At 37.4% G+C, this 288,358-nt stretch overlaps 6 protein-coding genes and 1 long non-coding RNA gene across 17 annotated transcripts in view; 4 read left to right on the top strand and 3 right to left on the bottom strand.

The window, feature by feature from the left end:
• The window catches only part of TRIM23 (tripartite motif containing 23), a gene marked incomplete at its 5' end in the record, with an annotated part of 22,783 nt that extends 16,423 nt beyond the window's left edge, over positions 1–6,360 (bottom strand). Inside the window, 2 exons of the mRNA XM_083883078.1 lie at positions 5,467–5,629; positions 6,271–6,360. Coding sequence (XP_083739204.1) covers positions 5,467–5,629; positions 6,271–6,360 — 253 coding nt within the window. The remainder of the gene's footprint in view (positions 1–5,466; positions 5,630–6,270) is intronic.
• A 212-nt stretch (positions 6,361–6,572) lies between these two features.
• Positions 6,573–28,639, top strand: TRAPPC13 (trafficking protein particle complex subunit 13). Of its 4 annotated transcripts, none has more exons than XM_083883466.1 (13): positions 6,573–6,691; positions 13,176–13,244; positions 14,117–14,216; positions 14,776–14,860; positions 15,943–16,070; positions 16,194–16,266; positions 18,218–18,262; positions 20,599–20,616; positions 22,749–22,882; positions 23,966–24,164; positions 26,973–27,073; positions 27,736–27,883; positions 27,979–28,639. In XM_083883466.1, the coding sequence occupies exons 1-13, from the start codon at positions 6,646–6,648 to the stop codon at positions 28,081–28,083; spliced, it is 1,251 nt and encodes a 416-aa protein (XP_083739592.1). In that variant the 5' UTR covers positions 6,573–6,645; the 3' UTR covers positions 28,084–28,639. The 4 variants fall into 4 exon arrangements, with proteins under 4 accessions (XP_083739592.1, XP_083739591.1, XP_083739594.1 ...); XM_083883465.1 differs by having other exon boundaries at positions 27,733–27,883; XM_083883468.1 differs by lacking the exon at positions 20,599–20,616.
• Positions 28,640–31,274: 2,635 nt separating this feature from the next.
• Positions 31,275–54,005, bottom strand: SGTB (small glutamine rich tetratricopeptide repeat co-chaperone beta). Of its 2 annotated transcripts, XM_083883469.1 has the most exons (11): positions 53,715–54,002; positions 51,804–51,926; positions 46,711–46,814; positions 46,233–46,302; positions 42,469–42,568; positions 40,038–40,142; positions 36,923–37,061; positions 36,774–36,836; positions 34,716–34,753; positions 34,373–34,456; positions 31,275–32,886 (listed from the first exon to the last, which is right to left on the bottom strand). In XM_083883469.1, the coding sequence occupies exons 1-11, from the start codon at positions 53,986–53,988 to the stop codon at positions 32,775–32,777; spliced, it is 1,212 nt and encodes a 403-aa protein (XP_083739595.1). In that variant the 5' UTR covers positions 53,989–54,002; the 3' UTR covers positions 31,275–32,774. The 2 variants fall into 2 exon arrangements, with proteins under 2 accessions (XP_083739595.1, XP_083739596.1); XM_083883470.1 differs by lacking the exon at positions 36,774–36,836 and having other exon boundaries at positions 53,715–54,005.
• NLN (neurolysin) lies at positions 53,899–90,752 on the top strand. The gene is made up of 13 exons (XM_083883464.1): positions 53,899–54,018; positions 65,794–66,050; positions 68,289–68,437; positions 71,683–71,790; positions 73,737–73,839; positions 74,542–74,702; positions 75,963–76,098; positions 78,167–78,533; positions 79,922–80,123; positions 83,966–84,152; positions 85,173–85,301; positions 85,645–85,781; positions 89,985–90,752. The coding sequence occupies exons 1-13, from the start codon at positions 53,987–53,989 to the stop codon at positions 90,117–90,119; spliced, it is 2,103 nt and encodes a 700-aa protein (XP_083739590.1). The 5' UTR covers positions 53,899–53,986; the 3' UTR covers positions 90,120–90,752.
• A 40,041-nt stretch (positions 90,753–130,793) lies between these two features.
• On the top strand, positions 130,794–245,028 carry ERBIN (erbb2 interacting protein). 6 transcript variants are annotated; one of them, XM_083883071.1, is made up of 29 exons: positions 130,794–130,872; positions 131,206–131,287; positions 150,780–150,891; positions 169,854–169,910; positions 182,274–182,471; positions 185,366–185,483; positions 198,837–198,915; positions 199,632–199,721; positions 205,602–205,658; positions 209,693–209,756; positions 211,305–211,379; positions 212,645–212,789; positions 213,239–213,311; positions 214,334–214,463; positions 214,822–214,937; positions 215,960–216,029; positions 217,170–217,269; positions 219,267–219,388; positions 219,975–220,145; positions 220,919–221,101; positions 223,280–223,397; positions 225,111–225,294; positions 226,098–227,613; positions 235,230–235,373; positions 236,187–236,318; positions 237,703–237,912; positions 238,993–239,085; positions 239,681–239,755; positions 242,426–245,028. In XM_083883071.1, exons 5-29 carry the CDS (start codon positions 182,283–182,285, stop codon positions 242,531–242,533), a joined length of 4,362 nt encoding a protein of 1,453 aa, XP_083739197.1. In that variant the 5' UTR covers positions 130,794–130,872; positions 131,206–131,287; positions 150,780–150,891; positions 169,854–169,910; positions 182,274–182,282; the 3' UTR covers positions 242,534–245,028. The 6 variants fall into 6 exon arrangements, with proteins under 6 accessions (XP_083739197.1, XP_083739199.1, XP_083739198.1 ...); XM_083883073.1 differs by lacking the exon at positions 130,794–130,872 and having other exon boundaries at positions 131,076–131,287; positions 219,975–220,139; XM_083883072.1 differs by lacking the exon at positions 130,794–130,872 and having other exon boundaries at positions 131,076–131,287; positions 223,283–223,397.
• Positions 243,294–254,559, bottom strand: LOC310922485. Its single transcript, XR_014592441.1, has 3 exons — positions 254,401–254,559; positions 250,706–251,520; positions 243,294–249,541 (listed from the first exon to the last, which is right to left on the bottom strand). It is a non-coding gene; the product is annotated as an uncharacterized lncRNA (long non-coding RNA).
• On the top strand, positions 254,306–287,071 carry SREK1 (splicing regulatory glutamic acid and lysine rich protein 1). Of its 2 annotated transcripts, none has more exons than XM_083883076.1 (12): positions 254,306–254,486; positions 259,584–259,717; positions 267,408–267,523; positions 268,806–268,970; positions 269,968–270,146; positions 270,735–270,865; positions 272,285–272,399; positions 275,188–275,307; positions 277,554–278,069; positions 283,110–283,205; positions 283,657–283,792; positions 284,834–287,071. In XM_083883076.1, exons 1-12 carry the CDS (start codon positions 254,326–254,328, stop codon positions 284,984–284,986), a joined length of 2,022 nt encoding a protein of 673 aa, XP_083739202.1. In that variant the 5' UTR covers positions 254,306–254,325; the 3' UTR covers positions 284,987–287,071. The 2 variants fall into 2 exon arrangements, with proteins under 2 accessions (XP_083739202.1, XP_083739203.1); XM_083883077.1 differs by lacking the exon at positions 254,306–254,486 and adding an exon at positions 266,997–267,120 and having other exon boundaries at positions 259,624–259,717.
• The last annotated feature ends 1,287 nt before the right edge of the window (positions 287,072–288,358 follow it).

The raw sequence follows: 288,358 nt of genomic DNA, 5'->3' as shown, positions 1-288,358 counted from the left end.
AACTAACTGTGCACAACCTTCAGCTTCTACAGCCTACAAAATAGTCACATTATCAACACACCAATATAATGACTGTTGATACTAACACGGACCTTCTATTTTCAGATTAGCCACTAATCCAGATAGCCATTAATAGCCCAGTATAAATGGATGTACATGTACCAAAAGGATAAACTTACTTAAGTAAGATTATAGCTCCTAGTCTTTAAGCAAACACTGTCTTAGCCTTTAGGCAAACACTGGGTAAGGCTGAGAGAGGAACAAGCTATTCAATCATTACAGAATTTCTTACAAAAGTCTTTTCTTTCACAGGTTTTACTGTTTATTAAAAAAACCCTAGACACTGAGAAGCACTCTTCTCAGTTTACAACGCTGTATGTGGTTTTAATGATGTTAGTTCTGTTCCATGTCTAACAGTGAAGAGAAAGTCAAAACAGAACTAATTTACTGAATTGTAACCAAGAAGATCAGAAAAGACAAGTCTGTAGCTATTCTGTATTTCTCTTTTGGTTCATAACTCTTAAGAGGTCTTGAAAAACAAAGATACGTGGCTCCTACATTCTTTCTATTATGTATCATGAGACTTGATAATACAAGTCCTAGCAATTCTCTAACATGCCCAACTTGGTCACAGCTAAAAAACAAGCAAAGCTTACATGCTAACTTTTAATCTACTAAAAGAGAATTTATAACCAGCAAGCATCCTATAAAAGACAGGATCACAGAATAATCTTCAGCTGGAAGGGACCCATAAGGATCACTGAGTCCAACTCCTGGCCCTGCACAGGCCATTCCCAATGACCACACTCTTTGCCTGAGACCATTCTCCAAACGCTTTTTGTACCCTGCAGACTTTGTGCTTGACCACTTCTCTGTTCCAGTGCCCAACCAGCCTTGGGGTGAAGAACCTTTTCCTGATACCCAACTAAACCCCCCAACACAACTTCAGGCCATTTTCTTGGGTGCTGTCACTGCTCACCAGAGACAAGAGATCAGTGTCTGCCCCTCCTCTTCCCCTCCTGAGGAAGCTGTGACTGCAATGGGGACTCCCCTCAGTCCCCTCCAGGCTGAACAGACCAAGTGACCTCAGCTGCTCCTCATTCACTTCCTCTCAAGGCCCTTCAGCATCTTCCTGCCCTCCCCTGGACACTCTCTAGGTCTGTCCCTGTTACACTGTGGCATCCAGAACTGTCCCCAGCACTGGAGGTGAGGCCACCCCAGAGCAGAGCAGGGCAGGACAATCCCCTCCCTTGACTGGCTGGAGATTCTGTCCCTGATGTCCCCAGGACACGGGTGGCCCTCCTGGCTGCCAGGGCACTGCTGACTCATCTTGCCACCAGCCAGGACCCCCAGGTCCTTTCCCTGGCCCTGCTCTCCAGCCTGTCATTCCCAGTCTGTCTGTACATCCAGGGCTCTCCATCCCAGGTGCAGAACCTGCACTTTCCCTCCCTCTGGAACTTTCTATGGTTGGTGATTGCCCAGCCCCCTCTGCAGGGCCTGGAGGCCCAGAAGGAGTCAACAGCTCCTCCCAGTTTTGTATCTGTGAACTTCCTATCCCTCCCTGTCCTGCACCCAACCACTCAGAAGATGTTGAGCACAGAGCCCGAGGTGGAGCCCTGAGGAACCCCCCAGTGACAGGTCCCCACTCTGGTGTCACCCCACTCACTGTCCCCCTTTGTGCCTGACCCATGACCCAGCTGCTCTCCCATCACATGGTGTGTTTATCCAGCTGAGTGCTGGACATTCTGTCCAGCAGGACACCCTGAGAGACAGTAACAAAACTTTACTGAAATCCAAAAAGATCACATCAACTGTCTTCCCCTGATCAGCTAGGTGGATTACCTTGTCATGAGCACACATTCTCAATAAAAAAGTCATGTTTCATTTCACTGGTATCTATCATAAGGTTTACATTATTTGCAAAAATGGGACTTTGCTCCTTTTAACTCTAAATCTACCTACAAAATTTTAAGGTACTTGACCCACACATTTTCAACACAACTGACCAAGTGTTCATTTCACATTTAAAATCATTAAAAGATGAGTTGTGTAAATACATCCATTTACTCTCTTGGACTTCACCTCAAATTCTGCTTTGATCACAAATGTAAGAGAGTCTAGTGATTTCATCCTTGTGCCTACAAAGAATGTTTGTGCCCATTACAAAAGTCATTATGCATTCTGACTGTCATCTCAAAAGAAGAACAAGACACGAATAGCAGGAAATGTGTCAGCCAGGAATGAGATAGTGACAGAGTGAAGATATTAAGACTGACTGCAGCTAACAACATACATGTCAATTCAAAACCATGAAGCTTGACTGCAAAAATATTATAAATAAAGAAAGGGATAAAGGAGAAACTTTTGTCTAAATGTCTAAACAGTTTTGAGAGAATGTTTAACTGCATTTTCTTGCACAGTATTTTTAAGTTTCATCTTGGCACTCAAACACTAGCAAAGGCATGTGTAAATATAAGCAACACCAACCAGATGGATTCCCTGAAGGATGCCATCACCTGCACATCTCTGTGAAGAAATTTTAATGACAGAAAGTAAGTTCGGCTCTGTAGTAATGGTAGATAAGAGAGAAACTCCAAACCTGTAACAAGCATATTTTTCCTAAAAATACCCTGGTCCGTGTATTAATTAAATCCCCAGAGCCCAACAGAAACAACAACACCAGGAATTCAACACAGGAACAGAGAAAACAGTTTGCAAGAAATTATTTGTCTTTTCTCCCAAATCAACATACTTCAAGGAAATCTTTGAGAGGAGCCTCTTTTTCTACAGACACCATTTATTAGATTTTCCCCCATATAAACTCTCTGAATCAACAATCTCCAAAATACATGATTTCAAAAATCTTGAAAATCAAACAGACTTTTCCCTCGCATTTTTTGTTAAAAAAAAAAGTTAATCCAATTGAAGACAACAATTCATATACCTTCAGCGTGTATATAATAATTTAAAATTTTCCATTAGAATATTAATCACAGGCAACTTCGTTAAAGAATTCTTAAAAAACCCAACAAAATCAATGTTTTGTCTGTTCTGCAATGCAGAATGGTTTGGGCAAGCTTTAGTCCTATTCGTTCATTACAAACAAATTACATTTCTCTTGTAACAGGATTCTATGAACTATTAGAAAATTTTGCTAAGCATGTAAACAACATTTCAATGTTCAGTTGCAGAACACATATTTCCAAAAATCCTGATTCACAAAGTACTTCCAACCCTGCCTTCACATGCAGCTATATATAGAAAGAAGAGACAGCACCATACACTTAAATCAAGAGTTCAGTTCTAAAAAAATACAGCTGCATCTACCCATGTACAGATCCCCCAGTAATTATTTCAAAAAGTTCCCAAGATTATTTAGGAAAACTTGGATTAATATTGTATTAAATGATTTAGCAATAACAGCAAACGAAAAAAAGGAACTATAGGTTAATTTAGGCCGACTAAAAGTCTCCACAAAATCCATAGTTACTGATTAAGAAACTGTTCACCACAGGCAGCTTTATGTCCTAATTTTACAGCTTTTCTTTCAATAGAATTTTCTCTTGGCAGTGGTCCTATAATCAAGATTTAGATACTAAACAGCACTCTGAGACTAGAGAGCATTATTTCATTAAATCCATTAAATGGTGGAATGGCAACAGGGTGAACATGGAATGCACTTCCTCATATCCTCAAACGGGGGGAGGGAAAGTATGAAAAGTTCCCCTGGGCCCTGAGTTCTCCCTCCCCACTCCTAGGCTCTAGAACAAATCAGACAAGTGCAGTAAATTTAACCAACAGCAGCAACTACGAGGTGATTAGAGCAAGGCAGCAAACATACAGATGTCTCAAAGAGGGGCTAGGATGAGCTGCACTCCACAAAACATCCTGGTTTTATATCCTGGAACCAGTAATATGCCTCAAGGCTGTTGGATACGGAAAGACTAAAACTGCCTATGACCTCCCCCTGCCTCAGATCACCAGGCAGAGCTTTTATTCACAGAATTATTTTTATTTTTAAGCTGTTTTGCTAAGATTTTCTGCTCATTACTTGCAATGAGCAACTGTTGATCACAGTGCATCCTTCTTTCCAGTGGTAGGTAGCAGGATGCAACTCTATTTGCCTTGATAAATAAGGATCCTGAAGCTTTTAATCCTTCTTCCTAACTGTAGGGGTCTTGGAGGTTTAATAACATTTCACTGCAGTTCATCAAAAGCTCCTCAGAAAGATGAAAAAACAATCTGCAAATGCTTTTGTTAAGCTTCCTTTTCATCAAACATGAAACACACTGAAAAAATATGATAAGATCCTTTCAGATGCTTGGGAAAAATTGCCTAATAAAAAATAAGAAGCAACAAGCTCCCCATCACAATAAAAAAAACAGTGGTCTTGGACAAAAACATTTCATAACAACAGGACTGAGTGTTGTGCTCTAACACCCTCCCTCTAAAAGCACAGCTTAAGAAATCTTGTGCAGCTGTACAGTCATTGATAAGAAGTCAAACAAACCATTACTCTTTTAACCACTCTACTAGATTGGCAACCATTCATGATTCTCATACTTCAACATCTTCCTCTGCCCAGAAAACAAACTCCTCTTTCATAGGAGACTGATACTTCTTTTCCTGATTTCTATCTTCACAAAAACATCCTGCAGAGTGCTTTAATATTCCTAGCAGATTCCTGTACAGCAAAGTCAAGTGAATTTGATACTTAAATCATTTCTTTTATGGTTTACCAGATTAGAGATGTCCTTTTCTACAGGTTCTCCTTTCAACAGGTTTATTTTTCCTCCCGTGCTATTCAAAACTGCTGGAGCCAGTTCTCTTAAAAAGTTCTTTTTGTTACAGCTTCATCTGATAACTTGTCTTCTCTATATAATCCCATGTTGACTAGGTAATTCTTATTCATGTATATTTCATCTTTTGCCTAAAATAAACTTCCATTGTAAAAAAAAAAAAAAAAAAAAAAAGCTTTATCTTATCTTTTAAATGCCATGTGCAGACACTCTTAGAGTAGGGGAATCCTGTTAATAGCCTGCCACTACCAATTATTGCATGCACAGAAGTCACTAACATTGTAAAATCCACGTTTGTTAACATTGATCCTTCCCTCTACATCACTTCATCATGAATTCAGACAAATCTGTTGGTCAAAAAAGTTACCTACTCAAATTGCATGGGTTTAGTGTTTAGGACAATAGGAAACAACAAACTCATTCAGGAACCCTCACAGAGAGAGATTAAACAGAGTAATCCCTTTGTAAACAGAGGGGTACAAGAAGATGTCCAGGTATAAAGTGTGTAAGCCCAAATTCAAGAACATAAAGGCAAAATCTTTATTTTCTTTTTCTTACTGCACATCCATTACTTGGAAACACTAAGTGTAGCAATCTATGCCAAGCGTTATCTTCTAGATATCCTTAACCGACAGGTTTCCAGAATGTTAAACTTCTATTTTCTTACCCAGTTCAGTGACTTGTCGGTCGAAAGGACAACGCACGGCTCTGCCGTGGAGGGGCAGCCGGGTAAGGCAGTCATGGCAGACAGTGTGGCCACACAACAGCAGCCGGGGAACTTTGTCCCCTTGCAAAGAAAATACATCTTCACAGACCCCGCACTCAAGAACCTGTAAGTGAAAAAAGACCGTGTTTGGTTTTGAGCCTATTAAAAAGCAAAACTCCACGTATGCGACCACAGCACATAAGCTGAGTCAGTAGTTTTGCCTTATGCACTCAACTAAAGATCGTACTATCGATTTTGTGAAAGTAAATAAATAATTAGACACAAATAGTACATTTTAACTTCCCAGCATCCTGCCTGACCACCCCTAGTTGTTATGCACTTCATTTAACACAGTGCCACAAGACAAGCCTGCTGGTCAAGAAGCATAATCAGCAGAAACATCCTCGCAGGAGAAGGAAAAGACCAGCAAGACCCTGCCCGGGCAGAGTGTTGGGCGGTGGAGTTTCCCCCCTGAGCAGCTGATGCTCATAAAGAGGTCACTCAGTCACACCAAGGGAGCACTCAGCAAGCTGCAAACGCAGCACTGAGATAGTGTGAGAAAAAAACAGCTACGGGCCGGAATATCTCAGGCTATAAATGAAAAGCTAAACTGATGGTTTTATAGAAAGAAAAAAAACCCAAAACCAGTCGCTAAGCCCGGCACCCCAGGGGACAGACACATCCCGTACCACAGGCCTCCCGCGCCCCGTTCCCGTCCGGCACCGCCCGCCCCGCCGCGGGAGCTGGGCCGAGCCGCCGCCTCACCTTCACCGCGGCGCCCGCCGGGCCGCGACCACCCCCGCCGGGCCCGCGGCCGCCCTCCGGGCCGGCCTTGTTTACAGCCAGCGCCGCCATCTCGGGGAGGGCGGAGCGGAGCGGCCCCGCAGGAAGGAGCGAGAGCCGCCACCGCCTCCGCCACCACCCCGCGGGCGCAGGCGCCGCCCTGCAGAACTGCGAAACTACGATTCCCATAGTGCCCCGCAGAGACCTCGGGGCGGTGCCGCGCCGGGGCCGCCCGCGGAACCCTGGGAGCTGTAGTCCCTCCCGCCGCGCTGCAGCCTGGGACGGCCGTGGCTGCTGCCGCCGCCGCAGTGTGCGCGGCTCCTCCCGCTCCGCCGCCCGTCCCGCGGGGTGAAGGCCATGGACGTCAACCAGCCCAAGCAGGAGCATTTGCTGGCTCTGAAAGGTACTGGCAGCCGGTTCCGGCCCGCCGGGCTCTGGTTCGGTGGTGAAACAGCGTGTCGAGGGTGTTTCTCGGCCTGGTTTAGGAGGAGGTGGAGCAGGGAGCGGCCCGGCGCTCGGGGCCCGGGGGCGCTCGGGGGCGGCGGGGCTGCTCTGCCTTGACCTCCACACAGCACACACGGCTGCTCTGCCGTGATCCACACACAGCACACACAGTACAGGGGGTGCACCCGCCGTGAGGGGCCCTGCCGGCCGCCCGCCTCTGTCACCGCTTTCCATAAGGCTTCAAGGAAAATGATCAGCTAAATTTCCTCTCCGGTTCCTCTGCTGCCTCTTTTGTTTGTTTGTTTGTTTGTTTTTCAGGACGAGAGGACGCAGTGTGGGTCAGGGCAGGTTTAGGTTGTGCATTGGGAGGTTTTCCTGCTCGGGAAGGGTGATCAGACATCCTGCTCGGGGAGGTGGCGGAGTCACCGCCACGGAAAGTGTTTAAGGAAAGGCTGGACGTGGCACTTGATGCCATTGAACAAGGTGGCGTTCGATTTTACGTTTGATTCCATGATCTCAGGCGTCTTTTCCAACACGGTTGATGCCGTGATTCCCCTTTAGATGGATGGCTTTTGTCTTTTCCACCTCATGCCCAATATGTAGCTGCGAGGTTTACCTCCTCGATTCGGGGACGCCGAAGAGTGAAAATACAATTGTGTAGGTCACTTGCACGCCTCCGAAATTAATGTAGAAATCAAGAGAGCCCTGCGAAGAATTTGGTGATTTCTGAATCAGAAATGCTGATAGTTATGTGTCTGTAATAAAGAGCTGGTTAGAATCTCACCTCTGTAAGTGTTCTGGGTTAGTGAGGCTGCCCAGATGGATGAAGTAGTGCAAGTGTGACTAATTTCAGAGACCATCTTCTCATTTTAAAACTTTCCTGGGCAGAGTTTTTAATGGTGTCTCCATGCGATAGTAAAATCTGTTAACCATAATTCAAAGCTCAACCACCTCTTTTCAGATACATAAACACACACCATAAAGGCAAAAACATGAGAACATGGAACACCAGCAGCTGCCAAATGCATTTTGATGGTGATTTATTCAAAGCAAAAAGCTTTTTGGTGGATCGTTTTGCTTTTATAAGAAACCAGTGCCATCCTTGGTTTTGCATTGAATTTAATCCAGGTTTTGCAGTAGTGAGGAAGGTGTGGGGATTTATTTGCATTGTGGCCATATTAAACAAAATCTTGACAGTGGCAATCCTAGGTGTTATTGTTTTAATGTCATTTATGTTACTGCTCTCCATCAGGGAAAGTGAAGTGGTCAAATTTCTTGGCGGGAAAGGGGGAGAAGGGTAGGAAATAGGAGAGCAATAGTGCCTGTTTTACTTATGTTTCTTAAAGTGCTTTTTGTTCTCCCTTCACCATGCCCCAGCATTTAATACAATCTTTGTATGGAAGTTTAAAGCCTTTGACAACTTAATAAGTTGTTTAGTTATTCCAAAAATCTAATAAATTAAGAAATTATTGGTTCCTTAAGGATTAAAGCGTGTAATGCTTTATATTACATTATATATATATATAAATATTTTTTTTACATTATATATATTACATTATATATAAATAGTTGCATGTAATGCTTGGAAGCTTTGCGGCTAAAACTAGATGTGTAGTTCTGACACAAACTGGAAGCAGGCAGCTTTAATTTGCCTAGAGCACTTCCCTTATAACTTTTTACTTCAAAAACTACTGTATCAGTCAGTGCTATTTTGGGAAGGGTTTCTGTCACGTGTGTGTTTTCTAGTTACTTTATGTGCCTTGGCTTAAAGTGCTGATGTATAGGAGGGAAATGTATTTAGAAAAATGTCTGCTAAATTTGAGAATATAGGCAGTAGTAATTTTATGCCTTTTAATATGCATCACAAGAATATAACCAAAATAGTGATGGATGGCAAGTATGAGATAGTGACAATAAAAGAGTTCTCTTGGACTGTTTTGAGTAAGCAGTTTGGATAATGTGGATAATGTTCAGTGTACTGAAGTTACACTGGTAGTGATGGAATACAGCCACTAACGTTCAGCCTGGATAAAATAGAATGTTCTGATATATATGTCACATGTTTTTACTACCTGTTTCTTTCTTGAAAAATATCCTATCAACGTGTGTCTTAATATTGGTAGTGTCTTATTGTTTTATAATACTTCTGCTTTAGGTCCTGTTTTCCACTGATCTTTGCATCGTGGGGCAAGGAAATTCTTGTAAATAAGATGTTTCAGTCTAGATACAAGAATCCTTATCAAGAGACTGTTTTCCTAAGAATCACTGGATTCCTACTGTTCCGGCATGGAAGTGGTCGTGCACTACCGACCACATCAGAGAGATCTGATAAAACTGCAGAAATTTGCAGAAGCAGCACTGAAGGAGTTTCCCATTCGCCACTTACCAAGATTTGCACCCTGGTTTCCAAATGAGTTAAACAGGCTTCCTCTCAAACCAAAAAAGCAGGCACCTGTTATTTCTTGTGAGGAAGTGGAAGAATTGAAACAGCTTTCTACACCTTCAGAATGTGTTAAAGGATCTCCTGATTATGACTGCACAAAAAATCTCCTTGAGTTTCACTCTAGCATGAAACATGGTCCGACTTTAATTCAAGCACAGGCTGCTCACAGACCAATTAACTTGGACTGTCAAGGAGAACCACCACCTAATGGAAAACAAAAATTGCAAAGGTCTTGGAGTGTCTCTCTCCCTAGTGCTAAACTCAAAGAAAAGATTCAACCTTTATCTCAAGAACTGCAGAATAATTTGGAAAGACTAAAGCTGCATGCGTTTTGTAGAGCAAAGTGGACAATTGAGCAGTCTCTTTGTAAAAACCAGAATTTGGAGGACATATGGATAAAATTGAATAGACTCATTAAACATAATGAATTGCCATCTTGCAATGCTACTATCCAAAGATCTGTGGGACAGATATGGATTTTCTGTGATATATTATACTGTGAATATGTTAGGAATATTCTTAGGGAAAAGCTAAGCCTTACAGATAAAATGAATTTGCTTGTACATAAATATGGAATTATATTTAGTTTATAACTTAAGATACAGTTTAATAGTAAAATTACTGTGAGAAATAGTAGAGTTTTAAAGCAGTTTAGAATATATAGACCTTAGAACAGCTGATAAATTAATGGTAAGAAAACTACTGATACTACTTTGCTACAGTTTTCTAACTGAATGATGTATTTCTTTAACTTTGTTTTGTCTCAAGACTTACAGTTCTGTTAAGATTAGTAAGTTTCTGTTTGACTTAGTACTGCATTTTATAGCTTTTGTCTACTTTGGTGGTCTAAAAAAAAAAAAATTAAAGTAAAAACTCCAGACTATTGTTGCAAGCCACGTGGCGAGATAACAGAATTAATGCTTTCAATTAAGCAAAGTATATCCTCTCTGCTTCGTTGGAATTACAAGAAGGAAAGATGTTTTTAAGTGAGTTGTAATAATTGCTAAAATAGCTGTAACTGGCATTAAGATTTTCAAGATCTGTTTATTTCCTGAAAGTAGTCGTGAGTTTTTTTAATTAAGGCATATCCCTCCCATGAAGTACAAGTTTACTTTCTGTGGGATACATGCACTATCTTAATAGTGTTAGCTGTATTTCCACAGAAATATTAATGATAGATTCAGTGAAGCTGTGGGCTGAAAAATAAAGAACAATTTAATACTTTCTGTTTTACGCCTTTGATAATTATTTTTTTCTGATGTTTCTGTTCTTCTGTCTCTAATGATGTTTGGGAACAAGAAAACACTAACTTCCAGCTAAAAGTGAGGAAATTAAGAAATAAGACTTCTATCTGAAACCTCTTGTTTGTTGTCATTGAGAATTTGGATGCCTTTTATGGTCATAAAAGGCTGAGTTTAGCGTGACTTTTTGTCTCCTGAAAGAATGGAGTGTTCCAGGTCATGCTGTCCCTGCTCATTTGAAACTTGGGAGGGTCATTAGAGAAGTTAGACTGGGATCAATATGACTGCAAGGTTATGAATTTGCACTCCAGCTAATTCTAGGTAGTTTTTCCATAGCTGGAGGTCAAGGTCTGTAGCATTTGGAAAAGGGGGAAAACAAGTGTTTAGTATTTGTAGATTTTTAGATTGTCATTAATGCCACTGACACCAAAGTGTACCTAAGCATAACCGAGGTCCTTCTGTAAAAACCAAGTAAATTCTCTTTAGACTGACATTTTTATGACATCCTTGTGTTGAGCAATTATATTTTATTACTGGTATTGCTTTTTTTTTTTAAAGATTAAAATTGTCCATTTGAGTCACTGACGTGTATTTTTAAACTTTGAATGATTTTTTAGACATTTGGAGATGTCTTATATTGATATTTGGGGTGTTTGTGCTATTTAATATGGCCACTTAGCAAAACTGATGCAAAATTCTGTCTAGCCTGTATCATAACTGCATTGTAACTGAGGGTTGTTATTAGTTTTAGAGCTTATATAGCTAAATATTTTGCTGACATTGTATTTCTGAGCTTAACATAAATAGTAACAAAATTTCTTTGTGCATTTTTGAAGAGAAAATGAAGCAGAATGCAGTGTGATTTGAGTCCTATTTAATGTGTTTTGTTTCTAGGGTCTGAGAAGAGATGATAGATTTTCTAACATTAATTTAATAGTCCTAATAAATATCATTATATACCTATCATAGTTTGTTTTGACTTCATTCTGTGACGTATTAATTATTTTCTGAAACATGACTTAACTTCTTCTTTGGAAACAGTCAGCAAATACTAGTTATACAGTCCTAGTGTGAATTTGAATCAAATTAGATATTGCTGATAATACAGTCCCACTAGATTAATTGGATACACTGACAAAAGAGCAAAACAAACATTTTACTAAACAGAAGGAGAGGTTGTTGTCACTGCAGCTGCCAGGTTTGTGCTGCTTTGGGTTGACTTGTGCCTGAGTGATGGTGGATGCCCTGCTGGCTGTGAGCACCTCAGCTGGTAACTGATTTCTAGGAGTGAACACCACCTTTGGGTGCTCTGCAGAATTACTGCAGTCTTGGTTAGCACCAGCATACAAGCTGAAATCCTGGCTTTCATTTTGTTTTCTTCAAGGAATGCTTATATCATTAGCATGTGTGATTCAGTATCTCTTTTTTTTTCATTTTCTGTATTGAATGTGGTTCACTGTTTACTCTGTTTTGTATATCTTGGGTTTTGTTTCATATACTTTGTGGTTCTAAGTCTTTGAAGGTTGTGATTTTCCAACTTTTCACCATAACAAAGACAATATATTCTCTTTTTTTCATGTGTAAAGTGCTGTATGGTAGCATAAGCTCATGTGGACCAATACAGCCCACTGTACCCAAATATATATCAAAGTAATTGAATACTTTACACCACTGGAAACAGTGAATGCTGTCTGGACAGGGGAGCTGCACAAAAGTACAATAAAAATAAACCCACCATACATGTGTCAGTGCAAAGGTATTGATAAATTCGTTGCAATCAAGAGCAATTCTTTTGGTTTATTTTTTAGTTTTAGTTGGTGTTATGTTTGTTAAGTTTCAAAGAAAAAAATCCCTAATGGTTTTTACACATTCTGATTGACACCTAAGATTACAAATGCTCAATTTTGTATCATATGAATGCTTTCATGATAAGCTATATACAAGTTTAGGACCTTTGGTTAATTTGAAGAGGGAGAAATTATTTTAAGAGGCAGCACCTTAAATCTGTCATATAAGTGAAAATAATGTAATTTTGAGTCTGAGTTAAAATAGCCTTTTAAAACACCACTTACTTGAAGCAGAGGGCTTTTAATAGCAAAATCTTGATTTTGACAATATCAATAAAATAGCTTTGTTGCAAGTATTTTCATGAGGTTTTTGTGTTAATTTTACTGGTTTGAGTTTAAAGTTTCTGACTTAGAGAAAAATAGAGTGGTACAAATACTGTAAGCTTTTAGTCTTGAAACTCCACCTTGTGTGTTACAGGTTAAGATGGAAATGCAATTTCTTACAGACTGGTGTTTGACTGAAAGGGTCTGTATGAGTCATCATGTCCCATTCTAGGGGAACAAGGATCACAGGACAGGCATTTAACCTGGAAAATCCACAAACAGAGGAAACTGATACATTTCTGAAGACCACAAAGCACAAAACACTGTAGCAGGTGTAAGCACATCAAATTGAAAGCAGTAGATTAGTAGGTTAGTTCACCAGGGATAGAAAGCCAGGGGGAGCAATGGCATTACCAGTATTCTTGGATCTTAGAATAACAGGGAGTGTGTTTTTTGTTGTGAAAGGCCACGTGATCCATTCTCAGGCTGAGATTTATTTGGCGATTGTGGTTTGTCAGGTGCTTGCTTTTTTTTTTTTTTTTCTTTTTGTGGAAGAAGAGCAAGGTATAATTATGTTTGTAAAACAGAATTAAAAATAGTCGTTTGATTGACTGATGGTTTTGGTTGGTTTTTGTTTTGTTTTTGCAGTGATGAGGCTCACCAAACCTACCTTATTCACTAATATTCCGGTGACTTGTGAAGAAAGAGATTTGCCAGGTAAGTCTTTTCTACTGACTGAGTATTATGTTTTACCAAGTTTAAGCAGTGTGACCATCTAACACTTAGAGGAGTCATGACCTCCCAGAGTCTCTAATCTGAAACAGCAATATATTTAAGATTTGGTAATAGCTAAAGGGAAGTACCAAGGTGCACTCAATTGCTCTTGACCTTTGACTTGATCTTTGAAAGATTGATGATGATATTCAAACACATGATCTCAAAGTTTGAGTTGACATACACAGTGAGAGGCAGTTCTGTGAGGGAAATTTCTCTAAGTAGAGAAATACTAGCATTACTGTATATATATATTTTTTTTGGAGAAAAGGCCCTGGTAGTTAGAAACAACACATGAATGTTCTGTGGGAAAGCAATCTTGCAAGAATCACTGTTTTTGAGTTGTGTTATGCTTGGTGTGGCATCATAAATTCTGGGTTATCTCCCAGAAAGACTTGAAGTCTAGAAGTCAAGTGTAAGAGAGTCAAAGGAAAGATTCAAGAAGGAGGGTTGTGTGGAAATACAAAGCAAGCAGTAGAAGACAGTAAGTGGGGTTGATTAGTTCTGATATGTAATGTGGTTTAGATGGATAGAATTTCTTTCAAAATTCAGTGTTAATTTGAGCAATGCCTTTTGGATTATGCCCTTCAGTATGTATATACTGAGTAAATTATTGGATGCAAGTATCTTGAAGTTAAGCTATAACTTATAGGCAGGCCTATGGATATATATTTCATCCCTAAATAAGTTTATTGTAAAAGGAATATGTCTAAAATAAACTACATCTGAGTAAGTGATTAAGTGTCTAACTTAAATGTAAAGAAACCTTTGGATTTAGCAAACATTTAATTAATAGCAACTTGATACTTTTACAGGTAATCTATTTAACCAGCTCATGAAAGATGATCCTTCTACTGTAAAGGGTGCTGAAACTTTGATGTTGGGAGAAATGCTGACTTTGCCTCAAAATTTTGGGTAAGAATAAATGGTTGTAACTGTAATGTGCAAGGTTTAGGATTCATTTGGTTTAGGATTCATACTTCTCTTTCTATTTGAATGGCATTGTTCTGCAACAATGTTCAGTCATTTAAAAAAAAATTGTGTTTGATTTATAAATATATATGTGTATGCTGTCTGACGTTTGTTGTCTGTAGCCTGACTGAACCTAATAAGGATTGAAAGTTGAGAGAGATTTGAGCTGTGGGTGAATTTCTAAGGTAATGCACTCCTATAAACCACAGGTTATACTAACAGAATTTACTACTGTGATTTTTGTGGGTACCAAAAGCCATCTTCATATTCCTGTCAGACTTGTAGCTGAAAAGAAAAAAATTCTGATTTGTTCGTTCTCTTTTAAAACTGGTTGTCTTAGAAGGATGACTTCAGAAGTATGAATGTGGAAATGCCAGTTTTCTTCTAGGGTTTGATCTGGCAAATGTGTGTGTGTGTGAACTTAAGTGTTTCAGTGAAGTGTTCTGGTTTTTAATAACTGTTACCTCTTTTTTTTTTTTTTTTTTTCCTCCTTGAAATACAGAAATATATTTCTGGGAGAGACATTTTCCAGTTATATTAGTGTGCACAATGATAGCAATCAAGTTGTCAAGGACATACTGGTGAAGGTATGTGAAGAGAAATCCACTTACAAACGATTTATTAAAAAATAAAATACAATTATTATATTATCTGACAATATATTATATGTTTAATGCTAATACATAGAGTCTTATGAAATATATCTCACTTTTTTCAATCCAGAAAATATACCTGGAAACGGGAAAGAGTAAGACATAAAAATAGAAATCTTCAAATATTAAAACGAAAAAGTAGGATTGTGTCAAAAAATTGGTTTATTACAGAATCGTAGTGTATAGGTTGGAAAAGACCTCTGAGGTCACCAAGTGCAAATGTTAACCCACCACTGCCAAGTCCACTTCTAACCTGTACCCCTAATAGGTTCCACATCTACACAGTGCCCTGCAGGGATGGAGGCTCAACCACTTCCCTCAGCAGAAGTTCCCTCACCTTAACAGCCCTTTTGGTGCAGAAGTTGTTCCTGCTGTCCAGTCTAAACGTCCTCTGGTGCAACTTGAGGCTGCTTCCTCTTGTTCCAATTTTTTGTTGCGTGTGGGAAGAGACCAGCTCACACTTGGCTACAGCCTTCTTTCATGTAGTTGCAGAGAGCAGTAAAGTCCCTCTCCTGAGCCTTTTTCTCCTGGCTAAACACTCCTACCTCCACTGACTTTCTTTGGACATGCACCCTTCTATTTAAAACTTCCACAGCTAAAAAAGTAGAGTTATAGTCACTTACCTTCACTTTCAGTGGGGTCTTCAATTCCCTGTGAAGCATACACTGATCTGTATATTGTATGAATTATTTTCTAGAGAGTTGGTGATTTTCTAGAATCGCTTACTCAGATCTGTTTATCTGTTTACTGAACAGATAAAACACTGAGAGTAGAAATTTCAGAAATCATTGTGGAATTCAATGTAAAAAGTAAATAGAGATTTTTGTAAATCAGCATGGCAAAGGACTGGACTATTTATATGTTTTGCTGACCAACTGAGCTCTTATAATATGTGTGAAAACATGTAGGGTACAAAATGCTCAGTGAAACCTTGTACTTTATAACATAAGTTACTTTTCTTTAGATTGTGTTAAACAGTTGCAGTTCTAACCAATGCTTTGTTTTCCTGTCCCCAGGCTGATCTTCAGACAAGTTCTCAGCGTTTGAACCTTTCAGCTTCCAGTGCTGCAGTGGCAGAACTTAAACCTGACTGTTGCATTGATGACGTGATCCATCATGAAGTAAAGGAGATAGGAACACACATGTAAAATTCTAACTTTTTTCTACTATTCAATGAGCTTAAGTGAAACTGCAGTACATCCATGCTGTTCTGTTCTTAATGTAGGGTAAGATTTAAAGTAACACAATTTTTGTTGTTCTTTTTCAGCTTAGTTTGTGCAGTGAGTTATACTACGCAGACTGGAGAGAAGATGTACTTCAGAAAATTCTTCAAATTTCAGGTATTTCATGAAGTATTTTACTCTACTTTTAGTAAGTGTGTGAGTCTGGAAAACATTTGATACTTCATAAGCACTTCTATGTACAAGAAATCCGTTCCTTTTTAAAAGTGAACCATTAAAAGTCCCTGCTTCAAACTTCACACAAACTGGTGTTTGAACTGGTGTGTTTCTAATTACCACCCAGTTAAACATCTCAGAACTAATAAATATTACATCTAACAAGTTTTACTAATTTAATGAGAAGAAAAATCTACTCTTAAAAAGTCCCTTTTTATAGCAGGCAGCTCTGTGATTATTTTTAAACAGAACACATATTTGTCATTCTGGCTTTGATACCTCGAACCATTGAGCTTATGTTGTTAAAGTCTGATTTTTCTTTGGGTGTGTGTAACCTTATTAAATAGTGGAATTAACCTGGAATTAAATAGTTCAGTTTTTAAGGGAATTTAAGTAAAGAAGTCTCATGTATTATATCTAATACTGGCAGAAGTAATTGACAGAATTTAAACCTTTTTTTCCATCACACAAATTTCAAGACTTGGGATAGAGTGAGTGAGGAAAGCGAGAAACTAATCTGTGGACTGGTTCTGCTGTTTACTGTGTATTTCATTGGTGCTTAATTTTTAGAGAAATATGTTGAGACTTGGATATTGGTGGACTAATCTTCGTGGAATAGAGTATTACATGACATGCATTACAGAATACATTTTTAAATACTATGACAGAGTGTCTGGTAATACAGTAGTATTATATAGTTTCATCCTGAAGTTATTTCAGAGGAGGTTTGGGTTGGGTACTAGGAGAAGATTCTTCACCCAGAGCGTTGTTAGACCCCAGAAGAGGCTCCCCAGGGAAGTGGTCACAGCACAAAGCCTGACAGAGTTCATGAAGCATTTGGACAATGCTCTCAGGCACATTCTCCTGGAGGCTGGACTTGATGGTCCTTGTGGTTATTTTCCTACTCAGGATATTCCGTGATACTATGGGGTGATTGCATTTTGCTGTTTTCTAGTATTCTATCTAGATACTTCAGAAAAAAAGAATATCTCCTTTAGATTTTGTATGCAAACTTATTTATGCATTTTATTAGGGGTTCTTCTGCAAAGAAAACTTTTTGATCTTGAATTCTTCAGTGCTAAAAAATTGGTTGACAGCTTGGAACATTAAAGGTCTCTCAGAATGCAGTGCACTTATATGCAAACAAAAAACTCTCTGTGTAATGGGAAACAAGAGTCTTTAGAAACAGAATTTAAATTAGTTTCATTACAAGTATTATAGAAGATTTTGCTTTATATACTCTTCAGGTTTGAATGTGTTAACTGCAGTGGCTTTATGCACAAAATTCAAGTATTAAGAACCAAGACTTTTATTATGATATTTTGTATCGAGTTGCCTTCTTTTTCTCATTGAATCTTATGAGATTAATATGATTTATTTTTCTTTAATTTCCTGAAATAGTTGCTTTTTCAAGAAGGAAGTGAAGGCTAATACAGCTAAACACATGGATAGTTCTCTGTTTCATTTATGTTTCAAGAAGCCCTCAGTAACTCTTGTTCCAAAACTCTGAAGGGCTTGTAAATGTTAGGTAGTTCTTGCACAGAGTTGAAAGCAAACGCAGACCACTGCAGGACCCAGTATGGACACAGTGTTATTTTAAACTCACAAATCTGCTTAGAGCACTGGATTTGGGCAGTTTGGTAAGAGGCCAGTGCTTAGGTGGAGAATTACTTGTTTTCAGTATGAGGAGACTGCTTAGCAGGAAAGCAAGTCAAGTGTGCACAAGAGAAGCAGCAATGTACTCTTGAGTTGATTCTGTCATGCTCCTGCTACAGGTAAGATCAAAAAGAAAAGTAACACTTTTTAGTAAAAGACCCTAGCACTTCAAAACAGTCTATGCTGATGTTGTCTGAAAAACCAGTTGTCAATCTGTCTTTTTTTCCATTTCATTCAGGTTCTTAAACCACTAGATGTGAAAACCAAATTCTACAATGCAGAGGTGAGAACTGTGTGTATTCAGGTTTGTTTTGGCCTGCTGGGTTTGTTACTTAGATTAAATTCAAAGTGCTTTGTAACTACACCTTTCTGAGAAAAGTGATCAGTTCTAATGGAAAAATGGTGGTAGATATATATTGTATAGTTTAAAAATAGGTAGACTTTTGGTGGAGAGGTAAAAGAGATGTCAGGACCTTAATGTAATTGACTGAAGTACTTTTGCATATATTCCAGATTTTCGTGATCTCAAATAATTTCAGTTACTGCTTGTATGTTTAGATTGATGGAGTACTTACTGTAAAGGAGATTAATCAAGGAGATGACGATTTATCAGTGGGGAAAATTTAAATTATTTAAATATAAATTTTCCCCATGTAACTATGACCCTTCTGTTCAGTAATTTAAGTTTTAGGTTTCTGACAGTTACCCACAGTGCTTCTAAACTAAATGACCTTATATTTAGAGCCTTGCATATTTATTTGGACATACTTACATGTCTGCCTTTGTCTGTTCATGGGAAGAATTTGGTACATGTCTGTAGGCCACAGGCTTCAAACCATACCTTGACCAGGTGTGAGGTACCTGAGCAAGATTGGAGCTATAAACACATAGCACAAACCCTTTATAGAGCTGCTGTTATCTATAAGTGTGAATGGAAATGTCTTCTGCTGTGATTTAAGAACAAGAAAGATCACCTCTAAGAAATGAGGTGATTTCTCTGTAAGCAAAATAAATCTCTTATTTAGTGTATGGATTATATTATTGTTTCAGTTGTATGTGGTAGGAAAAAGAGGGACAGATATCTTAAATGTTGCTGTCTCTTTATACTCCATCCATACTTTACATGGATAAAAAAGAAATATTTTTTTTCGTAGTTTTTGTACTGACCGGTCTTGATAAGGGTCCTAATTAATTCTCAATTAGCCACCAATTCTTAATGGTAAAAATCTATGAGAAGCTTTGGTGTTCAAGCTAGTATATGTGATTTGGGTTTTTGGGGGGGGCGGTGGGGGAGTGCCTTTTTTTTTTCTGCTGTAGAGTTTTTAAAAGGCTCTTTGATGCCTTTTGTTCTTTTTGTTCATGAATTTATGCAACTCCCTTTACCATCTTACCCATTCAATTTATTGAAAAAAAAATTTAAAAAGATTTTGGATGATCTTAAGTGAGCAATTTCCATTTGCCTAGCAAACTGGTATGGTAGCACTCCTGTCTAATTTCTGAAAGTATATGAAGTGTTGCTATGTCTTGTGATCATAGAATTCAATTAACTTCTAAAACCCTAGAAATAAGTCTTTGGTTATCTGTTGTGTGTGATAATACGTTGCTGTGAAAGCACCAAGAAATTCATCCTGACAATTATCGTTGAGAGCAGGGGAGAAAAAAATGGTATGTGTCAGTTATTAGTTAACTAAAGATTTCTAAAGGTTGACTAACCAGTTAAACTGTTATTATTAAGATTATGGATGCGATGCTGTCTATTCATAATGCCTGTTACTAAAATTATTTTCTATTAATATTCTAATGATAATCCATAATTTTATTTCTTCTAAGACAAGGAATGATGCTGAACCTTAATCTTCTTGCTTATTACTTATATTGCAGTAGCACCAAAATGGAGCTGATCACTGAAATTTATGCATAGAACACATGTCCTGTTGCCCAACCTGCTGCAATCCTGGGATTGAATTACTCTCTCACTGACTTTAATGTGCCTTGAAAAAAGGCTCTGTAAAAGGTTCTGTTCATGCAAGCATGCACAGGGAGGTAGACAACAAAGTCTGCGATTAAAGTTAGGTCTTTGGATTGATGCAAATTCAAAAAAGATTTTTTTATTGATATTATGCCAAATTTTGTTATAACTTGCAACATGGTAGCTTTGCTAGGATGCATTAACACATTATTTTTGAGACATTATGTATGAGGATACTTCAAATTATCTATAAGGTGACAAGGACTGTTTTTCCATTTCATGTACAACCCATTGCATGGATTGAAATTCAGGACAAACTTTAAACTTACTCAAAAACTAACTCTCTTTTTTTTGAGTCAGTTTATTCTACCATATCTTGTCTGTGACTTGTGTGCCTTGAGCTCTACTTTGGATTGGTTCTGAAGCAAAGCTAGTAAACCATGTAACCATACTAGCTACAAGTTATTAGAAATGTAGTTGTCATCTTTGTTTGCATCCATTTTTATTTATGTTTCTGTCTTACTAATGCTATCTTGTTTAAATGGTGCAAAAAAATGCAGAAATGCATTTTGTTTGGAAGTTAGCCTCCTTTTTCTTTAACATTTAACCCTAATTTCTCTAATGTGTTCTTTTTTTTATTTTCCCATTAGAGTGACCTCAGTTCTGTGGTAATTTTTATTTATTTTTTTATAAATATGTATGCTTTTTTAATTGCTTAACTGTCTCTGTGCTTGTTATTGACATTCTTTACAAACATAATGGAAAAGCAATGTTTGTTCTGCATATCATAAACTGATGTTTCCTCATCTTTATATGTGCAGCTAATCATTTAAATGGTTAGCTCTTTCTTTAATACCCATTGTTGAAACTAGAACTTGGTAATTACAGATTCTTCTGGAGGTCCTCCCATAAAATACCTCACCAAAATTTCATTAGCTCTATAATGTGAAAAGAGAAGTTATTTCCTTCTAAATTTTTTCTGCTTTTGACCCATGGAAATGTAGATTTCACTACAGCACTGCTTGTGTAAGCTGTGACAGAACTTTTCACATCTGGTTGGTGGAGACAGTGGGTTTGAGGAGAGAGCAGCAGTTGGATGTTCTTCCTTCCTTCGGCTAGCTGGAACTGCACTTCACAATTTTAACTGCATGTAACAGTTGATTGAGTTACTATGTTACTTCTGCAGTCTGATTTCACTTTAAGGCCTGCCTTGTATTAAAATAAACTGCATCTTTTGACAAGTTGTTTTTTTTTTTTTAAACATGTAATACTAAACCAAATTAGGAATAACACAAAACTAACTTGCTTTTTCATTATGCTGCTTGTTTTTTCTTTTCCCTTTCAAATTAGCTTTTTTAAACTTCTGCCTATGGTTGCTGTTTTGAAAACTACTAAAATTTGGGTAAATGGACACTTTGAGCAATGGATTTATGGGATATAAATTGTGTCAATTTAAATGACAGGCAGTAGTAGTAATGATTACTGAGAACCATGTTTTAGTTGAGGTTATTTCCAGTTCCTGCAAGCATGAAGTGTCTCTGTAACACGTTGAGGTTGCACAGTTTTCATTACTAAATAGATGCTGCTTTGTATTTAATGCATTTATGAGGCAATACAAAAAGTTACACAACCATTCCGTATTTCTCCTTCTAACACCATTTTTTGAGACTAAACATATTTTGGCTTTCTTGTCCCACTTTCATTTTGTAATTAACAAGCAGGACTCCATTTGTATAAAGAATCATTTATTTACACTGATCAAAAAGAAACTAAGTTTTCTTCCACCTTCCCCACGAAAGTATTTTCTTAAAATTTATCATAAGAAAATACTCAAACTGTTTGAATCTGAATCTGTAGAATAGACTGTTTCAGTTAGAAGGGACCTACAAGAATCACTTAATCCAATAACCTGAATCAGTGATTCTTTGTAAACGCAAATTTGGTATCCTTTTCTTAACTAGCACTTTAAGCGTGGTTTTTGCTTTTCTGAGAGCTCATATCTCTAACAGACTGAGTCTTCCATAATTATTCTATCCTGAGATTTTTAGACACGCAAAGTGACTTCACTGGTCTCCAATTCCACAAAAGAAGTGAGGCAAAAACTTCTCTAGTCCATGGTTTTTCATCTTCTGAAGTTTAACAAGTCTATAGTTTTAATTTCTGTACTAGAATTGGAGCTTCAAAGCCGTCTTGAGGCATTAGCATCAGATGTTCTGAAGGCAGAGCATCAGTTAAATTGTGGGATGCATACAATATTGGTAGCCTTTGTCATGATGCAGCTGAGTGAGAGAAGGGACTGGATTTTGCATTTTAGCTAGAATGCTAATATTTAATAATAAAAGCTCAGAGTATGTACCTGGACTATTTTACTTCAGTTAAAGAGAAACATACACATTTACTTTATTTTTTTTATACAGCTTGATGCACTAGTTATCTGGCATGGCATGTTCTTGTGCACTGCAATTCCTCACCATTTAGTCAATTTTTTAATAATTTGGATAAAAGCCTGAATTGCTATTAAATTGATAGAAGTCTTGGGAAGTGGTGATTTAATGCATTACAAATAAGTGATAGCTAGAACATAACAAAATTATCCCACATCCATTGTTTGGCAAGATACCTGTTGACTAACACTTTTGCTCCTGTTGTTACTGGGATTAAGGTTTTTTCTTGCATTAATTAATTTGATTTGCAGGCATGAACTAAACATGTGTGACTTTTTTTTTAACAATAGGACTGCCTACTCTTTTTAATAATACTAATCATATTTTCACAAACGTGAACTTTTGATTTTTTTCAGACAGATGAAGTGTTTCTGGAAGCTCAAATTCAGAATATCACTACCTCTCCAATGTTTATGGAGAAGGTTTCTTTAGAGCCCTCTATGATGTACAATGTTGCAGAACTGAACACAGTTGACACAGCAGGAGAAAGGTATGTTCACATCCAGGACGTTTGACTTTGAAGTGCTCTGTATTAATATTTCATGAGATACAAGTATTAGTTACTCGTTTGTCTATAAAGGAAGGGATTGTATGTCTTCGCTTGAGAAAAAAGATCAAATTCCCATTATGTATGCAACTGGAAAAATAGTTACAGTTTTCTTTTTAGAGAAACTACTCTTAATCTATAATTCTATTAATAGAGAAATATCCAGCCTAATTCTCAAATCACCTGTAACAATAATGATATGATAACATGAAAATATGGTATTATTTCAGTATCCCCTATATAAAATTTAACCCAGACCTGGTTTTGACCTGATCTCTGTGTACATACTTAGCCCTACAGGATTCATCTGACTAATCCTTGCTTCCTATCAGTAAACTGCTTACTGTTTTCAGTTGCTCTAATCATGAAATAGCAAGGCACCAGTCAAAGTGGATCAATGGTACACCCTCATGGAGTCTTAGAATATAAAAAATTGTCATGCTGAAATAAATTAAGTTTAATTTAGTTAAACACCTAATACCAGAATAACTGACTACAGTGGATACAAGAGCTTTGGAGATGATGGTTGAGTGCTTCAGCAGTAGGGGCTGAAGTGAAAATTCTGTCTTCTCCTTGCCTGTTGAAGGATTCACCTGCAACATAATAAAGCTTTGTTCTTACCAAGTGTTTGCATCCACTGTAATGGTTTTTCTCCTGAATAGGAATCTTAGTTTCATGGCATTGAGATTTACTGTGAGGGAAAACAAATAGCAGAAGAAAAATTACCATCATTTTTGTTTAAATTATAAGACGCCAGATAATTAATTATTATGTAGCAGTGTGGATTTCTATCTTATTTCTCTCTGGCTCAGAAGAACAGGTTCTTTTATTTCTCCACAGTCCTTGGTGCTACATAAATTCTAGAATTGTGTTCTATTGTGAAAACAAAAAATAGTCTATGCCATTTTTTACCATTATCAGATTGTGTGTACACATACAAAAAGAATGGTAGGGGACGGGGGAAAAAAGGTTGGGTTCTTAATCTTCTTCAAAATAGCTGTTTAAATTAAGCCTTTTTCCTTTCAGTGAGTCCACTTTTGGTGCAAGGACTTATTTACAACCTATGGACACACGTCAATATTTATACTGTCTAAAACCAAAGCAAGAATTTGCAGAGAAAGCTGGAGTAATAAAAGGTGTAACAGTGATTGGTAAACTAGACATTGTATGGAAAACTAACCTGGGGGAACGAGGAAGGCTGCAAACTAGCCAGCTCCAAAGAATGGTAAGTTTAAATTAAGTGTTAATTTAACTTGGCATTCATTTTTAAGGAAACTCAAGAAACAATTTTAATAATGAATTGGAAAAGTGTGAGGTGCTGCTTACTTTCTGAGCCTCATTTTTTATTCACACCTTTCTGTTTGTATTAGAGAGTTATTTTGTATATTTCTTCAGTGAAGTTAATGGAGTGAGTAATTTGTCACAATCCAATAACCAGTGTTGCAAAATACCTTTGTTAGAGTAAAATTAACTGCTTGGATACCATTTGGCCAGAAACTGACAAAATAACCTCTTTAATGTGCCAACTCTTGATGTGGAAGGTTGCTCCCAAGTTCCTACAGACATTTTAGCTTGGAGTAACATTTTTTAACGAATAATATTATTTATCTTTCATGTCCACAGTTTTGATTGAGTCTATCCTATTCTGGCTAATTTATTAATTTTTCTTGAATTTTAAGTTGTAATTACTATCTTGCTTAAGTCAGCTCCAGAGCCATCTAATGCTTAAATCTACTTTGCATCTTCTCACTTTGAGAGAGATATGGAAAGGTAGTTAAAAAAACCTTTTGACAACTGAATCTCAGTCTAAGTTTACAGAGCTTATAATTGGGTTTTTTGCCTCTGCCTTTCCCTCAGTCCCCAGCAACTATTGTACATTGAGCAGTTCTGTTGGGAAGTGACACTGACTTGGAACTAGGCAAGCGAACTTAGATCCTGGAAATTCCCAGGAAATTTCCAGAAATTCCTGGAAAGTCACTAAGTCACCGAAACATGTTTTGATTTTTAATTGAGGTGTTAAGTATGTGCATAACCCCACAAAATTAGAAACTGCCCGTTTTCTAAATTTAGTCCTGTTACTTTGAAACTTGTTCCTTATTTTTTAACAATAAATTATTTCATTTTCAATTGACCTTTACTATCATTTCTCTTTAGACACATTTCTTTTCCCTCCCTAAAGCAGTATTGCCTTACTCTGCATCCCTTCTTTTTGAACCTTTGGGAATTGCATGTGAAGCACACACTTCAATACTGCAGGATTAGTTTTGGTCATGGATCGTTTTGTGCCTTGTGATTAACAGAAGAACCACAAATGTTCTGTGTACTTTGAACAACATCTGCCTTTAGAAAAGCATCAGGTTGTTGAGTTTTCTTCCCTTCTGAGTTGCAGTGTAACTCCCTCTTCTTCCCATAATTTTTTAAGTGCTATCAGATTATTTAATTTCTAGACTTCACCCTTAATCACTTTCCTCCGAATCCATTTGCCAGCACTATAAACATTGTTTCCCACCCAGGCCCAGAATTTTACCTCTACTATGTTCCTCAGTCAATTGTTATGGGTCAGATCAGAAATGCACATTTGAAACAAGTATCCAAATAACATAATTTGTGGGTTTGGTTGGGGTTTTTGGTGGTTTGTTTTTTTTGTTTTGTTTTGTTTTGTTTGTTGTTGTTGTTTTGTTTTGGGTTTTTTTTTGTTGTGGGTTTTTGTTTGTTTGTTTGTTTGTTTGTTTGTTTTGGGGGGGTGTTACTGTGGCTTGGTCTTGGAATTTACAACTGCAGTCCCTTTGGGAGACAATAAACTAGGCAGGTGCATGTCCACAATATGCCAAAGGATGCTGCTGCACACACTCACAGGCATTCAGTACAGGACCACACTAGAACCAGCCTGAAGTTAAAGAACATTATTCTTGAGTAGCACAAGAGGGAAATTGTCTAGTTGATCCCATAATCTGAGCAATTACCTCAGATCTGGATAAAACCTATGTTACTCCTCTTATTGTTACTTCAAGGCCTTTGCCTCTAACCATCAATTCTTGGAGGTTTCTAATTTTTGAGTTCAGCAGGTATGGTGTGGTCTCATCTGCTCTGATCCTGTTTCTAATTGGTTGGTTGATTCTCTAAAACACTGCTTTTATTTTGGGTTTGTGTTTGTTGGGTTTTTTTCTTAATGTATCTCAGGTAAAAGAAGAGCCTAATGTTAATGGATAACTGCCTGTTGTTTAGGGAACTATGTATAATTTTTCCAGTCAATTCCTCCATGTCACTTAATACTGCTGAATATATTTGCATTTTTCCAGTACTGAATAATGACTTCTCTGTCATGCAAGGTTCCAAATGCATACTGCTTGACTAATCTAAGTCCCCATTGGCTTGACATGCCTTTGCTTACTCTAACCCCTATTTTTCCCTCATGATCTATCATTTGTGGGGATTGAAAATACAAACATGCTTTTTCATCTGCAGGTTACTATTTTGAATCAGCCCTAATTGATAGTAACAAAGGTATTTACTATGGGCTTATTAGTAGACCATATGAAATATGTTTGGCTCATGGATAATTTACAAGTATCTACATTGTGTGGCTTTCTAACTGATGACAATTAATTATTTTGGCAGAGACACAGAGAACTGAAATGGCAGTTTCTCTTGTTTCTCAGGATTGGAATAGTGGTGGGTTTATGCAGGGAAGTTTTACTGGTGTTGTCCACATAGATCTGTTATCTCCCTAACAGATGTCTTACATTAAAGCTGATCTTCTCAGGAAGTCTGTATGGCTATTAAAACTTTAAGGATATAAACTCTACTGAAAAATGTAATAATAAAGATCATCCTTATCTGATGAATTGTTAAACCTATGAAGAAAGTGTTCATCAGTTGGAGAGCTGCTGTGATTGCCATACTAATCAAAAGCACAGTCAATCTTTCTTCAGCTTCCTCTTATTCCAAGCTTTTTCCAGGAAATGAAAATTTTAGTAAAAACTTCAATTTCCCTATCCAACATCTGAGAATATACGTTCTTGTTCCTTTTCAGGCTCCTGGTTACGGTGATGTAAGGCTTTCATTGGAGACCATACCAGATACTGTAAATTTGGAGGAACCTTTTGACATTACATGTAAAATAACAAATTGCAGGTAACAATGTCATGTGATTCTTGTACTTTTTCCTGAGTGTGTGAGTTGTGTCTGGTTTTGTTTAAGGTTTCAGTACTTCCTCCTGAAGTTACTTAAACCTGGTCTTCACTATGATTTGTGGCAACACAAAACTACCTGAAACACAGAGATTAAAAAAAAAAAAAAAGCCCTAACAACAATAACAAAAAAAGTCTACTGTGATCTGTTAATACTGTACTGAACTAGGAGATAGCCAAAAATCTGTAGAGGAATTCCATGAATCTGTCTGCAATATTACTTATGATTGCACCTCATACTTAAATGACAACTCATCTTAGGGTTGCAAGAGTGACATTTAAATGAAGTAATTCTAAATAGAAGTTGAGCCCAGGGATTAAAGCATGTATCTGGCCTGCAGATACTTTTCATGAAAAGCTTGTATGTGAACACTGTTGTGTTATCCAGTGTTGCTAAACCCATGAGAGGATGCTTGTGTCAAAGAGAGCTGCCTGCAGCTGAATTACTGTGCATCACAATAAATATTGCTTGCCGCCTTATAATTATTTATGAATCTTGATTAATAGTAACTTGAATTATAATCAAGCTGTTATTACATGTCTGCAGACTTTGAATGCTTAAAAAAGCCCACAGGTTTATTCTTGTTTTTCAATTTCTTCTAGCAGTGAAAGGACTATGGATCTGGTTTTAGAAATGTGCAATACTAATTCCATCCACTGGTGTGGAGTTTCAGGAAGGCAACTTGGAAAGCTGCACCCAAGTTCATCTCTCCATCTTGCACTTACATTATTGTCTTCAGTGCAGGGATTGCAGGTAAGTTATTAGTACAGGTTTTTTGTAAAACAGCTGCTTTATAATATTAACAGTTCTTTCTAATAACAACTCTTATAAATATTTTCCCCTTCTAGAGTGTCTCTGGCCTAAGACTTACAGACACATTTTTGAAGAGAACATACGAGTATGATGATATTGCACAAGTCTGTGTGGTTTCTTCAGAAATCAAGCAAAGCTGAAGGAAAAAATTCTGTAGTTTTACTGGGCTTTTTTTTTTTTTTTTTTTTGACTGACTTCTTCATGTTTTTACAGTCAATTGTTTTAAAATGAGTACAAACAAAATCAAATCCCTATATAGCTGTAAATGTGATAATGATTATTTTATTTCTCGAGCATTTCCAGTGTTTCCAAATCTTTTAAAACATGCATATGCATTTTATCTACTAAAAAGAAAACCTTTGAAAAAAGTGTAGTTCTAGCAAATTACATTGCCTTTACATCAGCTCAGGACAGGGGGATGAGATTGGTAAGAAATACTAGCATTTTGTGCTTATTTTTCTTATTTAATTTTTTTTTTTTAAGTATTTAAACCCTTTTTAAATCCTGGCTCTGACAAAACTGATTCAGTTCAAAGGAAATGACATTTTACAGACAAATTCCTGGAATCTAAATCAAAAAAAATATAATAGGGAGTACCTGGCATGGCAGTGTATTTGCATGGTACATGTATAGCCATAGGAAATAAAACCTGATAAAGGCATGAGATGAAAGAGTGCAGCTGGCACTGTTGAGGCAGGAGTTAGGAAGCTAGGAGCTAGGAAGTGGAGTATAAGCCAAAGACTGTGTTGGTTGTGGCTCAGTCTTTGAAAAGGAAGCAATACAGCAAATCTGTCCCAGTTACTTGCAGTCATGAGCAGAGTTGTGCATCCCTGCAATACAGGACATGCTGTTAACAGGCATTTTATTTTCCAATTAGTAGGGAACTGAAAACTAAAATAGTAGAACTCAGGTAATTTTTTTTATTGTTAAAATAAGGTGGTGCCAATTATTCTTTCCATCCCAGAGGCATTTAAATAGATTTTTTAAGGAAAAAAAAAAGAGGAAAAAAAATTCCTGCATTGCTGTCTTATATCAAGTCCTCTAAAGCATATACAGAAAGAAGTTTAGTCAAGTACTGGTCAAGCAGTACAATGTGCTTTTCCCTATTTTGTTTTGACAAAAACTGGAAATATTTTTGGCTGAAATATCTGTGGTCACCCAGAGGTAGCCATTTAGGGGATAAAATGGTGACCGTCTTTCCTAGTTTAACACTCTAAGCAGCAGCTTGTATTTCTCAGCTACCATGTTGGCACTTAGCAACCTTACTAGTTTTGACACTATTTTACTTAAGGCTTCCCATGTATAAAATCTTAAGTGTAGTATTCAGCGTTACAATATTGGATAAATCTAGGACCAGCTTCATACATTGAGGGACTAAGTCCATACAGGAAACAGTAAATTAAAAATGTATTCTGCCTATGTGATAAACATTAACAGGTATTTAAAGAATGCAATTTACCTGTTCCTTGAGATATATAAAAAATTAAACCAGAAAAATCACAAATGTACAGACAAAAAAGTATATTACTTTTATTTATAATATATCTTCAAGTTAAACTACACAAATTGAAGGAGATGTAACCACATGGCAGTAAGAGGTAGGAGAGATACAGAAATAGTAGACAAGTTGCATTATGCCAGTATGACTTTCTGTTGCCATGAAACAATCTACTCAAAGTTACAGAGCTAGTTCTATCTCAGTATGCGTGAGTGGTTTTACTTTGCACTTGTTACAAAACCAAGAGTGCAACTGAAACAATTTCTAAGCTGAGTATTTCATTAGGTGTCTTTATGATCATAGTTAGAAGAATATACTCCCATGCAAGCAGGTTACAGGAGTTTACAATTGATTGCAAAATATTTTCTTCTCTAACAAATTATTATACTTATACACTGATGGAACAGTAATGATGCAAAACCAATTAGGTGTAAATGCGGATTTGCTCAGCTGAACAATAAACTGCAACTGACCTTAAATTAAAGCAATATTTACAGGGATTGTGGTTTACCACTTTATCTAGCAGGATGAAAAATTTTAGCGCGAGATACAGTGCATTTACTACACAGGAAAAGATTCCTTCCACACCCTGTGATTAAGACATGTTGCATGACTGAAACAATCTAGGCAATTCAAAGAAAAGCAGACTTTAGCATAAATGATCTCTCTGTTCATGGTTGCAGTGGAAAAGCATGTAATGAAAGCTCCTGTTACTGGTTTCACTGTTTTTTGTTTAGGCTATAAAGCCCTTTCTGTTAATACACAAGAAACAGAGGATGTTTACTAGTAAAGTATTGTGCCAGTCAGTTGCAGCACATTCCTGAAGGCTTAGCTAATGCTGTTAACGTTTTATTATATACTATGTGTCATCTGAAGAAGAACCTAAACACAAAAATATTGTAGCATGTGAAATGAAAGTTACAACTCCATGAAGATGACTTCAAGAGTAGTTTTCAGATAACTAACCAATACTTCATTCCATTTAACTTTGGGGATTGTTCACCCATAAATCCAGTAAGCTATGGAGCTTGTGCTGTACAGTACAAGTACACAACTTCTTCTGCCCTCTTTGGATATTAACATATTTTGTAATTCTTAAGGAACTCTCATTAAATTCTTGACACTCTGTCTTACAGCAGAAAAGTAACTGAGTGTCTGAGGATTGCTGTTGCAAAGTGAGAAAAATTTGAGTTTGTAGAGAGATAGTGGTGGGCCTGTTCAGTCCACCATGGAGTTTCTGGTTCTCCCTATCAAAATTAGTGAAACATACTTTGAGCAGTTGAAGATATGAAAGAGAATTAAAAGGAACTGTGAAGTTTAACAGGATACATACTAGGTGCAATGCTTCTCTCCTGACACAACACACTATTCCAAGTAATACCTGTACACTTTTTGTAGCCCAACCAGAGCCTCCATAAATCTTCTTTCTAAACGGTATTCCTGTCCTACTCAGTGTAATTGAATTTAAGTAAGTTTCCTTGAATGGATTGGATTCAGGATCTGAGCTACCTCTGGGAAAAAAATCCATTTAGGGATTTTCTTTCTTGTCATCAGATGTTGAGTCAGAAGCTGTTACTTGAAAATGTATTTAATGTAAAGCTTAAGTATCTCTACAGTCTGAAGAAAGCATCTACACCAACTTAACGAGAGAATTTTAAAAAAGCATTTTAATGCTGTACATAGGCACGCTAATCAATAAAGTATGGAATGTATTAAAATTGTTTATCCTAGTAAGCTTTATCTCTTTATTCAACATATGGTAATATGGATTTCCTAGATTTGTGTTTTCTCCAATTCCTTTCATTTCTCCTTGGATCGAACTGCATTTTTCTTTCTGGTTTAGTAGGGTAAGATTTATACCATAGATGCACAAGTATAATTTGTTAGAATCAAGTATATTACTTAACCCCAAATTTTGCATTTACTTCTGCTGGAGGAGCTCTTTTATGAGCACAAGATCAGTTGGATATAAAGTTTGAGGTTCAGGAGTTCTTGTGTATTTCTCCATTTGGGAATCTATTGTTACTCCTCCACATACCACCTCCAGACTAACTGGCCATGAGAGATCACTCTGTCTAAGAAATCAATGCAGACTCCTTAAATCAGTTTGGATACGCAAAGAGGAAAGTGTTGAGAGGGTGTTGAGAATCTCCCTGGGCTAAGAACCAGTGTACTTCATATCAGAAAGCAGTGTGAACAATAAGCAGAGTAAAAAAATTAACATACTAGACATACAGAAAAGCAGCAGTCTTGCAAGAGTAATATTAACTGAGCAAGAAACAAATACTATAGAGTTGAAAAATCTTTAACTTGACTATATAACCATCATTTTAGATAGATATGTGTAATTAAAAAAAATCCCCAATTGTTTAAGCCAGTGATTCATCACACAAGAATAGAAAAAGAATCCTTCTAAGGCAGTTATTTTTTAAATTTTTCAGTACTAGTTATTTTTACAGTCACAGGCTCAGTTTTAGCTTATTACAGTTAAGAATTTTAAGTTTATATTAAATACTGCATACATACGGAATGTAATACAGCTTGCCATGCCTAGGAACATAGTGCCATAATTCTGACCTCCAGGGCTACCATCATGATGTGAGGGTAAACATGGCAGTAGAAAAGCCTACAACTTCTCTTCACTTTCCCAAGGCAAGTTCCATTTTGATTTCTGTGCATTATCCTACACACAATTACTGACTTCCCTTTCTCTACACTGTGTGGTACTCCTTCATATGCCTTCATCTCCCTCTCTTCTGTCCAATGAAGTTGAAAAATACTTTCTGTTACTCAAGAAGGCCCCTCCACAGGATTAAGAAAACAGACTTCTCAAGCATGAGTTTTAAGTACACTCCCTACTCCAGCACTATGTAATGCTCATTATAAAAGGGCACATCAGATGGCACTATTTCAATATTTCAGTGCTGTTTAGAGGAGTACAGCCATCATAATTCACACCATATGAGTAACATGTCTTTTACACACCAGCATTTCAGAAGTAGCTGTTGGGCAAGATCAGCACACCACAGAACTCCTCCCCACTCAGTAGCCCTGGAGGTCAATCTGATGTACATACTGAAATGACTTTGACTTGGGGATTTTAAGAAATCACCTATTCAGTGTATTAATTTTCAGAGGAGTAACTATACATAAACGCTATGTTCCAAGTTATGTGCAAGAAATCTGTTTACCAGATTTATTCTTGTTTGCAAACACACACAAAGAATTTTCTGTCTTCTATTCAAGCAGAAGAGTTACAATGGTGCTTTTGCTACTAACTATGGTATGCATTTTGGGGTTATATATCATTCCAATTCATATGATTCCTTGAAGTCAGGAATGTTCTTCAGTGCTGCCACTCAAATATCTGCTCCGGATATGATTTCTCAGTTGCTCTATGAGCTCAGGATTCTGCTGCTGTATCTGCTGTGCAAATTGCTGCCCCCTGTGTTGAACAGTTTTAAGTGAAATCAGCAAGTGAAAGCAACATTTTTAAGAAAACAGGATATCCCAGTACAGCTGAAAGGTGCATTACATTAAAAGTAAGATTAAAGATATCTTGATTTACAGTCTTAGGTATTTGCAGTATTACGAATTTATCTGGTTGAAGTGTCTCCAAACAGATTCATCATCATAAATTTATTTTCTTTCTTTAGTATTATTACTTCTACTTGATAACATGGAGGAGAAAAGTATCACCTTACAAAATGTATTACCTTTTATGGTAAAATAACACATCTGTTCCAGTGAGTTCTTCCCTTCCTTTTGAGAGGATCCATTCTAACTGTTCAAAGTAACTACTCTTAGAGTTGGCATGCTACCTTACATTAATGGTTCCAGAAATACAATATGCAGCTGCCAACTTGTACTTGTGAACAAGATGTCATTAGTTAAAAGCAAGCATACTATCAAATTTTTATATCTTTTATGACTGAAGTATATAACAGAACTATAACAGAATAATAACAGAACTATCTGTAACAGTTGTAGAGTTAACAGTTTAAGAGTTAAATTAAAAGGGAGACTAATTTGATGTGTAAGAGAAGCGTAACACTTGTTTACTAATAAAAAACAAATAAGCAAAAAATATGACTTCATGAAAAGCCTAGCTTGTCCTCTCTGTTATTTCTAAATTTTGTGCAAGTAGCAAACTATAAAGACTCCTTCAAACTACAGTGCAGATTAAAGGAAAGCCATGTTTTTATAGATGTCTGTGTAGTATACATTTTGTGAAAATAGCCCTAGATTTTTGCAGTGAGACATTTCTGTCTGTGATATAAATCATAAATTACTTTTGCCCTGAAGAGGTGAAACTTCAAAATAATTTGGAATTGTCAAGAATGCTGAAATAAAGTAAAATTGTATGCCCCATAAGAGATCTTGGCATATAAGGAAATGGCATGTTTTTGTGCAGACCCTTCCAGATGGATATCATCATTATAGTATAAAAGCCTTGAGTCCTGGTTTTTGTAAAGATATTCTTCATTATCCTGAGTTCCCTGAAACATTCCTCATCTAAATGGAGGGATGTCAGAGCAGAAATTGGTTTGACTTACTAAGTAAATCTGTAGCTTTCCTAACTAGTATCTGAGATAACAGGTAGTAAATTTATCCACACGTCTTGAAAGCACATGTAGGAGTACTTAAAATATTTAAAGGAATGTTTTTAGTAAGCTGCATTAGAAAATAACAACATATGAGTACCAGAAAGTGAAGCTGAGCACACAGCAGTTCAGTCATTCCATTTGATGGAAATCTATGGAGCAAACAAACAAGGTCCTGGAAAATAAGTCTTTGAGTTCTTGGTTTTAATAACAAACAGTGGAAATAGACTGCAGTATAATTCACTTGACACTGCACCCTTTTAAAGAGATGTTGCAGAGTTATCCTACTGCAAATGTGCCAGTTAAAACTGTGCAGTTCTTACTTACGCGTGGATGAGGCTGGACAAATCCGAGAGGCCGCCAACCCCAGCAGCAGGGCCACCAATGGCATTTGACATCATCCCTGACATCCTGGAACAGTTAGCACAGGGTTGGTATTGGGCTCTGCAGGGACCTTTACTGTAAGCAATAAGCCCCAGTTCCTTTTTGAATTGCTGAGAGGAAATAAGTTGTAAGGAGAAGAAACTACACTTTTACAGTAAGCAAAATGAAATTACATTTTCAGTAGTATGTCTACATTTCAAAAATATAGCTATAAGTACTATGCATCTTTTATTAATTCAAACATCTAAAGACATTTGTTTTAACAGTATCCCATTTTAATACTTACAGTTGTTGAATTTGAGGATTTTGCATTAAGCTTGCTGCCTAGAATAGACAACATACAGCTGAAATTATAAAACATTTACTCCTTGGCTATCACTGAGAAAAACATGGGGAAAAAACCCACATGCTGCATTCTGTTTTATTACAAAATTAAGTTTACATGCAGAGCAAAAAGAATCACTACAGCCATATATTTCATGGAAATGAAGCTGGTATTATTTGCTATGCATTAAAGAAAAAATAGTGGTTACAGATTCAGACATGAAAAATATGACCAGCCATTTAACATAAAAAACCCAGTGCCAGAAAACTAAACAAACAAATGAAACACTGAAGAATTGCAAGGACAAATGTTTTCTACTGGACTTCTGGGACAAAAGTTTGTATTTTTTTTGCTTCTCAGCCTGGATAAATTAATTTTGCAATTAGTAGTAGTACCAGGAATTAAAAGTTAAGATTATGGGCCATGACATATTTCAGATCAAACCAGAGTGTGGACTTACTTTGTAGTATGGTTTTGTGGTAATATATATCTTCTCTGGTAATTGCATATTTTCTAATTTTGTAGTAAGCATGAGGATATTTAAATTTCTCATTCATTAGGTACTTCTAAAATTATATTGTATTTGTATAGTGTAACTTTGTCTGTGGACTGATATTATTAATAAAAAGTGATTTTTCAATGTTAGTAATGTAATTCCTACAGAAATCAGTGTGTGTATGAACGCACCAGAAGCAGACAAAACACAGTATGTGCTTCTTACCTGTCTTATTAGAGATAACTAAAAAATCAGATATATCCCATATTCATTTTATTGATCAATATGTTGTCATATATAGATTACTCGAAAGTAAATCAACTTCTTTCTCGAGTTAATAGTTAGATGTAAAATGTCACATGCAGGTCAGTTCTGTGCTCAATATAGGGTTAGTTTCTTCCATCAGTAATAAGCCTTATCTAGTTTAGGGGCCAAAAACTGAGGCTACAAGCAATTTTCTCAAGGTCAGACAGGGAGGCAATTTTTTCTCCTTAACAAAAAATGAAGTAACTACACCTTGGGAAAATAACTCATTCATTCCTAGATAAAGGCCCTGTGTTCTATCTACTTCACCGGGTGTCTTCTGGAAACAATGTAAAAGTTCCTTTCCCCAAAACCAGCTCCATACATCATTGATTCTAAACAGACACAGGTTGTCTTAAGTACATCATGTGGCCAGTGAAGTAGTACACAGAGTTCCAGTGCTTTTTAATCACAAATGCCATCAGAGAACTTACTCCTTCTTTCCTTGCCTACTGTCTCTATTATTTGTTATCAAGCCAGATATATGGATCTCTTTTGAGTGCAGCACACTTCCACACAAAAGCACTGGTTGAAATGTACTGTTCCAGTGAAGCTACCAGAGGGCTTGTAAAGTTTTAACTGCTTTCTTAAAGAAAATAACTTTGGGGTTTGTTTTTCGTGGGGTTTTTCGTTTATTTTTCTCCAAATTCAATTCTACAAAGTTAATTAATTCCATTTAGCTAAGAAAGCCATGTGGAAAAAAATAAAGAATACTAAGGGAGAAATACAAAATTTGTTATTATACTGAACATAAAAGAATGCACTATATGCTATTTATGATTAATTTTTTGAATTCTTAAGGTTATTAGGGATAATTTGAAAGACTAATAACAGAAAAGTCTCTCAAGTAGTTCTCCTGAAGAAGAGTTACTTTAGTCCTTGTATCATTGTTAACTGCTCTGTGGAGAATTGAGGAAATTTTCATCATGCTGTTCACAAGAGCTTTACTGTCATGTCACAGATAAAAACAGCATAGCCAACCAATCTGTGGTTTTTTCTATAAGTAGCAGAGAGTCAGCTGGAAATAAGACAGGCATTAGTGGAGGTACATGCTTCACTTCTTGTTTCGAGTGTAAAATGATGTAGAAAAGTTGAAATTCAGTGTAATAAAACCATGCAATAATAATAATAATCACTAAAATTATGTGTTATTGAACAACAGTTGTTCTTAAAAGTTCAGTTTTTAAAATGGGTTAATGCAAACCTTGAGATATACTCACCATACTAATGAAGGCAGGATTGTTTATCAAGCTTGCCATGTCAAAACTCAGTCCAGTTCCAGTCTACAAATAAATTGCAATTGAAGCTAAGTTTCCTACAAAATCCCATTTAAAACTATTGTCAATAAATAGATACAGAGCAAACTTACAGGACTGGACACGTCTCTTAGCTTCTGTTCTGCTATTTTCAGATTTGACTTGTAAGAGTCATTCTCTGGATCAAGATCCAGTGCTTTTTGATAACTGGTAACTGCTTCTTCATATTTATTCACTGAGGTCAGAGCCAACCTAATGTGAAATAAAGAAATCCTGCTTAGAACATAGATGGTCATCAAAAGCTAATGATACATTTTCTGTTCTAAGTAAAACACTATCTCACAACTGATTTTTAGCTTGATCACTTAAAACAGGTTATTGTAGTACTACTGCTTAGTGTAAGTACTTGTTTTTGCAGAAAAGAGGATTCCTCAAGAACACATCTTGCATTGTCTCTTGCATATATATGCAAGTTTCATTAAAAACTCCTTGGTATCACCAAGTGTCTTAGTCACTTTAAGAGCACAAGCTGGATCCAGCATCTGTGACTTTTTGCATAAGCTCTTAGTGTTCTTTCCAGTTCTTTTGACCCAAGAGATTATTTAGAAACTTACATGGGTAAGTAGGGCAAAGGTACTCTCAGTATGAGTTATGCAACATTAAGAAACTGGACCTTCAAATACATTATTTATTTATTTATTTATATAAAACCATATACTTTTAATATAATAATTACTATATTAAATATTTGAATATAGAAGATATTTGACAATTATACTGTTGTCTTTATACATTCATATAAAACTATTTCTATTATTATCATTATCATTATTTTAAAATAGTGGACCTACAAGTTTCAGCATAATGGATTTTTGTCTCAGGATCAATGTAAAGGTTCCCCTTTCAGCTCTTGTACAACCACTTGACAAAGGGTTTATACAGCATAGCATATCTGTAAAGTGCTGTAAGAAACCCTTGTATCAGGGAAGCCTACTTAATGTTTTGAAAAAGACTGCTCCAGTAGCTCATGAGACCACAGGACAGACCTACTCTACTGTCAAATTTTCAAATTTGATTATCTACCATATTTAAAATATTTACCATCTTTCTTTGAAGTAAGAAGTCCATCTGGTTGTAGTTTTAATTCTATCTGCTACTGTATTTTCAATATATACTGATCAAAAAAGTAGACTGATCTTTTCCACATTTTGTAACAGATTTTTGTAACCCACATTCAGCTATTTAGTACTTCAGTTCACCTTCTGATGCAGAGCTACACAGCCTGGGTTGATAAGCCTGTGCTTATGTCCACTAACAAACCTTGGTCTTTCATCTCATGCAAAAAGTTCAGCATTTTAGATACATCCATGATTGTCATCATTCTCAGTAAGAGTACAAAACTCCAGGAATTTCCAGTATTGCTCCTGGAGGAACCCCCACAATATTAGTGTTTTTTCTCTTAACTCATTTATCCCCATAAAAAACAGTCTCCCTTTTGGCCCATTAACTTGCCAAAATAGTTTCACACCAGACAAGAAATGCAATCCACTATTTCTGTGATGCAACAGTGCTTTTTACAGCAAAATATTTTACACAGAAAGTTTCTTGGAGCGCAGTACAAGTTAGAACAGCAGACAATTTCATTCCTCACACCTCCTACCCAGACAAGCAGTCTTTCAGGATCATGCTGGAAATACCACCTTTAACTGACATTCCCACTTTAAAATGGCTCCCGTCTCTGTATGTGGCATTTCTGCATCTTTCTGAGACACATAAGGAATTTCTGTCAAATTCTGAGAAAAACTGATATGTCTCCATAATGCATACAGAGAGCACATCATAAGGACTTTTTGTTGAGAAGGTGTTTTGTACATGGGGGGTGTGGGGGTGGGATTTTCACTTATTACTAAACAAGCACAGTTTCCTCATTCAGCCTATGCCAAATGTTTACTCATTGGCTTGTAGCTCAAAATATGTCCTCTATTAAACCAGACAATAAAATAAAGACAAGCTTGATTGCCTGAGAATGGTCCCACTTTCAGTGTGTATCAAAGAAACATTGGTCTTACACCCAAAACTGTAAAATAACCTCCAATCTCCAATCAAATCAGCCTGTAGCATCCCTCCATATCAGTCAAATAAAGGGAGCTTTTATTGTGCTATGTGAAGAAACAATCTAAGGAAAGTTAAAATGAAACAAAACCAATTCAACAACCAATTCAACCTAAAATTTTAAAAGTAATACATCATTTCAAAAGTTCCTTAGTCTAGGTTGGTATTAGTAAAACTAAAACTGTATTGTGAACTGTATTATGGAAAGTTTTTAAGTGATAGAATTCCACTACATTTTATCTTAAAATAAATGTCCTCTGTATGGTTTTGTCGCAGACCAACAAGAATTATCACAGACAGTTTCAGGGCATGGTTCAGAATTTAACACATGCAGTTTAGCAATAGCTTGTTTGGATGTGGCCACTCCATACTGCAAATTTTTAAAATTTTAATAACATGGACATGAGCCATTTTGTGCCAACTGACTCAACAAACAATCCCAAGCATTTTTAATTTACTGGTATAAATAAACCTCAAAAGACATATGTAGCATTAAGTTCACTACCACAATGCACTTGATTATTGAAAATGCAAAGCTAGACATTTTGGAAAAATGGGCCTTCCCTCAAACCAACAGCCTGTTAGAGCATTCCTGACATTCAGGTAACACTTAAAACCACCCTCAAGAGCCTATACAGTTATCTCTCAGACATTGCTGAGAAAACCTGCCAAAGAGACATAGCTTATTCTTCCTAAAATATCTGCTTCCAAAGAGCTACTGAACAGAAAAATTAAGGCTTTATTCCTGCTAGTATGAAGCCACAATGCTGTTCTCTAACAGCATCATTAATAGATTCAGTGTTCCAACAGCAGAATTTTGATTACTTGTAACTAGTTAGGAGGTAGGAAAAAAACATCATTACTTCCTAAACTAAATCCAGCAAGTTGATAAATAGAAAAAAACTTCAAACTGATGAAATCTGATGAAAATGCTGACATCAACCACATAAAAAAGAGCTGAAAATCTGATTGGGTCATCTTCAGAAAATTGCTATGTTTTTACACAACAACAATGTTCTGTAAGTGAATAAAACAACCTGGCTCCACATATTTCAGAAAATCTATGGTGATGTATACATGAGTCTTCAGTGTTTATTCAGATTTCTATTAGCTTACCCCATTCTCCCATATGCTTTGCTGTACTTTGGATCTATTGCTATGGCACTCTCACAGTCCTTTATTGCTTCCCTGAAGTTGTTGAGCTTACTTTGAGCAGCAGCCCTAAGAGAAAGATGGTAAGGAAATGAAGTTTTGTCAAAAAAAAAATCAACCAAACTATCAACCAGCCAATCAATGCACAAAAAACCAAAACCAAACAAAAAAACCCAGAGCAAAACAAAACAACCAAACCCTAAGCCTAGATATTCACATGTTTATGACTTACTTAATCTTACTGACTTTTCATTTGCTATTTAGGCTATGTTTAACTTTCTTTAATGAAGTAGAACAAGCAAATGTTATGTGCCAAGTATGTGCCCAAGTACATTTCTGGCCTGCAGTTTTGGAGAACATACACTCACCTCTGAGGACACAAAGGACAAATAATTCTAAGGAACTGTCTAAGATCTAGCATATGACTATGCACAAAATAAATCATAAAACCTATTACAAGTTAAATTGTCAAGTACCAATTTATATAAAATCACTGTTTAAGGAGAAATATTTTATACAATTGGTGTTTTCCAGAAAGAAGTATCATTTTACAGCTGTTCAAAGGAATGCTGTGATTTTTCCCTGCTCAGGTTTTTAGAAGTCAAATCATGCTTGTAGGTAAAACACAATAACATTTCTCAATAACCTCTGCATTGTTAAATTACAGTTGCATCTCTATACACATGAAATACTAAATGTTGTAGATATTAATACAATAAGATCAAAGATGACTGAATTAAAAAGGACATTGAAACACATTAATAATCAAAACTTCACCAGTTTGAAAGGTCTCAAGCCACTCTCATTTATTCTTCCTTGGTTAAAAAAATATTGTCGAGATTACAATATTTTCATTGCATAAAGCATATCTCTTTTTTATTAAGAATCCTTTCTCCTGTGATTAGCTCCCAGTTGCATGGGTTTTTCTGACTTTGATTTAAATGTCTTCTGAATGGGACTACTTATCTATTTTGGGCTGTTTAACAGTTGTCCAACTCCACAGATGCCAGTGAAGATTTATAAATAAAAGCTGGGGGCAATGCTTGTTCTCACATGTGTTTGAACAGAAGACATTTTTCCATGTTCACAAGAAGATTTACATGGCCAGTTAAAAATCTGAGGGCATATCAGCCCACTCTTTTTTGCACTGCTGTGAATAAAAAGCAATCCCACTGAATGCAGCATATCCCCATGGCTCCCAAACAAACTTAAAAATAAGGTATACAGTTATTGAAATACTCTATCATCCACAGAACTCCAAACAATGGTTTTCTTTTAAATAATCACATGCAATACTCTACTGACTGATGTAAAGATTCATTTTAGTTCTCACAAATGTGGTATGCAACACAAAAATTATTTCTGCTCTTGCTATTTACAGCTTTGACATTTAAGCCCCTACTGAGGAAACTTCCAGTAATTTTGGGAAGCTTTTCAATCTGTCTGATATTTCCATTTTATATGGACAGTGACTCGTGATCAGTTTTCACAAGGAATATAGATGATTTACACTTTTGAACTGCCAACCTAAATGTGTAAAATGTTAGCAAACTACATAATTTCCTTTCTCTTTAAGCTTGCCTTTAAACACTGAAACTTTCATTTGTATTGATAAACTAAACCAGAGCAATGGATGCAGAGCTTCAAAAACAGTGTAATAGAGTGGGTGCAGTTCCACAAGGCCAGAACGACAACACTTAAAATATCTTATATCCTTAAATCAATAATGGAGGCACTCTAGAGATGGGCTCATTCCAGTAGGGCCTAAAATCAAGGCTGCCTTTGCTCTTGGGCTGGTCTTCCAGGCAGTGTTCCACAAGAGCAGACAGCTGTGACTAGGTTAACATGCCCTTCCAAGCTTACCTGCTGCCAAATCACTATGTCTTCTTCATTCATGATGGTAAAGAACAGATTAGATAAGAAAACTGTAACAGCAGCATTGTTATTTTTCAATGGGTCACACATGAAAATACCGAGTATTACAAAATACTTGAAATCTCCAAAATGGCATTCCTGCATTGATGATTTTTATTGCCAGAGGTAGCTAATACTCGAGGAGATAGAGAGAGAGCAGCTGAGTCACTAGAACACCAGAGAAAAAGGCTTTAACTGTTCTCAGGAGGCTGGAAATCACAGCCTATATTTTGATTTAATACAGACAACCTGACCACACACAATACCTGATCTGAAAAGTTGTAAGTAATTTTAAAGCCTATTTTAACTGATAGAAAGATGCTGAATGAGCTTACTTTCACTCTAATTTTACAAATCTAACAATGAATTTCTAACTAGTGAGGTTTCTAACCTCATGTTACTTCAGCCTACTTTACAATTTATCTTTAAAATAATGTTGACAAAGTCCAGGAATGAAAGGTATATATCATTTTGGTTTTACCTGTTGCAGTAATAGACTGCATTGTTTGGATCCAGTTCTATAGCCCTAGTGTAACAATCCACTGCAGCACCATAATTTTCTTCCTTCATATGATTATTACCTGAAATAAATTATGAAAAGCTCTTAAGTAATTAGATGAGACAGCTCTGTATGAAAGAAACAGAGCAGCTACCTTATAGCATCTGTATAGGTGAGTTATGACTGTACTTTTTTGAGATACATTCTTTTGAACAGAAAAGTCATAGAATAATGCAAATAAAAATATCTACTATGTCTGTGAAGTTTGCTATGGACATTGCAGTATGTCACAGAAACCTTCCTCTTTTTATCTTGGTATTTCAGTTAATTTCTGCTGTTAAGGAAAGATCACTTCCCTGAGAAGTGTCATTGTAATTGCAGTCCACTCTAATACAGATTCATCAGTCTTAACTATCTTTGCAAGCCCAATACACTATGTTAATTTTTTAATCTAATTTTCTTATATGTCTCAACAACTTGCTTGTAACTATCTAAATAACACAAAAAAAAATCAAAAGTAAAATTAATCATGTAAGCCCCATTTTTGTGATACTACATACTTAAGTCATTAAGATAATGAAAAGTTAGTATAGGGTAAGCAATCTAAAAGGATTCAGAAGTAAAAATTCTCACCAAAGAAGCTTAGTACTTCTACTCTGTAACAAAGTTTCACATTTCATATGTTTTAAGTACAGTGGGAAAAAAAAAAAAAAAACCAGAAACGTTTATATAACTTCTCTATGGACGGAAAATTCTGAACTAAGGTCTTTCAAAGCAAAATACACCTCATTCCTTTGTCCCCAACACAAGGCAATCCTGGTAGTTTCTGTCTATCCTGATGACACAGTACTAAAAAACTGTGTCAGTGTTCAGAGTTCAGACAAGGGCACTGTTGAGAGTGCCCAATCTTGTCCATGGTCCTGCTACTATCAGTTTTTGGCCAGCTGGATCCTGCAGAGGCCTTGATTTCCTAGAAATTGTCAGGAAAATTACAGACTTCCACTGACTTCTTGTATTTCAGCCAGATATTTAAACCTTCTCCTAAAATAAACAAGTCAAGAGACAGGTCAGTAAGTTACTACTGATGTAGGTAACTGCGTAAGCAAAGGCTGGAAAAGTTCAGTCAGTGCAACAGTTTATCTCTGAGAGAAAGCAAGGCTGTAGAGCATGTCCTCAGTGCTCGCACTGACTGAAACAGCTGTACTTGCATTTATTTGTGAACACAGAGAGCTTACTGAACAAAACCAGATTAAAGTAACAAAGTATCATCAAAGTAGTACAAAATCACATCCTCTAATAGTGCCGTACTAGCCTGTAATTATAGTAAGCCCTCCCTTCCAGTGAGAAGTCAAACAAACCATACTTCCATGTATACCTTCAAAATACACACAGAATGTAACAATATCTTTCTTGTTTCTAGAGGCCCACTGTTTACGCAGCTTTCCTTTGTTCTGAGGTAAAGATCTGTACACTAAATTGTCCTGTCAGACAAAAAAGCTTTGCAGGTTAGCTGCACTCAGCAAGATTGCAGCAGTTAGTGTTCCTTTAAAACAGAAATACCATCAGTGACTATCAACGTTAGAATTTCTGATACTGGTCTGAAGATGACCCAGGGTACAAGGCTAAGTTGAGATAGTATCAGTGCATACCCTTCTTGTTATCTCTCTCTCCAGCTGCAACCTTGCTAAAGGAAAACAGAAAAATAGCTAGATCTACCAACTCTGCAGAGATAAGGAAAAGCAACTCTTCCATTCTATTATTCTATCCTATTATATTATTGTATCAAATTACATTATTCTATTTTAATATCATACAAAATCTTTAAGACGAAAGAATTACACAAATGGTTATACTTTTGAACATGTGTCCTCTATACTGAAAATACAACCTATTGTTATAATTATGCTGTTATAATAATTGCTATAATTATTATAATAACACAGATCTCCTTACGATCAGGCCACCATTACACAGATTACAAATAGTCTGTGCTCTTACACATCTTACACTAATACAAAATGTCAAATTATATACAAGGTTAGGTGAGTAAATTCAAGTATTGAGTAGTCTGAAGGGTCTATTATCTCCTGGTTACCAAGAAAGAAAATTCAGGTCCCCGATACTGTTTTGCCATTCATCAGCCAATTTGTACAAATATTAGGGCTGCTTTGAGACAAGAGGAGAAGCAGGCTGGTGGTCACAAAAATGAGGGAAATTATTCCATTGGTAAGGGCTTACAGATAGAAGTGAGGAAACCACAGTTAGAGAATTATATTATTGAAGATACACATCAAATAGACTTCCCAAAATCATCTAATTTATTTCCTAATTCAGGCTAGAAAATACTCATAACTGAATAGCATGATAGTGGTGATAGATAATATATGTGTGAAATTGTGGAGGATCAAAACAACAGAGAAAGCAGGACACTAATTTTAATTTTATGGGAAATTACCAGAGGCATTTCAAGCAGTTCAGCTGGTCCTTTGCTAAAGTTTAGACCCTTCCAATTTTTTTTTTCAGTAGAGCTGTGGAATTACTTTGGTAAAACCACACAAAGACTAACACATAGCACACACTAATTTAATTTCCTCAGTCTATTTCTTGTGGACTGGAAGATAGCAAGACCGAAGTCACAGATTCAAAACAGCTGTAACACCCACAAAGTGCTGACTATTCCTACAGTTCAATAACCATACTGAGACCTAGAGGTATTCTTCACTTTCCATGAGTTGGCAGTAACAGCAAAACAAAGGACAGCATGCAGAGCAGGCAGGTTACAACTGACTAACACATTTTTGTGACCTAACCATGTTTGAACTCTCATTCTCAGAATTAAAGAGCTAATGAGCAACTCCAACAATTAGGAAAACTTATTTTCAGAGCCAGTAGTGGACTGCATTTATGATTACAGATGACCAGTTTTAAGGTAAGAGAGACATGGAATTAATTTTGAAAAACAGTAGGACTTCTTCCACATTATTATGGAAATTTTGAGAGTATTACATCTGCCTTGCAATTAGAAGTTTACTTATTTTTCCTATAAAACTCAGCTACCTGAAAATCTAACAGGTCATAAACAATGTGATTCAGAAAGCATCAATCCATAAAAATTCATAACAGTTATCAGTGCTACATGCTTTTTTCCATTCCCCTCCCCTTCTTTTTGAGGGGAAATAACATGGATTCCTTCCTAGGCAGCATTAGTGACTTCTATGGTACAGCTGCTTTTCCTCACAATAACAGCTGCCAAAAGGAAAATAAACAACTGGCTTGTCTGCAGTTTTTATAAAGCACACAAATAATTTCACATATGTGAAATATTAACCCTAGTAAGTTCACAAGAATTTTTCCACTGGCTTCTGTTGGGTCAGTTTTTTACCAATGTTTGACATCACATACCCATTTCAGTAAAAGCAGAAACTTGTATAACAATTCCATGCACAAACAGCCAGACAATAGCTGTTAATTCCTTAAAGCTTCTGCTGCTTAGGAATGTTTCCAACTTTACATGTTATCCCTTAGATTTTAAGCAACCTCCAGAGCCAGGAAAAGAATAAACATTATTTCCTTTGCTCCTGGGTGGAATAAATCACCTAGCCCTCTTAAGATAGTCACCAGATAATCTATGCACTGAAGTTTTTTTGTGGGGTGTATGGTACCCAGCTGCTATACTATCACTACCCACAATAATGCAAAAATATAATAAATGCATAAGGTAATTTATTTCTATTTTTATTACAAACCTTCATCCTTCAGTTGGTCAGCCTTTACAACACCTTCTGGTAAGGAATGTGAGAGAGGCAGCATCTCATTCTGTGTGGGGAAAAAAAACCCAAGATTTTTTTCCTTTAATATATAAGCCCTGATTTTATCAAAAAAACTTTCAGAAAGAAGTGAGAAGTGTCAGCAAACTATGAATGACATCAGGCATTTATCTCTGGGAATTGCAAAATGCTTAAGTGAAGAATAAAAAATTTCATGTGAGAATGAGGCATCCACTCTTTTTCTACATGGAATTTTCCTTGTCTAGCTGAAATTAATTCCTCCCACTGCCCCCAAAGATTCACATTATACTAGCTTTTATGGAAATGTAGGTTTTTTCATATTTTCCTTAAGTTTTCACATCATTTTGACCTATACAGCACTTTAATATTGTGCATACAATATGAAACCTTAGGACATATTGGCAGAGTAACTCTAGAATCTAAATTAAATTCTTACCTTTTGAATAGAATCTGTGAACATTTCTATCAAATGCTGTGAGGATGCAAGATGAGTATCTTCCAGGGTAATCTTAAACACAGTCTCCAGACACTGAATTGCAACTTAAAAGAAAAAAATTTAATAACATAAGTCACCAGTTTCTCAATAGAAGCATAACTTCACTAATTTATTTATAAAGCTGTGACTCATTTCCTTATTCAGCTAGTAAAAGCAGCTCTTTGAAACATATCAAAAAATAAAGAAAGGCTACCTGATCCCCAGTGAATTAGCTTGCTGAGAAAGATCTAAGATATACACAGTCCACATATAGTTTGCCCATTACATTTAAGCAAATTTAAAATTTCAGTTTAATTTCAGTTCTTTCAGTTTTTTAAAGTTTTCCTTTAAATATAAAAATATAGTGATTTAACAAAAACACCACAACTCATAATACAACTATGAATGTCCATGTGTCACATGCCCCACCTCAATGCACACAACTGGCATATATTTGTGTACCATAACAGCTGGAAGAAAATGGCTCATCTTTACTGTACAGAATAAAGGCAAGATACTTATTACTCTTATCTTTTTTCTGGAATGAAATATATTTATTTGAAGATACTTAATCAAATGATGTATTAATCACAAAATTTTATCCTATAAAAAAATGCATCTGCAATATCCTCTCATGTGTTCATGTGCAAGATTAAATGGCCCTCCCAAACCTGCAACAATGCAAATATGCTCACAGTAAACTTAAAAATGCAGAGCTATATCCCTATTGAAGTTTTAAATATGCTCTTTTTTTTGACAAAAGACGATCAGTAGCAATTACTATATACAATTCTGTCTATATACATACATAAATATATATATACAGACACACAGTTACAGTACTATTGTAAATGATATAATTATTTTCCCTATAATCTTAAGATCCTAGTACAATGTTTTTTATTAACATCTAAATGTTTTAGACTTAAAAGTGAGGAGGAACAAAGAAGGGTCTTTGTAAAGCCTAGCTTGAACAGAAAAATGGCTGTTTTAACACAGATTATAGACAAGCAGGAGTATCTGAAATCAAATTTAGGATCAGTAAAAGCAGATTCTTAGTATTTAAGTTTACCCTCAATCCAATGTTAGTATAATAAATAGAATTTGAATTATTATTTGTGTTACAATGAAACTGAATACTGATTCAAAATTAGAAAAGGAAAATTACTGAAAGTTAGCAACAGTTAGGCCAGTTTTTATCTTTTATGTCGCAGCTGGCAGGAAGGAGGAGAAGAGATTTGTAAAACAGAGAGTAAAACCTAGAAAATGATACAATAGAAATTTCTTACAAACAGTATAACATGACACAAAGTTATAGTTGGTAACATGTAACAATGGAATACACTGCTAAATATGTAAACAAGTTGCTCCTATAATCTATAAATCAATTTATCAGATCTTAAATAATCCAGTAAGAGCACTAAGGGATTTAGGTTAAACTCCATCTCCTGCTGTGTGAAAAACTTAATTCTTATAAACACAGATTATGCTGAATTTTGAAATATATATAACCCTTGATAGTACTTTTTATTACCAGGCCAATTATAAAATCAGTGAAATAACACATACAGTTTTTTCCTTATATGACTTAACAGGAAGCCATTTGCAATAGTTTACTTACTAATTTTCCCTGCCAGTTTATTTTTACTGAAAGGCACTCCCTTTTCTGAATGCCTCTCCTCATTTGTAGTTTTGCATAAATTCAAAAAACAACCCCATCCCTTATCATTCTCTAGGCATCAAATCTATGACACTGAATCTCTATGATATAGAAGAGTTTTGCAAAATGCAGCAGTGCACAATTTCTGTAAACAAAATTATTCTGACTATAGTAGTATTAGTCCTCAGCATTTTCATCAAATAAGTAGTTGGTGAAATATGAATTCCCATATTTCTCCTTTAAGGGAAAAATTGAATTTATAATCCTTCTATTTATCACAGATATAACAAAATTAGGACCTCTTATAGGATGAATCAGTAGGTTAGAATAACCACTGGCTAAATGCAAGCAAACAAAAAGAACCCACACAGAAATAAACACTGCTAAACAGAAACATCTTCAAATCAGAAAATACAACAAGTTGTGATGAAGTCAGTAACAACCCTGTTTTAGTGCTACACAGAAACACAGTAAATTCAAAGGAGTGGAAACTTGTGTTTTGCCTGAAAAGTTTGTCAGGAGGCCAGACTGCCAGCACCTTGCTATCCCATTTATCGAAGTGAGGCACTGCCAAATGCTGCAAGCTCGATATTAGCAGGGGAAGACTGGATGCATCATGTGAGCTATTTACTCGAGATTTTTCCTGTGTCTGGCATCAAAGGCCAAAGTTCTCTGTTCTCCCAATTAGCCCCACCATCATCCACCTAGATGGTGGCTGAAGCTTGAAGTGACCACCTTGCAAACCACTTCCCTGCTGAACATCCAGGGCTCACACAAATACCCAGTGTCTGACAACAGCAGCACCTGGGCTGTGCCGGAACCCGGCTCTGTGTCCCCAGAGCCACAAAGCTCCAGGGTGTTTGCTGTCCAAACACAAGTCTGCATCACCAGGCAGCACAAAGGCATCACAGCCAACATGCAGGCTGAATAATGAGCATTAATTGGGCTGCTGAGGCCCCTTTAGTTCTTGCTGTCATCCTGCTTCATCTTACAAATAACCTTACCCATGTCAAGTATTACATGCATCCACCGCCCTCCTGTTTTGGAAACACTGCCTTAGAGGAATTAATTGTGGATATCAGTTATAGAAGTAAGAAGAAAATCACAGCCTTGTGCATGTTGTAGAGAGTTTTTGCTTTCATCCCACAGAAATAGGTGCTATAGAAAAGAGAAAGTGACAGAAAAAAAACCCACCCCGTAAACAGGAAAGAGAAATAACTGCAATTTAAACACAGTCTCAAATATAACTTGGAAGAAGGGAAGTTTCTAGTTAATGCAAAAGAGTTGAGCACTAACCACCAGGGATCTGTATCACTGCTCTAGATGCAAGGGGAATATATTTCTCTGGTCTACCTTGCAATTACTCTGCTTTCTCAAAATAAGGCATTTTTATTCATCAAGCAAGTACAAAATTCCTACAGGAAATTTACACTCTCATTGGCATTTCTATATAATTCAAACATGCAGTATGCAGGTTATCATTGAATATAAATACATCCTAGACATTTTATAAAGGCTCAATTTTTTTTGTGATGTTCTGTCTCCTTTCTTGTTGTTTTATGGGAACTGTTTGAATTACTTCTTGGCACATGATACAGTGTTTTGTCTTTTCACAGACACCAAGTAGGTACATAAGGTACCCACAAAAACTATCAGTCAATTCTTTTCATCCCTTATGTTCCACCTAACATTAAACACTTCAGTGAGTAAGACTTGGCTATTGCTACTCTACATGCACTAAAGATATTTTGCACAACTAAAATGAGTCTATTTTTCAGAATGCCCGCCTCTTATCCTCTAACACATAGCATATGGTACCATGCTTGTGGCAGAGCACAGATCTAAATATAGGATTTCAGATCTGCATTAAAATGGTAAATTTTGCATTGGCTTTTAAGCATCACTGAGGTTTTGTAATACTTTTTATTTAGAAAACTGATTTTTAAAATTGATTCTTTCATATATACATTGGCTAAGGCTGTTCGAAGACATGTTACCAGGTAAATTTTCAACCATAACCCAATGTTTACCAGTTTCATTATAAAAACAAAAGTAAATCTCTTTATCTCTCATTACATATGATTTCCAAAACCATTGTTTTCTTTCATCAGATGAACATCATGATCTGACACAGGTTAAATCTGTTGACGCTTTTCAAATGTACAAAATGCTCCAGATTCTGACGTAAAACCAAATCTTTTGGCTTTTATTCCTTTGGGACTATGCTTTGAATATAACGACACAAAGCTTTCTTTCTTGTTTGCTTTTGTGAACAACTACACTGGACAACCAATAGATAATAGAAGGAAGCACACTCCATGTTTATCTATTAATTTATGCCTCTGAGAAGCAGGACATGCTTTGCATCTCAGCAAAGTCTCTCCATGCCTAAGATTTCACAGATCTCACTGATCAACTGCACTGCTGGTGGTCCTAGACCTCTCCCTCCAAATTCCTCCTCTGGCTGACTGATACAATCAAAGACTGCTTGAAATAGTAGAGAGATCTTTTTAAAAGGTGCTATGAAAACCCTACTGCAGTGTTAAGACTTAAGTCTTCTCTCAGTTCCACATTCTGATAGCACCTGACATGAAGTCTCCAGGAATTAGGGGAAAGGAGTAAGAGCAGTATAAAGGAAAACATCAAGTACTACAAGCTTACAAAGACCTACTGAGTATCTGTCCATAGAGAAATACAGAGAGAATACAACTACAGACAAATGAACTTGGATGTATAATAGAAGCTATATGATACTGAAAATATTCACTACTACATACTCTTTGGAGCCAGTACTCAAGTGAAAAATAAATGCAGAGCATTTATCTTATTTTCTTAGAATGTCTTTTTCCTCACAAATAACAAAATCCTTGAAAGGAAACAGTTCTTCTCATAAACCAAAACCAATATAGTAATTGTTTTACTTGCTCTGTAACCACCAAAGCTACTAACAGATAAAAAATGCAGAAAGAAACCAAACATAAAAGAGAGGAAGAAGCAGCAGAAACTTGTGGTACACATACACAAGTCATTACCAGTGTCTGCATTGTAGCACTGCTTAGCTTAGAATCATAGAATTGTTCAGGTTGGGAAAGGCCTGTGCAACTAATGTGATTTAAAGTACCTGTTGCACAAATTAAGGCACTACACATTTGTAGCTTCATAATACTTTTTAAATAGGAGATGCCTTAAAATTAATAATCTCAGAAACATTAGGTTCAGGATCTTATTTGCAGATAATATTTGGTGGCAGTTTCATTTATGTCACTTCAGTTACTTTCTGTGATATTATGCATAAAGGAATTTAACACCTGTGTTATATAGGTATTATACACATACACACACACGTATATATGTATATATACGTACAAATAAAAATATATGAATATATGCTTACCTTCCAAGCTTTCTTGTTCATCTGGCGTGAAAGTATCCATCTGACTCTGTTCTCTCAAGAAATGGATGACTGCATAAACCAAGCGCTTGACCGATGACATGTTGAAATTGTTTTCTGTTATGTCTTAAAAACAACAGAATCTCTTATTCCAGAAAAATGAATCCCTTTAGTATTCCAACCTCCTAGTAACCAACAACCTAGTAAGAAGTACCCACAATACATAAAACCTTATCCAGAAAGCCCAACAACAGGATGCCTTGAAAAAAGTAGTGAATTTGCACAAATCAGGGAAAACTGCTACAATTATGTGCTCTGTCTATCAGCAAACAAGCATACATTTCCTCCAATTCATTCTTGGAAGAAAAGTTCACCAAGGCTAAAATAATTTAGCAGCTTATTTTTCATTTACAGTTTTTTTTTTTAATAGTTTACACTTTATTTACATATACACTTGCATGTAGGAGCGCATGTTGAAGTGAAAACCAATTATAAAGGCACTGTGATAAATACAGTGATATAAAGAAACACACTTCAGTAGAAGTTGGTTTATGGTATGACTTGGTGTTACCCTTTTATGTTCTTTGGTCTGGTATGGTGTTATCCTTTGACTAAAGATGGTCTCTGGTGTGGCACACACGGTGTTACCCTTTGATAAAAGGTGTTCCAGGGTGTGACATGCACAGTGTTACCCTTCAACAGAAGATGTTCCATGGTGTGACACACACAGTGTTATCCTTTCATAAAAGGTGTTCTCTGGGTGACAAGCTATTATCCTTTAATAAAAGGTGTTCTGTGGTGTGACACCCTGTTATCCTTTCATAAAAAGTGTTCACTGGTGTGACAGGCTATTATCCTTTAATAAAAGGTGTTCTACGGTGTGACAGGGTGTTATCCTTTCATAAAAGGTGTTCTATGGTGTGACGTGGTGCTCTGAGCAGTTTATTGTCACTTTGGACAAAGAAATGGAACACCATGACCTCAGGGCATACTTGTGATTAGTGACACTACTGGCTCACTCTGATTTCCATTCAGCATCAACCGGGAGTTATATAACTCGGAGGACAATTTTAGTCACAACTTTTCAAGTTATTTTTCCTTAAATCATTTTGATTTAAAAGGGCACAACCGCATCCAGTTCTCCGCGCAAAGCGGGTTTAAAATACAGCATTAAACGAATAGCAAGACCAGGAACCAGCAGCTCTCGGCTACGTTATTTTCTCTCCACAACCCGCGAGCAAACCGGTGTGCGGCCAAACCCACCGCAGGAAAATTCAGTCGGGGAGACGGGGAAAGCCGGGAAGGCCAGCGGCTGAGGATGGACAGAGCACTGGGGTCCCCTGTCAGCCCCTAGTCAGGAACAGCCGGGTCTCACCTGCTGAGGATGCACAGAACACTGGGGTCCTCTATCCGCGCCCCATAAAGGACAGCCGGGTCCCATGGTCCGGGGAGGCAGAGCCGGGGACACTGGGGTCCCCTATCAGCCCCCACCAGGGACAGCCGGGTGACACAGTCCGGGGATACACAGCTGGGGACACTATTCGCCCCCCACCAGGGACAGTCCGGGGATGCACAGAGCACTGGGGTCCCCTATCCGCGCCCCATAAGGGACAGCCGGGTCTCACCCGCTGATGATGCACAGAGCACTGGGGTCCGCTGTCCGCCCCCACCAGGGACAGCCGGGTGTCACAGTCCGGGCCGCGCTCCCGCCCCCCGCCCACCCCCCGGCCATCCCCAGGCCGGCTCCGCTGGCTCGGGCCGCAAGGACAACTCTGCACCAGGCGCGGCCCGACCCGCCCCGGGGGCCCCAAAGGGACCGGGGGCTCTGAGGACTGGGCGTGCAGCCTCCCCATCCCCGCGGAGCCGTGCCCGGGGGGGAACGGGCATCGCCCTTATCGCCCTTATCGCCCTTACCGTGCGGGGAGCGGCGGGCCCGCGCTGCTCCGGCTGCGGACGGCGGGTTCGCGGCGGCGGCGGAAGCGGATGCGCAGCGCCCGCGGGCGGCCGGAGGGCAGCGACAGGGCGGCGGGGGCACAGCCGGCTCTCCCTCCTCCTCCTCCTCTCTCCCCTGCCTCCTCCTCCTCTCTGCCGCCTGTCTTTCCTCCTCCGGTCTTTTCTCCTCCTCCTCCTTCCCTCCTCCTCCTCCTCCTCCTCCTCCTCCTCCGCCGCCCCCCGCGCCGCCCCCCATGCTGAGTCTGTGCGCGGGCGCGGCTCGCAGGTAGGGCAGGTGACGGGGCCGGGGAGCGGCTGAGGGCGAGGAGGGTGAGGGTTGTGAGGGTGGCAGAGGGTGAGGGTGAGGGGGGCACAGGCCTCCCGGCCAGTCCCGCCCTGGCCGCCCCGCCGCGGCTGAGGGGAGATTCCCGCCCCGGGAGCCGGGCCTGACCCCCCGGGGCTGAGGGGGAACCGCTGGGCCCCGGCAGAAAAACCTGACAGGAAAACCTGACAGGAAAACCTGCGGGGGCAGGAAACCTGCCTGCCCTGTGGGGTTCGCTGCCTCAGCTCCTGGAGCGTTCCCCAGCCCTGCCCTGAGCTCCGGGCTCGCAGGTGGGCCCGGCGGGGTCTGCCCGGGTTTGGCGCCCTTTGCCCGGGTCGGGCTCGCTGTGAGGGGAACGGGCAGGGACACAATGGGCCGGGGCTCGGCTGTGCCAGCGCGGCTCTGCAGCGCCCTGTGCCTGCAGCCAGACCGGCAATGTGCTTGTAGTGGCTTTAAAAAAAAAAGGTGTGTCACTACTACACGTTGTGGGACAGGTACCAGTGTGCCTGTTTCAAAACAGGTTTAAAAATAGGGGATTACTGCTTTTCGCCGTAATGAATACATAAATGGACCCCAGAACACCGGTGTGATAGGAGGCTTGTAGTCAATTCTAGGTGGGTTAGACAAATGAATGTAATTGCTTTTATTTTGGCCTCTCAGTGTTTCTGAAGGACTGCATTTGGTATGAGGCAGTGGAGCAGCAGGAGGGGAGGTTGTGGTGAAGAGAATGGAGCTGGATTTCAGCGTGGAGTGGAAAAGATGGTTGCCTCACATGGTCTTTTGAGAAATGATAGTCGTGTGCTCGCTGCACAAAGTGGACAGTTTTTGTACTATTTCACAGCCTTTGTTCGTGTCAAATTAGATTTGAGGGGTATTAGCAGATAGAAAATTAGAATTGGAATGTTTTCATAAGGCTCCTGCTGCTGTTGAAAATTAAGTGATTTATTTTCTGGTGCTAAAGAAAGTGCACGTCTTTTTTTTTCCCCCAAATTTACATTTACATTCCATTTTTACATTCCTTTATAGTAATTTTCACTGTTCTCATTGACTGTCTTTGTCTTACAGGTTTTTCCATCAAAAAGTAGGAAAGAAGGGTGGCTTTTTTTGTTTTTCTTTAGATAAAAGGTTTAACTTTGGTTGCAGTGTGCATCTGGACTGTGAAGATACCTCCTTCTTAAGTAAAAATCAGTAGACTGAGGAATGGTTGCTGCACTTCATTTATTGTGATTTTTTTTTCCCCAAGTCATCATTTCGGTGTGACCAAATAATTATTTCATGAAAGACAGTATTCTTGAATGTGTCATAGTGACCCCTTCACTTTCAAAAGTTAAGGAGTCGTTCACAGAAATCATTAATAGGTTCCATCCCAGCTTCTATTTTTCCTGAGGGCATCTTAACATGAGATAAAAATTACAGTTCTTAGCAAGTGTCAAGTATTATGCTTTACATTAAATAAAATTATATTAAGGTTTGAATCTTTTGGTTAAAATAGGCAGCTTTGCAGATAATAATTGGTCTTTTCCATTTTTTTTTCCCATTCACATTCTAAAAATTCAAAGATTTAGATTTAATGCAATAAAATATATGGGGGGAAAAAAGCTGACTAGATTAATACAGAATAGAAATCTGTTTACTTTATGAGGACATTCTTTGATATGAAAATAATAAAATAAGACACACTGATTTAAATAATTTTAGTGTCCTAAAATAATTTTCTTGGACTGATGAATTCTGGGGTGTTTCTTTGAAAATCATCTGAATCAGGTTTTGATTACAAAAATCCATGTAGATGAGTGAAACAAGCACCAACATACAAGTACCAACTGTACTCTATACAGGTATTAGTATAATGAAAGAAAGTGGAAAGAAACTCTGAACATTCTCATTTCTCTTGTGGAGGAAGAAAACCAGCAAGGAACTGAGGCTGGGAAAAGGCAGAAGGAGAAATGACACTGGAAGGGAAAGAAATGGGAAGAGCTTTCATAGTCATTTTCTTATTTCATGCTTATAACTATAGTATATCTGTTTGCTTTCATTGGAGTGTCAGGCCAAACACCTCACAAATGGCAAAGGCCAAACAAGGCATTTGGGAGGTTTTGTATTGCAGCAGCAATTTTTCCTTTGGTCCAAAGCTATAGTTACCATCTTTCCAACCACAGCAGGCTCCTGAAGGGCAGTTTGTCTATTAGACAGAGTTTGCAGAACAAAGTTATTTCCTGAACAGGAGGAAAAAAAAAAAAAAAAAAAAAAAAAAAAAAAAAAAAAAAAAAAGCAGCTGTTGAGCAAGTATTTGTGGACTTCATTTGACCCATAGAGCACCAGTTAAACCATGCTAAATGATCTTGTTAATGTGTTTTGAGGATGTATCTGTTTTATCATTCTCACTATAAAGCAAGAAATGCCTGACTTGGAAACATTTCATTAGAATAGTTCAAGTTAGTTCAAAATTCTAATCTTTGTTCAGCAGGAGTCAAGACGAGGTACCTTAGAAAAGATAATTAAGATAATAATGTACATTCAGTATTATCTTTTCAGAATAGTTTAGGAATTGGGACATCTAACACAAAACTGTTCTTTTCATATGGTCTTGTATAGAAATCTGTCCAGTGATACCTTTTCATATTGAAACTGTCTCCTAAAACTCTCTTGCTGGTTATGCTGAAAGCCACAGGTTAAAAATTGATCCTTGTTCATTCTCTCCATCGTCTTCATGATCATTTAGATCTTTGAAGTCCTTCCTTGGTTTTGGGTTTGGTTTGGTTTGGGGGTTTTTGTTGAGTGGGGTTTTTTTTGTTGCTGTTTTTTGTGGGGTTTTTTTTGGTGGTTTTGGTTGTTATTTTTTGGTCCACCCCAAAGACTCCCAGTCTAGTCAGTATTTGTGCTTTGAGTGGAGTCCATTGCTCAATGCACCTGATTGTTTCTAAGCCATCACTATTTGTAAGTCATCATGACTTGGTTGAACAGAAGAAGGTTTTGGCAAGTGGGAGAACTGAAGACAAGAGAGTTTAACTGTTCAGAAGATCAGAAATGCAGGTAGTGTGCATGTGCTTCATGCACACCGTGTAATGAATTTCTGTGTTTTGTTCTATTCCACCTCTACTAAATCCTATCATTTCTTTCTTTGCAGCTGCTTCTTTGTTGATGTTTCTGTTAAACTGTTTTGTTTACAGAATGATTAGATGTCTCACAGCCCCTCCTGTGTATGTAAAGTCAGAAATGTGTGACACTTATTAAGACTGAAATTCACTTTGTTAGTGGTTTTAAACTTTTCTGTGTTGTGACTGTTCTTTTTCATCTTTTCGTGGTTGCCTTTAGTACAAGTACACTGCATTATCATGAGTAAATAATCATTAGTAAATTTTGTCACTTCATTAATCCCAGCTTTTTGTAGAAGATGTGTAAAGACATGAAAGAATACAGAACACTGCATTGAAGCCTGCATTAAACCCTGCAGGATCCACAGGTCACATAGGTCAGACACACATTCAGAAAAATAAGCAGCCACTTTTAACAGCCAAATTTTTGAAACCATTTACCTACAAGAGGATCTACCTTCTCATCTCACAGCAGCATAGTTTCTTTAGAACTTTTTGCTCAATAGTCCATGGAAATAAAGTAGATTATGTTAACTGAACTGTATATTTGTGAGTCTGAATTTTTCTCTTTATAGGAGACTTCTTCAGTAAATATTATCTGTGTTTAGCTAGATTAGGGAAGGTGAGGTGAGGATGGTGCAAAGCAATTTTGTTTCTGAGCAAAATATTGCTGGGCACACGTGTTTTTCATACCATCTCTAACAAACACTTTTTGTTTCTACAATGGAATGTTAAATAAGCAAAGTTCTTTGCCATATTAATTGTGCTGGAATAATATTTCACATAACCTGTAACCAGCCTCCAAAGCACAGTGTAACTAAATCACTTTTCACTCAAAATCCAGAGAAGAAAGCAGGCTTCATTTCCTTTCCTAATTTGTGGTGTTGAGCAGGCTGTTTGGGATTTTACAAGCACTGAAATGAACATGGCATGTTCATAATGCACTGTCTTCCCAAGAGGATGGGCAGATGGATTTGAGATGGTAAGCAAGTAAGAGTAGGTCATCATCTTCTATGAAGACACAGAGCTTTTCAACCAACTAGTGATGGCAAGAGAACATTTCTCATTGCTTTTCACTGTATGAGACAAAATTAGCAAGAAATCAAAGCACATTTCCCTGGAAGAGGCTGAACTGATTAGTGCTGGTTATATATCAGAGACAGTATTTACAAACTCTCAGTATTTTTCCCTGTCCTGCAGTACCAGCTCTTCTTCAGATGGAGTCAACAAGCTGTTTCTCATGCATTAGCTGATTGCATCCAACTGCTGAGCTGTCCAGGGAGTGTGTTGTTTGCACTAAACAGGCTGTGCTTCACCTGCTGTTTATGGCTGTCATCATGGAAATACGATATGTGCTTATGCAGCAGCACCTGAGACAGCTGTAGGACCTTAAAAGCAATTTTTTTTTTCCCCCACTGTGTTTCCACAGCTCACCTGATAGTAGAACCAAACAATGAGACAACCTTAATTAATGCCTTGTTCTTCAGACTCGGTGTAGTACAATTACTGTCTGCATGTAAGTGTTGTGAATATTCTTTCCTAAGATCCTGCAAGCAAGTTACTTTGTTGGAGGTTTGCTCTGACATTCAGTGGATACAGTTCACAGGATGCTGGGAAACCTAAATTAGTAGTATTAGTTATTTGTGGTTTGGGGGTATATTGGGGGTTTTTTTGGTTTGGTTTATTGGTTGCTGGGTTTTGTTCTGTTTGTTTGTGTTTTTTTTTCCCAAAAACCTTGGATACCATAATTTTAGGGATCAGACACTGCAGAAACCATACCCTAGCATTTCTCTGTGTTCCACTGCAGACTACTCTGTGGAAATCACCTCCTTATGTGAAAGTCAATCAGACCAGTTTCCAGATTCCTTTTTTTAAAGCCTGTTGGGGGCTTTAAAAAAAGGTGGGAAGGGGAGAAGAATTAAGTAAGTTGTGCCATATTTGAGTTCCTGTTTAAGGTCTGGACTTTTTGTTAGCTGCCATGGGGCCTTTTCATTTAGCTCTCTATGTTAATTCTGTTGGAAAACCAGTAAACACTTGTTGTCAGATAGTGAAGTCATGAGCACTGAGGGTAATGAATGTATTGATAAAGATTTTTAAATGTTTGCATGAATTGCAGGGTTTTTTGACCTGCTCATTTAGATTGCAAGAGCTAAAGGTATAGTTAATGTAGACTCTGCAGTGAACTAAGCTGCAGAGATTTTTTTTTTTTCCTTAAAGGCGTGGTGACAAAATTGCAGTTTAGTGTCAAAAGCTGCTAGATTTTATATTTCTTCAAATGCAGCTTAAGAATCAGTTTCTAATGACAGTTATGGAACTTTAAATTAAAAGTACTAAACATGCTATCCTTTTGCTACAGTAAGATATATCTGTGCCAAACACAGTTATGACACAGAGCCAAATACTTTTCCAAGGAAAATGGAAAATTCCCAGGAATGTATTCACTGTTCCATATATTGTTAAGAGCCAAACAGATGAGAGGACTGAGAAGTGAAATGGAAAAAAAGACTTCATATCTATTTGTCTGGCAGGAAAAAGTGATGATTTCTATTGAAGGTTTATGGTTTCATTTCTTTGGCTAAGCTGAAATAATGTTGCCCTGTGATTAACTTTGAGCCATTTAACTCTTCTGTCTTGGAAATTTTTTTCCCAATCTTGCTTTTACCTTGTGCTACCCAGTTCTTTTACATTGGCTGGTTTTGTCATTGCTTCACTGTAAGATACGCAGTTGGTTCTTATCTGAAGTTCTGTGTCAAAATTGAAAGCAATATGAAAGTATATTTAAAATTCAAGCAAAACCTAAGAATCTCTAAATAATACAAATATTTTAGCCTGTTAAATTTTTACAAAGCCCATTCTGTGAAACAGACCAACTGTAAGGTACATTATATTAGATACTGCTGAATACTTGTGATTTGGTTTTGAAATCCTTTTTAACTTCATTTAATTTTTTTAAAAAATTCCATTTTGTGTGAAGCTTGACTGTTAAAAACTTTAATAAACCATGCCTGTCTGCTGTAATTTGTATATGTTTGGTAGGACTTAGCTCTGACATCCAGGGAAATGCTGATGTGTGGCATATTACTCCAGTACCGAATACCTTGTCCTGAGGCACACTGTCAGTTTTTACGTTGCCTTAATAGGGTGTGTCTCTTTTTTTGTTTTGTTTTTCGCTTTGGTGAGGCCGCTAGGTGGAGTCAAAACATTGAGCCCCTGTGGATATTGATTCGCAGGTAATTGGTGGGTACAGTCTTCACGTACACTGTGCTGCTTTCCAGCTTCCAGCACTGCTTCTCCTGCAGCCTGGAAGACCAGGAAGTGTTGTTTAGCTAAGATGTGTTGTTTCAGAAAAATAGAAAGACCAAAACGTTGAATTTGAACTCCAGCGTTTTTCATACTGTATGTTACTGATTGAAAAAATTGTTCATGACATTAGTTATCATTTGCAAATCAGCTCTTACTTACATCCATAAGAATATCCTCTGAGGCTGTATGTAAGGTCCAGCAAGAAAAACTTAATTGTATTTATTTGTATTAGAGGATTTAAGAACTCTATGAGTAAGTTATCTGAATTTGCTCACACACACACACATTCCCCTCTGTCTTTCTCTTTAAAATCTTGGCTCTCACTTCACTTTCTGAAGTCATTATTTCATGTCTTTTGTCAGGAGAGAATATAGTTTTCCATCCTGCATGAATCCAATATACCCTGATTTTTTGTGTGGCTACATGGAACTGTCAAATGTATTTGCAAGTACAATAAATTGGTCTGTATATATTTTTCCCAGAAATACATTAGTTAAGTTACTTCATTCTGTAAAATTATACTTGTCATTGTAAATAATACTGTTTGGGTGAAGATAAATTTGAAAACTGAAAGTGCCATTAAAGAGGCTTCAGTGGAATTAAAACTATCACTTTGTAATCAGATGTAAATGAGACAGCAGGCTTAAATCTTGATGGTATCATATAGTGATTCTCAGTACCAGGAACATGTTGGTTTTTGTCTGTATTTTCTAAAGCTGGTGCTACGCCTCTCTGCTGTTTCTTCACAGATTGTGGCTTTCTTATTTTATTTTAATAGTGTTAATGGAACATGCCAACAAAAGGCTGCTTGGCACATATTTCAGTCATGGAAAATGTTTCTAAGAAAGCCAGAATTACATAAATGTTTAATATGTTTAAAATACTGCACAAGTTAAAAATCAAGTCTGTAGATTCAATTGCATTGTTTGTCTTTGCAGCAGTTATGTTGGTCACTGTATTGCTGTAATAGAGTATTATAAAAGTTCTTCCCCTTCCTAAAATCAAATCAAATTTATATTTTCCAGAAACAGCAAGTAATCAAATTGTAGATTTATTGGGAAAAGAAATTACCTGGCGCTCTGCAATTATTGCAGTCTGCAACTTAGAAGCTTTGCTTTATTCTTTGAAAACCTCTTTCAGAAATAGCTACTAAGTTTTTAAATGTTGTTCAACTTACTCTTCTTTTGGCAGAAAATACCATTCTTACTGCTTTTGGGATTGGCAGATTAGCTGTTTTCACAATAATTTGTGAAAAAAGCTGCATATGTAATAATCTCTGATATAAGTGAAAGTCCAAATGAAACCTTGTGTGCCTTTCCTCCTGATGTTTTCCTAGATGGATGAAGTGCTGCACAAATGCATAAAATATTTCAGTCTGCCCTGTATGTCATTCCCTTGACATTGGGACTCACCCCAGAAAAAGACCAGTGCAAATTGCCAACAGAGGCCAGTTAGATATTTACTGTAAAAATGCAATGTAAGTAAAGTTGTGTTAATTTTGAAGGACCTCACAGACGCCCAGGGACCAGAAGGACCTTTGGGATGATCAAATCTAGTCCCATGCTACCTACCTTAGGTAACCAAGTAACATAATATATTTTATAAGCTGGTCGAGCACCCTGTTATAAACAGAGATGTTTTTACTTGCTGGACATCTCTTTCAGAATCTCACAGTCATGATGCTTGCAAATGTCTGTTGCAATTCCAGCTTTCCTGTGTTCCTGACCAATTTATTCTATTCTGTTCTTATGTCTGTAGTACTTCTTAGCATGAATAATTTTTTTTTACTTTGGGATGTTTAAATGGTATGCTTAATGACAGCATTCAACTTGAAACTCTCTTTGCTAGACTAAATTCATGATTTCATATGTTTTTCTAGCAGTAGTGCAAATTTAGGTTGCCACTGACACTGTTTACTTTACTGACACTTTGTTTAGGCCAACACAGCTGTTTTGGGGTCACTCATCAAACGGGTGATGGACTGATTAGCTGGTAAAAAGCTGTGACCCCTGGATGGTTTTGGTCCACTTTATTTTTCACCTATATGCTGTTGTGAGTATTTTCTAAGCATGACCCTGGCAGCAGTTGTGCTGATGCCATTGATGTAGTGAGGAGCAGGGGCAGAAATGAGCAAGGGAGGAGGGAACACTGACAGGAATGTCATAAGGCAGAACTGTTGCTGGATGTGAACCTTATATTTAACCCAGGCTTGTTTGGATACCTCTAGAGCTCTGCACCACACCAGAGAAAACTGAGTGTGACAGCTGAAACAGTGTGAACCAAACAGTTCAAGCATTAGCAGCAGCCTGTGCAAGGCAACATCCTTCCATCTAATTTAAACTGAATCAGCTTCTGATTGCTCAGTGCAAGCAGTGATTGGCTGCTCTGTAGTGTTGGTGCTGTTTGCCAAAGGAAAGTCTAAAATAATACTTGTACCTGCTTGGTACAGAGTTTGAAGAAGACTCTTTGCTGTTGCATCTGGTTCCTAGCATTATTAATAGAACCTATATTCCAGTTGTGTATTTGGGAAGTTAAGGGTTCCCTCAGTGGTACAATTTAATATTTTCTCTCTAATAGCATGACAAATGTAACTGCAGAGTATTTTTGAGCTTCATATTATTTTAGTTATACTCTTCTTTCGTGTTTCTAATTATAATTTTTGATATTAAAATATTGCAGTCTGATACATGTTTTGGGTTTTGGGGAATTCGAGTTTTGGGAATTTATTTATTTATAGTTTTATGTAGATAAATAATTCAAAACACTAAGCCATGAAAGAAATGGCCAGGATTTCACCCATGCATATGTATGTACTTGCATAATTTTTTATTAAGCTGATGTCAGTTAATTCGGTTCTTAGTAGAGTCTGAGTGACTGATAGCAAGGTAGCAACATGTTTGTAAATGATTATTTGAAGAATACTGTGTGGCAACTGATTTTACATGAAATATTATATTACAGTTTTTGGAGGCCCACCATCTCATTTGGTGATGAAAAAAATTCTGATTTATACTATCTTTTTTGATCTACATAAATGACTGCACCTTCCTGTCAGCAGAAGCAAAGCAAAGTATCAACATTTCAAAACTGGGCAGTTCTGTGTTTTCCTGTTTCTAGCAGGTAGTCAACAACTTGCTGGTATTTATGCCTAAAATTTATACAGTCCACAAATTTATAGGTATGTTCTTAATTAAACTAGGAAATATACTAAGAAAATCAGGTGGCATCTTCTTTAGTTTTAAAAATAGCTTTCTCTGGTAATCTGAGACCCTACATTCCAGTTCATGAACTCGGTTCAACTTTAATTATTAATAAATCTTGTTGACAGGCTGAAATTGATTTAATATGTTGCTGCTCTGACTGTTTTTAGTGTTGGTTTCGGATGATATGCAATTGATTGTCAGTGGCAGGACTGTATTGTCTACATTTCTAGGTGAAGCTACTGAGTGACCTAAAGCCCTGGGTTCTCTTTAGAAAGAATATCTACTTAGTATCCTTCACTTTAGCATACTTTCATGTTGCTCAGGCTGTTTTTTCCCTTTGACTCCACTTTACTTTTATTTTGACTTCAGTTTGAAACATTGTGTTGTCTTTCTGATGTTCTTGGGTGTGGGTGGTGTGAGGTAGAGTTCAGAGCCATGAACCTATTTCTGAGGAGCTTCCCCTTTATCTGCCAACAGGTTTTACCAGACCTGTGTGTGAAAAACTAGACACAGAGCAGTCCACTGAGAATCTGTTCATGACTTAATGAAGTACTGTTCTTTAGTGGATTAACAGATTCAGGGTAGAGTTCAGTAGATATTGGGGATGGGAAACTAACGCATTCCAAGAATTGTTATTACTTAAGCTTTTGCTTTCTGACAGCAGCTTCATTAATGCTAAACTTCTATTCGAAATTCAGAGTTTCAGTAGTCCAGTGGAGAAGTTACTAAAGCCTTAGTGCCAGAACACAGTTGGTATCAGAGGTAGAACAAACGTTCTTTATTCACATTTCATTTTCAAAGTGAAATTGTCAACATTCTGGATATTGATATTTCTGTATGCCAATAAAGGAAAAAGTAAACAACTTGCCTACATTGGAATGGGAAGATTTGAAGAAACTGTAGTAACAAGGAAAATAGAGTTTCAACATAAAGCATAGGTAGAAATGTTGCCTTTTGTTTTTGTCTTGCATAATATAATTTTGCTTGGGCTATTTCTAGAGAAATTCTATTATAGAATTTATATATTATTCTGTCAAAAAGTTTTGCCTTCCTTCAAACAGAAGCCATGCATGCAGCCATTCTCAGTTTGTTGACATTTCACTCTTCTGGTTTGTTATTCCTTCAGGCTGAAACTGGCTGTGTTTTATGCATGCTCCCTGCATTGTATGCCAAAACCTCTCTGTGCACTAATGCACATACCAGACGAGTTTTACAATAAAATCAATACAGGTACAGTGGCTAGTGTTAGGAGAAAAAGTTAATTAATGTAAAACAATGTTAAGTTAACATCCCTTTATTAGCAAAATCTCTCTGTATTTCTTTACTTATGGTTGAAAATTTTAAGTTGTCATTATTATCATAATAACATGAGATTTATTTTTTTTTAATTATGTGGCTGAAGTAGGAAGATAGATAGTCTCTGACAGCCAGGGATCCTCCTGGGATAAGTAAACACTGCAGGAAGTTTGACTACTTGAATGCAAGCCTAATTTTAAAGAAGCTGAAATACTAGATTAGAACTATGGTTGATAGATCATTAATACATAAATCATAGTACAGGAATTTAGAAAGGACAGTTTTACTCTTCTGGTAAAAGAGTGAAACTGTTTAAAATCCAACAATTAAAGGAATGAATTTACAAGTGAGTAACAACCGGAAGGTTTCCTCCCATGCTGGTTATATGGCAGACATCCTGCATAAATATAAAGTTATTTACTATAATTAATATAATCAAATGGTATTTTTTATGTCTTATTTTGTACAACTTTTCAGTTCTTGTTCTTTGTCATCAAATCACTATGTGGGTTTTATTCCTTACTTCAAAAACATTAGTCTGTCTATTTCAGTAGAGTTCCAGTAACTGCAGTGCTATTTTCCTTCAAAGTTGGGTCATAATTTAATCTGTATGGGTTTGTCAATACCAAAGTTTTTGTCCCAGTTTGCACTTAGTCATACTGTAAATGGAAAAGGGAAGACAGATTTATTTAAAAGTTAGACCTAATTGATAAAGATAACAGCTCTAAAAAGGACTTTGTTCCTCCCCCTAAAAATGTTCTGATGGTGTTTTTTTAATATTTCCTATAAACTGTCTCTTGAACAGGAATCTTGCTGTGCAAAGATAATTTTTATACTTTCAGGTCCGTTGGGCCACGGCTTGTGTTGAGGATGACATTAGGAGCAGAAATTACAAGCCAGCTCAAGGCTTCTTCATACATAGCCCCAGGACGAAACCTTTTGAGATGGGACCTGTCACCAGAGGAAATCAGAACAAGAACAGAAGAGCTCATCAGGAAGACAAAGCACGTGTATGACAGTGTTGGGAAGCTGGAAACAGAGGAAGTAACACACGAAAATACTGTAAGGGCTTTGGCAGATATAGAAGTGGAATATGCAGGTCAGCATCTCTTTTCTGTATTTCTTTGCATAAGGCATTCCACCTGCACATAAGGAAACGTGGAGAAAAAATAGCTGTTGCTTCCAACTTTAATCCCTGCTGTTCTTGTGTAGAATGTGTAGAAGCCTCTCAAGAGTCGTCTGCCCCTAACAATCTTGCAGAATCTCCCAGAGAACTGCATTAGTCACCTGTTTTGGTTTTTCATGTGGAGCTCCACACAGTTACACTTCCAACCACGTGCAGCTGCCAGGGGACACTGCAGCAGTGCAGGCTGCAGCCTCTGTGGTGTGTGTGGTGCATCACACGTGGTAGAGCAGGGTTTTTTCAGGCACTGCAGAATCTGACACAAGCAACTGAGTGGAGTAATGGAAACGTTGATAAACTGCTAGTGGAGAAAATGTGATGATGAGGAATTTCTCATTGTGCTCTTGAAAGTAGACTTTTTTTACTTGCTCATATTTAAATTGTGGGCCTGTGAGGCCAGGGAAATCCAGGGAAATGTTGGTCATGAGGTCACATCTAGATTGTTCTGAATGAATTATCAAGCCATACCAATATGTGGGTGCAGTTTAATGGTCAAACACAGGTCATTCCGTTAATTTGGTAATAATTTTTAGAGGCGATGGGTAAAATACAAACTGCATATTGGATACCTTTGTTGAGGAAAACCTTTCAGATGGTGGCTGTATTACTGATAAAACAGGGAGTGAAATAGATGTCAAATTCTTTTAAATACTCTAAAATCTACCCACAGAGGTGCTAGAAACAGCCACCTTGGCTTGGAGCAAAATCTTGGACTAGCAAAAAAGCGCAGCTGGGATCTCAAATGTAACGTTAGGCTGGATTGCACATTACTTAAAATTGCACATCCAGTGAATTGGCTGGAATTGATTCTGGCATACTCAAAAAGACTGAAATCTTCATTTGAAAAGCCTGCTGCCAGATTCCATTTTAGCTGTACCAATATACTGATTTGGTATAATTATTGTAAGTATTTTCGCCAGAAAGATTTACAGAAGGATAATTTGTGTTTGACTCAGAAAACAGTGGCCATCAGATTTTCAGCATAGCCATAAAGACTTGACTAAGATGTACTTTTTTTCACTACATACTATTGCAGTAGTGGGTCACACATAAGCTTTTAGTATGTGAAATTATCATGACCTGCTGTGAAACAGCCCATGGCATATGAGAGGGATGTATTACCACAGCAAGACTTCCATAAGAATTCTTGGAATTTAAGGCCTGTGTGTCCCTTTCACATAAAAAACCTACCCTGGTAGCTGCAACTTATTATTTGAAAAGACAGAAATGACAATAGACCTTAAATTTCCCTTGGAAGCTGCCAAAACTCTCTTTATAATTTTGAAACATCTTGGCATAAGGGCAGGAGGTGAAGGGGCAAGTTTCCAGTGGAGTTCAAGAAGAATCACATGCCCATAGCTGCATTTCTGGATCTGTCTCAGAGCACGGTAAAATGACTGCACATCACATAAAATTACAAAGTTTAAAATCAGCCTAATACATTGTTAGTCTGAAATCTACTTTTGGAAAGGTAAATGGTAGAGACATTATAATTTGAAGCAAATTCATTTCTATTTTAGGATGCCTATTCAATGTCATTATAAGATGTAACATTCCTATAACAGCAAGGATTTACTTAATCTAGAAAGTATATTCTAAAAAAGTAATATTGCTCAGTTTCCAATCTGTAGAAGCTCAGAATACATGGACAATGTATAAATTCCCTGTTTGCCATGCTGTTTCTCTTTAAACACAGAAGAGTACAGTACATGGGGATTTGACACGGTGCTCATAACAATGTAAAAATAACTTCAGGACAGATGGGCATGTTTGAAGGATTCAGAGCTTCTGACTTTAAATGCTGAAATGGAAGCATCTGTGCCAGCTACAAAAAGTCAGTCTTCACTTACATGGCTTTTGGAGGATGAAGCATTTCTAATGTATTTATATACCATTCAGCTGATTTTGTAGAAGATGATAACTAGGCTTGGGGTTTAGAAATCTTCTGTAAAATGTTTATTTGTTACAATGGTGTGTGGTTTTGTCCTTTCACCTGTTCAGTTTTATATTACATGTAATCACTTTATTTGCTGTATGTGTCAAGTTGCTTTGGATACTTTTTTCGTAAGTCTTTTATAAATGTCAGAGGGGGGAAAGTTCCTTATCCTTAAAGCATGTCTATCATTCTGTGTTCATTGCCTCTTATTTAAACAGTGGAAAGAAGCATGTTGGATTTTCCCCAGCACGTCTCCCCTGACAGAGAAATACGTTTAGCAAGTACAGAAGCTGACAAGAAACTGTCAAATTTTGATGTGGAGATGAGCATGAGAGAAGATGTGTTTCAGAAGATTGTTTATTTACAGGTAAATAACAGTATGTCTGCATAAGTTGTGACACGTATCTAAATTTATCTAAAATTAATTGGTATGCACAATGCTTTTCAAGATGACTTTGTGTTTCTTCTGTGTCTGTGCCACTCAAATCTTTCCAGTGGGACACTGCTATACAACACAAAACAGTGTATCATGCTGTTCCTACTCTTTGCCTCTCATATCCAGATCTGTATATCCTTTTCTCACCATTGCAATAGCTTTGGTTTTTGTCTAGTCTTCCAAAGAACTTATGCAAGGAATCTAAACTAAAAGAGGGAAACCTATTAGGATTTTTTGTTTTGTTTTGTTTTCTACTGGCTGAGCTTGTTCCAAGAGGGAAGGAAGAAAAGAGGCAATATAGCAGTGTACTTACATTGGTTTATACTGCTTTTGAATTTGTGTCCAAAATTCTGCTTTATTGAAAAAGTTGAGAATTTCAAATTTAAAAGTTGTTTTAAGTTATGAAGGTTAATGAGAACATATAAATGTAACCTCTTAAATTACCTCTTTTTTATCAGCTAATTATCGACATCTACATTGTATCCTCTTCTTCATCAGTTTCTTCAGCCTCAAAATAAAACTACTTTAAAAGATGCATTTACTGTTGAACTAGTTTCTATCCCTTTTGTGTTTGTTTAGCTTCTCTTTTAATTGAGTAGCTATAGGTGTCTCATATTCTTCATTTGTACTGTTTATTTTGTAGCTCAAACAGAAAGAATATTTGGTTTTGTTCCAATATATCTGGTGATGTTTAGTAATAATTTTCTTAAAAGTGCAATATAAGGATAATGCAAGGAAGGCCTTTAATGTGATTATGAAAAAATACATGTTTTTCTATGTTTTATATGTAAATTTTTCTCTCAGTCCCACTTATTTTTAATCTTCTTGTAATGCTCATAAGATATTGGAGCCCTATTTCTTGGAGTCACCATTTGTGTTTTTTGCAGGCTTGACTGGGAATCAGAATAATGCTTGCAGAACCATACTAAAGTGCCTTTGTCTTCTTTTGCTGTGTTTTCCAGGGAAATTTTCAAGTGTTCTCCTCTAGCTGGGTATTCTTGTTACATTTTTTGGAAGTAGATAGTAACCCCATTTTGAGTATGTTCTGAGTATGAGTGTGTTTTGAGTTGTGTGTTGGCAGATAGTGCCTTGTGTTGATTTTTTTTCCCCACTGTACTTTATGTTGATTTTTTTTTCCTTCTTCCCCTCCTCTGTTGCTAGTAATTAAATGGCTTCATTTGTATGTATTATCAACTGTGATTTTCCCCACCCTCCACTATAGAATACAGATATAATGAGAACTAATCTAACATATCTGTCTATTCTTTAATCTGTATCTGTCTATTCTTAATTTACAGGACTATCTGACAGTAGGTAGGGAAAACTGATTGCTGCTATTCATTGCTATTACTTTCTTTTTTTTTTTTTTTTCATTTGGTGTTTTCCTATTTCATTTTCCCTTGCAGTAATCTTTGATCTTTATAACAGTAAGAATTTTTGCTTAAGCCACCATTTAAGTTTTTTAGAAATTTTTCTTAACTGCATACACTAAAACATGCAAGCATGTTTTAGTGTATGTTTGCCAGAGATGCAACTTTTGAGTATATATCCACTTCTAATTACTGTGAAAGTAGAGTTTTCCTCTGAAACAAACATGGAATTTCCAGTAGTGCCAGACTGGTCAAATATTGCTATTTCCAAATCATAAAGTTCTTGTTAATTTTTTGCTAATTTTTTAACGCCTCCTCTGTTAGAAACTCAGTTAAAAAGTCAGGCTCCAGAAACACATGAAAAAAGAAGTTCCACAAACAGAATTCAGATTTGAGCTGAAACTATTTTGCCAGTTCAAAGAAGCAGTAAACAATCAGGTTTTTTATGGCCTCACTGGGGAAATCCCAGTGAAATAATTCGGGTAGATTAATTAATTTTCATGATCCTTCATGGGGCCAGATGAAAATGGGGTGAGGAGAATGAGAGGGCCCAGATTTCCATGTTATAGATAAACACAGCATACTAAGAGAGGAGCAAATCTGCTTGACCTCAGTGACATGCAAAATGTTTTAGCCCCCCTTAATGTGGACTAAACTTTTCCAGCTTAATAATAGTACTCTTTCTAAATTATGCTCAATTGAAGAGCTGTTGATGGAGGAAAATTATTGAGGTTTTCCCATTTAATTTAATGGGAAAATTTAAATAAAATTATGAAAATATTAGAAGTGACTTAAAATAATGTCACTTTCTTTTCCCCACACATTAGGGAGGAAAATTTCTGCATAAAATGATATTGTTCAATATGCTCCGCATCTAATTCTTTGAAAAACTTGTATTTTGAGGTTTGAAACTTGGGATAGAGGTGAATTTGGTAGTGAAACTATCATTTTAAATTTTGTTACTCCTAACATGCACATGCTGACGAGTAGAGGCATGCTTAAGAATGTTGCCAGTCTTCTCCACCCACATGCCCTCAGGAAACAGCCTGATGTAAAGAGATGCTTCAGGTTTTGTTCATGGAATGCTAAGTAAATTTTGTTTCTTACTCTGTCTGAAGGTTTCTTCCTGGGATAAAGCAGCAAAAACAAGTATGAAATTGCATATGAAATAATCAACCACAACAATTCTAAAAGTTCTAAAAAGTTCCAATATTTCATATATGTAGTATATTCAAGATGATGGCTCTTGTGCATCCCTTCCAACTCAGATTTTCTGTGATATTGTTTTATTTTTATCACTGATAGCTTGGTTCTGGAGAAGACAAATATACTCAAATTGTATGCCATCTGATATTCTTAAGTGACACTTCTAATCTTTTGGGTTGGGTTTTTTGGGTTTTTTTTAGTCCCTCTGACTTTTAGGGTACAGTGTTATCTTATTTTCTTCAACTGTGTAAAAGAAAGCTCTCTACAGATGAAGATTAAGTGCACTGTAAACTGAAGTGTACTGTAAACTTAAGTGTACTGTAAACTGAAAGGGCTTGTTACGTAAATGTAATGTAAAAAAAAGCATGTAAATGTGCTGAGACACTTGGTAAAAGAATATTATTTTAAAAACATTCTGCATGAATATAAGAATACTATTGTGTAAGATAACTGTTTTGGGGAAGTTCTTCACATTAAAATCCAGGATGTTCCCTTTTTTAATATGGCCATGTTCTAAACAACTCTGTTCAAACCCTTCTAATGCTTGGTGTGGTTCTTACAATGTGTTAAAAATTCAAATTTTCTATACTGTCATTTCAGCAAACCTGTGATCTTGAAAATTTAAAGCCTGAAACAAAGCGATATCTGGAGAAATCTGTTCAAGTGGGGAGAAGAAACGGACTCCATCTTCCTAAAGAAGTGCAAAAAGTAAATATGGACTATTTGTTTATAAAGCTAAGGTTACAAACTGTTGATGAATTTGTGGTTGGTTAGATGTACTAAGCATATATTTGAGCTTTATTTGGACCTGTTGAATTACTGCTCTAGTCTTAACTGCTCTTACTTCCAGATCCATCCTTTAAACTTCAACCACTTGGGGGTTTTTAAACTGATCTGAAAGACAACCATGTAGACAACAGTAGACAGAGGTGGTCTGCATCACCTCATAGCCTTGAGACTAAAAGAAGCCCAGCTGAAAAAGTTTTAGTATCTATTACAATTCTAGAGAATGTCTAAATTAGATTCCTAGGGAAGAGACCTCTCAAAAAATGTGAGCCTGCATTTCTATTTAGAAGTATGTATAAATGTTGCAAATGCACAGCTACGCTAGTTTCAGTTAATTGATGTTATAAAATGTGTCCAAGATTTTAGCATTTCACCTGAAAAAAAAAATCAAAATAGGCTAGAGGAGAAAACAACCTGCTCTGAGATTTTTTTTTTTTTTCATTAAGTGAGAACTGACTTAGAAAGCAATTGTCACTTCAGAGAATCAGGAAGTAAAATTGTCAGCACCTGAGATGCTGTGGCATCCCACCCTTAATGGGAAGGAGCATCCAAGATTGATAGAGATGCTCGTGGTTGAGAGGAACAACAAAATCAGAGTGTCTGCAAAAGCTTACAAACTTTAATTAGCACACCTACATACTTGGTGTGGAAATTGCTATGTTAGTCCCTGACCTAGCATTAGCACATGGGAATGGGTTTTGGATAAAAGGGATAGAGTGAAAGGGAAAAGACAGAGAGATAAATTAGTTAAAGAGGGGAAGAGAGAAAGAAGAAAGGGAGAAAGAGAGATTACCATTCCTGCCTCCAGCATAAATCCAGCTGCCTAGGGGTCCAGAGTCCTGGGGGCGCTGCCTGGGCATGGACTGGGGGCTTATCTGATTCTACAGATAAGCCAACAGATTGTTATTGCCAACAGTCCTTGGCTGTTGTTACCTACAATCCTTGGCTGGTGCCACAGTCACCCTTTTATTGGTGTTTGAGACAAACACACTGGCCTTTATCTTGTGGGATTCTACAGATGCCAACATAATTATCTTCAAATTCTGAGTGATACTTCTGACTATATTATGACCATTATTTCTGACTGTCGAATATACTTAACCCTTTGTGGAAAATAATCAATCTTCATCCACATCCTTCTGCTAGTGAGAACAGTTTGATGTGTATTTTTGTATAGCTGATGCTTCTAAAGCTATTTTGAAATTCCTAAGAGAACAATAGTTGAATTATATTTAGGGGTTTTTTTGTGTGCATTCTCTTACTGGTAACTACTATGTTTATTTGAACTTGGCAACAACATGTAGAAACTTGCTGTGAGATATATTAGAAAATGTTTTAGAAATTTCATCAGGGTTTTAAAATAGGTTTTGGAATGGCTTTGTGTTGAGAGAGATGGAAAGAAGAGATTAACCTCTTCTTTTTGTTATACCATACATGTACCATTCCCAAACAGTGTTTTTGAGTAGGTTGCATGCTTTTTTACTCCTTTCACTCACTGATTTCAGTGGATATTTTTACACTTAAAATTGTAATTTAGCTGTTCAAATAAAAGAAAATAATTGAATGTTAGCGCATGAAACTATTTAGTGAATGTGTTTAATCTCTTTAGTCCTCCCTAAGCTGAGTTTAACATGCTGGAGTGATAGCCCTTGGCCACAATACTGCTCAGGACCAAAAGAAACATAAAAGGAAGACTGACAGGGTGTGAAGTATGATGCTACCTGCAGTGTGTTATTTGCTCAGTCCTGGTATTTACTGTTGGTTAGTAGAGCCTATCCGAAAAAAAGGAAATGTTATTCCTGTGCAGGATAAAAAATGCCAACTTTGATTTTTGTTTCTCCACTAAGTTCAGTTTATACCCAATACAGGAAATAAAGACAATGAAGAAAAAAATGAATGAGCTGTGTATAGACTTTAACAAAAACCTGAATGAGGAAAATACATTTCTTGTATTTTCTAAGGAAGAACTTGGTGAGTAGGATGCTTGCTGCTTCTGTTTTTCCAATCTTCCAGTTTTATTGGAGTAACTGGTTTTTGCCCCATGTGTGATGGTTAGATCAAGTAAAATTCTGACTCTTTCCCAGTCTTTTCTGTTTCCTTTTTAGCCCTTCTCCATAATAAATTCAGAATTATCTTTCACAGGTGTTCATGATGTCTTCATACATTTGTGCTTCCTGAGGTTTTTGCCTTGCATGAAGTTGTAATGTTGGTCATACTTCCTTTAGCATAACTTTACTCTGTTCTTTTTCTCAGTTATCATCAAGCAATCCCCTGTGTAATTATTGGAAAAGCTTTTTTAGTCCTGCAATAAAGTTTAACTAATTCAGTAATTTAAACCAAGCTAGATATTTCGTGTGACAGAGAATTTGGGGATTCATTTTCTGAAGGGTATCACATAAAATGTGCTCTAATAACAGAGATTTTTTTTATGTTATTCAGTTTTTATCTGGTGGCCTTACATGTATTTCTCTTTTGCTCTCAGGTGTTTCCAAATTTTGTTTTGCTTGGTGTAATTTGAAAAAGTTTTAGCAAATAGTTGTAAAGAAGGGGTATACTTTTGTGGAGATTTCTGATGTCAAAGTAGATTGCAGCAAAACAAATGCAACAGTCTCACAAAAACAAGGGGGAGTAGATAATTTCAATAAACACTGTTTATTAAATTGTATTCTGTAGATGGCCTTCCTGATGACTTTATCAACAGTTTAGAGAAGACTGAGAAAGACAAATACAAAATTACCTTAAAGTATCCCCTCTATTTTCCTGTTATGAAGAAGTGCTGCATTTCAGAAACCAGGAGAAAAATGGAATCTGCCTTTAACTCAAGATGCAAAGAGGTGTGTTGTGTACTGGCTGTTCTACAGTGCAATGACAGAGCTGAAAAATGGAGCTAGACATTCAAATGCTATGTGTGAGTTTTGCACACTGTAGAGTATTTTGAAACCAAAGCTTATCAGTACAATCTTTAACAGTGCCTTGCTCCAATTTATTCTGATGCCCTGAGACCTTAGAAGTTGACAGTCTGCCTCTGTGTGTGTATTTGTACGTATCTTAATGTTTAAGTGGTTCTGTTAATAGAAGTGGGATTTTGATCTGCGAAAATTCCCTACAGTGTTCTACAGATGCTTACTGACACCTTCCTGACAGAAAAGTATGTGTGATTGTGGCTTCTGTAGTCCTTTGGGATTCTTTGGAATAGAGAGGGGTTATTTAAGAACAGGTTTTAATTATAAATACAGATGATTAAATGCGAAGTTAACAGATTGCTTACATGCACAACTAGACAGGTACAAAATAAAAAAAAAGCATTGAAAGGTAGAGCATATGTCATTCAGAGAATTGTACCAAACATGCAGCAGAGAATAATAGCAGAGTTAAGCTTTTGTGCTTGAAATGCTTGGAAATGGGATGAGTACAAGATAAGATAAAATGGCACCAAGAGCTGAACACTTTGCAAGTAAACACACATAGAGACTTCATGATAAAACCGTGTGACAATCTTCAATTATAGTGTTTGGGTGGTTTTTTTTTCCCTGATAAATCTCACATTTCCAGAACTAGAGGTTTACACAGTTACATTTTCAGATTCTTGAGGATTCATTTAGGTCAAGGTCTGGGGTCTTCTGTTTCAGATCTTTCTCTGACTGCTATTGTTAGAGTGGCAAGAGAGGAAAATTTGCAAACCAGCTTTGAATGTTGGCACAATAGATTAGCAGTCTGTCTTCATCACTAACAAGCAATTAAGCCTGCTGGCAGCAATTTCCTTACTGTCTTTCACATGTAAGTGATTGATAAAGAAAATAAACTCTTCACAACCTAAAAGAAAATGGTGTATATCTTGATTAATTAAAAAAAGGTAAGTTGTTATAATGAGGAGCATAATGAATGAGGTCAACTAGAAAACCAGCTACCTGCAAACACTGAGAAAAAATATTCCAAGAATCTAGCTAAAATTAGGTTATTTTATATTTTAATCTGAAAGTGTTTCATTTGAAATATATTCTATTTTGTAGGATTACAGATATTATTGAGATAATTGTTTTGTTAACCTGTGTTTTCTAGTTTCACTTTACAAATTCACCTGCTTTCTTTTTTAGGAGAACACAAAAATTCTGCAGCAGTTGCTCCCACTAAGGGCAAAAGTAGCAGAGCTTCTTGGTTATAATACACATGCAAACTTTGTCCTGGAGGTAAACACTGCAAAGAGCACAGATAACGTAACAACCTTCTTAGGTTTGTTCACATTTATAAGCAATACTTGTATATTTAATGTAGTAACATGTAACCAATTTAAATGTGTAACTGGGTCACAGTGTCTATGAGGTTTAGCCAGAAAAGGAACTCTGCTGCCTCTGTTCTGGCATATGTATTTTTTACATCATAGCTGTGCAAAAGAAGTTGGTCCAAATCAGAATCACAAGGCAAATTCTGAGAATAACTGCTTTGTGACAATCAGTATAAGCAAGTGGATAAGCCATTCTCTGCCCCAAAATGCAGTTACCCCAATTTAGAACCAAAGTAACATGTGCAGCTTGAGCAATTTTATCAGTTCAAGAGGCTGCATCAAAATTCCAGCTTTTTGTTCCCAATTTTTATGCATCCCTAACCTTGGCGTCTTTCTGATACAGCTGCATTAAGTATAACAAAAGTTTACTGTATGAGATGATGCAAATTCCATGAGCTGCATTTAAAAATTATATCTAGAGTGATGGATTAAATCTGGAATTCAAAAGCCCTGTAATGGAATTTGATCTGAAAACAGAGGTATCTTGAAAATTTTAAACACAGCAGTTTGTGAATCAATTTAGAATCATCCTGTTGATGTTAGTGGACTCTTGGATGACCACTGCTTTCTGACTCCATTGAATAGTATGTGTTCCTTTATTACTATGTCCTAACACCACTTAGCAGTGTATATTGATGTATCATACAAATAACACCCCCCCCCAATAAATTTGTACAAAAATAAGGTATGTTTGCTGGAAGTGGGGGTTTTGTGTTTATGCTTCAGTGAAGAGGTTCAAATGCTCTTCTTTCTAAACCCATAATTCTGTTGCATTTCTCCTGAAATGCTCCTTCATGAGATCAGATCCATATTTGGCAATATCAATTTTCAGTATACTTGTCATTTAATGAATACTTGCTTTTGATTTATTATTACATGTTAGGGCTTTTAAGGGTACTTGAAGTATTGTAGACTATTTTTTTCTGTTATATTACTGTAATACTGTGTTTTTTCATTTATTTTGAAGCTGACACGCATAAGTTAGTAGCTGTTTTTTACAGTATGAGATCAGATACTTTTCTATTCATAAATATCGTGTTTTGTGGTAATTCTCACAGGGGGAGAATATACATCAAATTAATTGTCACTTTTTGTTTAGTTCTTTTGATATATCTTCAGCTACAAGCATGACAGTGTGTTTTGTTCTACTTTGTTCCTATCTATTCATGTTTTAAATCAAATGTTCATAAGCTGATCTTACATCTAGGAAGAAAAGCATTCTCTCCTATGACATATTATGAATTTTGCACAGTACAAGCTGCAAACAGTATTTCAATCATGTAAATGCATTTAGTTAGTGCATTACAGCCTTCCTAGAAACAGGAGTGGCAATTCCTAAATTTTACACTCTAGGTATCAACAATGAACATTAATGTGAATTCTTAATGGAGAAAAAAGTTTCTGATAAACTGCAGAATGTACTGTATGGATGTGTCAGTAAGCTTAAATATTTTACATTCAATATGTCTGCTTTGTAGTGCTATGATGCCTTCTTGTCCTAGGAAAGTATATTTGGAAATTTTTGAATCATAGACTTTCATATCCAGAAGCTTTGCTGGTGTAGAAACCAGCCATCCTGGCAAGAATTCTTGGGTTTCATGGGTTTTTTTATAGAACTTTAGCTAGGAATTTTGTGTTGCAGTTCCTTTCAGTGACTAACAGTAGTTGTAGTCTTTCTCTGTTGCTGAAGAAATGTATGAGGAATACTGAGATTACATGAGGTAAAATTGAAGGATTCAAGCATAAATATCTAGTGTTACTTTTAATTTATGATGTCTTGGAAAAAATCTAAATTTACGAAAACCCTTCACACCACTCTTAGGCCTATATAGAATACTGCTCATTTATAGCATGCCTGCAATTAAGACTTTTTAGGTCAAGAAAACAGATGTTGCTTGCTCTTGGTGAATGAATGGAAAACACCCACTTCTGGAGTATGTGCTTGAAGTGTTGAGTGTATTTTATAGAAATAGATAAAGAGCATGGAAGTTGACTCCAAGGCAATTTTTCTTTCAGATGATTTGAGTAAAAAGCTAAAGCCTTTGGTTGAGGAAGAAAGACAATTCATTCTAGATCTGAAGAAGGAGGAATGTAAAGAAAGAAACTTTGATTATGATGGAAGAATCAATGCATGGGATCTTCATTATTATATGAGCAAAACTGAAGAGCTGAAGTACTCCATAGACCAAGAAAAACTCAAGGAATATTTCCCAATTGAGGCTGTTACAGAAGGCTTACTGAATATTTACCAGAAGCTGCTGGGACTTGAATTTGAGCAGATAGAAAGTGCTCCTGTTTGGCACGACAGTGTTACTCTTTATACAGTAAAGGATAAATCATCAGGAGAAATGCTGGGGCAGTTCTATTTGGATCTTTACCCCAGGTAATGACTTAGTGTTTTGCTTACATGTTTAAAATGGAATTTGTCTTAATGGGTTGCTGCTTGTTTAGTTAAAATTAAATGCATTTGGAAGTAAATATGTGTTCCACTGAAAAGATTAATACTGTGTTCATTAAGTTGTCATCTGGACTGTATTCAGATTTTTAATTTTTTTTTAAAGTACTTCCACATTTCTTGTTTATATTCATTTTATGAAGCATTACTACTTCATTCGTATTTTTGGTACTACTGCTCTCTAGTAAGTTGTCAATAATTTTTTGCATCTATGAACTTTTCTCCTTCCTAGTTTACTACAGGGTTTTAATTTTCATTTCTGTTGAAATGTTACTGCAGCCTGCTCAGATCAATTATATTTCTGTCTGCCAAGAGCTCCTAGTTTCTCCCAGTTCCTCTTTACACTTTTTTCTTACCCTGTTGTCCAGACCTCTAAATCAAATAAATCAATATCAAGAATAGGTTCCTATTGAGCACACATTCAAATTTACTTCCATGTTGATCTCTGTAGCTCTCCAGCTGTCTTTGTAGCTATTTACAGTATCATCTGTGTTTTGTCAAAGATTAGGAGACTAGACTGGTGTGACAGGATTTATTTTGAGCTAGTAATTTTTGGCTATTTATCATTGGTTTTTTGTTTGCTTTGGTGTAGGGTTTTTTAAATTAGTATTTAGCATTTTATAACTTTGCTGAAATTCTTTCTTAATGTGAGTTGATTTAAGGTTTTCTGGCCTAAGAAAATTAGGTTACTCAATATATACACAGTAGTACCTAAATAGTACATAAATAAATAGTACATAAATAGTTTTTTTTACCTACCTATCTCTTCACCTGTTCACCTGCTTCCACCTTTATGTATATTGTGTGAATTGCTGAAGGTATGTGTCAGTAAGACTCCTCTGACTTAATCTGAGCAGTTAACTGAATAGATCATGGCAAAATTTTTGAAATAATTTTTCTTTAAATTCTTGCATCACAGTGAAAATGCAGTGTAATGTATTCTTTTTTCTCCTATAACAAAAAAAAAATTGCATAAGAGAACTGAACCCAGTTCTTCCTGTTGCAGTAGCAGCTTAAAACACACCTGGCATCTGAAGTATATATACTTTCAGCATTTCAATGAAAAACAGATCCTTGTAAATGCTGCTGGTAACCTTGAAATGTTGTGATTTTAGTATGAGAGTAGAAGGGTGGGGTTTTTTTCCCCTCGTGCTCTTAACTTATTGAGTCTTAGAAGTCATGAAAATATGTACATTTTTTGTGTAAAACTTTGTGTAGAGGCGCTGACTGATTGTCCCTGTTGTGGAATAGGCTTCACCATTCTGGTGAGCAGGCTTGTGGTTTGGAGATAGTGTCTGACATATTTTCTCACACAGAGAGGGGAAGTATGGGCATGCAGCCTGCTTTGGTCTACAACCCGGCTGTCTTCTCTCTGATGGCAGCAGACTGATGTCTGTGGCTGCTCTGGTGACCAACTTCACACAGCCAACGTCGGACCGGCCGTCACTGCTGCGGCACGACGAAGTGAAGACTTACTTCCATGAATTTGGCCACGTAATGCATCAGATATGTGCACAGGTTAGTGATGTTTCTACTCCAGTGTAAGACTTGTATTTCTTTCTCCGCTGTCTCAAAGCAAGGTATAGTCCTGTTTTGGTGGTTTCCATTTTTAGCAAAGCACATATGCAGAGTTCTGGTTATTTTTTTGAAGCGTCAGGTTGTTTTTTGTTGTAATATTTATTTAAAACTGAAAAGATAAAGGCACCTTCTTATGAAAAACATTTTTGTAGGAAGATGTACTTTTGCATTTGCATCATGCAGGAGTCTATTCACTGATCACAGGTACAGGTAAAGTGAAAAAGATGCTCAGTCATGGCTTTTTTCAGATGGCTTTTTATTACTTCTAGTTTCCTAGAAACCAGGTAGGAGAAACAAAAAGAGGTTGCTATACCTAGGAATGAAAATAATTTCTGAAGCTAGATGACCTACAGCATTTTGGCATTTAGTACTGTTGAAACCTATGACTTTTGACATAACAAGCATAAAACAGGTCTTGCATAAAGTATTTTATTTTTTCCTATCTGACAGGTTAGGTTTATTGCAGTGACCAGAAAGAACTGAAGGTAGTTTCAGCTTTTCCTTCAAGGTACCAATAAAGTTGTAAAATTTCTGTTTTCATTTTTACTTACATGTAAAATTGATACTTCCAGATGATAAATTTATTAGCCTAATGGAAATTTTATGTTTCAGAAAGAGATGGTGTCAGTATACATGCACAAAAAAAAATCACACAGTTATCTGCAAATTTAGATTTTGTGCACCACTCCTTCATCTTCTGTATAAATACAAAAAAATAAAGTCAAGAAAAAATTACCAACATTAGATTTTAATTCTTGGCCATGATCCTAGAGACTGGGACTTCAGAATAAAGAAACAATGTCATCGCAGAAATCCATATATTAAATCCAGAGTTAATTAGTAGGTGGACTTGCTTAGATATTTTTGAATCATCTTAAAGGTAAAAATACAATTATTATTTTACCATCTTCACCCTGTCATTGGTGCATCCAATATCAAAAACTGAGGAATAAAACCTAGGCAATATAGAAGGTGTTTATAAGTGTAACACATTTGGCACTGTATAAAAACAGTACAAAACTGGCTGCAACATTTTGACAGCCAGTGAAGATGTGCTGCGGTGTTTTGGAGCCCTTTCAGGGCAGCCAAAGCCAACAATTCTGATGCATGTGTACTTCAGTTGCTCTGGAATTGCAGACAGATCAAGGACCTTACTCTGGAATTGCAGACAGATCAGGGACCTGCTCTTCAGTTGTCTCTGACACTGCTCTGGTGTTTTCTGTGTGCCCAGCTGCCATGCTCACTCCTCCTGTATTGTACATAAATAGTTATTTGCATGTGTGCAAACTTGCTAGTCCCACGTAAGAACATCCTGTCTTCTGGAATTCATGTGTACAAAGCGCTGCTTTGTTTCATGTGATGATCTGTTTAAGCATGTTAAGACTTGACTGTCAAATGCTATGCAAGGATGAGACAGTTTCACTGGATTTGTGAGCTGCTGGTAAAGGTCTGACATTGTATGTAATATACTGGAAAAGTGAGTGTACAGTTGGAGGGTGAGATCAGGGCAGGGAGGGAATTTGTTCATGTTGTTCAGGAAGGAGAGCTCTTGAAGGAGAACACTTGTACCAAATGTCTTGATGGTTTTTGTTAGTGTGGTGCACTTGAGTACAGGTAAATGAAGATATCTGAAGGTCACTTGTGTTTTGCTCTAGCCACTTCTGTCACCATTTCTTCCCTGAAGCTGGTGCTTCCTAGCTTTTCTTCAGAGCTGCTATACAGCAAAGACAGTAGGAAGGGCCAGCCTAGACCTCTGGATTTGAGGAGCCTGCAACAGTAGACAAAAGTTTTACTCCTTTTGTGTTGCTCTTCTGAAGACATGAGAGGAAGACATGTGCATGTGATGCAGAGATCAGTTCAAGGTTATGTCCTGTATTATACATGGGGTTTTTGTAACCCTGCAAGAAACTAAGCTCAAAACCTGTAATCCTGTAAGGATCTATTTCCCAGTGGAGGATAGACTGCAAGAATATCAACAGCTCTTAGAGAGGACAACTGAGAATTTTTTTTCTTTCAGCACTTAAAATGTTTTGTTAATATGTTGATGAGGAGGAAAAAAAAATGGGCTGGCAAGAGGAGGTAGACTTACTATAAGACAAGGGTGGAGTGATGGAAGGAAGGCTCTGCAGAGGGATCTGGACAGGCTGGATCATGGGCTGAGGCCAGTGGTGGGAGGTTCAACAAGGCCCAGGGCTGGGTCCTGCTCTTGGGTCACAACAGCCCCAGGCAGGGCCACAGGCTGGGACAGAGTGGCTGGAAAGGACCTGGGGGTGCTGGTGACAGTGACTGAACATGAGGCAGGGTGTGCCCAGGGGGCCAAGAAGGCCAATGGCATCCTGGCCTGGATCAGCAATGGTGTGGGCAGCAGGAGCAGGGCAGGGATTGTCCCCCTGTGCTGGGCACTGCTGAGGCCACACCTCGAGTGCTGTGTCCAGTTTGGGGCTCTCAGGTTAGGAGAGACATTGAAGTGCTGGAGTGTGTCCAGAGAAGGGCAATGGAGCTGGGGGAGGGTCTGGAGCACCAGTCCTGTGAGGAGGTGCTGAGGGAGCTTGGGGTATGTAGCCTGGAGAAAAGGAGGTTTGGGATGACTTTATTGCTTTTTACAACTGCCTGAAAAGAGGTTGTAGCCAGGTGAGGGCCAGCTCCTTTTCCCAGGCAATCAATGACAGGACAGGAGGAAATGGTTTGAGTTGCACTTGGGAAGCTTTAGATTGGATATTAGTAATTTTTTTTTCTCTGAAAGAGTTGTAAATCTTTGAAATGCCCTATTCAGGGAAATAGTGGAGTCAACATCCCTAGAAGCATTAAAAAAATGTGTGGATATGGTACTTGAAGACATAAGTTAACAACTTAATGGTGAACATAGTGGTGATGCCAGGTTCATGGTTGTACTTGATAATCTTAAAAGTATTTTCCAGCCTTTATGGTACTATGATTCTATGGGACCAAATAATTTTTTGTGTATTTGAACAACTGTCTTTAAGTGGTGACTTCTTAGAAATATTTGGAATTGGAGTATGTTTTAATGAAGATTCTTAACTGTACAAAATTTTCTTCAAAATTGGTATTGGTGGAGCTTCTTAAACATGAAGTTACTGCTGAGACTAAAAGTAAAAAAAAAAGAGATCTAATGTGCTTGTGTTTCAGAAGCAAGATTCTTCTATTGAAGTATCAGATTAGAAAACTTTTCATAGATAAGGTTGCTAGGATGTATTTAATTCAGTCTATCTATTACTGGCTAAAAAAATCGTGCTATATGTTAACCACGTACATTACAAATTACAACAAATAGGGCAAAGCTTAATAGAATAAGTTGGTTAAGTAAAGTCTGTGAATCAGTGTGGTAGACTGCAATGCAATAAACCTTTTAAAGTGCAGAGTTGAAGTTCATTATTTTACTTTGGGGTAATACAACAAAAACCTATAATAATTTGCAAATTATATCACTGTCATGAGACAGCATGAGAACATTTGTATTGCTGTCATAACCTAAAAGGTAAAAATCAGTAATACTAAAAAACTGAAATACTGTTCCAAACCAGTAGATAATGCAGTATATAGCTACTGAGTACTACTTTATTTCTTGATAATAGTCTTATGTATGATTTTTTCCTCCTTTCTTTAAATTTCATTTTAAAATATTGCTGTTATTATTGGTCTGTTCAAATTATTCCTTTTCCTGTGACTTAAACTGAAATTTTGACATCTGAAATGTTATATTCTGCCAAAAATCTTGGCTTCTATTTTAATTTAATTCAATGGCTTTTTTTTTTTTTTCCTAGACTGATTTTGCAAGGTTTAGTGGAACTAATGTGGAAACAGACTTTGTAGAGGTACCTTCACAAATGTTTGAGAACTGGGTGTGGGAAAAAGAGCCACTACAACAGATGTCAAGACACTATAAAGATTCAACCCATGTTGGAGACACTCTCCTGGAGAAACTTGCTGCCTCCAGGCTTGCTAATACAGGTATCTCTCTGCCTTTTCTCCCCACAGTATATGTATAAAAGTACATAATTTAAAAAGCTGACAGACATAACAAGCCTATTAAATTTCTTCTGTGTGTACACTTACCACTGTCTTTCTGGGTTTATTTGTGGGTACCCCACTAAAAAAGGCTATGATGACAGATGGAACTCTTTGCAGGAAAAGTAACAGCTCTTTATTTTCAAGGCCACCTACAGGACTAAAATACCTTTTCTCTCCATGTAAAGTTTTTACCTATAAGCTTTTCTCATTTAAAATTGGTGTATGTGGTGGGTGGAGGAGGATAGTCTATTATGGTCTGGTGTGGTTCTTGTGGGTTTTTTAATCTTGTATGTGCTCCAGAACAGGCACTGTGCAAGACACAGTATACCTACATGTATAGTCTACATTTGATTTGCATGCAAGGCTTAAAAGATATGAAAGTTATTTGCAAATTTACTGAACAGACATAACATATCCCGGACAGCATTGTTGTAGACCTGACACATACCTCCAAACTGAGATTGCAATCTCACGTCATTACCCATCATGTCATTATTATTCTATCACTCCCACCTCCTTATTCTTGTAATCAGAGCTTCCCATTTATGGTACCAATTTGTCATTAAGCAACTTCTGTTTATTTCATACTGCTTTCCTATCCTGAACAAGAAGTCTTTGTCCTTGTGGCTTGCACAGACTCTGGCTGTGTAAGCATTTTGTCTGACTAAAGGTTCATATCTTGTAGCTTCTTAAAAAAAGCTTAAAGTTTGCTTTTAAAATATCTGCTTTATTTTAGTTTTGATTTATGAGGAAAGTAATGTTCAAGAAGAGGGAGCTTAGCATGATAATTCCTTTAAAACTATGCTTCTCAACTCTTTGTCAGGGGAGTAATTCAGAAGGAAATTATGTAACTCCAAAATTCTAATAATTTAGTATGCATGTTGAGATCTTTGAAGGAAAGGTGCAAATGAAACTCCAGCTATTTTTATGCTGGTTAATTAAATGTTTTTACCCAATTAGGCCTTCTAACCCTCCGTCAGATTGTTTTGAGCAAAGTTGACCAGGCACTGCATACAAAGCTGTCTGTTGACCCAGCAGATGAATATGCTAAATACTGTATGGAGATCCTAGGAATTCCTGCCACCCCAGGTATGTCAGTATGAAGCTTTTATGCAGCATGCCCAAATGGTTTGATTTAATGTGCCTTTGTATGCTTGGGATACAAAAACAGATGTTCTGTCACATCTGTGACACACTTTGGATGTTCTGTCACATCTCTGTTGAATGTACAAGTAGCCTTAAATGGGAAATGGAGCTTCCTTTGTTTTCAGCAGACTATGTTCAATAATTTGAGGCATACTCGGGCCCTTTATGCTAAAAGTTTCATAGTAGTTGATATAAATTCCTTATTAATTTATTGTTGAAGTGCTGTATGCATCAAGGAAATAACTGTATGTGATTTCAATAACTCGATGTTAATCTACTTTTCAAGGAACAAACATGCCTGCTACTTTTGGACATTTGGCAGGTGGTTATGATGGTCAATACTATGGATACCTGTGGAGTCAAGTGTTCTCCATGGATATCTTTTATAGCTGCTTTAAGCAAGAAGGAATAATGAATCCAAAGGTAAGTGATGAATACTTTTTGATAAACTCTTCTGTTGCACTTTGTCTCTGAAACCACATTTATTGGCATTATGATCTCTAAGTATAATGTCTGTACTTGTGCAGTACTACTTACTACAAGTACTATTTCTGTACCCATCGAGTTCAGATCAACAACAAAAAAGGTGTAAAAGTAACTTTAAGAAAACCATCTTAAAATTCCAAAAACACTTGGATTTTAATACAATTTTTACATCACCATATATTTATTATTGTAGTACTTTTGAAATATTGTGTTACCTTGTCTAATGCCTTCCTCAGTAATTTTAGACTGAAAAAACATTCCTCCATTGCAAGAGTAGATGCCTATTCACCTGTTGTGAAACTTGTATGATAGTGGTGCTCTGTTTCTTTGACATATCCATTACATTCTGTGTACCTCAACTATGTGGTCCTTTTATGTGGTTACTGTTTAGAAAACTGAATTTATTTTGAGCTTTCTCTGTCAGCATAATGTGAAAATTGTTTCATATTCAGTTTAAATCCCAGGTCCGTTTTGAAGTCCAAACTATTAAGAGGTTCTAGATTTGCTGTTTGGGTGGTGGTGTGTTTTTTGTTGTTGTTGTTTTGTTTTGTTTTGTTCTAGAGTAATTCTTCATCCTTTTCTGCCTCCAGCAGAAAAAAAGGATAATTAGTGATGTGGTTAGTTGCCAGTTCTAGCAATGTTTTTCAGAGATTATAGTATTAGACTTGAGTTGAGGTGCTGCAGATGAGATAGATGAATTCTGTCTCAGAAAGAAAAAAGGGGAAAGACCTTTTAGGTTTCCTGATCCTCTTAACTGTGTTCTTGATTCAGCTGCCAGCACTATTCTCCCTTTCAATAAAAGTATACAAGAGAGAAATAAAGGAAAGAGTAGAAAATGCTTGACTGTCCTTTTCCTCACCTGGAACTTGCCTTCTTTTCCTCCTATACTTATCACAGCAACCAGAACTTCTAGAACTGCCCATCCCTTTAGAGGATGGAGACAGTAAACAAGATTAGATTTTGATCTGGACAAAGAGGGGAGTCAAAAGAGTAAATGTGATAGGACTGTGAAGCTGAGGCAGTGGTTAGGCAAACAAAACCCAAAAAGGGTTTTAATGAAGAAAAGCAGCCAATTTCACAGTTTGAGAGAAGAAGTGACATAGGGTTTGGAGGTTAAGATTGACCTTGAAGGTGTAGGGATTCATGACAGGAACATATGAGAATAAGCATACTTGTTACTTGTTGAGAATCTTGTCATTCATAAATAAGAGTAGTAGAAAAGTAGTGTCAAGTTAAACGAACAAATAACTTTTAATGGATCTTAAAAGTGATATTTCAGAAGGGGTGAGACTTGCTGGCTTTTATAACTGCTAGCATTTGGAAAGATGTTTAAAGGTGCTGATGCCAAACTTGCAGAGCTTTGTGTCAGCGTTTTGTTCTGACATGCCCACAATCCCTCCAGTGCCATCACACTTTTGTTCCATCAGTTTTACTCTCTAGTCTCAAAAGTCTGTTTTGAGTGACTGCATAGTCAAAACCCTAAGCTACAGTTTGCAAAATGGCTGTTACCTTTACTTCTCCTGAGGGATGTCTTTTATTCTGATTTTTTGTGAGAATTTTTGTTTTCTTTGTCAGTGCATGGGAGGCTTTGAAAATAAATTAATTATGCTAAAAGTGAATATTTTTGTGGAACAGCTGAAAGACAGCTAGTGCCTCTTTTATTGTGAAGCCTGTTATCCAGGCTAAGAAGTGAGGCAGAAAAGTGATTATTGATGTCTGTCACTTGTTCTCTGGCATATGTGCACACAAACACTTTGTGTGGATGCTGATATAACTTTAGGGATAGCTGTGGAAATTTTTTTGTTTCACTCTTCAATGCTATCTTTTCAAATTAGTTCTTTTTTAACCCAAATAAATCTGATAGCATCCCACAAGATGGGACAAACAATTTTTTATAAATAAATACTAGATACCAGTGTGTTTTTTGTAGTTACTTGTACTTCATTATATCTAGGTTTAGACTAGTCTTCAGAACAGCAGAAAAGGAAAATGATTAAGGTATTATGACTAGGCCACATAGAAATTCGGCTTACTTCTTCTTTTTGAATTAAACCTCTCCTCCTCTTTAAGCAACCATTATGCAGTCTAATTTCAGAGACTGAATGTATTAAAATTCTTCCACAAACCATTAACTCTAACTTAATTGGTAGCCAAACTCCGCCGTTCTTGCACATTATCTGAACTAACCTGTGGTCTCCCTAGAACTGTGCAGTGTTCTGGCTCTGAAGGGACAACAGGAAAGAAGACTCAAGTCCATTTAAAAAATACTTGTTTCAATTAGATCATGGAAGCCCATCACTTAAAAACATCTTTGCTTGTTTTTACAGTTCAGTCACGTCTTGGTTTGAAAGATAGGTGTCCACCAAGGAAGGCAGGAACCTCCCTTGGAATGGAGACTATGACCTCCTTCCCTCCAAATTATTGTAAATTTGAAACTAAGGGGCTTTTAGGCAAAGATATGGGAAAAGGATAAGCAGTTCTTTACTAGTATGTATTTGTATAATAAGGCAAACAAACAACAATGAACAAAACCCCAGAAAACACGATGAAGTCTCTTCCTGCAGTTTAATCCATTCCCCTCGGGTGCAGTTCCCGTCACTGCCAGCAGGGGCGCTGCTGGCTCCCAGCCGGGCAGTGATTCCTCCACAACTGCAGGGGGCGCTGTGGCACAACTCAGGGACCGCACAGTAATGGTAGCATGGCTGACATGGGCAGTCGTGGGCGGCACCTGGTTGAGATTGCTGGACTGCCCCGCAGAGAGGTGGCCTCTATGGGGACACCCCGCATGTTGCCTCTGGGCCCGCCACCAAATGGCTGGGAAACAAAAAAAATAATTAAGCAGACTTACAGTGCAGGGAAACCACAGCAGGCCGGGATCTTGGAGTCTAACACACAGGAGGGTCTGGTGGGAACTGGTCTCCATGTTTTGGCACCACACGCAGCAGTTCTGAGCTCTGAGGGGTCAAGGGGCAGGGAAAATGGCAAACAGCTCCCTCCTCCCCCAAACCTGGAAACCAGACTGACCCAAAGCACGGCCCCAAACCTCCAGGGCCTTTTTTCTGTGCTGACAGATGTAACCCACCCCCAGCCATGGCCATTTCCATGGAGTGTTGTGACACCCAATGACATCTTTCGTTTTCTTAAGTAGTGGTGCTTATTGTGTCCTAGCAACATATGGGGCAAAAGTCCATGAGAGAAAGAAACTAAAGGAAAAATCCTAACCTCCAAAAAGTCATGAGGGAGCAACGTGGTCTTGTTGAGCTGTGGGGGAAGTGTTTATCTTATATACACTGACTAAAAGAACATTGTCTTCTTCAGTATCAGAAGCATTTGGGACATGTGCCTCCAGAATAATATTTTCTCATTTGTAGTCATGTCTCAGAAGCCCAGAATTCTCCAGATATATATGTTCCTTAAAATACTACTTTTTGTTAAGACACTCCTCATTACTTGTTTTCTCAGAAACTTCATTATGTTTTTTAAAGGAATCCCTTCTATCTGAAGCAATAATGTTTCTTACTGAAACCTGTTAAGTCTCATTTTCTCTAAGATATTGTAATAGGTGGGTTAGATGTGTTTGTATGTGTAATATGTACAGCTATGTATATTGTATGGGTGTAAGTGCCATGCCATTCCACAGTGCTATACCTATCTTATCTCTGAAGTATCATCTCTGTTATCCAGAGATTAAAGAAAGAGAAATCATCAGTTAGAGAAAGGATGTTGGGTTCCCTCTTCCTGCCTGCCAGTCACAGGGGAAATCCTTCCCTGAAGATTTTGAGGAGGTTGTGTGTTTACAGAATGTCTTCAGACAAGTTGTGATTGTAGCTTTAAAACCAGTGTAAAAACACAAGAAAAATAATTTCTTTAGAACCAGCCTAATTTCTCTTGTCTTGAGTTCTTCTAGCAGAACTAAATTATACTTGTGATATATCCTGGTATATCCTAATTTGGTATTAGAAAAATCTGGAAGGAGGAGAGTTGTTTTATCATCATTTTATCATTTTTTATTTGGTTATGATTTTTTTATCATCAAACATTTATCATAGTTTTATCATCAAAATAGATTTTTAAGTATGCAACAAATACAGAAAAAGGGCAGGATAAGAAGTACTAACATTCTGCTTTACCTTCTGTCAGGCTGGGATGAAATACAGAAACCTCATTTTGAAACCTGGAGGATCTTTGGATGGAATGGATATGCTACAAAATTTCTTGGAGCGCAAACCAAGCCAGAGAGCTTTCCTATTGAGTAAGGGATTACGTGTTGAGTAAAGTTACAATTCTTTTGTAATGGCATATAAGTATGGAATGAGCTGGAACTGTCACTGTATTTCACATTTTAACTGTGTATCACTCTAGGGAAACGGGGTCATTTTTTGATGATTTTCTACATTGTATAAATAAAAATGTGACTTTTAAAACGAAATTTCATAGAACTGCAAAATTCAGCACATCAGAAAAAAGAATTCTGAGATGCACAGAAGCTGAGGAATTTGGATGTTAATTTTTTTTAATTGTTGTGAAATAATACTAATTAATACTAATCAATATGAGGACTTAATGCCATGTTTCTCTTTTAAGAGATGCACTTAAATTATGTCTTGTGAATTCATTTTAAAACTGAAGGGGATAAAAAGAATACAACCAGCAATAAAGATTCATTCTTATTCTTACTCTCTATTGTATTGATGGCTCACCAGTGTTTCTGATGGACAGGAAGTGTGTTTGATTTTGTCATTGTTTGAATTCAGTCCAGCTACCTGACAGATTTCAAGACTGAGAACCTGCCCCAGATACCTTTACAGCAGAGATGTTTGTGTGGTACTATTAGACCTAATTCTGATGCATGTTAAAATTTTGTACAATTTATACTTACTTAGTATAACTAAAAAGGGAAAAATCAGCCAAAATCTGTGACTTTTTCAGTTATTCCACCACACTTTCTGTTGATGAATACAAATTAGGTCTTTTTTTTTCCAGATTATATCAACACTGGCATTGAAATACTGTACTTGAGCAATTATAATGGCTTCAGTTGGTTTCTTAAGTATTTTGAGATTCAAATAAGGAAGGAAGGAAATAAGATATCCCTGATGGGAATGATAAAAGCCAATTAAAAGTTTTCCTGTTCCTTTCCAGTGTGGCAAGCAGAGATGCTACAAAAAAGTGCAATAGATTTAATGATTTCATCTGTGGGAATGTGAAAGTAATCAAGGAATTATTCTGCAGTTTTTCTGCAAAATGGGGAAATATTAGGCCTACAAGCCAACTCTACACCATCCAAATAAAGCTGTTAACCCAAGTGTACTTTTCTTGTCTTAGGTACCATATCTTACTGTGGTTTTACTATTACAGCATGTATATGAGGAACGTTTAAATTTTATTTACTAGCCAGTACATTTTAGACATTTGAACCACAGTTGTAAACATGGTAGGGGTCTATACTTTTTTCTGCAACAGTGGCATAAGAAAAAGTGCCTGGTCAACTCAAAAGACTTTTTTCAGCAAAAGAAAACTGGTATCTGATATCATTCACTTTGGGTCAAAGCTGTCCATTTGTTTTAGGGGAAAAAACCTGAAATTTGGATTGTTCTCAGAATTTGTGAGCATTTCTCAGAGTGAGAAACTTTATTTTTTACCTTTTTTCTTCTTTAAAAGCATTGAAACTGGGGAGTTAAAGATGAACTTAATTAGTTTCTGAAATGGAAAAGATGACCAGACTTATCTTCAAACTGCAACAGTTAGATGTGAGGAATCATAACTATCTGTAGCCAAAACAGATTAACTCTACAGTCTTACCAGACCATACAATTAAGTCAAATCTAACTCTTATAGTCAGTTAAAATTTTAAGCCACAGTTCTGCTGGGTCATGAAAAGGCAACACATGGAAATTACATGTATAGGAGAGAACATCTTGAACAGTATTCAGCATGGCCAGAATGAAAAGCTGAGAAAACTGATGGATACAAGATTATCCCCAGATTTACGAATTTTGCCTAGATTGATTTTCCTTACATTCTTTTTCTTACAGTATTTTGCCTTTTTTTATGCATGTTTAAAATTCTTGTGATTCTCTTACCATGTTTTTTTCTTTCACACTGTAACAATAGCTCTGAAGAATGAAAGCATTGTAAAAAACATACTAAGTGATACTTCCCCCAAATAAATCTGCAAATCTAAGCAATGGAACCTTTGTTAAGAAGCAAAATGCAGTTTTTATTTTACAGTTGGTAGACAGATTTCCACATGAGGGAGACCTTTCTCTGCATAAATCAGCAGTCTTGGATCAAGGTAGATAATTGTAAGTACAGTAATTGTAGACAAATGTATGTGGTGATAAAAAGTCATGTGGTGATTTAAAAGTTAGATTTAGAAACAGTACTGATGGTAATTATGACAATTTAATTGACTTTTTAATTTTCTTACTCTTTAGTTTGTGTCCTTGTGGTGTTGTACAGTGTTGAGTAGCCAAGATACTGGAGTGCAGGAGAATGTCTGCTATTACTTGTATGTGAAGATGCCTGCATGAATATACAGTTATGTTTGCAGCAAGAGGATATCCATGTGTGTAGGGAGGAAAAAGCTAAACCATGTTGTAACCACAAATGAAAGTGCTATGTTCTATATCTGTTCCAAAAGTACAGGACTTACTGTAATTTGTTTTTGTAGAAGCCAGTTCCTTCATCAGGCAGTAATTAAGTCAGATCAGCCTATGGCTAACACTGCACTCAACACAGAAGGGTAATGGTATGTTCTGAAGTGTTTATGAAAATCTTAATATGGTAACCAAACTTGTCTGCTAAGTTTTATATTGGCTTCCTGGAGCCTTCTGAATTACATTGGGGTTGGATTAAATGATTTTTTCTCTTCCAACTAAAACTTATTCTATGATTCTATGAAATTGATGTTCACAATTTATTCTAAATACCTGATCTTGGAATGGAAAAGTAACCTGGGTGAAGACATCTTTTCTGTTTCTGCACCTGTCTATAATAGGTGTAAAACTTTGTATAGGAAAAGCTTTCTCTGACACTATAAAACAGGGAACACGTCTTCTGTTTTGCAAACATGAATTGATGACCTTGACACTGCCAGAAACAATCATGTATGAAACCATGCCAAAAACATAGGTACCTGACAAAGCCCAGCCTATTTTCAAGTTGCTAGACCTGGCTTTCCCCTGAATTAAATTTCAAAACTACGGCAGCTTGATTTTATTCCAATCTAAATTGAAGTATTCACTGTAATAAATGAAGAAGTAATTTGTAGTTTTTGCGTGTAACAAACAGATGCTTTTTAAAGTTAGTATTGTACTTTCTTAGAATTTCACTGTGTTAGAGATTATTATTTTCTTGTATTAGAAATTCAAATTGGACTTTGGCTTCACAACAAAAGCTCCACAGGAAAGGGAAAGGGTAAACTCAGGAGGGAGTGCCTGTTATCCATGAGCAAGTGGATGACAGGCAATGGCTTTCTCTTTCTGTTGCTTCACCATAAAGGATGGCATGGTTTTAGCATGTGGCTGGGTTACAGGATGGTTAAGTGATGGCCTCAGCACCCACTACTGCCTACTTGTCTGGCAAAGGTCCAGCATGTAGGCTTTTTCTGGATTGCCTGCAAGTCATGTGCTAATTTTTACATAAATGGTAAAAGCAGTCTGAGTAAGAGGTTTAAATTTACTCTGTGAGATGTGGTGGCTATTAGTTGTTACACTTCCCTCTGAAAAAATGAAATGATATCCAGATACCTTTGGCAGTCGTACAAGGTATTAAATGGAGATTTCTGGAGGGATTTTCCAGAAGCATAAGAGCTGTTTGCATGATAAATGAGTACTGATAGGGGTTAGAGAGGCTAGACATCAGCTGGTTATGTGTACCCAAGTCAGAGGAAAAGGAGGAAAATCAGGTGGAAGGATGGATTTAGAGAAGGGTGTTTTGACAATAGTTGTAGAAAGGTTGAAGTGGATGTCAGAGGCAGATAACAGGGAGAAAACTAACTTGATGTCCAGTGATTTGTGAAAGGCTATTTAAATGTTTTTCATTGTTTTATGAATTAGAAACAGAGATGCTTTTCTATGAATAAATTTCTGTTCTTACTTGCAAGCCAGAAAAAACATGAAACTATGCAATGGCTTGTTACTTGAGAACATGACTTCTTGCTGACATATGGGGATTAATTTTTTGTTTCACCACCATTTTCTTCATTAGTAGGTTTTAAATAATATATTTTCATAGTGGAGAGAAAGAAGTTTTTGGGGAAGTTTAGTTTGTGGGGTGTGTGCTGGAAATCCTCTATAGCTAATCACTGGCCTGTGTAAAAAGGGTAGATGATACTAAAGATGTGGTCCCAAACAGCAGTCAATCTATTTTAGACCTCATTAGGATAGATAAAGACAAATTAAGTAAATGAATTGGAAGTAAATGGTTGCCTAGAAACAAGAATCATGACCTAATTTTGTTCAGTATCGATTAACAGAGAATAGCCTCAACCAGTACTTGCTTGCTTTATACTTCTGATGAATTGAAAAGGTTAAAAATCTCAGTGTTAAGAGTACCAAGGATTAAAATTATTGAGAAAAAATTATGAATGAAAAGATGTATGTCTTTGAGATTCAATTGGCCAAAATCCCACGATTTCACAACTTAAAAATCTTTGTGAAAAATTCTGACTAGGAACCAATCTGCTCACCAGTGAAAACAGCAATTAAAAATAAACAAAACAGAAGTGTGTGGTCAGAAGTAGGAAATAGTTGTAAAATGAGGAATTGTAAAGTGTTAAAAATTATAAAGAAGGCTAAGACTGTCAAGGCAAAAAAAAACCCACAAAAAACCAAACAGATGAAAGCATTATAGCAAATAATATGTATAACTTAATGTGTTAAGAACAAATAAATACTACTTGTGTTACAGAGCCTTCAATAGATGGAAATGCTAATATGGCAAATGACAACCAAGATTTTTAATTCAGTTCCTCTTCTGCATTTACAAAGAACCAAGTGATGTAATCATGTCATGTGAGAATAATGGGCAATGGGGTACTTTCCAGTCTATTAAGTGAGGAGCATATTAAGCAATACCTACTAAGAATAATCATTGTGGCATGAGTAGGATTGGATTACTTGTGCCCTACAAACAAACAAGAATTAGTGATGAAGTTTTCCTCAATGCTGTTAATTTTGGGATAAGTGGGCAGATGCCACTTAAACACTAATGAGTTCTAGTCTTCAAAAACCAAATAGGTGACTATTGGTCACATAGCTTGAAATTTGACTTCAGTGAAACAGCAGGAAGCCATAAATATTGTTCTGTTGCTGCAGAACAGTGAGTATAATTTATAGAGTGCAAATGATTTTATGAAAAACAAGAGTTTTCAGACAAGCCTGATGTAATCATTTATGTAATCATTACAAGCCTGTTGAGGGTGATTGTACAGATTTATGTATTTGATTTAGCTGCTCATTTTCATTTAAAATAACACTGTATGGTATCAATAGGAGATATATAAGATGGATTAAGGGCAGTTAGTCCAAATTATCACAGTTTGGGCGACAGACAAGTGACAACACTGGGCTCACGCACAACAGGCAGCATTTATTGAGGCCTTGTCTCCTTATATAGACCTGACGGTCTGCCTGGTCAATCCCTATTGGCCGAGCCTGTTGCCACCCGGCCAACCAGCCAATGACTGAATCCCTATTGGCCGAACCTGTTGCCACCCAGCCAACCAGCCAATGGCTGCTCGCCTCCCTAATGGCCTAGGCCTGCTCTCCCACACTCCACATGGGTCAAGTTATATAATCAAGACTATTATATATACTTATATAATTAGTTACCTTTCAGTTATAAAACAGGGATTAATTATAACGGTGAGCCCTTCGGGCCAGCTGTTGGCAACCACAGTAGCTGACTGCTGAGAGTACTTGTTGGCATAGAATTACCACTGAACAGCACTAAGTACTTCAAGCATTACACAGGAATATAAAGATACAAAATAGTAATATAAAGTCACTGGTGATACAATTTGTATGGAATTGACAAAAAAAAAAAAAAAAAAAAAAAAAAGCAGTCACAGTGAATTATTTAGATTGTTTGAAAGCTTTTGGCATTCTGATGATGTACCATGGGCAAAGGAAGATGTAGCACACCTGTAGCAACTAAAATGTAGGTTAAAACTAAATCTTGGAGCACTGTGCTCTGCAAATTCCTTACTTCTGAAAGTATCTAGAGGCTAGTTACAGTAGCCAGTACAATCAGAATTGTTAGGAGACTGCAGCAAGAAATGGTTAGGCAACCTCATGATGGATCAGCATGAAAATAATCCATAAGAGCAAGTTACTTCTGTATACTGTAGCAGTAAAATGAGCACAGCAATTGCACAGAATTTTGATTTCCTGATTCTTCAACTGGGACTAGTAAGCCTTGCTATTCCAAATAAACACAGGTGGTTCCAGATGTAGAAGAAAGTTAAGCTGTGGAACTCCTTGCCAAGGATATTGTAGAGGTGATAGTTTTATATGGATTCAAAATAAAACTCAAAAAGTCCAGTCGTGGAAGAGAAGCCAGTGGAGGGTATTTAAAAACATAAAACCCTTTTTATCCTTAGGAAAAATCTTACAAACTAAGAAGTTTGTAAGAAATAAGAATAATATCCAGCATTTTAACATGTATTGCAGCCCTGTTCACGTTTCTTTAAGGCCTCTGCTTTTAGCCACTGCTGGAAATATGATATAGTATCAAAGCTACCTGCTGCTTGATCGAATATGAAGATGGGAGAAAGAGCAGAAGATGACTTTTACTCTCTAGGTATTACCATCACATATTAAAGACTCCTTAGTGGGATAATGTCAGCCAGAAGCTGAGGCCAGTCATTTCAAAGACGAAATAACCACATTTTTAACAGTGAAGATGAATCCCCACTCTGTAAGCAGTTTGTCCCAATGATTAGTCTGTTTTTAATGTCTTCAAATCAAGACAAGTGAAACCTCTTCTAGGAGATAACATGTTCACCAAACACAATGATTAGGATTTCATTCACTGTAACTGGGTAAAGCAGAATGGCTGGTAATATACAGATCAGATTGATTTCATTTTTCCTTTTAAAACTCTACAATTCCATAAACCTTATCTTAGCAAAAACATCTGTTGCATGTTTATGCAGGGAAGTGTAAAACTACCAATGTAATTCAATGCCAAGGACTTATTGCCATCTAAACCACTAATGGAAAGTAACAGCAAGTGGAAAAAGTACTTTTAAATTAAGCAAACATTTTAACCTGAAATAGTTTTATTTAACTGTGTGATTGTGGGATATAATTTAAAAAAAAAAAAAGCGAGCAGACAGATGCTTTTCTACATGACAGAAGATAAACTCATCCTTTCATTTCTCATTGAAGAAGGCTGTATTTTTTTCTGTAGGAGGTAGAAACTGAGTGGTACTCTGAATTTATTGCTACAAATACGTTTTTTGAGTAGCTAAAGTTAGTTTTACTTCATTGTGTTGTCCCCCTTGAATTTCCAGATTTCAATTAGGTTGGCTTCTTTAAGATGATTTCTTTTTTGTTTGTCTGGATTTCTCCAAGGCTCTCAGTGCCGCTTTCCACAGCCTCCTCCTGGATAAGCTCTTGTGTTATGGCCTAGACAAGGGGTCTGTAGGGTGGGTGGGGACCTGGCTGACCCAGGGCAGTGGTCAATCACTTCTCTTCAAACTGACAGCCTGGCACAAGGGGTGTCCCCAGGGATCGATACTGAGCCCAGCATTGTTTGTTTTCCAAAGTGATCTAGAAGATGGGATCAAGTGTATCCTGGTGAAATTTTGCAATAGTAGCAAACTGTCTGAGGAAGTGGAGGAAGTGGAACCTGTGAAAGGAGACCCACCATGCCAGAAAGATCTGGGTAAGCTGGAATAGGCTAATGAGAACATTGTGAAGTTCAGGGAGGACAAGTGTAACATTTTGCACCTGGGAAAGCAAAATCCAGGAGTGCAGCACAGGCTGGGAGCTCCCAGCTTGGGAGCAGCTCTTTGGGAAGGGGCCTGGGGCTCCTGGTGGACTCAGCTCCATGGGAGTGACCTGTGTGCTCCTGCAGCACAGAAAGGGAGCAGATCCTGGGTGGCTCCAACAAGGGCTTCACCAGCAGAGATGAAGTTCCTTCTCCCACCTCACACGGTGCTTGCCAGGCCACACTTGGAGTGCTGTGCTCAGTTTTGTCCCCTGTGCACAGCACAGATGTGGACAGGCTGCAGAGGGTCCAGAGGAGGACACAAAGGCAGTCACAGGGCTGGGAAACCTGGGATGAGAAGAATGACTGAGAGAACTGGATTTCTTCAGCCTTGAGGAAAAGAAGGTTTGGGGGAGGCCTTATCCCCATGTGTTTGAAGGGTGGCTGCAGAGAAGATGGAGGTTTACAAGGAATCACATGGGAAGGAGGAGGAGTAATGAGTAGACCTTACTCCTGGAGACACTCCAGTTGGACATAACAGAAATATTTTTCTCAGTAATAACAATTGGCAGTTGGAATATCTCCTCAGGGAAGTGTGGATTCTGCAACTTTGGACACTTTTAAGATCCAGCTGGACAAAGTGCTGGGTCTTCTTGTCTGGATCACGCTTTTGCAAAAAAAAATTGGAGTGATCTTTGGTGTTCCCTTCCAGTCTGATATTTTATGATTCTTATCTTCCAGTCTAGTGTTCGTGATTCTTATCTTGAAATAAGAAGATAACTGACAAGGATTGAAGACACAGATTGTTTCTGTAGCAGAAGGGGTGCCATTTCTTCTTGGTTTGGAATAGATGACAGGATAGCTCTGTGTTTTCAAGTTTTTTTGCTTTTGACATTCCACACCGGAAGCAGAGACTGCAACTAAATATTAAAAAAAAAAAAAAAGGGGTGGGGGGGGAAGAGACAATTCAAGCTGCTTTGACTGCTTTCTGGGCTGGAGAAACTTCAGAGAGTAGATATTCTGCTTGCCTGATATATGTATTTCATTAATTTGGGCTTGGTTCTTTCAGCACATTGTTTGGGAAGTTGCACAGATGTGATTCCTTAGGCCACTGCAGAATGCTTTTCCAAATAAATCCCCAATATGTATGTTAGAGTAGCATTTCTTACCAACAAAGTTCTTAAAATACTAAAAATTATTATTGAAATATTTTTATTAGTGTTGCTAGCCCAAATCTGTAACAAAAATGATGCTTCTCTAGATTACTTCCTCATGAGAACAAAGATGTTTCAGTTACTGATATAATTTTCCTGTACAACTTTAATTAAAATATGAAGTGGCATCAGAAGTATAAAAATACTGATGACTTCATTAAAAAGAACTTTCAGTCAGAAGCGCTATATTAGGAACATAGAATTTAACATAAAAATAAAAGATGAATTCAGGCATCAGCAGAATGGGAAATTTGAGATGCAAAACTTCAGATGCAAGAGAATAAATCTCTCAATCATTTCCACTGCTGAATCTCACTAAGGATTTTGTCCCAGAGCTTAGCAGCTAATTTGTATGAATGTTACCTACTTTTGAGGCATTACTTATTTTATATTGGTTTTTTGTCTTTTGATATGGCCTAGGTATCCTCAGAGGAGAAATTTTGGCTAAGCAAGGTTATTCCATTTGTTTTATAAATCAAAAGATTATTTGTGAAATGTTGCTGTATGTCATAAAATTAAAAAAAAAAAAAGCCTTAGAAAATAAGATACTTAATTTTCTTTCACAGAATTAATGAAAAGAATTACCTTAATTTTAAAGGACGTACAAGAGAACATAATTTTATTCTTGATATTTAATTAGATTTGGCTGTTACACGGTTTTATCAATAATTGGATAGTACCATGAGTTCAGCCTAGTGATTTGTGAAACAGGTCTGAAAGTGTTTGCAAACTTTCTGTATGTCACTTGAAAATTGATACCTCAGTGTAAGCAACAGCACACCTTGGAATAATACATGATTTTTGGATGTATCTTTAATGCCTTTAAACATTTCTGTGCTCACTTGTAATCAGATGTCATTAGAGAAACTTAGCTGTCCTGTATGTCAAATGCTGGTTGAGCGTGAAGGTTACAAGTCCCCTCCCCTCTTTTCCTAAGTCCTGGTTATGCCTTGTGCATCCTCTGTGCTTTGCTGTGGCTATTTTCACCTTAAAATGTTTTATGTTCGTAAGTGCTTCTTTTATTCTTCTGACAGAAAAGGAAAGAGTGGATCTAAACAACCACTTGAGTTTTCCCCAAGCACAAAGTATAACTCCTATATGTGTAGCCACATAATTATTATGTGGCCACGTTTATTTACAGCATTTTATAGCTATACTTTTGCATATTAAAATACAGAGCTCAGGATTAGTTATTTTAAATTATTTAGTTATTTAAGTTGATTTTTCAGAGAATGAGGAACTGTTGAGCTCAATGAGAGCCATTGTTGAGGGAGGTAAAAAATCTATGGTACTATGGTAACCTGCCTAACAGCTAAAAATTTTTGTCCTCCTCTCACTGACCATTTTTTGTCTAAAGCATTTTACAGAATAAGAGATACAGAATTTCAGGATAACAAGGGTAAGAATATACTCCTCTACATATAAAAAAGTGAGACCTAGAGAAGGTGAGTATTTTGGCAAGTATTAAACAGCCTTAGAGGTTTGAAAATGTAAACATGGATTCCTATCTCCCTATGCTGTAGTTATTGCAGATTATATCATCTCCCCTTTGTTTAGAGAACCAATATTAAAGTGTCATAAATAATTTCACTTTGGGGGGAGAAAAGGAATAATGTTCAGCCAGAAAAGCTGAAGATTCTTGGAATGATTACAGGAGATTTGAATATGAATAGGGAGAGATCACCAAAGTGATGATAAAATTTCTAGTCACTGGAAGAACATTATAGCTATAACTCTTCACTAGAAAACATGAATATGAATGCATTTTTTACTATATGCACAAAAATGTAAAATTAAGGGTCAGTATCTCATATCTATCATACAAAGAGGCATATAAAGTACTAGAGCAATTTTCATATGGCAAAAGCAACAATATTCAAGGGTTTTTGCTGACCCATGCAATTTAAATGACCAAAATGCACAAAAGGAATTACTATGAAAATAATTATTTTGTATGCTCTCTCAACACACACACACCAACATGTATTCAAGTCCATCCCTGCTTAAGCAAATGCTCTGATGATTAAAGATTAAACTTAAAATAAATTCTAACTATTTTCTAATTAATTACTTTGGGCACTGAATTTTCTTATAACAAAGAAGGTGATGAGCTTGGGTAAAGACAGTTGTGGCCTTCTATGCTGAACATTTCTGTCAGTAATGCCATTAGTTTCACTGATTTTAGGTGCTGGTGCTGTTGTGGCTGCCAGTGAGGGATGAGATTGTCAGTCTTGGGTGGGAAAAGGAAAAAAAGTCCCTGACACGGAGAGGAATATTATCTGGTTTAAATATATTTCACAAGGACACAATTATTAACCTACACTAGGAAACAAAGGGTGCAAAGTACATTTTGATTTTAATTACACATGCACAGTCCACTGAGACTTTATTTCCACTAAAGGAAATAATAGGATACTATCTAGGTAATATTTTCTACAGCACAGATTTATGTGCTTCAGCTTACTGTGGCTCATGATCTACAGTCATGTCTTAGGTTTAAGATCTAGAAAAATTGTTCAGTTGGTTCCCTTGCAGTTTGTTCATTCTGCAGTAACAACAGAGAGCTCCCTCCTTATTTGCTGCCAGGAAATTCACCACTAAGGGCACAGCAGGGACAAGCTGCACTTCCACAGTTCTGGTTTATCTTGCTGTAGCCTGAGCAGGTTAGCCACTGTTATTATAGGCTGCCCAACTTCAGCTCTGTGGTTGTGGCCTGAAGGGAACTCTTGCTTGGGATAAAAAGGCTCATTTGCAGTTCAGCCTACCCTAAGCTGTGGGAGGTTCAAGCATTTCAGGGGGATTTCAGAGAGAGATTTTCAGCTATATAGCTGCAGCAGGTTTTTACTGAACTTCCTTAGATACCCTTAGATACTCTTAGAGGTATATCTAAGGGTAAATCTAAGTATATCTTCATGAAAACTGAGAGGACATTTCAAAACAAAATTTTTCTCTTCTATGTTTCAAACTTACTCTAATGCATGGCTATCAGAATTTTTAATTATTGAAATTATATATATAATACTTTGCTTTGTTTTCAGAGCCAGCTGGAAATAATTCAGCTGAAATTTTCCTCACCAAAGTCAGCCTGGGGAATATATACAGCATGGATAGCTTCAGCTCAAACTGTTACAGTTTGACAAATTTAAAAGAAATTGCAACAGGTTATTATCGTAGGAATTGTTGGGCAACCTAAATTGCAGGCAGGTCTATAAGCCCAAACTATAGTTTACCACATGCAGAAAGTAACTTCTGTGTTAAGATGAGAGTTCATAAAAGTAGATAAGGGTTTCTTGAAATGGTTTATCAAACATGGTACGGTAATTAAACTGTTTAAATATTTTTAATTAGAGCTTTGGACTTCAATAGCATTATTTATTTTCTTCAACATTTATTTCTTCAGATGTCATTGTGTAATTTAGATTGTGGTAAGTCCTTAAGACTTGACAGCAATATTAATGGAGAAATACATATTTTTTTAATTGAGATTCTTACAGACATATTCCTTTACATAAAAATAACATATTTTCTTACAGAATGGTTAGATTTAGAGTTCAGTTTTACTCTAACATGCGTAAGATGTGTTTTCAGATGGCTTTTGGATGGAAATGAATTTTTAGCAGGGATTCACTGACACAGTCTACTAAAAGCCAGTGGAGCTTTGTTATGTGAGCTGTCTGGTCAGCTTGCATTAACAGAATAAGTGAACTCTGACATTCACCAAATATTTAAATACCTCCTACAGTAAGTTTTTTGTATAACTTTTTAAAAGAGACAATATCCATATGTAAAAGAGATTTATTTCAGCCATCCTATTATTTAATCAATATGTGTTGTACCACCTCTATGTTCTCATTTAGACCTGAAATCTCATCCTGTGGGAAGAGTTGTAAGGGAGAAGCAACACAATTATTTCAAACAATGGTATATTCAAAGATTGGCATCAAAGCCAGAGTTGTCAGTTACTGGTGAGAACTACTGACAAGGCTGCTGATGCAAGTGGAATGGGATAGATATCCATGTGGCTGCTTCTCTGTGCCTAACATTTGGAGATGTGGATAAAAGGATGTCAGGCTGACATGCAAATACAGATGTCACAGACTAAGAAAGGAGCAAAGGGCAGAAGAGTAACTTGCCAAATGACAACGTGTGTATGCTTCATTGGAAGATGTGTTGAAACTAAAAGCAAGATGACACTTGTGTGGGTAGTAATTGTAGGTGTAAATAAGAAGGTGACTGTAATCTTCAGCTTCAGTGTTTATTCTTCCTTGATAATGAAACCTGACATCATGATATTTCAACTTTTGAAAGTGGAAACCTGAAAAGATATCACCAAGAGAATGAACTAGAGTAAATGAGGTACTGGTAAGAAAACTGTTTATAAACAGGACATAACTAACAGATTGAAATTAAAAATATTTATTGCTGTGGAATGATGGAGAAAAGAATACAACTTGATTGAAACACTTGTTTTACTTGTTTACAGATATATAACAAGATCTTTAATCTTATTTATCCTAGTGTAATGTAATACATCAAAAAACCTTCTCCAGTTGTTCCAGGGACACTGAACCATAACAGCTCTGGGTTGTCCAGTGTGATTAAAGAAAGGTAGAAATAGTTCTGTTCCTGCTGCCAAAAATCTTACTGAGATTTATTGATGGAATTTGTGGTGCCAAGAATGTCATGCCAAGTCCTCTGCTGGAGGAAAGCAAGTAGCCTCACTTGAGTTGTTTTGTAGAATGGTTTCCCAGGTTGGTCACAGCAGAAAAAAAAAATTAATTCTGAAATATGTTGGGGTTTTTTTCTTCTTTTTTGGACTCCATTAGTAAGTTTGTCCTTCTTTTATATATTTTTCTGATAGATGCATATTTTTAATTTCTTCTGCAGTTCTTCCTATTTCAAATGATAGATACTTACACTGTTAATTAAAGCAAAGTAAGATCTTTCTATGCTTTACCTGATGCATGTTTTCATGAATTTTAAAGCACTCTTTTATTCTAGAGCTAGCTCCATGACTTAGTTGTCTAGTTTTATATTATAAGGAGATCTATAGTTTAATTATGTCTTTTTAAAAATCAGATTTTAGCTAGCCTGTCATTTGGGACTATGTTTTAGTACCACCAATATAGTTGCTATATAGATTATTTATTTCAGACAGAAATGCTAAAATTATGAATAATTACACTTCTGTATTGCCATTGCATTATGAAGTATCACTGAAACTATGATTCTACCATGCTTCAGAAATAGGGAGATGTTAATAGGCAATTATGAAAGATTGTTGTTAGCTGTTCACACCATAAATATTTCTTCATGATACTGACATGTGAGTGCCTGTAAAAGATGAGTGCTCCACTCTGTTTTTCAGAATGCACACACAAAGATTTCCCAGATGTCTGAAGAGCCAACTCACTTTTTCAGTGTAAGCAATAGTAATAGCCTTCCAGTCTGTCGCACTTTGTGCATGTATTTGTGCTGTGACTCAAGAAATTACCCTTGCAGTTTTTCCTGTTGGTTTGGCTTAACTGAACAATGCTTTGTTGGGAGCAAGGCAGGGTAGTAGGTGCCAGAGGAATGGACCCACTCCCGTTTTAGTCAGTAAGAAATTTTACTACAGAAACTGAGGCTGGATAAGGCCTTCTATGTGAAAAAAAATAAGTCCTGGTAAGTAGCTTCTTATCCTATAGTTAAGAAAACAGCTCATAAAGATGCTGCATATCAGAAGTTATTTATAAATACAAGCTTTAATAATATGCAAGCCAGACATTCAAATCTGTTTTCTTTTTTTAAATCTGCATGAGAACATTTTAATCTGTGAGCTCTGACTTCCTATGCCTCAAACATCCCTATCACAAAAGAAGGTAGCATGTCCTGAACAGAATGCAATGCAAATACTACTGCATTTCCCAGTGTGCTAAATTGAATGTTTAATGCCAATTTTGGCAATCCTGCAGCACTGTGCCATGTAGACAGTCCTGACACAGGCACACAGATCCCATAGGGAAAAGAAAGGAGGTGGTCATGTAATTGAAGACTCTATCATAAAGCACAGTCACCAATGGGTGTAATTATGGTTAAACATAATTATGCACTTCCTAACCTTATATACCTTAATTACAGCACCTCCTAACTCTGTGTGCTTGCTTTGTAACTCACTCTGGTGTAACTGTGCTGGACCACAAAACACACCATGGTTGTATCAGCTGTGACCCTCTTACAGCTGAAGACAGTTACTTGACTAATGCAAGCTTCAGTGGGTTTTCTCGAACTTTTTTAAGCTAGTTAGTGAAGAAATTTGGCAGTAGACTGTGAAGAAAGTAAAGCTGTTGCTGAGGGCTTTGGCCGCTTTTTCTTCTGGGGAATGAGAGCTATTTGGGAGGGCTCTGGGTAGCAGCTGGGGAGCCTAGGAATCTTGGAAGCATCTTGGAGTGTCTGGAGCAGACAGCATGATTTTGGAAATTGTCCAAGCTGTGTGTTGGAGCAAAACACAGTGCCTAGCAGCCACAGTACCTCCTGATAGAGTCACATGGCATGACAGTTCCCTCCACACGGGTGATCTTCACCACTCTTGCCCCTACCTATCTGTCTTTCTGGGAAAAAACCTCAGTCTTCTCTGAAATAAGCTATGATAAAATGTGTGTCTTTCACATGCACAAATGTCTCAAGGGTGCCCTATTGTAAGGAAGCTGTCCAGCCAGTTAGAGCTATGTAGTCATGGGGAAAGCAGAGAAGGGTTCCACCCACAGCAATGTTTTGCCCTTAATGGAAGAACTTGGCCTAACTTCACACTCATTTGAAAGCATTTAACAGCAGTAGGCAGGGAGAGGGACTATGACAGATGCATCTGGATGATAGAACCTTTTGTCTCAGTGGTATTTTGTTGAAGAATAACAACTTTGGATCTCAGTGTCTTTACAAAAAACTCCTGCACCGAATAAGTAGGAGAAAATTACTTGACATCTTAAAAGGTTCTGAAAATCCAGATGCATGAGAAACAGCTGTACAGCACATAGCTTAAAGCAACGTGGTTCCCCCCACGCTGTACCCCACTATATTTAGCCAACAAAGCAAAAGTTCACTGTGCTACCTTACATCACTGTTGATGGGGATAGGAGGGACAAAGACACTTTATTTGCTCTGCTGTGTAGCGACCAGGGTGTGTGATAATCTTAAAGTAAAAGTAACAAGACACTCCAAAGGGAACAGACTGCAGGGTATGAACGCACTAACAAGTAGGACTTGCACAAAAGACATCCCCAGGGACACAGCTTCATTTCACACGTTCTGCCTGGAGCTTGGCTCTGCTGCCTAGCCCTACCCAAAGGCAGCCTGAAAAAACAGTATGGGATGAACAGAGGTAATTAGTTTTTTGGGTTTTTAAAATAACAAATACATGTTTAGAGTTTGTCAATATCCATTAGTAAGCCAATAAATCTACAAAATGTTGCTTACTATCTTGCCCTAACTTTCTTCAGGGTGTTCATCAGTTCCTTCTGAAAGTGTGTCTTTTTCTGCTAAATAGCCACAGCCAAAAAAGTTCAGGCTGTATCCAGCCAAATGTTAATGTTGTTAGAAGCAGTGATAATTATGCAAGGAGTCACTTCACTGGTCACTGAAGGTGAGTTCTGTATTCAGCCTGAATACAAGCAGGCTATTGTGGAAGAAGTGAAGAAGCATAAAATTGTACCAAATTCCCAAATTCCCTTCTGACCCTCCATAGTTAAAAATGTTGCTGGAAAAACTGAGAGACCTTTGAAGGCTTTTGCCATGTTGTAGAAACCCATGCAGATCACAGTGTTCTAACTGATGCACTCAGTGCCTGGATGAAAGATTTGTGCATAGGGACTGGTTAGCACTACTCTGACAAACATTTATTTATGTATTTCATTCAGATAGTTGCAGTGTAATAACACTGTACTTAGGTTTCTCCACAAGTTTTCTTCTTTCTATGTTCTCAAATTTTGTTCCTATAATGACCTTTTTCCCTCCCCCTCTTCTGCAAATTTCATTGAGCCATCTCTGGGAGCTTCTCTTCACGTTAGTGCCCTTTTTCTTGGTGCTGAATTAATTAAGGATGAAACTGGAACAGTGACTCATAGCAAAGAAGCAGAGTTCCTTATTAGTAATAAGCAAAGAAGGCCACAGGAACCCACTGCTTCTCGGGTTCAACAATGCTCTCCTTTTGTGTGTCATTCCCACATTGATCATGTTAACCAATGCCTCTTTAGACACTAATTGTTATATTGATGAGTATGAATTAGATGGTTTCATTATTTGGGAGCTTTTGGGGATGCAATTTCCAAAAAGGTGAAAGTGCTAATTATATTGGTAATTACTTTAAAGCTCTAATCCTACTTTTGCCAATGTCCATTCCCATGGTAACAGTAGCAGGTACAGCAGCATTCAGCCCAGCAGCACTCAGAGCTCTTGGCTATGTCAGCAGTGGCTGAGGTTGGAAGGACAGTATACAAAGTGTGCATACAGATGTTCCAAGATTCCATAGATTTCTTTGCCACAGACCCAACTTAAAATACCAAAATTTAGTTCCTTTCTTTATGAGCTGTATTGGCTTTTTAAAATCTTTGCTTTTAGCCTTAGGTGAGCTGGCAGGTCTTCCAGAGGCTGGTCTGCAGCCAGAGTCCTAAGGGGAAATTCTGTCTGACTCAGCAACTGTCTTTCTTCCTGCAGCCTCCTGGGCTAAGAACAACAGCTTTGCCACTTCCTGACTCTTGGGCCTTGTCTACTAGGCAAATTTCAAGAAGGAAATTCCCACCAGTGCTTTGAGCATGTCTGAAATTGTAAATGGACTGTATTTAGAATGGTTTATGTCACTGACTTAACAATCTGTATTAAACTTACTTAGGCTGCTGTCAGCCACAGGAACTTCCTAGATACTTAAGCTTTTAGTGTGTAATTGTGATGTCTCCCTGAATGTTGTAAATGCAAATTATTAACATTTTCTTTATGAAGTAGCACAGATTCCAGGCTGTGGTGGTTGACAATTTGCTGTGCTCAGCAAAGCCAAGCATGACATTTCTGTGCCCTGGAGTGAAAGTTCTGAAGTGATCTGAGTGGAGTTGTGAGCAAGAGAAAATCATAAGGTATCTTGCTTTTTGCCTCAGTGAGCTTCAGAGCTCCAACAAAAGAACTTCAACAGTGGTCTTCAACAACTCACTTCAAGAGAGAGTGTTTGGCTTTAAAAACAGGTTCCTCCACAGAGTGTTTTAAATTACATCATAATTCAATAAGGATTGTAAAGATTCTGTAGTATAAATTCTTTCCCAATGATTCTGGAAGTATGAGCAGCCAGAATTTTTTTTCCTGGTATTAGGAGTGGTACATTTTAAAATAAATTTCTTTGTGAACTAATACATTTCTTTTTATTTTAGCTAAATAAAGTTTATTTAATTCTGCAATTCATTCAAAACTTCACTTTTGAGCAAATATGCTATTTACAGTAAGATTATACCTATTCTGTTCATTTAAATAAGAACAATGGGGAAATCAGAGATAATAATTTATGGTGCCTTAAGATTTCAGAATTAACTAGATGATCATAAATTTTGAAGATCAGGGGCCTTATTTATTTATTTCTATCCAAATATAGTACCTTAAATATTTGCAATTGTTTTAGTTACTTCCTTTTATTCTTGGCATAGCTTTTATGACACAGGATCAGTTTTCTAATTTTATATAGCTGAAGTATGTGAGAGTTAATATTTTGGCATGTTTTATCTTCCCTAATTTCAAGCAAAGAAAGACTAATTTAAGTTCATAGTACTTTTTCATGCTAAGAGGTAATTTATAAGTTATACTGTTCTCTACATGGCAAGGCCCTTAGTGTGCTAGCAAAGGAAAACTTCCATGTGATGGGTTTCCCTGAAGAAGGGAAAGGGAATGGAAAAAGAAAAGGAAAGGAAAAGTTGCTTTTGATAAAAAGGGTTTTTCATGGCTAGCAAACTTGTGAGCTGGGGAACAAAAAGGAATTGTTGCCAATGACATTCATATAGTGCTGTTGTTATTTTACTGACAAGTGTCATGGTCACTAATCACAGCTAGTCCCTGTATTGGGGTGGTGAACATGGTGGTGCTGGTTCACAGCTGGACTCTGTGAACCTTAGTGATTCTATGTTTTCCTTGAATCCTTCTACTTACACAAATAAACCATGTTATTGAGTATCAGAGTTTGATAGAGTGTTTACACAAAGGCAGTAGTGTGAGACATCTTGTTCCATCCCCTTGTCCTCATTTGGCTTATGATTATTTTAGATGTCCTCATACCTGGGGTTAAAGGCCCATCATGTTTCTCCTGTGTTTTCTGTGTGGTTGCACATTAGCTACAAATTGCTTTGTCCTATGCAACACGTCTGCCTGACAAATATTCCAGCTCCATCAGGGTTGGAATGAAGCAGAGGAGGTATCTCATTTGCTTGTCTCTGTCATAGTGCTTTAAAGACAACTTCTAGGAAGAGAAACTTGGGAAAACTAATTCTCTATTATCTCCTCTGCCTCTGAGCAGACAGCTACAGAGCCTGATGTCCCATCTCCCAAAGAGATGGACTCTCTCAAGAGTCCTCTGCAGCTGTAAAACAAGCAGGCTAAATGAGAGCATATGATGTTGTTTTGCATTCTGGCAGAGAGATGGCTATCATCCTAATTTTCCTTGTGGAGAAATTTAATAGGTGAACTCATAAATGCATACAAATAAAATAGCAGAATTAAGGATGTTTAATCAGTTTACACAGAAATAACAATGATCTGAAACTGCAAAACTGAAAGAAAAGCTGTTCTGAAGATCCAATAGCATACTCTGCTCATCTTCAGTTGTGTTCTGCAGAGCAGGCAAACAACTGGCATCTGGAGGTGGAGAATCTAACACAGCAAGCCTGCAGATGGCTGGGTCAGAGAAGAGGATGGTTGATCTGGTTTGCTGGACACATAAAATTTGCATGCAGAATATCTAATAATTTGACTACTTTATCCCAAGTGTCATTTGTATTTGACAGTAAAACTCTTACAAAGCAGAACTAGAGGAGACAGACAGGAAAGAGCAGGAGGGAGAGCAGAGAGAATTGTGAGAACAGCAAATATGGATGTGCCTTAGTGGAGAGGAAAACCTAGAGAGGGGTGGGAGAAGGTAAACCTGTGCCATTTGCACATGATGCAAATGTTTCAGACTGGAATTTGGGAGAACCATTTCTATATGTTGGCACTCATGTTTAAATCCACCTTACAGAAACAAAATGATAAATTCTCTCTATTAGAGAGAATCCTGTTCCAGTCACGCTGCAGGTTGTTTTTCCCACTGAAACATGCTTCCCATATTTGGATTTGTCTTCATTTGTGTCTCATTCAGTAATGAGGGCTTGAGGGCTTGAGCTGTGCTGACAACAAAGCCATTCACCTGGGCTGCTCCTGACCTTGAGTTTGTCCCCGTATACTTTTATTTATTCCCTTCACATGTCCTTGGCTATGTGGCTTTTTGCACTTTTTAGAGGAAGCTGTGCAACCACCTGTTCTTATTGGCAGGCTAAATTGGCAAAATGTTTCTCAAAGGCCTGAGGCTGACTTACAGGGAAGAAAACAACAAAACACAAGCATATTGTGACTTTCACCACCCCTGAGCAATGAAGCGCAGCATCGGAAGCTTTTGTGAGGCAGGTGGCATGCCAAAGTCCACGCAGGGGCTGTGCCAACCCGAGGAGCTTTGAATGGCTAAAGAAAACACGTACGATCACTTTAGCTGTTCTTCTGGTAAGCTATTACCATAGTGTTCAGATGTCACGAGCCTGCAAGAGTAGAAACTTATCCGGTTTATCAAGCTGAACTGCCTTTTAAATTGATTTATCTCTTCTTGTTCCCCTGCCAGGTCTAAGCAGTTTGTGGTTTGCCTGGGGCCTTCAGCAGCAAGGAGAGGAGCAGCCCGGCAGCTCCAGTGCTGGCCAGCAGTTGTGGGGGGACTCTCTGCTCAGGTCCCAGAGGCAGCAGGTTCGGCTGTTTCGGTCCCTGCGCTGCCCCCAGAGCGCCCTGGGGGCCGAGCCCTGCCCTGGGTGACCCAGCCGCCCCTGCCAGCCACATTTCCTGCGGCAGCTCAGCAGATATTGACACACAAACAGCAACAGCTCACTGACTTTGACAGGTTCCTCCCACACTGCAGCACCTATGATTTGTATTAAAATGGCGTACCAAGTGCTGGAAATGCTAAATAAGGGAGGTTCCCTCTCGCAGGTTGTGTACCCTCCAAAGCTGGAGGGATTGCTGTGCTCCTGCTGCCCGTGGCAGATCAGGATAGAATTCAGAGCTTCTAAATCCTAGATTATCGAATTAACAAGATTATCCTTTCACTCTGAAAACAAGATTGAGAGAGCGATTTTGATAACACCCAAAACTAGTTACATTTAATTGCCTGGGACGGTAAAACGTTTAGATTTTACGCTTAAGGAAAAGACCAACCTACCCACAACTCTGGTGTTAAAATGTAAAAGTGCCACCTTGATCTTACAGATACAAGCACATATCAGTTGCAAGGCTGTTTGAAAGTTATACTACTGACACATCTTTTATTTTTAATAGCTCCCATGACATTATGAATGCTTTTATAATGAAAATAACTTGTTCCATGAAAGAGCAGATGTCCTAGTGCTTAAATACATGCTGCTGCCATGCCAAAGTCTTCTGCTTAATGGCACTAGAAGCAGCAGTTTGTCCTGATCAACAGCTCTGCTAACATTCTAGATGCCAGAGAGAGCCAGAACAGGTGGATCTCCCATAAAAAAGAGTTTTTATGGGGCAGGTTTTGTACAAAGTGCTGGGTGTATGCAGTTACACAGAGCAACTTCCGGCATTGGGTACTTGGACTTCTCTCCACCTTTCTATTATAAACTTTTTTCTGACATTTATGATATGTCTATATGAAGAATTGTGTTACACCCAAGCAATATAGCTGTAGCCAGACCAAAGTAATGAATTGTGTAAGGGGAAGAAAAAGTCACACGTAAATCTTAAATTTAAAATATATCTTTGTCACAGAAATCTGTAAATTCAAAGGTAACTTCAGCTGATCTCTCACAAAAATCCAACTACACACTTTCCCTGGCTTCTCTTGCAGAAGTGGGCCTCTTCTATTCCTTCCTCTTCACACCTTTTCCAACAGACCAATTCCCTTCTTTACAATATTGCCACCTGCAGCCTCTGCATTTTTTGGGGTCTGCTGAGGATGAAGAAGCAGAGTGCCCCTCTGTGACCAGATCCTTGCAGGTGTAACAACATTGCAACAAGATACAGCCTGTGCCTGTCTGTGAGTGGTGTGAGGATGCCACAGGCCAGGCTGGATGGGGCCTTGAGCAACCTGATCCAGTGGGTGGCATCTCTACCCACAGCAGGGGAGCTGGAACTAGACAATCTTTAAGATCCCTCCCAGCCCAAGCCATTCGCTCATACTGTGATAGGGCCTGTCCTCCACTGGGCTCCTTCCCACACACTTTGGTCAAACCATGGCAGCACTTCAGTGACTCTAATGACAGAACTGTAGGACATCCAGACTGCTCCTCTCCTCATGGCAGAACATGGTGGATAGTCCCTGTTAGCACTACACACCTGCTGTGCCTGTGGGGGACTTATACACCCAACAAGAGACTACTCATGTACTCTATATGCAGGCAAAAACTATGTCCAGCCATCACCCTGTCACATGGCTGGGTATGCACTCAGCATTTGGTGGGGGTTATGAAGGGTTTCAGCTTTAAAGTCAGTACATGCCATTGGGAGGAGCTCTATCCATGTCTCCCTTCACTGTTCCCCTTAAAAAGCTCCATTGTCCAGAGCTGGAGTCAGAGTGCTTCATTTTCAGCTCCAAACACCAGTTTTTGAGTACAGTGATGGCTGTGCCCAGGAGCTGGCAGAACTGCCTAGCATGGCCTCGAGGAGAGAGGAGAAAATATCAGGTAATTGTGGATGTGTTTGCTTGAAATTTGTGTGTTAGGAATATGAGCAGTGGAAAAACTGCCATTAACATCCTTGCAGAACTGGGTCTGTCCTCCCATGAGTATTTATCAAAATGAGAATATCTGTGCTATCCAGTAAATTAATAATACCAACAACAACAAAACCAGCAAAAATAACAATAATATGTGAAACCAGTGCAATGTTTTAGCCCAATTCCATGAGACTTTATTGCTTTATCCTTTAGCTTATTAGTGTGATCTGCATTTCCAGCAAAACTCAGGCAGGCCATGATAATGAGGAAAAGCAGAGCTGTACTCAATGGCAAACAGCCAACTCCCATATTACCATATTCCCAAAGCAAGGAACTCCTACTTTCTTACTGAAATCCATTTTAAGTTGTTTAGATTTCATTTCATTGTATTATTCCATTAAATTTTCCTGAGGTTTGTAATTTGTATGAAATCCACTGTAAATCAGAAATCTGCAATATCCAGCCTGTCTTAGGAATGTCCATGCTCCAGGAAGGGATTTTATAGATTTAGAAATCAGCACATTGCTGTACACGTTGCACAGCCTGGCTGCAGCAGAGCAGCTGCGGGACATCAGCCCTCCCCTCGGGCTGTTTCATGCCTCTGCCACTGCCTGTTGGCCAACAACAAGAGCAAATGTTACTTGTGTGCTGTGCTGCAGCCCACGCCTTCGTCAGGGCCAAAGTGCAAACCTCAGAGCCTGGGTCAGGAGCAGGCAGCACATGCCTGGTGCTTTCCTTACCCTGTGTTATATATAAATTATAGAGTTGGCTTTTCGCAAGATTTGTGCTATGTGGTTAATAATGTTGTGGTAAGGATATAGAAAATAAGTTTTTTATTTCTGCTTTTAGAAAATTAGGCATAGTGGTAGTAACTGATGTAATATGCTTAAACTGTCTGTTTGGTCGGGATAACATCCAGTGAACATGTAAAGAGGACCCTGCTATTGATACACCAACCATCAGCATCTACCACCTAAAGAAAGTACAGACCAAGGCCCAAGCTGGAGGTGATAATGAAGACACAGCCACAAAACATGGATGCTCTAAAAAGGCGGACCCAAGGAGGAGCCATGCAAAACAGTTCCTGGAATATGGAAACTAGTTTATGGAATTATATGAATATTCATAAATTGATGTGACAGAAAGGGTATTTAAAGAATGTCTCTGAGATAGCAAGGTGTGGACTTGGCTGCATGCCAAGTCACCCGGCTGACCGTACTTGGCTTTTTTAATCTCCTAATTGTCTTAATTTTTTTATTAAACATATTTCTTAAAATTTACCAAAAAGTGAACCTCGTTTTTCACACTTGCGAGGCTGGAGGCCCTGACTGTAGCACTGGGTCCATCCTGCTGGACTCTGCTCCCTCTCCATCACAGGAGCACTCTTTACCCAGGGTACTCACAGCTTTTTCCTCCAGATCTGCACTCAAGAGGCTCCTCTCGCCACCACAGTCCTCTGTGCTTGAAGTGTGTCTGAGCTGAAGGGTTGGAAAAGTTTCTCTTTTCTTCCCTACAGGGTGTTTCAGTTTTGAAAACTGAATCTGCAGAGAAAGGAGTATGCAGATTTTGCTGCTGGAGCCAAGTCCTCGTGCCAAATTTTGTGACATAGCATATATACCTTCAAAGTCTCACCTTATTTTGCTCATTTAAGAATTATTTGCATGGAGAGGCTTTGATTCTGCATGACTGGATAAACTGTTGGCATGAAATTTCTTCTTTAACAAACTGCTGTTATATATGGGCTTGACTCTGAATTTTAAATTACCCTACACACTCATCTGACAATTCTGTATTGTGTTTTGGCCTAAGCATGCCTTAATGTCACTCTTTTTTTTTTTTGCTTTCATTTCATTTGTTAAATTCTTTTGCCTGGAAAATGCCACATGAACCCTGGGGAGGAACAGTTATTTGAAAGATAAAAGTGGTTTGAAGTCGAAGATTTTTAGAGCCAAACACATATGCCAGAACCAAATTTCAGCAGTAATTTAATAAGAAACTATTTTTAACTATCAAATTGAAATTAGTTAATATGCATTTCTGAAACTACTAGCACATGGATATACCAATAGTGTTTCCAAAAAAGACTGTTTTAGCAACTGAGGTTAACAGGCAACATAGTAGGATTTTTACAAATAATCAGAATCCTAAAAATATATATTTACCATCAAAACTTTGAAAGATTTGCATCCTCATGAGTATTTTAGAACAACAAAACATCACTGGACTTGTGAGTTCCATGAACTTAACAAAATCTTACAGCCACTTCAGTTCAGACCATTTTAGTTGAATATTTAGACTACTCTGTTTATTTGATTTGCTGTTTGGTTATTGAATGCTGATTTTTAGTGCATCCCTTCCACAAGGTCTTTTTCTCCTCAAAAGCAATAAAGTACACTAGTGACATGTGTAATATGGTTAGAGCAGGGTTAATGATCCTAAATGTTTATCTTTGTTTTTTTTTGCTGGATCTCTGTGGCCTCTGCAAGTCTGCTTTTTTTTTTTTTTTTTTTTTTTTTTTTTTTTTTTTTTTTTTTTTTTTTTTTTGTTCAGCTAAGTGTAGTATCATTGGTGGTGGTAGTGGTGGAAACAACACAGTCCCACTTAGCAGTTGATCAAGCAGAAGAATGGTTTTGAAAGGAAAACAATTATCCGTGTTCAAAGACAGAGGAGTAATAAAAGTAATGGTGATCTGTCTACCTTAATGCTGCAGTCCTTGAACTGAAGCCAGGAGAAGGAGTAAACCATTGATACATATTTTCCCAGCAAATAAATATTAGAAATTATTTGTAAATAAGTTTTCACTATTTTAAATGAAGCTGAAGGACCAAGAAAAAGGCTATTGTGTCTCTTTTAAATCTGCAATAATGCCACAGCATAAAAGTGCAATTCCTTAAAGCATTTTCTAAAAATCATGCATGAATGGATACTGTACAGGCATCAGATTTGGAACAGAACTGTGGCTGTTCATTGTAATCACAAAACCTCCTTTCCTGTGTCTTAAAGTTTTTTTAAAATCAGCCAAGATATCAGATTATTTATAATTACAAAAACCCTAAACTCCAACTAAACAAAAAGCTCCTTCCTAGTTCTGCTTGCTTGCAGCAGAACAAAAAGTGAATTTTTGTTCTTATATTACCTAAGTTGTATTAGCATAGATGCTGTAGAACTGTATTTTAGCCAATACAAAAGTGGCCAAAAGTAGTGAAAGAATTATCTTTGAATTTCTTCAAGTAAAATATTGCTTAAATAGTAGATGTATTTAGAAAAAATATTTAACTGGACAAAATAGTACTGGATCTTGGGTAAAAATAAAATAAAAACAAATTGAATGGAATTAAGTAATATTGTGGTTTGACACTGGCCAGACACCAGACACCCACAAGAGTCATGCACTTGCCTTCTGCTACAGTTGGGCAGAGGAGAGGGGAAAAAAGAATTAACAAAAGGCTCATGAGTTGAGATAAGGATTGGGAGAAAAACATTCTAAGGGAAAAACAGGTTCAAATTTAAAGGTGTAAAGTAAATTTATTATTAACAGAGTAAGAGGAGGCTAATGGGAAGTAAAACAAGCCTTTAAAACACCTTTTTCTCCCCAGCTTTCCCTCCTTCCCACCAACAGCACAGGGAGACAGGGCATGGGGGTTTGGTCAGTTCATCACCTGAGATCATTTTATGTTCACTCAGGGAGAGGAGTCTTCTCTGCCATGCTGTGGGTCCCTGCCACGGGCAAACAGTCTTCTCAAAAACCAGTGTGGTGTGGGTCACTCATCCCCAGGGTTTGGTCCTCTAAGGACAGGCTGCTCTGCTTCGGAAGGAAAGGCCCTGTCTCTGTCTCTGGAAGCAGGAACCCTTTCTTTCTGCTCGGGTCTCCCACTAGATCACAGCCCCCTCTGGCATTCCCCCGCTCCGGCGTGAGCACTTTTCCCATGGGCTGCACGTGGATCTCTGCATCCCCCATGGACTTCACACCTTACAGGGGGACAGCCTGTGTCACCATGGTCCTCACCACGGCCTGCAGTGGCATCGTGGCTCCAGCACCTGGAGCACCTCCTCCCCCTCCTTCTCCTCTGACCTGGGTGCTGCCATGTTGCTTTCCCTCACGTGTCCTCACTTCCTCCTCTTCTCTGACTAGAAGAAAAATTGCTGCTTGTAGGTACCATTGCCAACAAATTCAAGGATCCCTGCAGCCTCCTGCAGTGCCGAGGGGTTGATCTTGTCTCACGTTGGGGAGTCACTGGCCCTGTTTCCACCATTGCCGTGTGTCCCCATGGCCGCGGTGGCGCTGGGGCTGTTTAACTCCTCTCTTCACTGGGCACCAGGAAGGAGCAGCCACTGCTGCCCCTGCCCTCTGTGCCCTCAGCACAGCTGGCTGGGGGCGGCCAGGCAGGCAAAGAGAAGCTGCAGACCACACTGAGATGGTGTTCATGGCACCTCACCACCCCTGGACAGAAACTGCACCTGTGCTGTTTTATTTTCTTCTTAAATGTCTCATCACAGAGGTGTTACCAGCCTTTCCAGCTGGGCCAGCAGCATGTCCATCTCCAGAGCCATTAGAGATTGGCTCTGTTGGACGTGGTGGGAGTTTCTGGCAGCTTCTCACAGAAGTTATCCCTGTGGCCCCCCTTTGCTGCAACCAAAACAGTGAGGCCGTGCCAAATCAACACCAGTAATTAATTGCCTCTACTTCTTTTAGTATATCAATTAGCACCCCTAACATCTGAATGATTAACTGGTATTTTACAGCCAAAATGCAGGGCACAAAATATCTCTAAACAAATGTAATTATACTTTCACCGTATTGCAGTTAGCTTTATTACACTAAAAATACACATTTCTTCTCCGTTACAGCCTAAAGAAAATCAGTGCCTTGTAATCTAAACATCCATTTTCAGTAAGAGATCTAAGCAAGACTCTCTTTTTTTCAACTGGTAATAGGATTTAGAGATTCTTGTTCTTTATTGCATAGATGCCTATTACAGTAATTCTTAATTTAGTCTGAGGTCTAAATCAGCAGGAAATTCCCAGCACTAACAGGTGCTGCTCAAAGTCTCAGGATTCTCAGAAGCACTGTTTAAATGGGAAAACCCAATATGCCTTTTCTGGGGAAAAAAAAAAAAAAAAAAAAAAAAAAAAAAAAAAAAAAAAAAAAAAAAGGCTGGAAAATATAAAATAAAATAATTTAAATTTCATGCTGCATATATAAAACTTAAGTTAATGTTAGCTTAAGACATGTTGATTTTGAGTTTTCTGGTTGAAGACTAATGTGATGTTCATAACAGGGAGTTTATTTTGCAACTGAAAACATTTTGGATGAGATTTTGGAAAATATGAGCATCTTCTAATGATTTTACATTGGTTAGAGAGTGGGTTACTCTATCACTTTTCCCATATGAAGCTATCTACATTGGAGAGTTAATTGTTTCCTAATGAATCTGCCGTTTTTAGAACTTTCTTCAAAAACATTTTTAAGGGAAAGAAATGTAGATTTACATTGAAAGTCTGTCTTCAGTCTTTGTTCTACTGTATTTGCTGCACTGGTAGCTTTTAAACTTCTGCCTTTGCCTCTCTTCCCCTGGGCTGTTAAACTGCTGCAGGGCACTAAGAGTTTTCTCTGATCACTTGACATGTAAAACTGTCTTTCACTTTTTGTAAAGTAACAGCCTGTACTGTAGATAAACAGAACATTGACCTCACACAACAGAGGCATTAGAAATGCTGTATTTGTACTCAAACTATTTTTCATTCTGTATATAGATGGGATATCCTGTCTGGAAAATAATGGTATGTATTGTAGAAAATTAAAAATAGGGGACAATTTATATTTAAGTGAGTTTAAATCAAGTTCATTTTATCACTGCTGTGTTTATGTTATGTTATGTTGTGTTATGTTATGTTGTGTAACAGAAATCTGAAATGTACAAAAAAATATCTGGGTGTGGGAGAGAGAAACAAACTTGCAAAGTATTTCTGCAAGTTATTACTCCCCAAGCAGCATAAGGAGTTAATTTTAACCTAGATTTCTGTTATGTAAATTGCCATCAATGGAAATGGCAAACTTAGAAGACAACTGTAAACTGTTCCATGTAGTTTTTAGTTGCAGTGTGACTTGCCCACTCTTTTAATATTTTTATCAGCAAAGTTTAACAAGTAGTGGTAAATGTCAACACAGAGAATTCATAAAAGATGGATTATACTATCACATTGGCTACGTAGCGTCCTTCTTCAAAAAGATACTGTTCTTTAAAAATGGTCAGTTTCGATATATATGAAAATGTTTCTTAAAAAACAAAACCGACAAAAGAAACCACAAACAAACAAAAACCAACAAAAAAAGAGTATTTTTTTTGTTTTAAACACCTGGTGAATAGATGCCTCTCTCTCTCTCTCTAAACATACAAAAATACTTCCTCTGTTTGAAATTTGTGTGATTTAGATGGCAAAGATCACATGAACTGAAACTCAATCTTTCATGATTCAGTAGTCAGTAAAGGAAAATGAACAAGATGTACAAAACACTCAAAATTACAAACATATACATATACTTACAAAACGTTTAATACTTCAGTTATTTAAAAGGCTGTAAGTTACATAAAAAACTATTTGTGTGCAGTATAAGTCATTTAGATGCCTCAGCATATTTAACACCTGAGTAATTAATTTCAAGCCTTAGAGAACAACTGCAATATATACTAGTTTAATTTTTAACCTGGGCACTAGGTAAATAGTATATTTGAGAATATCTCATTAAGGACAAGCAAAATATCCTTATTTAGATGGGCCATGTTTGCTGCACTGTTGTACTGCCACAGTGGATTTTTCCTACATCTGTGATGAGAATTGTCAAGTGGGATAAATTAGCAGAGTCCTAGGGCCTCCATTGTAACTGTACTTTTTGTGAGTACTTTTTTGAGCTCACGGCAGAGGAAGTACTTAGGAATCTTACTTCCTCTGAAATAAATGGAATTAAGTGCCAAAATACGTTTACTGGCTCTAGTTTCAGCCTTTTATTCAAAAGTCTCTAATTCATTTCAGTCTTAAATCCTCAAGTGGCTGTAAACAACCACAAGGCTCTGGTGGAGCATTGTAAGGCTGAAAACAGAAAAGTACTGAAATCCAATTTAAATCCTTCATCAGAAGTTCCAGAGACCTGATGTTATTTATTTATTTATTGATTTCATTAATTGGAGTATGATATTCATGTAGGTCTGCAGTTTTCTTCTTGGAAGCGTCCTGGGCCAAAAGTGGGTATTTTATTACCTGCCTCTTCTGTCCTCTCCCTACCCTTGCCCCATCTCTATCCTTCCACTTACTACTCTCCCTCTCCTTTCTAGTCATCTTCACCACGGACTTAATGACTTTTCCCACTCCTTTGGTTGTCTTTACCTCATTTCCCGTCAGACTATTGCGTCTGCTCTTCAATAAAGCCCTAGGAGAAAAAGCAAGTTACCCTGGAGAGAGATGGATGCTGAATCAGCTGATGAAGGGGTGGTGTGGCTATTGCACTGTGGTAACAAAACATGGACATGGCAGCCTTATGTCTAACATAGTTTTCCTCCAATTGCCTATCTCTGCTTATTCTGCAGAATGGGAATGCCCATGTTGTCCCAAACACGTGACTATAACAATTTTGAAAATTAATTCACCTTCTTTCATTTCCTTTCCCTGTTCTCCCAAGACTAAGACCACTGAATATCCTTCTGTTCTGCCTGATAATATTTATTTTCAGTTATATCCCTCATTTCTTCACAGTTGTACATTAACTTGAGAGTACATACTAACTGCTCACATCCGTTTCCTCCGCAGTGACCAACAGGTATTACTTTCTAAGTATCATTCCTCATGTTTCTCAATGTCAGCAGCTTCTCCTGACACTGTAGCCTTCTTAGTAGAATCAGTCCTTATACTTCTTTCCTAAACCATCACTCCTACAGTTTTCAGAGTGTTGATTCTTCAATTACAAAAAAAAAAAGTAACATCTGCATTTCCAGAAGCTCCATATGCACAGGCAGCCTAACCAAAATTTGCCAGGACTTTTCATCTGCTTCACACACAAGAAAATAAGACTGTTGTGACACCTGCACAATATTTGGATGTGGTAAAACTGGCCTCTTCTCCACTCATTCCACAGTGGTCTGCCGGGACTGACTTATCTACTCCAAGGTATCACTCTTCTTCATGGAGACCAAAACACCTCTGTTTATCATTCTGCTTTTCACCCTTCAAAGGCTGGTCATTCTCTGAATGAAGCTGAACTACTTCATTCAGCTCCAGGAAGGTCTTCAGTATTCATTAGCAGCTAATCAATCTCCTTTTTATTGCAGTCCCGTAAGTAGGAGAGAGAATACAGCACTGGTGCAGCACTGGCTCTGGGTGATTTCCCTCTTCATGCAATCATTGTGGAAAGGAAGGATTCATAGGATATTTTCTATATGTAGTGGAACAGAAGCAGTCTAATCATCTCTGGAAGCACAGTCACTGGTTTCAATGTTGGAATAAGGGATAAGACAACTATACAATAATAACTTTGGCATCTTAAATTCAGTTTTTATTCCCCTAAGGAATGCTGTCTTTCCAGTGAAGCTTGGTTATTTAAAATTTCAATAGGTAACAGTGGCTCATGCCTCTTCTTTATTGGTAAGGGATGATGGCAGAGAACTTTCACATATTTGCTGCACTACTGAGAGTTTCAGGATTTTTCCCTTCTAAGCTCAAGCAGTTGAGAGGGAGGGGAGGAAGGAGAAAATGTGTATGGTGGGGAAGGAGAGCAAGGGAGAGAAAGGAGTGTTTTCACCCTGAACATCTGAGAGTGACTAAACTACTGCATTTGCTGAGACATCATTATTTTTAACTAGCTCTTGAAACTTCTAGTATGGTCAGCGTTTGGAATGTACAAATGAAGCCAACTGAGCAGTGAGGGAAAGAAGAGATCTGCATAGTGCAGCTGGTTGTTAGGAGCAGAGGAGTTTTAAATGCCTACAAGTAACACTGCAAGTCATAATACTCCCTCACCTGCTGCCTCTTCCATAGCTTTTCACATTAATGGCATATTAACCAGGCAAAACAAGGAGATTTACTGGCTGATGTTCCCTCCTGAGGATTGCCAGCACAAGCAGTCCACAAGATTGCAAATTGAACACCTGTCCTGCTCCCATTGCATGTATCCAGCCAAGACACTTAGGCACTCAAAATGGTCCTGGATTTTATCTGAGCCTTGTTGACAACATCATGTATCAGCCTTGGAGTTCTCACTGGGTACACTGGCATCGGCACTGCCTACAGCAAACTGACTTTGGTACAACTTTCCTTGACAAAACCCAGTCAGGCTTCTCCTAACGTATGCAGCTAAAAGCAGGATTGCTGGTAATCTGTTTTAGTTCTTTGGAAGTGGATTATGATATTTTATTTGGCATGGCAATAGAGCAGCAGAACAAATGCCATGAGCTGCCCATGGCAGCCAGACATTGTGGTCCTCATTTCAACAAGGTCTAAGCTCCTTCCACTGTGTGAGGAGGCTGTTTGTGGTGAGGGTCTGTAAGTGCCCTCTGAAACTCTGATTTCTGCTGATTTCCAAGATGAAAATGGCTTGCTGCGCTGTGTTAAGAGCCTACAGTGTCCTAATGAGGAAGTGAAGTTCAGGGGCCTTTCTAGCTTCCTAATCATTCCAGCATATTCTCAGCTTTGGAAAGGCAGGAAGGCAGTAGCTCAGAAAAGTCTTATGTGTTGGATGGGTATGTAGGCCTTACCTTATCTCAACACTAAGTACATATTAAAACTGTATCACATGGAATTGAGGTGATTCAATGAACACAGTTAGTGTACTTTTCTGATTCAGTGTAAACAAGCCCTTGGGTAATGGATCTAGAGACAGGTGTAGCATCTTACTTCTATTAGCAATATCACTGAGGGCAATAAGCTTGCTCCTATGAAAAATATCTCTGCATTTGAAAAAGCAGATCCTTTTATTTTAAATTTCTGTGACAGCATGCCTGTCAAATTACCTGACTTTCTGGCACATCTCTTACTTTTTCTAGACATAGTGTGATTCACATAGCTTTTGTGTCTATATATTTGAATTGGCATTTATCCTATTAAAATGAAAGAAGAATTAAATCTATGCCAAAAGCATTTCACACTGTAAGGGTGAAAGGGTATATTCATATGTGCACTTCAATATTTGTGCACACACACACACATATATATACATGTGTACATGACACATTGATTTATATACACATACATCTAATATAATATTTCAGATTTAGGCTTTTCTGGATCAATTATGCTTGTGTGTGTGTATATATGCACAAAACTCTTTATTTGTTTTATGATTATATTAACACATAGCTGAACTAGAGGCAAAGTAGCTTATATAGTAAAAATAGATGTGATGGAAAAGAACACACCACACCCTGGCAATTTCCCATTTCTTCAGAGTATGATAAGAAAATGTCTGCATTGTTCTAAAATGCTGAACAGTCTGACAAGAACAGTGCCACTGACATTTGAGTGTCTTAAAAAGCAGTTTATGAATATTCACATCTTAGAGGATTTCTCTCCCAAAGGTTTCTTGGTTGTGCAAGGGTTTAATTCAAGATACTTTCTGTCAAAGATAAAGAAAGAAATTGAAACCAGACCAATATTTTCTCTCATTTAATACAATACTGATGCACCTAAACTGGTGGTTTTCAGATGAAGGTGCCTACTACTCATAAAGAACTGTGGAAATCGGTAGGAGAGAGCAACCAAAGCTTGAAAATATTTTAAAATTTACCCTTCACACCAGTAATGACATCATGATCATGAGCTAGTCATGGGAAAGTATTTTAAATAACAGTGCCACTAAACCTCACCTAAATTTCTCCACAGATTTCCACTGCTAAATTTAGAATTTATTTCCTTTCATGTACAAGAAGATGAACATCACTTTTCTAGATAACATGGCTGGCAAGAAGTGGCAATACAAAGTACCTTGTAGAGAAATCCACAAATCAACAAGCTTCAGAAAATTAGCCACTGTGCAAGACACATGAGGAAAAGGGTCTCAGAACTGCCTTGCAAGGAGCAAGCCTTGCATTTGAATTAACCTCCCAAATACCACCTATCAATCTAATAATGCAAAATTATTGGAAGCCCTAATTGATAAAACATTAATGTCTATTGCATAATACTCAATCCTGGTATATATTAAAAAATGTTAGATAATTACAGCATTTACACTTCCTTAAAGACTTCTTTCCCACATCTCTTTTTAAACAACATTTCCAGTGTTAAACTCACAATCCAAAGCAGACCTCCTCTATACTAACATTAATTACAATGAAACCTTGCTAGCACAGCAAAAGTAAGTATTCATGAATATTGACATATTCAACATAATTGATATCAGTGACCAAAAGAATGAATTTCCATGGGTTTCCTGCATGCTCTTTAAAATGTGATATATTACACCCTCATGAGAATTACATGCATGGAACTCATCAACTGTTATTCATTACAATGAACTGACACAGATAACAGATCACAGACAAAACACAGCAAAGGGCAGGAGAATAATTATTTCATTAAAAAAATAGTTCATCTCTTGCAAAGAGCAGGGACTAACAAGGGACCTCCAGGTCATGTTTAAAAAGTAAACCTGGGAACTACACTCTTAATGGAGACAGTAGCAACATTATTTTTAAAGCTGACAGTTTTCTTGCTGATTCATCCTCTGTACATTCATGTTAGCAGCTGTTTTCTCACCAGTTTAATTGGTTAAAATAATTTTTATTATACTAAAACTAATACAGCCCACTTTAATGGATTACAATCCCACTTAGTTTGGATTTCCCTCCTACTCAATTCTCATTAATGATGTCAGTCAAGTCAAAAACTTTATTTTCTCCATTTCTATCAGAGTTGATCTAATGAAATCTCACCTTCTCTACAAACCTTGTCTGATTTATATCCCACAGTGTCAAAATTCATTAAAGGTGACTCACCTGAACTATGTGCCTGTTCAATCTGAATGTGTGCTGTTTAATCACAACAGTTAGAAATATGTTCATGGAAATGGGTTGAGTTGATGCTGTCATGATGCTCAGATGTAAACTCTGCTACATTGCTAATAGCATGGTTAATCAGAAGCTGTGCATTTTCACTTTAGTTTAAGAAAGTAAAATATTTTAAATACTTCTTTCTAGAAATAGAAATAAACAATTACACCCCTAGACTAAAGTGCATTTCTCAAAGTACTTGGTAAAGCCAGGCTGTCTGTTGAGCACTTTTGCTTGTTTGCAGGAACAGAAATGAGTTAATAGACAACCTCTCCACTTTTGTGGCCTGGAAAGTCACTATTTCCTTACTGACTTGGAATAATGCTGTAGAATATACCTGCCATGTATAGACATATAAAAATAGCCTTTTGAGGAGGAAAACAGTAAATGAAACCTGTGAATCAAAACATAAAGAATTTATTGTTTATATCTACCATGTTTTAGAATGTAGGACAGATGTAAGTTAAAAAACCCCTATTTTAAAAAATACTCCGAAATTATTCTTGTCAAAGGGAAATTAAAAATACGTATGATGTTTCTATAAGGTTTTCAGTGGTATTAGTGATAAAGTGCAATTTTTAATATTTTGTTTGTTCAAAGGGAAAGGCATAAAAATTTGAAAAAGAGAACATTTTAGCACTTAGAACTATATAATTTGCATTGATAATGTGAGGAGAAAAAAGGCAAAAAGAAAGTAAAAAAAAGGAGAACTGAAGACTTCATAAAGAAGACAAATGGGGAAGACAAAATTATTCTTTTTTAATTGAATTTAAAATTGAATTTCATATGTAATGAAAGAAATCTGCAGTTGCTCTAACAGATTCAGGAAAAAACTAATTATTTTCCCCAAAATAAAACAATCTTTTATCATGGGCCACATTTTGCAGATGGAGAACAATCAAAAGTAATTTTTTTAAACTCTCCTAAAAATGTTCTGTGGTGGCTTTTCTAGAAATCAAAAATCTTTTCTTAAGGTACAGTCTGTCAGTTCAGCTGGCCTAGAAACAGGATAGTTCATCACTGGCCTGTTTGCATCTCATTGCTTCAAAAGGATTTACCTTGTGATTCCAAATATGGTAGTCCATGAGAAATTCAATTTGACATATCATTGAACCAACACTGGAGCCAAGAATTCACACACTGTTAGCATTTATTTGACTGACAAAGGGACAAGGGAAAGGTAAAAAATTTATTTGTGCATACACATAAATGCTAAAGACTACTAAGAGATTTGTACTGTCAGCATTAGCACCTTCTAAGAAAAATTAATTGTCAAAATAGAGGTAAGCCATAAAATGTAAAATAAATGCAATTCATCCTACAATTAGAGAAGTCTGGTTTTACTTAATGGTTGTGTGATAATGGGTTCTATAGAGCTAGCATAAAAGATTTTCTGTAGAAAACATTCTGGATCTGACTAGAAGTTGGTACAGCATTCTTTTAGGATTTCTGTTTGGACACAAACATCCTCAACAGCATTAACTGTTACCCTTCTAGGATCCAAGAATTTAGCAAATGTAGTCTAAAACTACCATTGGTGCATAGGCAACATACTGAACACATTTTGGCTTATTTTAGGCAACTTCCCAGTTGGCTCTTTCTGCCAGCTTCATGAGTAACTTTTGTCTTAACCCACTCAGCAAAGGATTTTTGGTTATGATCTACAGATGTCAGTGTCCTTACACGGTATTGGCTTCATTTCCATTCCTTTCTCTCTGCTTTCACCAGCACAAGATTTATGTGGTGGCATCAGCTGTGAAAACAGACCCTTAGGCTAAGAGGCTGCAGCATAGCTCAGAATCAGTGTTAAGTGTTAAGGAGACTGTCCAGGAGCAAAACAGTCCAAATCAGGTAAAAGTGCCTTAACACCACTTTTTTGTCTTTTCTCTTCCATATGAAATGCTCCTCTATGTCCCAAGTGTTCCTCAGAATTCTCCAGCTCTCCCATGCTAACCAAGGAAGATAAATACAAACAAAAGTCACAATAAAATGGTTAAAAATAACTTTACAACATTCCTAACCATTTCTAGAACACAGCACATAAAAAATAGTGGTGGTGTTACCAAGGTTTTCTATTGGTACTTGCACAAAACTACAAATCTTAGTCACACAATACGTCTGCATTCATCACTTTCATTCTACTATTTGAGAAACAAAGCAATCAAGTACAGAGAAAATTTATTTGTACGGTATATTTAGTCAGTGTATATTTGGGATTGTATTGAAATTAGACTGAACAGAGATGGTTTATTTAGCATCTCTTTAAATATAGTAGATGTGCATTATGCATTTAGAAGTTATAGCGACACACCTCTAATACTTAATTGTCACTGAATTATACCAGTTATGTGTTAATTTCACCATCATAAATGTGGTGTCATCCAGCTGCGAACCACATAAATTCAGAAAATGTTACAGTAAGACATTTTGGCAAATTTAATTATGGAATACTTAAAATAAACTTCAATATATACTTGTTAAAGAAAAAAAATACTTATTGCTTCTTTGTGTCTTTCAGGTGGGTATTACTTCCACTATTTATTATTATTAATAGTTAATATTTACATTGCAATCATGCCCAGAAGTCCCACTTCAAATCAAGTTCACTTCAAATCAACTGCTCAAGTCACTACCTGAGCATTTAATAAGCAGAAGTGCTTACCCCAGAGGCCTTTCAATCTATTTCCTGGAAAAGTGGAAACAAGCAATCATAATGAACAACAGTAGTAAAAATAGGGGAAAGCAGCAATTAAACCCTGTTCTTCTTTTTCAGAAGAAACTATGTAGTAATTGTTCAGACCACTTAATTCCCGAAAGATACAAACATACCTGTGACTCTTTCACCAATTTTTTTTTTTTTTTTTATTTAGCTGCATGTTGTTGCAGTATTTACTAGTACTTCTATTCAAATATAAAAATAGAAATTAAAATGAGAGGAGTTTGGGTTTGATGTCCAGCATGAAAGTGTGTATAAAGAATTTGCTTAAACATTCAGTGGGATCAGATGCATAGTCTCACTTGAAAGACTCATTATGTAATCTATATTTTGTACTTTGTGCACTTAATCTGTAATTATTTGGTAACTGGGGTACCAACTCTGGGAATTAATATTGCTGGGGACTCTGCTGGAGCTGTAATCTAAATACTGTCTTGATATTTATAGCACTTTCAGATCCCTAGGATAACTCCTGGTGTTTTCTTAATTTGTATAGGTAGTTATATCTTGTCTGTGCAAGATGCCTTCAGTAGTTGCTCTCCAGCTAGCTGAAGTTTCAGCAGACTTTGGCTATGTTTTTGTTTTTGATGGCTAAAACTGTAAGTGAAACACCATCTTACATTGCAACTAATGTTAACAACTATGGGAGATTCACCATTTGAGGAACAGCTACTATAAATTCTCACACCCATCTATTACTCTGCTGTATTAAAAAATGCATTGGGCAATTTGCAATAAATATTTAATATATATTTTCACATTAAAAAAGTTATGATAATTCATGTAAAAAAGTGCCTTGAAGAGTTTATGATGGAGGGCATCAGTTGCAGAGAGCTATTCACATTAATTATGATAAGGATATGTTATCTGGTATTTACAGGAATGATCAATCATTTGCAAGAGATTAAAAAAAAAAAAAAAATTAGTAATTTTATTATATCCCCAGTGTAGGGCACCAGTGCAGGGCACTGTAGTGAGAAATTCTACATCTGTTGTCAGTGAGGGTAAAGTTCTCTTGCTTGGCCTCAGTCCAAAGCTGACTCATTTGAAGAAAATGGCTTTTCTGAACAAGAAGAAATAGAAGTGATTTAATGTTTTGGGACATATCAATATAGACACATACAATTCTCTTTTTTATAAACTCTGATGATTAAGTTTGATTTAGTTTAATTGTTTAAATTTAGGCATAGATGTAGTCCTCAAAGTAGAGCTGCTCTGTGATGATGGAGAAAAGTAAAGAAACAGTTAGTGAAATTTATTATCCAAGTAGAAATGCATGTTTATTTTCTGTATCTGGATACAAGCTGGATACTTGAACACAGAATTCCCACATACAGGCAAGAAATTTGAAATAAATAGCAGTATTGTTAAACACAGCGGACTTCTATAAAGATGTGATCACCTCTATGTTCTGTTGCTAAAGATTAAACCCTTCATGCAAGGCCCTGTAAGAAACGAGATGAAGCAAACAACGATCCTGAACAGGAAATACCAATTTGAGTTATTTTCAAGGACTGGTAGGGGTTTAAAGGACTTTTCTCATCCAGTCAAATGTTAAAATCAGGGACAGGTCAATAGTAACATGACATACCATTTTCCCTTGGCGTTCAGTGGCTCATACAACACGGCGTTTCTTAGCATTTTGCCAATTTCTCAGTAAACAGATTATGGTCGAAAAACACTATTCCATCTTAGTTGGTGGCAGTCCCAGTAGAGCAGCCAGGGATTAAATTAGCGTGAAAACGGAGCTACCCCTGTCCTTAGGTTTGGTCTCTGCTGGGCACAATTAAGGAGCATAAGGTGAGCAGCATGTGGAATCCACCCTGCTGCCAGCCCCGTGTGCTCTGCTGTGGCTGAGCACAACTCCAGGTTCCAGGACTGTTAAAATGGCATATTGCACACACAATAGGTTACCAAAGGCCCATTTCAAACAGTCCAGGAAATTAAACAGAAATTCGCTGTTTCTGTTTGGATCACAACTCTATTATACTGCAACCCAAACCCAACCGGTATCAAAGGTGTGACCTATGCACTGCCTGCTTTTCAAACATGTATTTATACACGACTCTGTCAGTCAACACCTATTTTCAGTACCATTGTATTGCACTGAGAGTGTTGAAACACTTGGAAGAGAAAAGTACAGCGACATTCCAGGGTTTACGTGAAACACTGTGACAATACGCGCGGCTTTAATTGTTGTTGTTTGCATCCAAATTTAACGCCGCATACCCAAGCACTCTAGAGTGGGTGGAGACTGTCAGATTTTGCCTTGGGTGTGTTTGTTGTTCCCTCAGACCCTCGGCAGCCCCGGGTCCGGGGAGCGGGGCTGGGCAGGCCCGAGCCGGCCCCTCATCTGCACGGGGTGCGCAGTGGGGAACCCGAGCTGTAAACGAGGAAACTTCTGCCATTCAGGGCTGAATTTGCCTGCGCGACTGACGCCCCCCCGCAGAAGGCAAACTAGGACAGGCCCCGCGCCGGGCGGCAGCGGGAAAAGCCTTTTCCCGGCGGCGAGACCCGGGCACGGCCCCGGCCAGGCGCCGCGTCCCCTCACAGCCCTCACAGCCCGCCCGCCCCTCACGGCCCGCCCCTCACAGCCCGCCCCTGACAACCCGCGTTCCCCACAGCCCTCACAGCCCGCCCCGCCCCGCCCCGCCGGGCGCCATTGGCCGCGCGGCCCGTCCCTCACGGCCGTTCCCGGCCCGGCCCCGCCCCGCGCTGCCCGCCCGTCCCTCCTCCCGCCGGCACAGCCAGTGCGGGCGCGCCCGCCGCGCCTGCCCGCTCCTGCTCCTTCTCCTGCTCCCGCTCCCGATCCCGCTCCCGCCCGCTCGCCTCCGCCTCCGCCAGGTCTCGGCCCGGGCCCCGCTCCCGCTCCGCCCCCCGTGCCGCTGCAGTGCCTCCCCCGCCCGGCCAGCGCTGCGCGGCGCCGGCAGCAGCGGCAGCACCAGCAGCGGCAGCAGCGGCAGCAGCAGGGGCGCGGCGGCTTCGCCCACGGCCACCTCCCCTTCCCCCCGCCGCGTGTCCGCTCATTCCCCCCGCCGCAGCTCCGCCGCCTCCCCGGGCCCCCCGCCGCCCACACCGGGGAGGGGGCGGGAGGCTGAGGCCGCGGGAGAAGGGGAAGTGTGCGAGAGGAGGCGGGGAGCGAGGGCAGGTGAGGCAGGCGGCCATCCCGCTTCCCCTCAGCCCGAGGCGGGGGCGGCCGGGCGCGGAGCGGGTCGGGCCGGGCCGGGCGAGGGGCGGCGGCGGCGGGAGGGCCGGGCCGGGCCGCGGGGCTGGCGGGGGGCGCTGCGGTGTCGCCGCCGGGCGGGGCCGGCCCGAGTCGGGGCCGCCCGGGGGCAGAGCCCGGCGGGGCCGGGAGGAGCCCGGCTGCTCTGCCGCCCCCTCTCCCCGCCACACCGACTGCCCCGTCCTCGGCCAGAGCTGCTAACATTCCTTCTCCTCCTCCTCCTCCTCCCCCCGGTCTCTGCCCGCTTCATCCCCGAAGAAGAAAACTCGGTTGGATTTTACTTGGGGTCGGAAAAAAACTCCTGTCTGGATCTGGTTTGGACGCCCCGACTAAAGCTAAGGTAAATAGGGAAGGCTTGGGATCCGCAGCAACAAAAACAACAGAAAAATCCTTCCTCTGGGAAGGGGGTGGAGAGAAAAAGCAAGGAGTTCAGGCTTCGTTTTATATCCTGTTTTTGGCCTTTATATTTTGTCTCTGTTTTCCGCCTTGGCCTGCACAGTTTTGCTGCTCATTGTGTTTCTCGTCTCGGCCGAACGTGTGAACCGAGGCGCTGGTTTCATGGAGGCAGAGAAGGAATCTGTAAGACCGAAAGTTTTTAATCTCGTCGGACACAGAAGTTTCTTTGTTTGGTCCGAGAAGGCACTGAGCTGAGGCTGCTCCACTGCTGCTTCAGCTCCCTCCCTTCCAAAGCGTTTGGTAACCCTGCGAGTGCATTTAACTTAAAAGTCATGAAGGAGGTAATATCTTTTTATTTAATGGAAAGATCTTGAGGCTTCGTGCTTGTGTCTGCCTTGTTTTCTGGAATACCAGTCAGTGTCTGGCCGGACTTCTACAGGATTGCTGTTAAGTTTCTTTATAAAAATATGCGCTCCTGGTCATCTGTAAATGTCGCGGTTTTTCCTCCTTGGATTGTTGCAGTCACCCGTTTTCTTCCCCTTTACCCTCTCTGTTCTCCAAGAGGGAGTTGGACTGCTTGTTTTTTAGCTTGTACAGCGGAGGTCTGTCCTGCATTTTGATCCTTGTGAAGTTCATCTTAACACCCTTCCTTTGAAACAAAATACAGAACAGAACCAAAGCAGATAGCAGATAGTTGTCTGACTTCTTTAAAGTGCATGGAATTGAGGCTGTTAATGTAGCCTTGGTTGGTTTTGATGACCACTTTACCCTTTCTGATTTTTGAAAGAACTTCTCTTTGAAGCTGTTGAAGGGGAAACTAAAGGTGAAGTTTTGGCATAAGATTTTGTACCCCTGGTGCTTGTTATGCCAACTATCTAGATGCATGTTTATTTCACATGCGTCGAAGAGACGATTGTAGGTTAGTTCTTTCGTGAGGGCAAGGAGTTTCTCATATTGTGGATTTTCAAAAAGAGGTAGAAGCCATAGCTCTGGAATGTTTGTTCCTGTTTGTCAAACTCAGAGGCAACATGCTGGTCAGATAGGATATGTGTGCTTCAGTCTTGCCAGTGTCTGACGTCTTTTGGTATTTGGGAGTCTTGGACAAAGTAATTTCTGTGGAAAAAAAAATGTGGCTCTCCTACATAGGTAGCTTTTTAACATCGTGGAATAATTTAGTGCTTCAAGAAAAAATAATCCAACTCCATCTGCTTGATATACTGCAAGGAAAAATGTTAACATACAAATGCCTAAAGCCGGTTCAGTGGTTGATAACAAATTATTTTACTTACAATTTATAAACTTACCTTTTCCAGGCAGCACTAAGGGTTATTCTTAGGCATCAGAAAGATCTGGACAAAATAAATGGCAGTGAACTTTGCTTTCCTTATGTGGCTGATGGTTGGCAGAAAGTCTGAATAGAGTAATCCTTTTACAAAGAACCATCCCTTTCCAGAGCAGTGTTTCAGTCCCAATAATGACTTGAGATTCTTGAGGGGAGGGTGAGGAGTTGTAGCTGTGCATGACAAATTTAGTTGTAAACCAGTATGTTCATAATCAAGGCAATTTTGTTTCTTTTCAGGCCTTTTGTGTTTCTCATGATGCACTTGATATTTTTCAATGCCGTGTAGAAGAATAGTTCCTTGTAGTGGAGGCACAACTTTTTTACGCTAGTGTTTTGTCACCATGGTAGCTATGGGTAAGGCCCTTTTTAATGATGAAAGTGTAATTCAGTACTGCTTACAGCTCATGGTTATATCACTGAATGCCATTCATGTCATTAACATAGTTTGGGAGTAACATGAAGGGGTGTATTCTTTTTTGAGATCAATGACTGGCAACTAAAAATCTGTCTGATGTTGATATTCTTATTATGAACAGGATTATTTAACCTTACACACGGTAGCTCATGTGCTTGAAACAGCACTTTTATAGCTGTGTGTTGATGGCTTGGGGAAACGTTCTTTTGACCTGGCTGGTTCTTACTCACGAATTAAATTAAGCTCGAGTAAACATCGCTAATTTTAAGAAGGTATGCTTGCAATCAAAGAGCTGGAAATTGCAGTATATGGCGTGCTATGGAACATGATTATTATTGGGGTGATTATTATATTAGTAAAATATGAATAGATTTGTCTTATGCATGAGCTGCACAGTAGATAATGCTTAGTGTAAACAAAGCTCTGTAGGGTATCAATTTGCACATCGTGCTCATACAGAGTGGATGAGAGGGGTCTGTGGAGAAAATATTAATGATTGATAGTTTCTCAGCATATTAAGCTGGTGGTCTCAGAAAGCAGTGTTATGATTTGTTCTCGGTGGAATTTGTTGTGAGCCTGTAGTCCCAGGCATTAAGAGCCATGCGTGGAAGATCAAAGCCAAGGAAAGACTTGCACATGTGTAACATACATTATACCTCCCATGTTAGCAGTAGGTTCTAGAAATAGAAGGGGATGGGAGCAAATTCCTCAGCTTGGCTTTCCTGTAGGGCTGAAATGAATCACTCTGTCTGCTCTGCCTTCTTATTTTGTTTTTGTCCTTCCTGCTCCTAAGCAAAAAGGAAAATCTTCTCGGGAAAATGTTATGTAAAGATCAGATAGTTGATATGTCGTGTCTTCAGCAGATCCTCCCTATAGGATAACCTGATCTGCCGAAGAAGTGCCTGACATTTAATCCACATAGAGGAATTAGAAATCTAACCTTTTCCAAATGAGTTGCTAGTTGAGTTGGCAGGAGAGTTACTCGTATGGATATGAAAATAGTAGACAATGTTCCTATGTGAGCATGCAAATGTTCACAGTGACATTTGGAATAGATAGTTAAATGAAGATTATCTGGAAAATGAAGATGTATAAACATTGCTATTTTACCTTGTTAGCTTTTGAGTAAGTACAACAGTGTGTCAAAGGGCACTTTTCACATCGGAATGAAAACACTGAAGGTAGTTTGAGTAGTAAATAGTCTGTATTAACCATGGATATGGGATTTTTTAAGCTTTTTTTTTTTTTCTGTAAAAAGGTTACTTCACTGAAATACAGCTTTCATGTTGAACTAAGAATACAGTGTTTGGGTGTTGAGTCAAATCTTAAAAATGTAAAATTTCAAAGCAAGGTTGCTGATTTAGGAGAGATTTATATATCTCCCGTCTAATTAAATTGGAAAAAATTGTTATGCTGGAATCAATAGTATTTTTCTTATTCAGTAATCTCAGGATAATTGGGCTTTTTCTGCTGCCTTGCCTTCATTGTTGCCAGATGAAAAATCATTTGCACCTGGTGGGCTAATACAATGCTTATTCTTCAAAAACCACTGGCCTATGGAACTGCACAATGGTTATTCTTTAGGAAGAATTGGAAAGCAACCAGCCCAGTTGTGCCAACTTTCACCAGTTCCCAAGCAGTCAGCTATGACTTTGGGGTGGCTGACCACCAAAGAGACCCCCAGGACAGAAGAACACATGCAGAAAGGGGAGGGAAAATATGCTAATGATTTTGGGGGAATGGTTGTCATCTGTATGTTTATTCCAAGAAATCGATGAATATGTATGTAAAATATAGTATATAAATGGGAGCTTTTTCTGTAGTCAGCAAGCATGGTATTTTGGAGGAGGTATCCTCTGGTGCATCCAGCCACATAAAGAATGTCTGCTTCTTAATGCTACATTGGTGGTAAGGGGTTTTTTATTGTTACTGATTTTTGGTAACAGTTTTGGTGACTCAGATGGGACCTGAATTTCAGTGCATCCAAAGAAAACATCCTTAGTCACCAGTTCTTTTTAAGATAGTTGTTTCTCTGATGCTTAAATTTCAGTACAGGTGTTTGAATTATTACTCTCTGCATTTTCCCTAAAGGGGATACAGAAGCATGGTATTTCAACACTAGGTTGCAATTCCACCTTCAAAAATACATGGTGATTTCACATAATTGAGAAATAAATCTGAACAAACCTCTTCCTTTGGTCTAAATTAAACCAAACTGAAGTGTACTTATGTTGGAGAACATCAGCATTGCAGCTGTCCTGCCTAGTGTAAAAAGTTAAGGCTAAAAATTTAAAAGTAAAAGTTTAAATTAAAAAGTAGATTGATTATTTCTTTCTGTTCTTGGGAGGAATTTGTGGGTACTTGACACTAAGCCATCACTATGTGTGGGAACAAACAGTGATGATTAAGCAGAGTCTGAGGACAATCTGAACCATCTTGGCTTCTCTGAAGATCCTGGTAGTTGTAATAATGTCAGAAGGGAACTGGGCCTTACAAGTCTCAGTCTTATTAGATAAGATGGTTTGTATAGGTTGGGGTATAATTGTCTTGCTGTGAGCTCATAGTGTGTAAGGGCTGCTTCTTGTGTCAGTTGTCTGGGGCCAGCTTTAGGAATGAAAGAAGCTGAGGTGGTTTGAAGTATTAGTAAAAGTTGCAGATACTTGAAGTGAGACATTTATAATTTAAGTATTAATTTGTAATGATATTTTCCTGGGAAATGGCCAGAGTTCTATTCTCCTTGTTGGGGAAAGCTCCAATCCCAATAAATAAATAAATAAAAATACTTGAAGTTCTCGAATTGTATTAAAGGTAGATGCAGAAGGATGGTCTAGGTGTGGTTTTTTTTTTTTTTTTTTTTTTTTTTTTTTTTTTTTGTTTGTTTGTTTGTTTGTTTGTTTTTGTTTTTGTTTTGTTTTTTAGTAATGTGCTTTGAGTTTTACTGCTGGCTTTGGAGTCTTCTCACTAGTTTTCAGCTCTCAGTTGGCATGAGAAGTTCCTGTAGCAACTGTGTAAGGGGTTCCATCTTCCCAGACAGTTATGGAAGAAGAGAAGTTTCATGTTCTTGCCTTGTCCTCTGTCCCATGGTGTGGGGTATGTGATTGGTACATTTGCAGAAATTATTTCTTCAGCATTCTTTATCCTCCTTGTCCTTGGAGGTTTTCACAACATATCTTCCAAAACTTCCAAGTTTCAAGAAGCAGAAGAGAGGGCATAGGTGCTTTGAGCTACATTAGTGCAACTACAGAAACATCTGAAGTGCAATGCCAGAGGATTACATGCCATTCAGAGGTTTGATCATCCATTGTAAGTGTTTGAATGGTAAAAAAGTATTTCCAGGCTTGTCTAGAAGACTTTGATAGACTGCTGAGGTTTGAGAGCTGCTGCTTTTTCCCCTGTGTGGCTGTTGCCTCCCTGGCATTACTCTACCAGAGGGGAGAAATAATGGTTTAGAAGATCAATCCATTTGTCAGCAATTTGGTCAAGTTTCTGCAGGTCTTTTGTCTTACAGGTAACCCTAAAGATAACATGGATTTTTATTTTTGAAACTGGGTATTGGAGAACATTTATTATTGGGAATTACAGAGTTCTTTGGTCTGTGGAACAATGTTGTTAAAAAATCTGTATATGCTTATGCATGCTCATGGTTAAAGCAACAAAAAGCTTGGTTGCAGTAGTATTTACAAGATTGAGGCCTGTATTTTCAGTAAAATTGAATTGAAAAATGTGTCAGCCTAGCAGTCTAAATCTTCCATAACTTCAACATTTGGTAAATGCTTGCTTTCCATGCTTGTGCTACTGAGTGTGATATTGAGATGTTTAATTTACTTAGGACCCACTTTGGCCTTTGAGGTGGGTCTGCTAAAAGGAGGATCAGTGAAGGTGCAGACAGCAGATAATGTTCACTGATCTCCTGCTGCTGGTATGTTTGCTTGCTGTGGCATGTTAGTTTGTGGTGGCCTGGAATGTGAGGTTGGTAGTTTGCTCCTTTGAGGAGAACATACTCATTTTCGGTTACTTCTGGTCACAAAATCATATGTGGTGCTAACCCCGGAGCTCTGTTGGTTATTTAATTTCTGAGCTGCTCTATGTTTTTGGGGGATTAGCAGTAAAATTCATCACTGAGGGAGAAAATTCAAAAGTTCACTTCTTCCTGGTTCATACCTATTCAGTCTTTAGACCATTTATGTCTGCTTTGCTGTAGTAAACTTACACAGGGTGATTTGTTCCAAGTAATTAATGAGTTCTTTAAACCTCTTGGAGGAGTTACAGGCAAAGGGAATTGAGTGTGCAGTGCTAGAAAACAATATTTGGAGCAAATCTACAATTTTACTTGTGACTTTTGTCAGGTCACTCTTGTTGGTTCACTATGAGTGTTGGGAAACTGTTAAAAACAAGGTAATAAATATTAAGAATTCTAAGTAAGAAGAGGTGAAAAAGGATGGAAATAGACATGTTTAAGTATCTTCTCAAAATGTGACAGGGAGGGAGAATCAGTTGGAACTCAGAATTTGTCAATCCATCTGGCTCTGATCCTGATGGATAAGATCAGAAACATTGATATGGAGTAAGAAAATACTTCAGACCTTTATTGTTTCCCTATAATATTGTTTATCTATAGTGCATCTTATTTGCGTTTTTTAGAAGAGTTTTGTTTTCCTGAACAACATTTTGTGAGGGTGTGGGCTTTTTGTTGCTATTAGACAATCCTGTTTTTCCAGTGTGTTATTTTTGATTCAGATGTTAAGACTTTGGGTCTGGTACCAGATATTTCATGTAACTAAATGAAATTGTAAATAATACAAGTACTAGAAAAGCAAGATACACTTAAAAAAGATTTTAATAGACTTGAGGTTAATTTACTCTTTCATTTGTATTTATCTGAGTGAGTTAATCAATTTTTCAGGGAGTGTTTATTTTGTTTTGCTTTACTGAAACAAAAGAGAAGAAATGCTGAGGATCCTGCTATTATTGTGGTTTTGCAATGCTGTTCTTACTAGAAAAAGACAGTAGAACAGGCAGCATTTCTGTGGGAAGTTGTTCTGTGGGATCTGTTGGAGACGTGTTGTCAACATTTGAAATGTCCTGTTCAGTCTTTCGTGGCATCAGTTACTGAGTTGGTTTTGTAGCAGCGAGTGGTGACCTGTCAGAGGAAAGATTGTGGCCTTGTCAGTGGAGCAGGTTAGAGGAAAGTGGGAGAGAAACATGTCGTTGATCAATATTTTTCTCTTACCCTCTTTCTTGCTTTGCTTCTTTTGCATAAACTAACCAATGAAGAACCAACAAATTGTTCCTTCACCTTTTAAAAGCAGTACCTTTTCTCATCTGTGGGGCAAATCCCTACTTATTTCCACTGAATTTAAATGTATATTTGCTCATTTTGGATTTGTAGCTCACGCATCCTTCCACTGGTGTTAAATCTTGACCAGATTTTAAATTTCAGCTTCAGAGCATGAAGTATCCGCAGAGGAATAGCTTTCCCTCAAAATCAGACTGTTACTCATTTCCCCCAGTTTTGTATTTCCTCGGTTTTAATCTTTGAAGTCTGAAGTATGCATTAGACAGTTCAAATTAATTGAAATCACAGCAATGAAGTTCTCTGGAATTCCTGCATTGCACTCTTCAGTCACTTTTTCCTATTCTGAGGAAAGAGGTTGACATGTTAATAGCAAATCAGCATGGCACTGTTCCACTTTTTACTTCAGTAGTGTCAAAGTAGTATTGTGCCTCTGTTTTTTCTCATGCTGGAAAGCATAGGGTGTCAGAAGTTAAGGAACACTTTAAGTTGGGTTATTATTAAATCAACTTTGAATTCAATTTTGAGGCCGTAATTAGCATTTTGATGAGAAAGATGACTCTTCAGTTCATCTTAAATCTCCTGTGAAGTGAAAAACTTGTTTTTGGCTTCCAGTAGTGAATTATTATCCCTATTGAAAACAACACTTTTAAGAGAAAGTGTACTTAAATATAATTGTCTAAATACTAAGTTTTTTGTAAAAAAAATTATTGTAAGCAGTATAGAATGCTCTTGTTCTTCCCTATATAAAGAGGCAAAGATACTTTAGAAACCATTCAAGAATAACCTACTATTTTTTTTTGTATCAGTTGCTTATGTGATCTGCAAAATGCTTGATAGAGTAAAATAAAAATAAGAAAACTCTTTTCTTTAATCATTATCCATTCACTTAGAGGAACACAACACTAAGTAAGGGGAAAAAAATAATTGAGCACAAAATACTAACTTAAATGCTTCATCACTGTGATGGGGAGTGAAAAGGGTTATAAGTTGGTAGAAGTCAAACACGCATTGTGAGAGAAAAGCTGAGTAAATAGTCATCTTCACCATTGGGAATAACTGATTGGAATGTATTGGGATCCACGTATCAGATCCATTTTGATTAGATCTGTATCTACTGTAAAACTAATGTAAAGAAAAACAATAAGTAAGTGACTTCAGGGGTTCCTTTATATGTCCAGAACAGTAACTCTTAAAACTGCTGAGAATAATGTTGAGATGATAGGTAGTATAATTATTGTATAAACTAGAGAGACAAGATGCTTAAAGTCTGGAAAATACAGCCCTTTTCTGTTTTGGTCTTTGAACCTTTGCTTTTTTAAAAAATAGTGGCTACGCTTATTGTAGCCATTCCTCATTGTAGTGAAAAAGGTGTACGAAAGTAAAACTGTGTTTAAAGCTGCATTATGAACAAAGGCTTCTGCTTTCTTACTAAACATGTAAGAACAAAAACCAAGCTGGCTTAGAAGACAGACAGACAGTTCTTTAAAGGAGGAGGAATTATAAAGTAGAATGGAAATCCAGTTCTATGTATTATTTCTCTTCAAGTGGTAACTTGCATTAGGGCACTGCATAGTCTTTTAAGTGTTTATTTGTGGTTTTTGGTAGGATATATTTTTTGAAATATGCCAAATTCAAAATGGGAAATGAATATATATACACACATGTACTTCCTTTGAACTCTGATCTGTGAATATGTTTCTATTTATCTTCCTGTTACCATAGATTGGATTACGTAACCTGTCTGGATTTGTTTTTCTGGGCAGTTGCTGGTGAGAGGGTTTGAGTGTGGTTCTTCCTTCCCCTCCTGTGTACCCAACATCTGCTCACTTTGTATCTCAAGTGCTCTGCACCTGCTGTGTTACTCTGACCTCTGTTGTTTGATCCATCCTGGCTTTAGGTAGGAATTCTGGCAGTAGCATTTTTGAGGGAGAGTGCATGTAAGGCAGGGCATCAGGGACTGGGTTTTTTTATGTGTAGACTATGCAATATAGTAAGCATTTAAATAACAGTAATCTTCTGATAAGAAATAGTTTATTTTCTAAATTATTTTTTCCCCTTTCTGGTTTCTGTGCTGACCTGTTTTGTGTTGCAGATCACCTGAATTTATCTGCAGGCAATTATGTGCAGAGTCTGATTAACAGATGAGAACTTTTCTTTTATGGTGAAATACTGTGTATTTACAGCAGTGCAGCTTGCTTGTCAAAACCCTTTGGTGTCTGCTGCAGATGGCTGCATAGTCTTAAGGAGTGGCTTCCTGGCTGCATTGTACATGAAGTGCCAAACACTGAGAGCAGTTCTGTTCTGGAATGCCAAAATACATTAAATCCATTCAGGAAGCAACATATGTCAAACGAATAAAAATATCATATTCATGTGAAACAGAATGTTGTAATTATGTTTTTCAAATCTATTTTATTTCCTGAGTTAAGGGCTTAAAAAAGGGCTTTTTGTATTGAGGGTGGTATTAAATACCAATTGCTGACTTACACTGCTAGCATTTTCACTACTGTTTGTTTCCCCATCCCCTATTTTTTCTTTTTTTTACATTTGCCATAGATGGAAGTTGAAACCAGCAGTCTGTCAATAAGAATGAAGGAATGGGAAAATGATAATTATGTTTTTCTCCTTGGATATCTAGGCCTGTGCATGTTTTTGGTGGGTGATTTGGTTTGTTAGGGGCATTGGTTTTATTTTGTTGGGTTTGTTTTTTGTTTGTTTGTTTAGGGTTTTTTTAAGGCTAATAGTGTCTGTGTTTCCTTACAGCACTGAGAGAAATTTGTAATTGCTTGATACTGCAGGTACAAAGCCATGGTTGATAAAAATAAGGAGTGAAGGATTTTGCTTCCGCTCAGTGTCTAATTCCAACAAGTTCTCAAGACAATGAGTAAAAGCATTTAGAACTAATAGCTCCAAATATTGCAAGGTTTTATTATTATAAAGATGCAAGGCCAAGGCATTTTGTTGCTTATTACTTCATGTTGGCAAAGTAGGTGGTATTCACTTCAATTTCTCCTGGTTAGAAGGCAAAAGTATTAAAAAATGCATAGACAGAAAAATACATATATCTGTAAAAGCTGTAATTTAATCTGAGTAGTTTCTTACTAATATTTTGCAGAATTTTTAGTGATCTAAAATAATTTGAAAGCCTCTAAGCCAGAGGAACGAAGTATATATCTTTTTAAAGCAATTTTGGTTGTTCTTTCTGAATGTAATTTTTTTCTTTTTTTTTCTTTCTGTTCAGTCCCTATGATTAGAAATAGAGTTAAAAATTAACTTCAGAAAATTAACTTACATAACATCCTAATTGCTGTTCAGTCTTGTGTAAGAAATGAGAGGTCCTTGAAAGAGAAGAGAGGGCAAATATTTTACTTCCATAGCTGTGGAAGTCACAGATGTATTTAAAACAAGGATTTAATAATAAAGTAGCTTCATGTGCAGCACAGTCTGTAGCAGAGGCCATAACTGCTATGATTTCTGTAGATTTTTAGGGGGATTGCAAGATGAGTTTTAAAACAGGGTTGGAAGCATGATACATTCCTATCCCTTGAATTGCAAAAGGAAGTGCTGCTGTGTTTGTTTTCTGGCTTAAATTCCACTCCCTGAGATTTTTAGCTGTCCCATGGCAATGGTACCACCATTTAAAGATTTGCTTGTCTGCTGAGGGATGAGACAAATCCCGGAGTTGCCTGTTTGTATCTTGGTCCAAGTCAGCTGGGTTATTGTCTGCTCTGTGTTTATTCAGGCAGTCCAGCTGCCTTCCCTGAATGGGATGTGTCTTGGTTTGATTGGTCTCAGCCTTCCCTGGGATAGTTATGAGAAAATCTATAGACATATGTTCAGGTGTACATGAGCTTTCCTTCTCCTCAGCCTTTGCTCTTCTTTGAAGTGTGGTGCTTATCTTCGTTCTTGTCACCAAATTTTGTGTCCTGAAGGGGCAGTGGTCCTGCTGGCCACGGAGAGGCCTGACCTGTTCAAGCACAGTTAATTCCAGTGTTTCTGCCCGTCTCCCAGATACCAGTGGCTACAGGAGTTGTCTGTAGCTGTTGAATTGTAGGAAGCACCAGAAGTAGTAACACACAGAAATGTTTTCCCAGGTCTGTGTTTTCCTTTTGTCTCTTAATGTGTCTCAAATGTACTTCAGGTGTACAGGCAAGTGTCTGTGGGCGTCCCCTCCTCCCTGCACCTTAGACCTATCTGTTAATTCTATTGAGTCTGGCCTGGTTTGTTGACATTTTCAGTGTGAAATAACAAGTTAAATCTTACTTGCCCTATAGCCCTTGTCATCGTGAGTAGCAGGAATTGATTTTCAAACAGACTTGGAAATCAGTTCACACGCCTGAGTTAAAGTTAGACTTGCTACTATCATGGTGTTAATGGAGTTGTCCGGGAAGCATAAGCTTGACACAACGTTTGGGTTTCCCCTTTTGGAATGTGTAAATATTGCAGATTGCAGTGTCCTTGTGAGAGTTATAATGTATTGTCTTTTCTCACTCTTTAACCAACTGCAACTGTCATCAAAGCACTTGTCATTTCTGGTTTTAATAGACAGATAATGTTATGGAATCTACAGGGTTTTTTCCCCTCTGTGGCATTTATTCCAGTTTTTTTTCCAAGATTTTTCTATGCTGCTGGTTGTAAATACCTATTTTATACCTCTTCATTAAACAGTTGAGTTGTTTCATCTTTGGTTGTTTTGTTTCTTTTTAAGGTACTTTGTAACTTAATTTTCCTGTGTGGTTTAACTAACACCGTGTGTAACTGTGGTGACTTTTAAAAGCATGTTGATTGTTACGCTTTGTTTCCTCCTTTCTATTGGTTTCTTCCTGAGTGTGTCCATTCTCCTTAGGCTGTCTAACACCTCCGTAATGTTGATTTGAGAGCAAACCAGCAGACAGCATCATGGAAGATTTGTTTTTAATGAAAAAAGCTGTTTCTCTTCCTTCTTATCAAGATTTACTGTTAAGTCTGTTTTTGAGGTGCACGGTGTGGGTAGCTTTAAGGTAATCAGTTAGGAGGAGGAGCTGCAGAAGAGGAGTTTAGAAGAGAAGCTTGGGTGCAGTGTAAAGACTGGTTTAGTCCATACTGATTATTAGCTTTTTTTTAACATCCAAGTATCTGAAGGTTAATAGAAAAAGCCTTATTTCATGGATTTGATTTAGGGCAAATCACCTTTACCATGAAGATTGGAAATAGGTTGCATTCTGCTCTAAGTCATGGGCACACAAGCTATAAAGTGGCAGCTTTCTGATACTCTAGGAAGCTTGAATTGTATTTTGTGTATCTTCACTACATTTAAAGAACAGTGGGACATGTGGAAAATATATCTAGATCAGTGGCTCTGTTGTGCATATAAATATAATTTTTAATAAATCTATTCAGTATATCTATTTATGGTTTGAATTACAGGTTGATGTTAATTGAATATTTTTCTAATTTTTTTTTAACCTTAATATTAGGCCAAAGTAAACAACTGAGACCTTCTGGCAATAGTGTCTCTTTACAAAACACCTCCTTATATTGGTCACTTTGGAATTTATAAAAGGTTCCTGCTTTGGTTAAAATAAAGAAAATGTATGTAATTTTTGAACTCACTGTGTTGGGGATGATGGTCTGTATACTTTTGTGTGCTTAATTCTCATTCCCTCAAGTCTTATAAATTTAAATCATTGCTTTGTAGGTAAGTAATTGACTTTTTGGTGCAAAAACATGCACAGCACTTGCTGAGCAACAGTGTCTTGAAGTTCAGACCACATCCTGTGAATATTTCTTTCAGTTTTGTAGAGTAAAACCTGGTACCTGCAGTCAGTGTCTGGACCAAAACTGCTCTTTGGATTCACTGAGCATCCTTGCTTCTTCTTGGCTGCCTGTATATATTTATCATGGTTCATTTTTTTTTTTTAATTCTTCCCTCCCGCCTCCTCCACCAAAACTATGAATCGAAGGCAGACTAAATTATAAATGTGACACACATGAGTGGATTTTGCCATCAACATGTGCTGTTGTGAGCATTAAAATATGCTTGCATATGTTTTTTGATACATCTTTTTTGTACTAAAATTAAAATACCAGTAATAAAGAAGTTATCACCATTACTTTAAAGGAGTTTTAATTTATAAAGCTTATAGCTAAATGCCTAGTCTTATATTCTGCTGCATTTGCTCTGCACACTTCCTCTTTGCTTCCGGTGTGGTTCTTTGCATCATCAAGAAGACAAGGTATTGAAAGTGAAGGCAAGGCATTGAGGGTGGAGACAAGGTACTGACGATTAGTGAGTTGTTCAGCAAACTGAGCTAAGTGAAAAAAAAATTCTTCCCTGTGTCTTGCAGGTTTATACTTTTTGGATTGGTTACTGATTGGACTTAGACTGCGGTTATGTCAACCCTAGGTGTGGTAAAAGGCAGGTGTGAGGGAAAAGCAGGGATTGCTCTGGCTTCAGCAGGCTCTAGTTTGAATTTTGCATGATGAGATTGACTTGCCTTTTGAGTTCCAGTTGCTGGTTTGGAATAGTCGTCTACTTATCCACAGTAAATGTAATCATCATCAGTGATCTGATCCTTGATAATATATACACAAAAGTCAGAAGTGCAGTTACAAACTGGGATACTTACCCAGTTACATCTCCTTTTCAGCAGTTTTATAGTCTACCACCTCCCATTTCTCCTACTTTTTCTTGCCATAGGCAGATTGACTTCTAGACTTGAGACAGTAGGCTGGGAATTTAATGTTTCTCTGTAAAATAGTTTTAAATTCCTGCAACAGTGGGAAATAACTGACCATGGAAAGGAGAATAAACAGTGAAGGCCTTTTCTCCTGAAAGCTACATTTCAGAGCACTTGCTTTTGAAACATATATCTCTTTAGTTTGTTGGGATTTCTGGTGGCATCGTGTTTTTCATTATCTAGAGGGATCTCTTGATTGAAATGTGTAGTTCAACAATATTTGAATGTGGCATGCTATTCCTTCAGGTTGGACTTCAAGGCTGGTGTGAGTAGAGAACTGGCAGGTGATAGGCAGTTGGTATGATTAGTAAACAAGTCCATTTGTTGGGTATTATGACAAAATGATGGACTTAGAAATGTCTGTCACTTAGAGTGTGCAATGCCTTTACGGTATTTTACTTTTTCAATTTCAGATGGGCAGACTAGAATCACCTTTATTCGTGGAGAGATTGAAAGTGAAGATAATTTAGGGGGAAGAGGGTGGAAGAATAAAGGACATTAAGCTTCATCATTCTCAAATCTTCCAGGAGGATTGTGGGCTGGGTGTGGAGGTGCTGTGGGGCTGTAGTGAGAGCCATGTGTAGGGGCCTCACTTGACTGTACTGCAGGCATGAAATACAGTAAATTTCTGATCCTTCCCTCCTGTTTCCAGAAGGGCCAAGCCCATATATTAGAGAGGAGGTTGCACTCATGGTCATGAACAGAAACAGCTGGTATTTGTGCTGTTACCCACTTTTTAAGACTCTGATACTGTGCTTATCTCTGCCTCTCTGGAGAGACTGGAGTGCAGTGATCTGTTAAAGCACTAGTGAGTTTAAAATGTATTTATTGTTATCTGAGTTTAAGTTGCTTTCTGCAATCCACTTCTTAGAGTCATCACATGACAAACGTTTAAATTGAGTTGTGAGGACATTTTCCTTCTCCAGGCACACCAGTGTTAGTAGCAATTACTTGTGATAGCTCAGCTGTACATTGCCTGCTTACTGGAATACTGAGGTGTCAAACGGAGAGTTCTCAACACGTCCTTAAGCAGCCAAGCCATTTCTCATGGCAGCAGTTGTCTATTTGTATGCTCTGCTCTGTAATCTGTAAAATAACACCTTATCTTCTGGTTGATTGGTAAGTATTTCATGTAGCATTTCAGGGGGAAGTACTGTTTGCTGTAAGATAATTTAATTTTCCTGGGGTTCAAAGATGGGAAAAAAACCTCAGAATACATTGAGTCCCAAGTTTTCTTGAACATTACATTTGGGAAAATAACTGACTTATTAGGCTTTTTCTTTCAAATTATGTAGTACAAGGATTAAGCTATGCAGGATTTGGAGATACTGAATTCTTCCTGAAGGTAGTTTCTAAATGATGATCTTATGCATACCTGAGAGAACTAGTATAATGATATTAATTTCTCTGGGACTGGAATTTTGAAAACGTGATGCAAAGGTTGTTTCTTTTCCTTCCCTCAACCCCAGATTGAAAATATATTAGGATTTTTTTCTTAAATGCATTCATAGTCTAGTTAGTTATTAAGATACTGAAGTGTCTGTTGACCTTGTAAATGAGCATGGAAAAAGTTGCATTTTTTTTCATGTTTCTTTCATTTGTTATTTCATTTTTAAGAGTCAATCTGTAATAAGAATCTAGAGTGTGGTAAATTGAAATTGACTCTGAACCTGAGGGCAAGTGTAATTTTTTTTGGTACAGTTTTATGTTTGCATTAATCCCTCCCTCTCTAAGTGAATGTGTGACTGAAATATTATCAACTGCATTCTATTGGTTTTAGAGTTACCTTTCTCCTGCATTTTTTCCACTTAAAACACAAAGGGGTGTGGTGTTTTTTTTTTTTTTTTTTTTTTTTTTTTTTTTTTTTTTTTTTTTTTTTTTCCTGTTTTTGATGCAGCATTTTTTGGGATTTTGGGGAAGAATCAGATTTTGTGGGACTGGTGTGTAGTTTCATTGTATCTGGTTTGTGTTAAAATGCTGGGCAGACAAGGTCTCTGAAAGGTAACTATGTATTTTTACATTTATTCTGTTATGTGATTAGAATACAAGCTGAACACTGCTTTTTAGGTGTATGTACCTGTATTTATATCTGTATCTTGAAATAAGTGGGGGAAGGGGGGAAGGATATTTAAAGATCCATTAAAATGACTTGTTCTCTCTCTGCTAAGATCATGTGTTTTCTGGTATCAGTCCTGACGTTCGGATATGAGCTGTGAGTCCTGCATGCTGGAATGTCAGTAGTGAGGCTGAGCTTAGTGAGGCTGCTTCCTTTCTACCCTCCCCTTGAGTCATTGATCTAGAGAAGGACTTAGGATCCTACTAGAATTCAAGTGTTAAGGTTGGGTACAAATCAGTCAGCTACTCAACATCAAGTACTTAAGCTCACAAATTATCTGCAAATTGATGCCCTCTTCTGCCAGCCACCTAGCTTCCAATAACCAGATTATCTTTTAACACTTCCAATGATAGTAGTCAAGTGTGTTTAAGCACTTATTACTGGTTTTTTTTTTTTTAATGAAATCAATATGTATCAAAACAACTTCCTGTAATATAGGCTAACTAATTTTAATGTTGCCTGTAATTATATGCATCTTCTGTTTGTCCAACGTAATGGAAAAAAAATATGCTAAGTATTTACTTGCTTTCAGAAGGCAGTTGAGGAGAGCTTTTTTCCTGGTTCATGCCCAACTGCATTAATGTAGTTGCTAAAGTATTGATTTTGTATGTGCACTGCTAGTAATTATGCTCATATATTCATAAGTTTCTATTTTTCTTATTTGGCGCTTTGGATCCAGCTTAAAAAAATGTAAATAGCATTTTAAAATTTTTTATGGTAGATGAAGAAAAGAGAGGGGAAGAATTCTGTGGTACTAAATAATACTTTTTGTGTTCATTGTAAAAGCAAAATGTTAGAATTTATGCATAGATATAGTGATGCAGTAGAACTGGCTTAATAAATACCTCAACTAATATTTTTTACAATATTAAAACTCTATTAGTAGGATATTTCTAAATTAATTTTGCTGTTTTAAGCAATCTTTTCCATTACTCAGTGCTATCATTAGTTGCTCTTACATTGCTAAGACAGTGGTGTGATGACACTTTTTGGCTCTGGGTGGAAATGAAAGTAGCATCCATTGCAGTGTTCCATCTGGAACCTTTCTCCAGTAAGCTTAGCCAAAGTGATAGATATCCTTGGTTTATAATGTAGTGTTACCAGTCATTTTAGCATAAGCTCCTGGATACATTCTTGCAAACTCTGTAGTACTTGATAGCAGTACTAACCACATCTAATTTTCCACAGTATTTTAACAAAATTTCGTACAGACCCTGATCATTCATGTCATATATTGAACAAATGGAGTAACAGTAGCAGGGGATTAGATGCAGTAAAATGGAAAAAAATTGTTCTGTTTTTGAAGTGTGGTGGTTTTGTTTTTTTTTTTGTTTTTTTTTTTTTTTTTAATGCAGCATGGTTTTCACAAGCGTGATAGCAAAGAAAAATCCAAGCTGATTTTTCTCCTAATTGTCTTTGCAGCCACAAAAGCTCCAACATATTGACTGCAAGGGATGATTTAGGTATTCAGCAGCATAAATCTGTCTAGTTTTGAAAAGTCCTGGTTGTTCATAACTGTTCTGAAATGGGTTTAGAACTCAAATGTAATACAGGTCCTTTTTCATATAGTGACCTGCCCATCAGGGGTTTGAGTTAGATTGGCTTGTTGGTATTATTAGATAGTGTGTTTTAATTAAAAATTACAGGTTTCTGATAATGAAAAAGCCAGAAAAAGACCATAGCCTTAGTTCTGCTTTCTAAGTTACCCTGTTCTGGAGAAAACCAGCATTAGGGAAGAAGTGTCTGAAGTCTTTCTTCTTATGATGTGTAAAATGATTTTCTTACTCCTCCTCAACTGTTACCTTCTGGAGTCTATTTCACCAGCGAGCACTTCTACCATGAATGCCAGGTAGTCACAAACTTGAGTAAGTAATCTGGAAGAGACATCATATTCAACAGTCAGTTCTTTATCTGTAAGATGCCGCTTACATCTTAAATTGAATTCAATCTTCTCTGGAGGATCACAAGACAAGAGAGAGGAAAGTTAGTCAGCTCTCCTTGGTTAAGAGCTAAGAAAGCTATTCCAGGCTTTACATGATAGACCGTCAGTTTCTAACCAGTGTGTGTATGAAGAGAGTTGCTGGCTAGATATAAACTTGAGTTAATGTGATAGTTACGTTAGTATTTTCTGTCATGCAAGAATTTTGGCTGTAGGTGGGAAAGCAGTAGGAAAATTTTAGAAGGAAGGTTCCAGAGCCACCACTTTAAGGGACAGCAGCCCCGGTTTTTTAATTCCTGAGAAAGCCAGGAAAGTAGCAGTGCAGTCAACCATGGCATCCTTCAGAGTTCCTACTTGGGGTGGCCATGGCACCCTGGGGAGCTGATAACAGCAATGTTTTGGAAAAGGCAGCTGAGAACTGTTAAACAGCTGTATTTCTATGGATGCTTCAGGGTCTGTTAAATCTCAGAGTGTTCTGGCAGTGGCAGAAACACTTTATTTTCTTGACAATTCCGTTTCTGGTGTTTGTCTTAGGAACTTTAGGAATCAAGTAACTTCAGGAATCATGAAACTCAGTTTTGTGACTGTATGTTAAGAACGAATCAGGATCTCATCTCCTGAAGAATAGCTTCTTTCAGGAAAGATTCCATTTATCAGCATGGAAACCTAGATTTATTAGACCTTTTTTCCTTTTGTGTGGGATGTATCAGCTGTTTTAAAAACAGATGAGAAACCATTCTTTATTTTGGCACTGTATTTGAATTGACTTCAACAAATGTCACCAGTATGAGGCCATGGGTGTGTTCTACACGCATCTTAGATTTACTCCATCATTCTGGCCTACTAGCCAGGACCACATATTTAAACTTTGTATTCTCAGCCTACAGTGTGTGGCAGTACTCCGCAAAAGCTCACCAGGCAGGGGAAGCTTCTGAGAAATAGATCCAACCACTTGTAAACAACTGTCTCCACTCTTGCCAACAGCTGTGGCTGCAGACCTTCAGTAAGACCTCACTTTAAGTTAAATGAAAAGCAGCTGGCAGGTCCAGCTAAAATAATTGAAGCTTTTTTTTAAAGACTCATCTGCTGCAGTGAGTTTTATTTCCCCATGAGGGCTGTGGGAACACTTGTCTCTGTGTGGGTGGTATAGATTCTCTTTCAGAGAACATGCTTGAGATTCAGTCCTGGTCCTGCACATAACTTTTTGTTGGTTTTGGTTACGTTTTGTTAATTTGATAATTGACTCAATTCATGCAAATAACAGGGAGCTGTTCTGAACTCTAGCTCGCTAGTAGTGTATTTGTTTTAGTTTTGGCTGCCATAGAAGGAGGAGATCATAATCAGTTCTACGTTTTCTGTGTTTTGACACACTGCCTTTTCTGTTTGCATTACGTTCAGATTTGACAAAGAACAAAAATGAATGTTGGTAGAATGGTGGTTGTTGTGGTGAGCTACATATTACTGCTTCTGTGTTGTCTTTGTTTGATTCTGGTGTAGAACAAAGTAAATGTATGGATTTGAAACTGTCTTAGTTTCGTGCAAGGCCGTTTCCACCTATTGTTTTGAAAACACTTCTTAATTCTTAATTCTTCTTAATTCTCTTTCACAGATCCATGTGGATGGTTTAATGAACTGTTGGACGTTCTGGTGAATCTGTGGTCCCAGCTGAGAAACTGATTCAGGCTCCTATGGTGTAAATTGGCAGTGGTGGAGTGATTTGGGTAGGTGACTGTCTGCATATCTTAAAGGAAATAAGGGGAAATAAGTGTTTTGGCACACTTTTTGTTTCAGTTACACTCTTTAAATGTGCTGTTAAAATCTTCTCCCACTCACAGAATGACTAATTTTTAACTGCTGAATTTGTATTACGGTAGCTTGTAGGGATGATGGATGAGAAATGTGAATTGTGTTTGGTTTCTCTCAAGGGGTGCTGTGGATGTTCACTGTGTTGGCACTGTGTGCTGCACTTGGGTCACAGAGCCTGTTTGTGTTTTAGAATTGGTGCAGCTCTGTGTGAGCACTTGCATAGAGGCAACCTGACTTCCATTGCTTCTGCTCGATTTTTCTGCATTGTTTGCTTTGAATTAATAACCCATTTTATGGTAATGTACATAAATTCATTGTACAAAAATTAAAATGAATTTCAAACAAATATTTCTGCTCTGGATAAGCTAAATTAGATGCTATTATTCTACATAGAGAAAGGTTAGAGTGATTTGGGTTGGTTTTATTTTTTGGGGGAAAGAGTCAGCTTTTTTTTTTTTTTTTTTGGTTGCATGCATATACTGTTGTGGTTCTGTATATTTGTTATATTGTTAGTGATATGTTTAGGGTGAGCTAAGACTGAAGGGAAGTTCTTTTAAACTTATTTTCCATTGCACTATTTAATAGCAAATGCACATAGATGCTCAGAAATGGGTCACAGAGGAATAGGGAAAAATAACTAGAATGATATGGCTTTTTTTTTTATAATTTTTGTCCCTTACTGAAGTACCATAAAAATCTTTGGTAGACTACACTATATACTGGAATTAGGATAATATACTGTCTTAGTCCTAAAAAGGACTGTTGAGCAAATACTTTTTTTGTTATTCTGCTCTCACCATCTTTTGGTCCGATTCAAGAATGTAGTTAGAATGTACCCACAAATATGTGTAACGAGCCACAGAAAATGTTTGACTTTTGAGATGGGAAATATTTTAATGGCAAAAATAATGTTTTAAATGCTTAATAATTGCAGAAATTATGTGCTTGGAAATAAAGAAATCATGATATTTAAATGAGGAAAAATTATGAACAGATAGTACCAAGTGCAAGGAACCTTTTCTTGAAAATGAGTTCATGGGGAAAGAGTGGGTTTTAATGGAAAAAGTTAGATTTTGAGGAGCACATTCTTTTTTTTTGTGAGGAAAATATTAAATATGTGTGTATCTATATATATTAAAAGTACTTGATATTCTGTGTGAGGGCTTCACAGTTATTGTTTCTATAGATCCTTGTTTACAGAATTTTAAAAAATGACATTTTTCTCTGTTAAACTTTAGATATTTCTTTCATAGCTCTCTGACTAGAGAGTGGTATTGTGGAAAAATTGTCACGAAAGAGAAACTGTTATCATTTGGATAGGCTGAGACTGCTAATAAGCTGCTACTGTTTTACTTATGCCAAGCTAACCAAAAAGTGGAGAGTAAAGGTGGCAGTGCACAGTTTGGATTTAGTGGAGGTTCTTTCTTTTTTTATTCTACTAATATTGTTCAAGAACATTGAATATGTGTAAGATAATAGGCAAAGCCATGTATTTTAATGTTGCTAATAATATTATGTTAAATTAGAACATTGTTTTATAATCATAGTTTCATTGTGAATCTACTTGCTTTTACTTGGAAACACCCAGTATTACTGGCACAATTGAAGTGGTATGTTTAAATCTGGAGTTTGTTTCTTACTTTGCAATAGTTTGCTCTTAAGTCTTGGCCCTTTTTCACTCCTAACAGTTGATTAATTAGAAGCCTTGATTAATGAGTCTAAAAAGGACAGGATTTTTAAGCAAATGCTTTTTGATAAGCTTGTGGCTGCACTCATATCTTTAATAGCTGAATTGTAAAGCATTTTGTTATTAAATACTTACTAGACAAAAAACCAAACTAAGTGTTCCTCATGTTTTTGGCCATCTTGGGTAGAGGCTTTTTAATGCCAATTTAATGCATCTTCTCCAGCTTCTCAAAAGTTTTGTAATGAGTAGGTTTCTGGGAAAGTCGCTGTAATTTGTCGAGCTGCTAAATTCACAATGAGCACGATGTTAAATGCTTAGGTCCAATGTGAAGGTAATGTATCAACATGTATTTACAGGTACTGAAATGATGACATGGAAATAGACACCATAAACAAGTTTTTACTTGTGAATAGCCAAAGTACAGGAAAGAAACATGAGACTGAAAGTTGTCAGAATTCTTTTTCTTTTTAATCTTTTTGTAATCCATACACTGCGTGATAGGTGAATTTGACAGGACTCTGAAATCTTCACTCTAACGGAGTATAGCAGCTTCTTTTGCAATGTATTTGGAGTGTATTTGGTCATCTAACAATGCTTTATTTAAGGATGCAATTTTGAAGCTGTGTAATTATAGTTAATTAAGAAAATTCCTATTTCGTTGTCTTGCTATCAAGACTTCCACCTGAATAAAGAGAACTACATTGATTAAAAAGGATCCCCTGTATCCCATCCCTTCAGCATTCTTGTGACTTCTTTATTTTGGACATGTTCCAGAATTCTTACATAAGCTCTGGTTTGCATATTTAATCTGTGAGCCCTCTTGATTTGCTGATTCATTTCTCCTTGTAGCAATAAATGCTGCCCCAAATCTCCCCCTTCCTTGTTATATTTGACGAGTTCTAGCATGAAGTGCCTGCTCAAACATATCTCAGGTGTTTCAGCTGTGAAGGTTAAGCTAGTCAACATGAGATGTATTTTATCTTGGCAATGCACTTGGGGAACTCATTGTTCTGTAAGCTTGGTGTTCCCTGTAGTGCAGGAGGGGTTATGGACAAGCTGTCTGAATAACTGAAATGATTCTCAGACACACAGGCACTTCTCTTAACATATTCTACACTGCTTTGTTGAATGTGTTTTTGGTTTAAGGACACACGAGGAATGATAATTTGTCCTTTAAAAATGTGTGCACTTCTAGGAGAGTCTGAACAAGATTAGGTTATCACAGGGTTGACTTGTGTGATAAACTGGCTGGCTGTCACATGGCCAGAATTGGGTATTGTGAGGAAAACATCCTGTCTCCATAAAGACAACTCCATTTAATTCCATGCAAAGGCTGGGTGTTGGGGTGCTCATGCTTGCATTACATAAGCAGTCCTTGGCTCTTGTTTGTCAATTTAGCTAAGTAACTAACAAATAAAAAACTTCTTAGTGTCATAAATGTGTGGTGGTGTCAGAGGGGAATGTGCAGAGCATTCTTCTGAAGTATTTAAACAGCATGGCACAGTCTAGCTTCCTCTTCCCTCTCTCCTTTTCCATCTGCATTGTTCCATGGAGATAGAATCAAGTGTGAGCTAAGGTAGGCAGGTAAACTTGTTTTCGTCAGTTGTCTTTGAATGCCAGTGCCTATTTCTTCAGTTAAGATATTGCTTCTGTGTCATTCACAGAGCTCTCTGACATTTCCTCCTTTCCTTTTGTTTCTTGCTTCCCTCCCTAACCCCAGGATATTTTTTTCTTAATGATCCAGTTGTATACATTATAATATGAAAGTGTATTTTCCTCCTAGTGGGAAGAAATGATGGTGAGACAGAAATGCCTGATAGAATGATTTACTTTCAGTGATGTCATAAGCAGCTGTGGGTAGTTGTAATGGATGTGCTAGTTTGTTTTTATGCCAAAATACTTTTTTCTTTACGTGAGGAATTGTACGAGTTTACAAATTTAATTGCATAAGCTTATATAAAAAGTACAATTTTCCTCCTGTATTATTGCTGTGTCAGGGGGATCATACAACAATGATGTGGGGAGCTGTACAGATTGATATCTTATAGAATTCCACATCAGAATAAGAAATACGGGATTTCAGTAAATAGGACCAGGTAAATTTGAAGCTATCCAGTCTGCCTCAAGTTCAGTCCAAAGAAGCCTTGTACACAGAAAGCAAAAAGAATGAGTTGCTTTGATTTGTAGGGAAGGAGTAGCATGGGAAGTGCAGTGTGTTTTGGAATGCTGTATTGCCATGATGATATTATACCACAGATTACATATCTGTGAAGACTTTTAGCTGTCCAAGACAGACTGGCATTTCTGTATAAATGGACAAAAGGCATAAAAGGCATAAAAGGCATAGTGTTCCTGCTGGTCCAAGTGGTCTTCTGACACTTCTGTTAATTAACAAATGAGGACAAAGATGATAAGAGTGAGCTAGGTGACTGGGTAAGTGGTATAAAAGGAGTGGGTTTTCCTGTTACAAAGCAGCAGCTTGATTTTAGGGTGAAAAGTAATGACATATCTTCCAAAAAAAACCAAAAAAAAGACTTGAAGTGAACATTAGTTACAGAGAAGAGGCAACTAAATATCTATTGTAACATGTGCAGAAAGAAAAATACCCAACTTCTTTCTAATACAAGTGCAAGACACTGGAAATATTACTCATGAAGGACTGATGAATAATTCTGAGAATGTTTATAAAGAAATAAGTGTTGGGAACTGTTTGAAGGAGAAAAGAAAACGATTATGGTTGATCTGCATAGTGTCACTGACCTTTGGTAGAAAAAGGGGTGTGTTTGGTGGTTAAAATAGCTGCTTGCAATTTCGAAAGGGCAAAGTGAAGAAAAAGGACGATTCTATTTTAATGAGAACTGAAAAAAAAACAAAAAACCACCCACCAAAAAACCCCCACATATCAATTGGTTTTCTCTGTGGCCACAGCAGAAATAGCTTGCTGTGGAGTATCAAATTGCAGTCACATACAGGATGACTAACTCACTAAGTACAGGAAACTTAATTTTTATGTGCAGGTGGTCTTGTACTACTAGTACGAAAATGCTCATTTAAAAAGATGATGGATGCAGTATTTTTAGAAGTAATTATAAAAGGATTTGGAGTCACACCTATTATTGAAAGGAGCCAAATAACCACTAGTGTATTTAAAACCTCCTTGTTTTTGATAAAGTATAAATGACTGTGAATTGACTTTGATTGTACGTAATAAATATGAAGTTTAATCAGCAGCATTTATTTGTTCCTTTTTATAAAGATCACTTGGATGCCATTCAGTGAAATCATCTGTATAGAAATTCCTTTTTCTACTCAGTTTTAAAGGGAAATCAGTTAAAGGATGTTTTAGTAGATGCTTAGAAAACACTGAATCTAAAACAGGCTAATATGGTAGTGAGAAGGGCGCATGTGTTAATTAAATGAAGGGGAAAAAGCTGTAGCAATCAATTGTGGGATAGAAGCTGAAGACTTCAGAAAGTCAGCGATGAAGGGGGTCTGCCTAAGGTATCTAGGATGCTAATGTTAGGCCCACTGAAGTGGGTGAGAATGAGATAAAATATACCAAAATATATTTTATAAATTTACAGATATGTTTAATTTACTTGGCAAAATAGGAGACTTTTGTAATTGAGAAAGTTGAGAAGAACTTGATGACCAAACTGGTTCCTTGGTAGGCTTATTCAGCAAATGGTTCACATTTTAAATTTTTTTGATCAGTCAGAGAATTGTTTGATTGTAATCCTGTAATTAATTAGATTCATTCTGGCCTTATGGTAGAGAATTAATATTTTCCCCAGAATAGCATATAAAACAATATTTTGCTCTTGTGCTGCCTTTCTTTACCCCTTGAACTAATTACCTAAGTGAGAAGAGAGCTCTGCTTGTCTTTTGCATTTAACTGCTGCTGCTTGAGGATATAAAACTGCTTGATTTGACTCTTGGCTAGATGGAGAAACCTCTCTGATAATTGTCTTGCTAATACCAAGCCATGTAAGGGTGATTTCCAGAAGTGAGCAAAGCATGTGATAAAAACATTGTTGGTAGTTGGGTTTATGTTCTGGTTCTATATGCATTGAATTTAGGTAGACAATCCCCAGTTGCACTTATCATCTGGAAAATTTGTGTGAGATGGAAGCATGTCAGGGATACCAGTATTAGAAAGGCAGGGGAAGCAGCTTGGGGTACGAAAAAAGCATGTTGAAACAGAAGAAACAGCAGAAGAGTGGAAAGGAATGGGCTGGCCAACAGCAGAAGAAATCACAATGGAAAGATAAGGAACCAAGCGAGGTGACTCTTCAGGGGCTCTCACCATTACTAGGGACTTTCTCACCGGAAGGATCACCTGTACTAAGTCTCTGAGAAGTCTGGGACTGATAGGAGATTTTAGCAACCCAACTCAGCTTTTCTTTTCCCTGTTTATATTTTGATATTTCCCTTTGCCTTGTTTTCCTTTTTATGCTCATACCTCTGAAAAAGTCAAAATTTGGCTTAGGGTCAAGGCTCCTCATTTTCAAGTGTGTGAATTTAGTTTTCTTCACATGCATTTAGAGCAAACAGTAACCATAGGAGATAAAGATTTGGTATCTGTATGGTATGATTACCCAGGCATTTTTATATCTAGCAAGATTTAAGTTTAAGGCTCATTAGTCTTAAACTAGTGAGTGGGTGTTAGATAAATTGGTTAAGCTGTCTCTCAGTATTTGGTATTTCAGATTTAGATGCTGCCCTGCCAGTCTAATCAAAGCTGTTGAAAATATTTGTTTCCTTTCAAATGAGGTGCTAATAACCCTGCTGCTATCTAACTGCTAATGCTCATCCTAGTCTCTGCTTTTGTGTCATACTGTTAGCATTTATTCTGAGACCAGTCTCTTACTATTGTGAACACTAGAAAATATTAACTTCATGTGCATTATTTTTTGGATTTCTGTAATTTTATGGGAAAACTGAACTATGTGCATTGTCATAGAGCACCTACTTTAAAACTGTTGAGTGACTTTGTCCATCATTTTAAGTCTGTCTAGGTTGTAATCCCTTAATGGTATTAAAATGAAAGCTGGTATCTAGAATGAATTAAGTCCATTAATCTCACTACTGATCTTTAGTACTGAGGTTTTTGCCATAGTAGAAGATATTCTAGTGTGTTCAAACTGTTGACAGAGCTGACTGGGATGTTAGGAATCAACCTGTTGGAAAGGATTGATTTTGTTCTGTTTTTTAGTTATTGCGTCTTATTGCTAGACAGAATATTGCATAGAGGTGTCTCCTAACGCAATTTTTCTCCTAGAAATTAGAATGCAGTAATCTGCACATGAACAAGTGAGTTGCTTTATTGCTGGGAAAGCTTTAAATACAGACTTAATTGATTTGCCCAGATCTTGTACTAGCTTGTTGGAGAAGATCTGGAAGACCCAGAAGAAAATTAATTTTAGATTAAAAAGATGTTAGGTTGTTTTTAAAGCTCATATGTGATTGTTTTTGTCTTGACTCAGAACTGAGTATGGAGCAGTATCTAGAAGCCAGAAACCCCTAAAAACCTCCATTGTTTGGTTATCAGATCTAACAGTGAATGCATTTCACTTACTACTGGAAGACCTTCTGAACTGTAATGGGCAACTACAGTAAAAAGTATTTTGGAAGATGTATGGATATAATCTTCAAGTGCATTTTAGGACATGCATTTGTACTCCAGTCAGTATATGAAGGACATATTCCTCCAGGCAGTTGTTTTTTTTTACAAGACAACCATGCAAACAATGAGAAATTGGGAATGAGGAGAAACCTACTGATTTGCAGACTACACACCAACAGCCATTTCTGTGTGTGATACTGTGTTGGTTAAAATGAAGTTTAGTTTAAAAAGGGTAAGAAGTGAGACAAAACAACCCTCACTGCAATCTCATTGGAGGGAATATAACAAACTCATATCCTGCTCCTTTCCACAGACTGCTATCCATATGTGATTTTTAAGTAAAAATTGTGGGTTTGGTTTTTTTCAGATTGAGAAGCTATGTCTGCATTGGTTACTTCAAGTTCAATCAGCAGAGGGATTTTTTTTTAGACAGGAACAACTAGGACTGTTTTCCAATCAGTTAAATTCAGCATATTAATTTCCTTAAATTATCTTATGAGCTGGAGATTAATTACCTTGCTGCTCTGCAATTTCAAATAACAGAATTTTTTTATTACCTTAATGAGCTGTTTGCCTTGTATTTCAGGTCACTTATGGGCCTGGATTGTTTTGTGTGTTAGAGGGGGATTGTTATCCTGTTACATAGCAAAAATCCAGGGGGATTCTATAGCATCATTTCATCTGTGAAGCAAATCACCTCTAACAGTATTTGCAGACTATAAATTAGCAGCACAGGGGTTGGGTAGCTTTAAATTACTTGATAAAAAGTGACAATTGTGCTCCATCATTGGTTCTCGGGCAGGTAGTGAGATCTGACAGCAAGCCAAGGCTTAGTGTTTAGAAATTGGCTCAAACCAGAGATTAGGCAGTAGCATTAGTCTTTTCCAGAGTAATGTGATAATGTCACAGCTACAGATCATACCCCGGTGACAGATGGCGCATGCCTGTGTCAAGTGTAGGAGGGTAAAAATACTTATTGGTTTGATGTTTTATATGTTTAGTCACAGTCAGTATCTATTGTAGTTAGTTAAAAATTTAATATCAATTCAGACAGGAAGCACCAGCTTCCAGGAAGACACCTGTTCAATTGTCCAGAGCTTACAAAAAGAAGTTGTGATACTGGACATTTGCCTTCAGGGTATATCCCTACTTGAGATCAGTGTGTTTTTAAAAATTCGTGTATCTGATTCTAGTTGCTGCTCAACTATATAATTTCTGTTTTCAATATAGAAATGTATTATTCCTCACGGTGTTTTTTGTTATGTAGACAACACTAAATTTCAAGGTGATGTGTGCAATAATTGACAGTTGAAGCTGTAACAAGTATCTGATAGTTCCTTTTTTATCTAAACCCACTCAGACAAGCAATAACAACACAAATATTTTTGTCTCACTTGGCATGTTAAGAGCACAGCTGAAGTTAATTTCCTTCATGGCTATGAATATTTAGCAATTTTGCAAGCATGTTGTCAGATTGCTGATTATATTTGTAATCAAACTGGCCAGTGATGTCTCCTAATTCAATTTTGTAAAGCAGTGGGGAACAAAAATGCAGAAGGAAGTAAAAGGTTCATCATAGCAATTTTTAATTGGAAAGCTATGCCTCTACACATGTGGGGGGGAAATGACATCTAAAAATAGCTGTAAGTGTCGCTTGACAAGCACTGCTCACCTCTGCCCTGAAAGGAAAGAGAACTCAGGAATTTACATACCCTAACAATGACTTGGCTGGTAGTGTGAGATCTATAATTAAGTATACAATTATAGCAACTGTTTGCTGTTAGTTTCTTCTTTTTTTGAGAGTATTTAAATAGGAAATCTCCATTATGCTATAAAATTATGTTTTTGAACTATGTGAAATGTAAAAGGATTCATCCAATTCCTAATACCAATTTCATAACATATTAAGGCAATGTAGGTCTTATTAGTTCTAAGAATTCAGTATTTGATGCATAATTTGATAATTTCAAGTATAAAACCTCAGCCATTTAACAGTTCAAACTGTGTTGCAGTATCTCCTGGACCAATCAGTGGCCATAAAAGGCCACAGAAACAAGATGAATTCAAACATTCTCAGAATTGGTAAAATTTGTAGTCTGAATTCTGCCATGACTGTCTGTATTTTGATAGTTTGAAGAAACTCTAGGGTTTGATTTTGTGCTTAACCTGTGTCATAACTGGCAGAGTATCTGCCTGATACAAGAGGTATATTGAAAAGTATATCTGACTGCCTAGGTTTTAAACGGAGAGATATATCCTATCTTTATTGGTCTTACTATTGGGGTGTAAAGCAATGGGTGGTTCATCTGAAGTGCTGGAAACCTAAACTCAAACCTTGTCCAAGAGGACTTGAACCTTAGGTTGTTTGTCTTTCAGGACAAGAATGCACAGTCTGTGACAATCTTGGGCTCATTCAGAGGGAGGACTTGTCCTAGGATTTATTTAAGTTTTACGTATTATTATAGAATTTGAGTATACAGGTTTTTATTCCCTGTGCTTTCTCTTTCTCTCATGATTGGACACATCTGCTTTAGTATCTAGATAACTTCTTTTTTCCTCATGTTAAGTAGTTAATATGTTATCTGTTAGTGAGTCAGCATCTGCTTATGGCAATATTTAGCCAAGTGCTGTTTGCACACAGAAGTGTGGGTGTTGGCTGCCACCAGCATTTTATACGTGCCCATGGTCTCTATAAGACTTGGTGCCATATTTCTGAAATACTGCACAAATAAAATTAGATATGTCCCTCCCTAAAGTATTTCAATATCTAATAAAAGATGTGGGTGTGATGAAGTGGGGGAGGAGAAGGGTTTGTCTGATGAATGGCAGTAGGCAAAAGGAAACAAGGATTATGATAATAGCATAATATAAGTTAACCACCTACTTAATTTTGATCAAGTCTGTCTTTTCTAGAAACAGTGGTGTACATTCTTTAGTGTGTATGTATGGCTGAGTGTTGTGTTTATAAATATTACTGCTGATTCAATTGGTATATTCTGTCTTACGTATTCTTATTCTCTTAGTCACTTGTTTTCCAAATTTTCCATGTTCCTCATCTTTCTCATTATCAGTCTCTCTTTTTCTGCAGTGAGAAAAGGCTGAATTCTGACCGCATTTGCTGTGACTAACAACAACAGGACTGAAAAAGCTTTGACTTTTTAGAGTGGTCACTGTCTGGGATCCATGTGCAGATGGGAAATTAGAGAATGAAGAGGGCAGGGGTGAGAAGGAACAGGGCCAGATAGGAGTAAAGGGTGAGGGCACCAGGTCTAAATAGTTTTCTCTTTGATTTGCATTCTCTCTTGTTATACTGAGTGCTTGTGTCACATTGTCTGTGGTGCTAATTGGCCTCCTGATGTCACACAGGTATGTTCAGCTCTCTCAAAAGTTAATGTCAGTTCTGTTAGTAGCAGTGGAAATCTTTGAAATGACTGAAGCTTGTATGAAGGTTGATGTAGCTGGGGAAAAAAAAAAAAAAGCTTTCTTCTTTTTTTTTTTAATTCCCATATTGAATCAAGTTGGATTCTTTACCACTAACACAGACCTCAGTGTGTAGCTTGGCACAGCTGCTCACTTTTAGTCACTGAGTTGGCACAACTGTCACTTTTAGAAAAATGGTTTGATAAAGAATTGTGACACTGCACAGGGTACAGACTGTTGCTATTCTGAAATGTGTTGGTTTGGCCCTCAGAATGATCTGTGAGGTCAAGATAAGCGGTCTAGAAAACCACCTCTGGTAGTTTTCTGTTGTGCATGTTGTTTTTTTCCTTCTTCTTTTTTTTTTTCTTTTAGGTTCAGGTACTGCTATATTGTGTACTTCAAAGACAAGAATCAAGTTGTTATGAAGTTTTCATTAAACTTGTTTATTTTGTGTTAAGACAGGTGTATATTAAATCAGTGCTTAAGGATGCCATGAATAGTAATGTTTTAAACTCTTCCTAAAATTTTAATTTTTAGCATTAAATTGGGAGTAGAAAGCCAGTGTTGTTTCTGTTTTCTGTGTTTTCATTTCTGTCTTGGTGTCTGGTTACTTGAGCTAATGTGGTGGCATTGAATAACAGAAACAGTAAACATTAGTAATGCCTTAAGCAGAATGATTACTAACAGCATACAGTAACAGTTTAATGCCCCTCACATTTACCTTTCTGCAAAGCAACCTTAGTTTGTAGATTTTAATAAACTGTAAGTCTGTGAAAACTAACTCTACTTTCCTGTAAAGCAGAATATGTTGATATAAACAGTCTTCGCTCTGCAAAGAAATTTGCCTGATACCTTTTTTTTTTTTAATGTGAGCTGGAACATTTTACATTATGCATTCATGTATGATTGAATCAGTATGTGATTATTCAGTTGCTTTGGTAAGACTTGGAAAACAACTACCTAAGATAGGAATTACATTGACTAGACAATTTTGCTAGAGTGGCACAGAAATGTTTACTGCTATGTTTAGCAAAAACCACTAAGTCTCAGCTTTCTCCCCTGGAAATGTTTCCAAATAATCCAGCTGATCTGCTTCTTTTTTTACAAACTGACATTGACCTTAACTCAAAAGTAGAGTTGGACTTTGTAGCATCTAATGTCGGTATGCTCTGATGTGGTAGGCTGAGTGTTGGGTTGGACCATGTGATCTGGAGAGGTGCCTAGGAACCTCCATCGTTCTGCAGTTCTTGGTGCTTGAGGAAAGAAAGTAAAACAGTGCTGTGTCTTACTGCTCCTCCCCATATTTAAACCCCATATTCACCTCCTGGAGAATACGGGGTTTAAAGGCAATTAAAAGTCACAATGTGATTCTTACCTGCAACCGCCTATGCCTTCTGAGGGTGTTGTAGATCTGTTTATGCTTGATAATGACTTGGCATTTTATTCTTTATATTGTAGAATAACTTTTCAGAGGATACATGCCAGGCTTGCACTTTGGGAAACAGCATCTTGATTCGTAAATGATTTCTTGCTGTTTGATGAGATCTGAAACTCCTCTAATCTGGTGCATGCGCATTATACCAGTTTTTCACTGGTGAGATCAAATGCAGACATACTGGTCATTTCTGCACTAACTGCACTGTTACAAAAGGGAGTTTTGAACAGCAGACAATTTTCCTAGGTCTAGGTATGTTTGCTTTGTTGCAAAACCACAGTTTACGTTCAGAACTCTTAGACAAGGTTTTTGTAGCCATATCCACAGAGGTGGAAATGCTGCCTTTAAAAAAATTGAGGTCACAGGTGCAGTCTTCATTTATGCCTGGGAGATGCTTTTCTGACCATCTTCTCCAAGGAAAAGTTGTCAACCACAAAATCCAGCAACTCTGACTAATTTGTATGTGCACAGGTTTGAATGTTTCCTTAACTGTCTTGTGCAAAAGTCCTCTTGTGATATGGTAGATAACAAATCCAAATTTGTTGCAGTCTAGCCAGTCCATTAAGTTTTAAGATAGTTAAAAAGACCTCTAACAGAGCTGTAGATAATCTGGCAGAACAGTAAAACTCTTAATATTAAAATATAAGTCATATAGCGACTTATCCAGTCCAGGGACTTATCTTAGTGCATTTTGCATTCCATATGTTGGTAAGGATACCCGTTGCCCTTGGCAGGACACTCTTGAACTGCATGTCCCCTGCAATACAGCAGCAGGTTATTTTGGGGCATTCTGGAAGCAAATGTGAACCTTTGTGTGCCTGCTTAGAATGTGCCATCAGCTGTCCTCTTCCTGCATTAAGGGATTCTGGTTGTCAGCAGCTGTGACAGCATTGGTACCAGGAGGTATAACAAATCCTCAAGTAGGTCACTCTCACGCTTCTTGAGGTTTTGTTGTTAACATCCTAGACTTGGCCATGCAAAATCAGTAGAAAGATAGTTCTGCTCCCTGACACTTGCTGGATTTCTGTCAGTGAGATGGTTCATTGTTTCTTTGCTTTACTCTAAGTATCTGTCTTTGGTTCACATACTGAAACCACAAGGAACAGTGGGACAGGATGACAACGTTTGGTTCCGGGAAAAGCAAGATGGATTTCTTTTTGAGAATGGTCTCTGGATCCTTCATGTCTCCCTGATCCTTCTCTCTTATCCCTCCTTGTTCCCCAGTCTGGGAATCTGAGGTGAACTAAGCTCTCTGTGGTCTACAGGCCTTTCTACTTTGTGCAAAATATGTTTAATTTCAAAAGGTATACTGTCTAGAGATAAATATTTTCTCAGCTGTGTTTATCTTTTGTTTCCTCAATCAAAATCATATGTTGTTTTGTTTGTTCAAGTTAGCTGACTGTAAGGCAGGCATTTCCCTCCAATGTGGCAGGTTGTGAATTAGAATCTTGCCAGTAAACACTGACAGTAAAACTAACTTATTATCTTTGTGTATGAAATGATTTTGCAGATCTTCAGGTACTCTCCTCATACTTAAAAAACCCTAAATCTGGTTATGGATATCCTTCAGCAGGCAAAGTCTTCTTGTACAGTGATACCAACAGTGCATACAGTTGCTCTTCCTCAGGCTGCTTTGTAACCCCTCATCTTCCTCATCCCCATTTCAAAGGGCACAAAAACATCTCCTTGCCCTAAAATTGTTCTTGGTTTGCTAGACAGATTTTAGTGGTGTAGTATGGGATTTCTTTTTGCTTAATGAGAGTCTCTGGTGTGGATAATTTTGATCAGTCTAAGGTTTTTTTAGCTCAATGTATTTTCCTGCTGAATATGAATGGATGTTGAAGGACAAGAACAGATAATCTGGATTTTACAATACTCTCCTGGAGTTATTTAAAGAAATATTTTGCTGGTTTGCAGTATTTAAAACGGAGGGTGGTTATTGAGGGGTGCAGGTTTTTCTTTCCTTAAACTGTTTGGAGAAAGTAAAAATTGCTTGGGCCTCATTCATTGTACTGAAATATAACCCTATATCTTGATTTCTTGTGTGAAAGTTTGCTACATGTTCTGGGTACACCAGTATTCTTTCAAAGTTGACCTCCAAAAGCAGCTGAAAGAATTCTGAGGATTTGAGGTGAACTGTAACCCCACTGTAGAAGGCAATAACATTTGTCAGACATGACTTCCCCTTACTGGAGACATGCTGAATATCACAAACCACCTTCTTGTTTTCTGTGAGCCTTAACAGAGTCTTCAGGAGGATCTGCTCAATGATCTTTATGGGCAGTGAGGTGAGACCTGACTGACTTGTAAATTCCATGGCTCTTTATTTTTCCTTTTTAAAAATGTGGTTATATGTCCTTTTTCCAGTCATTAGAACTTCACAACTTCTCAAGTATAATAGGTAGTGGCTTATCTACTTTGTCAGTTCCTTCAGGATCTGTGGATGTACCTCACCAGATCCATCCTATGGGCTTGTGAACCCTCACATTCACTTAGATGGTCTCAAAACCAGATCTTCTACAGCAGGTAATTAGTTCTTCATTCTTCTGGTTCCTGCCTTTGCTTTCTGCAGCTCTGATGAGGTGGTTGGAGAACTTGCTGGTGAAGACAGATAAAAAAGTAATTGACTGCTTTGGCCTTCTCCATGTCCCAGACAATCAGTTCTCCTATTTCCTTTGGAGAGGACCCACATTTTCAGACTCTTCCTTTTATCACCTATGTGCCTTCAGAAGAAATAGAAATCATCTTCCTTCTTGAAGTAAGGAACCTTAAAGATCATCAAGTTCACACCCTCCTTCTGTGGTCACTTCAAAGATAGGGCATCCACAACTTCTCTGGGCAATCTGTTCCAGTCCCTCATCACCCTCATGGTAAAGAATTTCTTGTACTGGACTCCTGGTGGGGTGTTACAAGAGCAGAGGAGAGGGGCAGAATCACCTCCCTTGGCTGCAGTTTTGATACAGACCAGGGTACAGTTGGCTTTCTGGGCTGTGAGCACATGCTGTTGCCCAGCTTTTTATCCAGGAGAACCCTTAAGCCCTTCTTGGCAGGGCTGCTCTCACTGAATTTGCCTCCCAGTCTGTGTTCGTGCCTTGGATTGCCCTGACCCAGGTGGGGCACCTTGCATTTGGCCTTGTTGAACTGTGAGGTTTTTGTAGACTTGCTTCTGAAGTTTGTCCAATTCCCTCTGTATGGCAAAGAAGCCATCTTATGGAAGCTTTTCTTGTTGCCCTTGATGCCCCTAGCCAAATTTAATTTTACCAGTGCCTTAGTTTTCCTAACGTGGTTGCCGACTGCTCAGACAATCTTTCACTATTTTTCTTAGGCTGTCTGTCCTTGTTTTCACCCTCTGTAGGCTAAAGCCAGTGGTAAGTTAGAACTGAAATACTAGACTGGAATGAGAAATACTTGCTCACTTAGTTTATGAGCAACTCCTGGAGTACAGTGTTTGGGATGGCTGTACTGGGTCAGACTGGCAGTCCATCTGGCAATCATTTTCTAGTAAAATTAAGGAGTAAGAACAGGATGGATACGTAAGATAGTTCCCCGTTCCTCTCTGCATAAAACTCAGTACTAGAGCTTTTTGGTTAGAGAAACATAATTGAGACTCAATCTGATGTGATTGATAAAATGTGCTAGAGTATGGTTAAATGAGATTTCATTAGGTATTTTTACCTTGAGGGTAAGTTGGCACTAGCCATCTAAAGCACCTGTTAATACTTCTGCAAAACAACTAGAGAACTGGTGATCTGAGCTAGCTGAGGTCTTTGTGATGATACACCCTTAGGGGGAAGGGAGCACCCAAGATTTGTAGATACTCTTTGGTAGAAAGGAATGAGAAGTCAGATGATCCACAAAAGCCTATGAAGTTTTATTAGTAAATTACACACTTGGCTTGGTAATTGGTATGTTAGTACCCTGGCCTCTTATATAAGCACATGGCACTGGATTTTGGATAAAGGGGCAGGGTGGAAGGGAAGAGAGAGAGATGAATTAAAGGCCAGGGGGAGAAAGAAATGGAAGGAGGAAGGAAAGAAAGAGATTACCAGTCCTGGCTGCAGTATCAAATCAGCTGATGGCATGTCTTGAGGCCCACTGCCTGGGTTTAGATCAGGGTATCTATTAATAGATAAGCTTTCCCTGCCCTGGAGATAAGTGTCATGCTTTCTATGTAAATTACTTACCACTGACAGTGGTAAGTAATTTTTCCCAGTCCTTGTGGAAATGGGTCAGAGAGTTTTGGGGCTTTGGTGGTCTTATTCTCCCCATACATTCCGTGCCTACTTCTCCACCTCATTTCTCTGTTTGTGCAGTACTGAGTTGTGCTTATCTCCAGGAGGTAAATCCAAGACCTTTGTCCCAGAAAAGTGCTGTCCTACCTCTGTATGGCCTCTTGTCCAGTCACATCTTGTTCTTTCTCACAGCGTTACTGCCAACAGTCCTTGGCTGTTGTTACCTACAGTCCTTGGCTGGTGCCACAGCCACCCTGCTCTTGGTGTTTGAGACAAACACATTAGCCCCTTGTCTTCTAGACTTCTGCAGTTCTGCTGCACGGTTCCTTTGAGCTCCTCCAAATGTCCCAGTTTATTTCCTTAGAGAGGTTTTTGTGCTTTCCGGCAAACCGTGGTGATAGGAGGTTTCTGCTGTTGGAAACTCATCATCATGCTTGCAGTTGTAGTTACAGCACATTCTTAGCTGTACAGGCTTAAGGTTAAGTGACTCAATGTCACAGTTTCAAGTGACATTACGGAAACGTAAGTTGCAGTAAGTTCATTGCTTTTGTTTCATTTTGTAACTGATGTCTCTTGTTCAGAGACTTGTGGAGCTGCTAAATCTCTCAAGGGGCATGACCTGAAATATCCAGGTAGTGTTGTATATTCTTCCTCTGATGCACACACTTGCTCTATTATTGCCTCTGGATGTTTGAGTCTGGATGAGTTCCTTCTGCTTGGGTTGGAAGTCTGCAAACAGTTAAAATGGTGATGACTCCCTACCACTGGATTTTATTCTTTTAGGCATTTCAACACAGGCAGCGAAACAGGTGTCAGGAAATGATGCAAGAGTAATCCCTTCTTGTTTATTGTTTTTGTGATGATTATGAGGCTAGCTATTTCTTTGATAATTTTTCTACTGTGAGTGCTTTGCCTGCAGAGTCTTGACCTTAGGTCTTTATCCTTCAGAGGCACAATCACCTGACTGTCTCTTTGTCAGGTCCAGCTCTGCACTGTTATGTTCTCTGGATGAATTCTGCTTCTCCTAACAAAACTATTGCAGACCTGCACTTCTTTGGTTTGGGAGTTTGTGTACAGTGCCTCTGAAACAGCTTTTGTAAAGATCACATATTTTTGCAGTAGGAGCAAAGTGCTGTGGGAAAGAAGAATCAGCCATGGCCATTTGACTCTTCTAAGAGCCCAAGTTTCAGAATCTGGTTTGGTCATTGATGTCTTTCTTGATCTTTTTAATTCTCTTGAGTGGTTCTGCTCTGTATTTTTGAGGCTGGCTAAACTATTAAGAACTTTTTTTTTTTAGTAGGGAACTTGAAAGGCTTGTGGCTTTACTTTTACCCTGTGCTAGTTGTGTGTCTTGGGCGCTCTTCTGTTGAAAATGAATGTATAGATGTGTGCAGTGTAGTGCACTGGAGTTCATTTGGTATGGATGCAGAAGCTGACACCAGTCACTCCCAAATGAGGAATAGGACATGTGATGTGCAAAAATTGACTGTAGTGCAGTCCTGCTGTGGCAGTCCTGACTTCTGTTGGGAGTTCATTGTCCTGTTTCTTACTGCAAAACAAGGAACTTGCTTTTCTCCTGAAACAAGCTGATTTTAAATCTCTTTCAGGATCCATTTATTTATTTCATGGTGGCCTAATTCTGTAGTTCCATTTATAGGCAAATCCTTTGAATGAAGCTACTACCTGTGATCCCCACAGTTTAAATTCTTTTTTAGATACTGAAAATTTGACAGATTATACTCTGCTTGACTTAGTTTCTTATCTACTCTGCATAACTTTGTGCTCAGTTAGATGATCTGTCTGACTACAGTGACATTTAATCCCTCTGAAGATACGTTTTACTTCTGCCTTTGTTGGAGGCAAAATTAATCCTTCCCATCAGTCCAGCCACTAATTTTGTGTGTGTTCAGTCAAAAACACTGGATGCTTTCATTTGTTTTTAATTGTTTTACTTCAGTGAAGTTAGCATCAACATCTGTTATGCCTTATAAAAAGTGTTGCAACTTTCAGAAAAATTCCTAAAGTTAACAATGCAGAACTGTACTCTTTTCATCTTTGATGTATTTTCTCTTAGAATTCTTCAGAACTGTGTGCAAGAGAAATCTGTGTGATACTTAATATTTTAATATTGTAACTATGAAGGGAGTAAAAATGAAACAACTTTGTAGACAGAGTGCTTTAAAATAAAAACAGGGTAAAAAGCAATGTTTTGTATGCAGAAGAATTACCTCTTTTAAAAGAATATACGCAATTTTGCCGTCTTGGAAGTCTTTCAAGTACTCTGAAGTATTCAAGCTGTTGTTCTCACATGTGCAGCTTTTCTTTTAACAAAACCAAAACCGTGAAACCCAAAAAAAAAAAAAAAAAAAAAAAAAAAAAAAAAAAAAAAAAGAGTCCAAGACAGTACAATAAAATATTAGTTCTTACCTAGAAGTGATAGAGTTGACAACTAACATTTTTCCCTTTATTTTAAACAGAATGTTGACTTTGAAAGCTCAGGGAAGAAGCAGCAGGGAGAAGAAAGTAATACAGTGGTAAGTACATTATTTTTCATTCCTCTGGACCAACTGCCTAATGTGTTAAAATAGAAATCCTCTTATTTATTCATATTCTGTTATAATTGCCTTCAGAGCAATTGAATTTTATTCTGCATCATATCTCATGTTACTTTGAAGGCAGTTTTTTTTAGCTGTGAATGTCTGTTGAAGACCCAAGTAAATTATACCTATTTACATGTATTTGTGTGCATATATAGAAAGGGCAATATATGGAAAAGGAAAATAATTCTGTTTTAAAGCTCAGTGTCCATTATTAAGTGTTTTGGCTTGAGAACTTTAGAATACTGAGTTTTGTATTTTTTTTTCAGTTGTTGGAAATGATAAGCATATATTTTTTTAAAACTTGGATAAAAGGTACTTGAAAAAATGCTAGAAATTTTTGTTGAGCCTCCTCCTGTCCTTTTTGGTTTGCTGCTCTAAAGCCTAGACAAACATCATATCATATACTGTCTCTCTTGCTGCTGTGTTAATGTATTTAGCTAGAGAACATATATAAAATTGTGAAAAGTGTTAACAAGACAAAGTTTGATTTGCTTTCAAAGCTCTATGGAAAAACAACACATGTTCAGAATCAGCTTTTTTCTTTATTAAATGATGCCAGTGCAGATGGCACTAACTTGCTTTTGCCTCATATTGTAAGGGTTTGTAGAGTATTTTTCATGGATAAAAAGAGTACCCAATAGAATATTTTGTCGTCAGGTCTATATGAATTCCTGTGGAGGAACTGTTACTGCCTAGTCCCCCTCATGCCCCAGAAAAAAAAAAACACCCAACAACATATGACAGCAGCTTCCATCTGCTCTGATTTTATTAATAGTGCTGCTCAGATTGTGGAAATGCTAATAAATATTGACTCCTCAATGACTTCAGTTTTGAGACTATAAAATACTGGTTCAAAGGATACAAAATCTGCTGCGAATTTTATCTGGCATTTCTATAAACAGCATATGCTTAAGTAGAGAGAAGCATGTGCACATGCTTGTGTTTTCAAACCTTTTGTGTAGCTTACAATGCTGAAGGCTTTGTGTGCTTTGGCATTCTCCACTGAGCTAATAATCTGTGCTGTTGCTGCACTGCCTCAGCTGTGCTTGCTGCACCGTGAGGTTTGTTGCTTCCTATGGGCAAATGACCAGCAATGCCTCTTGCCTTTGCTTCCACTGTGCTCGTTCATCTCTTTGGCCATGGTGGTGTAATTGGAGGAATTCAGGCAGTATCCCTTCCTTTCCGCTGGAATACACCTTGACTGTATGCGATACAAAATATTTTCTCATGCAGTAGTGATCCCACAAAAAAACTAAACCTGAAGCATAAGCTGTTTGTTATGGTTTTACCTCTGCCAGAAGCTTGCATCTTCTAGTCTGATTGCTCTGTGTATTTGATTTTCTTTGTTTTCTTTCCATGTATCTTTTTCACAATAGCAATGAAAGAAAATGAGGTTATTTGATGTAGAAATTAGTGAATTCAGAAAGCAAAGCAGTTCTGAAGTAGCTTGGTTCTAGTTAGCTCTACCAAATAGCTGTGATTATTTCCACTGCATATTTAAAAATAAGATGTGGCTAGTAGGGGGTGGAGTGCACTTCAATATCCTGTTGGGATAAATATTTTGTATTTCTGGCTATGTATTAACTTAAAAATGAGAAAAATTAAATCCGAAGTGTGTTAGTTCCATAATGTAAGGGAATTTTTTAGCCATCTGAAAACATCAGTGTTGAAATACTGAAATATCAATATCATGGCTTTTAAAGAAGCTTGGGTTGTTGCATTTTCCATGAAGATTTGTAGGACTTCTGCAGTTTCCTTCAGACTTCAGTTTGCCATTGTAAAAATCGCATTTATATGGTGCTTTTTTTTTTTCTTTTTTTTGTGGATCTAAGGAAGAGAAGTAGAGGAGATTCAAATGCAGTAATGTTAAAAATCAATTTATTCCTCCCTCTTAAGGTTTTCTTAGTAACACGACAAATGCACACCCAAAGAATATGCAATCAAGTGAAACATCAGAAATGAAGCTCAGATCTAATGCTAATCTCAGCAGTGTTGTTAATGGTATCCAATTAGAAACCATTCTTTAGAGGAAGTGTTACACTGGCACTTACTTGGATAGATTTACTGTCCAGATGGAAGTTATTTTCTAGGGCTGTCTCAGAAAAAGAGCAAAAGAAAATGTGTGAGAACATACTTGCAGCTACCTGGGCTGCAGTTGTGTTATGACAGTGTGCATGTGTTGCTGGTTATTGTTAAATAGTGTAATTAGGAAAAGTCAATATAAAAAGAGTAAAAAGTACAGTTGCTTGGTTATCTGAACATTTTAAGTTTTAATTATTTCCTCTAAACTTAATCTGTAATTTTTCTCCGTCCCTTTTTTTGTGAGGATATTTCTGTAAAAGATCTTGCCTTAAATTCACAGAATCACAGAAGAATTACAGTTACCAGGGGACCTTTGAAGATCATCTCCTGCAAGGCAGGGTCACCCAAGACAGGCTGCAAAGGAGCAGGTCTGTCAGAGTTTTGAATGTCTCCAAAGAGGGAGACTCCATGACCTCCTTGAGCAGCTTGTTCTAGTGCTCTTGTCACCCTCAATGTAAAGAAGTTCTTCCTCATCTTAAGCTGAAATTTCTTGTGTAGTGATTTGTGGCCATTGCTTCTTGTCCAGTGTCTGGGCAGCACTGAAAAGAGTGTGTCACCATCCTCTTGGCACCCACCCTTGAGATATTTATTTGCATTGATGAGATCCCCTCTCAGTCTCCTCTAGACCAAACAGGCCCAGCTGCCTCGGTCTCTCCTCCTAAGAGAGATGCTCCAGACCCCTCATAATCTTTGTGGCCCTTCACTGGACTCTCTCCAGGAGCTCCCTGTCTCTCTGAGGAGCCCAGAACTGGACACGGCACTCCAGGTGTGGCCTCACCAGGGCCCAGCAGAGCAGAAGGATCAGCTCCCCTGATCTGCTGGCCACGCTCTTCCCAGTGCAGCCCAGGATCCCACTGGGGCTCCTGGCCACAAGGGCACCCTGCTGGCTCATTGTCACCTTGAGACCCACCAGGACTCCCAGGTCCTTCTCTGCAGAGCTGCTCCTCAGTGGGGCAGCCCCAGCCTGGGCTGGTCCTGGGGCTTGTTCCTCCCCAGGGGCAGGGCCCTGCACTGGCCCTTGTTGAACCTCATGAGGGTTCTCTCTGCCCAACTCTCCAGTGCACCAAGGTCCAGCTGAAAGGCAGCAGAGCCTTCAGGTGTATCAGCCACTGCCCCAGTTTGTATCATCAGCAAACCTGCTGAGGTACCTTGGATCCCTTCATCCAGGCCAGTGATAAACAAGCTGAGTGAGACTGGCCCCAGTATTGATCCCTGGGGAACACCACTGACTCCAGGCCTCTAACTGGATTCTCCTGCCCTGATCCTGACCCTCTGAGCTCTGCCATTCAGCCAGTCCTTGGTCCACCCCACTGTCCATTCATCTAAACCACGTTTCCTGTGCTTACCTGTGAGGGAGATGGTGTCCCAAGCCTTGCTGCAGTGGAGGGAGATAACAACCACTGCTCTCTCCTCATCTACCTCTCCTGCCTGGCCATCACGGAGGGCTGTCAGATTGGTCAAGCATTCCCCTTGGGGAATCCCTGCTGACTGGTCCTGCTGACTTTCTTTTCTTCTACATGCATGGTGATTGCCTCCAGAATGTTCTGTCACATCACCTCTCCAGGGATGAAGGTGAAGCTGACTGGCTGGTACTTTCCAGGGTTGTCTGTGCTCTTTTTGAAGATGAGACTAACTTTGTCCTTTATTTAGTCATTGGGCACCTCTCCAGGGTTTTTCAAGGATGATGGAGATTGGCTTAGCAACATAGTCTACCAGCTCCCTCAGCACCTGTGTACATCCCATCAGGGCCCATTGATTTATGAATGTTAAGTGTATCTAGTTGAATCCTCAATGACCAGGGGAAAGTCTTCTTTCTCCAGCCTTCCTCTCCTTGCCCCAAGGTCTGGGATTCCTGAGGGCTCCGGAATCAGCCTCAGCAGTTAACACTGAAGGAAAGAAGGTGTTCAGTAACTCTGCCTCCTCTCTGTCTTCCTTCACCAGGACACCGATCTGATTCAGCAGTGACCCCACATTTTCCCTAGTATTCCTTTTGCTGATGAAGTACTTGTAGAATCCTGCTTGTTGTCCTTGAGACTCCTTTATAGACTCAACTGGAAGTGGGTTTTGGCCTTCCTTGTCACCTCCTTGCATTCTGTGACAATGTTCCTGTCATCCTCCCATGTGGCCAGTCCCTTTTTCCACATTCCATAAATTTTGTTCTTCTATTTGAGATTTGTTAGAAACTCTCTCCTCATCCATAAAGGGTTCCTGCTCCCTTTGCTTAATTTTTGGTTTGTAGGAATGCACTGGTCTTGAGCTTGGAGGAAATCATGCTTGGATATTGACCAGCCTTTTTGGGCCTCCTTCTTTTCTGCTAAGATTCCACTAAGAAGGTCTTTGAAGAGGCTGAAGTTAGATCTCTGGAAGTTCAGGGTTCTAGTCCTGATTGCTGTTTTGCCTCCTCTACACTGGATCATCTTGAGTTCCACCATCTCCTGGTTGCTACAACCAAGGCTGCCCACAACCTTCACATTCTCAGTGTCCTTTCTGGCTTGCTTGTACAAGGTACAACAACACACCTTTCCTTCTACCACACCTTGGCTCTTCTGCCTCTTATGTCAAAAAGTTACCATCAATGATCTGCAGGAATTTCTTGGACTGTGTCCTGGGGTCGTGTTGTCTCTCTCCAAAAAATACCGGGGTGATTGAATTACAGATCTGTACTCTCATATACCTCTGACTGAGAGATATCTTGGTCTGGGCTTATAAGGATATTGAGTATTACTGCATTTCAGTTAAAGGCTGCACTTGAAATAGAGTATTTTAATACATAGGTTATTTCCCCAGAGATTTTTTTTCTTCTCAGAGTAAAAATACTTCTGTTTCATTTTGAGAGTCATTCTAGTTTTGTCATTGTTAAACTTTTACTATGGTAAGGCCAAGTACTGCTGACTGCTTTATTGCAGAAAATAAATAGAAATAATTATTCTAAAGAGTTATTTTGATATGCTTAGGGTGGGTTTTACTTGTCAGAATTAACTCTTGAGGTTTGTTTTAGTGTAGGCAGTTTAGATAAACTTTTCAGTTAAAAATATCTGTTACAACCCATACCTAGTTAGAGAGTATTTAGTTCTAGTAAAACAGGAAAATGTTGTTTTTGAACAAAGATAATGTTACTGATACAGGTAACACCATTGCAACTGCAACAAGTAAAGAGATTTTATAGTATGGTTTGATGAGAAGCTTCACATTCTAATTGTGTAAAGGATTTCTGATTGTTTTAAATCAAAGCAAAATAGAAATGGTAAATTGAAATTTAGTTAGAATTTATTTATAGAATGCAAGAAAGAGATATTTTAAGCAAATGTCTCCAGAATTCATACCTGATGTTGCATTTCTGAATTATCTGAACTAATTGAAATTATCTTGCTGCCCTGGTGCTTGGAAATGGGTGGATGGTTTGGGGTGGGTTTTTTTTGGTTGTGTTAATATACAAAGGCACTGAGAACTTACAAAGTAGTTAACGCCAATAAAAACTTTAACTTGATATTTTGGTAAATTAGGAGTAGAGAATGACTGGCTTTGGTTACATTCTGGTATGCTGGATCAGTAAAAACCCCTAATTTCTGTGCTCTCTTTCCCCCTTAGTTTTCTTGAAAAAAATTAGCAAGCCTCCTTAATGTTTTTTCATGTAACAATTGGCTATTCACTGTATTTACTAACATGTTCTTCCTCCTGTTGTTACCATTCACTATTGTTGTTTCAAGAGTAATGCCTTTTATTTCTTTTTCTCTGAATGCTGTCTGTGAGCAAGCACAGGGGGGTTTTTTTGGTGTTCCTTGCCTGCATGAGGACACACAGCCATGGAGGCAGTTGAGCCTTGTTTTTTGCCAGAACCAGGGAGCCTCAGACTATAGCATAATACTAAAATGGTGTCCATTTTATTTCCCACCACCTGTTCTTTCTCCAGTACTTTGGTTCGTTGTTTGTACTGATCTGTTTGCCAGTCTCATTCTGTGAAATGTATGACATAACCAGTCCAGCTTGGGGACTTTTTTTTTTTTTTTTTTCTACAAGAGACACAAAAATAGTTTGGATGAGAAGGGAGGAAGAAGTGAAAATACCTTGACAGTGTCACCAGATGAGGCTTCACCACCTCAACCAGAGACTACCAGTGTTACTTAAAAAGGGAAAGTTTCTTTCACACTGCAGGCTGTCTTTGCGTGTTTCAGGTCCCTGTCAGTGGCCATCAGGTTTGAGCCATCCTTTCCATTCCCAAAGATGACAAAATAAAGTACTGAAGAGAAACAATTTCCAAGCTAGGGTAGGCAAAGTGGTAGCTGGAGTTTGTTATTTTAGGAGTTCACCTTTCCTGTCCAAGAGGACTGGATTGATCTTAGGGGAAGTCTGTGCCAAGGCTCAGCGCCCCCCCCCACATGCTTTCCCCACCTCTCCCACAGATGATTTCCTGATGAGTAAGAGGTGCCAAGTACTTCGAGTTTAAAGAGTGAATAATTCTGTGCTCCTTTTACTGTAAAAACCTAGGATGTTTTGTGTTCTTTCTAGAAGTACTATGTTGTTTATAGTTTTCCCAAATTAATGAGAATTAGTGCTGCTTTTAACTGGAAGACGTTATGTAAACTGTGCTGTTACTTTTCACAGTATAGCATCTCCCATCGAGAAACCACAAAGCCTGTGCTTTGGTGTCTCCTGTGGTGCTTGTTGCTGCTTTAGGCAGAGAAAAACCCCTATGGGTTTTTCATAATTCTTTGTTTCTATGTGAATATGTTCTGTCAATTGGCCAGTTAAGCCTTTCTGTATTTGTCAGGCAGCATGTTAGGTTACATACTCCCCAACACAGTCTTTTCCTTTTCTGTGTTTACATGTGCTCAGCTCCATAATTCTGCACTGGTTGGTAGACAGTGGGGTGAATTAAAAAGTGCTTGTATTTTGTGTGCCTAGTTTGACTTGCCTTTCTATGTAGACATCTGGTAGCTGGTTTCATTTTCAACTGCTGCTGATGTAACATCCTTTTAGGAGGCCTGGTCGGGGGAAGCAGTGCTTTCTTGACCATGAGCAATCCCATCCCATTAGCGTCAGACAGAAAATCTAAGGGACTAATGATACAGTGAAACTATTGCTGCTTTCAGAACAAATTAACATAGACTGAGGACCAAATTACTGTGATCCTGAGCTCTACTTGAGATTAAACTGAAAATGTTCTGTGGGTTTTTGGCAGGTCTATAGATGCTGTTGGACTGCCAGGTCCCTGGATGATGGGAGTATGCAGGGAATCATCAGAGCTCAAGGGAGAGTGAGGGTTCACTGAATGATGCTAGTCTCTTCTGGATTAAAATTTAGTGTATATCCAAGGTTGCTGTTGATCTTGTTTTCTCTCATTGGTTTTCAAACCAATGCTTTCTTCTCCGCTTCATTTTACAATATTTACATGATAGAATTCTATTCAGTTTTACTGTTTATAGTTTGTGTTGGGTGTAGGTGGCAAAGATTTAATAGTTGGGGTATGATGTCCCACCTGTAAGGGGAAGGGAGAACCCAAGATTTGTAGATGCTTTTCAAAAGGAATAACTAAAATTAGAGGGTACACAACAGCTTATGAAGTTTTGTTAGTTAATTAAACTGGCATGGAAGTTGGTATATTAGTCCTACACCTCCTAATGTAAGCAGGCAGCATGGATTTTGGATAAAGGGGTGGGATGAAAAGGAGGCAGAGAGGTGAATTGATGTAGAGAGAGAGCCAGTCCTGGCTCCTGTATTGATCCAGCCAATAGGATTTCCAGGGCCTGGGGGCACCCATGCACCTGGGCTTGGTTTTGGGTGCCTTTTTAATAGGTAAGCTTTTCCTGACCTGGAGAAAAGTTTTGGATTTTCTATGTAAATTAGCGATCATGCACAGTCTGTTCTTCCAGGTCTTTGTGGAAATGAGTCAGAGGGCTTTGGGCCTTTGGTGGTCTTGTTCTCCCAATACATTCCGTGCCTACTTCTCCACCTCATTTCTCTGTTTGTGCAGTACTGAGTTGTGCTTATCTCCAGGAGGTAAATCCAAGACCTTTGTCCCAGAAAAGTGCTGTCCTACCTCTGTATGGCCTCTTGTCCAGTCACATCTTGTTCTTTCTCACAGCGTTACTGCCAACAGTCCTTGGCTGTTGTTACCTACAGTCCTTGGCTGGTGCCACAGCCACCCTGCTCTTGGTGTTTGCGACAAACACTTTAGCCTTTATCTTCTGGGATCCTGCAGGGGCTCTGCAGGTGTGACTTCACCACGTGCAGAAGCTGCCTGCTGCTGCCCCCATGCTGGATGGAGCTAATTCCAGCTGTTTCCAGGACAGACCCACTACTGGCCAAAGCAGAGTCAGTCAACAGTCTTGGTGGCACCTCTGTGATAACATATTTAAGGAAGTATTAAAAACAACTGCACAACAGCCAGGTGAGAGAGGTGAGAATATGTGAGATAACCCTGCAGACACTGGGGCCAGTGAAGGAGGGGGAGAAGGTGCTCCAGGCACAGAACAGAGATTCCCCTGCAGGCCATTGTCCAAGGTGGAGCAGATAGACACCTGCAGACTCTGCAAAGTGATGTTTTTCCCCTTCCTATTCCTTCAACAAGTGAAAAAAAGGCAAAACCCAAGAAGTATAAAAAGTTCATAATTTTCCTGTTGGCTCTGGGCAATGAACCTCACATAAACTTAAGGGTTAAGGGAACACAGGAGCTTTTTATTTGTGTTTCGGGTTTTCTCTTTTTTTTCCTTCAAGGTCTGTGTTATATCTGCCTCGTAAAGAGTTGGAGTTGTTAAGTGGTGGAGAAAAATAAGCCATCACAATGTTGTGGGTCTGCAAGACGATTTAACATTGTTTGATTTGGTGCTTCAGGTCATCTGATGTTTTGGTATATTAGGAAATCAAGATTTTTCTGCCTGCTAGACTTGATTGTTTTATGGGCAGGAAAAGAATCACTATCCCTTGTGTCCTTTATTACATTCTGTTTATTTACTCAAACTAAACGTTGGGAAGTTCCTATTTGAGCAAAACAAGAATAGTACATGTATGTGAAATCCCATTTTTCTGTCTTTGATAGTTCTAACAGTAGATTCTCTTCTGTATTTTCTGATTCCTTTCATCCATTACAGTTTTTCAGCTTGGGCAGCCAATCAGAAGATGGGTAGACAGAGACAGATAAGAAGTGTGTATGTCTGGCTGTTGGTTTATAAAATATATATTGTAGAGGAGTAGTGGTGGGGTATGCTTCCTGCCACTATCCTGACACACCCATTTCCTAGTATTGGTAGCCATCTCTATTGTAGAATATGAGTCTTAAACAGTTCTTCCTGTATGTGTAGAAGTAAAATCTGAACAAACATAAAATCATTTTGAATTAAATCACATTGCAATTTCCTGCCTTCACTTAAATAAAGCTTTTTTGGTTCATTCAGGATTTTAAAGAGTTGCAATTAGATATATGCCCAGGTTGGTCAAACCAGTGCTTTGGGGGATAGTTGTTTATTTGATACTTAAATATGAGTCTTGACTATTTGGGCTTAAGATGTGATCTGCGAGTTTACGTGCTAAAGGAGCATGGTAACTGAAGGAGATATGACCCAGTGCTGTGACACTGCAAAGGCATTTGTTTACAAATCTGTTTACAGTGTTGTGGGTGCATGTGATCTTTTACCAGGTCTTTTTTCCCCCAGGCATTCCAAAAGCTCAGGATCTCTCTTAGAAAATAAAGGAATAAGTTAGGAAAACTAAATACATGTGGGTTTTGCATTGTTCAGCTTTATGAGTTTTGATGCTTCAGAAACTGTGGAGACATGGACAAGTAGGATTCCATGTGAAAAGAGCAGCCACTGAAAAAGAGGGGGCAAACAGTGTAATAAATCTGTTTTCTGAGGAATCTGAATGACAAATAGTATTTTTTGTTGTTGTTGTTATTCATATGAAGCACGTAGTAAACTTCTTAATATTCTGTTTTCAAAGTATAGTTCTCAGAAGTCGAAATGGCTGGACAAAGTGAACTTTTTGATGCCTGTAGCTGGTGGGATATAGGTGTGCCTTTCCCTGCCAGACTTCTGGTAATCAACTCACATGTAAAATCTCTGCTTCCAATGCTTTTTTCCATGGCATATATTCTTCTGTTTATACACCTATTTAAAGAGACTGCTGTTGATATTTCTCTCAAAAGTATTGTGTTTTTCCACACCTTTGCCATTCTCTGAACTACTAGGAAAATGAGACTGAATTTCTTCTTTGTCAAAGGCTTTTTGTTTTTAGATGTTGGCCAGGGAATTCCAACTTGTGTTTTCATGTGCAGCATCAGAGGCTTGGAGAAGGCGTGGGTAACTTTTACCCAGTGAGCACATCAGCTTCCATAGCATCTTTGGCATCTGTCTGTGGGTGGTTGGAGGATGTCATTCTTGAGCCTGTTCCTGTGAAAGAGGCAGAAGGAGATTATGCTGTCTGTTCTGCTGACTTTCCCATTTTGTGGAAATCCCCAGTGTGAAACTTGCAGTCTCCAAACTCTTCGTATTGCAACACAGTTAAAGATTTTTAAATTTTTTTTTTAAATTTAAATATTTGTTTAAATAATATGGCTGCATTTTTATGGGGAAAAAAATGGGGTTCTGATAATCAGTGTAACAAAATTCTAGCAACATGGAAGCATTGTTTAAAAACGAGGTTTTGACATCTCACTATCTAATGAAGACTTTTCTTCAATTTTTTTGATGGATGGATGTACAATCTGGCTGTTCACAGTGTCATAAATCCTACTTCTGATTAATGAAAACACTGAAGTATAGCAGCCCCTTGATCTGTTGTCGTATGAATTTTACGTACTGTGAAGTATTTGGGAAGCTAAGCTGCACATAGAGGAAAATCCAAGTGCATTACTTGGTTTTGTGTCTTAATGAGAAAAGGGGTCTTGCTTGTGACTTTACATAATGCCGTGGGCATGATATTTTATGTTCTCCCAGTATTATTAACATACTGTCTGAAAGTTGAAGTGCAGTCTGCTAAATGTGTCTGAAAGACTTTTTTGGCACTTGGAAGAGAAAGTTTCCTGTCACTAGGCCAGAAGTTGAAATATAATTTCAGCAGTTAAAAAAAAAAAAAAAAAAAAAAAAAAAAAAAAAAAAAAAAAGAGAGAGATAAAAAAAGGCATATTTTCATTTGGAGTGTTGGCAGTTTGAGAAAATAAATAGTGCTGTTTTGGAGAAGTATGTATTTTTAGGCCAATTTCCTGAGGAAATGAAGCTGACATGATCGTGTTGTTGGTCTGCATATGTTGGTCCTTCTTGAAAAATTGAGTCTGTCATCTAATTTCACACGAACTTGAAACCTGAGGTGACATTCTGAAGATTTTGTGAAAATCCATTGCTAATTAGGGAAAGAGACCTAAACTTGTGCTGTTGCTGAGGAGAAAAGAGGCAGGAGCATGGCTGGTGTGTGCTGTCAGTAATTAGCTAGTCAGCACCATTCAGGTTTGCTTTCTCAGGCTGAATAGGAATAATGTGGACATCATGGGGAGTAGAGGGAACTCTTGTAACAATAAGTTCAGAAGAAGAAAGGTACATTCCCATAGCAAGGTGAACATTCCTTGTTCCAGTGTGCACAGCAAGATCTGTTGAAAATTTCCGAAGGGAATGAAGTTGCAACAAAAGGTCATGTTGTTATCTCTGCACTTGGGAAACTTTCAGTTTAAACTGCAGATAGAACAGTTGGTAGAAACTGGTTCTTTTTATTGTATTCTATCATTAAATGAGAGATTTAAAATTAACATAGGTGAATTTACATGTACAAAAACCCCTGATTTGATTTCCTATAGCTACATTTTATTTCTCTGTAGAGGGTGGATTTTACTGTGCTAAACAAAAATATCCCACTGACCTTTGTAGAGGTGGGATAAACTGTGTTGTAAAGATACAATTGACAGTTCAGAAATGCCTGTTTCTAAGTTCTCTGATTCTCTGCAGTGTAGGACTATGTTAGTTGGTGACAAGTCATAGGCTAAACTTTGACTTCATCTTCTGTTATCTGTAGGTGTGTTAATCCCATTTAATGTTGTCAGAGTTCTGTTGAATTTAAAAGATAATAAGTACATGCTCCTCACTGTGTCTCATGTGTGTACAAATATATATACAAGTACATATATATGCTACTTCTTTTCAGTATTTAGCAGCTGGTGGAAGTTTGAGAAACTGCATGTGAGTATTTCTGAGGTTGTCTTGGTTTTTAAATTGACTGATTTCCCTTTCACAGTGCCTGAAAATGACAACAAAGCGGAATTTGTTTTTGCGGCTGGTGCCATGCCGCTGTCTGCGTGGAGAGGAGGAAACTGTGACTACACTTGATTATTCTCACTGCAGCCTGGAACAGGTGCCTAAGGAGATTTTTACTTTTGAAAAGACCTTGGAAGAACTGTATTTAGATGCTAATCAGATTGAAGAGCTTCCAAAGGTATGTTGGATGATTTTCCTTTTAGGTATACTTACTAATTCTTTAGTTCACCAGCTTGTAGAAGCTAATAGTGTCTAGATTCATCTTTTGGGCCATAGTTGGCCATGAAGCAGCCTTGGTAGATTGAAAGCTTGTGCATTCCAGCTGGAGTATTTTGTTGCATGAATTGGAATGAAATTGCTCAAGCAACAGATGGGGATCAAGAGAGTTACAAAGCAGAAAAGACTGGCTAATAAATATATTTCTGTGCACTGAGAAGTGGGTGGGCTACCACTTGCCTTGGTCTAGTCTATGGTGTAATTATCCATGTGATTAGAAATTGCTTGAGCATTTATCTTTTGTTCCTTTTTTGGGTTTTGGGGTTTTTTTTCTTAACTGCAGGGACATTTAATAGCCTCCACTTCCTTCAATTTAATGTGTTTTTGTATTAGAATAAGTCATACTTAAAAGCATATTTCTGAGAAACTAAAGATTTTTTTTCCAGCTTTTAAGTAATTTTGATCATTATTTTTTCCTAACCTTTCAATTTTCAAAAGAAAACACCCCCACATATAAATTCAAATATGGCAAAGAACACAAGCAGAGAGATTAGGGGTAGTGAAGCTATAGCCAAAGTGATTTTTATTCATTTGACCAAAATTTTGATAATTAAACTTCCATAGAAAAACTTTAGGGGAAGGCCTGTAATATTTGAAGTGATCCTAGCCAATATGGAGCCAGAGTTTCAAGCTGTGTATTGCTTTTCTATTTTATTTAGCTTTCCAAGTCTGAAAAAGGTTTTTAATTAAGCCATTTCAATTATGAAGGGTGTGATAATAGGCCCTCTAGTTTTCTGAAACCCTGTTAAGTCATTCCCATTCTCCTTTGCCCTCTCCTTACCTTTCCCCTTTGCCCCAGTAGTATTTTGTGATCTGGACTTTCTATGCCACAACACAACTGTTTTGGGGCTGCTTGTCAGCCTTACCAGTGAAATGACCCATCAGTGTGACTGTTGTATTTTTTTAATTGCTCTGAATCTTTTCAGAATTCCAGCTTATTTCAAAACGCAGTCCTTACAGTATAGCTCCTTCAGCTGACTTGTTGAGGGCACAGTGTGAGCAAACTGGGGAGGAGAGAAAGATTGTGGTAGAGAAGGAATTGAATTTACATGAAATGTTGGTGCATAGTCTCAGCTTCAAAACTGACTGGGCATTTAAAGTTATTTCATCCTCCTTCATAATATATGCCAAATCACATCTGAAAAAGTACCCTGTTGACTCCAGGTGCCACAATGTGCATTTGAGCTGAAAAGCTCAAACTGTAACATTTTCACTTTTCTGTCTCTACTTTGGAGAAATCAGAATTCTGTAGTAAAATAGTCTTTAATTATGTGGCTTCCTGCACTTACTACTAGTAATTATGAATATGTAAACACTGAAAAAGAACAACAAAAGGAACAACTGCAAAGTCAACATCATCCTCCCTTCCTCCTCCATTTTCCTTTAGGGATCTTGCAATTCCTAGTGCTGCATGTGCCTTGACCTGCATTTTCAGAGAAAGTTCTGATGATTCCAGAGTTTAGATTATTGCTTTCCAGGGAAAGAGTTTAAGTATATATTCTTGAAATTAGAGAATGGCTCCAAAACACCTGAGCTCATCAAAGTATCCTGAGTGACTTCTAACTCTTTAAAGCAATAATGATAAACGAGTTCTAACAGACATATATCTGAGGAATTGGAAGCAGCAGTAGACAAATTAAAGCTCATTCCTTTAACTGTCCATCTTGCTAATTCATGTCTGCTTTTGTTCTGGGGTGATATGTGCAAATTTTACAGGAATGGGGCTTGTTCAGTCTCTGGTTCAAATGATGGCCTTATAGTTGAGACACAAAAAATTTAGGTCAAACTGAGCCCATTGGTATGATAGTGATTAGGATAATTTTTTTTTTTTTTAGTCAATTAGCACTTCCTGGTTTTTTATGCTCTTTTCTCAAAATTTCAAAAGAGAAAATCACTAAGTCAGGGTATTTATGAATTATCTTATCCAAAGTTGTCATGAAAGGAATACTCATTATAAATTGTTCAGATGAATCTTTTCAACTGCTTTCTTAGAGGTGTTTTTTTATACTATGTGTAAGTTTCCTGCGTATCTTTTGAGGTTTTTTTCTTCCATTACAATAAGATTATTTGCCCTACTTTGTCAATTTGTAAAACTTTTGAGGAAGAATCTCTAGGTAATCTGCATTTAAGAAAAGATCTGGCTCTGGGTTAGTATTTGATAAAGATGGTGATGCATGTATCCAGAAGAGATTAGGCAGTTTTCTGTACCCCTAGCTTGAACTTTGACTAGTTTCAATTTTTCCTCTCATCATTTTTCTCAATTTTTTTCAATTTTTTTTGATTTTTTTCATACTTAAGGTAGGAAGCATGAACAGGAAAAATATTGGAAGACATAACAAAATGAGATTTATGCTTTCAGAAGGGTACCTACTGAAATCCTGTGTTCCAGAATGATTTGACTTTAAAAGATGTGTCTATAATTTTTTTCTTTTCTTTCTTGAATAAACTCTACTTACCTCTGGGGTGTCACATGGCATGTCTATTATACAAAGTGTTTTGCAATGCTTGTGGGTCTATATGTAACTACAGGTCACAGTTTCCGAGGTCATGGAAGGAATTTGTAGAAAGTATTAAGCATAGCTGCTGCTTTGTGACCATCTACAGTTTTTTGCTTTCTTAAGCATTGTAATATGAGTCAATTTTCAATGAAACTAGTTAAAAATTGTTGTTAGTCAAAAACTCTAAATAACCTGATCTTCAGGCCACGAGGTCAGAAGTTTAAAGGGGTTAAAACCAAAAGCTACATAGAGAAAACTGAGAGAAAAATCACATTCACTTTCTTCTTTGTTTCAATAGCAACTTTTTAACTGTCAGTCTCTACACAAGCTGAGTTTGCCAGACAATGATCTAACCACGTTGCCAGCATCCATTGCAAATCTCATTAATCTCAGGGAACTGGATGTCAGCAAGAATGGTAAGTCACTTTGCTTATTGTACTGAGGTAACTAGAAGGCAAATCACCATTGACTTTACAAAGACACAAGTGAAACTGTAATTTCTGGAAGCTACACAGCTAGTAATTTAAAAATTTCTACTCTAAATCCCTGCTTACAATAAAAAGATAAAAATGCTCTTTTATGATCTAGTTGTTATATTTAATTGTATCTCTGACACTGTTTTGGTTTGTAGACAATGCTGTCTGGCATTTTGAATTATCTCAAAATATATAATCTCTAACATTAATTTTAGTAACTTTTGTCATTTGTCACTATACTGAAGAGAGTTTGCAAAAGAACTTATACATTTTGCTGGATTTTATTGGTATAATTTATTTCATATGAAAATTGATTTATTTTAATAAGCTGTTGGAATATTGTAGTGTAGTAGGACTTGCCTAGCTGTCCTGCTCTGGGGATGGTAACATCTGTGACATGGGGAAGTGACATGGCTTGGTTCACTTGTCTGGCTTGTTAAAAATCCACCATTCTGTGTGAGCCAGACTTTTATAAGTTATGAAATGTTGTCAGCCAAGTATTGTTTATGTGGGGTTTTACTGATGGTGCTGCTTTGGTAAGCTGACAGATGTGTGCAACTGTGAGGAAACTGAAATAACATTGTCATCAAACTTAGTTGTGTGGCTTATTTGAGAGAGAAGTTAAATCATGCTAATTGAGGAGAATAGAATAGTTTTGTCTTACTAATTTAAAGTAAGAGGATACTTCATTGAAATAATACTTGAAAATAAGAATTACATAAACATTTCAAAGATTGAGACGTTCAATTTATTTTTTAATTTGGGGTGCTAACTAAGTATGACTCCAAAGAGAAGTAAGTTCTGCTTTACTAAGAAAGCATTCCAGTTGCTGAGATGTTGGTATTTTCCTTGGTTGTTTATTGTAGCCCAGCCTGTACTTAAACTGTTACTCTATTATCTCTGCTTAATGAACACAGCATTTAGTTTGATAAATTGACCTGGTTGTTACTGATCTGTTCCTGGTACAAGTGGATTGATAGTCTTTCTTAAAGAATACTGGCCTTAAACTGTCACAGTAACACACAAGAGAGAAAGAATCATCTTTTTGTCCTGAACTGTTGAAAGTATTAACTGTTTGCAGCACAAGTTCTCAATGCAGAAGACTTAAAAGCAGCAAAAGGGGATTTGAGTGCTGCTGTTGGCAAATTCCATAGCTCATAGTGCATAAACAGGCAGCTGAAGCCAGGGAGCTACTTGTCTGTCTAAAATGTCATGGCCCTCAACTAAGCCTACAGAGTTCAGTGCTGAAAGAGCACTTGTTCCTCTGAGGCATATGATATGCTATCCCAGTAAACTATGAATCTGTTTTCTAGAGGTTGGGGTTTTTTTAAACACTCTTCAGAGAAATGACAGGGGGTACAAGCTTGTTTAAACTATTATCATGTGCATAGTGTCAGACTTATCACAATTTGGATTAGCTTCTCTGACTAGTGTTCCACCTAAAAAATAGTTCTAAGGTCACAAGCTTGTTTACTTGTTCTTCCAGTACTTCTAAAACCTCTGTAAAAGTAAAAAATCCAAATTAGAGTCTCTCCTTGTTCCTGCTGGGTGAAGTAAGAAATACTGTTCTTTATTCTGTAATAAACCTTGTTTGTTGGTGTAAGTGCCTTTCCCTTTCTCTTTAGCTCCCCACTCTTGCAACCATAGAAAATTTTTCTCTTGCCAACTGCAAGCCTACTCTCCTCCCTTGTGTCTGTTTTTCTGTTTGTAAGAATTTACTGCTCATTTTCTCATTGTTCATTTCTCATTGATGGGTGTCTGTAATAGAGCCAAATAGGAGATATTTTACTATTTTATTTTTTTTTTTAATTTTTTACTATATTAATTAGGAGATATTTTACTATTTTTTGTAAGAGTTGCAAAATTTATCAAAATCTGCAATTCTTCGTTTTTCTGTTATGCCTCAAAAGAATAGAATATGGAAGCAGTGGACTTCTGTGGGAAGAATTGCTTTCCTTTAGTTTATAAAAAAAAATAATTAGTGGAGATTAGTCCCCAAAAGTGCAGGATGATAAAAGATGCCGAATTCTAAAATATTCTGTGGTTTTCAGATTCCTGTGGTTGTGGCAAGTGAATGGTGATAGTTGAAGTATTGATATACTAAGTATATGAGTGTTGATACCTCTATTGAAGTATTGATGTACCATTAAGTGTTTCCTTTTGAGATGGACTGGCCTAAATCATGAAGTGCAGATGCCTTAACCTCAAATATGCATTTATTTTTAAAGGTTGTATATTTAGAAGGATAGTTAGACTTCAGTTTTCAAATACCAGTATACATGAAATATGATAGCACTTTACATAAAATATTTGAGCTGTTTCTGGCATAGGCATAATCAAGTGTAATGAACAAAGTATTTAATTTTCTAAAGAGCTGATAGGAAAAGGAAAAACTGAGTTTCAAATTTAAAATGTTTCCAAATTGCTTAATGAATTGCAGTCTAGCTCACAGAATGAGACCATTTTTTTCAAGAAATTTTTCAAGGTTGCAGATTTGTTACATGAAAGGTGTTAGTCCAAGAAAGCAGCCTTTATGGTGTTTTAATATCATGTAAAAAATCTTGCTCTCTTAATTTCTGGCTTAAATCTGTTTGGTTTCATATATACACACAATATATAAAACTCTATAACAGAGACACAGCAGATGTGCAAATGCTGATACTTCAGGTTTTTTAATAAGGTTTTATCAGAACAAGGATTCTTTTAATCTAGCATCCTGTCTCCAACATTGGCCAAAAGTAGAAGGTTAGGGAAAATTCAGTAAAATACAGGAAGCCAGGAGACATGCATGTTTCCCTGTGTGCTCCCAGTGTGCAGCACTTCTCTTATTGGGCCTCCTTGAGCCAGACAGGGTGGTGTTTTTTAATTTACAAATCTTCATTTGACTACTTCTCTGTCAGTTTATCTACTGTTTGAAGTGATGTCTGTTTTGAGACGTGTTGAGTTAGAGCACAAGCCTGTAATGGTTGTGAGTTGAGGAGCCTGCAGAAGTCTTTGTACAAGAGTGTGGTCTGGAATGTACTATCAATGGCTGCTAAAGTGGTCGTGGTGTGAGTGTAGCCTAAAAATACCAAATTGCTGCTATATGTGCAGCAAACATAGCCTAGAGTTAGTCTTAACTGCTTTTATTGTTTGTGTTAGTCAATAAAATCTGTAGCTTTTCGGTAGTGAGGACATCCATGGTCCTTTTATGGCATTTTAACCTGATTCCCAAGGCTACTGTGAGCCCTAATATCAGAACTATTTAGTTGCTTCTTTCCATATACACATCAGATTTGAAATTTTTAGCTGAAGCCTTGTGCTATTCCAGTCTCAAAGATGAAATGATAGTTGAACAAATGGTTCAATAAATAAACTGCATTCCCATGCCAGAAATTACTCCTGCACTATACAAAGCATTGAGAGATGCCTTTTCTCCTGCCCCTGTAACCTGATGGGTTACATCTTAAAGAGAAGTTGCAGCATACAGAATGTGAGACCAGTGTAGAAAAATTAATTTTAATAAATGTTTTATTTATGAGGCTAAAGGAAATCAAAAAATTTTTAATCCTGTATGGCCAATCTATTTATGTATTGACAGCTGTACAGGAAAAAAACCCCACCCTCCAAAAAAACCCGATAACACCATTCTTCACCCCTAAACCAGTGTATTTCACGGTTAAACTTTAGGGAACAATAATTTCCTTGTGCCTCTTGGCATGCCAGCCTTAGCATGCATCTAGGGCAAGGTGGAAGGCTGTCAAGGAGATATTTTTGCCTCTTCTTTGAAGGGGAAAGCATTTATGTGCAGTGTCTGATGGCGTATCTAAATGTACTGAAGAGTTAGCTTTACAGATTACTAGAATCAAGTGGTTTGAAAGGCTGAAACAGAATGAGGTGAGTGCCAGGAAAATCAGGCTTTCCTGGAAGCTTGGGAAATGCACTTGAAATTGCTTGTGTCTGTGGGATTAGTCTAATAGGAAACAGATCTTATTTTTTCCTACATACAGGTGGAGAAAGAAAAATATTGAATTTTTAAGTTGCATATTCTTCATTCAGGCTTTGGAGGATTAAACAGCAAGATGAGAAAATTACTAGGAAGACCAAGAGTAACATGGGGCCTTGGAAATAACAGTACCTTCAGTAGTCTCTTAGGTATTTTTTTCTCAGTGATGTTACAGCAAATGTACTCACGTCAGTTTGGTAATCTGTATTACAAGGAATTTTCATGGAAAAATAGAAAAACTAAACCTAAGAAAACACTCCCCTCCCCTCAGCCCCCTGCTTCCAGGCATATCTGCCTATAAAGTTATTCCAGTGAAGAATTTTGTTAACAGATGCAAATTTAGATCAAATATGTTTTCTTCAGTGTTCTAAAATAATCTGTTGATTTGGCAAACTATCTTTAATATGCTCTGTGCCAGAAGTTGTGGCATTGGAGAATGAAAATTCAAGAAACTTTACAGTTTTATGTTGCCCATCTGGTACGTTTAGGAATATGGCTTTTCCAAGGAATTGAGAAATGTTCATAGTAATAGAGGGAGACAGATCCAAGTTTTATTTTCTGCAGGAAGAAGTAAGACAAGAAGATCCTAAATACAAAATAACTTGCTATAAATTTGCTGCTTCTCTGCTTATATTGACAGAGAGGTGGACAGGACCAGGGTTTTTAAATCATCCGTGATAGTGAAATAAAAGATAATTGATTTACTGTAGGGTTCTGAGTCTGTATCTCTGTAATAATGTATCACTGTATAGAGGTTATAAATGTGCACTAAAGGTAGGCAGCCCTTCTATTTAAAGTCTTTTTCGGAGTGTTCACAGTACTTTTTCTTAAATATGTTTTCTTACTGATGGTACTGAAAGGAATCTGTCTATTCACAATAAAATGATCTCTGTGTGTAAGAGGAGATGAAAATGGAATGAAATTTCAACGCAGATAAGGTTTTGAATGTGAAATTTGAGTGTATGTATCTGAAATTCCGAAATAAGTTTATTAAAAATGTCTTCCTGGACTCAAAAGAAATGTTTGTAACACAAGAAAGGGTATTGTAAAAGTAATTATGGGTATGTAGATGTGGATTTACATGTGAAGACAGCATAGACTAGGATCATAGAATAGAATGATTTGTGTTGGAAGGGACTTCAAAGAACATCTCATTTTAGCTTGCTTGACAGAAGCAGGGACATTTTTCACTAGACCAGGTTGCTCAGAGTCCCATCCAACCCAACTGTAAATGCTTCCAGGGAGAAAGCATCCACAGCTTCTCTGGGCAGCCAGTTTTCACAGCCCTCAGAGTAAAGACTAGCATCAAATCTAAATGTAGCCCATCCACCCCATGTCCTGTCACTACTTGCTCTTGTGAAAGGTCCCTCTCCACCTTTCTTGTATGGCACTTCAGGTGCTGGAATGCCATAATTAGGTCACCCTGAAGATTATTATACAAATTAAGTAGAATTCTATTCTTCTGGATCTTAACTACCTATCCTGGAATCTTCTCCTTCTTGCTCCAGAACATCATACCTATTTTTAGGGGTGGATTGGTAGCACAGCACCATTCTTTCTCCTGCTCTGAGCTGAGACAAGAAAGAGTCTATTCTCCCTTTGCCTTGTGAATTAGCTGATCCTACTTGCTTGGGTTGGGTTAACTTACCTTCAGCTCCCAAGGATTTTAGGGAGGGTTATAACCCTTCCTGTGTGAGAGCTTAATCTTGGCATCAATGGCCTGCTCAGGTTCCCAGATGGTATGCTGCCTACTGAGCCCTTTACACAATGTGTCTGGGCACACTTGCACCCATGGCATTTAACTCTGCCTTTGGGTTCTAGCAGGGCTCCCAGATTCTGGTGTTCCCTGCAGCTGAGGGTTTGGATGACTCTTGGAGACTTCAGGGGGTCTGTTTGGGTGTAGGCATCTACCTCAGGCTGTGGCCTCTCTGTTTGGGTGTCATGCTCAGCCCAGCAGGTGGGATGGGTAGACACCAGTTTTGTTGCTGAAAAGGTTTGCTGATGTTGGCCACTTAGGACAGCATACAGATGGTCTGTATGCCTTGTAAAAGGAGGAGGGGTTTGACTACAGAGAGTGGATGCCAGACAATCCCTGATGATGAACATAAACAGGCAACTACTGGCCAGTGAGCTGGGTGGTGACCAAATCACAGCCAGTCAGGTTCATATGTGGAGTCTTTGGAAAAGCCTGTACAGAGAGCTCTGCACACCAATAAAAGCTCTCAGCTGGATGAACCCTGGGGTGTTGTGTCGTGTCTCTCTCACTCTGTAGGATGGAGTGGCTCCTCTTCTGTGCCCTTCCTCGTGACCTGCCATGCAGACCCCCTGTGCCACTTCCTTCTAAAGCCACATGTCCTGTTCCTCACACTCAGAGTCACTCACACTCACTGGACCCGTTTGAGTCGCCTGTGACTGCCACATCCTGGCTATTCCATTCTCCAATGCAGAACTGCTCTCTTTCACTTACAAGAATGCTGGGACTTGGCTGTTTCCTGCCAGTCCTGAGAGGTCTCTCAGCTGCTACTCAGTTTTCCCTGACTCCAGGAACCCCCTGCCTAGCTCAAATCTAGTGCTTAGTCTGCCCAGAACTTACTGTACCCACAGGTTGGTGTCACCACTGTCACTATACACCTCCCTAGTTCACCAAAGGAGAAACTTGTATCTTTATTTCTGTAACAGAGTGTGCTTTGAGTGATAGCAAATGTAATGGCAAAAGATGTAATAGCAAAAAGTGACTGGACACACAGCACTGATTTTGCAGTCCAGGGTGGTAGGCGACAGGGCAGGGAAAAGCAAAGCAGCTTCCAGTGGTTATGTTTTGTGCTTCTCTGGGTGCTTGACAGAATTCCATCCATGAATTAGACATGATGGAAAACCACGTAACCTTGGAAACTGTCCAAGGTTATGGCCACAGCTGTTGACAACTCTCCCTAGTGTTCCACATTTTGCAATTTTACCCTGCCTTGACATGTTTTGGTTTATGTAAATTAGTGTGTCAGGCATGTCTTCAAGAAGCCTGGCTGAATTACTCAAGAATTACTGGGTATCATTTTTTTTCCACAGAACAGGTACTGAGAAACCTGTCTTGCTACTCATGTTCCTTCTCATTTACATTATGTAAGAGATGTGGCTAGAACAAGCCTAGAGAGATGTTACTCTAAAAATTAAAGGTCTTCCAAATGGTTTGAGGAGGAATGCTTGGACGACTCTTAAGTGTTTGCTGCACTGTCTTAGCTGTACTAGTGCATATGTATAAAAGTCATAAAAAACCCAAACCCACAAACCCCAAAACTGTAACTGGAACGGTGTTACTGCTGTCCTACAGATGAGCCTTGCATCTCATGTAAACCTGAGATGCTGGTGGGTCTGAAATCAGCTTCAGCAAGGAAAAAATATGGGAAGGGGAATGAGAGTAAGGGTGGGTGGGTCAATACTGTGCATTGAATTGTTTGGGTTCTAATACACTGCTTACTTTGAATAATGGAAAGTGCTGGTTTTAGTTCAGAAGGTGTGCAGCAATTCCACATTGAAGTAAAATACATAAAACCAGATCTTTCATATTCTTTGGTGGATTTGTGGCATATATTCTTAAAAATATTTTGTTGTGTTAAATCCATATGGGCTTGAAGGGCAGTTGTAGCAGAGGCCTGAGGGGAAGAACAAGTAACAGCTTCTCTTTTTGTGGTGAAACTGCTTTCCCAGAAGTTAGACCCTGGGTAAACAGACTTGCTGAGGGAAGAAAGTAGGTAATTGTATTCATGTAAACTCAACCTATATATTTGCCTCTGTGTTCTTGGTACTTGCAAGGGTGCAGAGTGAAGTCCACAGCAGGCTGTAGTTTCATGTATTTTGCTCCAAGAGAGCTTTTAGTGTGCCTGTTGTTTGGAGAGAATTTTTTTCCCCCTCATATTGTCTGCAAACTGAGAGGTCCAGCTCCAGACTCCTCTGGGAACATCACCTATATGGCTACTAGAGGTCTCACATGTGTTAGTGATTTTCTTCCTCTGTGCATTTTAGGGATTGAACCAATACAGTTTCCTTGCTGCTGTTTAAGCTTATTTAAACTTTTTCTGTGTATGAAAACATGTAACTCTCTATGAATAGTACTACAAATCAGTAGGGACTGCTACTTCTGTATAGCAGTGGTGGTTTCTATAACTGATGTCTGGACATGTTAGTTTTAGTATTTGTTTCTGAATTAAGGTATGAGGTACACCCAGCTCACTGGGCAGTAGCTGCCTTATGCTCATCACCCACAGTATGAGCTGCAGAGCAAGCCCCCATTTGCATTAGGGCTGAAGCAGGAGCTACAGGGCTCTGAGATCCATTGCAGTAAGGGATTCTGCCAACAGTGGATCTGATTTGCACAATTTTCTGTAGCTATGGAATTGCCAGTATTTGAGTGAAAAAAATCTTATCTGAGAGAGAGAGAAAATTGTCTCTGTTTTTCCTCCTGCTCTGCAAGTTACACTGACCCTATTGATTGAAGAGGATTATGTGGTGTGAGGGAGATGAGTGTAACTCCAGATGGTGAGGGGGACCCCCAATTATACTTACAGTCCTTAATCCAGGCAGAAGGACATTTGAGCACACTTGCTGTGACAGGCTATGCAAAAAAAAAAAAAAAAAAAAAAAAAAATCATTGCTCTCCAAGGAGTTAGAAATCAGTTGAAATTCTGTATTTCATGTCATGTTACGAGACCAAGAACTGAGGTTGATTGCCTCCAGATTTGTGTCTGTTGACCCGAAATCCCTGTATGACCTTTTTGGTATGTCCTTTGGACATGTGCCACAGCTGGTCTTGGATCGTGATTGAATACCACAAGGTTAGATGGTGAGGTTTTGCCAAGTAGAATTCTGAATGATGAATGCTTTCAGCTTTTAGCTTAATCTACACAAGAATTTTAAATTCCCCTTCCTTACCTTACTGCCAAATTTTCTTAAACATTCTTTAAGGTTTTCTTTTGGTTTGGTTTGGTTTGGTTTGTTTGTTGTGTTTGTTTCAACTTTTGTTTGGTCTTTTTGTGTGTTGTTTGGGGGGGGTTGTATTTTGTTTTGTTTTTGGGGTTTTTTTTGGTGGCTGGGTTTGTGCATTTATTTGGGGCTGGGTGGGGTTTCTTTTGTTTGTTTGTTTGTTTTGCTTTTTTGTTTGGTTGTTTAGGTTTTTGTTTTGTTTGGGGAGTGGGATGGTGGTGTTGTAGAGGGGGGTCAGTGGTGTTTTTGATAGAAACTGGCCAATGAGTTTAAAAGTGCTTGAAATCTGGGAAATCAAGGAGGAAGGAACAGACAAGTAATTGCTAAAAGCTATTTCATAAATCTAACTTCGGTGGTAAACTACACTACAAAGAGAACTTTGCTCCAAATTCAGTTTGGATCTAGTGGTTAAAGATGATCAGCAAATTGTGTTTTCTCCTACTGTGCTCTGCAAATGTTAATGCCCATAGGGATGATGGTTGGTATTTTTTTGGAAAACAGCGTGATCTTAAACCAGTTGAGCACTGAAATATGTTGGGTATAGTGGTTACCAACAAAGTACCATGTAAAGTACAAAATGAGTATGTTGAAGAACCTGTCCATATAATGCTTTTCAATCAAAGTGGAATGATGCTGCAACAGACCAGTTGATCTGTTGCAGTGTCTTCTATAATCCTTGAGTATCAGTGTACAGAGAAAGCAGTAAAAACCCCAAAAGAAAAATACCATTTAGAAAGGAATGTGGATCTCAATTTGCAGTACTCATTTAAAGAGAGGCTTATGGAAGGATTGAATTGGCTATCAAGTGGACTAGTTAGCACAGTATTAAAAGTGAGTGAAGAAATATGTAGTCACAGAATCCCTTGAGATTTGCTGAGCTTCCTTAATGGGGAAGAAGATTCCCCATTCCTCTCATTGAGGAGAGATGAGAGGCAGAAAAGCAACAATTCCTCTTACAAAGCCCTCTTTACAACCCTGTTTTCCTTCCCTCATATCTCTTTCTCATGTCTCTCTGCCTTCTTATTTACTCTTCTTTCTACTTGATTTTTGAATTTTTCTTGGTGGGAGAAATGTAAGAATACTTATCCAACAATAACTACGTGTTTCTAGCATGCAGGCAAAGTATAGCTGAGGAAAAGGGAGTGGGCAGAACACTGTCATGTAGCCAGTAGTAAATGCAACTTCCTATCAAGTGGTAGAGAGTAGCAGTCTCCTGATTTTTTTTCCCTAGCATCTGTTTGTGTATTACAAATATTAGCTATATTTCATGCTGTCATTCTCCGTATGGTGCTCTTTTGAATGATGGCCATTTATCTGTACTGAAGTACTGAGTGAGGTGGGTTAGGATGGAATGTACCATAATGATTCTGGCTTGAAGAAGCAGCAAAATTACGTTCCCAGGCTCCCTCATTGTTAGGTTTCTCATATCAGTTGAATTTCTGTTACTAATTTGTTGTCAAAACTGTTGCTGCCTCTTGCCCAAGGCATAGTCAAACAGGGGACTACTGTAGTGTCCTCTGATTATGTATAAAAGCATGCTGATTTAACATGTCTGTATTTGGATAGCTAATATTTTATTTGGCTGTTCTTTTGAGAGTAAGCTTACATTGACATTCTCCTCTCTTGTAGATGTGCTATGTGTTTTGGTTTTTAGGTAGTTATCACAAATTTAAGCTTCTTGTGCTTCTATGAGTTCATGACACAGACAGTGGAAACTAATATTAATATTACAAACATAAGGTCTAATGTGTTGGACTAGAGCAATCTTTCATCCAAGGACCCAGCCAAGGCCATCTCTGAGACCATCTCTCAGAAAAACTAAGCTTAGAGAATCTCTCAGCATGATTCAAACAGCAGAATGAACAGCAGAGTGAGTCTGAGACACACCTCAGCCTCCAAGGATAGTTTAGCAGTTGTTTACTCTGTTTAATGTAAATGCTTATTTTAAGAAGGTAAATTTGTATCCTCAGCAATAAAGACGTCTTGATTTATTTTTCAGACACCAGAAGGTCACTTCATACAAATCATCTGTAACTTCATTTCTACAGGCTCAGGGTATTGTGTCATGTTAGATGTTTTCCATGTATGGATATTCTTTTTGCTGGAAGAGGTTTATTGCTACAACTGGAATTAAGATCATGTATATTTTAGTTTCTTGGAAGTGTGCTTCTCTTTGTACTAAGAGTATATGACAGCAAAAGATAAGGTACAGTTCTAGTCTGTCATTGGTAGTTTCCTAATCTTTCTTGGACTTGAAAATAACATTACTGCTTTACAGAAATAAAACTTTATAACATTATAAATACTACCTTTTTAGTTTTGATTTTGTATTGAGTAATGAAATGAATTAAATTATTATCCCAGTGCTGTCTTCTGCTTTGACTCCACTCACAGACCCAGTAAACTTTGCATGGCTGAACACACACACATGAACGTGCACTCACACACATATCTATAAAGCTGTATATTTATTTACACCTGTGCATATGCATGAACATGTGTGTTACTCAGCCAGAAGTGTCAGAAGTGTTGGCCTGTATTACCACTGATGGTTCTGTTCTTCCTGATCCCTTCTGCTTCTGAGTTTAGCAAGTTATTTCCCAAAAATTTTGATGGTACTTAGATGTATTTAAACACCTGGATTAAATGAATGCCATGTTTTTTTCTTGCCTTTGACCTTTCAGCAGAGTACAATACCCACTATGAGTCAAAAATAATTGTTTCAACAGTAGTATGATAAATAAGTTCTTGTCAAGAAAGACTTAAAAGTCTATTTTGAAAGGAATGATGTCACTACTTCAGTTGAATTTATGGAAAAGTCAGCACAGTGGCTTTGCCACTCATTATCCACCACTTGTTTATAGTTTGTATTTTGTCACTATTTTTCTTGTGCACTGCCATCTCTTAAGTCCTAATATACCAGGTCAGTCTTGCTACTGCACATAGAATCAAACTTTAAGCTAACATCAAATATTCTGCAGTTTCTTATGTAGTAAAAATATTACTTAGCAGTTGATGCTTCACCACATGTTCTCAGAACAGAGACATGGCAGTTTCACCTGCCAGCCTGAGTGAGAATGGTGCTGCCCTTGTTTTTCTCTGTGCAGCTGGATGGTTGATGTTGTTTCAAGCACCATGAAATTTCATGCTCTCACTAATCTACCAACAAACGTTCACAGACTATTGTTCCTTAGTGCTCTTGTTCCCTGGGTTCAGTTTCACTCTCCAGATATCTGATAAAGCACTCACAAACAAAATTACATGCATTAACTCAAAGACGAAGAGCTAAGGTTTGGTATCTGGAAAAAAGGAAAAAAAAGTAATATAAAAGTAGCTTTATTTACTAGCATATGAGGTTTTTTGTGTTGCAAACAAGAGTGTATTCTTAATCCAAGTAGAAAGATACCAGTATGAATGGTAATTGTATTTAGGACAAATATATTTAAAATAAAAACAAATTTATCAGGGTATAAGAACGTAAGATGTTGCAAAAACAACTGCAGTTGCCATAGCAGTGGTTTTATTTTAGTTTTTTTAATGGTATATATAGTAAAGATGGAGGTAAAGGTTTTGTGTGTTGGAATGATTCAATACTGATTTCCTTCTGATGTGGTGGATGCACGTCATATTCAAGGCCTGCTTTATCAGTTTCTCACAAATACAGATTTGGCAGATATGTGGAACGCAGCTCCACTTTGGCATTTTCAGAGATAACCTTGGGAAAAAAGGAGCTTGCTTATTGTTTTAATTTTCAAACATAAGTATGTCTGGAGCATTTTTTTATCCTTCTGTCAAATGGTCTAGAAGCTAACAGCAAGCATACATCACATTTTGGGATGGATGTCTGTTCAGAACCGTGAAGCTGTAAAAACACTTAAAGATTTGAACCCTTACCATTTCACCTGGATGTTATACAAGCCATGGATTTGATAAACAGATCCTGTTCGAAACTTTATGCTACCAAGTGGTTGGCTTTTTTAAAATAAATTATACTGGGACAGAAGTTCTCATCTTAAGTACATTTCAAAGCTCAAGTACTTCAATATTTGGCAATAAGCAATGGGAATTTAGTGTACCACGTGTTTGTAGCTTGGTGAGCTTCCTGCTAACCTGAAACATGAAAAGCTTTAGGAATAGTATAGTAAAAAAATAGTACATAAGAGTATTTCTTTAATGAATACTGTATATGTAAAATGAGATCAGAAAAACAGTTCACTAGTTGCTAAATTAATCAAAGTTTTTTATGGCTAGTGGTTTCATGTGCCTAATTTTTATGCATGTGGTGGAGTCTGATAATTAAAGGCTGTTTTGCTACCTCTTTCTGTATCTTGCAGGCATACAGGAGTTTCCAGAAAATATTAAAAACTGTAAAGTCTTGACAGTTGTTGAGGCAAGCGTAAATCCAATTTCAAAGTAAGTTTGTAAGTTTTTTGATGTTTAATATTTCGTGCAAATACTACTGAGTCTTAAATTTGCCCCAAGACATGTGCCAGCCCTTGGAGGCAAGAGCAGAGTTCTCTGACAAACACCTTCATTAACCTTGTTGCACTGTGATCAAGTATAGCTATCTCATTAAAGTACTTTGCCAAAGTTAATAGGCTATGTGGACTATCCTTCATTACACCACGTAGCTTTGTCAGCTTGTTAAAATCTATCACGTCTCTGTCGCCGTAGAGAAATGTGCAGAGTTTTCTTAATAACAAAAATTAATTCTGGTTTAATATGCATTTCTGCTATAGTGACAGAATTAATTTGCCAGAAATCTCCACTGCCAGAGACACAACAAACTCTTCTGGGGAAAAACGGAGTTGTGTATTTTAAAATTTATCTTGTTGTTTCCAGTTAATGCCTTCTTCATATTACATGTCAGGAGATCACAAGTTCATAGGAAGACTATATTTATTTGTAGTTTTTATTGCCTGTAGACATGGTTCTCAATACTTAAAATAATTTTGAAACTCTTCTTATGGGGAACAGCTGTCTAGTGTAACTTTAAAGAAATTCACCCTCTGAATTTTAACTTTATCAATATGTAGGACTTCAGTACTATATTGTTGCTTAAGAAAATATTACTTAATGCCCTGAATATAATTGAAACTAAGGTACTGTGTTATTTTACTCCTATATAGGCTGCCAGATGGATTTTCTCAACTGTTAAACCTAACACAGCTGTACCTGAATGATGCTTTCCTTGAGTTTTTGCCAGCCAATTTTGGAAGGTAAGCTGAACATGAAACTTAATATCTACATTTAGTTTCAAGTTTCTGCAGAGCAGTTTCTTCTGAAGCAAAATGGGTACTGAAGAAAGGGAAGAAGTGTACATTATGAATTTGCAATATTTACAGGGAAAAAATGCCCTGAATCTCTATCATCAGCTTTTAATTTTGACTTCTGAAGGACAGACAGAATGTTTATGAATGGCATAAAACTCATTTACATTCTCGTTTCTTTTCCATCACTAGTCTGGTAAGTAAGGAAGATTAGGTTTTTTTTTAAATTTGTGTTGCTTATCATGTAGTAATTGGAGTGAAGCAAATAATGACAACTGTAATTCCACTTGTCCTGCATGTCCGAGATGCACAAGTTACTTAATGAACAACTATAACTCTCAAGTCCTTTATTGTCAGGAATATTTCTGAAAAACCTGGCATATTTATGGCATGCTGACTATGCGAAATTGTTACATGTCATAGTTTTAGTACAAGGTAAATACAAATCTGCTACTCTGTAAAACAGATTAAATCTTGGGAGCAAAAGTAAAAGGGTAATACTCATAAAAGGAAAACTCCTAGATAAGCATAGGTATGCTGTCCTTATCACACTGCTTTTAATGATTTCTGAAGTTTTCCCCTCTCCATTCTTATTTCACGCTCTCTTTTCCTAGATTGTCACTTTCCTGACCCATCCAATGTCCAGCAAGCATCTCTTTCAGAAAATACAGCCATTAGTTAAGCAATCATGTTGCTGAGTGAAAAAATTGCCTTAGGCTGTATAGTTATTTTTGGGTCAGCACAGTTTGCAAGAGATCAGCACAGCCCCCAAATAATGCTGCAGGAGTTGGGCAGATCAGGAGATGAGCAATGGAACATAAGCACAGGTGCTCTCCACTAGTGACCATCATCTGGTCATCTGTGATCAGAGTTGTTGGCTTGCTCTTTTCTGTTACCAGTCATTCCCTGATTAATGATTAAGAACACCAGATCTGCTACACATTCAGCTGTCAAAACGGCTACTTAGGATGCAGAAATGTTATTCTCGTGCTTTTTTCTGGTGCACAAAGTTTGTGTTTCAAAAGCCCTCATTAAGGCTGAAGAATATCTGGAATCTGGAAAATCTTGTTGGAATTCTTATGATTGTTTATGCTTTTTTCTGTTATATTTTTAATAGTCTAACCAAAGGACAAAATTTTCATAGTGAAAACCAGCACTATGGATGAACTTGAAGACTTCAGATTGACACAACTGATGCTTTAAGTAGTTAATCTTACACATAATACCCATCAAAAGTTCTCATAATTTTTTCTTTGTCAGGGTCAGCTTCTATAAAGCTTAATGGTTAGTGAAATGGTGAAGACATTAATTACTAACATAATAAGAAGAAATCAGTTACTGGAGACAACTCGAAAGCCAATTCTCCATTGTAGTGTTTTTCTTGATAGTCATGAAGAATTCTGCCTTGTTTGTTAAAATCTAGTGACTTGCAGCATCCTGTTGTATACCTAGGAGAATGAATTTGAAGTATTAATGTACGTGAGTTTACCTGCTAATACAGTGCTGCATAGAATACATACTGTTTCTTCCAGTTTGGTACATTGTATACTTTTCATTATTTAAGAGTATGTGAAATACCTGAGTTCTGCTGCCTGTTCTTACTGGCAGCTATGGTCAATAATAATGTCTCCTTAAAACTAAGCCAATATATATTACAGCTAACAAGATTTTTATGCTCTGTGCGTCAGGGTAGAAACCTCGCTTCTTACATCTTTCTTTCTACATCATTGTTTCTCCAGTTTAATTGCTGCCATTTCTCTTGAGTTTTGTCCCCCATTCTCTCACCTGCTGTATTTGTAATGTTCTCATATCCCTCAGTTTATCAGACTAAATAAAATTCTGTTTCCTTTTGGTGTGGCATGGTAGGTTTTCCTTTGTGTCTGATTATATTAATATATCTTGGAACAGGTCTCAGTTTTAATTTATCTTCTTTTTTGACAGAGGATAGGGACATCTATAGCTATATTTAGAATTTGAATTGAGATCTCTTCATGGCTTGTACAGTGTCATGATTGTCTCCTTGTTTCTCTTGGAAATGTCTGTGGTTATGCTCCAGTGTTCCAATTATCCTTTTTGCAGCTGCCTAGTGTAATTTCCTACATGATTAACTGATGTATTGGACAGTTCAGTTAAAAATGGCTGATGCCTACAAGGAAATCCTAAGTACTTGGCTTGGTGCCATGGCATCTTGTCCTTTTTTTTAATTTTTTTTTTCAGTCCTTAAGACTGTACAGGTTTGTTTTTTTTCCATTGTGGTGTCTTACTAAATCACTGTATTGTCTGTGACATAAGCCAAGTTAAACATTCTTCTGATGTTTAAGAAAACATCAGAAGATTGTTATTAAAATACACTGAACAAGATAGTCCTAGAAAGTGTCTTTGAGCACCTCTATCACTACTAACCTAACACTGAGCCTGATGCTTAGGAAAGAATTTTTTTATAATGGAAAGTATATCCATGCAGTGTTTTATTGGATTTATCTCCATGCTTTAGTCTTATCTTCAGAAATTGTGCTAAAGCTTTTCATTATTCTGAGGTCAAGATTATGCCATCTTTGTTCCCTTTTTTTCATGGATATTGTGTATTTGCTGTCCTTCAATGCTTTTGTTCTTGTCCAGCCTGTTAGACTTAGTGAAAGTCACCAGACTATTGATATGATGTACCCATTCCTTTGGAATTCTCAGGTGGCAAAATGCGGGTTTTCCTCCATTCCCAAATTCAAATTTGAATGCATTGATATTGGCACAGATCATGGCAGTAGCCTTCATGCCAGTGCAGAGGTATCTGAGAATTATTATGCTTGCCTAAGAAAATCGTGTCTGTTGTATCTGAATACATAATGTGTATTTATGTTTAAATACACAAATATATAAACTGAACATGATAAAGTGGAAACTCACTGCTGGCTCATTTTGAGACAGAGTTTTAAACGGGAAACATTTACTAATGGGTGTTTAAGATAAGCAAGCATTTATCTTCAGTGTTACTCTAAAAATCTGGGAATGTTGTCTATAATGGGATATTGTTTCCAGAGCCTTTTGACTGTGATGTTGCAATTAATTTGTTTTATATCTACTTTCTCAATAATTTGCCACTAGTACCTGTAGTAGTAGATGATTTTAGTAGTATCTGCTTCAGGATATTTTTGCATAAATGTACAGTGATAATCAAATATAGTTACACATGTGTATATATGTGTTTTGCAGAAACTTCTAAATGCAGCCTGATGCATACCTTTTATTCCACTAGCCTTTGCATTTTAGTAACAATTTAAAATAAAAATACTCTGCTTCAGGAAAACTGCAGAGGAGGTGTAAAGTAAGGAACATCTCTCACTGCAATATTTTTAGATTTCCAAGGAACGGCTGCTTGTAATAAAGCAGGTTTCAAGTGTACCTGCTGTATGTTTATTTTACATTTTTTACAGGTGGTACAGTTTAAGAAATCAGGTTTAGGAAGGATATTAATCTTCTCCTGGAAAATTGTTCATTTAGAGATTTTGTTTGATTGAAAAATTGTGCTGCATTTTAAAAGCAGGCTAAGATGGTTATGATTAAAGAACAATACTGAAAAAATATTTTTAAGCTATTGCAGAATGTATATTTCCAGTTGAATAATACCTGTTGCAGCTTTGTGCATTGGTGATGTGCAGACAGTTGTGTGGTGATGGGTTTTACAAGTTCAGAAATTAAATATTTCTGTACAAGTAGGACAGATCTTTGCCACAGAATGGCCCAGATAATGCATATTCTGCCACTATGAATTCCATTTTTCCTTTAGTATAGGTGAATTAGTTCTCTGTTTCTTTTCCAAATTAAATGCCACTTCTTCAGGTACCTTATGGCAGTTCAGATGCTCAGCTTGGATGGATGCTGGATGCTTAGCACAGCAATTGAAAAATCAGCTAGACCTAGTATTTGATGTGCATTATTATTTTAAACTTGAATTGGCTCTTCAAGTCATAATGGAAGAGGTGACAACTGCTTCAGTCCCGCATTTCTCATGAATTACTGGAAGAAAAGTATGTGTTTAGATACAGCCTGTCTCTCCTAGCCAGGAGAGGTTGAGAATGTTATCCTAGTAGCTTCTGCAGAGCTCTACACATCAGAAATTCAGTATTTGAATCTTCAGTCTCTTAGGGCTATCTGAGCAAAGATTAGAGCAGGAAACAAGGTGACAAAGCCATGAACATTTCTGTCACGAAAGGCAATCTTTAAGTTCACAGAACTAGCTTATTGCAAGTGTCATACAGTCAGTTCTGGCTAAAGTCAGCAGAGTGTGGGTGTGCATATTTATAGTTCAGCATATGAAGGGAGATTTGCTGCCACTGCGCTCAGTGGAAATTTGACTGCATATGTGAGTTGTGAAGAAAAAGCTACAAGCTGTGTAGCTACCTTCCCTGTCATCAAAGCAGAACACCAACTGAAGCCTAATCCAGTGCTTGGTTTAGAAATCAAACCCCAAAATTTTCATTTGTGTCTGAGAGTTCTTAAAAAATTCTCTTTTGTACTAGATTGGTATCTTAGGGTGCTGCTAGGGTGGGATGCCTAGGAGGTCTTTCCCACTTATGTTCTAGATCAACAGCAGTGCTAATACCATTAATAGGGTTTTTATTAGGGTATTCTTTTACCACTGTTAGGATGTTGGGGTTTTGCTTTTTTTTTTTAGAAGTTGGAGGGAGGAGGTTCCCCTCCAGCAAGTGCTACCAGATGGTGAGTGCTGCTTGCAATGCTGGGCTGCACTGACCTCTCCTCTTTCAAGGTTACTCTCACATTCTTAGGTTATTTGTGAGCATGGTAGATTGCTGCTTTCAAACTCATCCAAAAATGAGTGAATGTCTAGAGGAAAAAGAAATACTGTTTTCAGCTTTCTATTTCTACATGAAGTACAGCTCCTACCACTTAATTAAAATTAAGGTTTTTGTCTCTGTCCTGCACTAGTTAAGCATCTTCAGGAAAGACTGGTCTATTCACTAAGCTCTTTTCTGAGTCAGGGACCTTAATGCCCTGTTTTGTGTTGTGTGAGGGCTGACAGTGAGTCACACGTAGAACTCTTGTCAACTACAATCCAACCTTTATTTAAACTAAATCAGTTTGTTTTGTTTTGGTTTTTTTTTTTTTTTTAATAAATAGAGCTTTGTCACTTTTGTCCCAATACAAAAAATTTCACTGGGAATGGTACATTGCTTGTATGTGAAGACTGCTTGGAACTCACCTTGGCTAAGCAGTTGAGTTGGGATTTAGAGGTTATTTGCTTGCAACCAAGGATTTACTGGAAAAAAGTCAAACCACCTTCTAACAAAAATATTGAAATGAATTCAGAAGCTGACTAGAAAGAGAATATGGAAGGAAATCCGAGATTAATTTAAAGCTATCAGGTGGAAGGCTATAAGTATTCCTCATATAAGGCTTTTTGTATGAAATTGTTGGATACATTGCCAGTAGTAGAAATTGAACATCTTTAATTGTGCAAAGTGATCCTACGTTTCTGTTATGTCTTATGTACTTTTCATTTTGATGATAACATGTACTCCTAATTAATCCAATGAAGTGTTTTAAAATCTTTGGGATGAAGGAAAACAAATGTGTTCAAACAGGTGCAGAAAAGCAGGCAAGATCTAGTTTGTTGCTTTACCAAAATCAAACTCCAACCAAAGAATTTAAAATAACATTCAAATTTTGCACAAAATTTCCCCTTAATTTTACAGGAAAAAAAATTCAACCTTACAGATTTTTTTCTTTTAATTCTGTAATATCAGTAAATTCAGAGATTACTTTTGTCATTTAATATAGAATATTGTAGTAATGTGTTTTGCCTTTCTGTTACAGATTAACTAAACTCCAGATATTGGAACTTAGAGAAAACCAGTTAAAAATATTGCCAAAGTAAGTATAGTATAGTTCTAGAAATTCCTACAGCATTTGTTTTAACATTAATCCAATTGTACCTCTCTCCTAAAATCTAGCATTTTTCTAGTCTCTGCCTTGCAATTCTCACTTCATCAAACAAGCCCACCCTGATGGTGATGCAGTTCCTGCTGTTTCCATGAACAAGGGCAATGCTCAGAATTTTCTGACTGGGACTCTGGAGCTGCAAGCAGGTTAACAAAGACATAAGAAGTCATTGAAGAAAGAAAGAGATCCCAAAGATGGGATGTGAACAGCCACCTGCAGAGTCATGAATAAGTTGTGATGTACTATAGAAGTGATCTTTCTCTGGCAACAGAAATTGGTAGAATTGCTGGTTTTGGTGGATATAAGAAGTTTTGGTGGAGAAGAGGAGGCTCTAAAAATTGAGTGTTCACTCTGTCCAACTCATGCTAGGAGGCACTTACATGCATTAGGCTGAAGTGGGAATTGCCAGCTCTTCAAATATAGCAGCCAGTTTTTTTAGTGACTGTAGCTAATTATATGCTTAAGACATGATCAAGATTTATGTTCTATTGGGATTCCCTTTTTAAGTGCCTAGATGCTCTAATGTGGAGTCTGCTGTATAAACAAGCCAGAGCTCATATCTGGAATGACATGCACATCATCAGAAAGTGTGAATTTACATCTTCAAAGTGTGAAGCATTCTGTGGTATAAATCCTCTCAATTCTCTTTGGCTCTCTCTGCTATCTCTACTAGTTTTCAGCAGAAAAAAAAAAATAGAGGACATGTAATTTAGAGTGGTAGCTTTCTAAATTAAGTTACTCCCAACTGAGGAACAGTAGCTATAATTAAAACTTACAGCTAATACAGATTTTGTTTATAAGATCACTCTGACCTTAATTGCCGTAATTAACACTAACAGCATGAATTACATGACATATTTTTAAAAACCTAGTTTACTCTTGTAGTCATGAGACAATAATAGGTGCTTTAATGCATTTAAGTCAAACATACCCTCTGTTGAAGGTGCTGGAAAACTTTTTTATTTACTTCAGTGTTTTCAGAGTTCTATTCTTGATTGAAAACTAAACAGCAACTGTCATGAGGAAGTCCTCTGCTTCACTTCCATAATAATCTACATTACATGCTGAGCTTCCATCTTTATTATTCTATTCTGGTACTCTTATGGAAGATGCTATACAGTTTCAAAAAAGTGTAGAAAATTCAAAGCAGTTTTTTGATGTTAATAAGATGTAGCAGTGGGTCCTAATATTTTTGCTATAGAATACCATTATATTTTATTGTTTTCCTGTGACTCTCATCTTTGTAATATTCTCACAGTAAATTCTTTCCTGTTTGTAATAAGAAATGTATTTAGATAATTTCTTCAGCATCAAACTAGCCCTCTTTGAGTAAAATATGCACATAATTTTTGACACTAAAATATGAAGTACTTGAAAGAATATTAATCAAAATGGGTAATCAGTGCCAACACACTGCGTCAACCTTACTTTATGCCAAACTTTTTGCCAAATATGTATCATTTTGTTTGGAGCTTATCCAGAGCCAGATAATGGCTGCAAATGGCAGCATTATTATGCAGAAGAGCTGGATGAAACTTATTTCTACTGAAAGAAAAGCAAAACCACACAGAGACTATTTTAGAGGCATTTTTCTGATAGGTAAATTGGGAAAATGGTCCAGTAAAAATGTAGCACTGGTTTTTTTCATTTTTTTTTTAAGCTTCCATGGCCTAATTGTCAAAAAAAAAGAGTATGCTTTTTAGAAAGAAGCAAGTTTTTTTGAGAGTACAATTACAGTGATTCAGGGCCCAATCTTGCCATCACACACCCCTCCTTGAATTGTCTGCCACTTCATGTAAGCTGTAGTGTTAACCTTAGTGAAGCTGTCTGTATACAACAACAGAATCTGAGGCGTAATTTAGGCTATCTGATCCCTTAGTTCAATTGATGCCAGGTTCAGTAATATTAATTATGAAAGAGGTTTTCAGTTAATGGGGGGGATTACACAGTGCCATGTCAAAGATGAAAATAGGTGTAACTCCATGGTCTAGTTAATGCTTGTATCAATGTCGTTTGGCATTGAATTTTCCTTCTACTGTAACATTACTGGAAGCCTTATTTGCATTTTCTCTGAAGGTACCTCTCCATCAACAATACAGAAAAGCAAGGAGGTATTAGTCCTAGAATATCTGTGCAAACAGCAGGGAAAGAAGGAAATATTTAGGAGACCCTCATTTTGCAAACACATTTGTATGTTTTGTAGTTGAGTGGATGTGTTTGCTAGATCAGTCATTTTGACAAGGGAAAAAAAGGGCCCCAAATCAATAAAGTTATCTTGTTATCCTGTGATTGTTACATAACATTGGTTTTCATAGTGTGGTCTATGAACTTTGCAAAGCTACAGAATGCTGTGTTAGATCCTTTTAAAGGAGTTCTTCAGCAGTGCTTCTGGGAGACTCTTTGGGGCAAATTTGTTGGGTACTGGCACGGTCTCACAAAGCATTGAGAGATAAATCTGCAGGATTTCAGAGGGACTCAGATAACTTTATTTAGAAATTGAAAAAGAATGTTAGCTTACTGATAAACATCCTGGTCATTAGCTTCAAGAAATTAGGGAAATTGTTTTTTAGAGTCTTCTGAAAGTACTCTTTTCATGTTTTATTGTTTTTTTTTTTCTTTCTTTAGGACAGCTAGAGTAAAAGCTTGTGTATATTTGTACAGTGCAAAAAAGTGCTTCTGCTGCTTTTTCTTGGTCTTGTCTTTACCTACTTAATGCTAAACTCCTAGTTTGTCCCCAGCTTAATTACTCCAGTGTCATGAAAATCAAATTTCTAAACAAATGTTGAGTATCCTTATTGGAGATTATTTAATGAATAATATTAATAATCACATTAAATGACTTTCAGTAAATATGACATTTTCCAATATATTCTTTTAACTGTATGTTCACAGCAACTGCAAATCTTACTGTATTTGAATATAAACTGAAGCTTTGAATAGCTGCATAGAGTATCTTGTGCTTATGCAATTGTTTCTAGAAGAAACTAGTGTGATATTCTGACAATATGCAAGACTGCCATTTAGGAGCTCTTATATTTAATTTTTCTAGAATTTTATAGTGCGTACACAGTTGCAGTTTATATATGAAAGTTTCAGATACTACTAATCATTCTGTGAAAATTTATTATTAAATATAAATACTTGAATAAGATTTCATATGAGGGATTCACAGTGTCCTAAAAAATACTTTCAGATAAAACTGCTGTTGACTGTGAACTACCCATTGTGTAGACCACCATGGGCAATGGTGAATAATCTCTATGGAGTCCCCAAAGTGAACTTAAATAGAGGAAAAAATGTTTCCAAAACAAAGCTTGAAGTAATGGATTTTACTTTTGTTTCAGACATTGATTTAGTATTTGCCATAAGTTAGGTTAAAAGAGTATGTGTCACAAAATCCAATTTAGTAATCTCATTTAATTTAAAACTAGAGAAAAAATTAGGGTTCCAAACCACATCACATGGCAGCAACTTGGCAGCCTGGAGAGGTACAAGGTGGTGTTGGATGCTGTGATTCACTAGTGCTCTTCTCTGTTTTAACCGATTACTAAGGAGTAGTCTTTCTTTGAGAAGAAAGTGTATAGTTAACCAGGCTTTGACTGCTGAAGGGACATATTGTCACTGTGGGTGAAAAGCTGAACCACTCAAAAGTAGAGATGTACCACTGCATTACTCTTTATCATGAAGATTTTCTTTACTGGTCTTTAGTTTTTGCCAGTTCATTCATCTTGCAACCTCAAGTGTGTTGCAGTGCACTCTTTGTGTGACACTCAGCAGTCTGAAGGATCACTGATATGAGCCTGGTTGACCAGTGTGTCAAAAATTTTTCTTTGATTATATAGCATTCCAATTACAGAATAGCATCACCACTTAATAATCATTACTAGATTTTTGTAATTCTGGAAGATTTGATGTGAGTAGTGTATTCTTAGATCTAATTCTTTATTAATCCCCTTCCTGTGCAGAACCATGTCCAGACTGACTCAGTTGGAGAGACTGGACTTAGGAAGTAATGAATTCACAGAAGTGGTGAGTTTTGCCTTAGTAAAAGAGCTCTGCATCTTTTATAAATCTCCTTATCCTGTGATCTGTTTTAAACAAATATGAAAACACAAACATCATCTTAAGAGTTATGCTACCAAGCATTATTTATATGTTATACTTACTTTATGGAACCTGTTATAAAAATTATGTGTGTGATCTTATATGATTTTACTCCATTTTAAAATAATACTCTGTTATATAGTGTGGTTACTCTACTGGTAAATAATTAATAGTAATATATGTTTGAATTTAAACATAATTGTTTGGCTTAGACTAAATTCTAAACACTTATTCATTATCATGTATTAAATGTTACAGTTTTCTGCATAGCCTGCTTTTATTATTATGCACAAACTATTTAGATCCAAGGGATCTAAATTTGAATGTTGTTCAAAGAAGTATTTACAACTGAGGTGCTCTGATTTTTCCTTCAGCATGCATTGACTTGTTTCCTGTTTGTGGTCTCACAGACAAATATGTCTTGTATTTAAGAGTCACATAACATCTCTCTACTTTTACTGTCCTGGGTAAAAGAATTGAAATAGAAGTATAATGAAACTTGCTGACCTGCAACACAATAGAGTCAAACCTTTGTGTTCCACTAGTAGAACTAGCTGAACACTTGCCTAGTGATATGCTTTGGTAAATAGGGGAATGTATTTTAGGAATTTTTCATTATTATGATTCAATATCTAGCCCATACCATGACTGCCATATTCTCATTACAGGGTGGATATTTGTGTGGCAGCCTTAAACGAATGTTTAAATTATGACTTCTTCTTGGAGAATGAGTTATTGGAAGTCAGGACTGCAACTTAAGCAGAAATTCTATCTATTTACTGTATAACAAAACTTCATTGGCATTTATCTCAACTTGATTGTACTTATTAAGGTGCAGTAGCACTTCTTTTGTATTTCTTTCTCAGGAGGGAAGTTTAAATAGGAAAGCATATACAACATGAGTGTTTACCAGGATGAGGTCTTTCCTTGATAAACAAGACACTTTTCACAATAATTTGTAGTCGAAACACAATTCATTCACACTTCATTTTATGGATGGAGTGGTTTGTTTGTATCATGGAGATGCACCCTTTGTTCATAGAAAAATGAAATTTGTTTTGATTTTCCCCCAAACCAAAAGATCACAGGATTTTTGAAAAACAGGGCCTCTAAGCTGATGAAATTTAAGGGTTTTTAGACATCTTCCATCAAAATTGTACATGTCACATTCTTAGAGTGTGTGCCTGTTGAAAAATACTATTTTCTCTAAAAGACACCAAACCAACAAAAAGCCTTTTTCTAAAGATTATTTAGTGCTGTGGTCAAGTTCTTCAAAGTTTTTGTATATCTGGTATGTATTTTAATTTCAAAAGTGAATTATCTGGGTTTTCTTTGTTGACCAATGAAAAAAGTGGATATAACAGCTACAGTAAAACATTACTAAAGTTGTAATGTACAAATCACTGGAGTTGATTTTACCATTCACTGGGTTTTTTTCATAATATTTTTTTAAAAAATGACTTCCCATTACAGCCTGAAGTACTTGAACAACTGAGTGGATTAAAGGAATTTTGGATGGATGGTAATAGACTAACACTTATTCCTGGGGTAAGTTATTTTGCTGTGTCAAACATAGAGTATTTTAAATTACATGGGTATTTACTTTGTCACTGATCATGTAAATTGAAGTTGTTTTGTAATTTTAGTGTTACTTAAAGCCTAAAGGCTAAAAGGCACTTCAATGCTTAAATAGTCCACTTAGAAATTATCACTGATCATGAGAGCTGTGTTTACAGCTTTTTGTTTTGTTTTGTTTTTATTGAAAGTCATATATTTCTCATCTAAAAAATACATTGCAATTCAGGAAAACAAGTAAAAATCTTAAATAAAATTTAGGTTTGAATGGCCTTTCCGAAAAGGGATTAGTCTATGTTAGACAGCAAGCAGGAATATACAGAATAAGTGTGTTGTGTGGATTTTTATTGGTCATAGCTGTAAAACACACAGTGCCAGTTGCAGTGCTGTGTAAACAGGGAGCATAGCCAGCTCCTGAGAAAACAGTCTGTTGACTTTGTATGGGTTCCTGACATCTTTCAGGATTACGTGTGGTCCCAGGCTGACCTATTATTACAGTACTTGAGAACCTGTGCTTATGTTGTAGCAAACAAATAAATGAGTATTTGATATCTAGGAAGCAGTTGGCTTGTTTCCAAATTTAAAAGTCACTAGCAGTCAAGTGAAATGTGGCCTTCCTGCCTGATCCGGAGTCTTTGCTACTGTTTTTCCATCAGCTAACTCTTAGACAGTTGAGTGGTTTGATTGTAAAATACAAAGTGAACTGTGCTTTGCAGTAAAATAAAACTGTTTTTCTGAAAGGGAAGATTTTAATGGAGTAGCGTGCATGAATTTTAAAGCTTGTGCTTGGTTCATATGGCCAGCTTATATTTTGGCTCAGTTGAGTGCTATTAGGGATTCATTGTTGTTTGTAAGGATGCAGTTTTACACAAAAGGCAAGAATGAGCATTCAAAGTTTGCTGGAGCATAATGATGTCCTCACATTATGTGTCTCTTTCTGAAGTCCGTTCTGAAGCTTCAATTACTTGATTCGCAGTAAGTAACCGAACCATTGAATGTGCAGAAGACTGACTTTAAGGACATGCAGAGCTGCTTGGAGTGTCTGTGTGTGTGTAAAAACATCAGCTCTGCTTATCTGCACAAAATACTTCATTTGAAAGTTTGTGTATTTTGCATAAAACTGTATTTCAGTACTCTACATATTTTCCTCTGACATTACACTTGAGAGGTCAAATTTGCTGGATTTTTTTGTTTTGAACTTGCACTTTCTAGAATGCATTCTTCTCTCTTGCTTTTAGTTCATAGGCACTTTGAAACAACTGACATACTTGGATGTTTCTAAAAACAACATTGAAGTAGTCGAAGAAGGTATTTCAGGTTGTGAAAGCCTGCAAGACCTACTGTTATCCAGTAACTCACTTCAGCAACTGCCAGAATCTATTGGTTTGTATTTTAAGTTAATTCATGTTGTTAAAAGCCTGTGGTTCAGACACAGAGCACTTGAAAATACAGAAATGACATTCTAATTGTGTTTCAGTTGAGTAGAAGTGCCAGTTGTTGATAAAGCTGTAATGCAAATAACTTAGAATTGTTTTATACAGTAGTTTGTAAGTGGATGAAAAACTGCTGTCTCTATCAGAAAAAAAATCAATTTCTTTTTCTCCCTGCCCCCACCTGCCTACCCAAATGGTTGATACATTGTAAACTGGCAAACAAGTTCTGTTAGCTCGTCTCCTTATTTCCTTAGGAATACAGCACTATAGGCATGCCAGGGAATAGAGAAGATGTGGTTGCCCATAACGTTGGGGGTTTTTCCCCTCTTTATTTAAAGTTAAAACTCAGGTTAATGAATTAAAATGTCCATTTTGATTTACTTGTTCCTATTATTATAGGTTCTCTGAAAAAGGTGACAACACTTAAAATTGATGAAAACCAGTTAATTTATTTGCCAGACTCCATAGGAGGGTAGGTATTTCACCAAAATAAGAAGTTGAATTGCCTTTCTAAACACTTTTCTGTAACAGTGGCTCCTCTTTCAGAGCTTTTTTATGACTGCTTGATTTAATTTCTTTTACATGTTAATGTCCTAATACAATTTAAAGTAAAGTATTTTAATATCTTAGTTGTACTTTGCAGCGTGTATGTTCCTAATATTTAATACCAAAGGACATATGTTCCTCACTTAATGCAGCCACCAATCTGTAAAACAAAAATTGAGTCTGACAGAAGAGTCAGTTACCTTCCTGAAATTGTTGGTTTGTTTTTTTTTTCTAGAAACATATCTATGGTAGATACTGTAAATGATTGCCCAATCTCAAAAATCTTGTAAAAAATAAATATGAACACATATTAATCTTTTATATATATGAAGAATTTTCAGCTGTCCATCAGCAATTTTTTTTAATATATATTTTGGTGTTCAGCAATTTAAATTAAAACTTGCAAATAATAGCAAAATGAACAGGCTCGCAATTAAGTGCTGTATGAATGTACATTGTTCTCCAATTTCTTTTCATATATTATAATTAATATAGGTTATCTTTTGTTGTCAGAGTTTACAAAGTACTGCTTCACTGCCACATTCTTAGGTTCACGGCCTCTAACTCTTGAAATTCTTCGCTTGTTCAGAAACTGCACTCAGCTGTAATTTGACAATGATCTGTCCCACTCTGAATGTTTTTAATGTTTCGCTGTTTTCATTGTGAGGACAATGAAAAGTGTAAAGGAGATTTTTTAAAAAATAAGCAGGCTCAAAGCAGAACCAAAAAACCTGCAATCAACTAGCAGGAAAGAACACCCACCCTAAAACACTTTTTAGGCCAGCAGTAAAGGATTCTTCTTGGATTTTAATTCCTTAGGGTTTATTTTGAACTACATTTTAGATAAATAATTAATAGTAATATTAACTTCATTTAAACTGCAAGTATTAATTAATGTTGGATTAATTAATCTGTATAGAGGAGTTAATTTTTTTTTTTTTTTTGCAGGTTAATATCAGTAGAAGAACTGGACTGTAGTTTCAATGAAATTGAAACATTGCCTTCATCTGTTGGGCAGCTCTCTAATATAAGAACATTTGCTGCAGATCATAACTTTTTAACCCAGCTGCCATCAGAGGTATGTATTTAATTGAATGCCTGTAAAATTAATATTTTAATGTGTTTATATGGTCTGTACAACCTGTGAATAACAAGTAACTAATTTTTGAGAGGATTTTCTTTGTGTGTGTTTTTAAAGGAACATGTATACAATGATACAAGTTTATAAAAAATGAAATTTGATTTTTTAAAGCAACAAGTAGGGATTTATTGCTGTGTATTGAAACGAAAAGATTTAGTATGTAAGAATAAACTTTCAAGGCAAAATAGGCTAAATACTAATTGTTTTAAAACAATTTATTTCGTATTTTGTTGTGAATATTTTCATATTTATGTTGTGAACATTAATTAATCCTTTGGTTGTTTTTTTCTTTTAGATTGGAAACTGGAAGCATGTAACAGTGTTGTTTCTGCATTCTAATAAGCTTGAATTTCTCCCTGAAGAAATGGGTGATATGCAGAAATTAAAAGTCATCAATCTGAGTGACAATAGGTTTGTGAATGCTTTTAATCAAGTACAAGTTGTATAAAATGCAACAATAATGTAGAGGGATTGTTATGAATGTCTTACATGTCATACATTATGGCTGTCTTTCCTTATCTCACACATAGCTCAGAAGCTGACTGAGATGTATTTTGAGATGTATTTATTGTATTATTGTCATATTCTGGATCTTGCAGTTCTATTATATTAAGCTGTCTTTATTTTAATGACTTGGCAAATGTATTGAACTGCAGCTTTTCTACAGTCATGATTGTTAGCATGTGTCTTTCTAGGAATTACTTTGGTGATTTTCATAAAACTTGGTTCTTATGTAAAGATTAATAGCTTCTTGAATTGCATATGGTGCACCCAGCACTGTCATAGGACAGTGTGAAAGACCTCTGTTCTGTGGAAGGGAGAAAAGAGTTGTGTTTTATCAGAGGTGGTCATTAAAAATAGACAAAATGTTTAGCTTTGGGGATTTGTCAGTTTGTAGAATTGAAGTATAAAGGGAGAGAGAAGTCCAGCAGAGCTCTCTCTCCTCTTCTGTCAATCCAGCTTCTCTGTACTTTGTCTCTAGCTTGATTTATCCATTAATGCCAGAGCACTGATTATCCAGGATAGCCCCTTCCCCATACGTGTATCTTTGAGAAAAAAACTGATTCTCAGGTGTAGCACATTTTTCCTTAATTGGCATGCATATTGACAGATAAAAATGTCAGGTTTCAGATTTATTAATTCACGTTAATTGTCTTCGTATTCAAGCCAGGGAGTTGAGTTGAATTCAAGTTACAATGTTACTTCTTTGTTTGAAGTACTTGCCCAACTGGGCAGGTGCACATTTTTCTTGTTTGTTTGGGGTTTTTAAACTTGAATTTAAATTACATACTGTAGGCTTTCAGCTCTCACTATTTATTAAGTTAACTTCATATGGAAATGTCCCTTTAAAATATTTTACAGGCTAATGCAAGATTGTTTAAACTCTTAACAGTATGGCTAAATGTACTTACATAAATTCTTGTAATTGACAGACTGAAGAATTTGCCATTTACCTTTACAAAACTGCAACAACTCACTGCTATGTGGCTATCAGACAATCAGGTAAGTTTTTTTAATATTGGAAAATAAATGGATGTTGACTCCCTTTCTAATAGGATTGACAAGAACAGAGCCATCTGTTAAATAAGGAGACCTACTACTGTGTACATTAATACTTTCTAGACATTCCTATGTCAATTCTCTTGAAGTAACCAATAGTGAGCTTACCTGTCTCCGGAGACTCATAATCCTGGAGTTCTGTGCTGTGAGGAAATGCAATTTAACAGATGTTGGGAAGTTTTCTGTTCATTTGTTTTTATTGCGTTTTCTCTAGGTTTGGGTTTTTTAGTTGTTGGTTGGTTGGTTTTTGTTTGTTTTTTTGTTTTGTTTTGGGTTTTTGTTTGTTTCATTTTTTTGTCAGGTAGTTTTTGGGTGGTTTTTTTGTTTGTTGTTGGTGGTTTTGTTTGTTCAGGCGAATCTACGCAGGAGAGTTAGTGCCTGGTAAGGTTGGACTGGAACGTGTAGCCTGCTGTTCCTTTCACAGCTGTACCAGTGGGGAAAATCAGCATGCCTGGTTTTGAGTGAGGTTTCTTGCCACACCTTTGAGCTATATGACTGTTCGACTTTGAAGCTGTTAAGCAGTGGCTCATGTGCTTGTATTTTTCTTTTTATTAAAGTCCTTGGTATTATGCTGATTTTCTGAATGGCATTAAGGTGTACAGGGCTGTCAGAAATCCACTAGCCTCAGATGTGCACTTTTACTAAAACAGTAATTTCAAGAATCCTCTGCCCTTCCCTGTAAGGGGTGGAAGATGTTCAATCTGATGTCAAAAAACAAATGTACAGAATTTTTCTCTTTATAAGACTGTCTGCAGCTTTAAATAGTTGTGTATTTCTAGTCAGCATGCTTTGGAATAGTAGTAAGTACCAACAAGAAACTGGGTTACTTTTTGACTGTCTACTGTTTTCTTTTCACAAAAGCTGTTGCTGAGTTTCTCCTCAGTCATAAAGCCTGTCATCAGTCAAATACAGACATGCTAATATCTTAATTTTGTTAAAATTATTCATAGGAGGAATGGTTTAATTCAAGTGAGAGTAGTCTTCAAAGTCATGGGACAGGCATGCTCTGTGATATGTAGGTCGTATTTACTTTTTTCTATATATATATTCTCATAACTTAACCTTCTTTCATTTACTTTCTAGTCTAAACCACTTATCCCTCTTCAAAAAGAAGCTGACCCTGACACACAGAAAACAGTACTTACTAATTACATGTTCCCTCAGCAACCAAGGACTGAGGAGGGTAAGGAATTTCTGAATTACCTGTCACAGTGGTCACTTTTGAAAATAATAATGGGAAGGCTTCCTGCTAATATGATTTTCACTAAATAATGCTTAATGCAAGTTTGGAGTGTACTTGCAAGAGGTGATGAGTTGTGTCTGATTAATGAGAACAGTAACTTAATGAGATTTAGATGTTAGTAAATTCTAGATTAAACTATTTCAGTGAGTAAGGTGAGAAATGGACTGACAGGAACATGTTCTGTGGTGGTTGCTGAGGGTTGTTGAGGGTTGTGACACCCTCATTCCTTCCAATAGAGCCTGCTGGTTTGGGGTGAAATTCTCTTAAGCAAGTGTTAGCTTCAAACTGACTATTTTAGCAAAGTGTTTCCTCCATTACCAAGCACATATTTTTTTTTTAAGTACATAGCATTCTCTGGTTTATTTTGAAATGAAAAAAAGATCAGTCCAGAAAAAGCATATTGCTCATGTGTAGTTTGAACTGATCTTATAAAAGGTTAGGCACAAAATTTTAAGCTCTTACCAGGAAGTTATTTCAGCACAGTTGTGAAATAGTTGAGGAAACAAGTAACATTCCAGTAGTAAGCCTAACGGGAGTTAGGGAAGGAGAGTTGAATAAGTTTATCTTTCCATTTTCTTTCCCTTGCAAGGAAGAGGAAAAAGCTTTTGCCTGCTTTAACAGAAATGAAGGGGGGCAATATATTAATGAAATAATTGAAAACTGACAAGTTCTAACATTTCTTGTTCCATGGCACTGACAAAGGAGTAATCAAAAGCATAAACAAAAGCAGTAAATGGAGCATCACTTTTAGTGCCTTCTAATGTAGCTGCAATACCTCTGATAGAATGTGAGAATTGGGAGATTCAATGAAGTTCAAGACTGCTCCTGCAAGTGTTCTCTCCATTGGAACTCTGTTTTTCTCAAGTTTTGTCTTTCTGTAGACAAGGAAAGGACTGATTATTTGGTTTAAGCTAACATAATACCTGTGTGAGGTGGTAGTTCCAAAAGGAAGGTTTAAGGGTCAATAGATAGGGTTATTAAGTTGGCTTTTGGTCAGGAAGTCTTCATAATAATGACAGTGAAGTTTATTATTATATTTTCAGATGTGTTAAATTTTTAAGTTTACCCAATAAATGCAGAGTGACAAATATTCCATTGCACTTAATACTAAAATTAAGTATTTTTCTATGCCAGGTATAGAAGTGGTTAATTTAAATAGTCTTGGTATTGCTAGTGAAGGATATACATTTTCTGGGGGGTAGTGGCAAATTTATTAGACTATTTGTCATGCTAAAAGTAGAACCTGGCTGATGTAACACCAAGACATGCTAAAATAAGAGACATCAGGTACCTACAAGATTTTTTTAGTCTCCTCTAATGTTAACCAAGAAATATTTGTATCTAAAGACCCTGTCAACTGCATAACTGCTGCAAAATCATACAGATTAATTTAACCTTCATTTTTAGATGCTTAGATTGCTTTAGGATTAGTAAGAATACAGGTTTTTGTCACAAAGTTTTTCTCATTCTTAGTTTTCATTTTTAAATTTTCATTAAATGAAATCAGATGAATATTCTTACCTGTCCTTAATGATATTAAACATTGATAATAGACTTTATAAATCTGTACAAGTATAATTCATGTATATATATATATATATACACACAAATAAAGTATTTCATATTTAAATATAGAATAAAACCACTTAGAGTTCTGCTGAAAATTTTCAAGTGTGAATGTTAAGACAAGTGTACAGCTGAGTATATTATCATCTTTTTAAAGAGAGGGATTTTTCTAATATAAAAGTACAGCCAAATTCATAAAGCAGTGGCATTGCATCTAATCCTCAATTAATGATGCTGTTAGTCTTTTATATTTTAGAAAGAATGAATACAAAAGCACTCCAGTCCCATCCAAGAGAAGGAAAAAGAATATATTTTGTTTTGCATAGTGTAGCCTATTCTTATAAGAACTTCTTTGGTTTTTTTTTTTCCAGTTATGTTCATATCTGATAATGAAAGTTTCAATCCATCTCTGTGGGAGGAACAGAGGAAACAGCGTGCTCAGGTGGCATTTGAGTGTGATGAGGACAAAGATGAGAGAGAGGCACCACCTCGGGTTAGTATTGAATTTATTTTTGCATACTTGGTGCTTCTCTCTCTCCCTTACTTCCACCTGTAATCTCAGCCTTTTCCTTACTTTGGTTATGGGTTTCACTCTGCTGAATAAATCAAGTCATCAGTTTAGAGTACCTGACAGGATGAAACACTATGGTTTGAATTTATTTGTTGTGTTTGCCTTTAGTTTGGGCATTATTTGGCCAGATCACTTTCAACAGAGCACAAGGAAAGAACTTAAACTGATACACAGCAATGTAGGACCTAACTGTGATTTTACCTGACTAATGATGCTGTGGAGAACAAGTGGGGAAACCATCATAAATCCTAATTTCATTTTAAGTGTATTACAGCTGGCTTAATCCTTGCTTGGAATCACTGGACATGTTGGGGGAAAGCGAGTGAAAGTGATTCATAATCTTGCCTAGTTGTATAAGCTTATATGCTCAGTGCAGGCAGACTTGAGTATCAAGGTGGAGATTCTAGAGTATTCAGTGGTTTGGCCTAATTAATTATTTGTTTTAAAGCTTACGTTTCAGTTCTGACATTTAAATAAATATAGAACCTTACTGCTTTTTGTTACACAGGAGGGCAATCTGAAGAGATACCCAACTCCATATCCTGATGAACTGAAGAATATGGTCAAAACAGTCCAGACAATTGTACACAGACTAAAGGATGAAGAGTCTACTGAAGATACTGCCAAGGAGTCAAAACGAGAAGTCCAGACAGTTTCTGTAAAAGATGTGGGGGTAAAGGTTAGAGATAGCATTATCTTCCAGTTTTGCAAGGAATTCCAGAGACTAAAGTGTCATTGGTGCCTTTTAATTCTCTTCTCCCTCCCCTCCAATGCTTTAGCAAGAAAAATTGTTAGATTACAGAACCAGTTTACCTCTTCCTCGCCTAAGGAGGTCTGTAATAGATAGCTGGTTTGCAGTAGCAGTCTTGCTCCTGCACTAAGAACAAGAAAAGTGACCTAATTCTCAGGCAAATACAAACTTGGTTGTGTTAAGGAGCTGCCTTCTTTGGTTTCTGGAGGATGGTATCTTTGTCATCCTCTGATCCTCTTTCATCTGCCAGGCTTCAGGATAAAATTTGGATAATCTCTAAGGCTTTTGCTGCTCATGACTGAAGGCTTTGTGTGGTAACAGGCAGTAATAGCAGGCTGGCAAAAGTATCCCAAATCTCTAAGAGCTTGATGTAGCATGAGAGAAGATAGGACTACTGTTTGGTGCTCATGTGGCATCATTGTAGGTATTGCCTGTTTGACTTCTTTCATTTGACTGGAAATATAATGGTACATATTGACACCAGTAAGAATAAAGAGTCAGACTGATTGACACAGGGTAGGGACTATACCTTAGTTATCTGTGGCATTTTCTTAGCATTTCATACCTGGTGCATTCTGTTCCTTATCATTCCAGAGCTCAGTTTTTTCATTCCACATTTTCCCAAAATACATAACGCTCGCTGTATATGTTGCTAAAAGCATTTCAGGATGCTTTCTCTGCTAATACTCTTAATTCTGTAGACCTCAGAAATTGGTTCGATAAAGAACAAAGGCGATGAGAGAAAGCAATATTCAGCAGGAAGCTCTGTGCAGAAGCCCAGTGAACCAGAAGCTGAGCACAGCACTGCAAATTCACAGATGACTGCACTTGTTAAAACTTTGCAGAACACGAAAACAATTGTCAACCATGAAGACATGCTTGAGGTATGGCATTGCAATGAGCATTACAGCAGTCAGAAATTGTGCTGGTGTTCTATTGAGTTTTTTCTTCTGGGAGATGAAAATTTCTGTTGACAATAGACAAAAATTGCCTTCCATCGTTGCTAATTTAGATGGTTTTCAATACAGTATTTTTCTTGCTTCAGATTTTGTAGAAACAGCTAATAAAAAGTTCATAATAAAAGATGCATTCATTTAAAGAAAAATAATGCAAACTCAACTAAAGATTGATGTACACTGTGAAAAGGCTCATACTTTGGTAGAATTCTTCAGTTTTTTGACTGTCAGTACTTCATTTAATAACCACTTTTATTGTTGTTGAAATGAGAAAATATCAGATCAGATCAGTGGTAGCAATAAAAAGTTCATGTGTCCAAGTGAGTATACACATGCATTTCAAATGAAAAGGAGAAGGTGGCTTTAAAAATATTTATTCCTCTGTGTTTACTAGTGAGCTGTCAGGAATATTATTTGGAATATACTTACAGTCTTACAGTGAAGGATTTTAAACTTCTGAACTTTGCACCTCTCTGGCAAACACCATGTATTCATTTATTTGGAAAGTTTGAGATTTGTGACAGATTTTGGAAGTTGTCATTCAATCAGTTCCCAGTCACAATCTGTAAAACACTTTTTGCATAATTTCACAAGTGAGTTTTTTTGGGATTTTTTGTCTGTGTCATGTAAGCTGTGGAATGTGCTTATATCATACAGTGAAAAGACTTGAGTGACAGGCAGTTGTGGCTGTCATTGGCTACTTCCCCACTAGTGTGTTCTTGCTTCTGCATTCTTTTTGAAAATAATGGTATTGACATTTTTTCTTTAATTTTAAAATATGATTTCAGAAGATTCTGATAGTTGTCTAATGACAGTGACAGTAATTCTTTGTGGTTGTATTAAGTACATGAGTCAGGTACAGTGAAGACCTTGTTTCTGTGTGTTTCCTTATTTCCTGCGGGTAATGCTGTTGCAGAATCCAGACACCTAAACTTTGCCTGTGTGTAAGGTTTTTCATTTCAGCATTGATTACTTGTATGTCACATCCAAAAGGAAGGAAATGTAGTAGATGCAGCAAACACGTTGGTTGTTCAGATTGTAGAGAAAACCCTATTGTTTTTTTTATTTTTAATTAGGGCTGTTGTAGCTTGTTTGTTATGTCTCAGTCAAGTTTGTCCTTCCTGCAGACCTAAGAATTGGCCGTGTAATTGGTATTATGGGAAGGTGGTGCTCCAATAGGTTCCATGCATTAAGTGTTGCAAAACAGTAAGAAAACATGAATATTGGCAGACTTTTTCTGCAATTTGCAACACGGATTTTGTAGCAGGAAGCATGTTTACTACAAAGAAATTTCCGCCTTGAGGAAAGAAGTTTTGATGGGGGTTTGTTTCTTCAAAATACTGAGTTTTGAAGATAAATTAATATAGGGTAGCAGTAGGATACTGACTCAGTTGCATGGCTGCTCTTGCAGCAGCTCTGTCTATTAATCTCTCATAAGTGCACTGAGTTCCATCTTTTGGTTCAGAACTAGAGATTAACGAGCTTAAATGTATTCAGCTTTGCTTTATTTCTCTGCCATTGCTCTTCAAGTTAAATAACTTCTTTTCCTTTTGGAATTTACCCCTAGCAAGCTACCCTTACACTGTTTCTGTTAGATAGACTAGGCAAGCCAAGGTCCTTCAGTCTTTTCTCATTTTCTACATTCCTGAGAATTTCTTGGTCATGGCTACTTTGTAGCTGTTTCCATTTGAGGTCTTTTCTTCAAAACCAATACCTGGTCACTTTGGTCAGGCTGGTCAGTCTGTGGTGTTTGCTGGTTCAGCAGTGATCCCTTTGTGCCTTGGACTCAACTGGATGCTCTCTCCAGTGGTGGAATGAGGGCTTCATCTGCTTGCTCCAAGTAGTTTTTTGCAGTTAAAGTTACCTATCCAAATATCATCCCACAGAGTTCAGCAGTGACAATACCAGTCTGCAAGTGCTGCTTCTTACAGACAATTCAATTGGCTTGCACTACAGAGGCACTAGAAAGTTGTTTGCTTTGCCTGTGTTATGTGGCTCATTTATCTTTTTACCTCTTTATTGTTTAGTGGGTGATAGTTTAGTTAGCATTTACTTACCTTTGAGCTGCTCTTCAAAATGGACAGTGTAAAGCTGTTTTTCCTTTAGCAGGAGTCAGAAGAACTCTCCTCTGATGAAGAGATGAAAATGGCAGAAATGCGACCACCACTGATAGAAACCTCCATAAACCAACCAAAAGTGGTAGCCCTAAGCAACAGCAAAAAAGGTAAGATACCATGAAAAGCGTTGGAAGTGTTTTGTGATTTGTATAATTTCTTGACTCAAAGTGGCTAAATTTCCAAAATAAATTAGGTAAATGAAGGCTTAATTTGTATGTTTTAAAAGAAAGATTTTCCTAGTCAAGCAATGAAAGCAGGAAAAAAATGCATATATTTGAGTGCAGTCTAGAGAACCTGTGTTGATACCCTAATTTATTGATTCTTGTCAGTTTAAATCAGGCAGGCAGAGAAAAGGGTGTCTGTTTTATGGTGCTTTGAGCTTGAACACACTCTTGATATGCTTAAGATTGCAGAAAGGGGTATTTATATTGAAAATACTCTGTAACTCCCCCTTCACCTGGATTTTGTGAATTCTTGCTGTGATAGGCAGCTGCTACAGGCAGCAGTATCACCTATTTAAATTTCTCTACAGAAGCTGTTCTCCCTTCCTAAGGTTTAAGAACAAACTTCTCTTGGGAAAACTCTTTATCCAGAATTATTTTACTCTTTTATTTTTCTTTGCTCTTCTAGCATGAAAATTCTGAACGTTTTTTTCTTGTTAACTAAATTTTATATTCTGAAATATAAATTTGGTCTGAGTAACCATTTCCATAAGAGTAAGAAATGGTATGAGATTCAGAGAAAACATGATACAGAAAGAGATAGCAAATAGTATTTTGCTTCATGCAATACCCAAGTCCAAAAGGCTTTCAGGACAAAAGGCTTTTCTGGACAATAGATGTATAAAGGTGAGATTTGGTGAGGAGAAGCACATGATGGAATCAAGAAGAGTCTGCTGTGGATCATATACAGATGAAAAGGTGGATGTTTATCAATGCTGTCCTTGGATTTTTATGTCTGACTAAAGTACCAGGTCAAAACTTCTTTCTTGTCTCTGAAGACAGACATTAGTTCCACAAAATGTATGCGTTTGGCACCTGTAACTGGCTTGAAGCAAAAATTTAAATGTATTTGTTTCTACACTCATGTCAGAATCACGGCTGGCTTGAATTCCCCCAGAGAAATTATTTTTATACGGATATAGTATGTAAGTATGCATACATTATGCAAGAATCAATGTGTGGAGGGGTAAATTACTCTGAAAATGTTGTCCTAAGGGATCTGCAAAGCATGGGAATGCATTGAATTAAAAATCTGCAGAAGGACATTTTTCACTGCTAATTTTTTACTTTACTAAAAAGCTATACAGAGCTTATCCAGTGATCTAGGTGGTTCCAGAGTACCTGATCTAGTAAATACCTTTAGTGATAGCATGTTCAAAATCAGGAATGGTGTACCCTCTCAAAATACTGCATGTGAAACAGTGTGTTTCATTTTCTTAGAGGCCAATAGACTCATGTAATTGACAATTCTGAAATCCTTACAGTAACAGAAGTATGACTTTATAGATATTTTAAGGAAGTATTCCATAATACAGCACTCGTGTATGACAAAGAAAATGGGAATAAAGCAAGAATTTAGATTTAATTAACAGATAAGAGCTGTTTACATTAGGCCAAATATCTTAAAAATAGGAACTATTTCCAACAGTATTTTGTAAGTTTAAATGAACTTTGCAAAGGCGTTAGCTTACATTTTCGTTTCTGATATTAAGAATTACTGAAGAACAAGAGAGAGTTTCTAAATACTGTACATACACATATGAAATGGCTGTTAGTAAGATCTGTGTGTCTAACTAAATTGACAATTTTTTATTTCAGATGATTCAAAAGATACTGATTCCTTATCAGATGAAGCTACCCACAATAGTAATCAAAATAACAGCAACTGTTCCTCTCCTTCTCGAATGTCAGATTCGGTTTCCTTAAATACTGACAGTAGCCACGATATTTCTCTCTGTTCTCCTGACAAAGAAACACATGCTGCTGTTTTATCCAAAATCAGGTTTGTAAGATACTGTGGACCACTAAGAAAACACATTAGAAGAATGTTACTTAATGTTTTATATGGTATTCCTTCCTTTAATTCATTCATCATTCATTAAATATTTAAAATGTCATTGTTTTATAATAAGGTTAATAATGTTCTCTTAAAGTTAATAAAGTTCTTGAAAAAAAAACTTTCATAACTTTATAATACAATACATGATTATCATTTCTCTTAGTAATAGAGTGTAATAATTTTATCTCTGTAAGTTTTTATCCCTACAAAATACATCAGTGTACCATTTTAAAAGCACTTTGTTTTTATTTGCTTAATTCTGAAAATCAATTTGATTGTTAACATGACTATTAAAGGTTCTTAAAAACTTAAAAAGAATGGAATTACAGGCTGTTACTCTTCTAGGAGCTTTAGTTAAAAAGTGCCATTTTTCATAAAAACTGCTAATACAAACAAGAAAATTGTCCAAAATGAAAATTAAAAGAAATCGATAAAAAAACTTAAGTTATTGTCACTTTGTACTTCTTGACTGTTTTTAACTTTAACTTTTGAACTGTTTTTAATTATTCTTGTTGAGTTTAAACAAGCTTCTGAAGCCACGTGACATAAAAACATTGCCCAAATGAGCTCTCTGATATAACATACTCCTTCAATATAAGATAGCAAATCATAAATCTGTTTGTTTGTCCTGTTTTATATGCACAGCATGGCTGCATATTAATGGTAATTTTTTTTCTAAAATTATTTTTAGAGAATACATTCATTCTTAGAAGAATTTCTTTAAGAGCCATATTTTTTTCTTCCAGGCAAGAAGATGAAAATTTGAATAATCTTTTGCAAAATGGAGGAGAATTGAATATTACAGTCGAAGAAAAACTAAATGTGCAAGAGAAGGTTACAAATTTGTCTGAATATGAATTGAGCATTGAAGAAAGATTAGGTCTGATAGGAAAAGGTGTTGATCTCAGCACTCCTATGGAGGAGTCTCACAAATTAGACCAAATAAACATGAATATCAATAAACTAGTTAGTCAAGAGGCAGTGCCAGTTCCTGTAGAAAAGTTAGAAACAACACAGAAAATGGTTTCAGTAATGGGCTTTTTGAATAACAACGCAAAAGAAGAAAGTGAGCACTTGGAAAATGGAAATAAATATCGTATAAATAAAGTAAACGGACATGCTGAGGAAACAGGACAGTCTCCCAGTAAAGACAAACTAGCAAAAAGCACTACAGTTGATGGGGATTCTGCTGAGCTGTCTGTTTCTAGAAGCTCTGAAGATTTGTCCCCCCAGAGAAGCAGTTCTGTGATGAAATCTCACAGCACCACAAGTATGGACAGTGGTGGGCTGAAAATCTATGATACTGTAAACGAGAATGGCTCTCAACAGCCAAACTCAGCGGCGAAATCAGGATCTGATACTGCAGATGGAAAAAACATAGTCCGAAGTAAATCTGCTACTCTTCTCTATGATCAGCCTTTACAGGTTTTTCCTGGGTCATCGTCGTCATCTGATTTAGTATCTTCTGCAAAAACGGTGTTCAAGTTTGACTCAAATCACAACCCTGAAGGTGCTACCGTGGTGCGGGGATCAGTGGCGGGCGGTGCGCAGATGCTCTGTGCTCCCCAGTACAACATTCAGTACAGCAGCAGCGCAGCAGCAAAAGATGCCTTGTGGCCCCAGAAACAAAACACCCAAGTAGAACAAGGCACTTTACCTCCCTCACGTCTGCTTAGGTCCGACAGTACGGAAACCCCCACTTATGTAAAGCATTCTGGCAACATGAACTTCTCCAACCACAACAACGTGCGGGCCAGCGCCGTGTACAGCACTCACCAGCGGATGGCTGGGCGACACGCCGAGCTCTGGGCAGTTCCCCCGGGTGACAGGCTGCTCCCGGGAGCCGCCAGGCACACTCTCCAAAGGCAGAGCAGCGTGTCTTCCACGGCTTCCATCAACATTGGGGATGGCGGACCTTCGAGGCGAGCCCAGGTGCCCGAAGGGGACTACCTGACCTACAGGGAGCTGCACTCGATGGGGCGGGCGGCGGTGGGGCAGCCGCGGCCGCTGTCGGCACGGACGTACAGCATGGACGGGCCGGGCGCGGCGCGGCCGCAGAGCGCACGCCCCGTGGTCAGCGAGATCCCCGAGCGCACCATGTCCGTCAGCGACTTCAACTACTCCCGGACGAGCCCCTCCAAGAGAGCCAACCCCCGGGTCAGCTCCGAGCACTCCCTGCTGGACCCCGCGGGGAAAACTAAAGTCCCTCACGACTGGAGGGAGCAGGTGCTGCGGCACATTGAGGCGAAAAAGCTAGAAAAGGTAAAAATAATATTTCTGATTTTTTTTTTTCTACTTTTCTGTTGCGTAGGTATGGAATAAGATAAATACTCTGTTTTGAAAAGATAAATACTCTTGTTTGGAAAATGAATACTCTGTTTTAAATACTCTGGTTTTTAATTACTAGTGAAAATCTGGGTTTGATCTTGCTTTAAAAAGGAAAAATGTGTTCATGACGAGTATCTGAGAAACACTGAGATGTAGTGTAAAATGTATCTGAGTATCTGAGATGGTAGTGTAAAATCATCATGGTAGTGTAAAAAGTAAATGAACTTTTTCCACAAAGAGAAGAAAAAAAGCCCTGTTGTTTTTACATCATACTTGCCAGCTTAGCCAAATTACTTTTTAATACATTAAATAATCTCATACAGACCTGCTGGACTGCAAGGCCAGCTCTTTAAAGTTAGGTAATTTTAATTGTAGTTTTGTATTCACAGTTTACTAAAATACTCCCTTACACTTCCTGATCTTTCTGTTCTCCTTTTTTTTTTTTTTTTTTTTTTTACCCTATCTCTTCTCTTTAAGAACAAGGAAAAAGAAAATCAGTAAAATCTATTTAGAAGTATAGGTCTTCAGCTTCAGTTGCTGAAGAATTCAAAAGCCATAATTATCATGTATTTGCCTCCAAGCCAGTTATCTTTTGAAGTTGGGTATCTGACAGATTGTTGAATGAATATTTATTGCTTGCTGTGAGATGAGAACACTTAAAAATCTTGTTCATTTCAGAAAAATCACAGTAGGTTTTGATATAAGTGGAGATGATGAAGAGGATTCTTTATGTACTGTAAATGCCATCATGAATTTGAGCTGATACGTAGAGCTGAACAATTACATATCTTCAAAGATTTTGAGTAGAGCCTGGAAGAGTATATAATCTGTGCTGTCCAGCTAACCCAGTTGAAAATATCATCACTAAAAATGGCTTGAATGTCATTAGCCAGATCATATTTCTTTGGAAGGGAATTGAGTAAAGTATTCAAATGGCATTTTGATTGTGCCAGCTAGATGGATTTTTTTTTTCATTTCTTTTCTAAGAACATGGTTTGCTTTGTAATTATTATGGTAAATACTTGAATATCTGTAATGGCTAGGGAAATTTAATTGGAGATAGTTGGAGAAATTGCTTTTAACTATGATTTTTCTTCAGAAATCCCCATTTGGAGCAATGGGTTTACTTTTTGGTTTTTTGGGGGTCTTTTTGGTTGGACATTTTGTTTCAAGTTGCATAAAATCTGATGACAGAAGAGGACAGGTTTCATTCTTTATAGAAACCTGCACAACAGCTGCACATGTTCTTCTGATCCAGGTGATCTGCTGCAGCAGGAAGTGTCTTGGGGTGGTGCTGTGCTGTCATGTGGGGGACCCCTTGTCCCACAGGAGAGTCACTAAACTCACCCTCTTCCAGCTCTAATAAAACGTGCACTCCCTCATTTTCCATTTTCCTGGATGGATATATCAAACCTTCCATGAAATGACAAGAGAAGCAGAAATACCAGCAATCCCTGAGTACTGAGGGAAGCAGAACTTCCTTAGTGCTGCTAATGCAGTTTGTTTGCAGCTTGTTCATTGTTAGGAGCAGTGTTTAATGCAGCAGTGTAGTCACCTTCACTTAAATGGCATTGACTGCCATTCCCTTTATATCTGACAATACTTTTCATTATGCTTTATATGTAAGCTTTAATTTTTTCCTACTAGACTGATGAGGAATAGCTGCTATAGGAATTTTAACTGTGCATTTAATTTAACAGATCTTTTAAGTCTGTTTTTTATGTTTCTTTTGTTCTGGCCTTGAAGTGTTTTAAAGTAGCCTTAACTTACTTGAGTGAGACATATATGGGTTTAAAAGTGAATCTGTATATTGAATTGTCTACTTTATAGTCTTTATAGTATAAGCGACTTAAAAAGAAAAATCTAAATTGTGAAAAATTTAGATACGATCCTGTATGGCAGCTGGCAGATATGATAATGTGGAAATTCTGGGAATTAACAGAATATTTCTTAGTTATTTTAAAATAATTGCTTCAGTATTTCCGTTTGTAATTAAAAATTAGCAAAGTGGTGAGGGTGCTTTATCTATAAAGCAAAATTCTGAAATGTTTTGAAATCTGAAAAAAAATTCAGTAATTAACAGAACTCATTTAAGAAATAAGTTCAATTACAGAGCTTGTTTAAGAAACATTTATTTATTGGAAACGACTGACAAAGCTTTCATGGATTTAAAATGACAGTTCTTTTTTTTAAAGCATAAGTTACAACACTGAAACAAATACATATACAAAATTAAGCATTATAATGAATATTTAATACCTGTGTTCTTGATCAATATAGGTTGATAGTATTACTTTTGCTCTACTCTACTGTTAAAGAATTTAATCATGTTTATAATTTCTATCCTTATAGATAGAAATGCTTATTAGGAAGGAAGGTGTAGTGGGCTTTTGGGGATTGGTTTTGTTGGTTGTTATTTGGTTGTTTTTTTTCTTTTCCTAAGCTCCTGAAAGACATGTTAGTTGTGTTTTTATAACATTAAGTAACTGAAGAGAGAGGGAAGAGTGAACCCACTTAAATTTGTCCAACAGTGTCTGCTTGTTGGACAAATTGGAGAAACTGGTTCCATATTTATTAGCCCTTTTTACCTGATAATAGGTAGGAAAAACTTTCAGGAGTTTAATTTGCATAAGCAAAGATACAGACTAGTTTTAAATCTAGCAAAAATGATTAACAATAGGTTCCAGCCAAATAGCCAACATCTGTAATATCTTTAATAAGCTGTAAGGGTCTTGGTATTCAGGAGAAACTCCTATTCATTCACTTGGGAGTTGGACTTGAGATCCTTGTGGGTCCCCTCAAACTCAGAGCATTGTGTGATTCTGTGAAATGTAGAGAGTAACTAAAGTTATTCGTCTGGGTGAAGAAGATGAAAACAGTTCATGACACTATTTGTAAATAGAAATTCTGCTTATATTAGAAGAATTTGCTTACCCGATGAAAAGCATACTTTATTGGGGGATACAGGAGCTTATTTAAATGTCAAACTGCTCTCTAGTGGTTGCATACATAAGGTGTTGGAAAGCATGCAGTCAGTTCGGCCCCACCCCCAACCTCAGAAATTCAGTGCACAGCAAGTTTTAAAAACCTTAATATTTTTCAGCATATTTTCCTTTTTGAGTGTGACATACCTGTTTTATTACCTAGTATGTTACAATAGACTCTTACAGTAATCCTGTTGGGTTTTATTTAGGAATTGAAACTAAAATACCACCTGAAAACACTAGTGTCACACATTTCAATGTGTGATAGAGGAATTTCTCATCCATAAATTGCAGTAAGAAAGATCTGCAACAGTTACCTGCAAATATCTGTTACATGACCTTACTGAGCATACAAAATTATTTACTGACCCTGGCTGTCCTTCCCTTGCATACATGTATTTTCCTTTTTTTGTTGCAGATCACGTGGGAGTTCATTAGATGTGTGTTTGCTTTCAATTCTAATTTCATCTGAAATTAAGTCCTGTGTTTTTTGTGTACTTTATCTACTATTTATCTAATATGCAGAGCTTTCAGAGGAGGGATCATAGTTCCTACTTTTGTTTTTTTAAAGTTGTCAGTCTACAGTGCCTTATTAAAACAAAAATGTCCAATTGTTTCAGTACTCATACAGAATTGCAGTTTTAATCAAAGTTTGAAACTTTTCATTCAACATATTTTTTTTATGCCACATACTTAACCTGCAAAAATATTTTAATTTATATGGCCTCAGATTTTTTCCCTAGTTAAACTTGCTTTAGTGTGTCAAGGATGGTGACTTCAGTGCTTCTGTGCGTACATAAAATAAAACAAAGTGCTTAAGTGTTTATAAGATCATAACCTGAAGAATATTTTTACATAGTAACATAGCCTAATAAATTACAGGACTATTATCTATTTAGTAGTTGTTATTTTTATTTTTTTATTTTAGTTATAGTCATTACTTTTTTCCCTTTTTGAATGGACTTCTGAGCCATCAATGTGTTATAATGATATTTTGTGGAGTTCAGAAGTCAAACCACCACACTTTAAAAGGAATAAAATTCTTGTGTATTTGGTATGTAAACAGCAAAAGTTCTCAATCTGCATTTTCTGACAGTAGAATTTAAATTATGTGTATTTTTTTCCTGATCTAACTCTTCAATAAAAAGAGTCTGTAATGTTACTATGTGGATAGTGGGAATGAAAACTGAAGGGATTTGTAGACACTTAATATTGTCTCAAAGGATGACTTATGTCCACCTTTACCCTGCAGGTGATTCTAGGTAATGTTAAATAAATCAAAAAATAAAAAACCCTAATATTTAGGCTCAGCAATTAAGTTACCAGTAGGGCTGTTTCAAGATAAGTAGAATGTTGAGTCTTGTTCCCTGCAGATATTGAAATTATTAGTTCCCCTTCTATGCCCAATTTTCATGAGCTGTCATGACAGACTCCAACCAGTCTTGAAATTACAATATTATTCCATATAAATTCTCCTAAATAAATTTCACTACTTATTTTCGTGTACCTAAGTAAATGCATTAAGGCATTTCAATTCCCAAATAACACCCGTTTGGAGTCTGAAATGTTTATTCTTTTGTAAGCTGCAAAAGGGAGAATAAGTTCTGGATTTTATTATTAAAAAAAAAAAGAAGTAAACCCCAGAATTATGTTACTAGCTGCCTGCATCTAAACTGATTCCATTAGAGGCTGATTTGAGTACAAATTTTTATGATTATGATGAACATACTGATTATTACTTTGTACACAGATATTTTTTCTTGATGTATTGTAGTTTCTATTGATGGCTGAATAACTGATTTATAGTAAAGATGCATAAAATATAAAGTAAATATACTAAATTATATATATAAAATATATAGTAAAAATATGCTGAAATATGACATTCCTTACTGTGTATCAGTTCAGAGTAACTGAAATAATTCTTCTCAAGCCTTAAATATTTGAATTACTATTTTGCAGGCCACTATACCTTAAGACACAGTAGCAAACCAGTTGACTAATGGAGTTGGTACTTAGAATAAACAGTCATATTTAGTGTGAAATTTAGATCATGTATTTATTTCATATTCAATTTCTAATAATTTGGAGTGAAAATCAGGGGGGTTAACGGCATCATATTCAGATTTCAAGAGAGTGTTCTCTGGGGCAGCAGTCTTCAGGAATTTTTCTAGGAAATATACAACCTTCATCATTCTCATATTGAGAAACAAAACTAACAGGAATGCTGTTCACACTCCAAATGCATCAGTTTCTCTCTTCCCAGCTAAAATAGGTAGAGGACAAATACTCTTTTTGTCCATAGGAATGTCTTCTTGTGTTAAACTAAAACATTCTTACAAGACCATGTAATTTTAATTAGTATTTATTTTGTAGTGTCAGTACAGCTTCTGGTTTTCTTCCAATTTAGTGTTGAAGTGCTTTGCTCATGTAGAAAAGGAGAGTAACGGTGTTTGCAGTGTTTTTAACTCTCTCCTACATCAACTGCACAATCATTTCTTGTACTTTTGGAAAAAGTCTCTTACAAGAAGGAAGATTTTATAAACCCTTGAGAGTTCTGATCATAATCTTCTCAGATTATGTAGTCATACCTTGAAACTCACTTAACTGAAATCTCAGTTCCTGATGTACATGTTCATACCTCTGTAAATTTTAGGAACGTTTTCTCTCTCTGTTGCAGATCTATTAGAATTTAAATCCAAATTTCCATTGTCACGTGTCCCTTTGGTCACGTAGATTGTCGCTATTTATTGACCTTCTGTTTGTCTCTGTCTGAGAAGGAATCCAGTGGATCTGGGGGTCTTTACAGTAGGGTGGTCTGCTAGAGACACTTTGAAGAGGCAACTTTTTGGTCCCACCATGCATTCCTTCTATTTCTATTAGTCTTTTTGCCACTTACTGGATGGCAAAAAGGAGGATGGAGAGGTATAGGAGCCTCTGAGGGCTTCCTGTAAAGAGACTTCAGGGAGTTGCCTGTAGTGGTGGGGCAGGAAAACCACCTGGCTAATTACAGACACTGTTCTGAGAAGAGTAGTAAGAATATGGTTTGAGGCACTAAGAAGCTAAGGAAAATTAGCTTTGGCATTTTTGCCTGGGTGTTTGGCCTGAAATTTAGAGGAGCAGTAAGCTCAGATTGAATGTCTAATGAATGTAGGGTTAAATGCTAAGAACAGTCTTCCTCTCCCAAGAAAAAAAAAAACATCTGCAGACTTGTCTGGAAGCTTGAAAAATCCATTGGCTAGAGAGCAGTGAAGGTGTAAAAGAGAAACGTGAAGAATGCTTCCTGTGTCACTGAGACAGAGGTTATCCAGGAACTTTGGCCAAGATAAAAGCAGTACTGTCAGTAAATACTGTTTTTCAAGGGAGTTTCCAGTGACTGTGCTACCAGAGCATCTGGGGAATATGAGTATGCAGAGGCATATGGCTTTGATTATTAAACTAGTTTTAGTTTCACAAGATGAAGCTGGGATGAAACACCAGATGTTTGCCTAAGGACTAGTGACTATTTTCAGAATCAGATTAGTATACATAGTTAACAGGCAAATGCCAAAATGTATTTATTCATATAAGTATTGTTACAGTATCTTAGTCAAATTATACCTATTTTGAACATTCCTTTCTTTAACTCAGAAAAATTAAAAACTTTACAGAAAACAACTTTGTATTTGCTGGGTTTTGACGTTTTGTGGTGTATCTTTTTCCTACAATAGTGGTTTTTCATGGGGTTGTCACATTTTCAAGGTAGCTTTGTTTTATTAATCAGGTGGCCCGTGAAAGGTTTTCTGTTTCTTCCTTTGTGGTGTCCTTTTACTTTGTTTTGTTCTTAAAGCTACAAAAGACCATGGTGGCAAGATGGCAATGTCTCTTGTTTTCATTTTATTGTCCTTGCCAATATTGCAAGGGTCAGGTTTGCAAGATAACGAAGCTCAAACCCAAACCACTGTCATGTCTGTCCTTGAGGTCACATTATCTGTGTGATTGCACAGGGGTAGACTCAGTTTTGTTCAAGCCTCTTCCTTTAAATGAAGCTTGTTCACATTCTTGAGTGAAGTATTACTGGGATGCACTGTGGATATTATCAGCGTGGTTATAGCAAGAAAATTCAGTCAGTCAAATCTCTGTGTAAATTTCTGTCTGTACTTTACTAGTAGTGGAGTGGGGGGATGAGACAAAATAGTAAGGGGTAATTAGATAGATTTCCTCAGGTATTTTACTTGACCACCTCTTCTACTTCTCTTCCTGTAACATATTTGATATGTTGGAAATACAATGAAAACCTGAAAATTTTGATAAGCACTTGTGTTGTTTTTTTCAGACACTTGAATATTTCAATTACTTTATTTACATGTAATTCTGCATGCGAACTGCTGATTGCATGCTGATTTACAGTAAATAAAGGTATAAATGGGGTCACTGAGTTGTGTTTATACATCACAGTGGAACTGTTCTTGCATGGTTTTTATCTTGCATGACAATGGAATATGTTTGTATTACATGTATAACATGTCTCGTGGTTTATGCATGCTGCACTAATCTCTGTGTTAAATCTGTCCCCTCTTTATTCAGAGCATGCTGTCTCGGTCCTTTAATTCCAATTATGCTGCAGTTAGCAGCTTTCACTATGGCAGCTCTAGGGATCTGCATGGCAGCCAGGGTAGTGTTGCCTTGAGTGTTGCAGACGGAAGAGGTTCTGGTGTGCACATTGCTCGAGTGAGTACCTACAGGAGGCTATTGCAATATGTACAGGGGGAAAGATTAAACTGTACGGGGTCCTTAAAATTATAGATTTATCCTTTTACATATGCACAATGCTTTAATTAAAAAAGAGTATAATTTATATGCTGTAAATTTTTTTTAGGGGTTAAATGTTTTGCCTTCACTTCATGTACTGTAAACTTACTGCAGGGCTTTTCAGTTTAATGTGAAGTTGAGTCCTCTAGCTGGCTTTGTAAGTGGTTGAACATATGTAAAACTAACTGGTTTCATTGTGCCTTTGTGATCAAAAGATTACCATTCTGAATTTAACTTAGGCTGATCAGGTTTGAACAAAATCTTACTATTCTTCTTCCTCCCCCAAAACAAATTCCGATGATATAAACTGTACTGTAAGATTTGTTCCAGCAAATTCATAATCAGAAAATATGAGGAAATGAGTTTTAAATGAGCAACCTGAGTGATCCATAGTGAGCAGGATAAAGTCAACAGAAGACTTCCTTGAATCCTTGAATAGTTAACCCCTAGGATTTGTTAATTAATTTACTGCTGATCAAAGACACCTCTACAGTTGCAAGATTTGAAAATGTCCATCAATATTTTATGGCTTGTATGGTGTCTTGGTTAGTGAGATTTTATGCATAAATAATGTCCCAGTTTTTCAAAAAAAGATAAAGAATGATAAAGCCCTTAAAATGCTTTATCCTGAGCTTCTTTTGAGAATTTTTTTAGTTTTAATTCTATAAAGAAATTTTTTTTAGTTTTAATTTTATAAAGACAATTGTCTTTACTGCCTCATTCTGTTCAAAGCATCCCCAGGCTTCTGCTCCAGGAGACCAATGCCAGGATGAAGTATTCATTTCGGGACAGCAGAATTACTCATCTGCCACGCTCAGTCTCAAAGACGTTCCTCCAGACAGCATCAAAAAACCAGCTGTGCAGGTAGTTATCTGCATGACCACATGGATGGAACATTATTTGCTATTATTCATAAGGCTGTATTTTTTATTAGCAGTAGAAACATATGTTGGGATAGCAGTTGGAACTAGGGCTTTTTTAAAATGTAATACACAGGCTTCAAAGCTGGCATAAATGAAACAGCATCCTCTTTTTGGAAGACAAAACAGTTATGATATATATAATATATGATAGTCAAGATAGTTCTTGTTTTTCTTCAGTAGGTGCTTTGAAAGAATAAATTTGCAGCCAAACAAGTACTTGCAAGTGAAAATTGGAACATGGCAGATGATTTCAGAAAAGTAATATGATGCTGATTAAACAAACAAGCTTGAAATCTGTTGTGATGGAATCATGATGATAAACCAGAATTAGTAGGAGACACTCTTTATTAATCTCTAAGCACCATCTCTGGAGATGGGCCTTACTACCATGAAACAAAATGGATTCTTGTAAATTATTATGACACAGAAGTTGATTTTATTCTTACATCTTCTGTAATTTCAGTTGCATCTCTACAGACAGTGGGTATTGAGAACTTGCATAGCTGTGGATACATTTTACCTATGTAAACTCTACCTCTGGCAACAAAGTTTTCCTGTCATACTTCAAGTTTTCAGAAAAGGCAATGGAAAATTGTGTAAACTACATACATATGATCTGTAAATAATCTGAAAATGTATTAAATACACACATAATCATTTCTCAGAATCAGTCTGACTCAACAGAGCAGATTCTGATATGTGTCCATTCACATAACATGATTACAGGTTAAAATTTGCACACTTCAGTTACTTGTAATACTGAGAGAGTATTTTGATATCCTTGTGTCCCGTAACTAATGTGATAGTGGTGGCAGGCCAATCTGAAACTCAAAGGTATGGCATTTTTGGAATTGTACAGATGAATCAGTGACTAATTAGGGTGGTTAAGAGCATGAGATGTATTGGCAAGGGAAGCAAAAGGCTGCTCATCTCAACACAGTTTCACTAAGGAAACATTGCCACCTCCAGCATCATTCCTGGTGACATGGCTGGAATGCAGTGTAGGTCTTGACAGTTGTGTACCTCTCTGCTGCTTGTAAGCAAAGGCTGTATGATTTCTGCTAATAAATCAGCACTCAAACTAGGTTTTTGTTTTTCAAATTGTTCAGTAGGTCAGAGGTGATAAACTATAAACAAAGTGGATATAATTGTATATGACCCAGAAGAGTACTTCTAGTAATGTTGCTGAAAATTAAGAACAGTCACATATGAGAAGTATTGAATTAATAAAGCAAAAATTGAGGATTACTGCTCATAAAATAAAGCAAAAATTGAGGATTACTGCTCATAAAATGTATGACCCTGAGTATTCATGTTGTTTTCAGATGCCTTTAACAAATGGACAAATGTGCCAGCCTCAGAGACTTCCAGCAAATTACAGCCAAGTCCATCATCTCCCTCCTCAATCATCAGTCGCAAGGCATCCATCTAGAGAGCAATTAATTGATTATCTCATGTTGAAAGTTGCCCACCAACCTCCCTATACCCAGTCCCAGTGCCCTCCCAGACAAGGCCACGAGTTGGCAAAGCAAGAGGTAAGAGTAAAATCTATCTGACAGATACTACATCTGTCAGTCAGAGACAAAAAATTGCTACATTGTTTCCATTTATTATCATTTCTCCATAGATAGTGACAGAAACAATATAGGGATTTATTTCCAGCAAAAGATGTTATCTCAGAGCAATTCTCCTCCTCAAATCACACATTCCTTCTGGTTTTGAGAGAAATGTGGTAGAATTTTAACTGGATGTACCAGAAACTTTAACTTGCATCTTTTTACTGAGCTAAAAAGTAGTTTCTCAACTAAATTTATTTTTTTAACTCAGCGTCATTATTTAACTAGTAACTGAACAAAATGCAAAGTCACAGTACAACTTAGAGTACTTTGCATCTTTGCATCTGCAGGTTTTTTAACCTGCAAGTGCAGGAATGTGTATCTGTAAGCAAAAATCCATAACAATGTTTGGGCAATCTGGTGCATGCAGGATAATTATCAGTTTTATTTAAGATAGTCATATGTGTATGTAACAAATTCTTATAACCTTTAATGACTCTTTCATTAACTGATTGATCGAGTTTTTTTGACAAAATCCTGGTAACTATATTTCCACTCTCTGCTAGACTGAGAATGTCCACTTACTGTTTAAAATGAGTTTTTTATTCAACTCTTCTAGCAACAGAAAGAGGACAGAGTCTTGGCTATGTAGAACTTGCAGTGAAAGTAGGAATGAGGTTTGATTTTCAAAATTTTTCTAGAGGTAGCAAAGAAATAGGAACAGATTCTTTCACATCAGCATGTATATTTGCTGGGGGCATTAAAGTAACCTACATAATATCAAAATATCTCTGAATTTAAGCCCATGTGATTTATGATTATAATAATAGTGGTATTGGAGTAAAACGTAGGTACAATGAATGATACATGATGTTTTTGTATTGCAGTCTTGTTCTGCATTAATGTTATGATATATAATACTCTCTTGACCTGCTTTTTAAATTTTTTCTTTCATTTTAAAGCTTTTATTCACCTGAGTTCCTTAGTAGTAGTTTCATTACAGTAGCTTTGAATGTATATTTTCAGCCATTTCATCTAACTTTGATTGTAATTAATTAGATTCGAGTGAGAGTTGACAAGGATCCAGAACTTGGATTTAGTATATCAGGAGGAGTTGGAGGTAGAGGAAATCCATTCAGACCAGAAGATGATGTAAGTATTCTGTACTAATGCTTCTTGAAAGCCTTCTGATCTATAATGTTTCTCATGTTCAGTGACAGGAGAAAAGAAAATATATCTATTTCCCAAGCCACTACACTCCAGGACTGGAAGGGACAAAATTGGACAAATGATGTGGAAAATCAAGGTTGTAGGTGGTCACAGTGGTTGGATGACAGTATAGATGATTATTCCAGATGAGGTGGTTTTGCACAGTTCTAGTTATCAGTCAGCAGATTTGAGATAGTGAATTGTGGAGTGTAGAATTAGGAATCCTCTTCTAAGAGAGACAGTGATTTAACCTACAGCTCCATTTCTGGTGGTTGATAATTCATCTTGACATATACGTCTGCCAAACTAAACCAAGGTGGATCACAATTTGCCCCTCAGTAATGTTTTAAAGATAATTCTGGATTTTTAACATCAGAAAAGGAAGGCACTCTCAAAAGCCAGAGACCTGTAGAATAGTACTGCATTCCCTTCTACTTAGGATGGAAAATTGAAAAAAATATTTTGAATTACATCTGTTTGATGCTATCCTGTGATTCATAAATAAATTGTCAAAAATATTCCACCTCTTTTTTTCAAGGGCATATTTGTAACCAGAGTCCAGCCAGACGGACCAGCATCTAAGCTGTTACAGCCAGGGGATAAAATAATTCAGGTATTGTAATGACTTAATTAACTAGCCTGTGTAATATACCACTTTGTTTTCAGTTTGCACCTAAGAGCAGAATGTCTAATTTTTAGATAGATTACCTATATTTTCTTGATTTATTCTTATATTCTGGGATGAAGCTTTTAATTTTCTGCAACTAACATGCCAATAAATGACTCAGATCGAAGCACAGTGGATCATATTCCAAATTCAGAACATTTTTCACCTCTAAAGACAAAAAACAGTGACAAAAGATGTCACTTGATATGGAACATGATCATTTCATTAGGCTGTACTGTCATTCAGTTCCAGCATTTGTGGTCACTGACACGCAGCGTAGTGAACAACGCGCTGTCTGAGCTCCAGCAGCTGCCCCTGACAGCCGCACTCTCCTGTCACACCCCTGTCCCTGCTGCAGCTCCTGACAGCCTTTGCTGCCTCTCCCCACCCGGCCAGGCAGGCAGGAGCCCTGCCCAGAGCTGCCCCTGTGCTGGCTGGTGTCTGCCTGGTCACAGCATGCACCTCCTGGCTGCCCATCTGCTGCTGCCCAGCCCACTCAGGCATTTCAGGAGCCATGGCTTCTGGACTGCAAGCTGTGTTGTTCCTTTCTCTAGGAAGTCTGTACCTATCAGACCTTTTCTGTATCAGATTTGTTTGAAGTTGTCTAATGAGCTCATAAGCTATTGGGGGAGGGATCAGGGAAATGAACAGTATGTTCATAATGCCTTATTTTCTTAACCAAAACGGGCCAGTGGGACATTTGAACGTTGTTCTAGCTTAAATTGCAGAGCTTATTGAAAATAATTATGCACCATATCGTGAAAATGTCGATGAAGTTGACTCTGCTGCTCTTTCAGTTTTCTAAAAACAGAACAAACAGAGCAAAACCAAAATCCCCCACCCCCACTAGTATTTCAATTAAACCACAACATCCTGTGAACTGTAGTCTAAAAAAAAGGCCAAATTAAAAACTCAGCCTAATTCTTTAAATGAAAGATAAAGCCAAAAGGCACACAGGAAAACTGATCTGAGACTAATTTGTTCCAGCTAAAAGACGGCTTGTTCTTGAGCATCATAAATAATCTGTGTTTGTTTCCTTTCACTGGGGTGAGGTCCTAGTTCTCTTACTGATTCAGGTATGGTGGTGACCCAAGGTTACCAAGACATACAGGAACAGGAAGCATGTTAAACCTTTGAAAAAACTGTTAGCATATTTGTTATATATTAAAGTGGAACATACCTGAAAGGTAACTTCTGTTTTAATGGTTCATTCCTGTCTTTATAAATGCCATGCAGACAAATCAAATTTCTTAAGGAAGTTCTTTTTTTATGTTGGGACTGCTTGGGTTTTGATTATTGTTTAATAAGGAATTCAGTTTGAAAAAGAGCTCAAGGACACGTTGCATTTCCATGCTTAGACAATCAGAAGCCACTTTATTTCTCATAAAAAAAGAATATTTTTTAATGTAACAGCACATTCTTTTTAGCTGTGTAATCCCAGTGATGATGAGTCCCACTCTGTCGTGCTGCCACTCAGACTTCTGTGGATTTTTTAATGAATATCATCTCTTCTAAAATGCCTTTGCTATGCTTGATTTGCTGTAAAACATTCAATAGGCATGCATATTATAAAGCATGTCTAATACATATGTCTAATAAAAATATTCTGCATGACTAGTGACTAGATAATTGAAAGTAAGACCTAAGACTAGGCTATGACATTCTGTACAAATTATGATTTGGAAGGGTTGTTGCCACTTTTGCTCTCTGAACAGTCTACATAAAATCTTCCTCTGCAACTCTAGAAAGATTTGAAAACCCCTGGTTTTTTAACCAAGGATCCAGCTGATAACGACAGTGTGAGTGTTCATTGATGAGATAAGAACTAACTTTCAAAATACCACAGCTAAGGCACAGAGAGCACATCCAGTTCTCTGTCACCACATAAGGGCTCAGGGAAAAAGGTGGGATGCACAGCTGGAAGCTGTAACAGCTTAAATGGACAAATTTCTCCTTCTGCAATGTTTTGCTGAGCAGGTTGAGCATGATCTTGCACTAGTACACTCTGAGTTGAGCCATAGCCATGTTTTCCCTGTCTTCTGTTGGCCACTTGGGCCTGTCTGTATTTGCCAAGACAAACTTGTCCAAGAATAACAATATCATTTAGAATCACATGCAAATACAAGTTTGGGATTATCTCAGAATCTTAACACAAGAAAATGGCTCACAGTGCCATTAATGTTTTTGTGAGAAGACTCAGTAGTTTTAATTTATCACAGATGCCATTTCTAATATAAAATAGGATGTGTCATTTGTAGTGCATGTGGGTTTTTTTGGTGTGGCTGTATTACAGCTGATGAATCAGATGTCTGATGTTAGACATCATAGCTTTAAGTTCAGTTTTCTTTTGGTTATTTCTTCCAATATTCTTCCAAGGCTGATATATTAGTTTATTTTTTTGTAGGATGCAGGTACAAATTCAAGTAATCAGCAGTGTTTTATTCTCTGCATTCATATAGAAACCTTAAAACTTAAATAAACTTACTGAAATAATTTTAAAAACGTTAAAATGTTAATAATGTTAAAAATAATGCTAAAAATTACTGAAATAATGAAACATCTTTTACTAAAATGGAAAAAACCCTGTCATTTTAAATTTTAAATATTCCTTTTTAGGCTAATGGATACAGCTTCATCAATATTGATCATGGACAAGCAGTATCGTTGCTAAAGACTTTTCAGAATGCAGTGGAACTCATCATTGTGCGAGAAGTTTCTTCATAAGTACCTTGGATTGTGGGGATAAACCAACAGAATTCATTGAAGGACTGTGGGGAAACTGAATATTTTGCATATTTTTATACATTAAAAGAACTCAAAAAGAATTATGATCAAAATTTGTACAGGAAATACTGAACTTGTGGTTAAAGGGGGAAAAACCACTGTAGAGAACATACAGGAAATAATTTTGGAAATGCGTATGGTGAATAAACTTGTTTTTAAGCATTATAGCAATCTAAGGATCACTCCTCCAAGAACAAACCTGTGTTGTTTTTTTGTACAGATGGTAGGTTTATTTTTGGATAATTCATACACATTACTAACTTTGTGCAAGGCTTTGCGAAGCCTCAGTTGTAGCCAATGGACAGATGGCAGGGCTGTCTGTCCTGTAGCTGTTTATTGCCTTTATTTTTATTCACCAGATATTAATGTGTTACGCTGAACCACTTCTGTAGATACGAACGGGGATATGAAGTGTTGGCTTTGCTATGTGCACATTGTATAGATGAATGGGTAGATGGAAGGTGGTGCTTGGTTGGACAGAATAAAGGTCAGGTGAAACAATTATCTGCTATCTAAATCTGGAATCAGGAGAGAAGGAAAAAAAAGTGTTTAGTTCTGGAGTGTACGTCTACCAATAGAAAATGCAATAAAAGCTTACGGTGTTTTTTTTAGGAAGACTGTAACTATCAAATTTGTGATATTATACAGGATTTGTTCTTAATGTAGTCATTGAATATTCATTTGCCACATGTGATTCATGTTTAGTTCTTTTTTTTTTTTTTTTTTTTTTTTTTTTTTAGTACATAATTTTTTTCAACTGTACTGTGGAATTGTGCCCAGAGATTTTTCTCTGCTATGGAAATCCCCAATTTTGTGGAAATGGTGATAATTTTATCTTTATAAAAAAGACTCCATTTTAAGCTGACAGATTTTAAAAATGAAACTGAAATGGCCAGTTTTTAAGATTGTTGCCTGTAATATATATTTAAACATACACAAATGATGCAGAAAAGGTTATGAAAGACATCTCGATTTTGTTTGGCCTTTGCATTGCCTTGTTAATCAAAAAGGAAACCATACGCATGGAGCTAGGTAACCAAAGCAAGTTTGTGAAACTTTGAGCAGTGATGGAGAATTGCTGTGGTGAGATGGAGAGCAAAGGGAGGGGGTACTTAACCCGCCAGTTCGTAATGAGGTTTCTTAAAGGGCTGTTCCTACAGGTAACATTAAATGTGAACTAGACACTTCAGAGTCATTAAAGGGTTTCTAATTACATTAATGTAATAGTGATTTACCACAGGCTGCCTTTGTTCCTTATTACTGTAAAAACGGTTCAATTATGCTTCTATTAATTTTGTTTACCAGAAACATTGTCTCTCTCCTTTGTAATTGAATAGAGACTGCATAGGCTGCAGTGATAATTCATACACGGTTGTTATGGACCAGGGAAAAGTGCCATAGAAGACCGATAACTGTTTTTAATCAGGGCTAATAATTAGCCTGTCATTGGAGCAATATTCAATTATTGCAGTTCATTTTTAATTATGTACAAGTTGGTAGTTTGAGACAGGTATAAGCGCTTTTTTCAACCCAAAAAGTAAATGCTTTTAATAAAGCTAGCAAAAACACCAGCTTCCTTTAGTTTTGGAACAATGAGCTGGAAGAGAAAGGAATTATACATAGCTAGCAGTAATAAACAGGCAGTACTTTTTTAATAAGTGAACTCCAATATTATTGCACTTCTTTCAAAGATGTTAACTATTGCTTATTGTACTGTGTATAGTTCTAATAATTTTAATTGAAACCCTTTAACAACTCTTTGTATATTTTAATTCTTTTTAGTTGATTTTCAGTAATATTTACATAGAAAATGATTTTTTGGATATATTAGCAGAAATGTGCTGTATTTTGATAAAATTCACTTATTTTCTGTGTGCTGTTAATCTTAAAGAATGAGAAACATAGCTATATAATGGCAGGCTTCAGTGTTTAGTTGTTATTTAGTTTCTATTTTTTTATTGAAAATGCAAAATGTTCACATCACATGTTCATTACTTTTAATCATGTTATTTTTATCACACACTGCCTTTTAATGGGGATACATACAGACAAGTCCTAAATGACCTTGGTCTTCTATAAAACCTGTATCTTTGAGAAGGGAAAAGTCCAAAAAGCAGAACTGATTCTTTACTGATCTTGGACTGACTTTGTATACATTTTGCAGTACATTTAAATATATCACTGAGAAATTATACTGTATTGTATTTTGCTTTAATGGTAACAGAAGTTTTAAATGTTGTTGTGTCACTTAATTTTCAGATTTATGTTATGTATCACAGAAAAATTCTACCAAAAACTGTTTGGCTGGTAGAACTATATAAGTAGAGATTTATAGCAAGAAGTTTAGTACTTCTTGTGGAAATACTTGGCCAAAGCTTGTCTTCCGTCAGTTAGCAAATTAATTGTCTAATAAAACATGAATTATGCTGATTTTACTCACTAAATGTTTGAGTTTTCAGTGAATTGAAATGTGTTTGTTTTGTCAGTGTCAGTGTGTGAAGGTAAACATGTCAGACTAAATGATTTTGCGGGGAGTGGGAGAAAGAAGTCTCCTGAACTAGTCCAGCCAGGATTCAACAGGAGGAGAGACAATATCAGCACTTTTCATTTTGAATGCATTGTAAACTACTTTTTGAATAGAATAAAATCCATCAGCAGCCTGAGTTACTCAGCATGACAGTGAATTGATACAAACTGTGTTAATTCTTTCTATTCTTAATAGTTCATTAAAGAATCAGTTCAACTGATGTAATGAAAAGATGAAGTCTCCCACGTATTTATTATGTAAATATTTTTTTAGTTTCTTTTTTGGATGAGTTTAACAAAAAGTGTATATACTTGAAAGCATTCTATGAACACAGACATAGCAATAAGCAACACACAGAATCAAACATCCATCATTATTATTTTGGTTTTGTTTAGAAATATTCCCTTGTCAACAGCTATGTAATGTTTCTATTGATCAGCATTTATTCAACATTCCAAATTTTTGTACATAATAAGACTGTTTCTGAGGTAACACATGGAGAATAGATAATAAAGTAATGCTCTTTAAAGCTGTGTGAAATTGACTTATTTAAGTTTTAGGAAATTCTCCATAACACTATTTTATTAATCTACAGTTTCTGTAGACCTCAGTACTAAATCAATAATGTAAAGTCTTATTTGTGTTCCTGCCTTTGTGCATCTCAGTGCCCACAGTGTCTGATTTCATTGCAGGGCTGGATTCTTCACAACAAAGAAATATTCTTGTGAATAACCCCATGTGGTGGTTGACCTTGCCTTGATGCCAGGTGCTCACCAAGCTGCTCTATCACTCCCCCTTCTCCAGCTGCACAGGAGATAGAATAGGATAGAAAACAACTTGCAGGTTTAAATAAGGCAGTTTACTAAAGCAAAACAGAAAGGTTACACATATAAAAGCAAAGAGAAAATAAATAATTTTATTTTCTACTTCTTATCAGCAAGTGATGTCCAGGCACTTCCAGGAAGCAGGACATCAGCACAGGTAGCAGTTGCAGTAGAAGGCAAACACTAAAAAAAAAAAAAAAAAAAAAAAAAAAAAAAAAAAAAAAAAAAAAAGCCCCACATTAATCTTCCTCTTCTTAGTTTTTCTATCTGAGCTGACATCATCTGTGTGAAACAGATCACCTTTGGTCTCTTTGGGTCAGCTGGCCTGTCTGTGTCCCCTTCCAAGGTCTTGCTCATCCCCAGCCTATTGATGAGGGGGCAGAATGTTGGGAAGATGGTGCTGTGCCAGTGCAGAACAGCAGGAGCCAAACATTGGTGTGTTATCAACACCTCTGTACTACCCGTGCAAAGCACAGCTCTGCTGTAAGGAAATTTAACTTCATCTCAGCCAGACCCAATGCATCCCAGCCTTGCAATGAAATCAGACAGGGCAGTGAGTGGCTTCTGTCACAAAGAGGACTTTATTAGTCCTATATTTATTAATTTAGAAATTAAACAGCTAGCCACAGAATTTCACAGGAGAGGTAAATTTGGCTTTACATCCAGTTTTCTTGAAAATCACAAAACAATGTAGTAACACAAATTGTTTCATTTTTTTTCCTTGTGTATGTGGATCTGATACACCACTATCACTGTGTTCTATTTCTTCTATACAGAAAACTGATTCTCACTATTAATAGGTTATGGCCCTAATGACCCTGGAGTATTGGGCCCCTTGTTGTTTAGATTTTCTCCATCTACTCCCTACTTGGACATTATTTCATAACTCAACAATTAACTTTTTCATTAAGCATCTGAGAATACTGAGTCTAACTTCTGTTTTTTTGCCTGAAGGCACATTTTCAGATAGAAAGTATATTTTTTGATATGGTATCCCTGCTGCCATGGATTATATTCAATTTTGGAATGTTTACAGAAGATTCTGTTGCAATATCAATGACACTGCCTTGAAACTGGAGTTCTGCTACACCATTAAAACTGCACTACAAGTAGGAGCCATACATTGAGTGCTGGAAGCCACCAGTTTCCAGCTATTGCCTTCCACTGGTATTAAACCCATGGTTCTGCTAGTGACAGACTGCCCAGGGGAGGAGTCTGCATTGTGGGGCCCAGGGCTTTTGGACCTGTAGAATCTGAGGAGGTCCTGTCTCTCCCCAGGCTGCACAGGTTGGTGACTTCCAAAATTATTCTGCTCAGCAGCACAGCTCTCCAGCAGCAGCGCAGGTCTGGCACAAAAGGTCTGGGGGGGCCCTGGGTACTCCCTCTGATCCAACAAGCCTCTCCTGGCACCGCTGAAGCGTGGGAGGATCACCCTCTCCAAGGAGGGGCAGCTGCAACAAAGGCTCCGGGCACTCTGCACCAAGGGCTGCTGACCATGCTGCCCACAACTTTTCAGATCATCCCCAGCCCCACAGTGGCCCCCTTGCCTTGTACCCGGCAGCAGCAGGTCCCCCAAGTTTCCTGGAGGGTTCCTGGGAGCATCTGGTCTCTTCTCCTGCTGTCTGAAAGCCTCAAGCACAGACAGCATCACCCTTCCTTGCAGTTCAGACCCTCTTCTCTGGGGCACTCCCTGATTTCGGCTCTTTGCTCCCTTGTGTTTGTTTTTACTGAATACTGTCCGTCAGAATGTGACTTGTATTTCAGTTCTGCAATTTGAACTATTTGAACTATTGCTTTATATTAGGGATAAGCATTAAGTATGGAAAAAGTAGCAGCTGTTTGGTTTAAGGGAAGAGAAAACGTGAAATGAGCACTAAATCCAGTGTTTTAAACTACATCAGAAATACTGTGCACAGGATGTCGTGCCTGTCAAATGCAATTTGTAAGTGTGGACAAACATTACTGAGCTGTGAAAGATTCAGTTAACACAGAGTCTGTAATTCTGGAGTCAGGACACTTCTGGCCCCTCATACTTAGATCAATACCTGATTAAAATCTTTAGAGGTGCACTTAGAATGTGCAGGAAAATGTATGACTAGGCTGGTAAGGTTCCTGAGGTGGCCAAGAAGAGTTCCTTGTGAGAAGTCATATTGCTGAAGTAACAAAGCTTTTCTGCATGGCCCGAACACTGGAGCCCCAGGAATTAAATTTCTTATCACAGTAGTCTGCAACATCTATTTTTGCAGCTGCACAACACAAGGGGGAGTGTGGCTCTGTGCTGCATCCATTTCATGAGGCATGGCTGGATGCTGCAAATGGCTGAAATGTTTATGCCTCAGTACTGTTCAAAGGAATAAAAAAAACTGTGGCAAAATACTCACTCTTATTTGCCAGATGTGGAAATACTGATTGGGACAAACCTTTCACAGACTGTCTTTTAACAGGCAAAGAGGTAGCAGATGAACCAGATGCTCTACAGAGAAATTCTCATTCAACTGCCAATGTTGGTAATTTATAAAGGAAACTTCTGAGAAAAAACCAACAACAAAACCCCCCCAAAAAACGGGTAAAAGCTTTCTACTGAATTATAAGTATGCACTGGCAAAATACAGAATTTGTTTGTATTGTACCAGGGCTGTTAACATCAACGTTTTAGCATATTTTATTTATTTTCATCTGCAAGAACTTCCTCTTACAATAGAATAATCAACAACTGGTTTTGAATATGGAGGAGATATTTTTGCTGAGAATGTTTCTGCCAAAAAAACTCACTTCAGCTGAAAGATACGGCTTCACTACAGAGAAACTGAGGATTACTAATAAATATTGAAATAGATAGTTCGTTAATTGACATAATACTAAGTCCTGGAAAAATGAAATAATCATGTAAAATTGCCTCATTTGTTAACTGACATGAGCAATGACTGATGAGGTTGGTGTTGGTGCATGCAAGGGTTAGAAACCATGCTGAAAACCTCCAAAGAGATAAAACATCTGAACAATTTTATTTTTCTCTCCTGCACTTTAATTTTATGAACACACTGGGTGATTTCCTGACCCTGCAGTAAACAATGTGTGGTGTTACTTAATTGCAAATATAGTTAATCTATTATAGATTGAATCATTATGTGCTTATATTTTAAGTATTTTAAGACATTTGAAGACACCAAGAATTTTTTTTAGTGCTTCTGCTTACGAAAGTCACTTTGTTTGGTAAACCCACCTATTTTATGCCACTTTCAAAAAAATTGGAAATAAAACATTAATGTCTATCTGCACCAAGTTATACTGCAGTTTTCAAACTTCACAATTATAAAGATTCTATTATATTCTTATGCCATGAAGAAAACTCCTTGCTCTGCTCCTACAAAATGTGACTGGAAAGGAGAAGAAATTCATCCAAGTGAATTCCAGAATTTTCTACCCAACACCTTTGAATTACCCTGTTCAGACAGGGTTTTTTGAGGTTTAAAAACATCTTCCCCTTATGTAGAATTACATGCTGTGATTCCCAGCAGGATAACCTCCCAGCAAAGAAAGAAAGATGATGTTTTTTGCTCCAGTGGGCACCTACCCAAACAGTTCCAATTGCATGCCCTGCCAGAAAAACAGCAAGGAATCTCCTAGCAGAGACTCAATATAATTAAACAGAAAAAAAACAAAAACAAAAACAACAAAAAAAGAGAAACCCTGAGTTTTTAGATTTCCCTTTCATTTCCCTACACATTCATTGTCAGACATGACTGAATATATGGGCTATGGGTATTAAAAGTATATAATAAAACTCTTAAATCTACTGGTATGTAGACTTTAATATAGCTTTAAAAAGGGTTTTTTGAAATCCCCTTTTGAAGAAAAAATGCTTCTGTAATCCAAGAAGTGTTGTCTGTAGAACAGATACTAGATTTCATAAGTGACTGTAGAAATGCTGCCCTGAAAGGTAATTGGATGAAGATGAAGAATCTGTTTTCAGATTAAGATCCCCAAATCTTTTTTAGGATTTTTTAAGATCCTCAAATCCATGCTTTTGTTCATTTTCCCAGTGTCAGTGGCAGAGATACTCCTTTGTTAATATGTGCTTGGAGATTCAAAGTTAGCAACACTATCCCAGGTTGTCAGCTAATCCCCTCATCTTATTTTGAAGTAAGTCTAAAAATAATTTTAAGTCAAGAAAAGCTACTCCATCTTTGATAGAAGCAATTTTATGGGGAGAAGAATCTCATTGTAAGACACACTCCTAGAGCTGCTACGTAACTCTGCTAATTCTGCTATACTTAATGCAGCAATCCTGAATTTTTTCATGTGTTTGCTGTACAACAGACAGAAAGCAGATGCAGAATTTTCACAGCTGTTTCAGCTTACCAAGGCTCACTTGCACAGCTGCCTGCCTTCCAGAGGCAGCAGGTTTAAACTGGTTTCAGCTGCTTGCACTGACCATGTAGCATTCATCTGTTAGTCTCATCATAGGCAGGATTTTAAGATTTCTGGATAAACTTGAATCTGGGGAAAAGAATTAATACTCTAGAAATTTTATCTGGGAAAAATATTTTCATAATTTTTCTGGGTACGTATATAAATTGGTCTTGTAACTTCTTTAAAATAATTTTACAGGATTTTTGGGATTACAGATGTGGTAGATTCAGGATTACTACACAGACCTAGGAAGTTTTTTTCTGTAAGATGTTTTTCTGTTCCACATCAGCCTTCTTAAAAAACCTCCATAAATTATACTAAGGCATACATAAAAATGAGAGCACTTACCTGATAAACCTGAAGGGTTTAACAATGGAAAGGAGATGAAAGCCACTTCTTGTACTTGGGAAGTACTGTGGATCTGCTGGAGTTTAGGATAAAATCTGTTGTCTTTGAAATGTTATGAAGTTAACATTTTCTGATTTGTCTGTATTTGAAAATAGTTCAAGTTAATCTGATGTGGGAACGTGTCTGTGAATCTGGAACACGTCTGAGCACAAACAGAAAACAGGAGTACTACCAGCAGTAGTTTGTACTGGCAGTCTACTGTGAGTAGTAGGAGATTGGCATTTGAAGATTATGCCTCTTGATTAATTCACAAGCGAAGGAACATTCAAATTGTAGAAGAGAAATCGGTTTCCTGTGTTCTGCATCACTGATCTACACAAAACATTGACATCTTGGTTATACAATAAGGAAAGGGGTGTAAAGTTACTGTGCATGAAAGCAAACTTAGGTAGCACAGGCTGTACAAATATATTGACTTTTAGTGGCATTCTAGTACTGCTTTCAAAAGAGCAAAGAAAGATGGGACAAAGTTAGACCAGCCTTGAGAAAATCAAGATAAACAGTATTAGATGCTCTCCCCTCATTCATGAGCCAGTCATTTCATGGCAGGAGAAGGTGGTCGGGCACAGTTTTCTCTTTGTGAATCCACACTCACAACTCCCAGTCTAATTCTTGTCCTCAGCATGTTGAACAATGGCTGCCAGGGGAATTTGCTTCATCACTTTCCCTGGGACTGAGGCGGGGCTGATTGTCCTCTCATTTTACCAACGCTCCTTCCTGCCCATCTGGAATCTAAGGCTGACATTCAAATGGCTCTGAAAGATAATTAGAGGGTAATCACACAGTACACTGGAAGCAGCCACAGAAACGTCCCATCGTGTCCTGTGACCTCGGTGTGAACAATTCCTTTAACCTGGTTCTCCTCGCCCACGGGTACATCCTTTGCTCCAGCCTTCTCCTTAGTCCCAAGGCCTTCAGATTTCCAGAAGGAGGTTTCACCAGTGCTACAGGAGTGGTTGAATCTGAAGTTAAATTTCACCTCTCACAAATGGCTTAAAACTTAGACCTATTTTATTTTTATCAAATAATTGTTAGCTCTGTGGCTAACGTTCTTTTTGAAGTCTTTAAGGTTCCATTTAAAGAAAGCTGATGAAAGCTTTCTAGTGCTTATTTCTTTAACCTCATGTGATTTCAGTTCCCTCCCCCTGCGAGTGCAGCAAGTGCCACAGAGATGTTCACCTCTATCAGACCACGGACTGTCTGCTTAAAAAGTGACTTCAAGACTTTTCTCCTGATCCACCAAAACAGCTTTTACTGTAACTTCCTTCTGAATTGCCAGTATTTTTCTACAGGTACTTGCAGTTAACATTACCCAGTAAATGCTTTCTAATCCTCATGGGAAGATCACAAAATACAGTCTTAGACAAAAGATTAATAGTCACTCTTATTTAGCCCGTTTACATTTAGGTAACCTGGAATTTAAGTTTTCCTCCCAAAAGCCAACAGAATGCCTTGTGTTTTTACTGGTTAACCTGACAAGCAAGGTGGAAGTGCAAGAATTTATTCACTGAAGCTTTATTTACATGCACAAATACAGTTAATAACAAATAAAAACAGCTGAGCAAAATTTAAAAGTAACTTGTACACATATTAATTCACTTTGATCACAGGTAAAGTTTTCTCTAGATGTACAGCAATTTCTAAGATGCAAGTCTGTTAGCCATTGATTAGAGAGATAATGTTTGGGCACTGCTAAAACTATTCCTTTTCTGCATGTCTACACATTTTATTTAACTTTTACTTTCTCAAGAGCTCTGAGAGAGCTAAAACTAATAAAATAGTTTTATTATAGGAGAGGGAATGATTCCTTAACATCTTTAAATTTTGAACAGTTTAACTAAAATAGTCATTGTTTGCTTCCAGCCTTTTAGTGGCAGCCTGTGTGACCCAAAGCTTTTGGCATTAGATTTTTGGGGGGTCTGGGATTGGTGTGAATTTTTTGCCTATTCTTCTTGAAATACAAAATCATTTCTTTTCCAAAGTTTTGTGCTGTCTCGGGGACTGATAATTACAAAATTTAAACACTGTTTTGCTCTGTTTTCAGAGAGCAGACCAGTAGCTCAGAATTTTGTACTGTTATAGGCTTTATCTGAAAGAGGGTGTCCCAGTCACTTCTGACATCACAAGGTTTTTCTTTGTGAATTTTAGAGCCCGTTTTTATTTTGGACCCTCCACTGAGAGATGCGAGGAGAAAAGATAATAATATTCATGGCAGAAATACCTTCTGCATCTCTGCTAACTATCTTTGTTTTGGATAAGGTGTACTAGTGAAAACGTAACAAAACTTTATGTAAGGTTCCTATACATAAAATAATAATATCAATTTCATTTCCCACAATTTATAACAAAATATCTGGAAGGTGCAGTTAAACTTCTCCCAAGTTAAGCTAACTAGAAGCTACCAGAATGGCTGAAAAAAAAAAAAGAATTTAAGTCTTGTACTTTTGCAATATGGATTTCATTCAGAAAGAGAGTATGAGTGCACTGATAATAATTTTGAAAGAAGTCCTATCTGAAATATATGTATAAACGTATTTAAATAAAATGTATCTCTGACAATTGCTTGGAACTACATTTCTGTAATAGGCATCAGTAAAGGGAGCACTGCCCTGACTTATCTATGGATTTTCTGTAACAACTGACCTACTTGCTCAGGGAACTGTCACAAATTTGCGGTATTTTTCAGCCCAGATAGCTTAAAAAACACTTCAATCTCTTCTCAGTTCATGCTCGGGAAATGGAAAGTCTGACAAACGGCCTGAAACCTTAAACCTTTCAGCGCCGAGTTATTCAGCTCCAGGCCACCAGGAAAGGCTGCAGTTTGATCTTTAATACCGATAGCCCACACATGAAGTGCTCGGCCTCATTTTCTCCAGACAATGTAGTTTTTAAGGCGAACTTGAACTCCGACTCGCAGGCAAGATCAGTATCACTGGGATAGAGTCGCAGCCAATTTACAGACCGCATTTACAGACTCAGTTACAGTCGCAGAATCATTTACAACCCGTTCTGTTACAAGCCCTTCCTGCCCAGACCTAGGGCGTGTTCAGAGGTTTATTCCCGAGGATGATCAAACCGTCTCACACCAAACGTGGCCCAAAACCCGCGATTAAAAGGGACATTTGTGTTTTGTCCCCGCCCTCGCCCCTGAGGGGCCGGAGCCGCCCACGGGGTCGCCGGGGCCGCCCCTGGCCCGCCGTGCGCGCGCCCAGCGCGCGGCAGGGGCGGGGCGCTCCCGGCCCGCGCCTCTTCCTGGGCGGGGCGCGGGCCCGGCGCCGGTCCCGTCCCGTCCCACACGGCGGCCCCGCCGGCTCCGTATGAGGCGGCTCCCGGGGAGGCGGCTCCTGCGGAAGCGACCGACCTCCGCGCCGCGGGCGGGCCGGCCGGAGGCCCCGCCGGCAGGGGCCGCCCGTGCCCCCCCCGAGAGCTCCTGCGGGAGCAGTCGAGTGCGCCGCTAGAGCGCCCGCCCGCGGGGGCCGCTCCGGCCGGCGGCGCGCGCCCCTCTCGGTGGGCGGGCCCGCGCCCCCGCGTGCGCGCGGCGAGGCTCGGCAGGCGCCGCCATGATGAACAGCGGCGGGATCGGGGTCCCGCTGGGCTTCCCCCTGGGCCCCACGTCCGTCATCCAGGTCACCAACCTCTCCTCGGCCGTCACCAGCGAGCAGATGCGGACGCTCTTCGGCTTCCTGGGAGATATCGAGGAGCTGCGCCTCTATCCCCCGGAGTAAGTGGGGCCCGCGCTTCCCTCGGCGGCGACAGAGACTGGGAATAGGGGAGAGGCGCGGCGGGGCCGGGGCCTGGCGGGAAGGGCAGGGGCGGGAGGCCGGGGCCGCCATTTTGAGTGCGGGCACCGGGGAGGCGTCACGTGGTCCCTCCCCTTTGTGTGGCCGGGGCGGCGGGGAAGGAGCTGCGCCCGCACTTAAGATGGCGGCGCCGGCCTTTTCCCCTCTCCCGAAAACCCGCTCTCTGTGGCCCATCCGTCTCCTCGCCCGCGCTGGGTGCGGGCCGGCTACACCCAGGAGCTCTAGGCCGACACTCGCCCATCTGCCTTCCTTCTTTTTCTTTTCTTCCTTCTGTGGGAAGGGCGCTGTGCTCCGAGAAGGGGCCGTTCGAACAGAAGAAGCCAGAGTAGCTGAGGTTTTGTAGAGGGCAAAGGAAGGAACCTGCCCTGCGCTGTGCTCGGAGCTGCCCCCCAGTAAGACTTGTGCAGCAAATTAATCACGGGCGTCACATCTCTCCCTAAATTATTGCAGTTATCTTGGTGTCAGTGGCATGCGAGGAAGGGTCCATTCAGGTGGGAGATGCCGGGGTTTCCAAAATAACAGTGTTGTTTCTCTCGAGAAGGCGATGATTAGAAGAAAAGGTAAAAGGTGGTTTGTTGTTGTTATTTTTTTTTTCCTGTCGAGGCAGCAGTTGTACTGGGAAGCAAATAATAAATGTGCTTTCTAGAAAAAATAAAAGGGAATTGTGGAAAGGAGAGGGCGTTATTAGCATCCCCAGTGTGTGAACTTTGATACAAAAATGTTCAGACTAACAGAACTTCGATTTGCAAAAGAGAATGGCCAAAAAGTTGGGGTTTATCAGTTTTTATGTAGCTACATAAGATCTGACTATGTTTGAATACAAACCATTCAGAAAAAAAAATTAATAGGTAAAGATATACTTAAAGCAAGATATACCTTACTGATAGATATATGGTGGATTTTTACACAGTTTTCTAGGGCTTTGTCCTGGACTTGTTCCATAGCTGATTCTTTATATTTGGGGTTTTCTCTTGACTGAATGCATTTTTTTGTTACAACTGTTCATGTCTTTCACTAGATTGTATAACACATTTTAAGTGAAATGGGGACTTTCTTTACATTCATACACAAACAGTGTTTGTGCCTATGTGCACATTTTGCCAGGGTGTATATACACATAAAAAAACCACATAAAACCCAGTACCATAGTAGGAAATAACTTGGGAATGTCAAGGTTATAATGCTGATGAATTCAGTTTTCAGAGATAGGATGTAGGATTGTACTCTTGGTTTTATTTACTGTTATTTATGCATAGATGTTAGAAGTGTGATTTTCCTTGCCTCAGGCCTATGGACATCTGAACTGACTTCCAAATTGCTACCTTATGAGAAAATTAAGTATTTACTCTAATGCCCTTCCTTAGGAACAAAAAAAGAAGTGCCTCCTTTGACCTTCTGAAAATGTGTTTAAATAACATCGTGATAAATTCATAAAAGAGTATTCCATTGACAGGTAGATGGGAAGCAAAGGTTTCCCAGACAAACGTAGATCACTCTCAGTTTGCAGAACAGTTTGAGGCTGATTTGCAGGATGTCACAGGTGTTTGCCTTGGGTGTGTACTCCGGGTTTTCCCATTGAGCAGGAGACCAGTGACACCGGCCACTGGATTCTGGGTCCCAGACACTTGTCAGCCAGTTGAAGTCTGCCTTTCAGAGTAGCCTTCAAAACTCCATGTGCAGCAATGAGCCTTCAAATGTGGCCTTGAGAGGATTTTTGAAAAGTTAAATGTTGAAAAATTTAGTGAGTGGCAGCTGGGTTTTTGCAGAATTAATTGTTTGAAAGCAAGGAGTTGCAAGCTGTCTCTATTAGGTGTGGAAAGACCTGCTATATAATATTGCCTGCTCCTGAATAGTCTGGAGTGGTCTTGGAAGCCAGAACACTGTTTGAAAATAAACTTTTGGTTTAGCAGAAGTTGGATGATGGGCTGGTTTGTCACGGCCCTTCCCCAGCCAAGGCCAGGCTGGACTGGGCTCTGTTCCCCGCGGGAAGCTCCGCCCTGGCCGCGCCCGCTGCGCCTGGAGAGGAGAGGTGCCCGACCTCGGGAACGGGGCCTGGGCTGCTCTGCTCGGCGGCCCAGAGTTCCTTCATGGACCAGGGGATTTGGGCACAGCATTGCCCCCCAGATCACTGTCACTCGTGTACCGCACCCCTTCTGACACTGGGGATGGGCCGCCCTTGCTCAACCAAGGAGAGGAAAGGGCCCCCAATCTGTATGGGCCAATAAATAGACATTGTTGTGTCCTGCAGTGGCAGCACTATAGGTTAGGCTTCTGAGGCAAAACACACAGAGCCTTATTTAAGCTGATCTGCACAATTATCCCATAATATTCTATTTTAATAAGTTACTAATTTTTGTCAAGTCCCCCACATCTCACACACCTCACCTCTGTGCTCCATTTGAGAAAAATTGGACAGTTAGAGAAATGTTTTGTAGCCTTTTCTTTGGGTGGATTATTATTATTATTATTATTATTATTATTATTATTATTATTATTACTGTAGATTTCTGACTAGGTCCTTTTTAGGAAGCTCTTCAGTTGATATTTATTCTGTAGGAGATGAATGTTACTCTCATCCTACAAAGGGAAATAGAAATGTCCAAATACTATTGAGGTATTTATTTTGTCTCATTTTTTTTTTTCTAAGGACACTAACTGAATTTTAGTAACTTTGAATCAGAGATGTGTGAGTTGGCTTTTTGACATCAAGGCTCTGTAACCTAGGAAAAAGATCATGAGTTTCCCTCAATTCAGCCTCAGTAAAGCCCAGAGGGGGAAAAAAAAAAAAAAAAAAAAAAAAAAAAGGAATTAGAATAGCACTTTACTGTCTTAGGAAAGCCTTCTTCAAAAGGCTTTGGAGGCCCCCTTCATGAAACGAGAGGACTCCACCACTGTTAAACCTTCTAGAATTTTAGATCTCTTAGATCTTAATAGTTTCCCCTGATGCAGCTTTGATGTGTTTTTAGTAGAGATGGTCACCTTAATTTCTTCTTCCTAACCTTTGGAAAATGCTTGGTGTCAAGATGTCTTTGTCAGGCCTCATTTGCACCAGTGTTCAGACATCTGTTATTTTTTAGCACACTGTCCACATAGTTTGTGTGTTCTGAATCAATGAACACAGGACAGTAAATCTTACAAAAACACACTTGACAGTGCAGGCTCTATAGATGTTAAAATTTATGAGGATTATTGGGGGGGTCTGAAACTGCCTTGAGCAGAGTTATATTTTTGAGTTGGCAGTGAAAACAAAAAAGGAAAAAAAAACCAGGAGATATTGGAAGTCTTCAGCAGTGTGGACCCTAGAGCCTTCAGTGGTGGCTTCAGCCATCTGGGTTATAATATAACACTGAGGGGTGTATTTAAAAAGAAACAAGCAAACACCATACAAGGACAACAAGAAACCCCAAGACATGCTCCCCTCCCTCCTCTTAGAGTTCTCTCCCCCACCAAATCAAACCAATAAAAAACTACTTGTGGCCATAGAAGTCTTTGTGGTAAATGAATTTTCCTCAGAGTACCAGAAAGTCACAGCTGGGTGTCACCTCTGATGTTGGAAAGTGGCCTCAGCTGGGACCTTACAGGTGCCTCAGAAACTGTTCTGTGCAGTTATTTCCTTCCTGGGTGTGGAAGCTTGAAATGGTGGAAACATTAGTCACTACAAATAAATAAACTGGGCAAAATAAATGTAGTCCTCTTGTAATGTTTTTCTAGATTGTATGAGGTTGACTTTCATGTTTATATGTATCCTACTCCCTGTTTCGTTTTTCCTCCACAGTGTTGTCTGTTTTTACTGAATTTTCTGTCACTGATGTTTCTGAATGTCATTCTGAATTTGGCCATCTCTAGATATTACACTTGGGTGCTACTGTCCTCGTAGCCAGAAACGAACTAGTCTGCCTGTCTCGGGCTTACATTCTTGGTTTATTTTTGTAATTAGGATGATGAGATGATGTGTCAGAGACTTGTGATTTGTGTTTAAAGCCTGAAATCTCATAGAGTTTCATAGAATAACTGGGGAAGCAAGTGCTTGGAATTTGAGGGGACTCCAAAGATGGGTTGTGTTAAACTTGAACTGCTGCTGGTGCTGCCAGAAATTTGACAAGTGTTTCCATTTTGGTTGAGACAGGACCAGAGTAAAACAGTCTATGCAGCATTTTTCCCCATGATTTCAAATGAAAATTGCTGATACTCCAGCAGTATTATATTGTATTATATTGTACTCTCTGAGTATATGTACTTCCTTCATGTTGAAGAAATAAGCTGCTAATATAAAGGTTACAAACCTTGACTAGGGAATCAGTGTTTAAAACAAACTTAGGTGGTTTTGATCACGACTGCAGTGTTTACACATTCCCTGTTGGAATACTGTGTAATGGAAAAGTGAATTACAAATTTTCTTCCCTTTCATAGCCAAGTGGTGAGTTGTTACTACTTCCTCTAGTTACTCCATGCTACATTGTGCCAAACCTAGGCAAATTATAAAAATGGTTTTTGTTACATTAGTCAGCTAAGACCCAGTATTTGAAAACCCTCTCAGTAACTGCTTTTATCTTTGTAAGAATTAATAAAATTACTTTTGTGAAAGCTGGAGAAAGAATATTGATTATTGCAGACTAATATCTGAAGGGCCCACCAAAAAGTGGCAGGGTTTGTTCTTTGTCCTGAACAAAGATTATTTTCAGAAAAAAGGATAAACTATAAAATATTTACTTGGCAATTGAAATTCTCAGGTAAATATGCTCCTAAAATAGTAATTTGAAATGTATTATTCAGTTTTGTGTAGCCAGATAACAGAAGAAAATTAGTCTTGTTAGTTAGTGATTTTGGCCTATGTAAATTTTCATTAAAAAGCTACTCCATGCTTTTTTCCCAGATACAGCAATTTGGCAGTTTAGTAAATCTCTATACTTTAGGCTTGCTTTCTTAGGAAAAAACCCTTTTTTCCCCCTAAGGAGTAATAGTTAAGAATACATGCATGCAATTATGACTAATTGTTGTTTTTTCCTTTTGTCTTGCAGCAACGCACCTCTTGCTTTTTCCTCCAAAGTATGTTATATTAAGTTTCGTGAGGCATCGAGTGTTGGTGTGGCCCAGCATCTCACTAACACGGTTTTTATTGACAGAGCTTTGATAGTTGTGCCCTGCGCAGAAGGTTGGTATTTCAGACAATCCTCTCTAATGTTGGTCTTTGTTGTGTCTGTTAATTGTTCTAAGCTTTCTATGTAAGGTGATGCTCTGTTACTTTATTTTATTTTACTGCTTTTTGGGGAAAAAAAAAAAAAGCCTTGAAACAAAATTGACAATCGAATTAAGAAAAACCCAGTTTCACGTGTTTAATTGCAATTCAGCATTAGCAAAAAGATAGTTGGTTTAAGTTATGATAACTCACATTTCTGTAGTTACTACATATTTTGAAGGAAAATAAAGGAAAATAATTCCTTTTGCTATGGTTTGTGTTGGCAAGTGTATTTGCACACAGAGTTCTCACTGAAGTCAATGGAGCTCTGAAAAGATCAGGCAATTTCCTGACACGTAACACTGCAGTTTGAATCTTAATGTATCACCTTTGCTGTAGAGAATTTTTTGCTGATTTATGCTTTTTCAAAGATACTGATTATTTCTGCATTTTTTTAGAGTGAATCCCAATTTTGTCTTACAGACATGATATATTCATTTGGCTATTTTAGAATCACCTAATCTAAAAACACCGTTAGAATATAAACCTTTATCTGCTAGTTTAATTTGTAAGAAACAATTTTTCCTTATTGTTACTGTTGAAAATGTTACTTTGTGTGCCATTAAAAAAACTTCTCTTATGTATATCAGTACTCCTTTTTTGTTATGGATATCTGTTTAAATATGCAGTGATCTGTCCAGAATGCTCCCATCATAAAATGCTCTTAAAACTCTTAATGAGATAAAATACTTGACGAATACTAAATTGACAGACGTTCCTTTGGCTGGCTGTGAGGCCATTGCTTTTTCAGGTGTGTTAAGTACAAGACAGTTTGTGTTGCCAGTACAGGTGTCCAAGATTTGAGTACAGTTCCATGGAGCAGGGTCCTGTGGCAGCATATCCATGGAGTCAGGCAGAGCCCCATTGGCTTCACTGGGTTCACTGTGGAATTATTCCTCTGACTGGTGCTGGACATTTTGCCTCTTTAAAATGGGATCATTCCAGCTGATGGAGTGAACCTGACTTGACTTTGATCTTGGCTGCTGTTTTGCCATGAACAGCAGTATGTAGAGTGATTGAACTGTAAACTGCAGCAGATCAAGAAATACCTCTTATTAACATTTCTAACTGCAAGAGGCAGATTTTGGTTCGAAAAAATACTATTGACTTCTTGCAGTTTGTTAACAATGGTCCCAGAGTACCATTTTTTGACATGTTTGCTGCATCACGATCTATATAGTGTGAGATGAGTGCTGCTGTGATACTCAGCTGGGAAGTTCTTAACAAACTGGCAAGTCTCCAAAATTTCACAAACTCAAAAAGTAGTTTCACTAAAGTCCACATTGACCTACGTTGTACTGCCTATCCTTGTAACTTTCTTAGGCAGGTCATACAGCACATACATTTGTCTTTGTAAAGTTTAGGATTTTAGTTTCTTTTGTGTCTTGTTTTGGGGGCTCTGTTTTCATATTTTTAACTCCCTCTTAAACCACAAAGAGAATATTGCTGTATACAAAAGAATATTGCTGTATGCACTGGAAACTGTGCACAGGTAGAGGTTTAGGGGGCCAGAGTCTCCAGTTGAAAAATTGCCCCTAAATAAGTAGACTATGAATAATAATAGATTATTCAGAATCTTAGTTTTTTTATTTCATCAATAAGATCTTAACACTGGTTCAGTGCTGCCAGAGAGGGAAGATGGCTGCCTGATGAATGAGCAACACTTCCAGGTGTTTTTCATGTGATGAGATCACTGCCTGACATGATATGGCAACAGGCAGGTAAAGCTACATTTTCCTGTGTCTTTTGTGGTAGACAGTGAATGAAGGGAGAATAAATCAAAATTCTGACAAATCTTGCTCTGACTCTATTCATAACTGGCTGATGAGGCATTTCTGAGAAAACATTGTTGCTGTTCAGAATCATTCTGGACTCCACAGAAATGTGTGCATAATTAGGTGAACAAGTGATTGGGTTTTGAGGTCACCTTTTTTTTAATATCAGAATGCTGTTCCCTGTAATTTTATATCAGAATCAGTAATTTATAAAAAATGTGAATTTATACAAATTTAACTTTCTGATGAATTTATTGTGTGAAATAAGTATGGCTTTGGAGACCATGGCACAAGGATTTTTCACTCTGTGTCATATGATGCACTGTTAATGGAGTCAGTGGAGTGGATCATGGGTTTTATCCTACCAGGAGGTAAAATTACACCACTGGCCAGCGTTGCCAGTAGTAAAACATTTATTGTGTGAAGTTAAACATAGAGGAGAGGTAAAATGGAAATCTGAAAACCTGGTTCAAAAGACAATAAAATCTGAAATTTGGAGTGTATTTTAACAGTGGTAAATCAAGGAGGAATCATTACAGAATGAAATCAATGTAAAGTATGCGACATTTGATGAACAATTTAACAAAAATGTAATTGTAAACGAAGTAAGATTATTAAGCTGTGAAAATAAGACTTTTGTGTGTATGTATTGGTAAGTTTTTCTTTAAATATACTTTGAAAATGGAAAGGTTGAAAGCTAAACAAAGATGCCACCCTAATCTTTCTAAATTTTATGTCCACATTATCTGGTAGATGGATCTTGACTATTAATTTGGTTTTGTATGTTTTCTCTGTGTGATATTTGTGCATTATTAGATGACTAGACTGGCCAAGGCAGACCTGTTACACTTGCCTGAGTTAGGCATTGTTTGCCATGCCACTAAACCTGCCGCCAAGTGAAACCTTCATGGGGGAAATGAGATCGAAGTCTGACCTGCTGAAGATGGACGCCCTGTCTCTGTTTTTATTTTATTTTGCTTTCTTTCCTTTGTTTCTTTTATTTTTATTTTATTTTGTCCCTTTTTTGTTTTGTTCTGTTAAATCTCTTTCCCTTGTACTTGTGAACTGGTACTTCAGTTCTGTAAAATGATGTTTGTAAAGGGTTCGCAGTGTTTGATTTTGAAGTTTGACCTGAAGCTGCTTATGAATGGTGGATGGTATGCAGAGAATTTAGAATATGATTTGGTTTTAATGCTCTGAATTAAGGATAAATTTGGTTTGGAATTCATTAAAGTATCTAAATTCAACAGATGAATATGTTTTGTCAGAAGACGGGAAAAGGGAAAAAATTTACCAGTTAATATTCTTCCATATGTTGTGCTTTATGAGTTTATCTTGGAAAAGGACAGTTAAAATTCCTTACTTCTGGAAAAAAGCAACTTCAGAAAGTAAAGGCATAATATTTCTCTGCTACTTTCCCGCAGCAGAGTGTTTTATTTTATGTTGCATCAGCTATTTAAAAGGCTTACTATTTATGTTTAAGATGACCAGTTTAAAATAATTATTTCTGAAATTGAGCTTTTATGAATATTGAATGTCATGAAATACTTGTTTACTTGTGATGAAACCTTGCTCCATTGAGGTCAGTGGTAGTAAGGTTTCATCCTCTTTTTTTCTTTGTAACTTTGAGAAAAAACTATTTACCACTCATAAGTACAAATGCAGCCTGAAGTTTTGGTTGGAGTGTTATGTGAGACACATTGTCTTTTAACACTGTTACTTGTGGGAAGATGAATCAGTTCTCTGTGTGTGTGTGTGTGTGTGTGTGTGTGTGTTGCACTTTGACATGCTCTAGTGGTGATTATTTCAGGAGGAAGTTTAAAAAAACCACTAAAGTCAGGAAAAAAAGTGTTTTTCCAGTCATCGCAGAGTCTCAGAAGCCGTGGCAGTTCATGCTGGAGTGATTGAGATGGTTCTCATCCCCTAAAGGATGTTCTCACTTCTTGTGAAACAGAAGCCTTGAAACAGAAATGGTGGTGAACAAAGTGGTGTGTCTAGTCCTTAGGCATTGCTCTTCCCAGCCAGCTGCACTGAGCTCTCTGGGTTTCACTGCTTTCACCAGACCCTGCACTGCAGCTGGGAAGAGCTTTGATTCGTGATCTTTGTGGGATTTGGCTGTGACAGTTGTAATTGCCAGTAGCTGTAATCTCTTTATTCTCTTCTGCTAAATCCACTAAGATTCATGAGTTGGATCTCACAGAAATCATTATATTTCTAAGTGTACGTGTTCCATTGGTGTAAAATAGCAGGAAAATAATTACCTTTTTAATGTTTAAAGTAGATTGTGAATACTTCACTGTTTTTAAAACAAGGAAACTCACTGCAGAAGCACTTTTGGATATGAGGGTTAACTCTATAGGATCACTACAAAGACTTGGAAATTAATTTCTTTCAAACACTTGAAGGATAAAAATACTGTGATAAATCCTTGTTTGATGCAGATGATTCTGTTTAGCCTTCAGCAGAATGGGTTCTAGTATGGATTAGGTTGTCTAGGGCTCTTTAGACTAATAAAAAGTAGCAATCACAGCTGTGCCTTTATGCAATGCTGGAACTATGTACACTTGCTTCCAGATTCTTTTGCAAAGGGAAGAATCAATAAATAAATGATCACAGAACCTATAGTTTACTAAGCAGAAGAGGTTCTGAGAAATCTGTCTAAGGATATGGTATAGATATGCTGTATTTATTTTGATTACTTTCCTTATTAGAAAATAAATATCTTCACCACATTCAGATTTTAAATACCAGGTTCTAAAAACAAAAGTATTATTCTTAAACTAAGTTGTCCTAAACTGTTGCATCATAACCTGCTTGTTTTGATGTACTTAGTCAGCTTGTATTTCCTTTACAAATGCAATCACAGAGGTAAACCTGCAAAATTTAAAGCTTTCAACTCATGAAGTTATTTGGACTCAATATTAATTTGTTTCTCAAAACTGTTCAAAGAATATGAAGGTAGATATTCAAGATACTGCAGATTTTTTTTTTCTCCACAACAGTGTTCTGTAGAATTTTTTAAAACTTGACCTGGTTTTAAAAACTGGAAAAGTTATTCTGAAGAGATAGTGTCTTTGAACATACAGGCAAATTTTCAGGGTTCTGTCTGTAGAAGTAGATCCTTTCTCATTCTTGAGAACAAAATAAACAAAACTTTCTTTGTGGTATGGAACTGACCAACTTGGTTTTGTATTTAAGATAGAACTTTACGTTGCTGAAAGACCAAAGTATTCTGGAAATAATGCTGCAAACTTTACAATTTACATACATATGCATGCTGTTCATTCTGTGAGCTGCTATAGTGGTGAACTTACCTGAAATGTTCAGTAGGTTTCTTGAACAGTGTTTCAGCAAGTTAATGATTTCAGTTATTTCAGTGCTATGGTCCATACAGTTAAAGTTTAGGCTTCTACTGAAGTCACTTTATGAACTCGAGTCATTGTCTGTCTTAGTGATATGTGCCTTACTAAGCTCCTGTTTAAAAGGGCTAAACACCTAAGCATTTTGTAAGTTTACCTGGTTAAGTGTGTATTGAATTGGCTGTATGTAAGTGCATACTTAAATTAGGCATATCCTTATGTACAGTACTGACCAAGGGTCTCAGTCAGCCTGCAGGCACACCACCCACTATCAGAGCCATTTCTGCCGTTGGATTTAATTGTGCCGTGTCTCTTGATCCACAGAAACCTGCATGAGTGGCTGTTTAATTGCAAGATGCTCACTGTTCAGGATAAGTTCTGGCTCGTTAGTCATTTGAAAAAACTTTAAAATTTCAATTTTCAGAAGAACTGGTACATAATTCTATGCCTAATTTGCATGCACCTCCGCTGGAATTGTGTATTCAAAAGCCTGTTGGTAGGCCTACATATTAGGCAGGATGTGATACTTTTGGGCAGTCAGGCAAATCAGGTGCACCTCTCACTGCATGCCTGACTTCAAAACGAGATCTGTTAAGAGTGCTGAACATTGTGATGGTGGCTTAGAGTCATGCATGTTTTTTTTAAAAAGCCCAAGAAGTCATTGCACAGTTAATTCCTAAGTGGTAATAATTTTCCCAGTTTTCTCCCTTAGATAGCAAAATCAAATGTTTTCTTACATGTTAAGGAGCAAGATGTCTCAAAATTTAACATAAATAAATGTAAATAGGAAGCATTAAAAAAAGGGTACTGTTATTTTACCTGTTCTGTTCCACCTGTGCTACATATAAATTAAGTTTCATTTAGATTTGTTTTGTCATTCAGTCATATCCAACTGCAACCCAGACTTGCCTGCAGATCTATAGAGCAGGTTTGCAGCACTTGTTTCTTTTGATTTTTTAAAGTAGTATGTTTTCTGTGGTGTCAGTTGGAACTCATATTGCTAAACCTGCATGATGATGTTTTGAAACCTACCTCAAATTTTCCTTTTAGATGAGAATATATATTGATCTTCAAATTTTGGATTTAGATTTTTTTTAGTTAAATTGTGCAGTTACAATCAAGGCAGGAAACCACTGGCACAGCTTTTTATGTTACTTGACTTAAAACATGTTTAAATGTTTAAATAAGAGCATTTGCTTCATTAAGATCCATGGGGTAATACCAGAGGACTCAGTTGGGTAGCACATATACAGTTATGCCAGTCATTTTGAATGGATCATAGATACCTAGTGTAGTTAGAACTTTGTTCACTAGTTTTTTAATTTAGTGTTTAATGTTTGTGCCAGTTTTAATCCCTTTGCATCTCAAATTTAAAATGTACATTTTAAATTTAATTACATTTACATTTAATTGTAATCATAATTGTTTAACGATTAATCTTTTGATTTTTTGAGTTTTTTGGGGGGTTCATTTAGTAGTCTAATCATGGCTAACATTCAATGAAACCTACATTTAATTCAGATTAGTTATCAAACTTTTACCATGACAGGAGGACTATAGTCAGGTTAAAATAGCAGGAACTACCTTTGTTGGGAAAATAGAGCTTGCTTAGCCTGATCAGTTATGATTTTCTTTAGTCTGGGTAAATTTAGAGGTGACCTACCGGGTTCAGATAAACTGAGGTGACTACTAGAACGTGAGAGAGTACAAATCTTAAGTTTTTTCTACTCTTCCTTCTTCCACCTTCAGTTTCACTTGTAGTATGTATTCTGTGCAGTCACAGTAGTTCAGTAGTTTATTATTTTATGTTTTATTTATTTTTACATTCTAAGTAGGTAGCACCAGAGGAATAAAGAAAAGCACAAATTTCAGTCAGCACATACTTTGGTTTTTTCTTTTTTTTTTTTTTTCTTTTTTTTTTGTTCCTTTTTTTCTTTTTTTTTTTTTTTTTTCTTTTTTTTGGTTTTCTTTCTTTTACTGATTTGGTTATTTGCCATTTCTGGGGATTAAACTTTAAAAAATGTTCTTCTTTTCTGTATCTGATGTTCTGTGTGCTATTAGTGATGCAGCCAACACGAACGGTTGTCATGTGTAAAACAACTTTCGATCACCGCGAAAACACCGCCCTGGGAAAGCGTCCATGCTTGATATCGTTTGGTTCATGAACGTTAAGTTTCCAGTACAGGTGACCCATAGCTCAAAGTGTTAAATAATTATATACATTATTCAGTTTTTAAAATAATAATCCATTAATGAGATTGCTAGTCTTTGAAGTTTTGCTCACTTTTGTTTTTCCTAATAGAGCAGGGTAAAAGGAAAAACTTAAGTTATTTGTTTCTTTGTAAGGATCTGGTAGATAGATTCATTGTTATTTATTACGTTTTTAAATGCAAGGGTAATTGTAAAATCATAGAAAGAGTAACATCTGGCCAGTGTTCCAACTTTGTGTAATGCTTTCATTTGCTTCTTCAGGTAAAATCCCAGATGAAGCCAAAGCCCTCTCTCTATTGGCACCTGCTCCTACTATGACAAGTCTGATGCCTGGTGCAGGGTTGCTTCCTATACCTACCCCAACCCCCTTGACTACAGTAAGTAAAGTTCAGTGTCTGTATGATTTCCAGTTTCCTTTATTCTCTGTAGCCCTTTCTGTGTATGGGGAGCAAGGACTATCTGGTCCACAGATGTTGCAGTGAGGGTTTAGCTGTGGTGACTCCCCTGAGGATTGATCAGAAGATGTCCATGTGCTACCTTTCCAGAGTTTTCCTTTCAGATTACTGTTTTCCAGGATAGTGGGTAAATACTGGTTTTGGTTCTTGTTCTTTTTTAATTGCTGTCCTACTCCGTAGGGCCATTAATTTGGTCCAGTGGTAGTTATCCACTGACAAAAAATTCATTAAAACATAAGTTATATTGACACCAGTTCTTCAGAATATTAAAAGTTGCAGTAGAGACTTTCACTAGATATCTCTAGTATTTTGACTCTTAGACTGTCTAACAATGTTTTCACTATGAAAAGTTGAGGAGTTTGGTTCTGCTATTTTTCCTCCATTCCCTTTTACCTTTGTAAGCCTTTCTTGACATCAGCGAGTTGCTGTGGTTTACTGAAGGAAAATTTAATGTTAAAATAGAGTATTTTTTTTCTTTGTTACATAAATAAAAGATACTGATGGCTTCTTAAGAAGTCCCTACACTTCTTAGAAAATTTATTTCTTGAAAAGGCGGTTGCTTTCTGGGTAGAGAAAATTGACACCAGGAGTTCAGTGCACCAGTTTCATAGTGATTTTTAAGTGACAACTTAGAACATTTTGCAGGAGAGTTTTCCAGTTCCAAACATGAGAGCTGTGTTTTTCTCATTCTCTAGGTATGAGTGGAAGAACTTGGAATATTCTTTGCATTTCAAATGTAATTAATCTTGTCTTAGGTGATTAATTTGTCCAAAAGATGCTTTATGTGTCCCTTTGAAATTCCCTTCTTCCCTTGCTGGGCAAGATCTCAGCCATTCCTCATCTAGTCCAAATACTTGTTTCAGGAAAATAAGAATACTAGTAGTGTTTAGAAGAATCTCACTCAATTTAATTGACTCTTAAGCATTAGAGCTTAAGAAGTTTTGTGATTAATACATATCGCTGTCCAGATCTCTTTGATAAGATGTTAACTGATAACCCACAGAATAACTATGGAAGCTCATTTCTGGATAGATTTTTCTTTTTTACAAAAACCTGCTGCACTGTGACCTTAAAGTTTAAGTTATTGCTTATATTCATTAGACCTGTTTTTGTAGAAATGCATCCTGGCAAACAGGTATTAAGAAGTGGAATATCTTTCACCATTGCTTGGCTGCAGAGTGTATTCTGTGCTTGTGTCTTCCAGCTTGGTGTTTCACTTGGTACTTTAGGGGCTATACCAGCAGCAGCATTGGATCCTAACATTACAGCACTGGGAGAAATACCACAACCACCAATTATGGGAAATGTTGATCCATCCAAAATTGATGAAATCAGGAGAACAGTCTATGTTGGAAACTTGAATTCTCAGGTAGCTTTATTTTGTTTCTGTGTTGTGGAAATACTAACAGAAGGTGTGAAAACGTTATCTGTGAATTCTAATCTTACATGTTAAAAGTTTCCGTTAGTTAATGACAACATGAACATTTAAACAAAACCCCTAAATTTTTTTGCTTATTCGTGATGTTTTGCATTTTGAAGGTTCATGTGCCAGTCAGATTAGACCAGGCTTTTGTCAGAATACCAGAGAATCCAGTAGGTCAGTTAAAGAATCCTGCTTCTAGTTGTGTTTTGATTACAAGTACAGTTTGGTTGTGTTAGATGAGCAATCCTCAGAGGTCCTGAGATGGTAGCTGAGGTAGCTGCAGTTGCTGAGGTACAGTAAGATGGAATGATGTGTCTGTTCTACTGGAAGTTGCAAAATTAGCATAAATATCTTTCAGTCAGTAGCTTGATATTTTTTTAAGAGGTGATAATGGATTAATTGCATTTGATTGATAGCAAATACTGGCATTTGATTGATAGCAATGTAAGTATTACATTTTGGGTTTTTGATTTCTGAAACAGCTACTGAGTGTTGAAGGACTATTGATTGTGATAAAATAAAACAAACTGAAAGCTAGTAGAAAGTCACATAAATCTAAGTCCTTTAATATTTGGATTTTTTTGTTTCATTTGATCAAGTCACAATTAGCTTGGAAACAGGTATAAGGAAAATTCTTATCATTTATTTCAGATTAGTTACCTGAAAAATGCAAAATCCCATCTAAATTTATTTTTTTTTTAACCTCGGTGAAGGACTAAGGGCTTGTGGCTGCACTATTTAAAATTGAAGAATATTCTTTAGATCAATGGAAGAAGAAATACACGTCTTTAAGTCTTAAAATGTAGCATTCCCAAATTCATGTCACCTTTGTCATAATGCTGAGATATCATTTCAAAAATCTGTAGCTCTTAGGCTACCCAATCTATTAGATTAGTGTATAATTGTATAATTTACTTCAGCTGAGCTTTTCAACTCTTTCCAGACTACAACAGCAGATCAGCTGCTCGAATTCTTTAAGCAAGTTGGAGAAGTCAAATTTGTGCGAATGGCAGGTGATGAGACACAACCAACGCGCTTTGCTTTTGTGGAATTTGCAGACCAAAATTCTGTACCTCGAGCTCTTGCCTTTAATGGAGTTATGTTTGGGGATCGGCCACTGAAGTAAGAAATTAATCATATAACTGTTGAATGAGAAATTTCTGTGTCCTTGTACACACATTTATGACTTACATCATAGCAAAAATGTGGCAAAATGCCACAGTGTGTGGACCTGTTGTTAACAAACCAAAACATTTTTATCAATTCCAATTTCACAGTTTGGTGTAAATTTCTCTCAATAGAATACATATATCATTGAGTAAAATACATTTCTATCGATCTTGAGGTAGTGTAAGCTGTAATAGTGGAAAAACTCTTTGAAGTGCATAGTACTAATTAAGTTTCCAGTATGATGTGTATGTAGTTAGTAGATGTTAATGTGGAGATTTGATCTGAAAGAGGAGTAATTGCCTAGGCTTCCACTAAAAATATTGTAACACAATAATACTTTCTTTAAAACTGGTAAGATTTCAAAGTAATAAAAGATACTTTGGATGCTTAGAGCATATGAGTGTTACAAATCTGTAGTTTTGCTGAACTTTTAAGTTCTGAATTTTACATGAAGTTGAGATGTTTTCCTTTATTACTTGTTTTTAATTTGCTCTGTTCAAATGTTTAAGAATTAAAGGTTTTTATTCTTGTTTAATTTAGGATAAATCACTCCAATAATGCAATAGTGAAGCCTCCTGAAATGACACCACAAGCTGCTGCCAAGGAGCTAGAGGAAGTGATGAAGAGAGTAAGGGAAGCCCAGTCTTTTATATCTGCTGCTATTGAGCCAGGTAGGTATATTGTGTTCATTACTGAACAGGCACATCATGTGTTTACCTTGGTACACATCTCTAAGAGCACTTTCAGTCACAAGAGAAGGGTGTCCAGAGGTATTCAATATATTGAGGGGAAAAAACCAAAATAATCAAAATTCTGTTCACGAATCTAAGCAGTGGAATGAAGCTTTTTGTTTCATCATGTCTTGTTTTCAGATACATGTTCACTGAATGTTTTCAAACATGCAAATGTAATACTAAATCAGTTCTTAATGATGGCACTTCTTAAGTTAAGGGCACTTGAAAATTTAGAAGAAAAGGCTTTTTATTTTTTGTTGTCCTTAAGCACCTGTTAATGGCATAGTTTCATGGTCAGAGTGAGCTAGCATGGTTCTGAAAGCAGTAATACTGTGCTTTCCTTATCTGCAGCAGGTTAATATGGTTTCTTTTGCATGGGGGCTCAAGGCTGTATGCATCCTCAAAGCAAATGGAATCGGGGAATAAATCTGTGATAAATATTAATGTATTGTAAAGGATTTACTTTCATCCAGATTGTTTCCCAGTTCCCTATTAACACTGAGAGGCCAGCTCAGGGCGAGGGTGGTGTTGTGTTGGGAGGTTAGACAGATGTCCCATTTATGCTGGCTTAAACTGATTCCAGAACCAGAACATTTAAAAAATCTCAACCTAGTAAACTTCCACATCTTTTCATCAGCAACTTTTCTTGCCATTATTCTTACTGACAAACTCAGATATTGTCTTGTGTTAGACAGCGTGGGGTCTTGAGTGTTTTGGGGGGGGCATTATTTTCTGTTGTATTTTTTGGTTAGAAGTAAAAAACCTCTAGCATTTTATCACTATTAAGCAATACAGTAACAATTAGACTCTGAACCATGGTGAGCTCACTGTTAAGGTTTCTGTTGACTTTCTGGCCTTCAGTCAGACTTTTCAGCCTGTTCTGTTCATCCTTTCCCCCTACAAAACAATAAGGAATAAAATTCCTGTATTTGTAGAGTGTTCAAAATATCTAAAAATACAGACAGTAATACTTATTTATAGTTTATGCTTGTTTTCAAAATTATGCCCTCTATTCTTCTCAAGTTATTAAAAAAAAGACAGTGATTATAATAAATAATAGACCAAAAGGAGAACGTGTTATGATCTTGTGCATTGTGGCAGCAACATAAATCGCATTCGTAGTAGAGCTAGCTGTTTATAATTATCTGGTTTATGTGTACTGCTGCAGGATGGCTGCACTCAACGAGTATATGCAATGACTTTCTTGGATGTTTCTGAAGGATATTTGCAAAGAAGGAAGATGTGCAGAGAGTAGGCCCCTTGCAATATATGTGGTACATTCCACTTGTGCCAGATTGTTAACTGGGATCTTTAAATGTTCTGAGCTTACACTGCAAAGTGGTTTTTTCCTCTCAGAGTCTGGAAAGAGCAGTGAAAGAAAAGGCGGTCGATCTCGTTCCCATTCTCGTTCAGAATCCAGGTCTAGCTCAAAATCCCGATCTAGAAGGAAAAGATCACACTCAAAACACAGGTAGGTTTGCTTTTCGTTTCAGACTAAAATCATATTGGGATTTTTTGCGTGGTACTAGTTACCGATTTTTAGTTACAGAAAAGTATTCCTGTAAGGTTACTAACCTGCACCCAGCAGATCATCATAAGCAGGAACTTTGTCTCTGAATAGATACTCTTTTCCTCTAAATCCTAGATGTTTTAGGATTACTTTCAGTTAAAACATTCTAGAAGGCATTTCTTGCGCTATGTAAAATAATAAGTTCTGTGGGATTTTTGTACGTTTTATGTTTTTGTACATTAGGCTATGTAGCCAAATAACATTTTGTGACCTGTATTTTAAAGAGAAACCTGAGTTTTATGGATGGAGCATATAATTTACTGGTAACACCCTGAGCAGAGGCTGGCTCATTTTTGGTATAGAATTCTTGTTGTCCTCAACCTCTGAACATTGAGTTAATAAATGTAGTGTTGTTATTTACTGTTCTGTAAATGTGAGACTGTGTTTTTGAAAAGCATAAGGAAAAGGCTTCAGGGGCAGTTTCTCATTTTTCAGGTTTTGTTTGCTTTGCTAAATTTGTTCAGTTCTGAAACAGAAAATTATTAGATCATTCTTGAAGTATAACAATTGAGATTTTTCCTGAGAATGAAGCAGCCTTGTTCTGTGAGAATTTTAAGGGTTTCCCAAAATGGTCCAGATCCTTTCAATGTCAGAATTATATTCTGAGAACCTAGGTAAATCAATCTAAATATACTTGACTACATTAAGGATAAAAAAACAAAACCAAATTTGGAATGTTATTTGATTATTACAGAAACAGCTCTGATGCATCCTTTCATTCACGTCTTTAAACAAGGCTACTGAGATACTTCTAAATACAGAAAGTCTGGTCAGAGGGAGTTGCCATCAATTATACTACCAGATAAATATAGTACAAGGGCAGGCTTCAATTTTAAAATAGCAGGAAATCATTGCACATGTTTTCTAATGACTTCAAAATATTTTTAATGCAGGAAGGATTTGATCACTTCTTTATTGCTTGCTTCTCTGCTATGTCCCTAACTCAAGGCATAACTGAAAAACAAGCTGGTTTTTTGTAATAATGAAGTAATTTCAGTATTATCTTGTATTGGCACAAACCATATAGAATTTTAGAAGATAAGATTTTCTTTTTTTCAGATGTGAAAAACCTATTCTTCAAACAAATGTTAATTATTATATTTTATTATGTTTTGTTAAATTATTAAATATTGCTACTGTCAGTTTTGAGAACATGCTGAAAAACCAGTCTGACGTGTTGAGGCAGCTTCATCCATAAAAATAATCTATCCTTACTGCTTCCCTGTTTTACTGTTTTGTTTAACATAATTTTCATCTCTGTGACATAAAATTCATTGAAGGTTGTGCTTTGATTCAGTTATAATTAATTGGCCTTGCAGTTGATTAGTATTTCTCTGCTGATAGGGAGAACAAAGCTGTAGGTAAAAAAATGGCTTCCTCTCCTCTTGGTTTGTTATTACTGATGCCATTTGGGACTATGTAAAAACAGAGGCCAGACAAAATTAAGGCAATAAAAAGTGGTTATATTTATTGAATGGCCTTCAGGTACATTTAGAGCAGACAAAGACCCCCAGGGGCTACACCCAAAATGGATGATGGATCACGTGTTTTCACACTTATGAAAGTTTGATCCATTTGCATTTTGGGGGTTAATCTTCCAATTACAGCTTCAGGTAATGAAGTCTTTTCCCCCAAGTTTGCTTTCCCCCCAACCCACTTTTGTCTGTATTTCCCAGGGCCTGAGAAAGTAAGGTGTCCCTGATTCCCAGGCCTAGAAAGGAATTGTTTTGTCTGACCAAAATGGGAGAACAGTAGCTGACACTCTATGGAGTTAGACACTAAAGAATTGTAGGATTACAAATGTAAGAAAAATATAAAAGCTAAAATCCTAGGGCATCTTCACACTGTGTGTCTTGAACTGTGGAAGGTAGGTGTAGCTGTTACTTTTTGTACCTCAGAGTTTTTCAGGTTTTATTGAGTAATATACATGATCTTTCTGTCTGTGGTAAGTTAAACTTCTTGGTACCTCGTGGAGCAAAGTATCCAATGAAACTCAGTGTGCAAATTCAGCTTTTTATTTTTGCTTACCTGGGGAAAAGGGCCTTCCAAAAATAGGGAGTGTTTTTGAAAAAAAAATTCGAAGTGCTGTTTTCTTCATCAGTCTGCATAAGACTTTTTTTTTTTTTTAAATCAGAGTATCTGCACTTTAATTGCAACTGAAATCCATGCTAACAGATCAGTTTAGCTGGAAAGGTAACTTAACAAAAAGCTGCATAGCAGATCATCACAGTTTTTTATGAATTAAAATTACAAGGATGGAGAACAGAGCAAAAAGAGATTGTTGCAGCCAAAGTCATCTTTCTTTGATGACTAAGACTTCAGTAGGTGACTGAGCCTGGAAAGGAAATAAAATGTAATCGATTATTTTTACAATCTGCTAGAAATTGTCAGATTTTCTGCAGCGTCGTTTTCTAATGGCAATTGTTGTAAATTATATTAACTTACATTTTCTAGATTCATGGAGAATATTATGAAACACTGGTATAACTTAAATGGTCTCAAAGTAGAGCATGTCCACCTGGTGAAGCATAAAGTACCTGCCTATTTGCTGACAGTGTGTTATTAAGGTGTCATATAATATTTTGTGCTGACACAACACATATATACTGTTGTTTTTTTAGTTGACTTCATTTGTATGAAGTTTCAATATTGAAATAATATTATTATTATTATGACATTCTTCATTTAGAAGTAGATCTGGCAACAGATCTCTCTCAAGACACAAGGACAGACGCAGATCCAGGAGTCCCCTGAAAAAACGGTCCAGATCTACGGAAAGACGGAAATCGAGAAGTCGCTCTCGCTCTCGGTGAGTTCTGTTCACACAATGGTACTGTTTGCTCACAGTGCACAGGTTTTGAAAAAAATTAACAGACCTTTTAGGTGACCATAAAGGGTGGAGTCTCATCTGTGGGACAAAAGGACAGAAAATAAATTTTAATGTTGAGTATAGCGGTCTTGGCTAAGATAGAGTTAATTATTTTTCTTGTAGCCTCTGAGGTGCCTCCAGGGGTTAAATGATCACACTGAGGCACTTGAACTTTGATAGTCTCATCTTCATTTGTACTAACATGCAAGCTGACTGAAAAGAGTAATTTAGTCAGACTACTACCAATAGTTAAGGAATATCCTGTGTGTCTTGTGAACTCACAAAGAAATGGATGTTTGTTTGATGTGTATCTATTGAGAGGATTGAATTCGGACTGACCTTGATCCTGTACTGTGAGAACATGTTCTTGTGCATGACCTTTTATTTTCATCTTTGACTTTCTCATATGTTAAAACTGCAGGAACAAATGCATGTGTTGGTTGTATGGTATATATGTATTTCAGGATGTAATATGTATGTGTGTTTTATCTAGTTTGTTAGTTTTTATGTCTGATCATCTAACTATTTAACTGTGATATTTTAACAAGACCATAGCATAATTTTTTGAGGGATGAAGTAGTGAATAAGCTCAAACCAGAAGTGCCTGTGAAACTAACTTCATGAATAGAAGTATGGTATGTTCTTAGTTTCATTTCTGTAATTCCACTGATTTATTTAAAGGGAGATTTGTACTTTGGTTGTGCAGCTGCCTCTTGTTGTATGACAAGTTTTGTGGGAAAGAGAGCTGCAGATCTGTGGATCCATGTGGAAACAAAACTAAGCTGCTTAGCTAGCTGGATTTTTTGGGGGGATCCTTTTGATTCTCTGTTTCTGTTTTCTGGAGCTTCTTGAGACATAACTCACTGGAAGGGGGAAAGTCCAGTGAAACCTCTGTGATAAATTAACAAGAAGACATTCCTTGGGAGGCCGTAGGGCTGGTGTTGTGGGGACTGTGCGCTGTTTCATCTTCATGGTGTTACATTCCATTTCTGAGACTCCTAACAAAGCACTTGACAGAACCTGATGGGAATCAAAGTTGTCAGGTCATAGAGCACACAACAGTCTGATGTTTATTTGCAGTTGAGAAGAAGATACAGCCAAACACTTCTTCAGTGTGAGGAAAGTTTGAGTGCTTAGGATCTTCCATGTGTGAAGGAGTCTCTTAGAATCTGTAAAAGTCTAGAATAGATACCAATACCAGGTAACTTCTGTCAGTCTAGTTCTTCTTGACATAATAAGACCTGCTAATCAATTTCTCCTCTACCTCTTTCTCCTGTTTCTTTCTCTGAACAATTGTTCTTTCAATATGTGTCGGTGTACTGGAGAGGAAAGATGGAGTCTTGCATTTTCAAATAGTCCGATACAAAAATGTAATCTTTCAACCAAAGTTGTTAGCTAATTAGTTCTTGTTTGACATAATGACTTGAACATCAGATGGAATGTTCCTTGCTGTTTTTTTATGAACATGTATCATATTTCCTGTCCCAAAGAAGCTGTTTTTCTTTCTTCTGTTTTTACTGTATTAGCATTTTTCAGTAATTTTCAAACTTTACAGATGGTTGAGTTGTTTTGATGGAGTTTTGATCTTACATTTGCCTTCCAAGGGAATCCAATGACTTTTTGTCCATGTTTTCTTTTTATTTCTGTGTATTAAGTGTTGTTGGACTTCCAAGCAGTTCAAGGATATCGATGTGAGAGAAAACTAGAATATAAAGACTTTTGTCAGTCACCTGTCTTTATTCATTTGGCAGTGATTAATCTGAAGGCCATCTTATGTGGATACATTTTTAGTAAAGAGTGGATTTACGGATTGTAAAGTTTGTTTCACTCCTGACAAAATACAGAAAATTTATACATATATATATAATTGCGTAACTGTGAGGTGAAGTGGCACATTTTCTCCAAACATAGTAGCATCACTTGGAAGATAGTGGTTTCATTTGGTTCTGGCCTCCCTTTCTCCATTTTGATTTCCAGAATTTTCCTAGCTGTGTATATAGCTGTGTATTTCCTAGCTATAAATAGCTTTCCCTCATTGTGAACAGGGGTGAAAAGTTAAAATATTTAAGAATTACTATTTTTCAGCAGATATGCACACTTTATCTTGATTGTACTAAAAAGTTAGTTGTAATTTTAATTGGAAAGTTCAAAGATGAATTAATGGGTTTGTGTTTGGCTTTTCACAGGGACAAGAAAAGAGACAAAGAAAAGATCAAGGAAAAAGAAAAGGCCAAAGAAAAAGAGAAAGACAGAGACCGAGACAAGGAGAAGGATAGGGATCGAGACAAAGACAGGGAAAGAGAGCGAGATAAAGAGAGAAATAGGGAGAAGGACAAGGAGAGAGATAAAGAGCGAAGCAAAGATAGAGAGAGAGCCCGAGACAAAGACAGGGACAAGGAGAAAGATAGGGACAGGGAAAAGGAAAAAGATAAAGATAAGGAAAAAGACAAGGAAGAGGTAGATCAGAACAAAGAAAAAGAAGATACTGAGAAAGAAGGAGAGAAGGACAAAGAGAAGATTAAGGACAAGGAGGGAGATAAGGACAAAGGAGGGGACAAAGAAAAGGACAGAGACAAAGAAAAGGAGAAAGATGGGGAGAAGGAGCGAGAAAAAGAGAGAGATGATAAAAAGAAGAAAGATAAGAGATCCAGAACACCCCCAAGAAGCTATAGCTCTTCAAGAAGATCTCGTAGCTCCAGCAGGTTTGTTTAGAACTTTTCATGCTTGTTTTCTTTTTTGACTTGTCAGATCAGTGAGGCACCATCCTAATTTTTATGTATTGATATCACCATGTCTCTTACTAAATAAATTTGTATTATTTCTGTTTTGTAGATTTTCCTTTTAAGTAGCACCTGTTAAAAAAAGCTCTATATGATGCTGATAGAACAGAGTTTCTTGTTGGGCTGCTGGTGCTTGACTTTCACGTAACCTTATCATATAAAGGGCAGTAATCAGATGATTCTTGTGCCATTTCTGTATGTTACAGACAGCCAAAAGTTCTGACCAACATCACATGCATCATACTTTGCCCTGATGGAAGTTTGAGTCACTGTTACATAGTTCTTTCATTACTTACATGCTGCAGCATTTTGGTCTAGGTCTTGCAACCAGTTGTTTGCTAATACTTGCCTTTCTTTGGCTGGATGGCTGAACTGCAGGAAGCAAACATTTCACTTAGCTGGCTAGTCTTTCACAGGGTGAATGTATCTCAGTTGGAGAGACAGATACATTCTTTATCTGACTAGATGGCCAGGTGTAAGTTAAAAGTAACTTAACTCTGCTGATAGTAAGCAGGAAAACAATAAGGTAGCTGTTGGTCTTGGCTCTGAGGGGAGCTTAAGTGGCAGGAAGTATGAACAAATACATTCACAGCAGAAAGAGGCTGTGAGTTTACAATCAATTTCTGTAAGCAAACTCTAAAAGCATTGCAGCTAAGTTAAGTTTAGAAGCATTGGTGGATAAAGTCCTTTCTGTTACATTAGGAATCAGCAAGTTCAGTAATATTGTATCATATTTAAATATCAAATTATATCTGTAACCTTGAAATAATGAAAGGCTGAACAGATTGGACAAGTTCTACCTATTGTAATAATTTCACAAAAGCAGAATTCCTTTAGTTCTCAAAATTCATCAGTTCAAGGTTCATAGAAGGCAAAAAAGGGTATAATGGTTTCTGAACATTGTGTTTGTGTTACGAGGTTATGGGCAGAACATTGTTTCTTCCTTAAGCATATGCAGCTTCCTATTTAAATGAGTGGAAAGACCCACACAAATACTTCTATCAGCTTTGAGATGTTTTTTTTTCAGTCCATAGGCCTCGGAGTGTTGAATTGGGTAATTGAAGAAAAATATGTAAGGGTTTCACAATATGTAGCTTATATAGGAACCTTGGTGGAAAACCAGGTTCCTAGTGCCAAAAACAAGTAATTAGCTGGGTGGTACCAAAAGCTCATACTCAAATTATTTGCAATAATTTTGCTCCCCCCTTTAGGAATCTTACTAGTTAAAAAAGCACTATGGGAAGACTTCAGTGTCATTACTTGAGCAGAGAATTCTTGTAAAAATTAGTGCATTTTTTCTTGTGCAGTCAAGTACGAAACTGTTCTTTGGTATGATTCAGATATTGTAAAGCAAGGGCAGTGTTCTTTTGAAGCCAGAAGATGATAAAATACAGTTTTTGTTATGAATTTACAATTTTTCCTTCAGATATACCTATCTTCAGAGTATCAATGCAGAGGCCAGTACTGGTGAATGTCATTATCAGGGACTTAAACAGTGGGACAGAGTGCATCCTCTGTAGCTTTGGAAACAGCAGAGAACCAGCTGTTGGGGGAGGCTGATCTGCCATTTAGAGAAACCTCAGCAGATGGGAGAAATGGACTGATAGTCATCTCTTGGAGCTGAACAAAGAGAAAGACCAGGCCCTACACCCAGGCAGGATTAAAGCCTTTACCCCAGTATAGCATGGGGGCTCACTGGCTGGAGGGCAAGCTGGCAGGTCCTTGCAGCCAAGAAGGCCAGAAATATTATGAGTAGGTCAAGAAAGGTAATTCTTTCCTTCTTGTGGTGAGGACATGCTTAGAATCCTGTTCTGGGTTTCCAATTACAAGAGACATGCAGGTGTACTGGAGAGAGTCCAGGGAAGGGCCATGAAGCTGATAAAGGGCTTGGAGCTTCCTTCATGCAAAGGAACACTGAGGAATCTGGGATTGTTTAGCCTGGAAAAGAGAAGGCTGAGGAGCATCTTGCCAGTATATATGAGCCTGAGGAAGACAGAACCAGCAGAGGCCTTTGACAATTAAGAGGTGGCAGGCACATATTGACCTATGGAGAAAAAAAGGAGGTTTTTTCTAGTGTTGAAATTGTGGTTTTGCTGGGCAGATTGGAACCCATTACCTCAAGGGATTGTCTCCATCCAAAAATCTGACTGGATAGGGCCCTGAAAAACCTGCTCTGATTGACCCTCTTGTAAGGTGGAGAAGGGTTAGGTTGGACTAAGTGATCTTTGGAGGGTTGTTCCAACCCCAGTAATGTCATTGTTCTCTGAAAAGTAATTCTGAATAGGTTGGGTTACATTAGAGGTCTTCCTTTGGTGATGGACATTGCATGGTTGAAATGGTTGCAGACCATTCCAGTGAAGATTATTTAACAGATAGGCATTTTAGTTGCCTGAATTTCAGTACAGCAGTTGACTGCTGATCGTGCAAAATGTAAAATATAAATATAAATGTAAAATATTGGGCAAATAGTAATTTTTTTGAAGAACAGGTGAAGGTGGAATAGGACATACAGGACCTTCTAAGAACTAGATGGCAGCTGACCTTGCTTTGCTGACAGACTGCTCACAAGTACTGGAAATGAGATGGTTATTTGTGATTCCTGGCTGAAAAAAGAGACAGACCAAGGGCAGAGAAATCAGTTGGAAAAGGAGCTGTCTTACTCCTAGCTAGCAGAGCCAAAATCACCAGATTAAATGGAGAATGTTATTTCCATGTGTAATTAAGAGACACAGGATCGCTATCAAAATATTCAGAACTTGTTTTTCTTAAATTTTGCTGTGTTAATATTGTGTAAGAGATTTAGTGAAAGAGGTACACAAAAACCTTTTCATGTACAAATGTAATAGAGATGGGAACAAATGCAGTGAGACAGTTAAAATTCTTCAACTTGAAATAAGAAAAGCAGAAACAGCAAATTTAATGAGTAAGCAGTTTCTAGTTTGAACACAATTGCTGAAGCACTTAGTTTGCAGGTACATATGCTGGATGGCAAAAGTAACTGGGAATGTAGTGTAGAAATTAAGAGTGTAGCTGAAATGACAGCGCTGAGAGAGAATAATGAATTTCCAGTATCCTCAATTAAATAAAGGTAATGATCAATGTGGAGATGTTCAAAATAAAATATGTGTTAACTAGTGAACGGTTGATTAGTGACTGTGTTATTTACTCCACAATTTTGAATTTTATATTTTTATATTTTATATTTTTGTTTATCAAAGATAAAAGCTTGCTGAACAAAATACTTAAAAATCCTGTCCTGTGCAGCTTCAGGAGGTAACTGTCTTGGTTTTGATTAAAAGAAAGTTAAATTTCTTAGAAGTATCTGGTACAGTGCTGGAGTTTTCCTTTTTTTCCCATTTATTCTCCCGCCCTGGTGGTGTTGGGGGTATGGAGGTTGGAGGGCAAAAGGGTGAAAGCAGTCAGGGAATGAGCAAATGGCACTCACGGTTTAGCTGTCTGTGGTTAAACCATGACAGTCTTTTTTTGACTTCTTTTGTTTCCTCACCATTCCTTTCCTTGTTCAGTCTTGTCATGCTCTGCCAGGCTCTATTTTGAGAGTTGAGGAAAGAACACATTAGTAATTGAAACAAAATAATTATGGTAATTGTATTGGAAGGGGCAGAGAGGAATAAAGCCCAGGAGAAACAAGTGCTGCACTACACAATTGCTCACCCCTCACTGACTTTTGGCCAGTTGGGTCAGTCCTCCTGGCCATGCTCCCTCCCAGTGTCTTGTACCTGCTTGCTGGCAGAGCATGGGAAACAAAAGTCCTTCATTTAGGGGTAGGTAACAACTAAAACATCAGTGTATTATCAACATCATTCTCATACTGAATCCAAAACACAGCACCATTCTGGTTGTTAGAAACTTACCCTGGCCGAAGTCAGGACAGTCACAGTAGATAGTACTGTCAGAGTATCAATCCATATAGTGATACTGGCTATAATTTAATGTGTCCTTTTGTTACTTACCTAATAAGTATTGATTTCTTGGCTTTTTTAAATATTGAAGATTTAAATATTCACAAATTGCGAAAGCTGCTATCCGTAAGTACAGCTTTTGTGCTGTATCTAGAAGTAAATTCCCTCTTTTTCTTCAGTTCTTCCAATTTGCTTTTCCTGCTTCACAGAGAGCTTATAGGTAAAAAAAAAATCTTACTTTGACAGGTAGGTTCTGTATTTATGTTAAATGAAGTTGTACTGGCCCAGTTTTTGCTTTAATTTAATGCGTGCCTCAGTATAAATGACCAGTTATTTCATATTTTGTTGTATTCGAGATCAGACTCCATAATGGCACCTTCAGGAAACTCCATTTAGCTGTGTAAAACAGCTGTTTTCTAAAACACTTCAAGCTCTTCCATGTGTTACAGAATGATGACATTTTGTTTGCTAAGCAAGGACCACTAGAAAAACAAAAGATTTTATTTATTCTGACTTTGACAACAGCTTGGGCTTCATTTTGCACTGTTTTCTTCTAAACCAACTAATTCTAGCTCATATATTTAGGAATTAAATTGCAGTCAGGTTAAACTGAAGTTGATGTGATATTCAGTTTGTAATGTTATGTTTTGAAATTCATATTGCTCAAGTTGTACCTTTTGTGTTAATATGGCTCTTCAGTCAGGAAAATAACTGAATGAAACTCTTAACTGATACAGTATTACCAATGTGTTTGGTAATATTGGTAAATTCAATGTGTTTTCATTGTTACCAAGCATATAAGGATTTAAAAAAGGATTGTTTTGAAAGGGTGCCATCTTTGTTTTCCTTCTTTGGCCTTGCCTTTCCTACTAAACTGAAGCATACAAAAAATATTTTTAGTTTGTACAGTTCATATTTTTTTGGTAATACAGACTGTCAAATTCAGTGGATGTGTTAGATCATTGTAAGAGCTTTCTCTTTTTATCTCCTTTAAGTATATTATTTTTGAGTTTTGATGATGTTGAATTCCTTGGTCCTGTAGAGAAAGGCGTAAAAGGAAGAGCAGAAGTCCCTCCAAATCTCCTAAAACATCAAAAACGGCAAAAAGAAAGTCTTCACGAACTCCTTCTCCAAGAAGGTCAGTGTGACATAAACACAGAAGTTAATGATAAGTAAAGAAGAATTTATAGTAATTTTACCGTTTTACTGCTTTTGTGCTGATGATTTCTGTTAGTCAGCATGATTCTGTTTTAATTTAAAACTAACCCAAAACTTTAACTAATTTGAGCTCTGGTATTCTTTCAATTACATAGTTTCAAATCAATCAGCATTGCAAATTGCTGCAGATTTATAAAATCCCTTCACCTGATACAGATTAATTTGCCTTTTTCTTTGTAAATATAGTGTGTAGTGGTCATATGTGCTGTTTAGCTCTCTTCAGCAAAAAGAAACCATTGTCTTTGCAAAGGATTTTGTTAAATTTAAGAGGTTTTTGAAAGTTTTTTGGGGGGTTTAGTTTGCAGTCAAATGGTTTGACATTTGTTGTAGTTGGATCAAATCCTAATTTGAAAAAAAAAATTCTGAAACAGAAACAAGAAAGAAAAGAAAAGAGAAAGAGATACAAATAATGAAAGAAGAGAAAGAGAACGCTCCACTTCCAAGAAGAAAAGTAGTAAAGAAAAAGAGGGAAAGGAGAAATCTGAGAAAAGCACCACTACTTGGAAGGTAAGTTTGTGTGACCAAGTGATCAGCAGAATGAAGTGGTAGTGAAGCTATTATTGAAATTACTGAAGTTCTCTCTCTGCATTTTCTTTCTTTTACTCCTCCCTTCTTTTTCTCCTTTTCCTTACCATTTGAGTTTAGTATTTGCTGGTTGGGTTTAGTAGGCCAGTTAAAGTCTACATATTTGAACTTCAGTTGACCTGTAAGAGTTTGGGTGCTTAAGTTACAGTAACAGCTTGTTTCTCCTTTGTCTTGTCTCCGCTATGTTAGGACTTGCCTGGCAGACAGATCATTGACTAACCAGGGGTGTTCAGGGGTGGATTGACTGTCAAAATGAAAAGATTACTTTTTAAATAAACTCTCACTATGCAGTTCAAACACCCCCTCATTGAATTGGTCCTGGTCTGTATATTGGCTTCTATAGGAGTGAAGTTGAAGAGTTATGGAAGAATAGTATAAGATTTTCCCCTGCAAAATAGAAGGTAGTACAATTAAGAAAAGAAACATCTTCGAAATGTTTCATCTTAGAATTTGAATAGCAGCACACCTTTAAAGAGTAGTTGATTGTGCTCAGAATTATTCAGCTGTTAGAGAACAGCTGGTTTAGGTGACTGTTCAAATGCTTATTTATATAAATATCTTACCCAAGAACTCTCTTAAAATGCATCAGATACCTGATAAAAAATAAGAAAGAAAAAATTCAGTCCTGTTCTATTTTTAAAATGTTGGTGAAATCTTAATTTCTGGAGATGTTTCTCATACATTCCATGCTCCTGCTTGTTCTATAACTATATATGACTTTATTATAGTTGATAAAGACTGATCACTTTATGGCATAATTTCTTGGGTGATGGGTTGTTAAAACTGCCAGCTGAAAAAAAAGCTTATTTTTAAAAAAGGTGGGGGCAAAAAAGCTTGAATCTCTATTCTAAAATTTGCAGAGACAAGATATACATGTAAAAATTGAAACAATGAAATCTTGGAAGTCATAGCCTATAATGCTAAGAATATTATTTTGTTGTCAAATAATTTTATCTTTGGTAGGACAAAGATAACAATAAAGAAGATCAGAATTCAGAAACTGACAAGGAAGTAGACAATAGAGATACACAAAGGACAGATGAAGTCAAGCTACAACAGAATGGGAACTGTCAACCAAATGAAGAAAACCTCTCAATTAAAATGGAAGAGGTTTAAAGCAAAGAATGGACTTCTAATTCAACTAAGGAATGAAATCCAAAGCATTTTATTTCCCAGAATGAGGAAGAAAATGTCAAAGCAATCAACCTGAACGTGTTGATAGTACTAGTAGCTCCTCCAATTCTTGTGATAGCTTTGTTGTCTTCTTGCTGTAAAGCAAGAGAGCACAAATCAGTAGTTAATACCATGAAAAGGCAGATGCCATCAGAACTATTCATCTCTGAAAATCCATGCATTTCCATGATGGCTGTACTTGTAAAATGATTTATGTTAGGTTTTGCTATAAGCTGTTACAAATAACTAGGAACTGAAAGATGTAAACCTGTACTTCCCCAAAAAAGCTGAAGATATGCATTGAAGGTTGTTTAAAATACTGCTTGTTGATGACTTTTGTATTGTTTTGCCCTGTAGGTTAAAAAATCCACAAAACCTTTAATGTGTGCTGTTTGATGTGCTTGAAAATGGTGCATAAATATACACACTTTCTTTCCTTGTAAATGACAACTGTAGGGAAAGGGGGTTTAAGCATAAACACAGTTTTACTGTTCTTACGTTAAATACTCACAGATCAGTATGTTTTTCATTTGCTCACTGCTTGAGATTCTTAGACTTTATTATTTAAAATAATTTCTTACTAATATCCCTGAAATTAATATTTCTTTTTAAATATTTGAACAATGCATGCGCTTTTTTTGTTCCTGAAAGGAACATTGTCTTGTTATAGATATTAGGTTAGCTTATAGGGTTATTTTGGAGTTGTTTTGTTGTTTTCTTTGTCCTTAGAGAAGTGAGCACATCTATAAGATGATACCAGAACTTACAGCTTTGTTTTGCAATGTACTGCAGTGTGTCTGTTCAGCTGAAAATAGTACAGGTGCCATTAAGAAAGTAACTTTTTCCTTTTTGTTAAAAAAATATGGGAGCACAAGCAGAAGCTTTAGTGCCTTCTTAAAATGTGGTATTTTCTAGAAATGTATATGTGCTGTTACACATTTTCAGCTAAATCTTATATGATCTCTCTTGCTACTTTGCCACCACCATACTGTAGACAAATGCAAGTGACTTGCCAGAACGGTTGTTGGTTCACTTGTTAAAATAGTGAAGCTCCATTTTACTTTTATTTTTTATTCTTAGAAGAGATTTATAAATAAGAGAAAAAATGTAATTTGGGGACCACCACTGTACAACAGTAGTAGCTGAATACGAAGTGTGCTCTGATCACCTGCATCAAAGAAAGCCCTTAAGACATTTAATATATATTTGGATGGCCTTAATCGTTACCTCTGTTATCTGTTACCTGTTGGGCAATATAAGAGGAATGGCATGCAAAGAAATGGGGGATAAATAATTTGAGGAAGGAAGTTCTAATTTACACAGGGCTTACATAGTAGAGATTCTTTATTCATTTTTTGTGGAGAAAGCATGCAAGAAGAGAATGACAAAATGTGTTTTTGTCATGGCAAAACACGGCTTTTGTTCTCTGAAGTAATTTAATTGGTTACATGAGATTTCTGATTTAAGAGGTAATTATACCTAAAATCGCGTTGATTATTTTTACTACAATTTAATGCAATCAAATTACTTAATTGCCTTACCTCATGGGAAGTGTTATTTCTTTCAGTTAAAATAAAAAACTACATGTATTGGCTGTTCGCTTTCTACTTGTTTTACTTTTCCTCTGCAAAGTTAATTTTTTCAATGGAAGAGAGGCATATTACTGGGGATAAAAACTTTGCCCATCTCCTAAGTTAATGAAATACAATTTGATTGTGAAGCTGCTTAATCACTCCTTGTTTTCTGTAAGATACAATGTTCTTGCCACTGTGTACATTTAAGACAACAGAAAATGCTTTACCATGTAAAGTATAGAACAGCCATTTTTGTGATGTTTAAGCCACATGCTGTTGGCTATCACATTCTGATAAAAGAATAACAAATCTGTATGCTTACAGGAAGACTGTGAAAGATTGTGTCTTGCAACAACAGCTGTCTTATTTATGATGTGTAAGTAGCATAGAGCAAAGAGATTGTTTGTATACTTGTTATCTTTGGTACCATTTCACTAATAAAATAAGTATTTTAGAGGGATGTTTCTGCTGGTACATACTTATTAAAGGAATATTTTTAGACCGTCTGGTCTTATTCATAGAGCTTTTTTTTATTTGGAATAATGATATTAGTGAAAACATACATGTATTATTCATGTTTTCTTTGAAAAGCTAAATTTCTCTGGTTGGAAGAAGTAGAATTTTTTCAGTGTATTATGTTTTAGATGGTATTTGGTGTATGTTTGGTTTCTTGAGTTTTGCTGTCCTCAAATAGCATAGCTCTGTGATGTATCAGTTATAAAATATGGGGGTTTGGTTGGTTGGTTTTTTATTAAAGAAAAAAAAAACCAAAGCAACCAGCCACCAAACACACACATTTCCTCCCTTCTTCAAATCATATTTTCTTGCAAATACTATATTTTGTTCTGTAAATACTGTGCAGATTGGTGAGGAAGTTATAATCTCTCCCTTTTTATCAAGTGTTCCTAAAAAGCCACTCCTGGAGAGCTTTACTCTATAAAATGCTTATCTCTGCAGAGGGTAGCTCACTTACAAACTGGTAGCATAGCATGGTAATGAAGTTCCAGCCTGCTCCTACAGGACTGAGTGCATCATCCACTGAATGTGTGCATCTTCCATGGAAATCCATTGCCTTTATCATCATCAAGCTTGTGTGCTGAGCCGCTGTGTCAGATCATTTTGTTGTGTACTTTGTAATTGGGATTAACTTGGGTAGAGGTTTTGAGAACAGCGTGGTTCATGATAGCTGTGTTGTGTTACATGTAGTTTCATCTGAATCAGCTCTTACTGAAATTATAAATTGCTCAGGAGAGTGATTTTATTGTGCCATTTTGCTAAGATCACATAAAGTACATAAACCTGAGCTTCTGGCAGTGCCCATAGTTATTTCCCAAGAGGATTCTGGATAGAAGACAGGATTTTTCTTTGCATTCTGAAAGAAGAAAGTAGCAGAAGAGATCTGCTTGGTGGATCAAACAGGAAGTCAAGCTCAAAATGCCGTTGGCTGTAGCTTAGATGGCTTCATCCAAGTCAATGGATTTGCACAGGTGTGAGGCATGGAATTTTGTTTGAAAACGCCAATAGCAGTATGATATGTAAAAAATTCATAGTTTTCATGTGTTGGAACTGGAATTAGGGACTATAAAAGCACTTGGTTAGTAACTAGAAATATCTGAAAAATACTTAGGAAATGAATGAGGTGGGTTTTGCCTATTAAGTAATCACCTGCTAATTTTTGTGGTGGCAATTTCAGATAGATACACAGAACTAGCCATATATTATCAGGCTTTCAGCAATTTAT

The sequence above is a fragment of the Zosterops lateralis genome, assembly GCF_965231275.1.
Source record: "Zosterops lateralis genome assembly, chromosome: Z".
In the NCBI taxonomy this organism is placed as follows: Eukaryota; Metazoa; Chordata; class Aves; order Passeriformes; family Zosteropidae; genus Zosterops; species Zosterops lateralis.
Note: the sequence above shows the minus strand (reverse complement) of the source record. Positions and strands in the feature narration are given on the sequence as shown.

Excerpts from the sequence above, each read along its gene's own strand:
- TRAPPC13 (XM_083883465.1), top strand. The coding sequence starts at position 6,646 with ATGGACGTCAACCAGCCCAAGCAGGAGCATTTGCTGGCTCTGAAAG. Across the intron at positions 13,245-14,116 it reads TGAAGAAAGAGATTTGCCAG|GTAATCTATTTAACCAGCTC; the intron begins GTAAGTCTTTTC and ends ATACTTTTACAG. Across the intron at positions 22,883-23,965 it reads GTTGACACAGCAGGAGAAAG|TGAGTCCACTTTTGGTGCAA; the intron begins GTATGTTCACAT and ends TTTTCCTTTCAG.
- NLN (XM_083883464.1), top strand. The coding sequence starts at position 53,987 with ATGCTGAGTCTGTGCGCGGGCGCGGCTCGCAG. Across the intron at positions 54,019-65,793 it reads TGCGCGGGCGCGGCTCGCAG|GTCCGTTGGGCCACGGCTTG; the intron begins GTAGGGCAGGTG and ends TTATACTTTCAG. Across the intron at positions 85,302-85,644 it reads AGGAATTCCTGCCACCCCAG|GAACAAACATGCCTGCTACT; the intron begins GTATGTCAGTAT and ends CTACTTTTCAAG.
- SGTB (XM_083883469.1), bottom strand. The coding sequence starts at position 53,988 with ATGGGGGGCGGCGCGGGGGGCGGCGGAGGAGGAGGAGGAGGAGGAGGA. Across the intron at positions 51,927-53,714 it reads GGCCCGCCGCTCCCCGCACG|ACATAACAGAAAACAATTTC; the intron begins GTAAGGGCGATA and ends GTTGTTTTTAAG. Across the intron at positions 34,457-34,715 it reads AATCCTCAAATTCAACAACT|GATGTCAGGGATGATGTCAA; the intron begins GTAAGTATTAAA and ends TAACTGTTCCAG.
- ERBIN (XM_083883071.1), top strand. The coding sequence starts at position 182,283 with ATGACAACAAAGCGGAATTTGTTTTTGCGGCTGGTGCCATGCCGCTGT. Across the intron at positions 209,757-211,304 it reads GTAATGAATTCACAGAAGTG|CCTGAAGTACTTGAACAACT; the intron begins GTGAGTTTTGCC and ends TTCCCATTACAG. Across the intron at positions 223,398-225,110 it reads CCTAAGCAACAGCAAAAAAG|ATGATTCAAAAGATACTGAT; the intron begins GTAAGATACCAT and ends TTTTTATTTCAG.
- SREK1 (XM_083883076.1), top strand. The coding sequence starts at position 254,326 with ATGATGAACAGCGGCGGGATCGGGGTCCCGCTGGGCTTCCCCCTGGGC. Across the intron at positions 268,971-269,967 it reads TTGGAAACTTGAATTCTCAG|ACTACAACAGCAGATCAGCT; the intron begins GTAGCTTTATTT and ends AACTCTTTCCAG. Across the intron at positions 270,147-270,734 it reads TTTGGGGATCGGCCACTGAA|GATAAATCACTCCAATAATG; the intron begins GTAAGAAATTAA and ends TGTTTAATTTAG.